The following is a 268,045-nucleotide window of genomic DNA, read 5'->3' on the forward strand; positions in this document are numbered from 1 at the left end:
GTTTTACAGAATAGAACGTTGACGGGATTGTTTTATTTGTTTATTTTTTTCAATTTCAAAATCAATTGCATTCGTTTAATCATAAAGAAACCAAAATCGTTCACTTTTTAAGGGAACAAGTTGTTCTTTTTATGAAATTCGTGAAATATAATTCTTAAAAAGATACCTATATTTAAAAGTTAAGAATAGAGTTTCAGTTTATCTTTTATTTAAATATATTTTATGTTTTATAAGTTCTTATATCGTCTTGGAAAACACATAATTGTGAAAAATGATTTGAAATTTTACGTATATATATTAGTTAGATAATTTTTCTTTAGTTTCATAGTTTATCTCAATCATTACGTGTAGTATATAAATTACTTCTAAAAATTATGGCTAAGTGGGCACTAAAGAAACGGAAATTTTCATTTAATAAAAAAAAAATCACTATCACACGAAAGAGAGGACCGTTACCATCATGAGTATAGTGATCCATCCCAGCTCATGAACACTACTTTCGGCAGAGGTTACTGATAATAATCAATTCAAAATTAAATTAAAAAAATAATGACATTCTTGTAACTCTAAAAAAATACAATTAAAAAAGAAAAAAAAGAAGAGAGAAGTTACGGAACAAGACTAGGTGAAAAAATGTTGTGACGAGGATGTCCTTTTTTTAGGAGTAAAGTTGGGTAAGTGTGTGAGAGGCACATGCAATATACGTAAAAGGTATAATAGTAATGAATGGAGTGTGAAGAAAAGTTTGAATAAAAGACGGTAACGGTTGGACTAAGACATGCCAAAATTGCTTTGCTTACAGTGGGAAACTGATATTTACGTTAACGTGTTGAGAGTGTATATAATGATTAGCATTGATGATGATTGAAAGAAAGGAAGATTAATTTGGTTTTGCAAGAATGGGGAAAGTGATTGTTGTTTCCATAGGTTTACCATTGATAGGAGCGATTCTGATATCGATGTTCATGGCTGCTATAACTTGCTTCACAGAAGAACAGCGTTCAATATATTTGGTCTTAATGGAAGGAGATGATGCACTTGCTTTTACCAAACATTCATCAACAATGCACTCCAACAGGTTAATATAATCTCTCTACATAATTTATATATATTTTGATGGATCTACGTGTAACTAAATTTAGATATACAGATAAAAGTTCGAATCCAGATCTTCTATTGATTTTTCTTCCTATCATCTGTTGAACATTAAAAATACATTATGTTAGTATTTTAAATATTTTTCTAATATATTTTAAAATATCAAAATTAATGGTAATCAGTATATTATGAAGATACAGTAGATGAAAAACACAAAAAAATCTAGTAGAGAATCCAAATTCTAAAAGTTTTGATCTGATTCTGTTAAAATTATTACTGAAAAAAAACTATTTTATTTTTCTAATTCTATATGTATTTATTAAAGAACAAATTTGTTAATCATTTGTAAATGTTTATGTCAATTATTAACTGTTTAACTTATTTATATTTATCAAAACATCAAATTATTAATTATTTATAAAATCGAAACTTAACAATTTTTTACACACTTTAACATTTATTATTTTAGTCTTTCATTTCATTTTTCCTTTATCAATATAAAAATTAACTTGTTTAATAACTAAATACTTTTAAAAGAAGATTTTCAAAATAGTGTATCTAATGTAAAAAAAACATTTTTCTTATGTTAATTATTAATTGTTTGGAACTTATTTTGTATATAATCCCAAATAATTAGTTAATCACAAGCTTTAATTTGAATTACGAATAGTTTAATACCTAATAATGTACTTATTAAATAATACAGTTGTTATTTATAATGTTTATGTCAATATATATTAATTGCTTTGTACTTTATATATTAATTGCTCAAACTTTATAAATGATATATATATATATATATATATATATATATATATATATATATATATATATAAAATTAGTTCGTTGACACTTTTTTGCATTCTCTTACAACGCGAAATTATTAATTTGTTATTATTTACTTTTATAAGTATTAATTTCTCAAGAATAATTTATATTTTTTTTTCAAAAATCTCAGTTTCTATTATTTAAAATAAACTATTTTATTTTAAAAATATTTTTTTTCTTAGTTCTAAATAACTTAGTTTTTTAGCTTACTTTATTTAAATTAATTTTACATATTTCTATAATTTAAAATTTTTATTTTTATTTTAAAATTTTACTTCATGAAATACACTTGTGCTACTAGTTTTAAATATTCTTATATCATTTTAATTATTTTAAGTTTTCTTATAAATGGGTATGTTTGAATTAATTTTAGAAAGAACGATACTAAAAAAGTGTTTTTCACTAAATAATATTACTTTACAAATAAATTTGCAACGGAATTTTTTTTCTGGTACTTACCAAAGAGTTTAATCAGCATGCAATAAAATTTTCAAACTATTATCGGATACAAGAAACTCGAATATGACTTATGATATATATTCTATAGCAAAAATTATCATATACAATAATAATTGATGATTGGGTGACAATGTACATAATTTTTATATAGTTATTGCATATTTTTATTAATAATATAAAAAATGTTAGTCATTAAAATTTCAAAACTAACGTTAAGTTAAGGATTGAGGCGATTTTTCACTGTTTATTTTGTTGGACCATTGTGACATTATATAGGTCATGATGCTTTTATACATTCATTTTTTTTTTCATACTCAACTTATAATTTTATAAACCATTATTGTATTATAATATTTCATTTATATTTATGTTTATTATGTTTATATAATATTTTATTATGAAAGATAATTGTCAAATGAGTACAGACTAAAAACAAAAGTGTTGTCAAATAATATATTTTTCACAGTTATTAAAATGTAGAAATATTCATTCCTCAAGTTTTATTCACCAAAATGAAAATTAAATTAAGTACTAGAGCAGGATGATGACAATTTCTTTTAGTGTAAATGAATTATCCATGCTTCAGTCATTGATTCTCCTGAATGATTTCTTCTTCTGATGTGTGTGGCTAACAGCGAAGCTTCAAAGGCACATGAAAAGCACATAATATCATCTCACGATGTATTTCTGCAAACAACCTTGGATACAGGAAGCTACAACAAACTCCACAGTTACAAACACATCATCAATGGTTTTTCTGTCCACACAACCCCTTCCCAGGTCCTCTTTTCGGTTTCTAACCTAACATTAAACAGAAAATATTCGTTGTTATTTACGTGTGCATGGGGTGGTGACAAAAACTTGCAGGCTGAAAGACTAAGAAGTAACCCAGGAGTTAAATTGGTAGAGAAAGACAGAGGAGTGAAAAAGATGACAACATACACACCTGAGTTTCTAAGTTTACCACAGGGAATATGGGCGCAGGAAGGAGGAGAAACAAATGCAGGTGAAGGAGTTGTGATTGGTTTTGTGGATAGTGGCATCAACCCTTTTCATCCCAGCTTTGCTTACGATCCCAAGCTACCTTTCAAATCAAACCTCTCTCGTTTTGAGGGTGCATGCATGACGGGTCCTCTCTTCCCTCACACTTCTTGCAATGGAAAGATAGTAGCCGCCAGGTACTTCTCTGCTGGGGCTGAAGCTGCTGCTACCCTCGATCCTTCCAAGGATTTTCTTTCACCCTATGATGCAGATGGACATGGCAGGTTTGTTTGTTATCAACTCTCGTAACTAACAGTTATGAAAATGTACCTTGCTATGGCTGATTCCATTGCTTTCAGTCATGTCGCATCTATTGCTGCTGGAAATGCTGGTGTTCCTGTTGTGGTCAACAGTTTTTGCTACGGGAAAGCTAGTGGAATAGCACCACGTGCAAGGTGAGCTTTTTGTGGCTGGTTTTTTCTTACAATGCCTTTTTAACAAAAAAAAAATGTTGAACATACACCTCAAAATGATGTATGACGACATTTTTGTTGTTCGGACGATGTTGTCTTTCGCAGGATTGCTGTTTATAAGGCTATTTATCCCACCGTGGGAACTATAGCAGATGTTATTGCTGCGATCGATCACGTAAGCTTCGGTTCCGTTCTCAATGCATTAGATCCTTTAGCATTATATCAGTGTTGGTCTCTTAGTGTGAGTGGCCATAAGAACTGAAATAGTTTGGATGATTTGCGCAGGCTGTTCTGGATGGAGTGGATATCTTATCGCTATCTGTGGGACCAAAGGGACCACAAGAAGGCACGTTAACATTCTTAAACATGTTTGAACTTTCTTTGTTGTTTGCACGAAAAGCAGGAGTTCTGGTGGTGCAAGCTGCAGGGAACTACGGTCCCGCATCTTCAAGTGTAGTGTCATTCAGTCCCTGGAGTGTCACTGTCGCCGCTAGCACCACAAACAGAAGGTACCCTTCTTCACTTCTACTTGGAAATGGCGCGGTACTTAGTGGCGCGGGACTATCAGGTACTTCTGCCTCTCAATTATCAACCTATATTTTGTTCATGTCTAGTGCTCCAAATGATTTTAACGTATGAAATTCTCACATACAGGACCAAGTTTTGGAAATGGATCAGTTTGGCATAAGCTTGTTTTAGCTAAGGATGCGTACAAAATGAGTGGAACAGATCCAAAGACTGAGGATTACATAAAGGAGTGTCAACATCCAGAAGTTTTGGACCCTCGTGTAGTGTTGGGAAGCATCATTATCTGCACCTTCTCAGGTGGGTTCTATAATGGCACCTCAACTCTTGCTGCTGTTATTGGCACCGTGAAGGCTCTGGGAATGGAGGGCTTTGTTTTAGTTGCGAACCCAAGCTATGGTGATTATATTGCAGAGCCAATGCCTTTTGCTTTTTCTGGTATTTTGATCCCTCGTGCGAAGGATGCCAAGGTACAATAGATAGAACTTGCTGTTATTACTATATTTCTTTTATGTAACTGAATCTTTGCAAAGAGATAACTAAAAGAGTGCTTGAAATTGTAGGCTATATTAGAGTACTATGAAGAAGAAACAAAGAGGAACCAGAAAGGAAATGCAATAGAATTTGGTGCTTTAGCAGCAGTGGGAGAAGGAAGACTTGCCTCTTTCACAGGGAGATCGCCAGTAGTCAGTAGATTTTCTTCAAGGGGTCCAGATATCATTGATATCAAAAAACATGTTGCAGATGTACTTAAACCTGATATTCTTGCTCCAGGGCACCAAATTTGGGCAGCCTGGAGCCCCCTCAGTACCTCAGAACCTCTACTCAAAGGTACTTTTCTCTTCTTCTTTTTCTCCACTTAAGGTAAAAGTTAACTCTTCGCAGGTCGAATTTCATGTATTGCATGACTAAAAACATACTTAATCTTCTTTATTTGATCAATTATTCCTTTGGCAAGTTCAATGCTTAAAAGTACTGCTGCAAAAATCAAGTTAATTGACAACTGAAATTTCATTGAACACTCTTTTGCTGATACAGGGAACAGTTTTGCATTATTATCTGGTACCAGCATGTCCACACCTCATGTGGCTGGAATAGCAGCACTGATGAAGCAACACAATCCATCATGGACTCCATCCATGATAGCATCTGCGATCTCTACAACAAGCTCAAAGCATGATCATCTTGGACAGCCTATAATGGCAGAAGGCTATGGGATCAACACCTTGCTAACCGCCACTCCTTTTGATTACGGTTCAGGCTTTGTCAACCCCAATCGTGCCGTTGATCCCGGTTTGGTACTTTCATCAAGTACGTAATGATCACTTTTTTATCACCATAGTACTTTTACTGGAACCAACCTTAACTATTATTCATTGGTTCTGAAACAGATTATGCAGACTTCATCAGCTTCTTGTGCTCTTTGCCGGACATAGACACCAATGTGGTCGTTGCAGCTACTGGAGAGCAATGCAATCACCCATTTGCCAACCCTTTCGGTCTAAACCTTCCTTCAGTTACAGTGTCTGAACTGAGAGGATCGGTTTCTGTCCGAAGAACTTTCATGAATGTTGGTGAATCCACAGAGACGTACTTGGCCTCTGTTATTCCTCCAAATGGAACTGAAATTTGCCTCTATCCAACTTGGTTTACCTTAACTCCACAAGGAACGCAAGATTTGGATATACAAATCACTGTTGTCCAACCAATGCGGAATTTTACCTTTGGTGAAATTGTTCTCGCAGGGAATTTAAACCACATTGTACGAATAACGTTGTCAGTGTTGGCGGTTTCGGTGTACTGAAGATCAATTCTTTCATTTCAGGTTTAAGGATATTAAGTTCGGTTTTTTAACAAAAAGCTATTATTTCCAATCCATGTACCCAAATGTGAACGTTATTTCCAAAAAGGTTAAAAATATTTTAGTTTAATTTGGATATTACGTCAACGTAGAGAATTTGGCATTCTCAACTTATTAGAAATCATGTTAGCCATGAACTTTAAAATAAATCGTTAAAAGAAATTAATATTTTTTTAATTATATAACATCGTAATACAGTTACAGTATTCTAATTAAGCTTTGTTACATCAGAAGTTTTCATTTTTTTAAAAAAACAGTTGTTTCATACTTTTCTCACAAGCCATAACCAATTGTGTATTCGGATAACAAACTTTATTAAGCAACCGTATTCAAAATATTCTTATATATTGAACCGGTCCATTTATCGAAAAATATGTGCATTCTCGGCTTTTGTAACAGAATCTTATTCAGCATAACCAGAACAGCGTACTGGTAGATCAAGATATAAAACTGTGTCGTCTGAGAGCAAATCCCATGGAAAGTAAAGTTATAAGGGCACGAACAGATCTATATTGAATGGGAATAATGAACAAAAAATGTAACAAATTACAATGACAATGGGTAATTACAGTCAAGATAATAAAAAAAAAAATCAATCTGTTCTGCACATACAATCTTTACACCTAGGATACCTGTAAACACTTCTTGCCTTTGGCCTTGTTTGTACATGTTTAGTTTGCCTAACTGCTTTCCTCATTCTCTGTTCAAAAACACGCCACTCTATGGTGGAGTTCTTCATGAATATACTCGCTAGCCTTCTTTTATTTGGACGTATTGTTGGCATTCTTCCACCACCATAATATATTCGAAATCCAGAGACCAATGATGATAGCTGACTTCCAGAATCAGTCATGGCAAATGCATCCGAAGCAGTGCAGCCTATGAAGTCTAGTGCTGCTAACTACAATAGAGACAGCTTATTGTCAATATTTGTGACATCATTGATGTAAGCGAAACAACAATAACAGTAGCATGTTAGTAACAAACCTGAGAGGAATAATTAGCAAACGGTTCAAGTTCAGTCGAAGAAAGCAAGTTCTCTTTGGTAACTAATTTAGGGTACAAGCTGGTCAAAGCAACCAATCGTGAGTGACCTCCATACAAATTAGAACCAGCTATAAATATTTGCGTTTTTCGATTGAAACCAAGAGCAGCAAGCATAAGGATGGATTCTTCAGGTGTCAAAGGACATAGGCCTTCAGACCTGAGCTCAGAAGGAGAAGGTAATCTGCATAGAAGATTTCAATTATTTATTGAGTAAGGCTCTTTTCTTCATAAATTCTAAAAGACAAATATATTGACCAAGTTTTTCCACCCGTATCATAAGGAGGGAAAAGTTTCAGATGGAACGATTATGATGCATACCTTGTAGTCCTCTTCAGCAGTGCTAATGCAGGAAAATGGATTTCGCGATATGCTTCCAATTCTTTCCTCTCTTCCTCACCTCCCCCAAATTCACATAAAGAATGAGCTACCATGTCAATTTCAAATCTGAGGTGCAAAGCTAAGTATTTGGCTGCTTTCTTGGCATTATGTTCACCTTTCTCCTTAATTGATTCTGCAAATGGACCAACAAGATGATGGTCCAATGGTCCAACGAGACCTGAATGTTCACGCAATCTTTTAAGAAGCAAAGCCCCAGTTTCTTGTATTCTGGGAACAAATTGCAGGGCATGAAAGTTACATCTGCAACGAAGTCTCTATATGAAGTTCCCCAATTAGGAAGAGAGCTTCAAATATAAAAAAAGAGAGAAAAACAGAGTATGCAAGAGCTTGAGTTCATGAAAATTATAGTTTATATTTTATGCTTCAAAGATCATTCACCTGCAGTTCAAATGGGATTGGATCAAATGCCAAGCGATTCCCAAATCCCACAAAGTGAACAACTTGATTTTTACGTATAATAGGTAAGATGCGTTTCAGGTAAAAACTTGGCTTAGCCTCCTTCTCCATGTCAACATCTGTCACCTGGAAGAGCATTCCAACAATTAAAATAATACACGACAAAAATAGTCGAGTTTAATCAGTTTACATGAAAGGCTATGAGGGGGGCTAGGGTGTAACTTACAACACTACCGATTGCCCCCAAGTCCAAAGATTGTAGCTCCTTAGGAAGTTCCCTCACTATCCGAATATCAGGAGTCAAGTAGTTAATAAAATGCTCCTCCTGATAGATATCGCTGAATTGACTATGAAATTATACAATAAGCAATTATAAGTTATGTTAACAGGTTCTGTTAACAGGTTCTCAACATCAACAAAGAAGGCCCGTGGACGGCAAAAGTGGCATTCAAATGATCCAAGACAAAAGCTAAACCTATAAATCCTAATAATTTATGCTATTTTCCCCCCACAAATACATGAGATGTAAAATAACATTCTAGTCAGCAAAACTATCAAATTACGTATTCCACATGTTGCTCAAAATCACTCGTAATATCAAATACATGGCACATTAGCAAAATATGACAGAGAAAGATCATCTGGGTAGAAGGCCAAGGTGGAACGAGAAGAACGAGAGACAAGGAAGCATTACCTCACGTCTCTCCATACACTACTGTACATAAATTTGGGAATAACCAAAGTTGAATTGAGTAACCGTGCCACCACAACTGCATTACAAACCTGTTGCAGATCAAAACCAACAAAAATGACATGCAAAGCATTTAAAATAAAACTTCAGCTTTCCTACATTAAAATCAATGAAAATTGAAAATCCAATCATTTCAGAAGCAGCAACATGGAAACATAACGGTCGAAGAAAGAATACTTACACCTACTCGTTGCTGATTGATCCCACCATTTGCAGTAACCAGAATGTATCCATTTTTTCCCTCTATTGGAGTACAAAATAAGAGAGCCGTGAGTAACACATTGAACAATTTTTTTCCTTTTGTAGTACACTAACACTTACAGAGTATAAACAATGGGTTTGATATTCATGTGTCAACAGATTAGAAATTGTACCAAATATGACTACTAAAGTAATTATTATGAAAATCAACAAACTTACTGTGCAAATATACATTGTTATTGCATTCTAATTAATTTCTATAAACAATTCCTAAATTTCAACCACACATACCATTAGGTTCCCAATTCCGCTGATCAGCACAAGGTCTCCAAGCAGAAGCAGGAACGAAGGGTTCCTGCCACAAATCTTTTGGTTCACGTTTATTCTGTCACATTGGGCACAATAAGTCAGAGTTACCAAAAAACTTGCTCAGCTATATTATAGTTTGAAATCACTCTATAACCTTATGGCATATAACCAGAAGAATTATAATCGTCCAGAACTTTACATCCAGTGTCCATCCAGAAAGTTAGCCACTTTTAAGACACAATCAACCATAACTACCATTAGAGATTTCAAGAACCTCCAAAACTATTAATCACTTGTGAGGCATATTTTAACCATTAGTTCCCAAATGATTATTGTATATACACATTGGTAAAATTAACCGCCATTAGACATTTTTATAATCTCTTGTCATTAGTAACCATTATTCAGTAGACATATTTAAGTAAGACACCAGAACATCACATTCAACTCAAATCCTTAAGACAAAAAGGTTTATGGGTTCTTCTACCTATATACTGTTTATGTTGTTCATTTTAATCAGTGTGGGACTTCCAACTCACATTGAATTCCTAACATAAAGATAAATATATAAATGCAGACATACAACTGTAATGCAAAAATAATGAAAGGCAACCAACTAATTAATAACAATAGCAAGCCTAGAAATTCAAAAAACAATAAAATCAAAGCAAAACACAACCTAGTCAAGTTCAAGACTTAAAATAACAACAAAACACAAGACAAATGTCCTAAATTTCTAATCATCAGACTCTTCCTCAATCTTGGATGTTATCCAATGGGCCAGTGTAATCAAATATTGAAGATGGCGACACGTGTCTTCTTTCTTAATGAGGAAAAAGCCTCAGTTTTAGAGCACCCTAACCCGACACACTTCATGTAAACCCATTGTACTTTCCCTTTAAAAAAATGGGTTGGGTCATACAACCCACAATCAAAATCAAACCCAAATAAAAAAAATGGAAAACCATCCATGCTCCTCACTTCATCCTTTGGTTCAACTGCCATTGTCAACTGTGCCTTGATGCCACCACCTGCAAGTTGTGTCGCCTCGCCACCGCCTAGTTCCTCCCACCACAGTGCCTGGTTCCTTTTGCAGTGGTACCGCCCACTGTGGTTTGTCCAGTTGTTGGGCTCGCAAGCATGATTTGTCCTCATTTTTTTCTTTTTTCTGATTCCTATTTGTTTCCTCAACAACAGCGCCTCCCACCCTTCACGATTTATTTTTTTTCGTTTTCACTCAATACTTATTCTCTAATACATAAATATGAAACACGGGCTATTTCTATTTTCCAGTGTCATCTGATCATCAAGAACGTCCAACAGGAATGACCAAGTTAGAAGCATTGTCTTCCGTTGTCTTCCGTTGAATGAATCAAATTTTAACCCTACTGTCTATGATTATTGTGGGAAAATTATGTAACGGGGGATTGCTAGAGCCAAAGAAGGACAATGTTGTATCATGCACCAAGACTCCCAAAAGTGTCAAAGAAGAGCTCTGGAAACTATTTAAAGAGAAGGCAAGCCACCTCTGTAAATCCTATAGATAATGCAGGGGATATTCTAATGAGAGTGAACAAGGAAGTTGAAAATTCAACAGCTAGAAATAATAAGGGGAGAAAGATTGGTGGCAAAAAAGAGATGATGGATACAGTTTATAGAAATTCAGCAGCTGCAGAAGAGAAGAGAAAAAAGGAGAAACTAATAGCAAAGGCATGTGATAAAGATTTGAAGTCAGTAGTGCATCAATATATTGCTTGTTTTGGTACCAAATACCAAAAATAGCGGGCAAAAGGTTGGAGAACAAAGACAGAGAAGTTTGTGATGTATATGACTGATTATCAAGTGACGCAGAGCATTGCACAAGGAAAGTTTTAAAACTATTTAGGTGAGAGAGAAAATCTCTGCACCCCGCAGAGATATGCTCACATTTGCATCTTTTCTCCCCTTCATACCTGTGAAGAAGTATGTCCAAAACCTAAGGTTCATAACCAAAACAGAAAATTTCAGCTCAACGGATTACGTTTGTTACCATGGTCTGCATATTACAAGTCAATAAGACAAAATATCGAAGGTAGTGGTAGTTCTCGTTTGAAGCTTTAAACCTTAAAAAAAAAAAAAAAAACTGATTTTCCATCAGGAAGAAGAATTATGCTTCCTCCTCCAAAAATCCATTGTCGGCGTTCATAACTATCCATTAATGCCGACAATACCAATTAATAATTATACACAACCAAATTCATCTATTCTTACCTACCTGGGCGACAAAGTTAACTATATTTACAGACATGATTTATGGTCTTTACGTTAATCATCACTCATATATCACCCACCACTACTTCTATAATCAGCCATATAGATATCTATTCGTATACCTCAGCCAAAGCATGTGCAGCCAATGCCAACAACCTTACATAATTCCCCTTCTGTGATTGTTTCTTATTTCCGGTCTTGTTGTTCACTTTCCCCTGAAAATATCAGAACAAACACGTCGGAAGGCAGAGAAATAAAAGCGCTTAAATTACTGTGCATAGTAATAAATCACTGCACATACCTGAAGGGAAATTGAAGCCGAGGATGAACGGAGCGTAGGCTTGGGAATAGGATGAGGTGCATCGTGTTGATATTGTAAGCGGAAAAGCATGAACCAATTTACGAAGAAAAAGGAAGCGAGCAACGCAATAAGCGCCAGAAGCATTTTGGCTCGTTTCCTTCGGAACCACGAAGAAGAGTGGGATTGGGATCTGCGGGTGCTGGAGAGGCGACTGGGACCGAGCCTCGGAGTCCGCGAAGTTGGGGAGCACCGATCTGGGTGTTGGAGAGCGTCGAAATCGGAAGCGGATACCATTATTGGGTTCGGGTCAGATCCGGTAGAATAGGGGTTGAAATCTGAAAGAATGTGACTGAAAGATAGAAGAAAGAAAGAAAGAAATAAAGTGGATGTGTTAGTTAGGTTAGCACTTAGCAATGGCTACGGTGGCGCCAACTTCAAGAATTCCACATGACTTGTGACTCCTCCCGAAACCAATACAAATCCTCAATCTTTTAATTCAAAAGCAACACGTATTCATTTGTTGGAAATTATTACATTGTAATAAGATTACTATGTTTGTATTTATTTTTTATCTTTCAAAACATTTTTTTCGTAAATCATAATAAAAGATTAGAAGATTCTCGTCAACTAAATATAAATTCAATTTAGAATATATATATATATATATAAATTGATACAAATTTTATTTTATAAATTAATTTTATGAGATTAAATTAAGATTAAGATCGTGTTCTTTTTTATAGATTAATTTGAGAAGAGGAAGATGGGGAGAAAGAAATTGGAACATGAAACTGTAAGCTTCGAAGTAGTTGGAGGAGGCTAAGATTAAGTCTGTGATTATGATTGTGTGTCTGTTAAGAAGATGAAGTTGATGTTGTTTTTTTTAAAGAATTTCAAGATAATTTTGGAATGAATTGGGAGTGAAGTTTGTGACCAGATGGAATAATGTGGCATATTTAAAAAAACTTAATAAATAAAAAAAGTTATATTATCAAAATATCTATGATATTAAAAGTAATATAAAATTATATATAAATAATTTAGAATTATTTTTATAAATTTTATTAAATGATTGAAATTATAAAAAAATTATTTATAAAAAATGAATAATACAGTATATGTAGTATGAAAATAAATTTAACATTTAGATATTGAATGCTTACATAGGAAATAATTTATTACATGAAAAATTTATTTTCTTTTTAATAGTAACAAGGACAATTTAATAATTTTCTCTACATTACTCTCGAATCTCACTAGTATAGCAAGATGACATTTCGTAGGAATCTTAATCTCTCTCGTCATCCTCCTCCATTACCCTGAAAGGAATATGTGAAACACCTCATATTTCTCACTTTCTAATCCTCTTGCACAGTAAATATGTGCAAAGGAACATAGTGTTGACATGTGTAGCCTGAATGGTGTGTTACTTGAAGATTTGATTAAGCTTTAATGAAGGAACTTGAAGCCACTGCCTTAAAACCATGCTTACATTGATGAAGACATGGAGATTTGGTGTTACTCGAGTTGATAAAGTCTTATATGCATGCCCTCTATATGGATCAATCATGGGAAAAACAAACTTGAAGATTGTAATTCACTTTATAGACCATTTAACATTTATTAGATGTATATGGTCTTCTTTATTGTGTCTTTTAATTTGTTGAAATATTTTTTAACAGGTTAATATGTGTTTTTTTTTTAATTTGTTGAATGAAATTTTAACATATTATAAGATTAGTTGCAGTAGTCTTAAACTGTGACTTATTCAATTAGTTAATTTATTTTTTAATCGACTGATTTCATTTAAGTTAAATGAAATCAAATTGATTTGAAAATTAACTTGTTGAATTTCGTAATAGTTTGACTATAAGAGTTATATTTTTCGAAAGAGATGTAAGAAGAGCATTTTTTAGTGTGAAATCATTATGGAAACTTGGGAATTCTCTTTCTTTCGTGATCATACAAATTGCAGCTGGTACAGATTGATCTTGGATTAATTCTTGGAGCATTTTGCTTGGTGTTTGAAGCTTGGAGAAGGTGGTTGTGGTAGGCAGGATTGTGCTACCACTGAGGTTTGATCTTTCTCAAGCTTTGTGTGTGTGTCTGGTGGTTTTCCAGATCTATAAGAGGTGTCTTGCTGTGTTGGTTTGATTTTTGTGTGATTTAAGAATCATTTGTGTGCTTTTGCATATTTTGAAAGTGTAAGGGTGTAAATTTTTTAAATCTTTTGAAATAGTGCAAAGTCAAGCTCGGGTTGCCTTGACAAACTTGATGTAACTCAAGTTTAAGTGAACCAGTATAAAAATCTTGTGCATTACTCTTTTCTCTAACCCTTATCTCTTGCATTATCATTTAAAGTTTAAAGAATTGTGATCTAAATCATCTTTTTGCCATTATTGAGTGTTTTAGCATCATCGACAGCATTGATCATGTTTGTATAACTCATTAGAACTTGTTTAAAGAATTGTGATCTTTCTAACTTTGTTTTTTGATCAGTTGAAAGTATAAAGTCCATAGGTATTTGCATCTTTACTTGTTGGTTGGGTTGATTTAATTAAAGATAGTTTTTAGCCATTAAATGTTACTTTATTTTTTAACTAGCCAAATAACCTTCCCTTTTTGGCATTTAAACAATTTCAAAACTTACACATAATGTATCAATTAATTTTTTTTTCTCATAAAAAATTGTAGTCTTAGATTTGATATTCAATTCTATATTCTTAAAATTCACCACTTTATAAGTTAATTTTATAGAGTTGAGTTAAGCTTAAAATTCACTTCATAATATAATATCTAAGTCTGGTTATTTATTGCAAAATCCTTCTTTGAGGATCACCACACGTTACGTTAGGATTTTTCCTCACTCAATTCCAATTTCTTTTTCCTTATTTTCATTTCCTCGTAAAAAATTTGTAGTGTTAGATTTTATCTTCAATCTTATATACTAAACTCACCATCTTTTCGGGATCTCATTCTATGGATACTCGTAAGAGAAGAAGACTCATACTCGATTTCAACTACAATAGTAAATTTAAAATATCCAAGCAAAGTCTAATTTTGAACTTTTTATTTCTTATGTTTTCGGTATTTTTCTTCGCTATGGTTTGTTTATACTTCAAAAGTTATTTTGTTTTTATTTTCTTCCTTTGTGCCGTAGGGTTTCCTTTCAGGGGAGAAGTTTCTTTCTCACTCATAGAATAATATATTTTTTTCGTGAAACAACTTCAATAAATACCTCTTGTTTAAAACTTTTAAAATATGAGTGTATGTTTTGTAACATAAAAGATTGATTTTTTGTAATACTTCAAAAGTTATTTGTTTTTGTTTTCTTCCTTTGTGTCGTGGGATTTCCTTTTAGGAAAATTATTTTTAACAGTTTTTTTACACTTTTAACAATGTCAATATGATAACACTTCATTGAATGAAAAAAAAAAATGATGTAACTTGATAAGAGAAAACAAAGATTTGGTGTGACTTAAAAAAAAACTCTGTCAAAGTATCATAGTGATTCCTTTTCGGAAAAAAGTTTCTTTATCACTCATAGTTTAAGATAGAAGGAGTGGAAAGTGGTGGAGGAAGAAAAATAACAAAAAAATAATATAAAAAAATAATATAGATTTTGAGAATTAATGTTAGACCAAATCAAAATACAAATATTACAATACCCTACATTAAATTATCATCTATCATCTATTGACATATAAATGTTTTTCATCCTAGAATAATATATTTTTTCATGAAATAACTTTAATAAATACCTCTTTTTAGAAACTTTAAAAATATCGTGAGAGTATGTTTTGTAACATAAAAGATCGATTTCTTATTTTACATGTCTCTCAATAAAAGAAGAGATCAAATTTGTATGTTTCTTTCAAAGTCTATGAGATGAATTTATTTTAACTACAGTTGAAAACAATTATATTTATCACTCAAGCATTCCATAAATTATAACGTTCACTGATACAAAAAAGTTTCTAAAATAACTATTTCTAATAACATATAATTAATAGTTTATAAAAGTTAGAAACCTTACAGTTATCATCACTTAGACGTTCTGTAAAACACAGAAATAATTAATTGAAATTAAAATCACCAACCCTAGCAATCCTATTACCATTTATCATTTAAAATGTAATCATTCATAACACTTAATAAAAAAAAAAAAAAATCAAAACTTGTTCTTGTATTAAATGGGCTAATGAGATATTTTGGAAAAGGGTTATTCTTCCTGCATCTCTATGTTTTTTCTTCCTGCACCCCCAAAAAAAAGCTGTACCCCAAATATTATTCATTAAAAATATAATAAAAATTCCAACATATTTTTGTTTTTAATATTTTTCATATTGGATATTTCGAAAGCTAACATCAAATTCGAAAAATATCTTTCCGAACATTCAATTTAAAATATAAGAAATAATTTTCTGAAAAAAGCAGTTCAGAAAGTGTTTTCGGATTCGAAATTACTTTCCTAAACATTTATTCTAGAATTTTTTTAATATTACAAAATACTAAGTCTAACATATATATATATATATATATATATATATATATATATATATATATATATTTCAGAATAAACGTTTGGAAGGTATTTCCAACTGGAACACGCCATTCCGAAAATGTTTTTTTTATTCCATAAATTTGATTCAAAAATATATTTTCGGATCTGGAACTATCTTATCTTCCGAAATGTTTAATTTTTTTTCTATAATGATGAAATTGATCTAAATTGAAAATTTTAATTGAAATATGTTAGATCAAATAATAATTGTTTTCATTTTAACTATAAAATATAAGTTTTAAAGAAGTTTAAGCGATCATTTGAGATTAATAAGACATAATTTGATGTTATTATACAGTTGAGTAAAACATTAAAAGTTAAAATAACTGTGTGTTTCATTATTATGATATGTTTTTCTATAGGTTAATGAACAAAAGTCAAAGGAATGGGATTTGTTTTAATAGAGTCAAAGATACTCAAACTTCTGTTTTCTTTTAACATCATAATTATTATCTACCTGTAGAGAGATAACTCTCACAATGTTACAAAGAATAGAATTCTCAAAAACAATAATTGTTTCATATATGAGGTTCTCTTCTGTATAAGAAATAATATAGAGCTTGCTAAAAGAATAATTTTTTTTAGGAATAATTTTTGTGTTTTCTTTCTGACATTCATATTTTAATATATATATATATATATATATATATATTATCAAATAAATGTTAATAATTCAAAAATATCAATATTTAAATTTTTCTAGTTGATATAGATTTATTATATTTAATCCAGAGTTATGATTAGTTAACATTTTTTATAATTAGTATTAATTTTTTTTAACAAATTACTGATAGTTGATGTTATTGATAAAAAGATTACGGCACACATAAGTGAAAAAGTAATCACAGCAAATTTCAAAAACATAATTTTTTTAACATTCGTAAAAAGAATAGTCTTTCTGAAACTGATAAAAAAAACTTTGGCTAATATAATGTGAAAAATAACACTGTTCTAACAAAACCTTTTTAATTTATCCACACCTCATTAATATAAAATTTTATCACTATCTTCTATTAAATAATCTAATTAAAATACATTTTGTAAAAAATTATAAACCTTTTTCTTTTTATAAGACAAAGTTCAACCAATTTCTTACGTTTTGTTTTTTTTAGTATGGGTAGACGTAGTCAAATTTAACAATACATTGCTTGCTTTTATTATCTAAAATGTTTGAAAAAAATTTGCTATCAAGTTCACATCCATAAGTAATTAGTAAATCAATGATAAAATATACAAATGCTAAACTGAGTGAATCGATTTATTTTGAATTGTTGGGTTAAAAATAAGTGTGTCTCCGACTCACTTTATAATTAATCAAAAATTTTACAATCAATTCAATCAATCAAATGTTTATAAGTTAAATGAATCAAAAATATTCTTGATCTGAAATATAAAACTTTTCAAATTCAATTCAAATTATTTGTTATTTAAATTCAAATTAAGAATTTTTAAAATTTCGGTGATCAATGGATTAACTCACTTAATTTGATTCAAATTCACATAATCGATTTGACTCAAAACATAATGAGCAAAATTACCTCACAAATTGTGACAGATTTTGACATGTCTAATTAAATATCTACCTTGTCTTTTCTCCATTGGCGAAAACCACCACTTTCAGGTACCTACAAATTGGTGAACTACTCACTCCTTGTCCCACCCACCTATCTTTGAATTCTTTTGAAGCATTAAATAGAGTCACCGTTGGGAAAATTATCCAGCTTTCATATCATCTCTGTCTGCAGTTAATTCCGGCAATATGACAGTTACAACTTAATGTACATCATCTATTCTCTTCCCTGCTGCTACTGCCAACCCTAGATACCACAACATGGTTTTTTGTTTTGTCATGTCCAAAAACCATGCACATTCTTAATGCATGTCTATTCTCATACCAGACTCAATCAAACAACTAAAACAGACGCTTAATGTTGTCACATTTCAGTGTTGTTGATTGGAGAATTGTTGTGCCCACAAAAGATGAAGGGTTTTGTTTTGGTTGCAAACTAGACACCACTGCAATTATATGTATCTTCATTAATCACTGTCATTCATCAAATTGGAAACAAGTCTAATCCCATGTAGGGTATACCTTCACTTGTTTTTTTTTCTTTTTTATATGAAAAGAACTTCTCACTATTTTCAGAAACTAAAATTTCCGTTTTATTTTCTCTTTCTCTTCCTTTCCTTTTAACTAAGGAAATTTTTAGTCCGCTCATAAACTCATCGTGTGAAATTAAAAACAAATTTTTTATGGAAATGTACCTAGAGGTATCAAAATGTGTTTGAATTCGCGAGCCAAACTGGTTTACTACAGATTCGAATCGGGTTGAGTTAAATTTTTTTTACAAATTTCAATACGGACTGATTTTTTACCTGACTTACCTAGAACCGGCTCACTCGGGTTGAATCCGTGGTAAGGCGGGTTGGTTCACCAACCCGCAAATAAATGGTCACACAAGTATTTTTGGTTAAGTTGAATATTTGGATCATGTTAGGTTGTTTTTTTTAATCAACACATATATAATTTGTATTTTTGTGATTTTGATTTGTATTTGGATTATATTAAAGTTTATTTAGATTTTAATTAGAATGATAATCTAGTTTTGACTAAATAAAAAATAAAAAAAATTGTATTTTTTTAGTAAAATGAGTATGTTAGCTAATCCGTTTAATCCACCAATCGCAATAGATCGGATTGAGTTGAAATTTGTTTGGCTCGTTAATAAATGAGTCGGTTTGATTGACTCATTAAATGATCAATTCGTGATGGATTGAGCTGACTGAGTTACCCATTTTGATGTACCTGTCAAAGATATTTTAAATTTCTGATATAATTATAATGTTTCCACTTTGCATATTATCATGTCTTCAAAATAATTAACCTCTGTTTAACGTTTTGTATGCTCCTCCGACCCCACTCCCACTATCAGTAACATATGGAACCATTGTGTAAATTCCAGAACCACACAAACCTTATCTATCAATGCCTCGCTGTGATTTGGTCAATATAATTATATCAATCTTTCCGATAATTCCAAAGATTATAATTTATAAGTTCTTAATAATTCATACTTCTTGTCAGAATCTGGCAATATTCATATACAATAGTTTTAAAATTTTCTACTAATCTTACTATTTTTAATGATGACGCGTTTGTGTTAATGATCACGATAGTACCAATACTAAAAACACGCATATAACATAGTTGCACTGAAGAGTTTTTTTCTGCAGAAAGGGTATTATAAAATGCTAAATTAGTTTTATATGGCTGAGTTTTTCTTAAAACATAAAAGCACGTTTAGATTGGCTATATTAAGTAACCATAATTTTAACTATATTGAAATAAAGTAAATGGGTGTCTTGTGCTGTACGTGTAAATGATTTATTATTATTATTATTATTATTACTTAGTAAGAACAAGTTGGCTTTTCATGACCAACATAAAACCGTCCAAAGAAATATTCAAGGTCAAGGTACACGATAGGTTTTATTTACATTCTTAATTAGCTGTCACATATTTTTTCTTTTTTGTAAACAAATTCTACCACTAAAATGAGATTGAAATGTGATTTCATGGGTTTATAAAGTTTTAATAATATCAGCATTGAAAAAACTAACACGGCATCATTTCATGTTAGATAACGAATAAATTTTCATAATTGCATTAAATAACTCTTTTAACTTTGAAAATGACGTAATTAGGTGTTATCTCAACTAATACACTCTGAAAATTCAGTGTATCTTTGGAACGAGTTTTTTCATACTAATTTAAGAAAAATAAAGTTGACGTTTTTGTGAGTTAAAATTAACTAATATATAAATTAAAAATAAAAATATACAATTTCAACTTTATTATTTTTTCCATTAATTTATATGAAAACTCCTCTAGATTTGGTCTGATAATAATTTATATTGAAGAAAAATGTGTGAGCCGGACACAAAACGTGGGGTATTCCACGTGGCCCATTCCCGCGAATATAACGCAGTGTCCACACGGAATATGTTACGGCGTCGTTTTATCCGTTTGTCGCCTCGCTCCATCTCATCATGTTTCTGACACCAACCTCATCTCTCTCACTTTTATTTCCGGCACGCTCTATGTGAGTGCGTGAATCCCACTCTTTCACTTCTAACCAAAAAATGAAAAAGTAGCCGTTGCAGGAGCCCACGTGGCACTTTGCCGACACGGTGTTTGTTGGATTTAGAGTCCACATGCTTTGCTTATTCTATCTTTCTAATTACCAATCATTTTCACAAAATTGCATATATTGTTAATTATTAACATTTAATATTATTTCTCATAAAATCTCACATAAATAACTACTAGTAGTAAATAAAATAAATATTATGACAGTGGTGCACGGGGTGTGTGTGAGAAATCGAATTCAGTGTTGTGTTGTTCGCCTGTAACGTAACAAGTAAGCTCCGACACTGTCTTTAACCCTTTCTTCTCTCTCTCTCTCTCTCTCTCTCTCTCTCTCTCTCTCCATGGAAGCCAATCTGAATGTCAGTGATCTCCCAAGATAGTTGGTGTGTTGGGTAGGAAAGGGCTTAAAAGTGACGTGTCTTCTAAGGAGGTTTCACTGCACGGTGGTGGCGGAATCTTCTTGCTTCGTTCCCTTACCAAGATATCCGAATACCCTTTGATTCAACTTTGGATCGTCTTCTCTGATTTCCCTTCATTGGTGGGTTTAAACACACTTGGGGTTTTCCCTCACCCAACTCTCTTTGTGCAATAACCGCAAACAGCGAACTTTTTCTTATTTTCTATTTCTTGAAAAGAAAATATAACAAGCTCTTTATATTTGCTTCTCCGTTTTAGCCCAAGAGGACTTATTAAATCTCTGTTGTTGTAGTAAAGGAAACCACTTGATAAATTACTTTGCTTCAGGGTTTCTATAATTAAGCGTAGATCATAAAATGGTAAGAGGGTTCAATTAGTTATAAGTAATTTGTGTGAATTTTATGGTGAGAAAAAAAAGTCTATTCTTTCTAACTTTGCTTGAGTCGGGACCATATGAAAATTAATTTCAACAAGATCTTTACTGAATTATCTGTGTATTCTTTATCTACCCTTGTTTGTTACTCATTTCTTTTGATTGTTTTACAGGTGTATACTGTGTGTTCTTTCTAGAGGGGAAAGAAAATGGCTACACTCCAAGATATTGGGCTTGCGGCTGGGTTGAACATTCTGAGTGCGTTTATTTTCTTTGTGGCATTTGCTATTCTGAGGCTTCAACCTTTTAATGATCGTGTGTACTTCCCAAAATGGTACCTGAAGGGTCTAAGATCAGATCCTGTGCACGGAGGAGCGTTTGTGCGCAAGTTTGTGAATTTAGACTGGAGAGCATATATTAAGTTTTTGAATTGGATGCCAGCTGCACTTAGAATGCCGGAGCCTGAACTTATTGACCATGCTGGATTGGACTCTGCTGTTTACTTGAGGATTTACTTGATAGGGTATGTATGAACAATGAGTGAATACCACATCAGTTGAGGAGAACGTGATTCTGATGTTTTATGTTTCTGTTATGCAGACTTAAAATCTTTGTTCCAATAGCATTCCTGGCATGGGCAGTTCTTGTTCCTGTCAATTCCACAAGTACCGGGCTGGAAGGCGCCGCCAAACTGGACAACATAACTTCCAGCGATATTGATAAACTCTCGATTTCAAATGTCCACAGTGAATCTCAAAGGTTTCATCGCCATTATCCTGTGCTATTACAGTTTTTCACTTTTGCTGCTGTATCTTCATGCTATTTAGTAAATTAGTTTCTAATCCAAAGCACTACCTGCATTTAAAGATGCATTGGTGACCAAATATATATGTTTTATCAATCTTGAGGCTTTAGGTCTAATGTTTACCTTTTGCTGCTGTATCTTAGGTTATTTAGTATTAGTTTCTAATCCAAAGTACTAGCTGCATATAAAGATGTATTGTTGAGCATAATATATATGGCTTGACTTTGTTGAGGCTTTATATCTAGCGTTCAACTTGGTGCAACCCTAGTATACTATGGAAATCTTAACTGCTCTACGTCTTTGCTCTAGATTCCTTGATTTATCTTAATTATTTTTGTTCTTATCAGAATCTTTATCGTTATTTCTTCTCTTGTCTTAATACTGTGATTGTATCATATTTTCTCTGCCTTCTCATGAGAATCCTTATCATTACATCTAAGATAAGATCTCTTGCTTGTTCATTCCAATTATGAGCATTTCATTTTTTTGTTATGCATAATCTCGCTTGTTAAAAGTTTTGAAGTTACTGTTAAGGTGGTCCATGTCACACTCTATGGTTGTATACTTATTATACAATTTTGGTTTTCTTAGATTGCCATTGCTATTATTATGGCTGTGTGCTCTACTAAAGTTTTGTGCTCTACCTCAGGTTTTGGGCACACATTGTAGTTGCTTATGCATTTACCTTTTGGACATGCTATATTTTATCCAAGGAGTATGAAAAAGTTGCTGCAATGAGATTGCAGTTTCTTGCGTCAGAAAAACGCCGTCCTGATCAATACACGGTAAATTTGATTTTTCTCCATTTTAACAAGGAACTTTTCTTTATTGTTGCATATTTTGGTTCTGTTTTTGTCTACCACACTCACTTTTTTTTAGTTTGGGCAGCTGAGATTGAGATGAAGTAATGAAACTTTGATGTTTTATTTCTTGTGTTAGAGGCTACTTAGTCATTTTTTCTAGGCCTTACTTTACGACTCTGTAGATTACCAGTGAGGAGTTGCTGGTCATAGGCAAGCATATTAACATTCTAGCTATCTATGGAAGGTGTATAAAAAGGGTATAAAAGCATATCGATAATGTAGTGATGACTGTTGTGCTGCTTTTAGAGGAGCTGTCCAATCCCATCATCATTTTTATCTTTTAACAAGTATTGGGAAATTGTAGTCATTGACTGAACTGTTACACCAGTTACATGTTGGTATTTAGATGTGAGATATTTGATCAATCATATTTTGCTTATAGAATTTTTGTCTTCTTCAGGTACTCGTTAAAAACATTCCACCAGATCCTGATGAATCTGTAAGTGAGCTTGTGGAGCATTTTTTTCTGGTCAATCATCCGGACAACTATCTTACTCACCAGGTTGGTTTCACCTTTGTACACTGTACTGCTAGAATGTTTTGTTCTTAAGAATTTAAGATGCACTGGGCGATGATTTCTAATTTGAAAGTCTCATCTCTTAGTGTAATATTAAATTTGTTAATCATCTCATTGTTTCTTAAATGATGTATATGAAACATTTAGATCTATATTAGGAAAATGTAATTTTCACCTTGCATTTGGGACTGAGAGGGGAAAATAGTTTGTTTAAGCTTATTTATTGTGACATCATCGCAGGTTGTTTATAATGCAAACAAACTATCAAAGTTGGTTAAAAAGAAGAAAAAGTTGCAGAATTGGCTTGTATACTATCAAAACAAACTTGAAAGAACCTCAGAAAGACCTCAAGTAAAGGTATTTAATTTTAATCTTACATGCATTCAGAAGTTTGTCATAACTATCTTCAGATTTACTACAATCTTTCTCTCTTCTACGTTTTTTGCTAGACTGGTTTCCTTGGTCTTTGCGGAGTGCAAGTAGATGCTATTGATCATCACAACACTGAAATTGACAGATTGTCAAAGGAAGTAAGTAGCATTTGTTTTCTTTTTGCAGTTTTTACAACGCTGCATGACAATATTTAGTAATTCTCATGATGAATGCATTGATTCAAGTTTATTGCCTTCCACAGATAGCTTTAGAGAGAGATAAGGTCAGCAATGATCCCAATTCTGTCATACCTGCTGCATTTGTTTCATTTAAAACTCGATGGGGTGCTGCAGTTTGTGCACAAACCCAACAAACAAGAAATCCAACACTGTGGTTGACTGAGTGGGCTCCGGAGCCACGTGACGTCTATTGGTCTAACTTGTCGATTCCTTATGTTTCCCTCACTGTTAGAAGGTTGATCGTAGGTGTTGCATTCTTTTTCCTCACCTTCTTTTTTATGATTCCAATTGCAATTGTACAAAGTCTTGCAAGTATTGACGGAATCCGGAAAAGAGCGCCATGGTTGAAGCCTATTATTGATATGTAAGTCTCATCTCACAGTTGTACCTCTGAAGATATAATTCCATCCTCATGCATTCCTGGAGGTTACTGATTTGAATTTACTTTATTGTGCAGTGGTTTCATTAAGTCATTCATTCAAGGTTTTCTACCTGGTATTGCATTAAAGCTTTTTCTCATCTTTTTGCCAACAATATTGATGATCATGTCAAAGTTTGAAGGCTTTGGATCTATTTCATCTCTGGAGAGAAGATCAGCTTCTAGATACTATATTTTCAATCTTGTTAATATATTTCTTGGGAACATACTTACCGGAACAGCATTTGAACAGCTGGACTCTTTCATTCACCAACCAGCCAATGAGTAAGTCATTCAAGATACAAGTCTCGTTTTTCCTTTTTGAAAATTATTTACTCCCTCTGGTTCTTAATACAAGACTTTTAACATAATCACATACCAATAAAAGTAATCAATTTAGGGTGATCTTTTGTACAAAAGTGTTACCAATGTGCCAAATTAATCTTCATTATTCGTTCATTCAGAACACAATTCCTCATAATGTTTATAATAGGAGTAGCGAAGGAAAATAAATCTAAAGCTGTATAGAAATTATAAAATACCTTATAAAAAGGACCAACAATTTATTTTAAAATGGCCCTTATAAGTACAGGAGGGAGTGTGTTTCCTTTGTTTGATTTCTTACATATTTTTTAGTGAACCAAATTCTTCTGGCTGTGTAAATTTGTAGTACCTGTGGTGCTCAACTATTACATCATGTTATTGTTAAGAGCACCAACATCATGGTTGCATTCATTGCTCCAAGATGTTATCTCAATTTACACCATGTCGATATGATAAAAATCCTTCTATATTCATGTCAGATATCCTGTGACAATCGGCACTGCAATTCCTCTGAAAGCAAGTTTCTTCATCACTTATATAATGGTTGATGGATGGGCTGGTATAGCTGCGGAGGTTTTGATGTTGAAACCGCTAATCATATATCACTTGAAGAATTTTTTCTTGGTGAAGACCGAAAAGGATAGGGAGGAAGCTATGGATCCTGGGAGTATTGGTTTCAACACTGGAGAACCTCGAATACAATTGTACTTTTTGCTGGGTCTAGTCTATGCTGCAGTCACACCTACTGTTCTTCCTTTCATTATAATTTTCTTCGGGCTGGCCTATGTTGTCTTCCGTCATCAGGTAGTTTAGTCACCAAGAATTATATTGTACATGTGTTGATTGTGTAATTTGAGCCTCTTATGTTTCTTGCCACAGATAATCAATGTTTATAATCAAGAGTACGAGAGTGGTGCAGCATTCTGGCCTGATGTTCACTTTCGTGTCATTATTGCGCTGATAGTGTCACAGGTAGTTCTGATGGGACTCCTCACCACCAAAAAGGCTGCTTCATCAACTCCATTTCTGATTGTACTCCCAATACTTACCATATGGTTCCATAGATACTGCAAAGGCCGGTTTGAACCTGCATTTGTGAGATATCCCTTGCAGGTACTTCAATTAACCATTCTGATCACTCATAAACCTTCATCACACGTTTTCTCTGTCATGAAATTCTTAAGTTGGTTTCTGGTTTGTAAATACGTGAACAGGAAGCAATGATGAAAGACACATTGGAACGAGCCACAGAACCTAACCTGAACTTGAAAGCTTACCTTCAAAATGCCTATGTTCATCCAGTTTTCAAGGCCAGCCTCGGTGAGGATGATGACGAAGACGAAGAGGCTGTGAGTCTCAAGTGGGAAAATGAGAGTATTACTGTGCCCACAAAACGGCAATCAAGAAAGAACACACCTTTGCCTAGCAGAATTAGTGGTGCATCATCTCCTTCTCTTCCTGATGCCATTCGAAATCAGCCAGAGCCATAAATCATGGACCAAGGAATGATGATATCATCGTTGTTGAACCAACCACAACTTTTGCTAAGGTTGGATGTGTGTGTTCACATGTAACATATCGATTGACACGTGATTCCAGCATAAACTGAGAAAGCTGAGTGGTAACAAGCTGGTGTTGGACTTTATGATCGGCAAGAACAAAGTTTAAAGTAGAGATTCTTTGATGGTATTTCGGATTTTGTTAATAGAGAATTTGTTCCACTGATGTAGCAATAGTTAGTTACACTTTCAAATCTGTGTCACCGCAGATTGCTGTAAATTATCCAAAAACTCATCATGGTTTAAGATTCTGTGAATAATTTTCTCTCTTTCTTTACCTTTGACTCTTTCTTGTACTTCTGCACATCTTTAACACTCGATCACTTGGTTCCTTTGTGCTCAGTTTCTTCTTCAATTTAATCTTTCTATTATTCATAAAATGGGTTCAATTTGATACCTTCTTCAAAGTATTGTCTCTTTTCGCTCCATCCTAGAGGTTTTAAATTGTCATCTTTTAAAATATATTTTATTAAATTTTACAAACAAATATAAAACTAAGAAGTTAAAGAGATAGCGACTAAAAAATTATCGTACCAGTGATAATTAATAAGATGTTATTGATAGTATATTATGCTATTATTTGTATTATGTTATTATTATAATGTTATTAAATTAGAAAATTATCTATATAATAATGTTCAAACTTAATTGGGTATATCGCCATTATACAATTACCTCTTTAGATTTCAGTTGTCAAAATTGAGTTCTTCAAGCAAATAATTTTAGTATTTTAAATTATAAAAGGGAAAATCCTTTTATATATTACATTTTTTTAGATTTTAGAAAATAACAATATTTTTTTGAAAGATGATAGATGTTTTATTTTTTGAAAATAACATCAATTTTAAGTGTTTGTGGTATTATATAATTTTCTAATTTAAGTGACTGTGAAGGTGTAAAGGTTATATATATATATATATATATATATATATATATATATATATATATATATATATTAAAGGTGTAAAAGTAAAAAATTTATTACTTTTTTTAAGTTTGTTAAAATGAGATTATCATAATTTTAAACTATTATATTGGTAAGAAAAACGCTAATAGTTATGTTGAATTATTGCAGCGATTTAAAACTGATGATATATATATATATATATATATATATATATATATATATATATATATATATATATATATATATGTGTGTGTGTGTGTATTTGTATGGTTTATAAACCATCTTATATATTTTTTAACTGATTATGTAGTGTTTTATAAATTTTAAATTTTAACTACTTAAAATAATGGCTGTTAAATGCCGTTATTAAAAAATCTTAAAAACCAATATTTGCGATCAGAATATTAGAGATCTTTCGATAAATAAAATATGAAATTGAACTTTTATTTTTAATAATGGAGAACCAGATCCAATAAATTAAAGAAAAAAAAAAGCAAAGTAATTCAATCAAATAAAAAATAATAACATATTTGCATCTATGTGGAGACCTTTGTTTAAATTTTGAAAAGATAAATCATCATGGTAGTAAAAATTTTAGAGGAAAAAAAAGGAAGATAATTCTTGATCTTTGATAAAATATAATTTTTTTGTTACAACTTATTGAAAAGATGTATGAGCTGCAAGTTAACTGTAATAAAATTGATGATTGAAGTTAATAGTTGAATTATAATTGTAAGAAACTCGTCTATATAAGTGAGTCATTGTTTCTATAATATGTAAGGAATAATAATATAATTCAAATTCCTATTTGTTTATAAATTGAGATCATAATTGTGTTATTTGATGAGATATGATTTTTTTATACAAAATTTTCATATTGAAATTAAAATCTGTCTTTTCTACCTATTTTTAATGGTAAAAGGTGTGATAGTTAATGTATCCAAACGATAATAATTCTTTAATTTCAATTTATAACATTTGTTATATATAGAAAGAGGGGTAGAGAGAGGTAAAGGTTGTAAAATGTGTTTGATGATTTGATAGATGTGATGAATAAAAAAATGTTTTAATTAATAAAATTGTTATATTTTTACTCTTTTAATTAAAATTTACATAAAATAAAATATTATTATTATCTAATTATTGTCACTATTAATATAATAATAATAATAATAATAATAATAATAATTTGTATTTATTTCTCAATAGCTTTAATTTTACATTTAACATTAGTATTATTGATAATGTTATTATTATTGTTGTTATCATTATTAATAATAATAATGTAATTTATATTATTATGATTAAAAAGTATGATACATACATATAAAAATTATGAATAAAAAGTATGACTTGTATTCTTTTTCTTAATTTCTTTACTCACGAGGAGATAGGAATCTCAGGTCTTCCTCAAATTTATCAATTTAAATTGGTTTGAATTTCTTGAAATAGATTCCTGCATCAATTTCTCTTTCTTCCTCTCAAATAATATATTTATCAAATAAAGTTAAAAATATTAGATAATAAATAATTATATCATTGAATATTATTTTTAAATATTTTAAAGATTCCGTAATAATTTATTATTAACTTAATTACTCAGATGAATCTCACTTTGGTAGAAGTATAATTTGGTCTCTTTTAAAAAATTTCAATTTTTTACAACTTTTGAAAAAATATCTTAATTAGGTTTCTTTTAAAAAAATATTAACGACGCTAACGACATGTCCTTGTCAATATGTGGTTTTCATATTTTTTTTAATTTTTTTTTTCAAATAATTTTGTTGATATGTGTCAGATCTCTGATGTGAAACGTGACAATATCAATGCTACATGACTAGATAATGCCATGTAGAGATGTCAATTCAGGGCGGGTTGGCCCGTAGGCTCGCATAAAAAAACGTAGGGTGGGCTGAGATGTTGAACCCATTGACTTACATAGGTCCGCCCCACACAAGCCTGCAACTTGCAGGGCTAGCCCACTTACCAAAATAATGTTAGTTTTGATGCACCAATATTTCACAACCAAGAGCAAGGTGAATTGGTTTCGCAAATCTTTTGTTGTTCTTTTCACTCTAAAACCAGTTTTAAATGAAATCCTAAATCAATTGATAAGACGAATTTAAGAATGCATATTGTTTGATATACTTAACAAAATGTAAAAGATAAAGAAAAGATAGCATAAGAGACACCAAGTTTTATACTGGTTCGATTCAATTGAATCTACATCCAGTCTCTAGCTATCCACACTAGAAATTTCACTATAACATCAATAGTTAGGACAATACAAGATCCACCTATATATTGCCTACACCCTAGATACACACATACTCTGTATATTTTTTACATTAAATAACAAATTATAATATACAGAACACTACTAAAAATAAGTATATAAAACGAATGAATTAAAACAATAAAACCTGATTTTTGTTGTCAAGAAAGTAAACTTAATAGTAAACTTGTAATATTTTGAAGTCTCAAGCATCTTCCTCTTTCTCAAGTTTTGACTTTTTCACAAACGTGCAGAGTTTATTTTAAAATTAATCACTAATAAAAATAATTCAAACAAATTATTGTTCTTCTCAACTCGATAGTAAATGAGCAAGATATATGAAAAAAAACTCTAGAAACCCGTAAATCGAAAAACACTAAAAAAATAAAAGGGGGCAAAAGAAAAACGCATTTAAAATTTCAATACAAATGCAAAACAAAATAAAAATAACAACAACACAAATAAAAAAAAAAACATACTAACCAGGAATGATGATGAAAAAAATTGGTAAACACGGACATAAGATTCAAGGAATGTCATATGCTAAAATCTTAAAAAATTTGACTTTTAGGAGAGAAGAAAGTAAAAAGATACAAGAGAATTCACGTATAGATAAAAAAAGAAAATAAAATACAGATTGATGATAAAGAATAAAGATATTTAATCATTATTTATTTCGTAAACAAAATTATAATTTACTAAAAATAGTTTTAACTCATTAATTATCATTTTGAATACGAATAAAAATTATCAGACAATAATAATTTAATTAAATTTTATTTTCAAACATAAACTTATAATTAATTGAATAGAACTATATTAGTAATAAAATATTTTTTTTGATTTTTTTTCTAAAACATAATTTTATTGATTAATTTAATAAAAATATATTAATAGTAAAAAAAATTGAAACCTTTTTTCTTAAATATAATTTTATAATTAATTTAATAAAAGAAATATTAATAATATACTTTTTCTTACTGAATGTTTAAAATAAGTGATTTACTTCTTTTATCTCGAGCCGACTCCGATGATGGAACCATTCAAAATGACAGATAAATTTCTTCTATTAGTATTATGCTTAGGTTAGCTCTTTTTGTTAATGAAAAAAAAATGTATCAGCGAAAAAAAAAAACACCATCTTTTACTATATTTGGAACAAGAGAAGAAAAAAAAAAGATAATTGTTTGAATGACTTACTTTGAAACAAGTGACCTCAAAACAAATAATGTATATATATTAAAGGATAAAAACAACAAAATATTTAGGGCAAAATTAAAACACGATGATGCGAAATGACTGTGATAAACTAGGCATTGTGCTTTTAGATAAGGAAAATATATATTAACAAGTTTTTTTTTTTTTTTGACAAAATTTAACAAAGTACTAAATAAAAAAATTATTACCTTTTTTATTAAAAAATAAAAATTTAACTTACTTTAATCTTATTTATAAAAAATTTGTCAATTTTGTCAATTTTTGTTGTTGTCAAAATCTCATTTTCCTTTCGATAATATCAATAAGTATATATGACTCCGCCCTTTTTCTTAATATTTTCTGTAATAAATGCAAATATTAAATGATTCTTGGAAAAAGTTAAAGTATTAAATAAAACATCAATATTAAATATAAAATAAATATTTGATAATATTTAAGACATTAACATTTAAAAATAGACTAATATCTATATTTATTAAAGGAAATATTTTTTTGACCAGAACATTAAGTTATAAATGTATCAGAAAAATAGTAATGGCAGAAGGAAAAGATCAGTCTGTTAAATAAAATAAAAAACAATTAAAAAGCTCAAATCATTATAACTATTATAACGGGATGAGTTTAATTTTTATGCCAATCAATAATAATCACGATAAGGATGTTTTTCAAGATAATTATTATAAAAATTGATAAATTTATTGGATGACAAGATAAAATTATTTTTACTATATATAAACTGTTTTCTCTTTCATTATAATTAGTTTTCATTAGGCACACAAATTATTATTATGAAAATGCTTTAAATTAAGAAGCAAATGTTCAACGACAATGAATAAAGAATAAAGCAATATATGCTCAAAAAGGGAAACAAACTGGAAATACATGTTATTTAGCTGCTGAAGATAAATGTGAACGGAATAATATATAAATATTTATTTTCCAATTTTATATTTTATTTTTTCTCAATTAACATTGAGTGGTTTTTGTAAAAAATATTAACATTGACTAGCATATTGGGAACCTCGATTTATGGAAATCGTGAATTTTGTTGATTATGATTTCTAAAAAACAACTGAAGTATATGCTTTTTGTATTTTCTAATTTTTTTTACTCAACCCATATATTTCAACTGGAACGGAAAAAATCAGTAAAATACTTCATAACCATTTTATTGAAATAAAAATATTATGTTTTTTATTTTTACAACATAATTTTAAATAATGTATAATAATAAATAAATGAAAATATATTGTAAAAAAATTGGAATGAGGTGGAAAGGGTGAAAAAAAAACAGAATATGAAATGAAGTTGATTGAATTAAGAAAGAATGAGTATATTTAAATAAAAAGTTTATACTAAATATAATTGATGTGAGTAATCTTCTTTTGATTTTTAACTTAATAATATTATATTAATTAATTATTTTATCATATAAATAAAAAATATAAATATTAATAAAGATTTAAAAACATAATCGATTGTGTCTTAATATATAAGATATACATGAAACCGTAATCAATTAAGTTATAATGTATAATCAATTATGTTTTTGGTTTTGGTAAACTCTTACTTTTACATGAAGAAAGTCTTTTTTTTTTCTTTCTTTTTTTAACTTGTGTTTTTTAAATGACTGTTTCAATATTTTAATGTACTCTTCTACTCTTTTAAAAGGAGTCTTATTAGGCTGTGTCAATAGAAAATAAAATTTTTAAACATATTGACTTAATAAATTTAGAAAAACTATTACTAAAATAAAATATAATAAATTTGCTTACATTAAACTAAAGTTTAACATAGTATATTGAAAATAATATAATAAAATCAGGGTAAGAAGAAATTAATTAACTTATACAAAATATTGCAAAGGAGAGGATGTAAATAGATATGTATTTGTGTTGTATTCCACTCAAAATTGTTACTTATCAAATCAAATATATTTTATTTATAGTTATGTCCCGTAAATAATACTAATCAATAGTTGTTATCCGTATCATTATACAGAAAGATTCACTTTTTTTCTAATATACATTTTATTTTTCAATTTTATTCTTAATAAATTGTTTTTAAAATTAAAACAATTATTTTATTAATATTATGTTTTTTAAAATTTTATTATTATTTTTTAATTTGACTTTTCTTTTTAAATTTAACTATTTTCAAAATTAAAATAACTATTTAAAAGAATACCTCTAAAATAGATAAAAATGATTTTTTATCGTAATAAATTATTTATATTTATTATTTTTTTATCATAGAGAAAACACACGTGGGTTTTTCACAATGTTAAAAAGTTCTAAAATAACAGTTACAGATAGTAATGTACTTGAGGAGAGTTTTCCATCCCATCCATGAATTGTAAATGATGTGAGATCCTTAATAGGAAAAGAAAAATGTATATTATATATTATAGAAATCCAATTGGTTAAACCACTTTCCCTTCCTCGAATGCATGCGTATCTTATTCAGGGAAAGGACGAAGGATATCAAAGGTTTCAGATCCACGTGCTTAAATATCACTGGTAACAAAGGACCGTCATTCGCAATCCTAAATTTCACAACCCAATAAATATATATACAAAAATAAATAAAATTTTGTCTCTACTTTCTCATACAGGTGTGTTTCATTGCTGACCACTTTCAATTTTAACTAAAGCCCTGAGTTCATGTTTTTCTCACGCAATCATATTGTCATCATCATCATCACAATATATCTTTTGATTTTTGTTTTTCTCGCAGATTTTGGTTTCAGATATCGCGCCGCATTGGTTCGGTTTCTCAATTCTGATTGCAGCAGAGTGTTATGCTTCTATCGATTTTTCACCTAAATTAATTTCTGATCAGGTTTGTTTCATTCGATTGAATTTGTATGCGGTGAATGAATTCGGATTTTTTTATTTATTTCTGCGTCATTCCTCGTACACTCGAAGTGTTGTGGTTGTTTCGTTTTGGTCCCTTTTTTTTTGAATGCAATTGGAACTCTGGTTTGTTTCTTGATGCTTTGGGAGCAATGGATGTTGTCGGCTTGACTCGGGTCAACTCCATTGGGTTTGACTTTAAATGGTGTCTGGAGAGGTATTTTCCCTTCTGAAAACATGTATTCAATTCTTTTCTGGAATTCATAACGGGATACATTTATTAAGAATGGATTTGTTACATTATTAGTCCGTTTCTTGTTTTCTTTATAGAGTCTAACATATCTGGAAAACCTGCTACCTTGCTGATTCGTTATGGTCATCGAATTTATATTGGGGGGTTCTTTGATTCACAGCTTCCTTTGCTCTGTGTATGAAGGTGTTTGTAAATTTTTGCTGGCTGTATGTATAGATATAGGAATAGGATTTGGTGTTCTATTCTGATAATACTTGTTGTTCAGATTCTATGAAAGATTGGAATGCTAGTGCTCAGATGAATGATAATCTGTATTGAGATTTTGTAATGATTTGATTGTATTTTCAATTTTGATTTTGCAGTAACAATGGAGGTTGCTGTCCCAAGAAAAGAACGGTCAAAAGCATCGAAAACCGAGGATAAGCCGGAATTGTCCAGATGCTCTAAAGTTTACGGAAAATCGAAGAGAAAAGCTGGAGAAATCTCTGAGAATGGTGATAAGAAATCCGAACTGAAAGGGAAAGAAGGTAGGATGTGTTTAAAGAAGAATTTAAGGGTGACTAAAAAGAAGAGAGAGGTTCGAGAAAACTGCATGTTTGATAATATACAACCAAAGTTAGATGCGAAAGAAGATTCTTGTTCACCGAGGACAAGAAAACTACCATGCAAGAGAAGAGGTGAGAAACAAAAGCTTACTGTCTCAAACAAGAAAAGGAAATATGAAGATGATCTCTTGATTGATGATTTAGAAGATGAAGAAATGCTTGTTCTCTTAAGAGCAAAGACCAGGACCAGATCGAGAAGAATGAATGATGTGAAGGTAGCCATCTTTCTCAGCACCTTAAAGAGATGGTGTAATACATCATATTTCGATAATGCTAACTCATTGTCTTGAACAGGATGTTGAACAAAAGCCCCGAATTTGTCATCAATGCATGAAAAAGGAGAGAACACTTTTTGTGCCTTGTACTAAATGCCCGAAAATGTACTGTATGCAGTGTGTGGATAAATGGTATGTATGACATTTAATTAACCAATTATGCTGAAGGATTATGTGCTTGTTTGTGTGGTTTAGGATTTATCATTACTAAATAGTGCTGTTTGTGACTTTTACACACAGGTACCCTGATATGACAATAGAAGAAATTGCTGCAAGTTGCCCGTTTTGCCAGAAAAACTGCAATTGCAATGTTTGCTTGCGCGCAAGAGGAATGATTAAGGTTTGATTTGTTCTGATATCTACCCTAAATTAATTTCCATGATGAAAAAAAAGTTCATATATTATAATTGTATCTGCACAGGTAATTTTTTAATTTCTTTTTATATCTACCTTCAGACATCTAACAGGGACATAAATGATTGTGAACAAGCTCAGTATCTGCATTATATGATCAACTTACTCCTACCATTTTTGAAACAAATCTGTCATGAACAAAGTCAAGAGGAGCAGATTGAAGCTAAAATACTAGGTTTTTTAATCTTCTCCTTTAAGTTTTGTGTTATCACATTGAAAAAAATCACCAACACTAAACTCTTCTGTTAGGAAAACCTTCTTTTGAGAAGGAAATACCTCGAAGTCTTTGTGGCAACGATGAACGTGTCTATTGGTTGGTGCCCTCTTTCTAAAGATACTAGTTTGATTCTTTACAAGTTTTATAATATCTCATGTTTACTTTTTTCATGGAACAGTGATCATTGTGCTACTTCAATTATTGATCTTCATAGAAGCTGCCCCAATTGTTCCTATGAACTCTGCCTCAGTTGTTGCCAAGAAATACGTGATGGAAGCATTACACCTCGGGTGGAGCAGAAGTTCTCATATGTGAATAGGGGCTATGATTATATGCATGGTGGAGACCCTCTACCAGTGTCTAATGATATCAGGACATCAGAATGTCAAACCAAGCTATCTAATGTGTGGAATGCTAAGAGTGATGGAATCATCAGATGTGCACCAAAGGAGTTGGGGGGTTGTGGCAGTGCTGCATTGGAGCTGAAACGTGTCCTACCAAGTGGGTGGATATCTGAATTGGAAACCAAAGCTCGCAGTACGCTGAAAATTTGGGAAGATGAAAACACAACTCTTCAGCTAGAAAAACCAGTATCAAGCTACACCTCTTTGAGAAATGAAGCTGTTAAAGAAGACATAAGTGACAATAATATGCACTGTTCAGAGTCAAGTAGCATTCAGAAGGAAGGGTTGTTACTTTTCCAAAAGCATTGGGCTAATGGCGAACCAGTTATAGTTCGTGATGCCCTTAAACTGGGTACCGGTCTGAGTTGGAAGCCGATGGTAATGTGGCGAGCATTATGTGAAAATAGGGTTTCAGAGGTCAGTTCAAAGATGTCAGAAGTGAAAGCCATTGATTGCCTGGCTAATTGTGAGGTCAGTATTGCGGAGCTTCAATTTCCATCTTCTGAATTCCAAGTGTAATATTTTTAGCTTGTGTCTCGTGCAACATGCTATATTAAATGAGTGTTCACCCTTCTAAATTTATGCAGGTAGAAATCGATACTCACACATTTTTCAAAGGTTATATTGAGGGAAGAACATACAGAAATCTGTGGCCAGAGATGCTGAAGCTAAAAGACTGGCCCCCCTCTGATAAATTTGAAGATCTTTTGCCGCGCCACTGTGATGAGTTTATTCGCTCATTGCCATTCCAAGAGTACAGCGATCCTCGGAGCGGAATTCTCAATCTTGCTACGAAGTTGCCAACCCATGTCCTAAAACCTGACATGGGTCCGAAAACTTATATTGCCTATGGGATTAAAGAAGAGCTTGGTAGAGGCGACTCTGTAACAAAGCTTCACTGTGATATGTCAGATGCGGTATGCATCAAGCTTCCTTAGTCTGTAATTTGGTTGTTGCTTATGCAGTGGTTAGCCAATTTCATTTCATTTGAGTTTTCTACACACACACAATTATACATACATACTCTTCATTCTTTACTAAAACGCACATTGGATTGGACACTCAGTTTCAATGAGAATTCTCTTTTCTTGTTTGTAGATGCTGAGAAGGAACAAGATTATATTAGTTTCCCCCATTTCTTATGTCACTGGTTTCAAATGGAAACATATTGGCTTATATTCTTGTTTGGTAATTGTCATAGGTCAATATTTTAACCCATACAGCAGAGGTGATGTTAACTGATGAGCAGCACTTAGTTATTTCAAAGTTGAAAGAAGCACACAAGGTACAAGATGAGAGAGAGCAGTGTGATGAAGAGAGGGTTACCGACAGCCTGAATTGCCGAACTTTCAAAGACAACAAAGTACAGATAGAAAACAAGGTAGTTTTAGAATCCAAAGACATAGAGAAGCGTCCTATTGAAATTAATGGAAAGTTCTTTCCAAATGATGTACATGAAGAGGTCGCTTCTGCTATAGAGAATGAATCAACGGAAACAGGCAGTGCTCTATGGGATATCTTTCGGAGAGAAGATTCTAAGAAGTTAGAAACATATCTCATAAAACACTCAAAAGAATTTAGACACACTTATTGTTCTCCAGTTGAACAGGTATAAGAATTGTAACACTTTACATTTTCGCTTATCCTTATTCTCTTATGCCTGATGCTCAATTCAAGTTATTTATTAACTAGGTTGCACACCCAATTCATGACCAATGTTTTTATTTGACATGGGAGCACAAGAAGAAGCTGAAGGAGGAGTTTGGTTAGTACAAAGAAATTGCATACAATATTTTCTCAGTGCCTGTAATCGGTTACTTATGGGAATCTTGACTTTTAGGTGTAGAACCATGGACTTTTGAGCAGAAACTTGGGGAAGCTGTCTTTATTCCTGCTGGATGCCCACATCAAGTGAGGAATCTCAAGGTAAAATATGCAGATACATGTTGGACTAATTTTCTGAAATAACTTAGTTGTTTCTGTTGTTCTAATCACCGTCTCAAACCTTGCACAGTCATGCACAAAAGTTGCGGTAGACTTCGTGTCTCCGGAAAATATCCATGAGTGTCTGCGTTTAACTAATGAGTTTCGCCAGCTTCCCAAGAACCACAAGGCCAGGGAAGATAAGCTTGAGGTAGTTTGCTTCTAAATTGTATTTCATTGTGTCTCTTTTATGATGTATGCATCAAAATAAGTAGCACGTTTATTTGGTGATGTTGAACAGATAAAGAAGATGATAGTTTATGCCATTGATGAAGCTGTCAGAGACCTAAAAGCTTTACTGAAGTTTTCATGACTGGCCGAAGGCTGCTTTCGAAAAGCTACTTCATTTTTCTTTGGTTGCTGATACAGGTTGTGTATATTAAGTGTCTAGATAGAAATTGTTAAGAATGTTCATTGCAGAGTTATAGTCTAGATATAGAAAATTGTGAAGTTAGAATTCTTTATAATTGGAGAGCTGAAGGCACTCACAATTTGATGTTTCCCATTTTGACAATAATGTGGGAATTTTTTTGTCGGAGTTACGTTTTAGATGACAATTGAGTGTTTCCTGTTTTGGTAATAATGTTGGAACTCTTTTGTCTTACATTTTTTATGACAATTCTCAGTTTTGTAGACAGATAATAATGACCAGAAGAGTAACAAATGATTAATGAGAATTATTGTATTAGTTGGCGAAGAAAATTCAAGTAGACTGTGATTTATCTTGCAACCTTTGTGATTATAATTGAGCCTTTTGTGAGCTTGTACATTCGTTCTGATAAATAATAAGGATGTCAAAAATACGACTAACAGATGGTTTCTACAAATGTTTAATGACACTTCAACATCTTGCAGTGTTCAGAATCATATAGAATTATTACTAAAAATTAGGCGCCTGTTAGAATCAGAATCATATACAAAAACATCAAATGGAATTTACTCTTTTTATGAGTCTAAAACCACTTCCTCAGTTATGAAAGAAGTTAAAGAAGTTAAGTTACCTCATTCATTCTATCTCATAAAATTGATGTCAGTATAACTATTATTTTTGTTCTGTTTTAGACGTTGCTTGCATATGCTAATAATTATGATTTTTACATCTTTAACATGATTTCTTTTGTTTTAATCAGTTTCAAACAAGCTACAGATTCATGTTCGTGGTAAATATTTTATTATTGTTTAAAAGTTTGAAGTATTTTTTTATATTATTTTAATTACATTTTTTCTTATAAAATCCGTAACCCTTTTTTCTATTATTTAGAATCTGTTAACTTATATTTGAGCGTTTAACGAGGAGGAGCTGTAACCATGTACGTTATTTTGTTTTGTTGTTGTGTAACCTTCTTGTGGAAAAATATTTGGGAACTTATAATTATAAATAAATATTAGTTGTTTAGAAAAGCATATATTATAGAGATCCTTACTTGTAAAGAGAATATTAACTAACAGTTATTTCTTTATTTTTTTTTTATAATTACTTTCTCGTTTTGATTGAAAAGTTACAAGTATATCTTTACTATTATTTTTGTTTTAATCAAGTTTAAATTTTTGAAATATTGACTTTGCGTCTTTCATCGTACAAATGGCCTTAAAAATGTCTTATATGTCAAATTCTAGTTTTTTTTGTTATTTTTTTTAATTCTTTTACATAATTTTTGTTGTTAATGTGTCAATTTTATGATGTGACATATGTCAGTTTTTAAACATGTACGTTTCATTCAGGTTTAATAATTTTTTTTAAATAGAATATTGTTGTTTTTATATCTATTGATATTAAATTTATTATTTATATAAATATTATATTGATATTTTTTTATTGACATTAATCTTTTATTAAATATTTATGAAATTATTTTTAAATTAAATAAAAAATATAATTTGATTATATTTTTAAATATTATTTGATTATATTTGTAAGCCCCTTTTTCAGTATATAGAGTTTGGGCCTGGCCTTTTCGGAGGTCCAAGGCCAGCCCTTCAGTAGGACACCCTACTCTAACAGCCCCTCACAGTTTCACTTCATCTCTGTTTCAGAAAGGCAGCCTTCCCCTCTCAACTTCTCTAAGAAAAGCAGGAGCTCTGCTAGGGCAAAGTCCGTTTCCCCTCAAAGTGAATCGAACCGCTTCCTTGTAAGTACAGATCGAAACTCAAGCTCTTTCGTTGTCCCTTTTAATGCACTAAGTTGGTCTTAAGTTGGTTCTGCCCCTAATCTCGTCCTACGTTTGATCTACGATGTTTACAGTTCCTTATAGCTGCTCCGTTCTCTCTTTGTGTGCCCTTTTTCCCTCAGCTCCGTTTACTCGAGGTAAGGGAAGCTAGGTTCTTTTCGCGTTTTTGAAATATGTGGTTTGTTTTCGTTTATGTTTTATGCTTAAATGATTGGAAAATGTTAGTTTTGGTATATTTCTGAGTTAGGGGTTCAAATATTCATGAAACTGTGATGTTTGACGTCTTTTTTCCTATTCTGATGCGTCGCACAGTCGCTGGGCGAGTTCCTTGACTCGCTGGGCGACTGGGTATTTTTCTGATATGCGCAGTTTTAGTAAAATTGAATTTTCTGACTCATTAACCGTTGGATTGAGCTCAAATTTTGACATTTGGTTCACAACATGCTATTTTATGGTTTGACCGGTTGGATCGTCAATTAGATATCTGTAGCTTGAGAAATGTGTCACGCATTACTGCAATGATTTTGGTTTTATGATAATAAATTTTCTTTGGAATTTTGGTGTAAGAGTTATGGTTGTGGATTATGCTTGATTGTATGGAATTGCAGGTACTTAAATTTTGGCACACATTTATTTGGGATGAATACTATTTTGTGATATATGTATGTCTTGGTATGCATTTATAAAGTATGAGATGAATGATAGCATGAGTAATGTATGAAGTTGTGTTTGGATGGTTGATAATGAGCATGAGAAATAAATGTTGAGGTTGCAAGTGGTGGTTATGTGATATGAGCCATGAGGTTGGTGTGAAATAGGCATAATTCCATGAGTCTCGTGGGGAGACTTTATGGTGGCGTGTAGTGTATATATTAAGATAAGGATTCAAGTAAGGATTGCATCCCAAAACTCTAAAGGGTCAGTGAGTCTCAAGTAGAGCAAACTGACCCAAGTGGTGAGAGTAGCGGGAGGCCCTAGTCTTTGGCAGGATAATGGCCTTAGACGTTTAAAGGCTAACCTTGTGTGTGGTAGGGTGAAACCCATTGGCAATGGCTCTGCAGAGCAGTAGAGGCCACCACAAGTGCAAGCGTCCAGTGAATCCGATCTTAGTATATGTATCCGGATAATAGAGTCATAGTGTCTTGCTTGTTTGCCATAACATGACTTGTATGTCTCTGTGTTGTATGCCTGTGAATGTTTATGCACTTATCCCTTTACAATATGATAAGTTTCAAGTTACACTAGCTTACCCTTGCACTTTATGTATGTTTCCGTTGTGTCTTCTCTTTTGCGATGATCACCGTTGGTGGGAGCAGATGGGAATACTTCTGGAGGTAGGCCTGATGGTGATAGCAGTGCAGCCTAGTGGGCCCGTTGAGGTGGCTTTCGAAGAAGTTCCATGGCCCTAGTGCCTTGTAATACCATGCTCTTAGTGCATTTCTTTTGCCCAACTGTTAAACTTTAGATTTGTTTCTGTTTATGGTATGGTGGCATGCCTAAATCCGTTTTCGCAGTATTTTCTGGATGACTGTAATAGTTATCTCCCTACATTGTATGTTCATCTGAATGCTTCTCGTTATTATAACTGTGTGATATTTTATTTAGTAGTTTAATCTATTAAAATGGGACGTCACAATATTTAAATTAATTATTTTTAATCTTATAAAAAATATAAATTAATAATAAAGTATCACGTGGACAACAACAAATTTTTGTAAAAAATAAATAAAAAAACCCCTATATTCAAATATTATTTAATCTTTTAAATTTCAATGGAAATAACCTAATTAATATAATCTTTTAAAATTTAATGAAATAAAAATTAAAATGAAATCTTTTCTTTTAACCAAGATGGGACAAATAGAATAATTAAGTTTTTTCCTTTTTATACAGTATTAAAGGTTTTAGTAGCACGAGGTTTGTAGATCTTTTATTGCATTCAATAATTGTTGTAATACGTTGTTGCAATTATATTGGATAACATAAATATTGTTTTAATTTTGTTGCTGTCTAAATTTCTGTTCTAAATTTTATCTTTTAATAAATGATCATTTCTTTAAATTTAATAAATTATTTCATGAAATTTATATTTTTAGTAACTGTTTTGTTAAATTTGATTGTTTCAATTATTTAATTAAAAAAAAATTAAAATAAGTATCTTTAATAAAAAAAGAATATATATAAAAAAATTTACAAATTATTTATTTATTTTTAAAACTAAAAAAAATATAACACACATATACATCATACTTCAAAATAAACTCATACCTTTCTCTTCATATCTGTTTCTTTTATCTCGCAATTGTTTATTATGAACATTGATTATATTTTATTTCTTCTATTATGTAACTTTCTTATTTTAATTTAATATTTTAAGAATCATAGAACTTCGCTGATTGATTCATATAAGTGATGGTTCAAATTCTTCGGTCATTAATCACAATGTTTTAAACAAATATATTTATGTCACAATCGGATTTGAAGTATTTAATCTTATAATATTTATACAAAATATTGTTATACTAGAATGTTGAATCATGAAAAATATTTGAACTGAAATAATATTTTTATTATAAAATATTTATGTATATTATTGTATTTTTTTTAGTCAACACATAAATAATTTGTATTTATTTTTGGTTTCTATTTGAATTGTATTAAAGTTTATTTAGATTTTAATTAGAATTAGAATTTAATTTTGGCTAAAAAAATAAAAAAATTATATTTTTTTAATTAAGTGAACCCATAAGTCAACCCGTTTAATCCGTCAATCCGTGATGGATCGAGCTGAGTTCAAACTTTTTTAACTTACTAAAAAGTAGGTTGGATTAGATTGACTCACTAAATTATCAATCCAAATCGAATTGGGTCGGGTTGAGATACCCATTTTTACATCTCTCATGTTGATATAAAGAAATTTGGGTTTTATTGGTTTTATTGGGGTGCAGAAAGAAAGAGAGATAGAAAGATGACGAGCCCAATTATGAAAACTATAAGAAAGAGAGTTACTGTTGAGTTTTGAGCGCCATCTTCACTCTGGACGTTATCCCCATTCTCTCCACTAATCTTTCTATTCCATCGCAGTTCATTCCACTCTCCCAATCCAAATGCTCCACACTCATCACCTTCAACCTCATCTCCTCTTTCTTTCGCCACACTCTCATACGGTGTCGTTTCCCTTCCCATCCAGGACCACTACCTCTCACTCTCCAAGATTCCCCGTTACTTCCATCAGAAGAGGTTCTTTTTCTCTCAGGTTCCGCAACCGTGGCCGCGCCAGCGTCACAAACGCCGTCGCGAATGGCGGAACGGAGCATCAGAAGCAACCGGTCAACAGGGCCTACCCTTTCAACGAAATTGAGCCCAAGTGGCAGCGTTTCTGGGAGCACAATCGCACTTTCCGAACTCCCGATGACGATATCGACACTACGAAGCCCAAATACTATGTTCTCGACATGTTTCCTTATCCTAGGTTTCAATTTTAGTTACTTCGCGCTTGAAGTTTATGATTCTTTCGAATCGCGATTGGAATATTCGTAATTACTATTTCTTGCAGTGGAGCTGGACTTCATGTTGGTCATCCTCTTGGATATACCGCCACAGACATTCTTGCTAGGTACAAACGGATGCAGGGTTATAATGTGTTGCATCCGATGGGTTGGGACGCTTTTGGATTGCCAGCAGAACAATATGCTATTGAGGTCTGTTTCTTGGTTCTTATTTCTACATTTTTACTTGTGTATGTTTCTTTACTAATGTGCTGGCGTGTGCTTCAGACAGGAACTCACCCCAAGCTCACTACGGTGAGGAATATCAATCGCTTTCGCACTCAGGTAAACTGCTGATGAGATGCTTTAAATATAACCGAGGCCAGTGATGATTTTGTTATATTATTGAATGATTTAAGATAATTTAATGACTTTTTACACTTCCATCCAATTATTTATTGCCATGCATGATAAGATTGTTAATCTTTGTAGCATCCTCTTTTAAAAACATGCCTGTGATGATTTGTAATGGGTTGAAGGTGAAAATTTTAACTGATAGTGGATAAAAATTAAACTATTTGGGAATTCTTTTGGTACATAATTTGCTGCTGATTTTGGGACGGTAAAGAATGTTCTTTGGGACTTGGCGCCTAATTTTTATTCGTTTGAAGTTCTTTGTTTTAGACTAACTATTTTAAGTGGCAAGAATGAGTAATTCATTGAAAAACTGTATTGAAAAGGATCAGAACAATTGTGGCATTAGTTTGCTAGATAAGTTTCAATTTCAAAACAACCTGAACATCTTTGTTTGAATCATATTCAGATCATACAATATGTAACTCATTTGATTGATCATTTGAATCTTTGGGAAGTAATTTGAATGCCCTCCACTTGATTTAAGAAGAAAAGCTTCCTGTAATTTGGAATGTGAAAAGAGAAGTGATTCCATGATTTCATTCTCATAGTCATCATCTCTAGTCTTAAAATTGCACGTTTACCTTTCATGTTAGGTCTTCTTACATCTTTGCAGTTAAAATCATTAGGATTTTCATATGACTGGGATCGTGAAATCTCTACCATAGAACCTGACTATTACAAATGGACTCAATGGATCTTTCTGCAACTTTTAAAGAGAGGATTGGCATATCAGGTTTAGTATATGATAACTACTTAGAAGTTTTGACTTAGTTTAAGTTATGAGTATTGAAGATCTTACGGTAATCCCTATAAAACAACCAGGCTGAAGTTCCGGTTAATTGGTGTCCCGCACTTGGCACTGTGTTGGCCAATGAGGAGGTAATTGACGGTGTCAGTGAACGGGGTGGTCATCCTGTAATAAGAAAGGTATAGTGGTTTGCATGTTTATATCTTTCAGAACTTAACAATTTGGGTGGTTTTCCTCTTATATTTTTGAATGGTTTCATAATCTTTACAGTGTCATTGTTTATTACCAAGCAGCCAATGAGGCAATGGATGCTCAAGATTACTGCATATGCTGATCGTCTTCTAGAGGATTTAGATGACCTTGACTGGCCAGAAAGTGTAAAAGAAATGCAGAGAAATTGGATAGGGAGATCGGAAGGGGCTGAGATGGAATTTTGCATTCTTGACAGTGATGGAAAGGATAAAGACATAAAAATTATTGTGTATACTACAAGGCCTGACACGATCTTTGGTGCAACGTATTTATCTATTCAATTTTCTATTATAGTCAATAAATTTAATGAATCAAACGAACTGATCCTGAAAGAAACTCTATATCTTTTTCCTGTTTGCTTTGTTTATGTTCAGCTACTTAGTTGTGGCACCAGAGCATCCCTTGATGCCGTCATTGGTTTCCATTGCTCAGAGCAAACATGTAAGTTGTTATGTTTTATTGCCTGTTTCATCGGAAGGATTTTAATCAAGGTTATAAGATGGTTATTCTTAGGGTGTTTTTTATTCACAGGTTGAGGATTATGTAGACCTTGCCACAAGGAAGAGTGACCTTGAGAGGACTGAACTTCAGAAAGAAAAGACTGGGGTCTTCACTGGCAGTTATGCAAAAAATCCAGCAAATGGGGAAGCCATTCCAATATGGGTCGCGGACTATGTTTTAGGGGGGTGGGTGCGCACACTTATCACTTGGAATGCAAATTGTTTTTATTGATTGTTAAACATGCCATGGGCATAAGATCTAGGGTGTGGGATGATAGATGAATTTTCAAAATGTTTGAGACCTGATTATAATTGTTGCTATTGGTGCAGTTATGGAACAGGAGCTATCATGGCTGTGCCTGCTCATGATTCTCGTGATTATGATTTTGCTCTGAAATATGATATTCCAATTTGCTGGGTTGTAATGCCAGATGGTAAAAGTGTTGATTTTGGAAAGGCTTTTATCGGTGAAGGCATTAATGTAAATTCATCAAATACACTGGTTGGGCTTGACATCAATGGCTTGTCCAGCAAAGAAGCTGCTCTGACAGTCATTGAATGGGCTGAAAAATGTGGGAAGGGAAAGAGAAAGGTTCATATCTTAAATGAATCAAATTAGACTAATCTTTGCAATTTTACTGAAATTCTTTCTTTATGGTTTGTATTATATGAAATAAAATACATTTTTCATCCTTCAGGTGAACTACAAGTTAAGGGACTGGCTTTTTGCTAGGCAACGTTACTGGGGTGAACCTATCCCTGTTATCTTCATGAATGATAGTGGTGAGACTGTCCCACTGTGTGAGACTGACCTGCCACTTATTCTACCTGAATTGGATGATTTTTCTCCCAGTGGAACAGGCGAGCCTCCTCTGTCTAAGGCAGTGTCTTGGGTAAGTTTACAACAATAAATGTTTTTCTTCTTAAATTGCTATCAATAGGCAGTGTCTTAATTGTGTGGTCTAGGTTGGATTTGTTGTTACCTAGCCCCAATAATGTACACATACTTCATTGGTGGCATACAGGCATTGTACCATTTCCAGATTCCTAGACAATATAAAGAAGCAACAATTTTGAAAGAAAGAGACAATTTTAAGATAGTGCATGCTTGAATTATTCTTAATTTTCATAGTTGGCCCCTTTGTTATTATATCTTGAGTCCTTAACCAATCAGTTGAAAAGTCTCAAGTAGCTGCCTGACATATTGGTTTGTGAATTCGTATTTCCATTGCATTTCAAGAGATTTAAGACATCATTACCTGGTTTTTGTAATAATGGTTGTTAAGAGTGCATCATTACCTTATCTATGTAATTGTTCTTTAGATGGAAATGGCATTATATGGAGAAATCTAAAATGCCATGACTATGATGGATGCTGTGTATATGGTAAACACCATTTAGAACTCCCACGCCATCACCATGATATGGTTTTATTGAAAAATTGCCACCGTTATCAGCCATGGCACCACCATCTCCTCTATCTAACAACAACCCTGATCTATTGTCACATAAATAGATACTTATGGTCCTACTACTAGTCATTTTCAATGTAGAAATAAATCACTTCATGAACTTGTCTTATATGTGAAATAAATAAATTTTTGAGCAGGAAAATTTTGCCTGATGTCTTTTGATATTTTCTTAATGTGTATGCCCCATGAATTTGTGGTAGATTTTAAAGGAAACAGAAGGGTCAGTGCTAATCATTTTGTTACATAACTAAGGACATAATTTATATTACTTTGATTAGGAGTGTTAGCAACACACTCTTGATACATCTTTAAATGCACAAAGAAGGATCACAAGAAGAAATCGCAAATCAAAGTTGCCAAGAGAATTAGCCAATCTGTGTGCAAAATGCAATTGCAGCACAAAAAATTGTTCGAGAAACAAGCTCCAGGGTTCAAACCTAGCTCTAAATATCATAATAGGGAATTCGAAGAGGAAATATAGAATGAGATTTGAGAATGTATTTCTGAAAGTCACTTCTAATAGAAGAGTTCAGCTATTTATAGCTGACTCCGGTCCTTAAGCTGACTAAGTCTAACAAACTAACAGACTATCAACTGTTTAGAGAGTTGTTTAAATCAAGAATATACTATACTCTAATAATCTTTTTTCTTTCTTGGCTTGTATCACCGTTTTAGGTGAAGACTGTTGATGGCTTATCAGGAAGACCAGCTACTCGGGAAACAAATACCATGCCCCAGTGGGCTGGTTCATGCTGGTAAGGCATTTTGAGTGGTATTATATTTGTTAGTAAGCAAGCACTAAACAGTATTTTGGTCTCTAAGTTTACTTGTCTTGGTTCAGGATTTTTATGCATCAGATGTACTGATGAAAAATTAAAATTATGTCCACACGCGTGTCATATCTTCTTCATCCTTCCAGGTACTATTTGAGGTTTATGGACCCACATAATTCCAAGGAATTGGTTGGTAAGGCTAAAGAAAGGTATGGCTTCAGTTAATGTTGTCTTTATTTTTCATTCATTATCCATTCTGTGCTTGTTTCTTATATTTTGCTTTCACCATTTCTTGATAATTTAATTTGCCAGCCTTAAAATTTTTCTTCTTCTGCAGCTATTGGGGCCCTGTTGATGTATATGTTGGGGGTGCTGAACACGCAGTTCTCCATTTACTGTATGCTAGATTCTGGCACAAGGTCTGTACGTTATCAGTCACATTAGGGCATGTTGATTTGTTATTTTCTTTACTCTAAGCCATTTGTATTTAAGCTTCATGTGGAACAGCTATGTTCTTGTCAATCTTTCTCCATTGTATTACTATTAAACATCTACGAGTCTATGATTACTAGTACAAATGTTGTTCGATAAGTCTTAAAACTGAAGTTTACATTTTAGATTATTGTAAAATGACAGGGTATCCACAGTGTCATATCACTATAGTGTTTGTAAAATCCTTTGAGACCACAGTTGGACTATATTTTAATATTTGTTTGTGCAGTACATGTGGGAAAGAAAGTTGTTGTTGTAATTGGTGTATTTATAAATGGAAATCAGATAATCCTTCTAGAAGTTAGATAAAAAAATGATGACATGGTTAAGTGTTGGAAAAAGTACTGGGAAATTGACCAATTTGACATAGAAATGAAATAGGACTTCAAATACCCTTTAATGTATTGCCAGTGTTGCTGCAATATTGTGCAGATGTAATTTGAGTTTTATATCTCAGGTTCTCTTTGACATTGGTGTTGTGTCCACCAAGGAGCCCTTCCAATGTGTTATAAACCAGGGGATTATTCTTGGGGAGGTAATTTCAATTCTCTCTGCCTGAAATTTTAGCAGAAAAGAATAACTATTGCAAGTTGCTAATTTCTTGAGTGGCAGGTTCAATATATGGCTTATAGAGATCAAGATGGAAACCTAATATCTGCTGATTCACCTGACTTGTTGAATGAACGTAAGCTAGAAATAATTCCTGCAGAAAAGGTTTATCAATGAAGTTCCACTTTCCACTTCTCATTGCATTAGTTAATTACCATAAATAAATTGTTGGATTTACGTTTTGTTTTCTCCTGACAAGCATTTGTTCTTTTTTTCCTTGAGTGTAGGTCATGAAATCTGGGGATTCTTTTGTCCTGAAAGAAAATCCTAACATACGATTACATGCTCGAGCTCACAAAATGAGTAAAAGTAGGGGAAATGTTGTTAATCCAGATGATGTTGTCTCTGAGTATGGTGCAGATTCTCTTCGATTATATGAAATGTTCATGGGACCATTGAGGTAGGTTTGAACTGCAAACCTTATTGCTATTGTCAACATATTATAGTGATTGTTCCTTAGTCAAACTTGCTTTCTGTCTGTATTTTTTCCCTTTTATCTTTTCATTTCTTTGGGGTGGGTTGAGGGAAGGGTGAGACAATGGAGTTGTGGATCTTGTTCTGATATGGACTTTAACCTCAGATCAATTTACTGCTTTATTTTCTTTACATGCTCCCAGAGACTCGAAAACATGGAGTACTAGTGGCATTGAAGGTGTACATCGGTTCTTGGGAAGAACTTGGAGGCTCATTGTTGGTTCACCTTTGCCTGATGGAACATTTAAGGATGGAACTGTATCAGTTGACGAGGAGCCTACTCTAGAACAACTTCGCTGTCTTCACAAATGCATTGCCAAGGTCAACATCTCAATTTTAATCAGAGCTTTGTTGTTTCCTTGTTCTGGTTTTATTTAATTTGCTTATTTGACACAATTGAGCTAAGAATTTAATTTCAGTATTCAGGTAACGGAGGAAATTGAGGCCACACGATTCAACACTGGAATTTCTGCAATGATGGAGTTCCTTAATGCGGCATATAAGGTATTTTCTGTTGCCTGCTTTCATTCTTTTAATATCTTCTCACTCCAAATATTATTTTTTCTTTCATTTTTGTACTTTTATGGTAGGGAGTATTTTAATATCTTCTCACTCCAAATATCTTCTCACTCCTTCTAAACTGTATTGAGTATTTTAAAGGAATGATTGATTACTCTTGTAGATAATTGCAACTCATTTACATTACAATTCAATTCCTTTGGACATGATTGTAGCGAACCAAATGTCACCTTGAGCATTTGGGGCGTAGGACTCGTTTGATAGAAGACTAAATATACATTATTTATGCGAACTCTTTCTGCAAGTTGAAAGAAACTTTCAAACCTTAACCTATTTTCAGCGACTTTTTATAAGTTTCTCTTGGTTTATTTATAGAAAACTAGCCTTCTCCCGTTGTATCCACAACAAAAGGATCGTAATTCTAGCTTTTGCAACATTCATGTAAAAAAGCAGCTAGACTAGAGCCTTTTTATATAGGAATTCATTTGTTTTGTAAATTATGATAAAGTACAATAATAAGCAAAATGAATTCAAGCTTCTGAATGGCAATTCCTTTGTGATATAGTAAAGGACGTGTCTTTATGAAGTTTATTCTTTGCACACATTTCAATATCCTTTTGCTTTGTTACTCCGTTTCACATTTTCTTTTCTTATTAATAAGTGGTGACACTCGCACTGATTGTTACGGTCGGCACATATTTTCAGTGGGATAAACATCCAAGATCGGTCATTGAGGCATTTGTTTTGCTGCTTTCACCGTATGCACCACACATGGCTGAGGAGCTATGGTCTCGACTAGGGCACAAAAAATCATTAGCCTACGTGTCTTTCCCTAAGGTATGAATTTGGATCAATAACAAATCATTCTATACTTGCACGGTCTGTCAAGTTATTGTCACTAATTAGATTTTCTTTAATAGCCTAAAATAGATATTTTACACACTTTTAATATTGTTCCTTAGCTTAACTTTTAAAGGTAACCCGAAGTAGACATTTCATGCAATGTGGATTCGTTCATCCCTGCTTAGAATTCGGTAGTTAGTTAATTGGGAATCAAACTATACCCCTGCATCCTGAAAAATATTTTCAATTTGTGTAAGGGGCTGTTTAGGGCCTTGTTACCGTGGAGTTTATACTTAAGGTAAATAAATAGAAAGTTACACGAAGGTGAGAAAAAAAGCAGTGTTTTGTGCCCTTGTGAGTTTCCTCAACTTTTCATGGGCACTTGGACTGTTGTCGTGTGGATCCATGACTTTGATACTTACGGAACAAAAAACAATTTTATAGAGCTTAAGTTTAATCATGTGGAATGAGTGGCAGATTGTAGAATGAGTTATTAGATAATGATCATGTTTGGAATATGTTGTTATTTCAGGCAAATCCGACTTACCTGAAGGATTCCACCGTAGTCCTTCCGGTACAGATTAATGGAAAGACAAGAGGGACCATCGAGGTTGAGGAAACATGTACAGAGGAGGAAGCTTTTGTCCTAGCATCTAGGGATGAAAAGCTATCAAAGTATTTGGATGGTCAATCTGTCAAAAAAAGAATTTACGTTCCTGGCAAGATTTTGAATGTTGTTTTGGACCGTAAAAACAGTAAGGTTGGTGTACAGTAGTTGTTTCTACTCTTGTGTCCGTTTCTACCGGAAACAACGATTAAAAGTTTATGCGTTGGCTGGTCGACTTGGTAATGGCCACACATCCGCTTCAAAACTAAAGCATGTGCAAAGAAGGCGTCTTTGGCCGGAGAGTTATGCCTCTGTTGGATGGAAAGTGTGAGGCAGCCAAGTATTTACCTGGTATGACTGTTTATGATTTGTACTCTGATTTAACAGGTGCATAACTTAATAGAAGAGGGGCAGCGTGCGTGGGTTTCCAATTTGCTTTGATAGTTGCATGCTATGGATTCAAAATCAATTCATTTAAAATATCATGACAAAATCCGAGTGCATCTGGGCACCTGTAACGGTTGTGTTGTACTACTGTTCTATATCTGGTTGTGGACTGTCTTGTTGATTGTAATCATAATTTTGTTTTTCACTCTGCAATTTTACAAGGTTAGAACGGTGAATTTATTCTTAATTTTTTTTTACCTTACATGTTTTTTCATTTTTCTCTCCACCGATGGTGATATATATGAAACCCGAGCAAACATATATATCTTGAGGGCACAGTTATTAATGTTATCTTGATGGAACGTAAATTTGAAGGCGCTTGTCGCTTGTTTTTGTTAGCAAAATTCCTGTTTTTAAAAATTCTACTGTATGCTTGTATTTCTCATAAAATCTATTGATCAAATATTAATTGAAACTAGTAAGATCATGATGATAAACTTAGGCGGATGAAATTTTTATCCACTTTCTCTACCAGCCGCCTTTGATTTGGAAATGAGAGATTAGAAACTAATTTTTTCACGTTGCATAAGTTAAAACCTTTCTTGTTTATGCAAAGTTAATAATAGGGTGGTTTTCTGTCAAAAGCAACTCCACCTATCCCATGTTTTGTTCAGTTAATGGAAGGCTCAGTTGAAATTGAAGAACAATCACAGTCGCACAGGTCATGGATGTGGACCCATGCACATGGATAAGAAATTTGACAATAGAATGTGCACTCAATTAATTGCTTTGTAAGTAAGGATTCAAAGTAGAGATGGTAAAATTTTTTGTATCTGTGGATATTCACGAATAAGACCGTAACAGGTAAAAAATAGGAGTCTCAGTTGCATCTCATCTTCCCTTGTCTCATAACACTGTCCCACCAAAATGCAGTTATATTAAAGCTTGCTCCCACCACAACCAATAATTTATACCAATTTTTCTTTTGAAAAAGAAATGGTAAACTGTACAAATAATTTAATTACCAAAGGAGACAATTCTTTGATAGGTTAACATGCCACTTTCATTCCAGCATGGCTTTCACAGACGTGTCATAAAATGAATTTAATATGTTAGTTTTGGTGGATCTTAATTCTCAGAGTTGTACTAAGAAAATTTATTTTGACATTAAGAATATTACATTAATTTTTAATAGAAATTTAAACATAGTGAATTTGTAATTTTTTTCTTATATATTATTTAGTATTTTTATTTAATATAAAATTTAATTTTATCTTTCATTTTTGTAAGCAAGTTTCACAAAATATGTTAAATATATTTTTATATCTTATGGGACTCACTTAAGTCTTAACAAATTTCATAAAATATATATTTTTATCAGTAGTTAAATTATTCATTTACGTCTAATGCAGGGAAAGTTAATTAAGGATGGTTTCATAAAATACATATTTTATGGGATTTAAATTTGTAAGCCCCTTTTTCAGTATATAGAGTTTGGGCCTGTCCTTTTCGGAGGCCCAAGGCCAGCCCTTCAGTAGGACACCCTACCCTAACAGTCCCTCACAGTTTCACTTCATCTCTGTTTCAGAAAGGCAGCCTTCCCCTCTCAACTTCTCTAAGAAAAGCAGGAGCTCTGCTAGGGCAAAGTCCGTTTCCCCTCAAAGTGAATCGAACCGCTTCCTTGTAAGTACAGATCGAAACTCAAGCTCTTTCGTTGTCCCTTTTAATGCACTAAGTTGGTCTTAAGTTGGTTCTGCCCCTAATCTCGTCCTACGTTTGATCTACGATGTTTACAGTTCCTTATAGCTGCTCCGTTCTCTCTTTGTGTGCCCCTTTTCCCTCAGCTCCGTTTACTCGAGGTAAGGGAAGCTAGGTTCTTTTCGCGTTTTTGAAATATGTGGTTTGTTTTCGTTTATGTTTTATGCTTAAATGATTGGAAAATGTTAGTTTTGGTATATTTCTGAGTTAGGGGTTCAAATATTCATGAAACTGTGATGTTTGACGTCTTTTTTCGTATTCTGATGCGTCGCACAGTCGCTGGGCGAGTTCCTTGACTCGCTGGGCGACTGGGTATTTTTCTGATATGCGCAGTTTTAGAAAAATTGAATTTTCTGACTCATTAACCGTTGGATTGAGCTCAAATTTTGACATTTGGTTCACAACATGCTATTTTATGGTTTGACCGGTTGGATCGTCAATTAGATATCTGTAGCTTGAGAAATGTGTCACGCATTACTGCAATGATTTTGGTTTTATGATAATAAATTTTCTTTGGAATTTTGGTGTAAGAGTTATGGTTGTGGATTATGCTTGATTGTATGGAATTGCAGGTACTTAAATTTTGGCACACATTTATTTGGGATGAATACTATTTTGTGATATATGTATGTCTTGGTATGCATTTATAAAGTATGAGATGAATGATAGCATGAGTAATGTATGAAGTTGTGTTTGGATGGTTGATAATGAGCATGAGAAATAAATGTTGAGGTTGCAAGTGGTGGTTATGTGATATGAGCCATGAGGTTGGTGTGAAATAGGCATAATTCCATGAGTCTCGTGGGGAGACTTTATGGTGGCGTGTAGTGTATATATTAAGATAAGGATTCAAGTAAGGATTGCATCCCGAAACTCTAAAGGGTCAGTGAGTCTCAAGTAGAGCAAACTGACCCAAGTGGTGAGAGTAGCGGGAGGCCCTAGTCTTTGGCAGGATAATGGCCTTAGACGTTTAAAGGCTAACCTTGTGTGTGGTAGGGTGAAACCCATTGGCAATGGCTCTGCAGAGCAGTAGAGGCCACCACAAGTGCAAGCGTCCAGTGAATCCGATCTTAGTATATGTATCCGGATAATAGAGTCATAGTGTCTTGCTTGTTTGCCATAACATGACTTGTATGTCTCTGTGTTGTATGCTTGTGAATGTTTATGCACTTATCCCTTTACAATATGATAAGTTTCAAGTTACACTAGCTTACCCTTGCACTTTATGTATGTTTCCGTTGTGTCTTCTCTTTTGCGATGATCACCGTTGGTGGGAGCAGATGGGAATACTTCTGGAGGTAGGCCTGATGGTGGTAGCAGTGCAGCCTAGTGGGCCCGTTGAGGTGGCTTTCGAAGAAGTTCCATGGCCCTAGTGCCTTGTAATACCATGCTCTTAGAGCATTTCTTTTGCCCAACTGTTAAACTTTAGATTTGTTTCTGTTTATGGTATGGTGGCATGCCTAAATCCGTTTTCGCAGTATTTTCTGGATGACTGTAATAGTTATCTCCCCTACATTGTATGTTCATCTGAATGCTTCTCGTTATTATAACTGTGTGATATTTTATTTAGTAGTTTAATCTATTAAAATGGGACGTCACACTTTTATGGTATCAGAGCCTGGTTCCTAAGTGTCTGTGGGCTATGTGTTTGCTTAGCTTTCGTTGTGTCTTCCTGTCATGTTTCGATGAGTTTCCAATCTAACCAAGTTCTGATGGTGCTTTCTGTGTGTCCAGTGATATGGCACCCCCGCGTATCGCTCCTACTCCACCCCCTCAAGGCGACGGACAAGATCTGGCCAGGGCGATCGAGGCCATGGCTGCGGCTTTGACTCAGCAAAGCAATGCCATGATGCAACAGCATGAGGTGGCGATGCAGCGCCAGGAAGCCTCTCTCGAGCAGCAGAACTTCATGATGCAGCAGATGGAAGCTGCTAGGCAGGCTGCAGAGGATGCTCAGAGGCAGCACGTGGATGCTCTCCGTCAGTTAGGGGAGAATGCTGCTGGTGCTCAGATGTATGGTCCTCATCCCCAACCTCCACCCCCTGAATGGAGTTTGGAAGACTTTTTGAAGCACCAACCTACCAAGTTTGATGGCAAGAAGAGTCCCGATCAGGCGGACCAATGGATGAAAGATATGGAGCGCATCTTTGATGCCAAGAGGTGCCCCGATGAGAGCAGACTGGCTTTCACTGTCTACATGCTCACTGGAGAGGCTGAGCATTGGTGGGCTAGCATGAAGCTGGTGATGGAAGAGAAGCATGAGGATATCACATGGGAAGCCTTCAAGAGGAGGTTTCTTTCAGAGTACTTCCCTGATAGCGTGAGGTACGCTAAGGAGGTTGAGTTCCTCCAGCTGACGCAGGGGAACAAGTCAGTAGCTGAGTACGCCGAGAGGTTCAAGCATCTGGGGCGTTTTTACACCATGCCGCTCGATGAGGAGTGGCGTTGCAGGAAGTTTGAGAATGGTCTCAGAGGAGATATCCGCCTGATGATAGCTCCATTGTCCATTAAGGACTTTGCGGCCTTGGTGGAAAAGGCCAGGGTCATTGAGCGAATGAAGGTAGAGGTGGAAGCTCAGCAACAGCCACAGCAGAGAGTCAGTGGACCATCTGGGTCCAGGCCGAGGGTTGAAGAGAAGAGGAAGCCTTATGCTAGGCCTCATCCACAGCCACAGGGGTCTAGAGGCTTTTCTTCCCCGCCCAGCAGGATTCAGTGCTATCATTGCGGAGGGCCGCATGGGAAGAATTTCTGTCCGCAGCTATCAGGTTTCCGCAGGTGCAACCATTGTGGCAGAGAGGGCCACTTTGGTAGGGATTGCCCCACTCTGAGGAGGACAGTTGCACGACCTTCACCACACACTCCGAGTCAGAGTTCAGGCCAGACTCAGCAGAGAGGAGGAGGCAGCAGGCCTCAGGCTACAGGCAGGGTCTTTGCGATGACCGGGTCAGAGGCAGCAGGTTCAGGTAACCTTGTTATTGGTTGTTGTGTAATATCTGGCAAGTCTTGTTGTGTGCTTTTTGATTCCGGGGCGACACACTCTTTTGTGTCAGAGTCTTGTGTGCGGGAGTTGAGTCTGCCGGTGTGTGAGCTACAGTTTGATCTCGTGGTATCTACTCCGGCATCTGGGTTGGTTAGGACTTCTTCGGTGTGTGCTAGATGTCCAGTTGAGGTAGAGGGACGCGTATACAAAGTCAACCTCATATGTCTCCCTCTGCAAGGACTAGATGTGATCTTGGGAATGGATTGGCTCTCTGCCAACCGTGTTCTCATAGACTGTCGAGAGAAGAAGCTGTTGTTCTCCAACTCAGAGGAGCCCGAGTTGTTGTCTTTTCATGGGGTAATGAAGGAAATTCAGAGCGGCGCGCAGTGTTATATGGTCTTTGCCAGGATAGAAGTCGAGAAGGAGGAGAGGATCACCGCGATACCAGTGGTCAGGGACTTTGAGGATGTGTTCCCCAAAGAGGTACCGGGTTTGCCCCCAAGAAGAGAAGTGGAGTTCTCCATAGACTTGGTACCAGGAGCCGGACCTGTATCGATAGCTCCTTACCGCATGGCCCCAGCAGAGTTAGTAGAGTTAAAGAAGCAGATAGAGGAATTGCTTGAGAAACGGTTTATACGGCCGAGTGCTTCGCCGTGGGGAGCGCCTGTTTTGCTTGTGAAGAAGAAGGACGGTGGCTCAAGGTTGTGTGTGGACTATAGGCAGCTGAACAAGCTGACTATCAAGAATAAGTACCCCTTGCCGAGAATAGATGATTTGATGGACCAGCTACATGGGGCGTCGGTGTTCTCCAAGATTGATCTCCGGTCAGGTTATCATCAGATTTTGGTGAAGGCAGAAGATGTTGAGAATACTGCTTTCAGATCCAGATATGGGCACTATGAGTATGTTGTCATGCCATTCGGTGTGACTAATGCTCCAGCTTTGTTCATGGATTACATGAACCGGATCTTCCGTCCGTTTTTAGATAAGTTTGTCGTGGTCTTCATAGACGACATTCTCATCTACTCCAGGACGCATGAGGAACATGCCGAGCATCTGAGGATAGTGCTTGGTATCTTGCGGGAGAAACAACTGTTTGCCAAGTTGTCGAAGTGCGACTTCTGGATGAGAGAGGTGCAGTTTTTGGGGCACGTGATATCAGCTCAGGGTATAGCTGTGGATCCAGCTAAGGTAGAGGCCGTGATACAGTGGGAGTGTCCCAAATCAGTGACTGAGATTCGGAGCTTCGTGGGTTTGGCTGGCTACTACAGGAGATTTATAGAGGGGTTCTCCAAGATAGTAGCACCCTTGACACAGTTAACCCGAAAGGATCAACCGTTTGCATGGACTGATAGATGTGAAAAGAGCTTCAGGGAGCTTAAGCAGAGGCTGACGAATGCTCCAGTGTTGGTAATCCCAGATGTGAGTAAACCCTTTGAGGTTTATTGTGATGCCTCTCATCAGGGCCTTGGGTGTGTCTTGATGCAAGAGAGGAAGGTGGTGGCTTATGCTTCAAGGCAGTTGAAGGTTCATGAGAAGAACTACCCCACTCATGACCTAGAGTTAGCAGCGGTGGTTTTTGCTTTGAAGATATGGAGACACTACTTGTATGGTGCACAGTTTCGTGTGTTTAGTGACCACAAGAGTTTGAAGTACCTCTTCGATCAGAAAGAGTTAAATATGAGGCAGAGGCGGTGGATAGAGTTTTTAAAGGATTACGACTTCGAGCTTCTCTATCATCCAGGGAAGGCGAATGTGGTGGCAGACGCACTGAGTAGGAAGGCAGTGCATGTGGCACACTTGATGATGAAAGAGTTAGAGTTGCTTGAGAGTTTCAGGGACATGAAGCTACAGTTTGAGTTGGAGCCGGAATTCATTAGGTGTAGCACCTTAGTTATATCTAGTGACTTCTTGGGCTTAATCAGAGAAAGACAAGCAAGGGATGTTAGTCTACAGAAGGTAAAAGAGCTACTGGGGACGGATCAGGCCAAGGAGTTTGCCTTGGGCAGTGTTGGTGTGTTGAGGTTCAGAGGCAGAGTTTGTGTACCAGAAGATGTTGAGTTGAGGAAGTTGATCCTTGAGGAGGGACACAAGAGTCGTCTTAGTCTGCACCCTGGCATGACTAAGATGTACCAGGACCTCAAAGAGAACTTTTGGTGGCAGGGCATGAAAAAGGAGGTTGCACAGTTTGTATCGGCCTGTTTGACTTGTCAAAAGGCTAAGGTGGAGCATCAGAAGCCCGGTGGAACGCTTCAACCCCTAGATATTCCGGTGTGGAAGTGGGATAGCATAGCCATGGATTTTGTTACCCACTTGCCTCGCACCGTGAGAGGACATGATGCTATATGGGTAGTGGTGGATCGTTTGACGAAGAGTGCTCACTTTTTGGCCGTGAATCTCAGGATGTCTATGACCAAGTTGGCCCAGCTTTACATCCGAGAGATAGTGAGACTTCATGGAGTGCCTAGTAGCATAGTGTCTGACAGAGACCCCCGATTCACTTCCAGGTTCTGGCAGGCACTGCAGGAGGCGATGGGTAGCAAGTTGAGGATGAGTTATGCTTATCTTCCTCAGACGGATGGCCAGTCAGAGAGGGTAATTCAGTCCTTGGAGGACTTGTTGAGGACATGTATCTTGGACCACCTTGGCAGTTGGGATGAAGTGTTACCGCTGGTGGAGTTCACCTACAACAACAGTTACCAAGCAAGTATAGGGATGGCGCCTTATGAGGCTTTGTATGGGAGGAGATGTAGGACTCCCTTGTGTTGGTACCAGGACGGTGAGTCAGTTTTGGTTGGACCAGAGTTGTTGCAACAAACCACAGAGAAGGTGCAGTTGGTGAGAGACAGGTTGCAAGCATCTCAGAGTAGGCAGAAGGCATATGCAGACCGAAGAAGGAGACCCTTAGAGTTTGAGGCTGGGGAGCACGTGTTCTTGAGGGTGACCCGAACCACTGGTGTGGGGAGGGCTATCCGCTCAAGGAAGTTGTCACCTAAGTTCTTGGGTCCGTATCAGATCTTGAGGAGGATAGGGCCCGTGGCTTATGAGGTTGCATTGCCACCCCAGTTGGCTAATCTACACCCAGTCTTTCATGTTTCACAGCTACGGAAGTACGTGTTTGATCCATCACATGTGTTAGAGGCGGAGGAGGTGGAAGTCAGGGAGAATCTCCAGGTAGTGGTACAGCCCGTGGCTATAGAGGATCGCCAAGTTAAGGAGCGCAAAGGAAGAGCCACTAGTCTCGTGAAGGTCATCTGGGACCGGAGGACAGGTGACTGTACTTGGGAGCTTGAGGAGGACATGAGGAGTTCATACCCACATCTGTTCTGGTAAGTCTAATTTTTTCGAGGACGAAAAATTTTTGTTGTTGGGGAGATGTTGTAAGCCCCTTTTTCAGTATATAGAGTTTGGGCCTGGCCTTTTCGGAGGCCCAAGGCCAGCCCTTCAGTAGGACACCCTACCCTAACAGCCCTTCACAGTTTCACTTCATCTCTGTTTCAGAAAGGCAGCCTTCCCCTCTCAACTTCTCTAAGAAAAGCAGGAGCTCTGCTAGGGCAAAGTCCGTTTCCCCTCAAAGTGAATCGAACCGCTTCCTTGTAAGTACAGATCGAAACTCAAGCTCTTTCGTTGTCCCTTTTAATGCACTAAGTTGGTCTTAAGTTGGTTCTGCCCCTAATCTCGTCCTACGTTTGATCTACGATGTTTACAGTTCCTTATAGCTGCTCCGTTCTCTCTTTGTGTGCCCTTTTTCCCTCAGCTCCGTTTACTCGAGGTAAGGGAAGCTAGGTTCTTTTCGCGTTTTTGAAATATGTGGTTTGTTTTCGTTTATGTTTTATGCTTAAATGATTGGAAAATGTTAGTTTTGGTATATTTCTGAGTTAGGGGTTCAAATATTCATGAAACTGTGATGTTTGACGTCTTTTTTCGTATTCTGATGCGTCGCACAGTCGCTGGGCGAGTTCCTTGACTCGCTGGGCGACTGGGTATTTTTCTGATATGCGCAGTTTTAGAAAAATTGAATTTTCTGACTCATTAACCGTTGGATTGAGCTCAAATTTTGACATTTGGTTCACAACATGCTATTTTATGGTTTGACCGGTTGGATCGTCAATTAGATATCTGTAGCTTGAGAAATGTGTCACGCATTACTGCAATGATTTTGGTTTTATGATAATAAATTTTCTTTGGAATTTTGGTGTAAGAGTTATGGTTGTGGATTATGCTTGATTGTATGGAATTGCAGGTACTTAAATTTTGGCACACATTTATTTGGGATGAATACTATTTTGTGATATATGTATGTCTTGGTATGCATTTATAAAGTATGAGATGAATGATAGCATGAGTAATGTATGAAGTTGTGTTTGGATGGTTGATAATGAGCATGAGAAATAAATGTTGAGGTTGCAAGTGGTGGTTATGTGATATGAGCCATGAGGTTGGTGTGAAATAGGCATAATTCCATGAGTCTCGTGGGGAGACTTTATGGTGGCGTGTAGTGTATATATTAAGATAAGGATTCAAGTAAGGATTGCATCCCGAAACTCTAAAGGGTCAGTGAGTCTCAAGTAGAGCAAACTGACCCAAGTGGTGAGAGTAGCGGGAGGCCCTAGTCTTTGGCAGGATAATGGCCTTAGACGTTTAAAGGCTAACCTTGTGTGTGGTAGGGTGAAACCCATTGGCAATGGCTCTGCAGAGCAGTAGAGGCCACCACAAGTGCAAGCGTCCAGTGAATCCGATCTTAGTATATGTATCCGGATAATAGAGTCATAGTGTCTTGCTTGTTTGCCATAACATGACTTGTATGTCTCTGTGTTGTATGCCTGTGAATGTTTATGCACTTATCCCTTTACAATATGATAAGTTTCAAGTTACACTAGCTTACCCTTGCACTTTATGTATGTTTCCGTTGTGTCTTCTCTTTTGCGATGATCACCGTTGGTGGGAGCAGATGGGAATACTTCTGGAGGTAGGCCTGATGGTGGTAGCAGTGCAGCCTAGTGGGCCCGTTGAGGTGGCTTTCGAAGAAGTTCCATGGCCCTAGTGCCTTGTAATACCATGCTCTTAGAGCATTTCTTTTGCCCAACTATTAAACTTTAGATTTGTTTCTGTTTATGGTATGGTGGCATGCCTAAATCCGTTTTCGCAGTATTTTCTGGATGACTGTAATAGTTATCTCCCCTACATTGTATGTTCATCTGAATGCTTCTCGTTATTATAACGGTGTGATATTTTATTTAGTAGTTTAATCTATTAAAATGGGACGTCACAAAATCCACTCTTAAATTTATAATTTATTTTATAAAATACATATTGTTTCTTTATATATATATATATATATATATATATATATATATATATATATATATATATTCGGAAAATTTTCGAAATTTATATATAATATTTTCTCTTTAAACTATCATTCTTTTGATACTACCTTATCCTGAATAGGTAGTGATACTTCATTTCAATCCACACATGTGAATGTTCTGATCCATAATTTACGCTCAATAATCCATAAACTTCCAATCCATCACACGGACGATTCGAAAAAAACCAAAATTATGATTCATTGAATTAATAATTATGTGTAATATAATTGAGATTAACAAATAATATAATTTATTGATTAATGTTTATACAATAATAACTGGATAGAAAATAATAAATTTAGATAATAAAATTATATAAAAAATACAGCATAATTTTGTGTTTTATATACCAAATGTTTTGATGACAGAAGCCAAGTAAATCATTCTCATGGATCTAATTTAGTACAAAGCTTCATTAATTGTTTAGTTTAACAGAATGAAATTTCTAACTAAAACTTATAGATATTAATTAATGTTAAAAAGGAGTGTATAGTATAGGTTTCTCTCACGGATGATGTGAATATTGATGTACTAACAATCTTTCTTGAATGAAACTGTTTGTGCATAACAGTGTCATGTTGCAATTGTGTGCTTCAATATTGATTAAATGTATTTGAAACTGAGAAAAAACCTTCATGCTTCATAATCTTGTTTACGTATTTGACTAACGAGTTTTAAATCCTGCCCAATTTTTTATTAAAGGAAACTTGCATTGTATTTGATTAACATTGATTAACCATATACATTGGCACCTAAAAAGTTTGACTATAGAACCTAATGATACTCTCTACTTCAAAGTTTGGTTTAGAAAATCACTTACGAAAGCCAAACGCGGGATTGTACTGTAAGCCTCATAAAATTATTTCCCCAAAGAGTCGATGTTATATTTTCCTAAAATCACTATTAAATATCATGCAAAACATTATTTTTTAAGTTTCAACAAGGGTTGATTATTATTCTGCCAATGGTTTCAATTTTGAATTAACATTTTAATAAAAATCGATTTTTTTTTATTGCCCAATGGCCAACTCTGAGATTCAACTTCCGCCATCTTCTACAACATCGAATTGTCAAAATTTTATGGCTACTGGAACTGAATGGTGGCACTCTAACTGTTTATTGGTTTACGTACGCAGAATTATACAACAATACTGTTTTTGATTAAGACGATGGAGATTAATTAGAAACTACAAATCTTTCTGCAAAAACTAGCGTTTCAATTACATTTGATTTCAACTTATTTGTATGTGTCGGGAATAGTCCAAGTGTGAGTCAAAGTCCAATATTGGATAAAATAAAAAGTTAAACATTATATAAAAATAAAAACTCATATCAACATTGTCTTAAGTTTTTTGTGTAAAAGTGGTGTGAAAAAGGTCTTATACGTATAAAACTAATGTCATATAACTATATAAAACCACAATCTCTCAATAACCATGACTATAACCAAAACATATGAAAAAAAATATAACCAACAGTGGTATCAGAACTGATGGTTCGGAATGACTGACCGCATAACTATAACCATAACCATATATATGAAAATATATTAGATATAACCCATCAGTATGGATGAAGTTCGAAATTGTTGCCAAACAAGCCTAACAAATTTGGACCACCGCATTAACCAATCAATACGTATATGGAAATTTTTCAAGAAAACAAGTAATGCAAAAATATAATATAATATTATATATACCAACTTCATGACATGAACATGCATACTTGTCTATAAATACTTGTACCATCTTTGTATATCTATCAGAGCATATAACTTGTTTTGCTAACACACAAAAATGAAGCACTTGAAGACCCTCTTCCTGGTGGCCATGCTAATAATGGCTTTGGCGATTTCTGTGACAGCAAAAGAAGCAAAAAAAGTGAAAAACAGATTCCTTTCTGAGAGGGTGGTGGTGACATGTGACAAATACCCAAATGTGTGTGACATTAAAGGTAGCGTAGGATCAGATTGCTGCATGAAAAAATGTGTGAACTTGTCCAGAGATGGTTCCAACTGCGGGAAGTGTGGAAAGAAATGCGGCTATGGAAAGATATGCTGCGAAGGTAAGTGCGTGAATCCTAAGAGTAACAAGAAACATTGTGGGAAATGTGGCAACAAGTGCAATGCTGAGAGTTCATGTGTCTTTGGAATGTGCAGCTATGCGTAAGATATGATTATCGACCAGAATATATGTATGATCACAATAAAGCAGAGACCACAACTTCATAACTTCTGCTACTCTTGTTTTAAGTGTTTTATATATGCATGTAAAACAATCTTTTCATTAAGCTCATTTTCTTTTGTAATTCGTTTATGAAATTTTAATACTTAATATTATGATACATGTGCCATCAATTGTCCTATGGTAGAGACCAAGTGAACCGAGTCACAATCAAACCGTAACGCTTAAACTATTATACTCTTAAGTAAAAAGAGTTGTGCCTCACTAATGGTTATAGTTATATAGTTTTTGGTCTAGTGATAAGCGCTCGATCTTAACCATATATTATGTAAGTTTTAGAAATATTAAGTAAAGAAAGAAAAATTAAAGAACACGTGCCTTGATGCCTTGATGAGGTAAAATAATATAGTTTTAGATTATGATGTTCGGATAGGATATGTATATAGGATACAACACGTATTCAATATATTGATACGTTTATTTTAGAAATAATAGGATATGATAAATGATAGATATGCGATATATGAATATTAAAAGGTGTACATTAATTATTAAAAACATAACAAATATATAATTTTTATTATGTGAACTCAAATTAAAACCATATGTACTAAAGTCTTCAACATAAAAAATATATTATCGTCATCATAAAAGTACTACCATAAAAAAACTATTGTAATTTGTAACAAAAAATATGTTATAGATCAATTTCCTAATTAGAGACCATGGTAGGCAAAACCTTTGTAACTAATGTTATTGACCAATTTAAAAACAATTTATAATAGAAACTATTTTAGTTATTAATTTAGGGATCAATTACAATTTTTTGAACTATTTTAGTTGACAATAATGTTTAGTTTATAAATTGACATATAAATTGGTCATTTTTCAAAATTTACTACGACTTTATAAATTAGATACTTCATTGAAAAGTATTAAGTATTGATAACTTATTCTAAAGTATTGAACATATATATGTGTCAGACACAGATACATTATCCAAATTGAAATACGATACATAATAAATTTTAGATTATTATCCTATCATGTAAACTATATTATAGAGATAATTTTATTATAATCATTCTAAAAAAAATGTAACCATAAGAAGATTTATTTATTTTTTATTGGAGTTATACAAAGTTCTCTAATGAATTAGAACATTGAAGAGATAGCATACCAGCTTTTGACATATTTGTCTTCTCAATATGGTAAGGAAATCGTAATGATGTTTCTGAAATATTTGATAAATAAATTATCTTTGTGAGGAGCATTGAACTTCCGAGTCCGTTGAAGCATTACATTGTAATGCTATTCATACATGAAATGAAAAATGTATCATAACAAGATTATAATTAGCAAGTCAACCAAGCCAAGCTTGTGCAGCCACAATTTTGTTATCTAAACCAAAAAATGCATTTCTAAGACAAACTCATAAATTGTGTGCATAACCTTCTCCCCACCTATTAAATCACCTCATTCCATTCCATTCTGTGAAATTGTTGCATTCGCAAAACCATGGCTACGTCAACTACACCCCTCCTACTTTCATGCTTCATGCTACACCTTGCTTCAACCATTGTCATTGCTCATTCAACAGAGAACAACTACTACTACAACAACACTCCCTCAAAGTATATTCCTAAGAAACCATTGCTCAACGTGATAGACTCTTGCTGGAGGGCCAAGCCAAATTGGAGCTCAAATCGCCAAGCTTTGGCTGATTGTGCAGTTGGCTTTGGCAAAGACGCCACAGGAGGCAAATACGGTGCAATATACCGTGTCTCCGATCCCTCCGATGACCCTGCAAACCCAAAACCAGGCACACTCCGTTATGGTGCAATCCAAAATGAGCCACTCTGGATCATCTTTGACAAAAACATGGTCATTACACTAAAAAACGAGCTTATTATGAGTAGCAACAAGACCATCGATGGAAGAGGAGCGAGAGTGGAGATTGCTGATGGACCCTGCATTACAATATCAAATGTTAGCCATGTTATCATACATGGCATTAGCATCCATGATTGCGAACCGGCCAAGCCTGGCATTAGCACTCCGAACCATGTTGGCCATCGTTTAGGCTCAGATGGAGATGCCATCAGCATAATTGATTCCACCAATGTTTGGATTGATCACTGTTTTCTGGCTCGTTCCACCGATGGCTTAATCGATGTTATTCGTGCCTCAACCGCCATTACCATCTCCAACAATTACTTTACTCAGCACGACAAAGTAAGTTGAACAAAACAGCTACTTCTTCCTTTTTTGTCTGATGCCTTATACCAGATTCTTGTTCATGTGCATGCAATAATATAATTACTGATAAACGTACCTGCAGGTTATGTTGCTAGGACACAGTGACCAATTCACAAAGGATAAAATAATGAAAGTGACAATAGCCTTCAACCAGTTTGCTAGTGGCCTAACTGAGAGGATGCCAAGGTGAGATTGATTTTTGTATGGATTGAATTTGCATATTCTATGAAAATAATAAACACTTATTCGCGTGGATGAAAATGCAGGGTGAGATTTGGTTATGCTCATGTGGTGAACAACAAATATGATGAGTGGCAAATGTATGCTATTGGCGGCAGTGCTAACCCAACCATTTTAAGTGAAGGGAATTTTTATGTAGCACCGAATGACCCAAATGCAAAACAGGTTACCAAGAGGGAAGTGAAGGAGAACTGGAAAAGTTGGAAATGGAGGTCTTCCAAGGACTTGTTTTTCAATGATGCTTATTTTGTACCCTCTGGATTTGGAAGCTGTGCTCCAAATTACTCACCAACTCAATCTTTTGTTGCTGCTCCAGCATACATGGTGCCTGCAATAACTCTCAATGCAGGCCCCATGTATTGTACTGTTGGGAGAGCATGTTAGTATGGTTTAGAACTGTGTCAAATAAAAAAATTATGACTTGGAATATTATTCAATGAACTCGATATCGTTTTCTTTCAATGAAGTTGATATAAAATACAACCCAACATCATATAAAGATGCCAGCAAAAAAGGCCTATGTAATGTTGTATAAATAAGTAGCCTTAATAGCTAAGGGGAAAAAAGTAACAAAAGGAAGAGACAGTCCTTGATTATGCAGTTCACGTTATTTGGTTCTGTTTAGAAAAGCCTATTCTCGTTGCTTTGAACTCCACATGTTACTGGTGCTTTAGCTCTCACTTTCTTCAAGTACCAAATACCAGCTCCAACTCCAAATACCCCTGCAGCCGAAACAGCTGCAGCAGTCCCTGCAGACAACATTCGAACACACATATCCACAAACATGAGCCCAATTTTCCACTTCAAAAACTATATTATTCCATTAACTTTATTTATTTTAATCACCTGCAATCACATTAACCCTTTTACTATGACGTGCAGCATCATAATCTGCCAAGTCAAACAATAACCAGTCAATTTTACTTTTTCAGCTAATCTCAAAATGCAAACCTTCTTAATGGTGACTGAAGTAAACAAACAGTTTATGTAGTATGAAAATCTTATGATAAACTTCTCGATTTCTACAAGAATTTCTGATCACACCGAGAGTGGATAGAAAATAAACTTCAAGAAATGATCATTGTTAAACATACATACCTTTACAATGAGAAGTGGAGTTTCCTTGTTTGCATAGGCACATGAAACCCTGTGTCTCAGTGTCAAATCCGCAAGTTCCACCTCCTTTGGAAGGATCCTGGCACTGAAGGCAGCGTGTAGTTACAGGGATATCAAAATCAATTCTGATTCCATATTCAGGAATTTGATCATAAGGCTGAGGAGCCCCAACGTTTCTCCAATGAACACTTGTATAACTAGTACAATACTTGAGCATGAGCCTCAAAGACTCAGTTGCTCTCGGAGAATAAGAGCAGCAAGAACTTCCACTCATAGCGAAGGAACACCCCGGCATGTGCCTGCAAAGGTAGCTGCCACTGTCACAGGAAGAATCACAGCGTTCAGGAAAACGCTCGCAGAAGATTGTCTTTGGCTTAACGATGACGTGATCCTCACTGCAATTGAAGAAGAGGTACTCGTTCTGAGGGGAAAGCTTGAAGCGTGTGCTGGTGTCCAAACTGAAAGGCCTTGTGGGGCGATAGTTTTCACCATCTTCACAGTTCCACATGAATGGATCAGTGACCAGAATGTGCGGATCAGCATAGCTAACGTTGTGAACAAGGTATCTCCCAGAAGGGGTTCTGACTTCGAGCTTTTCCGACTCGGAACACACCAGAATGTATCTGTAGTAGGGGCTTCCACACCCGTCGTCAATGCCAAAAGGGTATTCGATGGGAATGTGGCCACAAGAAGTTCTGCATGTGGTGGATTGAGACCTTGTGAGGGTGAACAATGAGTGAAGGAGTAGTAGTAATAACATCGGTTTTTGGTTGAAGGTAAGACGCGAACCCATCACAGACTATGTATGCAGCACCAACAACTTGATGGTTTCTGAACCAAAAGTGCTCAGGTCAAGAAATTTACATCGAATTAGTACAGAATAATATCTGCAACTGTTGCTTTACACAGTCTCCTCCTTTTGCTTTTTTTCACTTTTGGTATCTTTAAATGTTAATTCCTGTCCTCTTATCATTACTTCTTTTGCTGCGCATTCTGCATCCCAAGCCGCGCGTAGGGGGAAATAAGAAGAATTCAAATATGAATAAGAAGTAATACAAAAATATAAATGAGGGAGATGATATATAAAGAGAAAGAATAAAACAATTTATTATTTTAAGATTTTGGAGTTATTAGATTTTTTAATTTTGTTTAATACATTTTATTATTACGTAAAATTCATCTAACAAATTAATTTTATAATTAACTAAGTTCATTCCTAGGTGTTGGGTTCATATGTCTATTTTCATATAGGTTATTGTGGTTATATATATATATATATATATATATATATATATATATATATATATATATGATATTAGTCTTACACATATAAAGCATTTGACACTATCTTTTAATTTTAAAACCTTAAGACAATGATGTTATGAGTCTTTACATTTATATAGTATTTTACTTTCCAACAATCTTTCCTCAGGAGTGAGTTTTTTTTTCTTTTTTTTCATATGGTATATTTGTCCTCAGGTGTCTTATGACCCCTTTTGATTTTACTGTCAGTTACTCTAAAGGATTCTGATACCACTGTTAGGTTATGTTTCATATGATTTGGTATGAGTTATAAGATTATAGAGATTGAGTATATATATATATATATATATGACAATATTTTTATACATATAAGCCATTGACACCACTTTTTAATCTCAAAACTTTAAGACAATAATATTATAGGTCTTTATTCTTATATAATATTTCACTTTGTTTTTTCTAACTAATATAAAACTTTGACTAACACTTTAAACTATTTCTAACAGTTCTTTTATAAAAGTGGGTGGCTTTGACCCATTTATTACAAAAATTGGTCAATTTACTAATTAATTATAATAGTATGGTCAGTTTACTAATGATTTGACTAGTTTTTGTACAAAATTGGGTCGCTTTGATTTATTTATTACAAAGATAGATTAGTTTACTAATTAATTACATTGCAGATTTAAAATATCAAAATTTTTATAAAATTTTATTTAAAATATTTTTAATTAAATTTTATTATTGTAAATTTTATAATAAAATGTAATAATAAAATATAAAATATTAAGTTTTAAAATATCAAAATTTTAATAATTTTTTTATTTAAAATGTTTTTAATCAAATTATTAAAAATTTATTTTTAAAAGATATAAAATTTTAGAATTTATATAAAAGTTAAAAATAAATAAAAATAAGTCAAATCATTAATAAACTAAACTGACTCTGTCATATAATTAATTAATAAACTGATCTAAGAAGTCAAAATGACTCACTTTTATAAGAAATCCATTTCAAACACTAAAATATGTTGTCGCCATTTTTGTTTTCAAAGCACCAGCGTTACATGTCAATGGAGATGAGAATTCCTAGTAGACACAGCTGTTTATCTTTCAAGTCGTGACTGCAATTAAAAAAATGCAAACAGGTTATACCTTCCTATATCACTATCATTTTTCTTTACTGATAATTTGTTATGAGATGATAATATTAAACATTTTTAATACTGTCAGTCAATACTTAAATTAGTTTATAATTTATAATATTTTTTTTATTTTCTTCATTTTAGGATAAACCAAATTTAGATTTATTAAATATAGTTACGCAGTTTTTTTTTTTTTACAAAAGTTAGTTATTTACAAATACTTTATATTATTTTGTTTGAAATTTATTTTTTAAAATCACCTGATATAAAATTAGTTAGGGTACTGATTCAAAATTCAGTAATTTAATATATAGTAGTTGAATAAGGTTGAATTGATATTAATACAATTATTATAATTACTATAAAATAAATAAAATGACATTAAAAATATATTATAATAATTTTTTAATGTTAAAAAATAAAATTAATATTTATTCATAAATAGTAACTTTATATATGAATTAGAAATAAAAAATATTTGTAGTTTTATTGTTGTGAGGGAGTCGTTTACAAACTCACTTACGTATGTCTCATGACAAATTAAAAAGGTATACCATGTTGAACACACCTAGCGAAAAGTAATATTGTTATTTTCATCCCCTTCGATTTATGCTATGTAGCGTTTGTTGACCTTGACTTAACTCACCTAAAGAAAAGTACGATATAAATAAAATATCAATTTTCGTAAAAATGTGATTTTTTTTACAATTATCTTCAAGTGAATATTTTGTCTGTAGTAAAAGAACTAAGCAAAATCGTAGAAAATTACAATTTGTTTCTAAAATTAAGCCTAAAGTATTTTAATAATAGTTGAAGATCTCTCGTTTAAATTAGATATGAGGTCTGATTGTTGTGTATTAATTATAACTTAAATACCTTTAAATTTGAATGCTTATACTTTTAAGTTAGTTAATAGATTTGACCAACTACTACAACTAACTCTTGTATAATATCTACGGAAGCTATTTACCCTAGTAAATGCATAGAAGTAATTAATGAGTAAGACAAGGAAAGCACTGATTTTTTTGCCGTCTTTTATTTAATATTAAAATACACTAATATTTATATATCAATTTTTTAATATATTTTAAAATATTAAAATTAGTATCTGAGACAAATATCTGAGGGCACAAAATCTAAGCAGAAAATCTAAATTCAGAAAAAAAGGTGTGACGTGCTGAAAAAGCCACGTATTCCAAACCCAAACCACCACGTATCTGCATGCATAGATAAATATAGAAAATTGGTTCTTTTTCTTCATTAATTGCGGTTACCAAACCCTCTCTGGGTCAGGATCTAGGGTCAGGATCGTGTGGAAATGGAGGGTAGGGATTGAAAGATTGCACCGCCTTGTTTGATTTTGCGTTCTCATTGGGCGAAAAGAAAGGAATAAAGAGTGGGTAAGGTCAGAAAATAGGCAAGGAAGGTGTGTGTGAGAGAAATAGACACTCTCCACTGAACTGCTTATAACTCATTCTCTTTCCCTCATTTCTCTTCTTTTCTCTCCTGCGATCTCTTCTCCATATAATCGGTAATCCCATTCCTCCATTCTCATTCTTCTTCTCTGTCTTTTTCGATTAACTCTTTCATCTCATTTTACAATGATCTTGCGTTTCTTCTCGTTTTAACACGCTGGTGTCACTGTCCTTTCATCGCTTTTCGTTTCACCTAATTATTTATTGTTTAATTCTGCTTTCATGCGCAGTTTGTCTCCGGTGGAAACTGTGCTTTATTATTATAGTAATCGCTTTTCGTATTCTGTTTATACCAGGCGAATTCAAACAATTTTCTATTGCTCTCCTTCTTTTTGCGGATAACAGAACAAATAAAAAAACTATTATCTAGGTTTCATCGGAAAAATTCACGCTTGTCCGGATTTCAGTCTTTTTTTTTTCTTTTTTTAATTTTTTGTATTTGTTTATATATCACATTTTTTAGGTTTTTTTTCATCGTTTTTATTGGTCGACAGTTGACACAATATTTTGAAATTCATCTTCTTTTTTATTTATTTATTCTTTCTTATTTTTTATTTGTTGTCAATTATATTATTTTAAGCATCTTCAATTTTGAGTATTTTCGTGGTAACAATTCTTATTAAGCTTAATTTGGTTGAATAGGAGAATATGGGGAACAACAAGAATGTGATCTCGTTGTGCTTGTTTGTGACAACCCTGTTGTTTTCTGCTGTGTCTTGTGCACCCAATGATGGGCTGCGTAGGATTGGGCTCAAGAAGATTAAATTGGACCCTAACAACAGGCTTGCTGCTCGAATTGGGTCCAACGATGATTCTTTCCGGGCTTCTATTAGAAAGTTTCATCTTCAAAACAACTTTGCTGGCACTGGGGAAACCGATATTGTTGCCTTAAAGAATTACTTGGATGCTCAGTATTATGGTGAAATATCCATTGGAACATCTCCTCAGAAGTTCACTGTCATTTTCGACACAGGCAGCTCTAATTTGTGGGTGCCATCATCCAGATGCACCTTTTCGGTAATTTTTTTTGCGTTACACGCTAATGTCTAATTTGCCACTTATGAATATCTAGCAGATTTAATTGCTATCATTCATCGTATTTATTCATGTAATTTTGCATTTCGGTGCAGCTTGCATGCTACTTCCATGCTAAGTACAGGTCCGGCAGATCAAGTACTTACAGGAGAAATGGTTTGTCTTCCTCGTCATTTCTAATAACGCTTTCAAGTTAACTTTGTTCTTTTAGTCCGGTGGTTGAGCTAAAACTGTTTGTGGAAGTTCCCTCGTTTCATAAATTTAAAAACTGAAGATTTGAAAATTGAGTAGCTGGCAAATACTCTTTCGTTTTTCAGAGTAGTTTGAATCCTTGTATTTTTTCAATCTCTGTATTATGCCAATAGGAACAAACATATATTCTACGAAACGATAGAGATGAAGTTTGAAATTTTGCCATCTAGCATATGGTTAGGGCCTTAATGGTAATAGAACATTCGGATGTCTGTAGGTTCTGACATTGCAATTTGGTTTGTGGAATATATCTGTTTGTTACCTGTGTTTATATGTTCCTCTGTTTTGGCCCACTTGTTGTTTTGCTCATGTAGAAAGGATGCTGGGATGATGTCTTTCTCTATAACACAATACTTTTCTTGCTGTTGTTTAGGAACTGCTGCTGCTATTCAATATGGTACCGGAGCAATTGCTGGTTTCTTTAGCTATGACAATGTTAGAGTTGGTGACATAGTTGTAAAGAACCAGGTAAGGGCTGTATTGCTGATCATCAATGTTTATTTTAATTGAGTAGGGTATAAGATGACTTCTCATAATATATTGATTAGTAATTAATAGAATGCCTTTTTATTCCCACCAGGAATTTATCGAAGCAACTAGGGAGCCAGGTGTTGTATTTTTGGCAGCCAAGTTTGATGGCATACTGGGACTTGGATTTCAAGAGATATCTGTTGGAAATGCTGTTCCAGTGTGGTATTTTTTATGACTTAAATTTTATTCATTATTTTGTTAGAAGTTGATTGAATCAGCCTCTTGCAAAGGCAAGTTAAGGCTGCTTATTTGACACAGACCTAGTTGGTCCAACTCTTCCTATAGTGAGAGCCTTATACTAGGCGGCCCTTTTTATTATTATTCAAAGTTTAGTGAATCACCTTGTGTTTATCTTATCTTATTACCTGTCAGGTACAACATGGTTGAACAAGGTCTTATTAAGGAACCAGTATTTTCATTTTGGTTAAACCGCAAAACAGAGGAAGAGGAAGGGGGTGAGCTTGTTTTTGGAGGTGTTGACCCTGCTCACTATAAGGGAGAGCACACTTATGTGCCTGTGACCAGAAAAGGATATTGGCAGGTTATTATTTTCTTTGTACTTAATGTTTTCGTTACCTTTCTCTTTGTTAATTTTCTTTTCTTTTTCAGTTTGATATGGGAGATGTACTTATTGGTGGTAAACCCACTGGTACGTTTAGATAATGTGTTCTTCGTGTGGTGTATACTTTGCATTGGTTATAGTTTCAATTTATTTTGACTAAGCTGATGTAATTGTCATTCAGGATATTGTGCTGGTGGGTGTGCAGCCATTGCAGACTCAGGGACTTCGTTATTGGCTGGTCCAACGGTATGAACAAATGCTAGATATAGATTGACTAATATTTGTTTAGTTTCAATTTAAAATTCTTACAGCACTCATGAGATATTCCTCTGTCGGTTCATGACCTATTTCAACAATTATGGGGATTTTAGACATTCATAATTCTCATTGCACTGTTTATATTGTCATACGCAAAAAGGTCTACTAAAGGCTTCGCAATAGCTTGTTTCTGTGAACCCTTATTGCTTTTGTTACTGTAGGCTATAATAACTATGATAAACCATGCAATTGGAGCATCTGGAGTTATGAGCCAAGAATGCAAGACCGTCGTTGCAGAGTATGGTCAAACAATATTGAATTTGCTTTTGGCTGAAGTGAGTACCATTTGTAATTTGTTCTTGCCATATTTTTTTTATTAGCTTGCCCTTTGTCACGAATGGCTATTTGAAAGATCTTATATTCTTTTAAAAGTTTTCTTATGTTTTTTTCTTTACATACTTTAGACACAGCCGAAGAAGATCTGTTCTCAAATTGGATTGTGCACCTTTGATGGGACTCGTGGTGTTGAGTAAGTCCTGAAAACATTCTTGCTCCTTTGAGTCTTTTGCAATTTTTTATTTAAATACTTTAATATTTTAACACATGATTTCCATTTTATTATTTGTTCATCCCCCACCCCAGTATGGGCATAGAGAGCGTTGTGGATGAGAATGCAAGAAAATCATCTGGTGGTCTTCATGATGCTGGTTGTTCTGCGTGTGAGATGGCGGTTGTTTGGGTGCAGAACCAGCTCAGCCGAAATCAGACACAGGATCAGATACTAAGCTACGTCAATCAAGTGAGTCGGTTCTCTTAATTTTGCTATTCAAGCATCTTTCCGCACCTCTTGATTCATAGGTTCATGACGATGTTGCAGCTTTGCGATAAAATGCCAAGCCCGATGGGAGAATCTTCTGTTGGCTGCGGGGATATCTCTTCATTACCTGTAGTGTCCTTTACTATTGGTGGAAGAACTTTTGACCTTCGCCCAGAGGAGGTAAGATTTCCTCAGGCTAAAACCTGATTGGTTGCTTTAATTTTTTTTTATGACTGATCACTTAACCGAATTTTATTTAATGAAAACAAGATAAATTCAGAACGTTAGGAGTTAAGAGTAATAGGAGACACCATTTTATAGAAAAATAAAATTAAGAACAGAATTCAAGCTAAACCTTGTTACATCAGCTCAATTGCAATTTCATAACTTTACGTAAAGAAATATTGATGCCTTGTTTTCCATAGAGTAATGTTAGACTAACAATTATTTACTAGTCAAATGGTTTATCAGAATGGGATTATGTGATTCTTCTTCTGTCATCTAACACCAACATATGGGTAGTAAGTACATTTGTCCGAAGCACATTTGGCATCAATCTCTTCCTCCAATAAATTGACATTTACTACGAGTAAACACCTAATTTGATCCACCAGTATACATGTGAAATCAATCTGATCCTCCAAAGAATTGACATCAACTTTAGTCTCCCAATATATATAATCCACATCAGGTAGGAAGTTAGGGGAGCTCCATTAATTGTAAACAGCGTTAATCTATAGCTTTTTTGTAATAAAATTTTACGGTAATTTAATCCCTAAACTCAAATCTCCATTGATGTTATTCCCATGATCTTCATATAGAAGGAATATATTATGTGGCGCCCACACATAAACTCATTAACTAAATCTTCTGGCCGCAGGATTTCCTCTTTTTTTTTTTTTTTTTTTAATTTGTTGATTGAATGACTAATAATTTCACATCGACAAGTATAAGGTTAACATCAGAGCAAAAAGAAAAAAAGTTGTACTCTTGGATTAGTTGATATATGAAGTTGTTTCTAACCTCCGGTCATCTAGGGAACGATTTGGAAAAAGAAAAAAAAGGTTAACAGGAATAAAACTTACACGTAAGGATCGGTCTATACCGTGCTCATAATTTGATGTGGGGGGAGTTGCATAAATTTTTTGCACGAATATTCTCGTGTCCTCATTCAGTTTCTATTTGGTTTATTCAGTACATACTCAAAGTGGGTGAAGGCCCTGTGGCTCAGTGCATTAGTGGCTTTACTGCTATAGATATTGCACCTCCTCGTGGCCCTCTCTGGTACGCAAAATTTCTTCAACTAGCGCCATGACATTTACCTCTTATTTTTTTTATTCTCTGTTGTCTTTTTGGATTGTAATTCGTCTGATTTGATTCTCACTCAATGGGATCTACGTTAATGCAGGATCCTTGGGGACGTCTTCATGGGGCCATATCATACAGTATTTGATTTTGGTAATCAAAGAGTGGGATTTGCTGAAGCAGCGTAAAGTGATTATCAGAATATGGCGATCCTTGCTCTATTTAATGGACCTAAACTTCTGGCTTGTACGTGTTTATATGAATGTTATATACTTTGGATGTTTCATAATGTAGCTTAACATATGTATCTGTGGCATAAGCCCATAGCACGCTCCGAACTGTGACTATGCATGTTTAGTTGAATATTTTAGTTCTCATGATCCCTCCTTAGTTCTCTCTAAAATAACAAAGCAAGGCTCATCTAAAACAAAGACAAAATGGGAATGTTATGTAGATAAAGCAGAAAACGGAGCAGTCAGCTTTAAAATTAGGTATTTAAATTAGGTATGTAATCCTATCCAAGTATCTTTAGAACTCTGGAACTTTAGTCGCAACTAATCAATTCATGTAAATTTAATAATGAGTAATGTCTTGATCCTAACTTAAAGATGATTTTCCAGATATCTTGATAAAGATATAGACAACTACAACTACAAATAGTGATGATGATCCTGTTGAGAAACCAATTGTGTCAAACCTTTTAACAGCCAAAATCTAAAGATATCATCAGAAGATAATACAGGATCAAAATTCACCTCTGATCTCATCATATTTTAAGATTGAAGGCATTTAAATATACCATCGTTGTGTTAACCTATATATATATAGTTGATTAGAGAAACTTGTCACTTAAATTAATATTTTATAATTTATGTAATATCATAAAGATTTGGATTTAAAATTAATGATATATAGATTTTTTGTTAATGTTTCTTGTCTCAATATTTACGGATATCTGATTTGAAATTTAAGTTTAAAATTTTACCTTTTAATGCTCATTTTTTTCTTATAATTTTTGTTAATTTCCTATTTTTAGTGGGAATATTTCTACAATCCACTTGAGTACATTATATTTTCTAGTTTTAGTTTTTTACGTCGTAGATAAAAAATAACTTTCAGGTTTTGTTTGGTTTGATAGTAAATAAGGATCGGAAAATTAGTTTTACAATTGATTTTAAATGTAGCGATACGTAAAAATTGGTTTCATGTATGATTTTAAAGGTGGTTGTCTGACATGAACAACGGAAATAAAGAGAATAAAAGCAAAATTTGTCATCAGCCATGGCAGCACTGAGGTAGTTGTCGCTGACGCTAGTTTCACCATCTTCACCCACCGTTGCACTAATGGCCTTCATGTCACGTCTCGGACTCCTGCTTTAACGTGATCGACACTGCATTCATCGTCGTCAACCATTGTCTCTATCTTCTGCTTCCTTTGCTTCTTTTGATTTCAATTTGAGAATAATTATTTAAAAATAAAAATAATAATTACTTGAAAAATTCTTTATAGTTATAAAAATATTTACTCAATTCAAATACAAATCATGATAATATGAATAAGAATGGTCAGACATAGTTCAAGTTAGGTTACGATGAGATTATGTCAAACTAGTTAAGATAAATTTAGGTTACACAAAGTTAGGTTGAATCTAATTTAGGTCAAGTTAGTTTAAGTCTTGGGATCATGTCATGCGGGTTGAGATAAGTTCAACCCAAGTCAACTAGATCCAAGTTAAGTAGTTCAGATCATGCCAAGTCACATTGTACTTTGTCGCGTTGATTTGAGTATCACCCATTTGGATTAAGTAATCTTAGGTTGGATTAAGTTAAGTTGGAATGACAAAGGCTTAGTCTAGGTTGGATTCACATCTATCAAGTACACGCGTTAAGTTGTAACCAAATCATGATAGATCAAGTTGAATTAGGCCGAAGTCATGAAAAGTTATTAGGATAAGTCCAAATTAATTTAGGCCAATTTAGGTCCAAGTAAGTTAGATTGGGCCAAATCCAAACAAGTATGGATTGTATTAGTGATTTTGATTAAATATATTTATTTGACTTATAAGGTAAATGTAAGAGACTTATTATGCAAATACAAATGATGGTTAGTGACTAATTAATTTTAAACACTTAAAATCATATAAAAAGAAATAGATTAAATATCTCGAGTAAAATATAGATTTTTTCTAATCATAAAGGACAACTATTTACCAATGATTTTTTTTATTCTACTCATATAGCTTGATAGTAATTATTGTTTTATGGGAGCAATTTTGGCTTATTTTGGTTATTGGGTTTCATCTTTAAGAGAAGAAACATCTAGCAATGGCGAGCTTAACTTTAACTAGCTGTTTTTTCTGAAAATTTGTATGCCTCTGAATTGTGAACCTTAAACTAGTTTTACCCTTAAAAAAACTCAATCAAGTTTCACAATATGTAAATAATGTCTTTCCAACCTAAATGGTGGTGTTGAAGATGTAGGGCGTCATTTTTTTATTTCCATTACGAGTGGTGTATAATGTGTTATTTCTGTACATAGCACATACAAGAAGTTATGTTACAGCACTCAGTTCTCACTTTAGATCATATGTTGTAGCTTTCTTGAAGATTTCCCAACAACTGCATCAAGATTAGTTGGATTGGAGAAAATGTACAAAAGAATCACAGCACAAAATGTATCATTATCTATATCCCATTTAAGATGACTAGAAAAGAATTGACCTTATGGAACGAAGTAAATACAAATATCTGGTCAAGCACGGTTAAATCCCACATTGATTAATAAATAAAAAAATATATGAAAATTTCATATATATATATATATATATATATATATATATATATATAACACTAGTTTTACACGTATATAAATTATTTGATACAATTTTTATTCCAAAATCTTAAGACAATGATGTTATAGAACTTTATTCTTATATAGTGTTTAATTTTGTCTATTTTATCCAATGTAAAATTTTGATTTATACTTGAACTATTTCCAACGATATATATATATATATATATATATATATATATATATATATATATATATATATATATATATATATGTATATAACACTAATTTTACACGTATATAAATTATTTGATACAATTTTTATTCCAAAATCTTAAGACAATGATATTATAGAACTTTATTTTTAGTGTTTAATTTTGTCTATTTTATCCAATATAAAATTTTGATTTATACTTGAACTATTTCTAACGATATATATATATATATATATATATATATATATATATATATATATATATATATATATATATATATATATATATATATATATATATATATATATATATATATATATATATATATATATATAAACTCTCGTTAGAAACTGTTCGTAGTGACGTTGTATGTTCAAAGCGAATTATACTTTCGCCTTTTATTAAAGAATACGGTGAGCGCACAACATGAGTGACGTACCTATATTTTTGAAGGGTTCCATATGGAACGTCCTACAATCAAGCGTAAGATTTATAGTTAATCACTATTAACATTAGATTTATAGTTAATTTATTTATTTAAGGTATAATGATTGTGTTCTATATGTCTGATTCGATAATATATTATATATTATATATAATATATATTAGTATTATTATAAATAAAAATTTATCTGAGTTATTGTAAATTATAATTTTTAATACAAATATTATTTTTTATGTAAATTATGCATATTTAATAGTATTTTAATGATAAGAAAACACCTGAAAATCGGAGTATAGTGTGTAAGATATCAAATTACATTGTGTTGCTTTAAGTGACAAACGACATACAAAAATTTTAATGTTACTGGACTAATGTTATGAATTGTTATGTGAATTATGTGCTTCAATATCAATCGATGGGAAGTTAGTGTAAGTTAAAAATGTATTCTATATATCTACATATTCATGTTCTGTCAAACACATCAAACCTTTTCAAAGCACATGTATTTGGATGTTTTTGATATGACTATTTTATTTTGGCTGCTTTCTTATCGTCCACCGTCTTTCATTAAATTTAAACCAAAATTATTGCTTTTAAACTTTAATTATTTTTAAATTACCTGGATATTTAATGACAATTTAATATATATTTTTGAATTAACCTTCATTTATATAATCTGAAAACACTTACAAATATTTTGGTTAATGATCGGAATATAACAGATCTATTCTATTTTTAAACCCATTGAGTTTTAATTTTAGTCCTTTCCTTGAGTTGTAATTAAACTTTTCAAGTACCCTCTTGGGAACATGAAAGGGTCACATTCATTTTTTGAAGACAAGTATTGGAATCCAGTGGTGAGTAAAGTAGCAGCAAAAAGATTTTGTATGTATAAACTTTTTGGCAATTTATTGAAAGGGAAACAGAAAGATAACAAAGGCACATTTGTTTTATAGATTTAGTCAAATCCCCACTAATGGTTGGGTTGGGTTACATATTTTATCCCTTGCAAGATGGCTAGTTGGTTCCCACTATCCATCTTGCTATTCATTCATTATAATTTGTAAAGATCCTCTTTAACTCATGAATCATTTAAATACTATTTAAACACCAAATTGCTGTAATTTTTCTTATGTCTTTCTTACTCTTTGCCACTAAAGTAAAGTGAATTGTAATTAATCAATCACTTCAAATTACCACTAATTAACACACTCATGGACTGCACCTAAAAGTTACAGGCAGATTTGAACATATTATGTAATTAGAATTAATGAAAAGGGGGTTATTATGCAAAGATAGAAGGCCAAAATGCTTGATAATGTGCACATAATGTAAGTGAAATGTGATTAGGAATTTGAAATGTTATGCTCTATGGTTAGGATAAGAAGCTAGCTTTCTCCACTACCCCTACTATTTCCATCAAAGTTATTTATAAAAAAAAATTAAAAAAAAAATGTACCTTTCAGTAACTTTATGCTGAAAACTAATTACAAAATGAAAGCTTTTATAAACTCATGACCAACATAACTTTTTATTTTCTGACATAATAACTACAGTAAGATTAAATTTAAAACTTGGAATCTGGGGTGTTGTAAAAGTAAGACTCTTTAAAACGAAGTGAGCATTTATTAGTTAAAGTATGCCTTAACGACCCACTTAATTTGAATGCATACATATATCACGACCTTCCTTAGTTTTTTCTCATTAAAATATTAATGTATCTTATTACCTAATATATACCTAATACAGCCACTCCAAAATTGGAAACTCGTCAACTTAGCACTAAGTATGTGTAAAGTGGGTTTTGAGAAAATTTTTCTTTTTCTTCCACCGAAAAACTTATATTTTTTTTTTTTTTTAACATTTCACAAAATGTAACATTTATGTTTAATTTCTGTTTTTTTTAATCGGATAATGATACTAATCTGAATATTTATAAACATACTGTTATAAAAAAATATTATTAAAATTATAATATTGAAATAATATCGAGATTTTATATTGACTATTGATAAGTTAAGTTTATAGTATATAAATAATTACAAACGCGTTGATTTTGTAAAATTAAATTAGATTTAAAATTTTAATATCGTCAAAATTAAGTTAGAAATTCTATCTTAACCAAATTTATTATTTACTAAATCTATTTTGCTATCCCTTAACAATATATATATATATATATATATATTTATATATATTCTTTCTTCTTTTTTATCTCAAATAATAAAAAAAATTATTAAAATATAAATTTTGAAATAAAATAGTAAATAAATTATAAATACTTTAATATTTAGAAAAAGACAAGTAGGAGAAAATGAAAGGTAACTACTTATCCATACCAATTAATTTATAAAATTGGATATTTGTCCTCATCAGGTTCAGACATTATGCATTGATGAGGGTTTAGTTCCGATCCTTCCACTATATAATCCCTGGAGCTGGAAGTGCGTGAGACATGTTACATTCCAAAATCAGTGGCATAGCAATATGAAGGGTGAAACTGAGATCAATGAAGCAGTTGATGCAATCGAAGGTGGTTCCATGAACAATACAAACAACGAGATCACCAAGCCATCACATTCACGGTTACCAATCTTGACCAAGATCCATGTTGGTTACTTTTTCATATGCCTTTCGTTCGGTGCACAAGCTTTGCTGTGGAAGAGTCTGAGTAAACACAACAAGGACTCGTACTCTCTCTGGCACGGATTCAATTTCATGCCATCCTTTGCATTTCTACTACTTTGGTGCGTCGCACTGTTCATTGCCACAACTTTATCTTTACTTTATGTCCTCAAGTGCATCTTTCACTTTGATATGGTGAAAGAGGAGTTCTCACACTATATTGGAGTGAACTGCATGTACGCTCCTTGGATCTCTTGGCTTCTCATGCTTCAATCTGCACCCATGATTCTTCATACAACTCCCTGTTACCGAGCTCTTTGTCTGGCTTTTTCCTTTATGATATTGGTCATTGATGTTAAACTTTATGGACAATGGTTCACAACTAAAAGGAGGTTTCTCTCGATTGTGGCAAACCCTACTAGCCAGGTTTCGGTTATAGGGAACTTGGTGTCTGCTCGAGTTATTGCAGAAATTGGTTGGAAAGAGAGTGCAGTGGTAATGTTCTCAATTGGATCGGTATTCTATTTGGTTATATTCATAACTCTATATCAGCGTCAGAAAAGTGGAAACCAGTTTCCCACAGTGCTAAGACCAGCTTACTTCTTGTTTTTCGCTGCACCAAGCATGGCAAGTTTAGCCTGGAAATCCATCTTGGGTGCTTTTGTCACCCCATCAAAGATGCTCCTCTTTCTGTCCTTTTTCCTTTTTATGTCTCAGGTTCTTTTCTGATATTCCAATCTTTTATATATCTTTGTTTGTTTTAATCTGTTTGATGGTAATGAAGGAGTCAAGGTTTGTTGTTGAATGCAGGCTTGCAGACCAGCCATGTTCAAGAAATCGATAAAGAGGTTGAACGTGACATGGTGGCTGTATTCATTCCCTTTAACCTTCCTTGGTCTGGCTTGTGGGGAATATGCTGAAGATGTGAAAAGTGGAATGGCCCCTTGGTTAATGCTGGTTATATGTATGGTCTCTGTGCTGGTTTTCATTGCTTTGATGATCGTCACTGTACTCAGAATTGAGATGCTACTCAACAAAAGTGCTCCCTTTATAAGTTGAGAGGTTGAAAATATGATGTTTTACTGTAGGCACTGCTCTCTCTTTTGTTTGGTTAAAAAGAAGGAATATGAAAGAATATGTGTAAAGGGAAACAAAAACAGATGAATAAAATTCAAAGTTATCTCCTATAATTCAAAGTCCTATTCTAAAAAATCTCATATTTTCTCTACAAATTTTATTTTGAAAAGTTTCTGTAAGAAATATTTATACATTTTATTATAAAAGAATATTTGTAAGAAATTATTGTTTATAGAAAATACTAACGAATTTTATAAATTTATAAAAAATAATTATTTATAAAATAATTACCTACCAATTAAAATATAAAAAAATAATATTTTTTTAAACTTTTTTAACACATTTATAAGAAAACTACGAAATATTGAAAATTTTAATAGTAATGAGAAATATAAAAAAAAGTAAACAAGAAAAATAGAAACTCTACAAACAAAATATGACCGTGATTAAAAATTATAATTATAATTTTGGGTTGTATTTTACTATAAAATATTATTTTTTTTTTCAAATTAATGTTTTTAAGAAAAATGTGTGAACAAAGGATATTAACCGTTGAGTTTATATATATTTTTTTCATATATGGGTTATATTCATAGTCACATATAAAATCTTTGACACCACTTTAACCTCATAACCTTAAAATAATGGATGGTGTTATGTATCTTTAGTTTAGCTTTCTCTTTTTTATCCAATGTGAGACTTTTAACTCACATTTGATTATTCCAAACACTAACATCATTTAAGTGATGACAATTTAAATGAGAAGAATATTTATTTTAGATTTGTAGAGAGACATTAGAATTTTGGTTCAACTTTGCAGTACATCTTGTATTTTTAAAATTTATCTTTAATTTTTAATATATTTAGAACATTGAAAATGTTATATACAGAGAATACCTTATTTGAAATTATGTTAGTAATGTTTATTTTACACACTTTTAAAATGTCTTTTATCACAAAATGGTCATTCCAATGGAATTTGATCATTCTATTGTAAAAATGTGTTTAACATTGTTTTGAATGATTCATTCCACGACATTTTTAAGTTCCTTGCTTATTATTTAGATTTGGCTAGAAATTTTAATATATTTTGGATAACATTTTGTACAAGGATTCAAAAGAAATATTTTTTCAATCAAATATACTTGTGGGGTGTAGTAAGAAAAACTGAGAAGTGTAGGAAGAAAATCCGAAAACGTTCTACATTTGTAGGAAAAAATTATTACATACTGTGAAAGGGAGAGCTGATCTCTAAACTTAGAGGTTTTGTGATGTGGTGGAAAATGACAATTGATCGCATTATAAAACAATAAAAAAATAGTTTACTTGAACATTATAATGAAGAAGTGACAAATTACTTGTATTTATACATGTAACAGTGGATATGATATATTAGCCAATATCCAAAAATTTTAAAACTGCAATGAAATAATAACAAAAAAAGAAAGGAAATAAACGAATACTATAATATGATTTTTCATGAAAGTTAAAATAGACATATTACCACGATTCTTGGTATGTCGTTCATCATCGTTAAAAGTATGAGAAAAACGATGACAGATAAGATAATTGTCGTCCATTTACATAAAAACCACAACGCTTTAAAATTCTTCGTTAAAAAATTTCTAAAGATAATAAAGAAATATAATTTTTCAAAACCATAACAGTTATAATGCATTAATATTAAAAAAATATTCTAAAAATCATGACTATTAAGATCATAATTATGTTTCATTTGTTATATAACGATGATTGTAGTAGAAACTATCGTTATATTTAATGTTTTTTTAATAGAAATATTTACAATTTTGATTTAACATAAAACCTTTTAGAAATTTTCACACAATAGACAGTTCATAAACGTTCAAAGATTCAGAGACATAAAAAGAAAATTCAAAATATTAAAAGATCTAAAAATTGTTAAAAATAACTAACTAATATATATAAAAGTATTATAAACTAATTCTAAGTAACATCTAAATAGAAAATACTTTATATTGATCGTAAGTTATTATATATAATTATAATATTTAAATATATAATCATTTAAAATTTATTTATTAAATATAATAACAATGATATTTTTACTCAATGATAAAAGCAATCATTGATCTGAAGCAAAGGATTAAAGATTTTGTTGTATTTATTCAATGATCATAACAATGTTGGGTCATTCATCCATGACAATTCCCTCCGTCCGACATGAAACTGATTTTGTGACGAGTTGTCTGAGCTACGAAACAGTTCTCCCTAACACTAAACCTTTCTTCATTTTCAACACTTATCCATCTTCTATCTCTTTCACTACACTTGCCAATCACCCATTCTCCACAAATGTAGATGCGATGCCAAACTCATGTTCATGTTCACGTAGGTCGATGAATATACACTAAAAAAACTCTTATTAGTGATTAATTTTAAGGGTAAAAAATATTTAGTCATTATAGAAATTAATTTAAATACTAATTTATAAATTAAAAATTATTGGTAAAAATATTTTTTAAATTGATTTCTAAATTAGTTATTACAATGAATTGATTTCTAAATGGTTCTCTAACATTAACATTAGTTATCAACCAAGGTTTTTATCTATCAAAAAAATTAGTTTCCAAATTTGTGCCATTTGTAACAAAATTAGATATAAATTTAGAGATTAAATTTTTTTAATAACTAAAATCTTGGTAATTAATGTTAGTAATCAATTCACTATAATCAATTTAGAGATCAATTTAAAAACTAATTTATTTATCAATAACTTTTAATTTATAAATTAATCATTATAATAATTAATTTTTTTTGTTATTAAAATTAATTATAAATAAGAGATTTTTTTTTTATAATAATGAGATACGAAGTATTTATTCATAACCGCTATCCAAAACAAAGGGAAGGGTCAAATGAAAAGAAGGACATTGATGGCTGTCCAATTTCATTGACTTGGTCTGTTTAAGACTTTCAGCCACTGGCATACCCAGTTAGGCTATCATGATAACATGGGACTAATCATAATTTTATCATACATTAAAGCAACTGTTATAATTTTCTTGATAATTATATATACTATTGATTTTTATTTCAGGCATTGGCTTTAACATATTCAATTTTCAATACAACGGGCATGACTATTCTAAAAGTTCATAATTTTTTTCAAAAAAAACACAAATGTCTTTTGAAATTGTGGTGGTAGGTGACCTTCAACACTGAAAAATCATTAATGAAGAATTTTGTTATTTTCTTTTACATGATGTTCCTATAGTTCATTTTTTTTTTCAAAGAATATAACATAACACCTATATATTGGTAATGAAAAAGCCTTGATCATGTTATGGAAAATGAATGAAGATCTCATCGGGCTATTCAAGTCTGCTGTGATATTCATGTATTTGTTGGAAATTTAAGTATAAGTCTAAGTCTTATATAAAGTAAAATTGAGAAAGTTGAAAATCATATAAGGATCAAGACTTATAAATTCATTGTCTTAAGATTTTGGATCAAGAGTGATGTGAATCCCTTATATTTAATCTTGTTGGTGTTAAATTTTTCGGGCAATCCTCTCTCTTGAAAGAACGAAAAGAACGAAAAGAACGAACTGTATGTATACTGTTTTGTATACCGTACGTGCTATCCATTCATGCGTTACATAGTTTGAAATTGAATTCCTTAAGCGCATGCATAACAATATATCTGCCATCTAATTGAGTTATAAGACAAGGAAATGTGAGAATTAAAGTTCGATTGTCGAGTGTCAATTACATGAAGGTACTTACAAATATATCTACAGATTCTCAACGAATAATGTGTAAGCAATGTCAGAGGACTGTACAAAAGAATAAAGAATCAAAGAATAAAGGTATCTTTTGAGATGAAATGAAATCCCAATTAGAAGAGCTTGCTGGCGAATTCATCTACGGCTATACCTTCCATGCCACAGGAAGCAGATTTTGAGGCAAGGCGTCTCAACTCCGAAACGCTTCTTCCCAACTTGATTGCCACCTTCATTTCAAATACCTCACCGTTTTCTCTTTTCTCACTGTCTTTCTCTTCAAGCGTCTCCCTAATCGTCTCTTCCAAAAGTGTGAAGAATCCACCACAGTTTCTGTACATTTCGAAGACCATGCCCACTTGGCCACCGTGCTCAAATGCATTAACCGCTGAAGCCAAGGAGCCAGCGAGGAGAGGCACTAATGCAGCCAATGAGCCATTCCCCAGAAACGAAGACCCCACTGCTGCTATCCCACTCAGTAAAGGCCCCGCAATTGCAAGACTCTTGCTCACCTTCAACGCTATGTTTCCAAGCCTCTCATAATCCTCACTGTCTTTCTTCTTTATCACTTTCATCACTTCCCTCAACTCCTTTTCAAGCTCTTCACTCCATCCATTGTTAGACCTTTTGCTCTCTTGTGTTCTACTTTTTCTCCGGGACTGAGATGAAGGCCACCAGACCGCAGGTTCATATTTTGCAGGAAACTTGTCAAGCATGGCTCCCAACAAGGGAAGTGGGTAAGCTCTGTCGAGTGCCAACACCTTCTCCATTGAACTCTTCACATCTTTCTCTGTGGGATTTCCAATTGCGATTAGGGTTTGGATCTGGGTATGAAGCTGTTTAAACAACCTTGTAGCGTTGCGCTGCTCCTCGGCGAGTTGTGAGGGCTGAATTTTGTTCATGATGAGTGACATTCCAGTGACCGCGGAAAACAAGAGAGTGGATGATAGTTTCAAGGCCAAAAGCGGTGCCCCGGCGTCAGCAGTGGTGGCTGCAGCAACACCAGCCATGGCTGTGGCAGTGAGAGTGATGATGTTGACGGAGTTAAGAAGAAGAGTATTCCAGTTGTTTCTTTGTTCGCCGATGTTTGCGTGCATTTGAATTCTGTCAGCGACTTCCTCCAGAATTGCGTAGAGTTGAACAGTGGGGTTATTCGATTTGTTGGTGGGACTGAATAAATCTTGATATATGTGTGTGGTAACGACATTCTTCTCTAATGGAATATTGTGTTTGGACCCATTAATTTGATGAATGCGCAGTGTTGTTGATGGTAGTTTTGGGACGGAATAAGAGGGTGGTGGAGGGTTAGGGAGATGGAGAGAAGCGTTGATTGTTGTTAGAGAAGAAGAAGAAGACGAAGAGAGTAAAGGTGCGGTTTGTAAAGAAGCCATGGGATGTGTGTGTTGATGAGATTGAGTTTGAGATGGGAAGAGGTTGGAAATGTTGGAGATGAGAGTGAGAATGAGAATGAGAGATAGGTGTAGGGTTGGCGTGTATATATATAGAGGGAGTGAGAGAGAGACATATTCAAAGGAAGAAGTCACGTATAAGGAAAACGTTGACCAAAATAAGGGACAAAACGGCATAAGATTAGACTTGGCCTTGGTGTGATGGCGGACTCTTTCAGCCTCAGATTTTGGTGAGTTCGAAATTTCAACATCTTAACCTTCAATGCCAGACGCATTAAAGCCACCAACAACGCCATCAATGTTAGAATGTCAAATCAAACAATATGTTATATTTAATTCACTTGGTCGCAAGTCAATTTATTTGTAATTTTTAATTAATCTTTCTCAACTGTTAGTTGCAAGTGTCTCTAATTAAATTTTTATTGTCTTGATCAGGAACCGTGGGAAAATAAAAGGTACTGCATAAGCAACTCAATTAACTGTGTTTTAATTGTAATTTTTATAGGGTAGTGTTTCTCTCTGGTCATATCTTCACGCCTAAGTGTGAGGATCTGAAAGCTCATATTGATTTACTACGGATTGAATTAAAAATGAGTTAGTCCAATTCAACTTATGATGAGTTAGAAATTTTACAATCGAGTTCAATCTATTAAGGGTTGTTGGGTTAAGTGAATTAGTTTTATTTGTTATTTAAATTCAAATTAAGAATTTTTAAAATTTAGGTGGGTTGGTGGGTCAATTCACATAACCCGACTAAAACTCGTATAATCCATGGGTTAAATGAGTTGAATCCGTTTTGATTCGTAGTCAGTAAAAAAAAAAATTTTCCAATCCTGTCCGGCTCGAATTTGTAGTGAGTCAGGTTAGCTCCCAGATTTCGACTCACTTTGACATATCTATTCATGCATAGTATTTTGGAGAGTTGAGAAAACTTTCTATATATTGAACTGATCATATTGTTGAGAGATAATGAAAATTATTTTTATGAAATAAAAAATTCTTAACAATGAAATAAAAATTAAAGAACAAAGAGAATAAAGAAGATATGTTTTTATATATTTATTAAGGCTTAAATACCTTTTTGGTCCTCATTTTCGTAGTATTTGTTGCGGATGGTCCTCATTTTTCCTCATTTTGACAGAATGTTTAAAATAGTCCTCATTTTTACCGAATGTTTAAAATGGTCCTCATTTTCGCAATTCGTGTTTTATTTGGTCTTTTTCTGTAACGCCGTTTAAATCATTAACGGAACATTGTACAGGTGGAACAGTTTGTATTAGGGTGTGTTACGTGTACTGTACAGGTGTGGTAATTAGATATTTGGGGATAAATAAATGAGCTAGAGTTTTGGTAAGGAATGTCTGGACAGTTGGTGAGTGTTGGCAATCTTGTTCCTCCATTCTCAATTGGTATTGCTACAATCTTCTTCTTCCTGCAATCCCATTATATAGGTATGTTACAGTCTCAATCTTCTTCCTTTACCTCTGGTTATAATAGTTGGAGACAACCGTGTTGTATCACTTCGTGCACTGTTGATGGTTCAACGAGAAATGGATTAACCCCGATTTGTAGTTGCAGAGAGATGACAGCTTTGAGGATGACAATAACTCCAAAGAATATTGGTAGAAAATTTTGGGTACAATCTGTTTTTATTTTGTGTTAATAATAATTGGTTTTAATTTTTGGTTTGAAAAGGATGTCATTATCATGACACAAATGAGGCAGATTAATGATTTGGAGAAGTCATTGAAGGTTAGAAGAGGCTGCAATTAGTAATAGGGTTCACTTGTGTTGTTATTCTATTATTCGTACTGTTATTGTGTGTAATCTTTTAAAGTTCAATCTTTGTACTATTGTTAAATGAAGAAATGAATTAGTTGGATTATGTTGATATTAGTCCCAACATGTTAAAATGGCATCTTAATCTGAGCATTGAAGTAAGTGATATTGATCTAAGCTTGGGAAAAATTAAATTGATCTAAGTCTGGAAGAAGTTAAATTCATAACATTAATTCATCCCCATCAAAATGCACTACATCAATGTTTGGCAAAAGTGAAATTGAACGAAGTTTAAGGAAAGTCAAAATGCAGTACATCAATAATGAATTCTACATCAAAAATTTCAAAAAATAACTAAGACATTTGTAGCTGCTATCATGGCCTCATCCTAAACTGCTGAGATGGTTCTTCTGGTGTTGGTAGTGATGTTGCTTGACTCTCCACTTCATTCCTTGGTGGTTGAGTTGTTTGAGTTTCCGCAGTTGGTGCATTCTCAGTAGTTGGTGCATTCTCAACAATTTGGACATTTGGTGCAGTCTCAGTAGGTGTTGCAGTCTGCTCATCCATAGGCTTATCTGGGCAATTGTTCTTGTTATGTCCAATCTGACGGCATATGCTACAGTTTTTTCTATGACCTCCTTTGCTGATTTGTGTGTTATCCTTTCTCAACTCCCACTCTTCCAACCTTCTTTTTTTCTTGGGTCTTCCTGGTAAGATCCTCTTGTGTGGTGGATGGACGTCAGGGTAGGGAGTTCTTTCTCATAAGAGTTCACCATTGACTGAAAAGATAATGAATTGATATATTTTTTCATAAATGGATCTCCTGAAGCAGATTGGTATGAAGTCCTCAGCATTGACATTGATGAAATTCATTGCTGCAATAGCATGGCTGGCAGCAAAGGATAGCAGTCAGAAGCCATTTCCTACAGCTGCAATGTTGAGCATCCACATTCACTATGTACTTATCCATTTCTCGTTGAACCACCAACAGTGCACGAAGTGATACAACACGGTTGCCTCCAACGATTACAACCAGAGGTAGAGGAAGAAGATTGGGACCGTAACATACTTATATAATGGGATTGCAGGAAGAAGAAGAAGATTGCAGCAACATCAATCGGGAATGGAGGAACAAGATTGTCAAAACTCACCAACTGCCCAAACATTCCTTACCAAAACCCTAGCTCACTTATTTCTCCCCAAATATCTAATTGCCACACCTGTACAGTACACGTAACACACCCTAATACAAACAGTGTCACCTGTACAATGCTCCGTTAATGATTTAGACGGCATTACAGAAAAGGACCAAATAAAACACGAATTGCGAAAATGAGGACCATTTTAAACATTCGGTAAAAATGAGGACCATTTTAAACATTCTATCAAAATGAGGACCATCCGCAACAAACACTACGAAAATGAGGACCAAAAAGGTATTTAAGTCTATTTATTAACTAACAAATGAATGACTTACAGGATTGAGGACTTCAAATTGAGATCATCAAACATTTTCATGTAAAAACAAATAAACAATTAATAAAAATACTAAAAGTGGGAGAGATAATAGAATGTAGGACCTAAAAGCTATTTAATTAACTAAAATTGATTGTACACCATTTAAACATAACTAAAAAAAATGTAAAGATTGTGATAAGAAAGAAAGTACCTTCGAAATGTTATTAGATTTTATAAATATAGATAAATAAAAAATAGCAGTTAAAACAAGTAATTTAAATAATGATGGAATGAAGAGAGGGATAGGTATTGAGCGGAGCGGATATGTACATACATATACTCATTTTCATGCCTAATTAAAAACTTGGATATTACTCATAACATATTCATCTATAACAATATATAAAGAGGATATTCTCTTTTGTGTCCATATTTTAATATTCTGGTTTTATCCTTAATTATTATTTTTAAAATTAATTATTTTTTTAAAATTAATTATTCTTTTAAAATTTCTTGTCTCTTTAACTGTTATGTTCAAAATTTCTTCTGTGTACATATTTTATTTTTTAAATTTTACATTTAATTATAAATTTTCTATTCATCTTAATTCAAATTTGTATGAAAACAAATATACTCTATATTAAAACAAGAATAGATTCAAATAATATTCACAAAAACGAATCTATTTATCATCTTAATACCGTTATAGTTGTAGGTATAATATTCGTTAAATCCAAAACTTTACTAGGATTTTGTAACTTAGCTTTTAAAGACTTTAAAAACACGAAATAATAAGATTGGAAAAGGAGTCTATGGATTTATAATATTGTAAAAGAAATGATGTATTTAAAAATAGAAATTGCAAGTAAACTATGCTATACTTCATTCTGCAGAGTGAATTTTCATTTCGATGTGTAATTCTTCAATTCTTTTCATTATATTTATGTATACTTCAGTAGTCTTTAACCATTTCTTACATTTCCATGTGTCTTTGTTATTAAATAGTTATTTTGTCTTAATCAAAAAAGTTTTTATTTTATCTTTTTGAAAGAAAAGACTTTGTAGCTTAATTAAATATTAGTTAGAAGTAGCATTTGAAGTATTATTACTTTATGTTTAGTCCAAACCTTGATTAAATAAACATATGAGATAATCCAACCTTGATTCCTGTCAAATGTCTTCTTAAATATGTTTTTTCTAATTAAATAATTTAACATTCATACACCATTTCTTAGATATTGATATTTAATAATTGTTTAAAAAAATGTGTAAAATAATTAATTTAATAATTGTATTTATATGTAATAAAAGAACATTGTTAATCTATATTTATTTATACTATATAAATGTTTAATTTATGTGAAGAAAATAAAAAAGTAGGTGAGAAAGAAAGAAGATAAATGGGAATGGAATTTGTGTTGGAGGAGACAATGGTTCAAATGGGAAAAGTCTCAAATCCAACTTTTTATGCAAGATATAGAAAGGATAAATCTAGATAGAAGCCACCAAGATACGTGGGAATGGGTGGATGGACATGATAAGGTATACACAGTTAAATTGGCATATGCAAAGATGCAAAGTAGTCTAATTGGAGAACAATCAGTAGTCTTTGATAGTCTACTCCATCTGCACTTCATTTAGCATGGCGTGTCATGTCAAATGGTGTACCTACAAAGGTCAATCTCAAGCTTAGAGGAGTTTTACTGAACAATTATGATTGTGGCCTGTGTGAGGATCAAGAAGAAAGCATAAGTCATTTGTTCTTTAGTTGTAAAGTTGTCAACAAAGTGTGAAACTTGTGCAATAGATGGGTAGGGGTTTTGAGTGTACAACACAACCAGGCTCAAGAAAACTTTCAACAGTTTCACTTAATTGAGCTTAACTACAAAAGGAATATAATCTGGAAAGGGGTGTGGATGACTATCATATTGAGTATATGGAAACACAGGAACAATTTAGTGTTCAGGATAAGTTGTTCAAATTGTATAAGATCTATATCATATTCATTCACAGCTATACATGACTACGTAGATTAAGAAGTACTTCCCTGGCTTGAAACATGTAAGGAATGTGTGGAAGGGAGGATTGATTTTAATACCTATAATCCAGGTTTTCTATTCTATTTACAGGTGTGGTTACATGTGATTGATGAATTAGAAGATGGAGGAAACAAAAGTTGTTTACTATTACAATAAGATCACAGAGATACTAGTGTGCTAGTGACCTTCTCTTCCTACGAGATAGGGGACATATTGAAATATTGATTAAAGGATGTGAGAAGTCTGATTTACAATGCAAAGTATATTGTTATTTGGAAACATAGGTGTGAATAGTTTTGTGGTGTATTCACACATTGGCCCTTGATATGTGAATCATATAGTAGCATCTAGAGTTTTCTTACGTATTTTGCCTCTGTGATGTTGATTGTGTTCATTGGCTTGTATGGAGTTTTCTATTTTGATGAGGCTATGAACCTAAGCTTTTTCTATATATACAAGTTGTACATCCTTCTGTATACGGATTAGAACACTCCTAAAGTGTTCTATTTGATTATTTTATTCTTTGTTGATAAAAAAAAAAAAAGTCACAGATGGTCACAAAAAATCGTGTGTGTGGTGGATGGTATGGACATTTGCAAAAGTTATAACCAATTATAGTGTACTAGTGCTGGTCAATAGAAGTATTTTCAATACCCTAAACTTTGATTTGTATGATTCAAAATAAGTATTTGACCACATCCGATTGCCAACTTCTCTTCAGCCTACAAAATAGATTCTCGCACGAATTTTGTCAAGCCTTTTGACTAATATTAATGAAATATTTTTAATAAATATTTGGGATATTAATATCTTCCAGTAATTGTTCTGGTCGAAAGTTTATACAGAATTCTAAACTGGACCATTCAATATCAGATCTTGGATAATAATATATCCAAACTCTTCTGTATATTTTCAAACAATGCAAAGAAACAATTTTGTAGGCCATCATTTTCATTAATCCAACAAATTAGATTCGTGGACCAATGAGGCATTCGTGCCTATAAAACTTAAAATTTTATTTTATGGGTTAAATATGTTTGTGTTTCTTAAAGATAAAAATTAAAATTAATTTCTCTTCAAAATTTTGATCTGTTTCCAAATTTTAAAAATATGTGAATTTATTATTTTTAATCAAATTTTTGTTAAGTTCATTTGACGTTTTAAATGTGTTTTTCAACTAACATTAAAACGAAAATGTATCAAACGGTGTAAATAACTCAAATACTATCACGAAACATGTTTGAATAGTCAAATATATTTAACAAAATTTGGTTAAAAGGAATAAAATCACATATTTTTAAATATAGAAGACTAAATTAATTCAAAATTTTAAATAGAAACTAATTCTAATTTTCACTCAATTATTTACTTTAAAGTATAGAAAATTAGATGCCTAAAATGACTCATCTTCCTCCTAGAGTTTTTCATTCCTATTTTTATGAATAATTGATTTTTTTTTCTCTTAAAAGACTTGAAAGGTCGAATATTCTTTTTCTCTTGAATTATTGCAGTATTACCAGACATGAACCAGAGTTTTACTGGTATAATAACTTTTAAAGGTCGACATCATTATTCATATTCTATATTACTTTCTAATTCATTTCTTTTACTTCCTAACTCATATTTCTGGTTTAAACTCTTACTTATAATAAAATATAAATGGTACATATTCCTCCAAAACGTAATACTCATTTACTTGAATTAGAATTATAAGATTGAATTAGTAGTAAAAGTTTGGTAAGAGTTTCAACTAATTTTGCTTTTGTATAATTGATTTCTTAATTTTTAATTTTTTTTATGTCTTTTTTGTGTCGGATACACTTAACATGGAATTCAGTCCCTCAATGAATAGTTATGTTATCTTATTGCAAACTTCACATTTACAATTTACTTGAATTAATTATTTTATAATCTCTTTCATTAATTATTGTGCATCATGTCCCTCAATTGTATAATCCCCTGAAGGTGATTTTAAAAGATAAAGCATTTCTTAATAAAATATTAATAGTTCCCACCAAATTATTCAAACGTGTTTATTTCAAAACAGAAGTTGTTTCTTTCCATCATGATTTCAACTTTAATCACATAATATTGAACTTATATTATTTAGATACAGTTTTAGCTTCAATTCTAATTGAATTGATGTCATGCTCTCTTCGCATAAACTTTAATATAAATGAAAAAAATAACTTTAAATTAGACAAATAAAATTGTATTTGAACCGTAACGTGTCAAATAGTATAAACAATTTAAATATAGGGACGACAAAATATGTTGATCCGATAGGCCGGCCAAAATTGACTAGGTTGGGTTCAAAATTTTAACATGATAGTTTGTTCGGTTCACTTCGTTTGGCCCAGCCTGCCCAACTCTTCAATTTAACAGACCAAAATGCGAGCTAGCCTGAACTGACCGCTTGGCCCATTTTTTATAAATTAAAAATTAAAATAAAAATAATTTACAAGATTAACACTTCTCTATTATATTTTTTAAAGATGTAAATATATAACAATATTGTAATTTAAATTAATAACACTAACAAATTAAATTACAATTATTAGTTATAATAGGATAATTTAACATGTAAATGTAATAAACTTATCTAATTAAAAACATTAACTAATCAATTAAAAACTTAAAAACTATTTTATAGAATTAAATAAGCTTTTAATATTCATTTATATATGTATATATAAATAAATTTTAAAAATAAATAATTTTAAAACATTGAAAACAAATTAAAAAGAAAAAGTGATGGGCCAGCCCGACCAAACCCATCAACCCATCCTATGCTGGACATGTTACCATTACCGGCCTAGTTTTGTTTGACGGTTGAATCGACTTGTTTTTGACAAGCCAATGACGAACCTGGCTAAAATGGGTTGGGTTGGCCTATTTTGCCACCCGTGTTCAAATATCAATCTAAAATATTGTTTAACATGTTAAAATAATTTAATGCAAGTGAGTAATTAGGATAATATATCTATTAATTTTTAAATTTGGTATGGTAGCAAAATTTGAAATATAGACTAATTCTATATTAGCATAAATATTTAAAGACAAAAATCATATTTAACTCTTATGAAAAAAAAAAATGCATCTGCAAGACTAAAGTGCTAATACAATCCTGAATTTGTTTCTTTAGTGACATTTTATGGGAAAGTTGTACATTGTATATCTTAATTCTTGGAATGCAACTTATGTTGAACAATTTCATTTAATTTGATTTGGTTTTAAAATAACTTACATACTAACTTAGTCTACACAGCACATCTAGCCAATTGCCTCCAATAGAATATATGACCTTAGATGTAAGTTTTCTTTCTAAAACATCGGTCTGAGTTGCTTCGCTTGAGGTTTGGATTTATTCTCAACTCCTGTCGAGTAATGTCTTCCAACCACCTATGTCAGCAGCAGTAACGTTATGTTTATTGCAATGCACCATATTCATCAAATTACAGTTCCTTCGATGTGGCTATTTTTATCAGAGTTATCTCCATAAAAACCAATCTTTCAAGTTAAAATAAACATTTGCACCATTTAATAGACAAAAGTTTAATTAATATAAGAACAAAAGAATATATACAAACACGTTGTCGCCAGTGTACAAAATATATGTCAGAGGACTGTACAAAAGAATAAAGAATCAAAGAATAAATGTATCGTTCGAGATGAAATGAAATCCCAATTAGAAGAGCTTGCTCGCGAATTCATCTACGGCTATTCCTTCCATTCCACAGGAGGCAGATTTTGAGGCAAGGCGTCTCAACTCCGAAACGCTTCTCCCCAACTTGATTGCCACCTTCATTTCAAATACCTCACCGTTTTCTCTTTTTTCACTGTCTTTCTCTTCAAGCGTCTCCTTGATCGTCTCTTCCAAAAGCGTGAAGAATCCACCACAGTTTCTGTACATTTCGAAGACCATGCCCACTTGGCCACCGTGCTCAAATGCATTAACTGCTGAAGCCAACGAGCCAGCGAGGAGAGGCACTAATGCAGCCAATGAGCCATTCCCCAGAAACGAAGACCCCACTGCTGCTATCCCACTCAGTAAAGGCCCCGCAATTGCAAGACTCTTGCTCACCTTCAACGCTATGTTTCCAAGCCTCTCATAATCCTCACTGTCTTTCTTCTTTATCACTTTCATCACTTCCCTCAACTCCTTTTCAAGCTCTTCACTCCATCCATTGTTACCCCTTTTGCTTTCTTGTGTTTTACTTCTTCTCTGGGACTGAGACGAAGGCCACCAGACCGCTGGTTCATATTTTGCGGGAAACTTTTCAAGCATGGCTCCCAACAAGGGAAGTGGGTAAGCTCTGTCGAGTGCCAACACCTTCTCCATTGAACTCTTCACATCTTTCTCTGTGGGATTTCCAATTGCGATTAGGGTTTGGATCTGGGTATGAAGCTGTTTAAACAACCTTGTAGCATTGCGCTGCTCCTCGGCGAGCTGAGAGGGCTGAATTTTGTTCATGATGAGTGACATTCCAGTGGCCGCAGAAAACAAGAGAGTGGATGATAGTTTCAAGGCCAAAAGCGGAGCCCCGGCGTCAGCAGTGGTGACTGCAGCAACACCAGCCATGGCTGTGGCAGTTAGAGTGATGATGTTGACGGAGTTAAGAAGAAGAGTATTCCAGTTGTTTCTTTGTTCGCCGATGTTTGCGTGCATTTGAATCCTGTCAGCGACTTCCTCCAGAATTGCGTAGAGTTGAACAGTGGAGTTATTAGATTTGTTGGTGGTGGGAGTGAATAAATGTTGATATATGTGTGTGGTAACGACGTTGTTCTCTAATGGAATAGTGTGTTTGGATCCATTAAGTTGATGAATGGTCAGAGTTGTTGTTGATGGTAGTTTTGGTAGGGAAGAAGAGAGTGGTGAAGGATTAGGGAGACGGATAGAAGCGTTGATTTTGGTTAGAGAAGAAGAGAGTAAAGGTGTGGTTTGTAAAGAAGCCATGGATGTGTGTGTTGATGAGATTGAGTTTGGAAATTTTGGAGATGAGAATGAGAATAAGATTGAGAGATAGGAGTAGGGTTGGGTTTGGGTTGGCGTGTATATATACAGAGAGATCCAAGGGAAGAAGTCACGAATAAGGAAAACTTTGACTATATATATATATATATATATATATATAGAGAGAGAGAGAGAGAGAGAGAGAGAGAGAGAGAGGCTTAGACTTGGCCTTGGTGTGATGGCGGACTCTTTCAGCTCTGAGATTTTGGTGAGTTGGAAATTTCAACGGCTTTGCCTTGAATGTGAGACGCAGTAAAGCCACCAACAATGCCATCAATATGAGAATTCAATCTCACTAGAACATAAAGTCAAGTATTTTTTATTTAATGGTTTTCAATAATTCGTTTCAGGTGTATTTAATTAAATGTTTATTGTCTTTATCAGGAGGTATAAAAAAAGAAAAACACTGACTTGAGCTTCTCATTTAACTGTTAGGTCGTAGTGTCTCTAGTATTTCAGTATTCTATGTCTTAAAATGCATCTATGTCTATATTTATATTAAACACATCCATGAAGACTGTCTATATTTCTTATCAAACTAAAAGGTTGTTGAACTAATTGATATATAATTTCAACTTTCTTATATAAATTAAGATATTGAAGTTATTTTACAATTAATTAGTTATTATACTTTTGAATCTTAGCACCATACATGTACCTATCTTATTGTTTGGAAATCCAACATAAAAGAGGTAGAAGAGAAATATAAAATTATCTCTTGAATAATTTAATTTAGCACTTTGTTTCTTTCTATTTATATTTTTTATTGGCAAAAAATTTCATCAAAAATAGATATTGATCAAGGAGAATGTTTTGATAATTTCGTAGACAAAGATAAACAAGTAATTTGAAAAAAGTGTTGAGATAAAGAAATCAAGAGTTAAGTACTAATAAACAAAAAGTTACCGAGTTTATTCTTGATGTTCATTCAAGACGAAAAATGTTGAAGGTAGTAAACTTAATTTTTTTTATAATTATTTTTTTTCTTAGTTTTGTATAGGTTTTCTTGGCATTTCTTTTCATATTTAGATTTGTATTGGCTTTTTAGAAAGTTATTTCATCTGTTTTACATAGGTTTAGTTGATCTTTCATGTTTTTTTGTTTGTTTAATAAATTTTTATTACAAATGATAAATATTTTTTATGGTGTCAACATAACTGAGATGTCAAAATATATAATAATACCTAATATGAGTTTCATAAAGAAGAAAATTTAAAGAGAAATTTATTAACCATAAGAGGGTTCAAAATATTTATAGATGTGTGTAGTTATGTGAAGACAAGAAGCTACAAGTCACAAAAATTGTGCATGTATTTCAATGAAGTTTATAGAGGTATTATACCTATGAGAAGATAACAAGTGCTAAAGATTTTCTTACTTAAATTAAAAATCTTTAATAAGCAAAAGACGATAAGACGAAAACATGTGTTTTTCTTCAAAGTTTGATTTCCATAAGACAAAGGAAATATGAGAGAATATATTATGGGAATGTCAAATTTGTTTCAAAACTTAAGACACTAAAAAGAAAAAAAAAATGTTTTAATGAATTTATTTTATATTTGTTAGGAAGTGGACTTTAAGTCTAATTCAACTCCACAAAATCGGTTTGCAAGATGAAGTTTGCATCAGGTGCGATCATTTTAAACGACCAAGGGAAGCCACGGCTCCCTTTTTTTAATTTATATATATTTTAAAATTTTTAAAATTTTTTATTATTCTATTAATTTAGTTTGGAAAAGTTGTTTAGGATTTGAAAACTGTGTTCTCTTCCTCTTCTCTTCTGTTATTTTTTGTTCTCCTTTATTTGGTTTCTTCATTTTCCATACCTCTCTTTCTCACATCTTCTTTATATCTCAATTTTCACTCTTAATTTGTCGTCATTTTCAAAATCAAATTGCACTAAAGTAAAATTAAGGAGTTAAGAAATATTTTTGGACCGAACAATTTGTTCATTTTCTATCCTTTTTTTTTTGTTAGAAGCAATATGTTTTCGTCTTGTATGTAATTTTTTTACATTATAGGTATATCTCTATTTGTTATAGATAATAAAATCATAATCTAATTATTGATTGAACTAATCATTTAAAAGTTGTTAATTTTATTAAAATATTGAGTTTTTGTTTTGAGATTTAGTTTGGGTATTCATATTTTTTTTAAATAAATACTAAAAAATAAAAATTAAATCAATCATGTATGTACACAAAATAATTTTACTTCAAAAATTTAATTAAAGTTTTATAACTTTTTTTATCGTCCAAAATATACAATGTTTGATGAAAGGTTATTTAGATACCTAAAATAATATTATGATTATGAAAGGTTATTTAGATACCTAAAATAATATTATGATTTGACGAGGAGTCAAATTAAAATTATTAAATTTTGGAATGTGACTATAGTTATTATAAAATGGATAGTGGTCCCCAACAGACAAACAAAATTGGTATTTAAGATCCTGTACATATGATTGTGCTATACTCTAAAAAAAAAAATATATATATATATATATATATATATATATATTCGAGTATAATTATTATTTGTTACAAATTTCTTTCAGGAATTCTCAACCCATCATCGATAATATCATTTTCCTTCACAACTTTTCATAAATCTAACTCTTCCTAATAAGTTTGCATTGTTAGCATGGCACTGTAACCTTTGCTTTAGAAGAGTGCAATAATGATTTCTATCAACTTTTCTTCTTTTTTACATGTCTGGTAAGAATCATATTTGATATCACTTTTGAGAATTTTAGAAGTTATAAAATATAAAAGATAACAAAGATATATTGTATAAAGGATATTATTATTTTATTTTATTGATATTGTACACATATAGAACAAAATGTGATCGAATATCAAATATTAACAATATATAATCATAATTTTCTAAATATAAACAGTAATTATATATTTTTATCTATACGAAATAAATATATATAAATATATATATATATATATAAAATCTTTTATTGAAATTGTTGATATATCGAGATATTTAGGCTATTTTGTGTTTTTTTGAAAAAAAATATTCATAGTCCTCTTTCTTACAACTAAATAGAAAAAAACAACGTTACAATTTTAAACAAATATGCTATAATTTGAAATTTACACGTTACAAAAATAAATAACGAAATATTAATTTCTTAAAAATTAAGATTTCTATTGTCAACAGTACACACAAAATTTAAAATTTGAAATATATGATACAAACTTTGAATTTGAAATTTAAAATGGCAAACATGATAAAAATATGATATTAAAGTTTGAATTTCAAATTTGAAATCCCAAAATACTATAAAAAGTTAAAACTTTTTTAATGAATTTTTTAATAATTTTAAACAATCGTCACATATTTCTTTCCTTTAGGAAAAGTTTAGCCAATAATTTAAAATAGAATTTTGATAACGTAGACACAAATGTATAATTATAAAGTGAAAATTATAATATTTTTAAAACATTTTAAGGATATAAATTTCACTGATGATTTTAATTTCATTTTTTATCCTAAAATTAAGATACATATTTCTAAATTTAAAATTTGAATTATACGATAATAAAGTTTGAACTCAAAATTCAAAATCATAAAAATTATAAGAATGTGGTGACAAAGTTTAAATCTCAAGATCTAATAAAATTATGAAAAAATAACTCTAATAAAAGAGTCAACCAGATGTCTAACTTTTTGTATTTTTACATAGTCTTCTTTATATTTGTTCTCCATGATTTTTGATTGTTTACAATTTATATCTGATCGAATGGATAACTTTTCCATAGTGATTTTTTGCAAACTTTTCTCTTTTTCTACGAGACCTATAAGAATAATATTTAATATCACTTTTGAAATTTTTAGAAGTTATTAAAATATAAAAGATATCAAAATTATATTATACTAGCATAAACATAGGCGTTGTCGTGCCTGTATGTACGCATTTTTTACATATGCATGATATTATATTAGTAGGTGATGATATTGTAATGTTATTCAGTTAATATATAAAATAAAATTATATTTATTAAAAGTAAAATGAAATATATTAGAAAAGACTACCATAAACACAGGCGCTATCGCGCTTGTGTGTATGCAATTTTTAAATATGTATAATATTATATTAGTAGGTAATAATATTGTAATATTATTAAGTTAATATATAAATTAAAATTATATTTTTAAAAAATAAAGTGAAATATATCAGAACATATGAAAGAATAACCATTGATAAATAAAGAAGAGAAAAAGCAGAGATAGTCAATTTTATAAAAAACTTGTAAAAGTAACGGTCAATTTTTAAAAATTTAATAAATTATTATATTTAAAGGATAAAATTGGTATTTTGAAATGTGTACACACAAAAAAGAATTTTCTTTATATATTGTTATAGATAAGAGAATAACCGTTGATAATTAGGGAAAAAGACAAGAAGCAGATATAGACGATTTTATAAAAAACTTATAAAAATAACGGTCAATTTTTAAAGATTTAATAAATAATTATATTTTAAAGGGTAAAATTGGAATTTTGAAATGTGAACACAAAAGAAAGAATAAAAATAACGGTCAATTTTAAAAAATTTAATAAATAATTATATTTTAAAAGGTAAAATTGAAATTTTGAAATATGGATACAAAAAAGAGATTTTCTTTTATATATTGTTATAGATTATTATTTTATTTTATTGATATATTGTATCTATAACAATATATAAAGGAGATTCCTCTTTTTGTGTCCACTTTTCAAAATACTGATTTTACCCTTTAAATATAATAATTTATTAAATTTTTAAAAATTAACTGTTACTTTTATAAATTTTTTATAAAATCGGATGTCTCTGATTCTTCTCATCTTTATTTATCAATGGTTATTCTTTTATCTGTTCTGATATATTTCACTTTATTTTTAATAAATATAATTTTAATTTATATATTAACTTAATAACATTATAATATTATCACCTACTAATATAATATTACACATATTTAAAAAATCATACAAACATGCACGTAGTATTTATAAAGAAAATGTGACTGGATATCAAATATTTACAAAATATAATCATAAATTTCAAAATATAAATAATAATGATATATTTTTATCTATACGAAAGATATTTCTAAAAACTGATTTTTTAAAAAAATAATTTAAACAAAAATAAATATTAAACAAATACTCCGAATAAATTTGAGATTCTGGCGTTGTAGTGATTTTACTGTGTCTCACATGAAGGCGAAGGCGCTGAAATCTGGAAGTCAGAAAAGTCTGAAAGCTGAAAGAGTCCGCCATCACATCAAGGCCAAGTCTAATCTTATATTAGTCAAACTTTTTCTTACTCCTGACTTCTTCCTTTCATCTCTCTATAAATATACACGCCAACCATACCCTTATCCTTCATTCTCATTCTCATCTCTCATCAACACACACATCCATGGCTTCTTTCCAAACCACACCTTTACTCTCTTCTTCTCTAACCAAAATCAACGCTTCTATCCGTCTCCCTAACCCTTCACCACCCTCTTATTCCGTCCCAAAACTACCATCAACAACAACCCTGCGCGTTCATCAACTTAATGGATCCAAACACACAATTCCATTAGAGAACAACGTCGTTACCACACACATATATCAACATTTATTCACTCCCACCACCAACAAATCTAATAACCCCACTGTTCAACTCTACGCAATTCTGGAGGAAGTCGCTGACAGGATTCAAATGCACGCAAACATCGGCGAACAAAGAAACAACTGGAATACTCTTCTTCTTAACTCCGTCAACATCATCACTCTCACTGCCACAGCCATGGCTGGTGTTGCTGCAGTCACCACTGCTGACGCTGGGGCACCGCTTTTGGCCTTGAAACTATCATCCACTCTCTTGTTTTCCGCGGCCACTGGAATGTCACTCATCATGAACAAAATCCAGCCCTCACAACTCGCCGAGGAGCAGCGCAATGCTACAAGGTTGTTTAAACAGCTTCATACCCAGATCCAAACCCTAATCGCAATTGGAAATCCCACAGAGAAAGATGTGAAGAGTTCAATGGAGAAGGTGCTGGCACTCGACAGAGCTTACCCACTCCCCTTGTTGGGAGCCATGCTTGACAAGTTTCCCGCAAAATATGAACCTGCGGTCTGGTGGCCTTCGTCTCAATCCCAGAGAAGAAGTAGAACAGAAGAAAGCAAAAGGAGTAAGAATGGATGGAGTGAAGAGCTTGAAAAGGAGTTGAGGGAAGTGATGAAAGTGATAAAGAAGAAAGACAGTGAGGAGTATGAGAGGCTTGGAAACATAGCGTTGAAGGTGAGCAAGAGTCTTGCAATTGCGGGGCCTTTGCTGAGTGGGATAGCAGCAGTGGGGTCTTCGTTTCTGGGGAATGGCTCATTGGCTGCATTAGTGCCTCTCCTCGCTGGCTCCTTGGCTTCAGCGGTTAATGCATTTGAGCACGGTGGCCAAGTGGGCATGGTCTTCGAAATGTACAGAAACTGTGGTGGATTCTTCACACTTTTGGAAGAGACGATTAGGGAGACGCTTGAAGAGAAAGACAGTGAGAAAAGAGAAAACGGTGAGGTATTTGAAATGAAGGTGGCAATCAAGTTGGGAAGAAGCGTTTCGGAGTTGAGACGCCTTGCCTCAAAATCTGCTTCCTGTGGCATGGAAGGTATAGCCGTAGATGAATTCGCCAGCAAGCTCTTCTAATTGGGATTTCATTTCATCTCAAAAGATACCTTTATTCTTTGATTCTTTATTCTTTTGTACAGTCCTCTGACATTGCTTACACATTATTCGTTGAGAATCTGTAGATATATTTGTAAGTACCTTCATGTAATTGACACTCGACAATCGAACTTTAATTCTCACATTTCCTTGTCTTATAACTCAATTAGATGGCAGATATATTGTTATGCATGTGCTTAAGGAATTCAATTTCTAACTTTATATGGAACGCATATATATATGCATAGCACAGTATATACAAAACAATATACATATAGCAATGCCACACCAGATTTGAAATGAGATCTTCATCCATTTTCCTTAACTGTCAAGTTTTTTCAATTAACAATAGGTCTTATGTTATATTCTTGGAAAGAAATGAATTGTAGGAACATGTAAAAGAAAATAATTAACAATAATGAATTGTCCGTGTTGAAGGCGTCTGTTCACCTACCACCATAATTTCAGAAGACATTTGTGTTGGTTTGAAAAAAATTAAGGAGCTTGGATAGTCATGGCCATTGTATTGAAAATTGAATAAGTAAAAGGTAATGCCTGAAATAAAAGGCAATAGTATAATAATCAAGAAAATCATAACAGTTGCCTTAAAGTTAGTGTATGATATAATTATCTAATTCTTTTATTTGGTTGTGTGTATGATAAAATAGTGATTTTACTAGTCCCATATGTTGATAGCCCAACTGGGCATGCGAGTGGGCGGAAGTCTTGATCAGACCAAGTCAATAAAATGAATCGGTGACATATAGGTTAGGAATTTAATCGCGAGTCTAAGTTCTACATCGGTTAAAAATGTAAAAGTATAGTATTATATAAGAATAAAGATCCATAAACTCATTGTTTTAAGGTTTTTGGTTGAGAATGGTGTCAATGCCTTATGTGGTTGAATTCAGGTCTCATTGGTGTTGTATCTCTTCCTGATAGTTAAGAAAAAAAAATGACGGGGTTGAGAGTGGTATCAATGCCTTATGTGGTTGGACTCAGGTTTCATTGCTGTTGTATCTCTCCAGTAATATCCCTCCTTATAGACCTAACAGCATCAATGTTCTTCTCTTGATTTCATTTGACTCTTTCTCTTCCTTTTGGTTAACTATTATGAATAAATACTCCTATCCCACTATTGTTCTTGTAAATCCAACAGAAGAAGTTGTAAAGGGTTGAATGGGCAAGTAAGTGTAGAGAAATTGCGGCGGAGTGTTGTATTGTAACTGTCGGAAGAGACAATGTATAGAATAAGATGAGGTGGAAGAGGAAGAGTTTGAGAGAAGAGAAAATGGAGAAGACTTGGAAATGAAGTTAGGTTTGTGATGAGCCCCTAACCATATATAAAGTAACATTAATACACACATCTTGTCTTCTAAAAGCAATAAGATTAATTGTTATGAGTTTGATGTTGGGGAGAAATGCATCGCAGCTGAGAGAAGTCGCCACAAAATCAGCTTCTTGTCGAATCTGTGGTGATCTTAAGTTTGAGTATTCCATAGTTTATTTAGTTTAGATGGTGTTCCGATATAAGGTTGACTTCCCTTACTCTTTTAAGTATTTGGTTCTTCTATATATGCTTTGCCAAAATGGTAGAATTAAAGTAAGAAACTGGAAGAGTAAAATGATGATAAAAATTTGGATTGTTTAAATTGTCTGATAGGAATGAAAATGAGGTTCATATTCAACCTATATAATCCATATAATCAATTATATAATAAATATTTATTATTATTATTATTATTATTATTTGCAAGATGATTAATTATATATGATTTTTTTTGTATAGATCTTTTTACGTAAAATAAAAATTAAATACAAAAATATGATATCGTTTGGTTGAAAGTTCCACATTAACTAGAGATCACATAATTTCATAATATATAAATAAGTACAAATTTCATCTTATAAACTGAATTTTTATTTTATTTTTTTTTCTTTATTTTTCCTTTTTTTTATCTTTGCTTCGAAATCCAAATCTTAAAATATATTGTTAATCATAATAAAATAATAATTAATATTATCCTGAATTTTAAACATAATAGTTAAATAGAAAAAATTAATAAAAAAAATTGATTGAATTTTAAAAGTTATAATTAAATAGAAATAATTTAAAAAAATAAAAGGTGAGCTTTAGGTAGAAACAAAGAAATAAATAGGTGTTTTGAATTAAAGGTGGTATGATATTTAAGTTAGAGGTAATTTAATTATTAAAAACACGTTTATTATAACGATAATATGGTGTATATATAGGAGTAAAAGAAATGGACAGTATTTCGTGTCTTGGTATACATATGGATAACAGTATTTTGATTCTGTAGGGATAATCTAATTTTATTTTTTTACAGAGTTGCAATTTGTACACAATGGTTAATTTAGTTATCCTACTGTTCGTGTTGACCTGGTGTAACGTTTGTAGTTTTGGATTAATCTAATGTTTAGTTGGATTTAGAATTATTGTTATACGGATTGGTTGAAGATGAATAATAATAGTTACCCCAACTTGATATATTTGCAAAGCAAGTGCATCAAATTATATGATTGTAATTGTCCAATTGAATTTCATCTCTTCCACTTGTACCATATTTTCTGACATCTTGTTCATAATTAATGTCATTGCTTTTAATGGAGTTTTGCGTAATCAGAATCAAGTTTATCTTCACAAGTAATTTATAAAATAATAATATTTTAACTATACTTCTAACCTAAATCTTTAAGGTAATAGAATAGTGGTCTTCTTCTTTATTTCATGTTTCAACATTTTCATTGTAAATGTAGTCTTCTTGTATTTCTAACAAAATTCAACTCACAGATATCTAAAAATTGATATGAAATTATGAATGCAATTGAAAGCCTGTATTTCAGACAATGACATTAACATTGACTTTTAACACTCGGATTATGGGAAAATTTGTCATGAAGAAGAAGTGATTAGGAAATGTTTGAGGTAGAAGTACAGAAATAAATTAGGATGGCTTATAGTATTTTGTTGGTACAAATGGCATTTTGGTAACGACTCCTTCATTGGCTTTTCCTCGAATGATAATCTTTACTTTGGTGCCTGCCTTGTGCAATCCAGATTTGATATATCCCATGGCTATGTTCTTCTGAAGGCAGGGACTGAATCCACCACTGGTTATTTCCCCAATGTTCTTCCCTCCATCATCGTGAATCTCACTGTGGCTTCTGGGAGGTGGACCAGAAGAAATGAAACCAACACGCCTGATGGAAGGACCTTCTTCAAGCTGTTTCAGGATAACATCAGCTCCTAGAAAACCACCTTCTGCTCTCCTTCTCTTCCCTATCGCCCATGTCAGTCCTGCTTCAACTGGTGTAGTGTGCTGTTCCATGTCATTCCCATATAAGCACAATCCAGCTTCAAGTCGCAGACTATCTCTTGCACCCAATCCTGTCAATCTTATCTTCCCTTCAGATTTTTCCAGTATTGCCTTCGCAAGATCTACACCATGCTCTGAAGGAACTGAGATCTCAAATCCATCTTCTCCAGTATACCTGAAAGTCTCGATGAATGAAGCGTTATTCATTATGCTTGGTCTAACCAATTAGATTAAGCACGGTGTCCCTGATAAACTCTACTAACAACAAAAAACTTGCAAAATAAAATCATGATTACTCGGTCAGAATAAGAAAGTTAGTGTATCTTGGAAAGGAAAAGGCGAGATTGTCAAAGTAGTACAAGATGGAGTCTCAGGTAAGTTGATTAGTACTCGGATGAACTTTGAAGAAGGATTGATGATGTTGGTAAGAAAAGCATACCCGGTTCGGGTAAGAAAGCACTGTGAACCATTTATATCCAACACACGGAACTCCCCAAAGTATAGCTTGCTCAAATCATCTTTTGTGAGGTGTTGAAGAACGGGGGCAGCAAGAGGACCCTGCACCAGTGACAACAAGAATCCTAAATTGAGCCGTCTATTAATTCAAAAGCCCCTCAATTTATTTGAATATTTTAACACGAGCACAAATCACATGAACAAGTGAATCGTTATACCTAGTTTTAATCTTGTGACTGGGAAAAGAATATGCGATACTAGAACAAAAGATACAAATGCCATGTGATATGACAGTGTACTAAATAGTTTCCTAAAGCATTGGTTTAATGTTTAATGTCTCTACAGGAGAAAGCCTCAAGCAGCAGGATATAGGCAAATAGGTAACACACGGCAGAAAAACAAGTTAAAAGTGTGTGTAGCAGGTGCCAACGTAGAAGAGCATGTGAAATTACCTGCAGAGCAAGTAAAGATCTCTCATCATGTATGTGCCATGACACATCACCTCCTTTGGCCTTGAATGCCTTCATATGCTCCTCAATATGAGCCAGATCTTTATCCCTGCAGCCAGCATTCACAACCAAATAAATGTGATCATCCGTCACCTTGGTGATTACTGAATCATCAATTGCCCCTCCCTTTTCATTTGTGAAAACAGTGAGTGTCCCAGTTCCAGGGGCAAGCCCAGCAACATCAGCAATGACCAGCTTTTCAAGGAATGGAATAGCATCCTTCCCTTTGAGGCTCAGCCCACACATATGAGAAACATCAAAAAGGCTACCATTCTGCCTACAGTTTATGGTTGAGTCCATGATTGAGTCCTTGTATTGGATTGGCATGCTCCATCCAGCAAATGGAACCATCTTCCCACCGTGAGCAATATGGAAGTCATGAAACACTGTCTTTTTCAGCTCAGCTTCAGAGGCAAAACATCGACGAACAACAGCCTTCTTGCCTCCATTAGCAAGACGACGTGTGACCAATTGCCCAAGTTGCCACAATCCCCCCCTCATTCTCTAAGCTAGAGATATCTGAAGAAACACTTAAAAGGTTAATAAGATAAGTTATTTCAGACAATGGTCACAGGATTTCATGATATTGTAATTGAATCATGTCATTCCTAATTTGGGATTTATAACTCTTTATGACACAAGACGGTACGTCATTCTCCCCAACCAAAATTGCCCAAAATCCCAATGTCAGAACTGGAACAAGAAATTCGATGACGTTGCAGTCAGAGACAAAACCAAGGCCAATTGTAACAAGCCAGATGCGACCCAAAAGGAAATAAAACTCCAATAGAACAATTAAACCACACATTCCATGAAAATTGTCATAGAAAATCTAAAACCACGATATTTTGCAGAACTCAAAAATTGAAACAACATATCAGTGTACGGTGACAAATGAAAAACCCTGCGAGGAATCAATCATATCATATACCGTATAATAAAACAGATAATACTAATAATGGCAACAATAAAACGAGGTTGTTTATCACCCACCATGCACCCGGAATGAAATAAAGACGATATGGATACACTTTCTAGATCTAAATACAATTTCCAGATGATGAGAGTGAGTAACTAAATATACGGATCAACATGACATTATTATGAAACGAAGTGGTAAAATGAAACAGAGAAAAAGAGAAGTGAAAGGTAGAGCACTGACATGAGAGAGATTGGTTTGTTATGTGTGTGGAATTGTTGAGGAAAATGAAGCAAAGGTTTGAGCAGAAAACAGAGAAGAGAAAAGGTGCGAAGTGTGTGTATGAAAGAAGAGAGAGGCTTATCTGTTGGACTTGGACATAAATATAAGATACATAAATATATTTAAATGAAGAAAAAAGAATAAGAAAAAAGCTGGAGTTGGTGGCTGAGAGTGAGAGAGAGAGGTGAGGGGTTCCTCTTCTCAAATCAACAACATACTCTGTCGATAATACCACATCGTTAGTGAGTGGTCGAAGCACTACCAAACCACACTCACTCCTTCCCCATCTCTTTTCACCAACAATACCTTCTACTATTATAACTTTCAGACAATATTCATATAAATATTTTATCTTCAAAATTTATATATGTTCGAACTATCATATGATATATAATATCTTATCATGCTTTTGATATCAACCACCTCAAATTGATTATCACAAACTAATTTTCAATATATAAAAATATAATTAATATCAACTTTGTGGTTTGATTTAATTTTATTATTTACATCAATAAAAAAAGAGTAATGGTTTAGCACGTTATTTTGTAATAAGAAAATTATTTTCAAAATCCTCTTATCCTCCTAATTTTTATATCTGATCACAAACTTTGAGTAATTATGGTATAGCGATTTGCACTAAAAAGGAAAGGCGATAATAAAGCAATGAAGTTGGTGAGATGGTCTGGTCATGAAATAGAAGTGAACCAAAACCTGACTGAAGTGGTTTGAGAAGATTTTCATTGTTACATATTGAAGTGTAAGTCTAAGTTCTAGATCGGATAGAAATGAGAAAATAAAACACTGTATAAGAATAAAAATTCATAAACTCATTATTTTAAGATTTTGGGTGGAGAATAATGTCGATGACTTATTAATTGAATTTAGGTATCAATTCATGTTGTATATCCTAGGGAAACCTCTTTCTCGGTAAACCTATCGTTTATGACAAAAGTTTGAAGAAAGCAATTGGGTGGTTGGTGGCAATTAATCATTGTTTAAAACTAAAAATTGAAGTTGTAATGCATATTCTTATATGAGCCAAAACTTGTTATCTCTAAAGTTCATCGAGTTCAGATTTTTTTTTTTTTTGTTGAATTAGAGTGTAAAAACTTTATACCGCATCTATTGATTATTTTTAAAAAAAAAATCTTAGTTTAACATTATTTGAGCACTGATCAGCTGACCAGGAAAATAATATATAAACAAATTACTGAAATGAGCCTTTGGTGATGGCAAAAGCATGAGATAACATTTTTGGAATCGATACTAAATTTAAATGAAACCTTGTGGATGTTGGGAGCAGAAACGAAAAACAGTACACGGAACGTTGGTATTGTCTGTTGCGCGGAGATTTATGATATTAAGAGTTGAAAGCGATTGTTGGTAGCCAGAAACCATTCATCATATTCGTGGTTCCGCTGAAGCCCCGTTTCGCAGATACTTTTCTAAATTCTCTCTTCTCATTTTCTATTTCTATTTGGTGTATCAGTGAAGTCTATGCTTACCCTCCACCAGGTATTACTCTCCCTCTCCAAACCCCTTTTCCTTATTTTCTTCCTCTTGTCTTTATTGTTCTTGAACCAACCTTTTTTCATTCTTGGGTTGTTTTGAAGGGATCAATATAATGGTTCAAACATGCTAATGGTGTATGCTCCTAGAGCTATTCTGAAGTGCCATTTATACCAAGATTCAGCTTCTGCTCAACAAACATACCCATGCAAGATCAATAACAATGTTAATTTGGTGAATTGCAATCCTAAACCTTTTGGCAGTCCTTCTAGTAATATATTATTTCATAGTTCCTCCTTCTCTGGGAAATGTGATAAGCTACAGAAGAGCCTTCATCTGTTTCATCATGTTGCCACACATAAATGGCTCGTAAGCATGCTTGCTGGACCATTGACTTGTGTAGTTTAGTTGATTCATCAATTATCATTGCTCTTGCTGATTGATATGTTTTGTGTTTTTTTGGTATCATGTCAAGTGTGGGTTACAGGATTCCGTTTCATCTGATGATGAATATCGTTCTTCGCGCAACATAGCCATCAGCTTGTTCAGGCGTTACAGGAACTTCATTGATCGTGGTGGAACCGACAATCTAAAAGTATTACCATTGACATGCCTCCTTTTCATGTTCTTTCAATTCTTTATATTCTAATTACCAGTTTGTGTTGTGTGGTTTCACTCTCAGGAGTTCATCACTGCCGGGGTAAATGCATATTCGCTCGGATGCACTGATGAAGGATTGAGGAAAGAACTTATGGATATGAAGAACTCTGGGATTGAAATTGATGTAATGCAAAGCTTTGGTGGAAGCACCAGCTTGAAATCTAAGATCATCTCAGAGGAGGTCAGTTATAACCAGCTAATTCTAAGCCATCAATCATGATTATCGGAGAATTTCTTTTTAGGATTAGCCTTTTGAATACTGTAAATTGGTAGTGCTGTGTCCGTGTAGAAGGAGCTGATTTTCTCCAATATATTTAGCAGATTCTTAGAGACAGGTTTGTCTGCATATAAACAAACAGGTTAAGCCTCTTTGAAAGAAGCAACGGTAACAGAAATTATAGGACTGATAGTTGTTAGTTAAGCTTGCTAGTTTATTAGTTTTCTAAGTAACTACTAAATGCTAGCTCTTAATAATACAAAACTAAATTGGCATCACTTGCATTACCTGATATGTTCTGCTAGATCTGAGTTGTCTTACTCTTAATGACGTGTATGATGCAGGTTGATGAATGCATTTTCTGGTTAAGCATTATATTCATCACCATCTTGTGCACACCCCAACCAACCATTGTTAGATGGTCATCTACACCTCCGGTGTCAGATGAAGTGAGACTGCAATGGAAAGGCTTTTGTGCTCTTATAGCAAATGCATATTTTATGAAGGGAATGGCTTGGTGAGATGCCATCCTTGCACCTTTTTTTCCTATTCTTTTAGTTTTCCTTAATTTTCAAATATGCTTCTAGTAGAGTAGTAGTGTTAGTGGGGGAAGTTTGCAAGTAACAAAAGCCTGATGGAAATTCACAGTAGTGCTTAATGTGTTTATTGAAGGCTTCCGGTGAAGACTCTTCAATTAGAACAGACAGCTGTGATGGGAGAAGCTGAGAAACCGTCGGTTGTTGCTAGCCGAATGCGATTAGTCTTTAGCACGCTTGAGGTTAGCAGTTTACATATTATTTCGATCAATGTTTGGAAATGGTTACGGCATGCATGCGATTAAGATTACTATTCTTTTGTGTCTCGCAAAATAGAAATAGAATTTGATGTACCTACTTGACTGTTGTAGGTAGTGAGTCCACAGTGGCCAAGAGCATAGAACACGAGATCAAGATAAATCTTCCTCTCAACAATATTGCCCGTTGAGTTGTATTCCGTGTTTGCTGACAAATGTAGCAGCATTTTGCCTGCTGATATTAAAAGGGAAAGCAAATAAAAAACTAGATAACGATGTGGTCATAAGTATGTTGTGCAACCATTTGGATTTCTATTTTGTCTGTCATTTAAGCGATGCGTATATTATACACGTATAAATATAATAATGCCCTTCTGGTCCTTTAAAAATAAAATTTGGGGAACTTACCATCAGTTGGTGCAAACAATACAGAGGATTATTTCATTCAATGGTTGTTCAGTTTCCCTTTAAACGTTGATTTTACATACTTCCCTACGTCTTACATGATCCACTTCGTAATCACTTTCCAACCCGTAACTTCGGATTCTTACACACGATATCGTCCAAAATCATATTTGAAAGTCTTATAAGATAACGTCTATTAATAACTTTCTCTTCAGCATGAAAGAACACCACAAGGGTATATTACAATCAGTGTTAAGAACACCAGAAAACAAAAGTTTTGGGAGAATACACTGATTCTTACTCAGAACAACTGTGGTTTATAATACTTTACAGAAAACTTAAAGATACACGTTCTGCCAAGTTTACAACCTACCAATGACAGTTACCAAAATAAACCCTAGAAGAAAATCCCAAGACTTCACCAGTTAATCTCTAGCTTTCCGGAAGAAAGAACGAAGGAAGCTCTATTTCCCACCTTCTCGAGAAGGGAAAACAAATTTGTGTCTAGACTAGCCAAAGGAACAAATTTCTGACGAAAAATAAAGTGGTCAAAATTGAACTCTGATAACCAAGGTCGTAAGTTAGAAATTGTCACATATCTGGAGAAGCGACAAATTCACTAGCATCTTTCAGTACTCTCCTTGCACGCCAATAAATAGCAGTAGCCTTTTCTGATGTCCCCATCTGCACAATCAACCGAAAAAATAAAGATATGGATGCATCACTAGGGTTGAATGATAAACTATTCGCTACACATAGGTACAAACCAGATATGGAAAAGGATTTAAAAATAAGTAAAAGAGCAATTAAAGCAGTTTTCCCAGCAGGAGTAATACCAAAAGGCGGGAAAATTTTACCTTGGTCTCCATGCGATAATAATCTTGCCATAAGCTGACATTTTGGTCATAAGTTGCGAGTGCAGATTCATACAACTTCCTGGCATTTATGAGACCATCTTTATCTCCTATTGATGCAAGGTTTGTTTCTAAGTCGATGCAATGTCTATGTAACGCAAGGCCAGGATGCGGCAAAGCTAGAAATCTGCAATGAGAACCAATTGAGGAATTTATAGATTTAAGACATAAAATCCTGTGGAAGAATGTTTTGGTAACCAGTACCCTGAGGTAATCCCACTGCACATACCGTTTATAGATATCTCTAGTCTGCTGAATTCCATCTTTTTGAAGTACAAAACTTACAATGGCAGAAGAAAGGGAAAACCCATTTTCACTGCCACCATCTCTGACCAAAGTAACAACAGAAATCTCTACCAGTTTATCAAAATATTGTCTTTGATTTGCGTAGAATTTAAGGGCCTGTATTAAAGAAGAATAGAAAGATGAACTATATGAAGAACTTGGCAGTTTTAATATTATACAAAATAGTTCAAGTGACGGACAAATCCATTCACAAGCTGAACTGAATAAATAAAAATGCATGACCATTTAATAAAGAACCGTACATAAATCTTTTCAGCACTAAGTAGATGCATTCTTTTACCAATTTCAGTTTCAAGTTCAACCGGCAAACAGCAATAATAAAGCATATGGATATCATATTGAAAAAAGAAAACCAGATAAACTGAGACACGGTTCAAAGATCAAATGATCAAGGAACAAATGTTGTTTAATTTAAACCCTGGAGGCAACAGAAATTTGTGTTCAAAAATAATTTGATTGGAATAGATTTCAAGATATGATTGATCGTAGAAAAATAGAAACAAGATATTGCTGGTAACAGCATACCTTTAACCACAAGTTAGATGATTTTGAAGCAGAAAATTTCATTAAACTTTGTTGAAAGAGTTCAAAAAGGGTTTGCATATCAGCATCACTAGGTGTAGGAGAACTTCTTGTGATGTATCTAATTTCAATAGTAATCCTCAACACCCATAACTCCACCGATTCTGCAAGCTTTCCACTGCAAAGCTTTGCTGCCAGTTTCCGAGCCTCCTCCAGTTGTCTCAACTGCAAATGTAAGGACACGTGCTTGCAAGCAAGTTCTTCAGTTATACATCCCATGCTTTCAGCCCTTCCGTATATTGACAGGAGATGTGATATATAGTTTACAGCCTGACCAGATGGCTCAATGATATTGGTTTCTCCTTCTTTAGGAGCTATAATAGCTAATAGAAAATTTGCATACAAACTAAACATAGTTCCTGATGGCATATTTTTCAAAGCCTCGTCATAAACCTACAAAACATATAGGGGTCAGTCCCAACTTTCACCAAACCAACAGGCACATAAGAAGAATCATAGAAAAATCCAACATTACCACGATCTAACAAGCCTTATTCCTAGAGCTGGATACAATTAGATTATTTAAATAGAATTTACCATAACAACCTCCTTCATCAAATATACCTATTTTTCTTAGTTTCAGGCTAAAGCAGTCATAAATCTCAGTCACCAAAATAGCCTTTAATGACGTACCATGCTCACTATGATTTCAGAAGTTCCCAAAGATTCATACCTGAATAGCCTTTTCCACCTGAGGAATTATGACCTCTTCACTCATCCCCTGACCATTTTCAAGATCACATTCACGCCTTGCAAGCCAGTCCCAAAATCCCGGTTGTGATGAAAAATCCCTCTTCGTGTCATTCAATATCTTCTTACACATATCTTCGTAATCTGACAAATTTGTACCCTCCAATATTTCCAAAAATCGCTTCCTAAGACTGAGACTTGAAGGGACAGCTTCAACCGCTCCGCCGTATACAGTCTTAAAAATGTTCATACCATGTTCTGCAAACAATTCCTGCTTCTTTTCCGATTGATCACTTCCAACATTTGCTCCATCATTATCATCACCCTCCACTTTTTCATCCAGAGACATGAACAACTCTTTGTTTTCATCCCTCCATTGTTTTTCATCGTCACGGGTAAGAGTTCCCTCATCTTCACCCAAAGCAACCTTTCGTGCCTTCAACTTATTAAGGTAGGTAAGTTCCAAGCGAAGATACTCCACCCAAAGATCTTCCGAAGTTGGACAAACTCTGAGACCCTCCTGCATCAAAGCACGAGCAGCCGCAACATTCATGTTGTGATCAAATTCCCAAGCCGCAGCATAAATCCAAACTCCCGGAACCTTTGGATGAAACCTAATAACTTTAGCCAATGCCTGCATATTATTCAAAACAGCAATGTTCACATATACAAACCTACATATATAAACACATGTATGAATTACATTTTATTTTATACACGCATATACATACATGTATCCCATAATGAAGAATGCAAACGAAAATGCAATGAAAATGGTCGGAGAATAAATGAGTAAAACAAGATTAAGTACCTTCTTCATCCTGCCATGTTCTCTGATCCTGCAAAACTCGAGATAGCGAAACCAGAGATCGATGTCGCCCTTGTAGCGCTTCAAAGCGAGCTCGTAAATCTCTATGATCCTAAGCAAGCCGGCGACATCCGACTTGGACATCTTCAGTTTCTTGTTGCCTTGCTTTTTCAATTCCCGCGCCACGGACTTCTTGCGGAGCTCGCGGAGAGCGTCGAGCTGAGTCTCATACTCAATATAGGTCAAGAAATCCTGCTTCAGAGGACACGGACGCTTCAGCCTGTACTCGAATTTTCGCCGCTGCTTCACAATCTCGGCGATTTCGAGGCGGTTGAAGAGACCGCGCTGCTCGAGGTCGTCAAGCTCATCTACCATGCGCTCCAATCGGTACTGCACCACGTCCGCCATGTTGCTTGGTTACGAACACCGTCAAACAGAGGAGCAGCGCAAGGAACTATGAAGCTTTTAGTTTCGAACCTGAACCTATCTTTCTGCCAGTTGAGGTAGAAGGAGGGTTTTTCTCACGTTGGGGCTCTTATTGAAAACGGCCCAATCATTGTACGGCCAACCTTAATATTGGGATGGGCCTTTGTGGGCTTCAATTAAAAACGATATGGGAAGAAAAAAAAGAAAAAGCCCACCAACCTTACTATACATTGAGAAGCAAAAGATGTGCAAAATATACACTATCCAAGAAATTTTTTGGTGAAAAATTAAATACCAAGAAAATTTTTATTTATATATATATATATATATATATATTTGTTTACAACTTTTTTTATCTTATTTATGCTTGTGGTTAGAACACTGAATTAAAATTTAGGTACATTCTTATCTTAGTAAAAAAATAGTATATTTCTGTTTTTAGTTATATTATTGATATAAGTTATTGATCGACTTTATTTATTTCCTGTCTAAATATATAATTAATTACCTTTAATGTGATATCATCTTCCGAATACTTCTTTTTTCCATTCACCATTTTTGAAGTCAAGAACTTGATTAAGTATATATATATATATATATATATATATATATATATATATATATATATATATATCCATCATGATCATTGTAACAACAGCAGTCCAGATTTTATTTTATTCTGAAATATAATTAAGAGTAAAATAGGAATATAAAAAAATGTCTTCTTATATATTATTATATAAAAATAAATAACATAAATATAATATATGTATATGTAAAATACAAATGTTATAGATGAATTATTAAGGTAAAACAAGTATTGTCATATTCTTTTACACAAATGCAAAAAAATAGTTAATGACCAGTTGTACGATTTTACAAAATTAATGTTATTATTAATATTTCTTTTGCTATTAAAAACACATATAAAAAATAATTAGTATTATTAAATATAAAAGATAAAATACTCTTATTTCTATAACTTTTTTCTCATAACATTACAGTTCTTGTGAGGATAAGAGAACACTAATCATGAAAGATGAAATACACTTGTCCTATAACATTTTTTTTTATACAAGGAAACAAATTAAAAAAACATTTTCTGTTTCAATGATTCTAAAAGAAAATATTTTTATTATAATCTCAATTATTAGGCCTTTACTCAATGATTGTAAATAAATTTTATTTATTTTCTGAGACATATGTACGCCCTCCCATCCAAAACGTTTTTGCTTTGTACTATACAAAATTATAAAAGAAAAACGCATACCGAGTCAGAGACACGAGTACGTTGAAGACAATACTACATTGGTCAGAGTCACGGGTGACCATACTTTTGGTTCACGTACTTCCAAAAATGCTGGCTCTTTCTTCTTCAGCATCTGATTTATTAATGAATACGTGAAAATGATGGAACTTTGAAGTTCATACTTACTACTACCATTACTACACATCTCAAAAAATTGAAATACCCGTAGTAAATATGCCACCCTCTCGTGACATGGTGCAACTGCGATGCATGTAGCTAGCTACAACCTAAATAAATCGAATTATGAAACTAGAAAGGCCTTGTGCGACGACCACTTGCCCTGCCACAAAGAAGTGCATTCTTTGGGACAGGATATTCGTCTCTCCATGACTTCGATGGTGTATACACCCTCAGATAAAATTGTTGTCCCAAGTATTGCCTTGCCCAATTCTCGGACCTTATGTTCCACATTCCCACGTTGTCTAGTGCCATGTAGATTGCAGTCCACGACCTTGGATACACCTGTACGGTGCATCTAGCGACCGTGTCTCTCAGATTGTAGTGTACTCTACTGTCTTGTGTCCACTGTCCGCTGCCAAACCTATTATTCACCTCACAAAACAAAATCATGTTAGTTGTTGTTACACTGTGATTACATGAATGCAATGCAGATTTAGTTGGTTAAATAGTAAAAAGCTATGGGGCATACCCTACAACAAAGAAGGAATAGCCATCAATATGCCATGACTGCACGGAATCCTCCCAATTTTGGAACACAATCTCCACGAACTCGTGGAAATTGGCCCCCATGACAGAGGTTTGGAGGTAGGCATTATTGCCACCGTTTGGATTGGTAGGAATGCTTCCAACGTAGAAAACTCCTTGGATGTTGAAGTAGTCGGCTATTTTCAAAGGGGTATCTGGTGCAACGTATGAGACACCATTCACAGCGTACCTCTGCTTGCCATTGATGTAAGGAGCAGAGTTTGCAAGCATGATGGTCCGGCTCGGTTGGATCAATCCATAGTGGTAAGATCCCTGAGGGTTTGGTCTTGGCCCACTTGCTGTCAGGTTCCACCTGGTTTGGGATCATCAAAACAGAATACTAAATTACTGGTATAATCCTAACAGGTGCATCATGTAACAGTTAATGCAAATTTGTCTCCTGTATATATCAAGCACCAAGGCAACACAATTACCACTTCAAGGACCAAATTGTGCATTAGCTCAACGTGTAACAATAATATGTACTCCAATAGTTATAAAGTTAAACAACAGAATAGCAATATCCAACCAAAAGAATACCGGATAGTTCTAGCCTGATAAACTGATGATGTGATATCAAGGGTAGGCCCTGGAGGAACTGGTCCAGAAACCCCAATGCGTGAATAGCTGTAATGAAGAATGGAAGTTGTTGTGAGTATCCGTCTGGTGAATCTTGTAGAGACAACTATGTAGTAATCCTTGACAGGTTGATCAGCTGTGACCAGCACGGAATAGGACTGTCCAAGATGGATGTCAAGGGAAGAATAGGAGTTTTGGAGGGTATGAGATCCTTCCACCTCCACAAGTTTCAAACTGTGACCCTGGATTCTAAAGTTGATTGATGTTGTGAGCCCCACATTTGATATCCTGAATCTATAAGTCTTACCTGCAGATAAGGCATTGAAATAGTGCTGTAATAAAAGCTTGCATTTTGAAAATTAACAATGACAAGTTATTTGGCTACCTACCTTGATCAACAGTGAATGTGTTTCCATTCCAACCGCGTCCATTGATAAGAAGGCCATCAGGGAAAGGGAGATTATGACCATTCTCTAGTACTCGTCTCAGTCTCTACAATAACAAAGCGTAAGTATAAATGGAATGATGAAGAAAGGATAAATAGAAATGAATGCGAAGGGTTTACTCGGTGGTCTAGCTTGAACCAATCTCCAGCAAGTATGGTAAAGTCTCCAGCAGGAGGAGGAAAAGGGACAGGAATGAGAGGGCGGCTCCAGATTCTGATGCCACCAAATGCTCCAGCAGCTTTGTGCATTCCAAGAGATGGGAAGTAGAAATAACTACCAATCTGGTCTTTTACCTGAATAGCATATGTGAGGTTCCTCCCAGGTGGAATTGGGCAATTTGTGCCCTCCACTCCATCCTGCCAAGAGTTCCTCCTGTGCTGTAACCCATTCCTGCAGAAAACATGCTAAGATCATCAAATCAAATTCTCACAAACGCAATTGTTTCTACCTGCTACATAAACACACTATATAACTTCTGTGTTTGTAAGAATCATTGGTAATGATTGGACGTTGGATAAACAACCTCGGAAAGAACATCAGTTCAGCAAAGTTAGCATATACATTTGTTATAGTAGGGATATGATCCAATTTTGTCAAATCAAATAAAAGATTATTGTCAATAAAATAGTGTTGGGCCTTTTACCATCTCATGTAGCATGGTCCCAGAGAAGTCTCATGGGCACTCTCTATGAAGATATGGAGTCTTATGTAGACTCAACCACGCCAATATAGGACAGAGACTGTAGTTAAGACATCTAGAATGTGCTAGGTGACCTTCCTAAGTTGCCAACTGCTCAAATATACTATTTTAATAGCACGGATCTATAGAGTCGGTCAATTGCAAGATGCTCAAACAGAATATTGTAAAGATGAATACTTTTATGCAGCCACTCATGGAAACATAATCCACGCGTTCCTTAATATAGGACACAGATTTCACCGTAAAGCGTCATTAAAAAAGGGAATCTAACCTCTAATTTACTGTTTGTTTGCAAATGGTTTTTACAAAAAAATTCTCTAAATGATTGATTATTAGAAAAGAGACCAAAAAGATAGCATTGACAAAGACAAAAAAGTTCACAAGTTTGCATGCCCCTGTATATAGCAAGATTTCCCTCTTTCTCATGTACTGAGGCAAATTAGTAGATTTTGTTAAAATACCACACTAACTTGATATATCAAATATAAAGTATTATGTGGGCTCTGAATTTCTTTTTCCAGGGAAGGAAAAAACTGAAATAAGTTATCAGAAAAGTTAAGGAACGGAAAGCGTAATTTTGATGGATAAAAAAAAAGGTAGGAACTTCGAATAGTTGTTATTTAAAATCTGCACAGAAAGTGTATAACTTTCATAAAAGGCATGCTTCCAGGACAGAAATTAAGGAACAAAAGCAGAACAATGCGGATAAGACTAAGATGCAAGAATGTACCAAGAAATGAGGAATGGCTCTCTGAGGTAGTTATAGACATTGATAATCAAGTTGTCATTTGTAACAGCGTCTATTTGAGGCCCCGGAAACTGGCCATTAATCAAGATCCCCTGCAGGATTGGAACCAAGAACCACATTGAACCCAAACATTTTCATCAAAGGGTACCCTACCCCAACCTGTGCTGAGCATAAAGCAAGAAAATTTTTCTTTCTGAGAAGAACAGATATGAAGAGTGGAAGTAAGAAAATACCGTTTGTTTAACACCAAGAGGGTAGATGTCGCCATAGGTGACCTTCCAAGTGAGGTAGCGATAAGGGTCTTCACAGTGGACGAAAGCAAAAGGAAATGTGACAAGAAGAATGAGGAAAGAGAGAAGATTACACTTGCATGGTCTCATTTTGCATACACTGACCTCGGAAGAGTAAGGTGTGGTAACTTGCTGCTTATAATGTAGTGTGTGAACCTCTACATTATAGATCTGTCTGCGTTTGTTTTGTTTTTTTATTTTGTGATGTTTATTAGAAAACAGATTTATAAATTATAACAGAGACCAATAATACAGAAAACACCCTACAACCAAGTCTACAACTAAACAATGTTTCACTTTTTCTAGGTTCTCCTCGTCCTTCTCCTTTGGTGGTTTTAATTTTACTTTGGTTTGCAATTTTTTTTTGGTCGGTGGAAGGAAATGTGGGACAAGTGAAAGTGAAGTTGTGCGTATTTAGAAACAAAAGTTCACGGTTTTATTTTTATACTACATTACACTTAACTTTGATTAACTAATTAAAAGTAAAATTACAATAACTTCTATGTTTTTACTAATTAATTATTTTTTGGTGTATTTATGTGATTTAAGAGAAGAAAAGGGGTAACCTACGATGTGAGTTAAGTTTTGTTTGGTAGCGAAAGCAAAGAAAGATGGAGTGAGTTGTCATCCAGTTGAACAAATAAAGGAGCATCGTGATCACATGCTTCACAGTGGTCCCACTCACCTGCATCCATTTAACATGTTAAATCAACAAAATATATAGCAGTGTCAGCACCCGCAGTAACAAAGACTCACTCGTGCTAATATTTTTAATCTTTTTTACTTTTTTTTCGGTCTCTGTATTAATATTGAAGTTGGTGAATTCAAGTCACGTGCATCTGACATTTTACTCATCCCTAACCCTAACCCTAATTCTAATAAGTTATCGAGAAAAGGAATCCAATTTTGTGATTCAACATGATAAAAATTGTTTGAGTCAGAGTTTAAGTATTTATATCATTTTCAACTGGGCATGGTTTCAATTGCTGCAATTAATAAAGTTGTGGAGTTAAGAAGCATAAGCATTTGCATGGCAACACGAAGAAGGAACATACTTGATTCGTGCAAATGTTGTTACCAATTATTATGCAAAAAACTGAAGCTGAGGCACATTTCAAAAGGCTCATGATTGGTATATTTATAGTGCATTCATTTACAGTTACTACTGACAATACCAACTCAAAAAGAGTCAACACTTTCAAACTTTAATACAAGATTTATAGTCATCGGTTTATTTATAGCGCAATCATTTACGGTAATTTACACAACAACATTACTAGAATCAAGAAAATGTATTTATATTTCTAGTTTATGTAAAATAATCCTAAAATACAAATTAAAAAAACAAGGAATGTGGTGGTGATAATAATGGTGAAAGGAGTTATTATTATAAGATAATGCAAATGTGGCAAGTGTATCTAAACTAAGCACCGCTGTCCCTCAAACAAGTGTTAATAATGGTATAGATGGAGTGAAAAAAAAATTAAAACAGAGATCAAGTAAGATTATTATATGGTGAAGAAAGTCAAACTTAGAAAACAATTAAAAATAACTATTTACCCACATCTTTAGATACTAGTTTACATATTACGTTTTAAAAAACTAGAAACTATAATTAGACTGTAACAGGATCACTCTCTACTTGCTTCGAGATATAGTAAGGTTAATAGTTATAAAGAAGGTAAAGGGTCAGAAAAAATATTAAAGACCATTATAAAATCTGAGTTCAATTGCTATAATCAGGATGTTATAAATATCCGTACCTGCAGAAATTTACGGATAAAACCCGCAATAGATAGAAAATGGATATTAAAAATGGATATCCACTATTCGCGGGTACGGATATTTTTGATGCCCGCATGTTAAAGGGGCGGGTACGGGTATCATAATATCCATATCTGTAGATATCCGTACCCGCTAAACTTTAATTCACAAAAATACCCTTTATATATATATATATATATATATATATATATATATATATATATATTAGTAAAAAACATGCTAACCAAATTTTTTCTCATCAATAGACATCAATTGGAGAGAGTGAGTTTGTTCATCAAAGCACTAATTAAAGAATTTTCATCGTGTTGAACGTCATTTTATATTTTTTTTTTATAATTATTTGGACTTGTATGAACTTGAATTTGTTTGAACTTTATTACAAATTGATGACAGTGATGTATTTTATTTTATTTTATTTGAATTTATGATTAAATATTTATTTTTTAAATAATTTTATAAATACCCGTGGATACCCACGAATATAAAAAAATAGACAGATACCCAATGAATATGGATACGGATACGGGACGGATATTTATCTTGCGGGTATGGTACGGGAGAGCTACTATCTGTACCCTACCCGCCCTGTTGACATCCCTAGCTATAATAAGTTAATATATATTTTAAATTAACTAAATGAAGTGTTTGATATAAAAAATAATCTTATAAAAGAAATACATGTTCCTCATATTTAATATAATATTTAAAAATAACATTGTCAGGAATGGAGAATAACATTATACTATGTAAAAATGGTAAAGATGAAGAGTTTTAGAAATTTACAAAAAACGTATGAAAGAATACACACTGCATTATCTTAATACGTCGTAGATTTTAAGTTTTTCCACAACAAAAAAGTTTATAGTACTCGAGTTTATAGTACTCTTTAATCGAGAGAAAATATACAACACTTTAAAAATAATATATAATTTAATTATACACGCGCGCGCACACCAATAAATGTTAGAAGAAACAAATTCTCCAAAAACTTCATATTTATTTTGAGGTTACAAAGCTAATGAAAAAAAAAATTTGCAATTTAAAAAAAAAGTATTATTAAAATGGCTCTATAAAGTATTTTTGCTTTAAAATTTGATTGTAATTTTTTTTTTTTTAAATTGATTGCATTATTAGCTCTGCACGTTGTTCAGTTTACTCAGGTGTAATAGACAAAAAACCTTTTTCACTTTGTCAGTTTTCCGTTCTTGATAGATTAACAAATTTATGAAAAGAAATGACATGCATAACTAGAAAAGTTTGTGCAATTGCGGGGATAGCTCAGTTGGGAGAGCGTCAGACTGAAGATCTGAAGGTCACGTGTTCGATCCACGTTCACCGCATTTCTTTTACTATTTTTCAATTACTTTTCTTCATATTCAGGGACTAGACCCCATCTGTGTTTTCTGGGGCAACATTTGCAGTGAATGAATTAAGTAATGATGGTCACAAACCTATTTATGATTTTGCATTGAAATGGAATCATACTGCCAAATTAATAAATGCAATTTGAAATGAAAGCAGTATAGGGCCACTGGATCCCTCGTATAATCAATACTATAGTTTCAACAAATAACTTCACTCAAATGCCAAGGATCCTCCTTGTTTTGTCGTCACAAGTCTTAACCAAATTATCAACCAAGCACACCACAGAACTCAGAATTACTTTCTTACAAATGTTAAACTATGTTATAGGCTTTTCGCTCTTAATTATTTTTAAACATAAGTTATTGAATCCTGTCTAAACTTTAGAGCGGATAGCTATAGGGAAGAGAGAAAAAGTAATGGATGACTGTGTTGAGAAGCTTGAGTTGAAAGATTGATTGATGATAAACGTTCTTTGAGAAGTAAGAAATTATGTAAACTGTACACAAATTAGAACACTAATAATTCTCAGAATTGTTTTTATTCAAATGAAACAGCTTCACCACAAAGAATGTTAGCACTTGAGTGGATACATTCTTTTGAAAAGTCCTGATTTCCTTGATGATTATTACAAAGATAAAGAACCAGTGGCCATCTCAGCATGTATTAGCTCGAATTCTCGATCAAATAAGCAGAATAATCAATTTCAAGGGTGAATTATTTTACTATTCTATTAAATAACTCTCGAATGCTTATAAACACGCTTAAATTTTATTACGGAAATCGCATTTCTCAGAATTTGAACTAAATACTTAATATTCTGACAGAATAGCAAAGAGAATTTTACACGTGAGGATTTCAAACCAACGAATTTCAGAAGCTATTTGCAAGCAAAGCACCAAATTTAATGAGTCTCGTCAGACACCCTATTACCATTGGCTAAAATTTTGGTAGTGTTGGACTCTTTTGGCAATATTTCCAGAGATGAATTTAGGGATGGGATTGCCACCTGTCGGTACTATATCCTAAGCAACTAGAGATTGCTGGCCAAAATAAAACAATACTATAATTACAGAATAGTATAACCCATTCGAATTTCAAGAAAAATGCAATACAGAGGAAGGGAAATTATATATATCAAAAGCAGATTAAAGTTCGAAAAAATACAGCATTTGTCCCCATATATACAATGTCAGTAGCGTCTCCATTGCATTTTTCCTGTAATCTGTACAAAATTGCTGCAAAACATGCCTTAGAACATCAAAACAAAGGGTTCACCGGAAAGCCAGATTCTCCAGACAGGCATTACACACTAGAAATTGTCAAAAGAAGACCATAATGATCACTAGGCAAAACTGGAAGTACCAGTTGTTTGATCTCATTTCTTACTTTCTTCTCTTTGTTGTATGAAAGACCAGGTATTACTTCCATCCCAATCATGTCAACACTAATGATCTTAAAATCAGTTAAATGACAAATGAAGCGATCTAATCGCTTCTGGAGAGTACGATTGCCTGTCAACATCTGGTTCGTCTTGGTGTCATAAGTCCAACCACTTTCATCTGGCCTTAGATGAGCCCAGGCATCGATCCATCCATCTTGCAACGGATATTGGCCATCACCTTTATCATCCCAGTTCATGTCACCTCCAAAAACAACATTTGCCTCATTATTGAGAAGGTCTAAAGCCTCATTGGCCTGAACTACTCTTTCCTTGCTGAACATCTGATCCCATTTGGGGGGACCTGGACAGGGACTCTCAAGATGGCTAGTGGCAATAACCAATGACTTGCCATTTTCAGCTTCAACTTCGGCAATGCAAAGTTCTCTTCCCATAACGGAATTGCTGAAGGGCTTGTTGCGGAAAGACTTAACAGGCAGTTTGCTTAGCTGCAATTGTGTACACAGATATGGCAGAAAACATAAACTACCTCTTCGCCAGATAAAGTGCTCACTTAAAAGTAAATATAACCTACAACAACTGTAAAAAATAACTTCTATCTAAATGCAGTCAAGCCATTAAATGCCAAACCAGCAACAACAAGTTCAAAGGATAGACAATCACGATGATTATAAGTATTATAACGTATCAGCACATATTTATCAATATGTGAGTATGAACAGATTTGTTCCTACTTTCTAAAGACTCCTGAGTCCTGTGAACAAACTGCATGTTAGCAGAAAAAAACACTGGCAATCACACCAAAAATGGTGATATATTTAACGTGAAGTAGTATTCAGGTCAGCAAAAATAAATGCAGCACATGGACTATAAAGGGGGTTCAGTCTAGAAACCACCGAACATGTATGTATCAATACAGAGGCAAAGGTTCAAAGATATCAAACTTACCACCATACAGAAGTATGGTCTTGAATAAGCCATCTCAGAAGAAACCGAGCAACGGTACACACTCCACCAGGTAGATTGCTTGAATATATCATATATATTAGGAGTAACCTCCTGAGGTAGCAGAGGTCCAAATTACACAAAGCGACAAAACTTCAAATAAAGTCATCAAATAAGAAAGATAGTTACGGCACAAATATTGAAACCTGGAAGCAGATAAAGTCAGGGGAATGCAACTGAACAAGATCACCAATAGCCTTCATCCTCTTCTGCAACTCCAAATCTTCCCGGAACCAGACATTGTAACTCAGTACCTTAAACGTACTAAAAGCTTTTCCCGACTCCGCATTCTCTGCCACATACGATAGCATTTCATAAACCACGTATTTTGCAGACATTAAAACAATAGAAACGAATAAAAAAAGCTCACCATCGCCGGTGGTACGTGTATCCTTATTGAACGGCTTAACCTTCTTTGAAGTATCAACAACATCATCATCATCATCCTCGACAACATGAACTTCATCGATGGCCTTTCTCTTGTTGCAGGGTCGAAGAGGGAAGAAAACAGAGCCAACGGAAGAATCGTGGTCAGTGCCGTCAGTCAAATCGACGAGATTGGAAAGGGAAAGAACGGGGCATCGAGTAGCGCAGACTTCGCAAGAGGAGTTGTTGTAAGGGTTTAAGAAAGTGCAGGCCTTGCAGGACCATTTCGGAGGCGACGAAGACGAAGAAGAAGGACCCCTTGGGGACGCAGAGGACAGACAAATTTCGCACTCCCATTTTTGAGAAGGAGGGTTCAAGAAAGTGCATTTTTTGCAGGCCCAAGACATCGGAGATGAAATGCGAAACGATCCAAAAATTCTAGGGTTTATGATAAACGATGATGAAGCAAGTGAAGAGAAGAGTAATCCCAGAGGCATTCTACTACTCATATTTCAAATTTCATGCCGTTTTTGCACGACTATCAAAACGCAACGCTTTGAACAAGGTTAAAACGGCACATACCACATAGCCGTACGTGCATAAGGGTGTCCAGTAAAACCCTGCTTACACCGAGGAATAAAAATGAGATAAAATTTTTGGTTAAATACTTTTCTTATTTTTTATTTTTCTTGAATTTAATTTTTTAAATTAAAATATTTTAAATATATTTAAGGTTTCAAACATAATATATAAATTGTTTATATTAATATATTTTCGTATTTTATTTGGATGTTAATTAAGAAATTATTATAAAAAGTGTTTAAAATTTTAAATAAATTTACAAAATTTAATTAAAAATATTAAATTTACATGTAATTTTAAAATTAAAAATTAAATTGTGTCAAAATAAAAGAAAAATATTTTTAATTTGTACTCTAAATTAAAAAAAATTAGAAAAAAATGTATTTAAGTCTAAAAATTTAGTAATAAGTTGGAATGCATCATGAGTTTATTAAGTATATTGATTTCTTTTACAAAATTCAGTCATTTAATTTTACTAACGTTTGAAGATTTTTAATAATTAAGTAATTACCTTCTCTGAATATTAACAGACGTAGTAAGAGAATTTCAATTTGTTTTTATTGCCAAAGTATACTAAATGAATCAATTGCGGGGATAGCTCAGTTGGGAGAGCGTCAGACTGAAGATCTGAAGGTCACGTGTTCGATCCACGTTCACCGCATTTTTTTTACTTTTTCATCATTTTCATTTCTTCATCCATGAATATCTAAGTTGTCGCTAAATTCTTTAATACTTATATTAACATAGCTTATTTCTGATAGCTCAGCTGGGAGAGCGTCAGACTGAAGATGTCACGTATCCGATCCACGTTCACCGCATTTCTTTTACTTTTTCATCATTTTCATTTCTTCATCCATGAATGTCTAAGTTGTCCCTAAACCCTGTAATACTTATATTAATGTAGCTTATTTCTTATTTTAAAATATAAAAACAGGTTCTTACTATAATTTATTCAATTTGAAAAAGAAAATGTGACAATATGAAGTAACTCTGTAACTTATTTATATGATAATATATATCATTATTTTTATTTAACATATATTATTCGAATCTATATTTATAATTATTGAAACACATACATTTACATTATATCATTGGTTAGACTATTCAATTAAATCGTAACTATTTAAATATTTTTCAAGATATTAATTATAATTTTAAAAATAGTAAAAAAATACTAAATTTGCGTTATTTAGTTCTTTTTGTTTTAATAATCTTCACAGTTTAAAAAAGAGATTCTTTTTTGTTTTAATAAGTTATTTAAACATCACTTATGTTATATTCTGAAATTATTTAGTTTGCTACACAATTTAAAAATATTCAAATTAATTATATACGTGTATTCCATAACTTTAAGGCACGTTTACTGCTACCTTTTTTGGTAAGGAGAAAAAAAATGCATTCTCAGCTAGACAACAACCTTTCAAAACTAACTTCTGAATTTTCTTTTCCGGTGAAAATAAATTAAAATTGTTTGGTATTTGGTATACAAATATTCAGATAAATCTTTAGCCAACAATGGTGGTGACACATTCTAAACAAATTGATTAAGAAATACGTACGTTAATTACAAGAGCCCCACGAAAAATAATCAACGCTACTTTCTAATAAAAGGAAGCATCTAAATAAGCCCTAAAAGTTTAGACCTACAAAACATGCACGATTCCTCTCCTCTTATGACCTTATCCTTAACTCTATGAAATTCAAAATTCCAAAAAGAACAAAAAATTGAATTATTTGCACCTCATAAAAGCACCAACAACAAAGTAGGGAGAGACGCAGCCAAGAAAATGTGCAAAACGTTGTGAATTGCACTTATTTTTATGCTGTTAAAGGTTTTGAGCCTAAACTTTTCCCCTGCACTGCTCGACACGGTTGAGTTCACCACCTCCTTTGTTTTGTTGCTCACTTTTTTACTGCATCACATGAAATAATAACGGGTAATCAAGATGCAGGTTGTTTAAAAAATAACAATATGTTGAGATTTTGAGCATAACAAAGATACTACTCATTACAGGACAACATATGATACTTTAGAAAAACAATACGGAGTTGTTTCTGTTATCTTACCTTCCAGGAAATATACAGCTCCCGTGACCTGCAAGGGTATTCCCCACATAAAAGAAAAAGAACATATTAACCACAACTGTTATACCTGGAAACAGACAACAAAGAGAAAAAAACACAAAACTGTGGAGCCCATTCGGCACTGATCATATCTCAAAAGTACTTGGTGGAGCTAGGAGGCAAGAGTACAGTAAGAAATTGGTCTGTAAAAAATTGGAGAGTACGAAAATTACAACTCCATGAAGGTAATCTAGAAACACGGTCCAGAATCCTAGCATTTGTCAGGAGAAACAGTGTGCTCTCAGACAAACCAGTGTCCAACTAAGTCGTGGAGTGGGTGCCAGTCCATGCAAATGCAATTGCCAGCTCCCACTTTCTCTTTCAATTTTCACATAATAATGCCAAACCAAAGGGGGCATTTTGCAGTGTGTGGGCACCACGCACAAAAGTGCCTCGAATCATTACCTCCCACACCTCTTGTGAACTTCCTAAAACCCATTTACATGAACTTTTCGTTACAGAAAGAGTAAACCCTCGAATCACTAATGGTCATGGCGTTATCCTAATGAGTTTCGCGAAACTAACTCACATCTAAACTTTTAATTACCAAAAATAAGTAGCATTTCTCACTACAGTCACACAAAACTTTTCCTTTTGTTGTTAATCAGTTAATTCTGCACCATTGCCACAAACTTAAGGTATGCTAATTAGAGAAAACATGAAAGACCGACAATGATTACTCTAAATCGGCACCCCATTTAATAAAGTTGTATTTCTCGTTTATCTTGGCTCCGATTGCAGCTTAATTGAGCAAAATGACAATGAGAAAACTGAAAACTGAACTTACTGGGATCGGTGGTGGTGATCATAGCCACCCCGTTGAAGTCACAAGTTCCTTGAGTCTTGCCTTGTTTCTGGTAGTAGCTATCAAACGCATAAGAAGCATGGTTCTTCACAGTATTAGGCTGGTAGCAACTCTCCCCAGGCTGAATCTCCGAACAATTGGCCCTTCCCGGTCCACAAGCCCAATCCAGCGCAGCCTGCAACGTCTTCGAATCGAACCCATCCATGGCAATGCAGTATGTCTGATTCGTAGTATCGTTCGCCAAAAAGGTCCCAATTCCGGACACATGAAGCAGATACGCCGGCGTAGAGTTCCCGTAAAACAAACCCCAATTGGCCTCCGACACCGGCGGGGCCCTCAAGTCTTCGTTAAAGAGTTCGTAGATAAACACACTGGAAGTAGTTTCTGGATGCAAAGGGGATCCACTGCGATCAAACACGTGCCGAATCAAGTTGGAATTGTAGGTATCGGCATTGTCCTTGGTGGCATAAGGCTCCTTGGAGTCACCCTTGGCAGGCCACCCAGTTTCGGTGACAAGAACAACAACATCGGTGATGTTGAGGTTCTTCATGGAGAAATAGGCGGCGTCGATCATGGCGTCGAGCACATTGGTGTAGTGAAGCAAGGTGTTGGGGTCGACCATTTCCTTGTTGGGAGTGAGGGGTTTGAAGAGGGCATTGTCGAGAGGAACCACGCCCTTGTTCTGCATGAAGACGTAGTAGGGGTAGAGGTTCATCATGAGAGGGGAACCGGTGCGGGAGAGGAACTGAAGGAGAGGGAGAATGACGGAGACGAGGGTTTCGTTGAAGTAAGCCTGAGAGGGAGGGAAAGGGTCGAGGATGATGGAGGCGGCGTGAGGGGTTGAGACCTTGATCTGTTGGTGGAGGTTGGAAGCGACGAGGGCGTTGTAGAGGGACTCAACGGCGGGGAGAATGAGGGGGGCGGAGGAGGGGACGGTGGTGAGGACCTCGTCACCGACGGAAATTCCGGCGATGAGGGTTTGGGGATAGTAAGCGACGACGTTTCGGTCGATCCAGGAAGCTGCGGTGGCGTTGGAGGAGCCAATGGCGAGGAGCTGGTTGTTAGGAACGCTGATGACGGCCCGAATCTTTGTCCCCGACAGGGCTTTGAGGATGTCCGGGTTGGCATCGTAGATTCGCACGTGCGTTATCTTCTGCAGTTGAAGGAACGCGACCAGGTCCGAGGCTGGTGGGAGGTTGGAGACGTCGGTGCCGATGTTGACGCCCACGAATGGAAGCTTCTCTTCCTCTTCATCTTGGTCCTTCAGCAGGGAATGTAACGGTTCTGCTTCAGCTGCAATGCAAATTGAAAGCAAGTTAATTACTATAATTGAGCACTGCAAAACGGTAAAGTTGGAAAATTTGAAGAGTTTATCGATTACCCAAAGCGTAGAAAGAGAGGAAGAGGATGTGAATGAGAAGGAGGAGCTTAGAGTTTGCCATTGAAAAGGAGGGTGAGCTTCACTTCCTCCTCCCCTGCTTCTGATTCTGCTTCACCTGCAAATCCTTGCATTATCTCATCAAAAGATTATTATTATTATTATGAGTTATTTAAATATTATTTAGTATTTAAGGTAGGTGGAGTTTTGTTGTGTTGGTGAGTGAAGAGAAGAAGAAAATGTGGAGAAGAGGGATGGGGTTAAGAATTGAAGCGGGGAGAGATATCCACCAAATAATGGAGATGTTAGTTTGTTGCACTTACTTCACTCTCTTCTCTTCTCTTCTCTTCTCTCACTTTACTCCAAACTATTCTTCTCTCTCCCTTTTCAGATTCGCTTCTCCTTTCTCTAAAATGCCCTTCAACTACAACCCTACATACCCTATACCAGAGGATTAAAACAGTCTATTTCTTTGTTCCATAATAAAGAGAAGTTAACAAAGGCCAAATCCTCCAAAAGAGGTTTTATTTTGAACCTATTTCTTTGTTCCATGTCCTTCACCCACACAAAGTTGAAATATGTTTTAATTATTAAATTTGGATTAATAAAAAAGACATCTCACGGACTTAATTTGGGAAAGGGGCTTGGCTTTCTGTCAGAGTTTTTGGACACATTTGCGCAAATGAAAGTAGAAAATTGAAAAAAAAAATGGGTAAAACTGTAATTCAACAGTTCATTGGTGGAAGACAGTGACTTTGCTCCCCATTTCTTTTTGGTCTATTTGCCTTCCCTTCTGATTCAACTTTCTTCCCAAAACATGCTCTAACATGTGTTGCCGCCGAATAACTTTAAAATCTAATATCTAGTCCATTCTAATATAACATTACAGTAATTAATCATAAAATTACAACAGGAAAACCATATTTCTAAATTTCAACGCTGTAATGCTTTCAGAAGGCACAATGGCTCAAATAACTAACAATGATTATGTAAGGAAAGTGTATTTTTAACCTAGTTGAGAAAAGCTAACCAAATATAACTTTTTTTAACCTAGTTGAGAGGTAGAAAACAAGCGAATATAACCAGCAGAGTTGTTATTGATTTGAACATGTGAAAACCCTGTTAGCAACAAAACAAGTAACATTCAGAAAAGTAGCAGGAGTGACAGTTTTGCTCCGGATGCAAACAGAGAAACACAGTTGGCTTTGTTAATTAAACTACCACAAGCACATACATGGCATAATGGAAAACACATGTTGATGCAGAAAGACAGAATCACTATGAGCCTACATCACAAGCATTGTCAAATCTATTCATTGCTTAATCTCAAGAAAGTTAAGTTTGTGCCACCAGCACGCCACTCATATATTTCCTACTTTTGAAGCTTTAGATTTTAATAATAATTATGATAATTAGTTAAAGATTAACAATCATTATGTTTGCTTAAAGAAGAAAGGGGAAGCAAACTCACCACAGTGAGGTTCCTCAACCACATGTTCACGTCCTATGATCCAAATAATAGACCTTTAACTAAAAAATGGCAAAAATCTAAGCATCATAGTAAAGACTGTGTATATTAATGGACAAAAAAACTGTTGCAGTCTTTCTGTTGAACTTGAAATAGTGGTTCTGGCAACAAAGCAAAATTGTAAAACGTGAGAGTTTACTTTTCCCACTTCACATTCACTGCTGCATTTTCTGCAAAATACCACTTTGTCGGCTCAATTTTCCATCAGATCATTGGTTGCTAACAGTTATTCAACCATACCAAACATAAAATGCAAACCTAATCTTGGTCATTTTAGTTATAATTTGCATTATTTTGTCGTACATGTATATATCCCAAGTTACACAGTAGTTTTACTAGACTAACAACACTCACTCTAGTATCTAGGATCCGAGGCAATCATAATAACTAATGAGAATTGAGTAACTTCATTTGGCCATATCTCATGAAAGGTAATTAACTTTGATGGCAAGGCAAACACAGACTAGAGAGCACTTGAGAAGTGACAAGAACTCTGCAACTTGACAGTGATGGCGTGTGTATGATATAGTTCTGACAACAACGACAAATCAAAGTATTGGAGGGTTTAGATTATTGGTCTGCAAGATTACTACATCCTTCAAGACCACAAACGTGTCCTTCATGCTTTTGCTTCAGTTATGTCTGCAAAATTATATTATTTTCAGTCTATTTTATTGCAAACACCAATAGGATTATTCAAGCAAAATCATATATAAGAATTGCTTAACAACACTAACTTAATTATAGAAGATGATATAACATGTTCAACTCAGTTAAAGATGTGGATAACTCAAATTTAGAGAAGAAAATGTTTTTAATTTGGTTAGGAACCAAATAAAATTTATATAAGAAACTAGATTACTAATGATATATGGTTGCTTATTTGAAAAATATATAAAACTACAAAAGAGTGGAACAGAAAAATATGAACTGTATGAGCATAATTTTATTGAGCAGTGACATAAATGCACGAAAATGTTAGTAAATATAACGACTAACAAACTAGTGCACTAGTGCCTAAAATAGGAGATAAATTCTTTGGTTAATATGACTTTTATTTGCTTAAAAATTAGTACAAAATATTATTTTTGGGTTGTTAATTTCCAAAATTAACACTCTTCCTTAACTTTTGAAAGGTAAACTTCAAACTTTTACCTCAAGAATTTAAATATGAATTTTGGAAGTACCCTGGTTAGAATATCACCCACTTAAATATGAATTTTGGAAGTACCTTGGTTAGAATATCACGGTTAGAATATCACCCACTTAAATATGAATTTTGGAAGTACCTTGGTTAGAATATCACCCACTTCGTATTCTATTTTGCAGTAAACTAGCTTTTTTTTTTTTTTTTAATTTCTCATTGAACTTATCTTAAAAGGGAAGGTTTTATCTTAAAGTGCTTTGTTTTGACATAAAAAAACTATTATTGACAATTGAAATTGCAGACTGTTGCCTACAAAAATCTCCGTGCAATCTTCTTATTCTATTTGCAAATCATTCCGCCATTAAGTGGGCTATAATTTGTTGTTTTTTTGAAAATCATGAAAAAGTTTTAGAACCGAAAAATAAACCGTAACCAAAAGTTCTTCTCATATCATAAAAATTAAAATGAGAATCATATATCAAGAGTAATGCCTCAAGAGGGCGGGTATGGTGAAAAAAAAAAAGGCCCAATGAACTGGGCCGTCACCAAACACGTGCACCAAAAGAAGAAAGGTCATTCTGGCGTTAATATTGGTTCTTGAGATTTATTTTGTTCAGCTCGCGCAGTGTTTCTTAGTAATGCAAACAATTTTGGAATAGAACAAACTCCTTTTTAGAAAGAGTTTGTAGGAAATATTGTTTGTTAACCCAATAATATTACAGATAAAATAAACAGTAGAGAAGAAGAAGATAACTGCATGATGAGGCGTAGAAAAAATGTGCTGTAACAGTGATATAAATTCAATATTTTTCAAAACAATTTCCTTATGGACTGCATATGATGATTTAGATTTAGGATTCCTTGGGTATAACAGAGAAAGGAGGGAGAGGAAAGAAAGAAAAAGATTAGTAATTTGATACAGAATAAACAAGGACAAACACATGAAAGACTAGGTAACGAGTGACTGGAGTATTGGTAATAGTATATATATATATATATATATATATATATATAATACTTTTGAAAGATGTTTTGCGGTTTAATCATATTGTTAATAAAATATCGAATTTAAATATAGTTTGAGACTTATTACTGACGCTCCAACAAAAATAGGAAAGTGTAGGAAAGACAAGTTTCATGCCTCTTTATCATCCTACTATAATTTAGGATATGATAATAACAGATATTCATATGAGATGAAGTCACAGTATTATGTATTTATAAACAGATAACTCATCTGGAAAGGATCAAAATAAATCACTTCCTACAGAATGACTACTACCACAGATCCACGCAAGATGGTCTAAAACTATTGAAAGCTAAGGATGTTATTTGTATAAACTAGAGTCGAAACCTGCATTCCCACTACCGACCACTTATCAGAAGAATCTGTGAATGAGCCTATACCAATGTAAAGTCACAGTGGAATTGCAACCCAACAGTCAAGAAATTTGTTGATAACCCTCATCTTAAGGCATTTACAAAAGCCATCAAGGAATCAACATCTCTCTTTTCTGAGGGATACTTTATTGGCCTAGACGAATGCTTTGGGAAAAATATTATTGTAGGGAAGCTTCCTAATTCCAGTTCACGCCTTGCAAATTCTTTCTGCTCTCCATCAGCTCTAAATTTCCCTACCTTCATCCCCGACCCTTCTAACCTGTGCGCCAATTCAACATAAGATTCCTCCATAGCCTGTTGCAATTCATGATATACAATCTCATTAGATAACAGACATTTCAATTCAGCTCACCTTAGTGAGTGAGGCAATCTTAACACAATACAACAACTTGAGTTTACCTGGCAATAGGGGCACCATGGTGCATAGAGCACAACAAGCCACGGTTCTTTCCTGTCCTCCAATTTCGCCAAATTCTCAATTCCTGTCCTGCTCAAGTTAACTACACTCTGGCTGTTGAAAATGTCAGGCACAGTGGCAACACCATTTGCATGAGCTTGGGTTACCCCATTTCCATTTCCTTCAATGTGAGCACCATTCTCCTCCTGCTGCTTTAAATTCCCTTTGTGAAGGCCACATTCCTTAGCTTTGGCATCCTCCCACCACCACCTCCCTTCCCTTTCATGTTGTCCAGGTAAAACAGGCCTAGTGCAGGGCTCACACCCAATTGAAACATACCCCTGTGAATGCAAGGAATTCACAGGCACATCCATGGTCCTAAGGAAGTTCCAAATGTCATTGCCCTTCACATTTGCAACCGGGTTCCACTTCACCAAGCTTCCAATTCCACCATCCATTCCCTCAAAAACCGGATCCACCTGAACAACCGGTACTTCGGACCTAGTACCAGGTGACTGGTCTTTCCTCTGACCGGTTATCCATGCTCTGAGACCCTTGAGTGCCCTCCTCAAAGGCCTCACCTTCCTCACCCTGCAACACTCCTGATGACCATCCTCGTAGAAAGAGAACAAACCCTTACTCCTCACCAATGCCTGAACCTCAACAGCATCAGGGAACATGTACTCAATGCGGATCCCGTAATGCTTCTCAACCGCATCAAACAATCGATAAGTTTCCGGGTTGAGTCTCCCAGTGTCCAGACTGAAAACCCTGAAGGGTCGACCCGTCAACTTTGCATACTCGATCAAAGCAACATCTTCAGCACCACTGCAAAGCGCCACGCCAACGCATAAACAATAATTAGAATATAAATTTTCTTTTTGTTACAATTAACGGAATAATCAGCAACGAGGGTGGTGTTAATTACCTGAATGCAATGGCAATGTCGTGGCCGAATGTGGCGAGGGCTCTATCCATGATTTGAAGAGGTGAGGCATCGTCGAGATCAGTGGCTATCTGTTGAAGATCTTGCTCTTTCGTCTCTGATGACGGAATACATAATCACGTGGTTGCATTAGCAGTGGCACGTGCGCATGATGAATTCGAAATGAATTGATTAATAATAGAAAACGTACCGGAAGCAACCGCGGTTGATGCTGCTGCGAGAGGAAGAAGGGAATCCTTACGAGGAGGCTGGGCGTTAACGGGCTTTGCGAAACTCTGTCTGATATTAACGGCGGCTCCATTGGGCCTCTCCGAAATGGTGATTGATCCAATTTGCGGAATGTTATTGGGTTGTGATGATGGAAATTTGAAGGAGGAGGGTGTGGAGATTGAAGAAGTGAAAGCGAGGGCCATAATGGGAAATAAAAGGAAAATTGTTGTGAGAAACGGTTGAAGAGGAATAGAGTTGCGTTGGTATATATACAGAGGAAGAAACGAAAGCAAAATCAAATTAAGAAGCGAGCATTAAGGTTCATTGAATGTGGACGTTGGTTTGTTGGATGCTTACGTGGCATGCGGAGAATGTATGGTAGTGTGCGTGTGGCCTCATCGCTTCCGTCAGATCCAATTCTTCATGCAATGTTCTGATTGAATTCTATCACGTTTTCGTTGACTTCTTCCCTTCTAAAATTATTTTTTCAACACATAAAAAATGTAAATTTGTTTATTTTGATATAAAATTATTTTTTTAAGAAAAAACAAACAAACTCAACCAACATACCCTATAGTTAGTGTAGTTTTAGTCATCTAAATTAACGTCTTCTGATAAAACATATTCTTTTATTTATCTATTTTTTTTTAATTTTGAAATAATATAGTTATCGAAAGAGTGAAGTTGTTCAAAAAGGTAAAAGAAAAATTATTATTGTTCTTCCTTTGCGTAGAAGAATCTTAAATTACGGTCACTTATTTGATGAACAATAGTTTATGATCGACAACTTTTTTGGATATTTATGAGACCATGTATAGTATTATAACATATGTGTTCACCTAGTTACTAATCTTCTTTATCCTATTATGACTATCTAATGCATGGCATATATTCACTTACGTTACGTAAGTATTTTGTCAAACTAGAGCACAAAAATTAACCTTATAACGCGGAAATTGTTCTCGCTTCATGATTCACCAATATTGTAATAATTTCTAGAGTTGATCTTGTTTTTATTTTTTTAATATCCAACAAGAAAAACGAAAAAAATATATGAATATCTATAACAAAAATATTAATCAAAGACGATATGCATTAGCTTCGGGTAAATATATTTCAATTCTCAACTAGTTGGTTAATGATGTCTTGTCTTAGTTAGCTTGTTTGCTCAAGATTATTTACTATAAGATGTTATTTCTTGTTCTTTCCCTCTCTCTATATATATACAGGTCTAATGTTGACATGAAATATAAAACTACTACTGTTTTAGACATGGAAAATGAATATTTTAAGATATTCTACATGATAATTATGAAATTTTATATGACAATTATTATATATATATATATATATATATTTATATATTTATATTGTTCCAATAATTGAGATGTCTTCTAAGGATAAAATTGTGACGGAATACAAACTTTAAAGTGGACCATACCTTGGATGCATGGTGATTAACCCTAGTGATGTCACTTAGTGAACTTGGGACCGAACGTCCACTGTAAAGCCGATAACGAGGTTCTAAGACAAATCATCGATTTCTTAAGCTCTCCATTAGGATGAACAATCATTTTCCTTGGACCTCGACTAGGGGTCTTATATTCTTACCATGCCAATCGCTTAGGAGTCAATGTCAAAGGCAGTTTAAATACTCATTTCATCCTTCGGTACGCCTTTTAAGGAAAACCGTGATGGTGCTCTAGGTTCCGAAAGGAACAATATCTCAGATGCGGAGTGATTGAACCTCCCAATGATAGTCGACGAACTTGGGATCGAAACATTGACTCCCATCTTGAGATCGATAACGAGGTTCTAAGACGAACCATCAATCCCTTAAGTCCTCAATTGAAGATGAACATTCTCCTTAGACCTCAACTAGGGAGTTTATGTTCCTATCATGTCCAATAGTTTCACATTGTTTAAGACTAAACCGTGACGGAACTCCAAAGCAGACAATTCTTCATATATATATATATATATGATAATTATCCCTAACAATGATAGTCTATGAACTTAAAATCAAAACATTGAATATATATATATATATATATATATATATATATATATATATACATATTATTTGCTTAATCTTATAATTTAAAAAAAAATTGATATCTAATTGAAAACTTCAAAAATAATGAAATCAATTCAAAAACAAATAGACGAAATAAACTACTAACTCAAATTTATATTATGATTTATGTGATGATAAATAGTTTAGATTAATGTGAGTATATCTATAAAATGCGAATTTAAGTGTGATAATAAATTGTTTTCAATTCAAATATCAACAACCTCGATTGAATTTTTAGTCACAAATCATGCACTAGAAAACGTCTTGTGAAAGAAAATTATTTGCAGTATGTGGTTGAGAATTAAGTAAGAAAAAGTTTTGCATTAATTGCATGTCATTATAAGATGTGCTTTACACTTATTCTTTAGTTGAGAATGATACGTTGACGATGAAAGGATATGTTAATCACACATTTTACCACTTAAATATTATTAATTTGTAATATTTGTTATTTGATTTTTTTTCACACATTTTATGGATATCTAAAAAAAAGTAAAATGATTTATTGTTGTATTAAATATGTAAGAAAGTGTTATTTTTATTAATTTAAACAAATATATTATTTTATTACAAATATTATTAAAATGTATACAAGTAAAAATAATGTTAAAATTTGTGAAACAAAACTTAAATGATCGAATTGTGAAAAGGAGATACGATAAAAATATTAGAATGTAATAATAATAGAATTAGAATGTAATAATTAGAATACCTTTTAAACTCTTATAATTTAAATCATTAATACTTCGGATACTAAAATAATTTAAAAAGAAATATAATAATTATTTTAACTTATTAATTAAAAATATTAATTAATTAATTAAAACTTAGATAAAATTAATTGTATTTTAAATATTTATTTATAAATATATACAAACACATTAAGAAAAAGCTAAATAATTAAAAATTAAAAAAAATGGTGGGTGAATCTATTTAGCTATTCTGTGGTAAAACAGGTTGTAATCTTTGACTATTTTCTTTTAGACTAATCTTATCCAATTCGTTTTTTACATATCAACATATAAAAAGAATGGACCGCTCCGTTTTGTCAAATCCTAGGCATTTTTATAATACTGTAACGGAACTATGAAATAAAGTATGAAAAATTTTGGTAAATATTTCTTTTTTTAATTTATTAAATGAATTAAAATAACACCTACAGAATAATAAAAATCAAATTCACGACCAATAAGAGAAATCACATTTTTACAATAAAAAATTGTTGAAAAAAGTACTAAAGTGTAATTTCATTAAAAAGTAGCAATATAAAAGCAGTTTATGTGAATTATATATACGCGGGCTTCTACTACTGTAATCACAGACATACACAGACCCAGAACAATCTATAGGTAAGTCACTTCAAATGTTTCTGACATGTCTTTGATTGTAGTTTTTGTTTGATTTGAGAATACTTGTTTCGTTTGTAGGAATTTGTTTGGTTTAATTCTTTTGAACCACTTCTCGTTTTCTTCATAATTTCTGATACCTGGGTGGGTTTAGTTTACTGTCGGTTTTGTTGCTATGCTCCTAGCAATGCCTTAAGCTTGGTACTCCACCACTTTTGCATCTTGATGAAGTCCTAAAACAAACCGATCTGGACTCGTTATTTAGATTTTCCAACTTCTTGTTTGCTTTTATAAAATCTTGATATATGTATGTTTAATAATTAAATCCAACAAATCTATTCACCTTTTCTTAATGCAGAGTGATGGTGTTTAGTTTGGTTTTTATGCACTGCAAATGTAAAACTTTTTGGGAGATGGTGTTTGAATGTTTATGGCTTGTGTTGCAGAATCAAACACCGAATATGGCTGACTTGTTGGAATGGCCAAAGAAAGATAACCGTCGCATGCTCCATGTTGTCTACCGTGTTGGCGATCTTGATCGCACCATCAAGTTGGTTTCTTGTGACATGGGTTCTCGTTGATTGGTACACTCTGTGTTATTTGGTGCTTAAAATTTTCTCACGGTTCTTTCAGGTTTTATACAGAATGCTTTGGAATGAAACTTTTGAGGCATAGAGATATCCCGGATGAAAAATATGCCAATGCTTTTCTTGGATTTGGCCCTGAAGAATCCCATTTTGTTGTCGAATTAACATACAGTATGCTACGCTGATCTTTTCCTTGTCGCACATGCGTACCTTGGTGTCTGATTGAATGTATATTTTGGGTTCAATGATATAATTTTGATGTTTTTCTTTGTCAATGGGTTAGCATTTGTTTATTTTTCACTACATGACAAGTATGTTATCACCACGCCGTAACACTTGGACTTTTGTATTTTTCTAACTGCTTAAATGTCACCTTATTGTCAGATTATGGGGTGACCTCGTATGACATAGGGGATGGCTTTGGACATTTTGCAATTGCAACTCAGGATGTAAGACAAAGTCCACCTTTACAAAAGCTTGAGTATTTATATGCACAGTGAATAAAATGAACTCTTTGTTGCTTCAATTTTTAGATTTACAAATCGATTGAGCTCATCCGGGCCAAGGGAGGAAACATCACTAGGGAGCCTGGACCAGTTCAGGGTGGGACTACTGTTATTGCCTTTGTGAAGGATCCAGATGGTTATACTTTTGGATTTATCCAAAGACCTACTGTCCATGACCCATTTTGTCAAGTAATGCTTCGTGTTGGAGATTTAGAACGCTCAACTAAGTTTTATGAAAAGGTAACTATCCATGTTTTCCCCCATATAATCCAGTGCTATTGTTGTAGTCAAAACTGGTTCAAACTTTGTCTTTGGTACAACTGGATCAGTATCCACTGACTGTCAACTTTGAGAAGTTTTCCATTAATTATTTATTTTGTTTTTGTGTCCATAAGCAAAAATTCTATTATGCTTTTAGTTTGTGTGCTGTGTAACTGTATTCAATCAGCAGAATTCAGTATGAAGCATTCTTAATGTGAACCAAAACTCAAGTTACAGATTTTGGTTTGTTCCATGGAAATTCTATTCAAGTGCCCTCTTATCTATTTCAACTGTTCTTTATAGAATTGACCTGTTTTATTGGTGGGTTTCAAGACCGGAAAATCAGCTAACTGTGTTGTTGTGGCTTCCAATTTGTAGCTACCATTGAAAGACTGAAACTTGATGTTCTATTTTGCATGGAACAGATTTGGATTATTTACCTAAAAAGGCCTGGTGTAGCAATTGATTGCTTTTGCTTGTGATGCTCAAAATAGGATCATAAAACTGCTTTTGATGAAATGTGATTTAAATTTTTATTAATCAAATGCATTTTATTGACCAAAGAAATTTTCTTATGGGATCATTTGCACAGGCTTTGGGCATGAAGGTTCTAAGGAAGGTTGATAAGCCTGAGTCCAAGGTGAAATTTCTTATTGGTATTCCTTAGCAATGCATTTTTCATGTGTAAGTCATTCTAATAACTAGCAACATTTTTCAACTTGCATGTCCTACAGTACACTGCAGTTATGCTTGGGTATGGAGAGGAGCATGAGACAACTGTGTTGGAGTTGACTAATAACTATGGTGTCACTGAATACTCTAAGGGTAATGCCTATGCACAGGTTAGTTAACAGCTTCTGTTATCTGACTTTCTTGGAACCTAAACTGTTTTTCTACACTTTTCTCTGTTTGTGTACTTCTTAATGATAAAGTTCATGTTCCTAATGTAACAGATTGCTATTGGTACTGATGATGTATACAAGAGTGCTGAGGTAGTTAGCCAAGTTATACAAGAGGTAGGAGGGAAGATTACCCGGCAACCAGGGCCAATTCCTGGCCTTAATACAAAAATCACTTCGTTTTTAGATCCTGATGGGTGGAAAACTGTGAGTCTCTCCCTTCTTCTCACCATATTGAGGATCTTGTAGAATCATATAAATACCTGTTTGCTTCAGGGTCTGATGATATCATACTGTCATATAAACTTAATGTTTGGGTTGGGAGATTGGAGTTTTAGATTCCATCTAACATGACCTAAAAATCATGGATTATATGTTAAACCTTTAAGTGACTGGTTTAACGGTAACTTTCTATGCTGTTAACTTTTTGGTCTAAAATATGTTGTTTCAACTTTTGTAATTCGGTTTCCATGGAGATGGTCAAATGCTCTTTTGTTAATGTTCTGTCATTTTAATAATTAGTGCTTGGTTGTCTGATTCATTTTGTTTGAGTTTTGTAGGTATTGGTTGACAATGTTGATTTCTTGGAGGAACTGAAGTGAAGAGCGAGCTTAACAGGAAATAACTAGTCCTGATTATTTCGTATGAATAAGTTGTCTCGCATTTTCTCATCCATTGTGTTGTATCAGGATACCATTTGTCAACATGTTTGTTTTTTTGGGGGGTTCTTTCAGTGACTTGAAACACAATTGAAACCTCATTATCTATGCAACCTATGATTAGTATACTAATTTATTATATACAACTCCTGTTGAGCATTGTTTTAAAAATGATTTTGTGTAATGGTTTAGATTGGTTGGTACCATGAACAGAAGCAAGTTCCCATTATATTTTTAGTTTTTATTGGATGGGCAAATTTAAAGCTTCAATCGATTTTAACACGAATAGACAACTTGAACTGTAATTTTTTATAATATTATTTAAGATTATTTAATAATTTTAATAAAGATTGTTGTTAAGTCTTTCTAAACTTTGAATTCATATCCATTAAACTCAATAAATTAGTACTAGTAACATTTTTAAATTTTGTATTATAGGAATTTTGATTATAGAAATTGAGCTCGTGAATAATTCAATGATTGCACATTCTTATGTGTGGGCAATATTCTTAAGCATTGTTTGTTCACAGGATGAAATAAAAGATTTTGGCCTGCATAACAGACATGAAATTATCTCTGTACTTCAATTTTAACTACTTTCTAACTTTTTTAAAGAGAAGTTATTACTTGCTCCAAGATTATCTGATCTCAGTAAATTTTCTAATTAGCACAACCATAATTTATTTTTACCAAAAAGAGTCAACCACATAAGGGAGTGTGTAAGGAAATCTGGTTCCCTAAAATCCCGATCAACAAAAAAGATAAAAAGCCTTGGTGTAGCAGATGATGGAAGAAGAAAACTTTGGGTGGCTGGGTCATTCATTAATTTGCCACAATAATTCAATAGAGTCATTTATTTATATACTTTGGAGGCAAAGTTGGCATTGCCAGCATTCACTCCACTGTCAAAACTATGATAATATACTCCAAATCACCTCCTTAGGAGATGCAAAGAATTTTGAAAGAAATGAAAGGGGCAATGCTTTTCATGGATACTTCCTCCACCGTGTCTCTGATTATAAATCTACCTCTGATGAACAACACTGAACTCCTATAACACTGTATCCATAGGATAACAACCAAGAACTCGAAGAAAACTAGCAAATTCCTGAAATGGAAATGAAATAAATAAATAGACGTTACCAACAACTAGAGATAACGTTTGATTTGAACGCTGTATTTCATAATATGGAGTCACCAAAGATAAAAACATTGCTTTAATACTTTTTCTTTACTGAAAAAGAGTGAGGACGGATGAGTTTTATGATTATGCATGCATTTATAGATTAGTCAAAGGAAGCTTAACAGTGGACTACGGAACTGATATTATGTAAAAGGAGTTAAAGTTAGAGAAGTAAAAGCAAAAAAAGCTTTCCCATCAGGATTGTGGAATATGCAACCAGATTAATGGGTTTGAATGTGGTATCTCCTTTTTCAATCAAATAAAAGTACTCTTTACAAATTGTCATCCTTGTGCTAGTTTCTAAAATTCAATATTGTGCAAGTAGATTCATTATTCATCAATATAGTATTAAATAATTATATCAGATGCACCTGCACTAATAAATTTTATAGATTTCAACCAAAAGATTAATCTAAAGTATTTGAATTCATAAGAAACAAAATATTAAACTGGGTTGATGAGATAATGGGCAGACCTGCAACTGTCCTAAAGCATATTGTGCACGAGGTTCTGCCATAGAAGCTTCAATGTCAATGTAGAAGAGGTAGTCAAAGTACCTGCTACCAGAGAAGTTTTATGCCTAAAACCATTCACACGTATGCAAAATACCAGTATCGTTGATCATATTCATAAAGTAAAAACTAAACCGCGCCTGAGAACCTTTTCCTTTCTGCATTTGAACTGGAAACTTGAAAATTTGTTATTTAGAATAAAGTGCAAGGAAGAGTTAACAGAGAATCTTTTCAAAATAACTTCTTTTTAACTTATTTCCGTAAATTTCATAGTGAAGATTACGAATAAGTTGGGCAAGTGTTAATAAAGCTTTTTATTGAAATGTACCCTTGATCAATTTGAGATAAAGTTCGAACCACTTATCAATTTGCATTTTAAGCAGAGAAATTACACCCTAAATTTTACCATCGCAAATCTTGAACCGAACGGAATTACTTACTTGGAATTCCCTTGATTTGAATCATCCACAACCCTTAATGGACGCTGCTTCAGCGGACAGCTCTCTATCTGAATTTCCATGAAAAAAATAAGAGGAATGAATGCGTGTCTTAATTTTAAAACTTCAATATCAATAACTATAACACACCTTTGACAAATTAATATCCCTCATAGCAAAAACTGCCAAGGCTTTGAACAGTACACCAGGACCTTCTTCTAGACTGAAAACAATGCTAGTCTGAGAGAGAGAAGTCATGAACTCATAAGCACATTTTGTAAAAATCAATGTAAAGAACTAAAATTAGTATACCTTATGTGGCTTGTCAGTTCCTGGAATTATAGGATCCCTTGCAAGGACCAAGAAACGAGTAATGTTCTCATCATCATCCTATCAAAATCGCAATGAATCATTTAAGCTAGACTCTTGTTGACTTCACCAGAAACTGCAAACATGTTTTTGTTTTCTAGTTTTTTGTAGCTTCAACAGAATATATTATCCAATAATAGCTAAGGATGGAGAAAGGAATATCCAGTAATTTTCTATGTATATCTGACATCATCCAGTTTTAATATAGAAATTATATATTTATGAATTGTCTCCTCTTCATCCGTTGAAAGTCGTATAATGACAACATCTAGCTTTGATGCATCTGATGGACATTGTCTGATGAAAGTCGACTGTCTTCTATAGCACATGCGAATACTCATAATCATTCTTAGATGATTTTTTTGTTTAATGAGTTAGGTTTTTTATTATTTTGTTATTTGTTAGGTACAGTTGCAACTAGTCTACATATCTCGAGCCTATCTAACTTAACCAAGAGCTGAAGAGTTTGATTAATATGTGCTTGTGTAATTTGTATTGATCACTCCTGTAATTCGTTTTTTCCTATATGAGCGAGTCTGATATGTAAACTCTGTGTAATCATCGTGTTCTTTGTTCTTGTATGTGTTCATCAAGTAGGAATTTACTGAATATATCATTTTTCTCTTTTCACCATATTTTTTATATTTACTTGCATGTTCTATATTACATTCACTAGAGCGTCTAATGTTCTTCGCATCTAGTGAGTTTCTTCATATCTGATACCAAAAAAAATGGTAGTGGAGCTTCAATTCTTATCCGTTCTTCATCTATAGGCGGTAATCCCCTCTGTTTGTTTATTTTTGTCGTAAAGAAAATCTTCAAGAAGACATTCAAGAGAAAGGTTATGGTGATCAAAATTGAAAAGTTTACAAAGAGAACTCTTTCAATCTGTAGCACATCAAGATGATTGCTTTATTGAAGGACAGGGAGTGTATACACCCCTATCTGGTAGGACTGAACATCCAGAGGAGTTTGTTGTGAGAATTCAAGAGTTGAAGGCTCATTCTCTACTCCTCTTGTCCCTTTTAGATAAAATTCTTTATAAGGTAGTGAATGACTACTTTTGGGTTGCAGTTGAAGCTGAAGAAGTTGTGCATGACAAAGTCCATCTGTAACAAATTGTTTCAAAAAGGGAACTTTATTGACGGAATACAGTTCCCATGTTAATCTTTTGTTAAATGTAGACAACCTGCTTATAGTGTTTATGCATAAGGTAGAGATTCAAAGTTCAAGTCACTATTGAGCAGTGAATTTGAGATGAAAGACTTAGGAGATGCTGGTAGAGTTTTGAGCAAGCACACTAAGCGAGATTGTGCTCAGAAGAAGCTCTTTCAGGGTCAATAAAGTACATTTAGAAGGTCTTGGACTGTTTTGGCATGAGGGTGTCATGTCAGTTGCTACTCCTTTGACATTGTCTATTCATCTATTTATTATAAGCAGTACTGCCTTTTCATAATTCAATAAGGAATACATGACTCATGTTTCTTATGTTAGTGCAGTGGGGAGTCGGATGTATGTTATGGTAGACCTTTCTCCTGCCGGTTATAGGACGAGTACGTATATGGTTAATCCTAGAAAGGAGCACTAGTAATGGTTAATTGTATTTCTAGGTACCTTAAAGGTACATCTATTGTTGGGCTCGTGTACAAGGATGACCCAGGCCCTAATGGTGATACAGGATGCTATTATCATTGTATGATAGTCTAAGTGCAATTTACTTAGCTAAGGATCGAGTTCAACATGAATGAATCAAGCATATTAATGTTATGTATCATTTTCTTTGCAAAAAAGAATGATTCGAAGTGTGCAAAATTGGTACAATGGAGAATCTAGCTGATATGTTCAACACCAAGCCTATTCCAAGAAGCAAGTGCGTCTACTATTTGGATTTGTTGAATGTTGATTGCTGGTGACAATCGTCTGATGACACTGATTTGGAAGAAAACTCAAATCAAGGTGAATATTTGTTGACTCATGCCTTGTTTCTTTTTTGTTTGCTAAAAGTAGTATAATGATAACATGAAACTTTATTTAGTGCACGATTGTTTTGTTTAGTTAGTTAAGCTTTTTATTATTTCATTACATAGTTGGTTATAGTTGCAGCTCGTCTATATATACTCGAGTCTATCTAACTTAGCCAAGAGTTGGATTGATACGTGTTTGTGTAATTTATACCGATCATTTCTGTAATTCGCTCTTTCCTGTTTGAGCAATTATGTGTGATATGTAAACTCGATGTAATCATCGTGTTCTGTTCTTGTACGTATTCATCAAAAATGAGTTTATAGAATATATCACTCTTCTCGTTTTGATCATATCTTTGATCTTTCCTTACACATTCTATACTACGTTCACTAGAGCATCTAGTGTTCTTGATCTCTAATACCCAACAAAACTACTTACTTTCTATTAGAAAACCAAATATTTTCTATGACATAAAGTCATACTAAATCCAATCCATTAATGGATCCTTCCTAACTAACATGGATTCAATTCCCATTAAGCCATCTACATATCAACACTATCAGGTACCAAGGCCTTCTTTCAAATTGTATGTTATACCATGGAGTTATCTGTGCAGCTTTTCACTCAAGCTTAGAGCTTACATGCTTGACAAACAAACAAATTTCTTTTCTGTCAACATCTGGGTCCACCAAGATACAAACTTGCACAGAATCAAAAGAAAAGGAAAGAGAAATCGATAGGAAATAATTACACTATAAATGCTATCACCAAGCAAAATACAGCATGATCACTTACTTTTAGAAAATCTATTAATTTGGTTACAGCCATATTTTTCATTGCTAGAAGTGATGATCAAATTTCAATTTAATAGACTGGGCCAAACATTTAAAATATATCAATAAGGCATCAATTTCTAACCCAATGACATCCAATTTGCATGCATTAAAGTTGGTGTTGTGATAAAAGAAAACGTGAGCTAAGGCAATATAATTTAGCAGCTAAATCTTCCATAACACAAAGGAAACCTTACCTGAATTCTTTCTGTCAGTATGTCGAGCCCATATACTTTTGCAGCTCGGGAACTTGCAATAGCTCCTGTGTCTCTTGCACAATTTGAAGCCACTGTCTGTTTTCAAGAACATCATTGTTAGGAAATGCCACAGTACAACCTAATCAATGCTTACTTTTTGACCAAGAGAATTCATAATACACCTGAGCAGCATCAGCAGTATCACGTGCACCAATCTTGACAACACCTAAATCATTAAGCATTTTCTCACATTGATCTAACGCCTGCATGTAAAATTGTCATTGAAACAATTTGTTGGAACAGGTAAGCTTAGTTTGGTGACGTAGGCAGCTGTCTCAAAAGTCTGTGCAATCATAAACCAGGTTAATTAAGACTTAAAAGTTCGCATGTTGAGGTTAGCCATTATTACATAGCAGAGCAATAAACATGATTGATGAAATCCAATAAATTGTACTATTAGGAAGTCGATGCTATCTTAAGGCAGAATCACACATACACATTCATTTTATTCAAATGCGAAACATAATGCATCATATTTATTCACTCTTTACCTCGATTAAGAAAACAGAAAAAAAAAAAAACTATATGTAATAACCAACCTGGGGATGACTCACAACAACTTTGAGGTCCTCCTTTCTCACACCAGGCAATCCTAAAAGGCAGTGATTAACACGCAACTGAACCTCCCCAACAATGTGCAGCCTATGGCGAAGAAGTAACTCATAATTACGGTGGATGCTTCCAGCAACAGAATTTTCAATGGGCAGAACAGCTTTATCCACTAACCATAACTCAACTGCCTGTGGAGAAGAATATAAATATATCACTGCAATAAGTATAACTTACAAGCGAATGCATCAAATATACACAGAAGATATAATAAAATAAGAAATGGAACCTTAAATGCAGATTCAAAATTGTCACACGGCACAGTCTCGCATTTTGGATATGCTTTCAAAGCTGCATCCTCACTGTATGCCCCTGGAAGTCCCTGTATCAGCCAACTGACTAGTTAGCAAAGGTTATAGTGCCATGAATATTTTATTTTGAAAAAAAGACTTAATTATCATACCTGAAAAGCCACGCGAACCTTTGATCCATTACTTGAAGAAGAAGAAGAAATGTCAATTGTTGTTAATGGCTCTGCAATTAACCAAATTACATAATTGTGATACAATGTTAATTAAATACCAAAGGGAATTACATCACTTACTGGCTATTACTAGCATAAAAACATAATTCCATCCAGTACATATCATGAAATTGTCTATCTGCATGCATACACATCCATATGCTAGCAAGTGTGCAAGGCTCAAAGTGTACTAAGCTAAAGTATAATAATTTAATTTACTATAAGAAAGAAGATCAATGTGATAATCATTACGCTGTATAAGAAAAGTACAGTTGTATCTATCTGAGTAACCTAGAATTTATTGGTTAGGCAGTCCTGAGGATCATTCAATTATATATATGTTGCTCTGATAGAATTCATAATATCTGAAGCGGGAACAATTAGTGCATGCCTGCATTAAAAAAGTCATAAGCCATATCCGCTGATGCCATCGTAATAAGCAAAGAATTTAGGCTGTGTTACCTTGAGTTCATCACGGATCACCAAAATTACATCAAATGCAATGAACAAGGTCAGCCGTTTGGAAATATTGATGTTGCATGTCATAGTTAGTCTATTGTCTTTCTACATATCTTACAAGCACAAATGTAACCAGTCACATCACTAACAATCTCCCTTTCAGGTAGTTTTCAATTCAAACAAGTAGACTCAGAGGAATTGGCAAAAACAAAAATAGTGAGAAAAAGAGAGATTTTCCCCTGTGGAAGACGGCCTTTTAAGTTCGGTATATGGCATGTGTTCTCCCTCTTCTAAGACAACATATCTGTTCCTTTCTAAATTCTATTTGCAAGTTTTGGATTTTGTGCGTTTTACTTTGTGGGGGCTTATCCTCTGTGTTGGTTATCTTTATTATCAACAAAATTTAACCAATAATTCCTCTAACAGAAGAAAATGCTCATTCAGATGCAAGTATTATCGTAGCAAATTACTGTAACACCTTCAAGAAACATCAAATCCATTAACATAGGACGGCCCCTGGGGCTGTTAATTAAAAAGACGGAACTTAGATAAAGTAGTTTCTTGCAGCCTTGCCATAAAATTCTCCCATTAAACGACAAAACCTGTTTATTTATTGAAAATTCAAAACGTATATTCAATAGAAGTGATTTGATAATGGAGAGAGCATTCATGTGTAGTCATTTGAGTGGAGAATTTGAAGAACATGATCCAATTTTCTCCTTATAAAAAAGGGGGGCCTTGAAAGACGACAAGATGTAAAGAAGAACTACCGCAATGATGATATCAAATGCATATACTGTGAAAGTCTTGCCCTGCCAGCATCAACCACAAAATTGTGTGTGAAAAGTGAAAAAAGCAAAGGCACCAGTAGCAAAATTATCCCTCCAAAACACCAATAGGAGAAACATTAGTTGAAAAGCAAAGTTTGGTCACGAAATCAGCAACATTTATAACTTAAATCATGAGCTCAACTCTAGAATTCTCGGAGTGCCAGTTAAACACAGATAACAAAATTATGATGTGGGGGAAGAAATCTTATAACTCACTAGGAAGCTGGTTTATGTCCTTGTGAAAGCCCTTTGACTCATTTTGGTGAACACCATCAGCAGCCCCAGAAGACTCGACCAAAGGGGGGACATTGGGCTCCTCATCTTCAACAGCAGTGGTAGCTCTCTGAGCCGAAACACCCAAACAACAGCATTCCCACCTGCGACATTTGTCAAAATCATATCTTTGATTCCAAATCGGAGTAGGATGAGAATTGGCAAGACCAGCACCCAATTGAGGAGGAGGAACTTTGGAATAACCCCAGATGGATACGGCCTTAAGAGCCATGAAAATGAAGGAACCTAATCTACAATGTGAAGGAAGAAAGGGAGAGAAGTTCAGAGTTTATCAGAGTGGCGATGGTTGGTGAGTTTGGGTGATTCACAGCATGACATTGTTTAAGAAATACGTAGTGTGAATGTATGAATTACGGTTGGCGCTTAGAATTTTGGGTGACCCCACAATAAATAAAACAGATGGTATAAGCATATGAACTATGCCAGTGCTTCCACCAGTTGAAACAAAACAAAAGGTTGCATTTGGTGATTAAAATGCGACAGAATTTAGAAAAGGGCCAACCAAACCAAACAATTGGCTAAGAGAGAGGTAGGTGACCAGAATTGTCGCATGCTACAAGCAAAATTTCTGCAACCTTATTCAATGTACGATCTGTGTTTAAAGAAATCGTAAATCCACATTTTCTTCGGTAGAGTACATAGATCTCCGTTTTTGCTCACTGAAAGGTATACTAAAGTAATCAAATGCCAAAATAAACATATCCATTGTTAATTTATAAAATATTTTAATTTCAATTAATAATAGAGTATTTAAAATAAAAGATATATATTTTTGAAGTGATGTATTTGTAAGAATGTACGGAGTTACTGTATCATGCAATTATTTTTTTATTTTGGTATAAGGAAATGCAGTTTTAGTTAGTATACTCAATATTTGTTTATTAAAAAATTGTTTTATTAAAGCACATGTCAATGGAACTCAACTTCTGATTTCAGAACTCATTTAATTAAAAATTTTAAAATATTTGTCATAGATCATAATTTAATTTTTGAATTTAATTTTGAGATATTTTTGTATAGACAATTTTATTATAAAAAATATATTGCTATCATTTTTCACCATTTTTATCATCAAACAATATTTATTGTTCTTTTTTAGCACTCTACGTAAATCGCATTCAATATAAAATTAAATATTATTTTCTTAAGTTCAAATGTGACATAAACATGTGAAAAAAATATCGAGCTTATATTCGAGACGGTCACCATGGTCACTTTCGGTCAAACTTATCTACCAAATAGACAACTTTTTTTTGTCGATTTAGCCTCAAATAGTCTCACATAAAGTAAGCTAATGTCCATAATTTACACCTAACCATACAATTAACACGATTATATATAATGTGACATCATAATCATAATTATAAAAATATTTATACAACTCGAGATATTCACGGTTTTGTTCTTAAAAAGATACTCAGAAAGTAGAATGAGAAAGAAGTATTTAAACTGTATATTGTTCACTTTTGAATGTGGAGTTCCATCAAAATTTTGTCTTTAGAAAGTATCTAAGAGGATAGAGGAAGGAAAAAATATTTAAATTGTTTTTGACATCGACTCATAAGCGATGTGAGACTATTGGGTGTACTGGAATACAACGGATATAATTTTTTTTTTCATTCTTATTCTCACTACCATTAGGTACCAATAGAGATGTCAAAATAGTTTCTGACCCATGAACCAACTTAGCCCACCACGGGATCGAGCTAGGTTAGGTTGATAAAATTTTAGTTTTTTTTTTAAATGTGAGTTGAACTAAACGTGACTCACTTAACCCACGAGTTAAACGAGTTTGAATAAGGTTCAAGGTGAGTTGACCTATAATCTACCAAAAACAATACTTCATTAAAAATTATAACATTTTTTATAAGTTTTTTATTATAATTATTTATTACTTCTAATAATATAGGTTCACAATTTGATATTTTTAAATATTCAAATTTTATTCAGTAATATTTGAAAAATTTGAGTGTTTAATTTATTTGTTTGTCAAAGCTATATACGTTCATACTTTGGTTCCAATGTCTTTATGATAACACTTGCAACATTTTGTGAGCACTCTGATTCCACTATTATTAAAAAAAAATAGATCAAGTCAATCCACTTTCATGATTCTATAATAAATTGCAAAAATAAAATATTCGTTAGTGAGTCAGTTGGCTAATCCACCAACATGTAGTTGGTAGAATCAGGTTACAAAATTTTGGACACATAAAAAAGTGAGTCAGATTGAGCTGACATGTAATGAGTTGGCATGTGTGAGTTAAGTTGGCTCACTTTGACACCCCTGAACAGTGACAAATCTTCGGAATTTATTTTGGGGTGTTAAAATAGATATAAAAAAATTTTGAACATGTGAAACATATTAAATAAGATTAACTATGTTTTTTTGATCTCTTAATTTACAAAAAAAATGAAATTCGTTAAAAAAATAAATAGACGTAGTCTCCTTAATCCAAGAGCTTTGGATTTTGTTTAACTTGTCAAATGACAGTTTAGATTGGTGTTTAAATTACTTACACCATTTAACATTTTTTCGACTCAAGTGTCTATCAAAAGTGTTGTTTGAACACGTTAAATGTATATTCAAACATGAAATCTAAAAAAATATCTGATTCATTATAATCAATAATATGTTATTTAAACATAATTACATATACAACAAATATAATAAAAATAAATGCACCTTGGATGTAAGTGGATTTCATGAGAATAAAACAAATCAAGCAATAAAAATATAAAGTGAAAGAAAATTATAAATATTCATATTTTTGGTATTCTCACTTTTTCTTTCTTTCTAATTTTACTCTTTAATAACCATTTTTTCTAAATTAATTTGATTTTTGTTCCTTTAAAACTGAATTATAACTATCTAAAATAGAAAAAAATACCAATAATATAAATAGAAAATTAAATTTTTCATTTTCATTTTTATTTTTATAATTTTATTATTTTTTATAGATGTAAGAGTTTTCTATAGTTATATTAATATATACCAGCGTAAATACAGGAATTATCACGTCTGTGTGTACGCATTTTTTTTAATATGCATGATATTATATTAGTAATGAATAACATTGTAATGTTATTAATTTAATAAACAAAATAAAATTATATTTATCAAAAACAAAGTGAAATGTACGGAGAAAACATGAGAAATAACTGCTGATGAATAAAAGAAAAAAAAGAAAATAAATAAATAGTTTTGTAAAAACTTGTAAAAGTAACTGTTAATTTTAAAATTTAATAAATAATTATATTATAAAAGGTAAAGTTAGAATTATGAAATGTGGACACAAAACAAAAAATTATATATATATATATATATATATATATATATATATATATATTTCCCTTCTCTTTGTTCCGTTAACATTTTACAATGCATTTAACTTTTTTATATAATTATGTACTTTTATGAAAAATTTGACTTACAACTAAATTATTATTGATTCAATCGGTTACAAAAATAAAAATACCTTTACAATAGGTAGATGGATGCATAAATAATCTACCAAATGTTTCAACAACCACATAATTACTGGTCAAATTTAACAGCTTCAAATATTAATTATAAATAAGTAAGTCAATGATAGATAGACAATGACTATAATTGTAGCTGCATTATTTGGGTCAAAATTCAACACAGTTACTTTTAATGTCGGACGCAGTTAAGTGGTCCGGATTAATTTTATTGTAAAAAATGTTGACCAATAAAACATTATGCTGCAAATGATTCTTAACTTATGAATATAATTTATTATCATATAAGATTCTTTATACACTGCTTGTTATGAAAGAAGATAATACAAGTTATTATGAAACAAAATAGGACAAGGGCAATCAAAATATCCTAATTAAAAATTAAATTCAGGTAGTGGATGAAATTGGCATGCTCTAAGTCTAATTTAACTTTTCTCTACACTCTGACCTGTGTACAGTTGATCTAATTATTGAAATGATACTAATAAAACAAATAAATTAACAAAATACTAAAAAAGAGAAAAATAAAATTGACTCCAATATTCCAATTGAAGAAAAGTCATGTTCAACAACCTTACTGTCGTATTGCATGTTCACTGTTACCAATATCACCAAATTATTCAATAATACAACCAAATATTCTGTGGAAATAAAAAGAGACATGAGGCCTCACCTCACCATAGATGAAGTTGGATCTTGTTAATATAATATAAATTTAATATTTTAAATTTATATTATTATATTAGTCGAATATAATTGATTAGGTTGCAGGTTAATGAGAAGGAAGTATTCGGATTATAAATTTATATTAAATTATTAATTTTTCTTTGATTAAATAAAATAAATATAAGGATTGTTTAACTTTAATAACGAGTAATTTTAATAATAATTATCAGAATGAATTATAATTTTTTTTAGTTGTTTTATTCTAGGTTTTTGGAAAACGATTCATCCAACATAAAAAAAATGTAATGGTCCGGTATTAATTTTACATGTTATAAAAAAAATTCATAGATTTATGATAAAAAAATTAAGCGTACATTATGTTACCATCCATATAATTTTTACATAGACATTTTAGTATCAAATTATTGAAAATTGGAGGAAAACAAGTTATCGTGATCATTTTGACCATCTAGAAACCAATTTTAAGTGCGCACATTGTATGCAACGTTAATTTTCTAAAAATTAGACAATAAGTCCAACTTTGTACGTCTCACAAACAATGTCAAAGAAACAAAGACAAAAGAAAAATTTAAGGAGAAAAATGCATTATTTTAAAAATAATACTGAAAAATAAATAGATGATTTGTATATGCGAAAACAAATAAAAAAATTAATTATTTAAAAAACTTACCTCATAAAAGAAATTAAAGAATTATACAAATTAAAAATTTGAAAAAAATGGGGGAACAAATACCCTTTTCCCCTAACATTCAAAGCAGATTCATCCATGCCACATCTCTTACCAATATTTACCTTTTTTGTTTTCAATTCAGAAGGTGAAGAGAGTTAAGAGTAAAAAACATGATTTGAAGGGATTATTGTGTGGTTTGAATGTATGTTGAATGTAAAATTTTGAATAGTTGGAGTGGAAGGTGTGTTGAGTGTGAAAGTGGAAAAAGCCTAAGGAATATGAAAGGACGAAAAGTGACAGGTGAAGGAGTATCTCAACAAGGTGTCCCTTTCCCTTTGGTTTTTACAAAAAGCCGCGCCTATTGCATTCGGACCATAATACCCTTCACTCCATAACATAACATAAGATAATAACACTGTCACTACTAAACTCTAAAATCTTCTTCATCACAAAGCATGGCAAAGTCGAACACTGCTCCCATCATAAAACCACAGAATTACGCCCACAGTCCAGTCCACCACGCTGTCGTTTTGGCCGATCACACCACTCTCTCCAGAATCATCTCCTCGCTCCCGCGTCTCCCCGATCCTTCTCTAATCCAAACCGAATCCGATTCCCTCGCGCAGGAAAAAATCGCTGATCAGATCTCCGCCCTACTCGACCGCCGCGACGTTCCTTACCGAGAAACTCCTCTCCACCTCGCCGTACGCCTCAACGACCTTTTCGCCGCCCGTGCCCTCGCCACTGCCGGCGCCGATGTCTCCCTCCAGAACTCCGCTGGCTGGAACGCCCTACAGGAGGCTCTCTGCCGCCGCGCCTCCGACATTGCGCTTGTCCTCCTCCGCCTCCACCACCGCAATGCCTGGTCCAAGTGGCGCCGACGCCTCCCCCGCGTCATCTCCGTGCTCCGCCGCATGCGCGACTTCTACATGGAGATTTCCTTCCACTTCGAGAGCTCCGTCATTCCCTTCGTCGGCAAGATTGCGCCCTCCGACACCTACAAAATCTGGAAGCGCGACGGCAACCTCCGCGCTGACACCTCCCTCGCCGGCTTCGACGGTCTCAAAATCCAGCGCACTGACCAGAGCTTCCTCTTCCTCGGCGACGGCGATCACGCGCACGATGTCCCGCCCGGTTCGCTTCTCGTTCTCAACCGGGACGACCGCAAAATCTTCGATGCATTTGAGAACGCAGGCGGACCGATGAACGAGTCCGATGTCGCCGGATTCTGCTCCCAGACGAGTGTGTACCGTCCTGGCATGGACGTGACGAAGGCAGAGCTTGTAGGCAGAACTAACTGGCGAAGGCAAGAGAAAACAGAGAGCGTGGGAGAATGGAAGGCGAAGGTGTACGAAATGCATAACGTGGTTTTCAGTTTCCGGTCGAGGAAAGTTGCTGGCGGTGAATCTGAAACGGCAGGGAGTGAGCAGGTGTTGCCGTTGGAGCTGGACGAAGACGACGACGGTTTTCTTGTTGCGGAAAATCCCAATTTCGGGTTCCCCGTGCCAGACAAGAGAAGACACAGTAGTTTTGTCCGAGAAGATAGAGAATGGGTCCCAATGGGAAGGAAAAGCGTGGACCTAACGTACGTAACGGCTCCACCTCCGCGACGATCTTGCGCAAGCGTGACTGCGCCACAGACCAAAGAAAAAGAGTTTATCAGAAGCTTACGGCCATCGGTGTGGCTAACGGAGCAGTTTCCGTTGAAGACGGAGGAGCTATTGCCGTTACTCGACATACTCGCCAATAAGGTGAAGGCTGTGAGGAGGCTCAGAGAGATACTCACTACCACGTTCCCGGCGGGAACTTTCCCCGTTAAGGTAAGGGCATCATGGGAATAGCAGCATTTTTAGTCTTTTTATAAGTAAATTATTTTAAAACTCAGATTCTATTTTGGCTTTACCGTTTGTCAAGCCTATCGGTATTATTTTTGTTGTGGGCCATAGTCGAAGAATCCCCCGCTGAGAATTAGAATTTGGGTGGGGCCAATGTTGTGAGTTATGAGTAATAATTTGGATGAACAGTGATGTGAGGTGAATAGCACGGTCCCACACGATGATGACGTGGTGCTGGATGTGTTTGGCGCGTAGTGAATCGACTGCGGATGACCCTACCTTTACTGCCAACGTCCATGGCGAAGTCAATGTCGGGGTGTTGACCGTGATTTGTCTGCCACTAATACAACATTCAGCTAAGATCGTGAGGATTGATACTTTGACAGATGAGGAATAATAATGGTTAGGATTAATAGTAATAATTGTGGTTTTGGTGTGATCAGGTGGCTATACCGGTGGTCCCTACAGTGAGGGTGGTGATTACTTTCACAAAGTTCGTGGAGCTGCAACCTCTGGAGCAATTCTACACTCCATTCTCCAGTCCCAGACATTTGGTGAGTGGAGAGGAGCAACAAAAGAAAGCAGAAAGCAGATGCTCCTCTTCGACCTCTTCGACCACGTGGCTGAGACGAAGTAGCAGCGTGTCGGGTGCGGGGAATAAGCAACAGCAACAGCAACTGCAGCGATGTTCCTCCTCCATGACATTGGATTCGGACCCTTTTGCGATTCCTGCAGGGTATACATGGACGAGTGTGGATGATAAATCGCGGAAAATGAAGAAATCAAAGTCCGTGAGAAAGTCCAAGTAACAGGGCGAAGAAGACAAGTATGAACAAAAGAGAATAGGAATGGTTTAGTTAGGTGGTTTTTAATGTAGATAGATAGATATCCTTCTAATTTTTTTCAACTGCAAGCTATAATAGGTTAGAGCTTCTAATGGAATCATCCAAAAGGTTCTTAGAAGCTAAGCCTTCATTTCTTTGCTTACAGTTTTGTTTTATCTATCTTCATTGAATCATTATATTACATGCATTGATTCTTTTCTTTCAACTTGTAAATTGTGCGTATGCATGGTGGTTGGGTGGGGAAGGGAAGGCCCATAACAGAGTTTTCTTTTTTTCTTTTTTTCCTTGAAGAAGCCGAAATAACATATTGTCTGGAATTGCCAAAAATTCACATTCACAACATTAACAATAACAAACACACGATTCTTTTCTTGGCCACTTTCGTCTTGTATCCAACCATCAGTTACCCTCAGCTGTAGAATCTTTCCCTAAGTTTCACGGAAAACAATACTACAAAAGAAGGATTAGTCATGTTATTTTACATTTCTTTATCCTAATATATTGTTAAAATACTTCTAGTTTATTCTTCAAGAGTTTTTATTTCGGATTTTACCTTTCCACATATTTTAATAATTATTATAAAGTTCTACTATTTACATTACATTTTTAATCACTTAATGTAAACTATTCCCTCATAAAAGAATGATCAGTTTTGTCTTTAATAAAAAGTAAAGTTTAATATGAGATTTTATAATATTAAAAATTCTAGAAACGTGATATTATATATATTTTTACTTTATCTAATAGTTTCAAATCATTTAAAAATAAAAACAATTTAAATATGTTTTTTCCTTATTCTTCAAAGCACCTCTCAAGAATAAAATTGACTGTGATGGAATTGACACTACAAAACATACAATACTCACATGAAAGATAATAGCCACTAATTTGGTATTACATTTTTTTTAAACATTTGAAAAAGAAAGTACAAATTAATTAAAACAATAACACAAAAATACAGTTAATATCTTTAAAAAAAATCAAAATATTATTATTATGCTTACTGTTATCATGTCCGATAATAAAGTGCATGAAAATTGACGTTTTAAGATAACTGTTGATCATTATAAAAGTGTGCAGGTCATGTCACACAGTATAAAACTTTTATTTTTGTTTCAGGTTTTCATCATTCAAAATTTTGTATATATTACCATTTCAATGATTAATTTTTACAAACTTTATGAATTGGTTGAATGGTGTGACAAGCATACATACAATTACAGCTCATATTAGTTGAGAAAATTAATAAGAAGGGTGAGATTTATTTTTATAGTACAAGTCAAATTTAAGTTTCATTTGGTAAGCATGAGAAAGTGGGAAGAGAGGGAGTTGGTAGGTGTGAAATGTAAAGAAAAAAATTGAAGTGGTTAGACAACATAATTCATTACAGTAAACTTGGGTAGAATGGTGGATAAAACGTCTTCCTCAAAAACTTAAGATGAATAAAATGGATAGAATTGTGGACAAAAATTTAAGTCTTTCTTTTAATAATAAAATATTAACTTAAGATGTCAAATTAAATTATTTAATAAAAGTATTAAATAATAGAGTTATTAATGTCCGATAGGAATATTGTAAGATGTATGGAACTCTACTAAGATATATCAAACCATCAAATTTCAATGTGTCTCATAGAAAGTAACCATATTTATGTTGTGGAGATGTATTTTCCAAGCTCAATCCTTCTTTATTTGCGTCTTCATTTCGATACTTTATTATTTGTGGGGTTCTAGACAACAATTTCTATTATTTGAACATTAAAATTCTACAACTCTTAAGATAAAGTTCACCCTTATTTATATGTGGTAAATTGATATCATTTCTAATAACATCTCCAACAATATCATTTAATGTTAAATAACATTTAGCTGTATCACGAGTGATCTTTTAAAAAAGTTATTATGAGAGTAAAAGAAAAAAGAAAAGAAATAAATAACGAATGTATTAATGACAACAAATTATATGAAGTACTTGAAAATTTCTTTAATAGCCACCTGTGCCTATATCTTTTAAAGACAAAAGTGCTTACTTTATTTACCTATTTTTTTCTTTTTTATGTTTGTAACTTACATGACAAGTTATGCTAATCATCAATAAGAAAAAGTGTCAACATGACACAAGACAGAGGAACTGAACATGACTTGATCAAAATTACTAACTTAAAAAGTGAAGAAAACTTTAAAAATTTATGTATTACTAAAATTTTTTCAAAGAACAATTAGATAAATTCCGTATGTTTCACAAATACAAGTGTTGATTCATTGAAACCCATATTTTGAGCGTGTGTTTGCTTCTAATAATTTAATTATTCAAAGAACTTTACGAAGACGGATAATAGAAACGAAGTGTGTTTGTATGGGTTGATTTGTGAAGATATGAGATGGTTGTAATAAATTTTAGGGTTAGATATGGTTTTGGTATTTTAAGTTCCAGTGAAATCTGGAATTAGTCTCTTTTCGAAATCTTTATCAATTTAGTCATTCATTTTTAAAAATATGTGAATTTAGTCCTTTTAACCAAATTTTGTTAAGTTTATCTGACGTTTTAAACATATTTTATGATAGTATTTGTATTATTTACACCGTTTGACATATGTTCGCTTTAATGTTAACTCAAATATGATCATATTATACGTTTAAAATGTCAAATAAATTTAACAAAATTTGGTAAGAAGAACTAAATTCACGCATTTTTAAAATGAAAGACTAAACTGATATAAAGTTGATAATATTTTCTGAGCTCCGATCAAAATGACCCATATTCTAATTTAATTTTTTTCTTTATGAAAAAACATGCGAAGATTTAGTGTTGAAGAAGAAACTATTATGATTCTCAAGTGCAAAGGTAAGTAGTTAATTCATTATGAGTACCAAAAACATACTAATTTAACTTTAATCGAGTGGTTTGAATTTGAAAGAGGGTTGAGGTAGCATCACTTTAGTTTAATGTTGGATAAATACAGGCTCATTCGTACAGAAGACGTTACCATGTTATGTAATCTTTGTTCTTTTTCCCCTCTCACCCTCTCTTTTCACAAACCTTTCTTTTTCTTTTTAAACCTTTGTTTATAGCAAGCATTGGACCACACCTATGGTTGGTTGGATCCAATTAATCAAAACTCTCCAACCTTCATTTTTTAAGACTTCCAAACTTCTCACCAATATTACCCTTTTCTAACCTTTTTTTTCATCAGAAAAAACCAATAAGAGCATTAAGAGGGAACTACCACAGCTGCTACTGCATCATTTCACAACCATTTATGCAGACAAGTTTTCCAGAAAACTTTTGAAAGAAGGTTCGGAATTTTAAAAGCAAAGATAAACCAGACAGAGAAAAGGGGTTGATACTAGTAGTCTAAACATAGACTAGTGTTCCCCCTAATCATACTTTAATGAATATATGTTCTTTATCTTTTTGCCCACAAAAGTATGGGTGATAAAACAGTAATAATTATATACCTTTTTATAAAAAATATATAAAAACAGAAGTCTCAAGATTCTTGATCCATGCATTGATTAAAGTGTCCAACAACGTTGGATGAGAATTGACAAATACCATTGGCCTTCTATGACAATGCCTCACAAACCACACCAAGCCTCAACAAAGACCTTACCCAACTCACACACTATACTATTATTATGAGATAAGGTTTAGTATTTATTTCAAATTAAAAAAAAAACTAGGAAAGATGGCGCACATAGTTTGCTTAACCAGATGGGAATACTCAAACAAATAGGTGAGTTGTCAAGTCCTGTTATGAAAAAGATAAAGATAAATTAGGAAAAGGAAAAGCAATGTAACATAACATTTCAATATATATACATATATATATCATTTCCATCAGTCCTCCTTCTGTACCTTTTAAATTTGAAGTCTTTCATCAACCATTCTTCTGCATCAAAAATCTCAGTCATTCCATTTGGAGGTATTGCTCCTGTCTTTAAGCTTTTCTGTCTCAAGTTTTCACCACATGCACTAGCCAAGTATTTCTAGATTTGAAAGATTTTATTAGATGTGTCTTGCAATTTATATGAATTCATGATCACGTGCCCGATTCATGATCTATCATATTTTGAAGAAAAGTACTTAAATTTATTATTCCCTCGTTCAGCATAAGATTCAAGTTGGCTACTGCAAATTCAGAAAAGCCTCACTATTAGAGTGTTCTGTAGCAATGATTGTTGAGATTTTGTCTCTTCGTATCTGAAAGGTTTAAGATTGTTTTATGGTGAAGGCAACAACAGTGAAAGATGGCAAGTGAAGCTCCAAGTTGGGCTGATCAATGGGGTGCTGGTGGTATTGGTGCCATGGAAGATGATGTCACAAGATCTCAGAAGGAAACAGGAAAGAACAAGAATTCAGGTTCTAAGGGTGGTTTCGGCAGAGTCAAAGCAACTGCTTCAAATTGTGTCAAATGGTTCAAAAGCCTCTGCAAAAGAAAGAGTACATCCAATTAATGTATAATGTGTGAACTACTACTTCACCACTATGGCAGCAGTTTTGTAGCCTTTTTTTTTCACCTCTTTTAATGAATTGAAGATGTATCAGACAGTTAAGGTTGATTGAATGACATTACTTAATTATGGAGGAAGATGCTCTTTAAATTTAGCATTATTAACACTGCATGATTGATTGCGTACGAGTTAAGACATCTTTTAGGATAGCATGTCATTGTTTTGCTTAATTATGCATCATTAGTAATAGGTTAAAAATAAAGGTATCTACTTTGTTAAGAAGTTTTATTTTCCTTTAAATAAGTCTCGTTATATCATATTGTTTTCAAACAGTTTTTGCATCATGAAATTTTATTACAACTCACAATGTAAAATTTGATCAATCAGACAATTTCCTTATGTAAATGAACTTATTTTAAAATACAAAGAAAACATGTGATCAACTTTTGAAATGAGCCAAGTACATAATTACAGAAGATAGGAGTAAAGGAATGGTTAAAAATACTTTTAACAAATTCCTAATTTTCATCAGAAAATAATAATTTTAAAATAATTTTGAAATATTTGTTCTGAAAATACAAAATTTTGAAACCTTCAGAAATTTCCTTTTGGTAGAGCTTGTTCACAAAAGGAATTGTCAGTTATTAGTCAAACACTATGCTCTACTGGAAAAAACAACCCATTCCAGTATCAAACTTGTACAAACCTTCACTTGAGTAATTACTTATCCAACAAGAGGTCTCACAATTCCGTGCAAAAATGATTAGTTCTTGGACATTATCACTCACTTGAATCACAAATAAATCATGCCAGAGGAGAATGAGTTGATTAGATGATTTAATATGATTATGAAATATCTTCTGATATACTACAACATACTATCAGCATATATAAGAAATAAAGTGCAGAAACTTTGTCTGATATATTGACAAAACTTCAGATTGATTGATTGATTGCTATTGGTTAGCTGTTGCAATTTCAATAATGACTCAAACAACGAAACCACAACTTATTTTTCCTGAAACAACATGAATTCCATTTCAAAGCAAGCTTTCCAGAAGCTTTATAAAAACACTTCTCAAAAAGTACATTTGGGAATCTTTTAAAAGTTTACTGGAAAAGAAGTAAATATTTCTTTGAAAACTGCTTAATACATTATTTTTAAAAAGTTATATAAAACCAATCTCAGAAGTCACTGGACTACTCTAAGTCGCTATTTTCTTCTGCATCAGTGGCGTTCCTCTCTTTTCCCCCAAAACAATGAAGCACCGTAGTGTCCTCGTTGAGTCGTTACCAAAACCAAACCAGATTAAAAGCTTCATAAAAATTACAAATTTGAGCCCGCCACTAAAAAAAGAATTCAACTGTCAGCATAAAATATAAATTCATATATTGAAATTCATATTTTTAGAACAATACACATAATCAAAGAGCAGGAAAATCCTGCTCAATATATACGTAAACCATACCATTAACAATAAACAGGATATGCATTGACTATAGACAACAGAACTTGCAGCATCTATTTACAGAGTTCATCATAAATTATTAAATTTAGTGGGAACCGAAAGTGTTCTCTCCACTGTAAGTCATGTAAAGAAAGCCATCATCGTCCTTATTTTCCTCATAAATGGAAGACATCAATGCGGCTGCAACAAGAGATTCAGTTTATAAGTACAACTAGAATTTGTCATCGTAATAATTTATAATTCAGCTTGAGTCGCGGCTACTAACCAGTTGGAGGTAATGTGTTATTGATAAACACAAAAATAGCCTTCTCCGCACTGACCTTGATCCTTTTACGAACAACATAAACAAATTGACCAACAGTCAAATCCGCTGGGACAAGGTACCTGTAGCATCAAAACAGAACCAAGTGAGAATCCACTACTGCACAGAATAATAGATTTATGCATAGTGGTCCAACCCAACGCTATATCAATGGCAAAAATCTTCCTAAACGAAGTAATGAAGTGGGTGCAAACTAGTTCATAGATAGAATAACCTTCTGCATACAAGTGACTAGCATTTAATTATTTACATTAAATTAAGCAATTATATTTTATAAATGCAACAAAAAGAGAAAGGGAAATATTTCGCAGAAAGTAGTTGACAGGGCTAGGAAGAGTAAGCTGCAAACCAATAAACTCAACCCTGAAAAACTTGTTGGTAATGTGAGGACTATTCAAGTTGTATAAGTTCTGTTTAAAAATCATCTTTAGTTGATGTGGGGTTAAATAATATCTTTGAAGTTTGCTACAACCACCTCCAAAGCAGCCACAACTAAGTGAGCTAAGGGTGACCACAATTAAGACAACTTTCAAACACCTTTCCTCACGCCTAGGGCTACTACCTTGTAGCATGGCAACGCAGATGACCAGACAAGGGATCAAGGATAAACTATGATACCATCTAATAATTTGGACTTGGGATTAACTTAATCTCACAAAATCAGCTTGAAAAACGGAGCCTTTCCAAACTAATAAAGCTCCATTTCACTTCTTCTGAAGTATTTTACACTTCAGAGTGTTTCCACACTGGTGACGAATCTCACAACGTCTTCCCCATTAAAGGCTGGAAGTTTCACTTTCTTCATTTCTACATGATACCCATCCTAACGTGGAAATTCGAATATGATCCCTGACTAGAGGAATTCCCTTCTTTGATAGGAATTCTCATTTCCTCCACTGTTCTCTTCCTTTACAGCCTTTGAATCCTACAGAAAATCCTCTCTTCCATGTGTCTAGTTAGGACTAAAACTCGAAATAGGAAAGAAAAGAAATATTTTAGTGAAAATTGAAATACATGGAAAGAACAGAAAAAAGGGGAGAGATCTCTCTTCAAATGGCATCCTCTTTACCAAGAATTTTTTCTTTTCATGAAGAGCACATGCTCAATCTAAAAATGATAACCAAACAGAATGAATCCTTTCCCTTTAGCTGAAGAAATTTATCCTAAAGTGCTTCTGGAAAACTTTACCCAAGTAGACCTTAAGCTGAAGTCACAAATATAGATGCACCGTTCAGTTGTATTGTACATATTTGGAGTTGAGCTAGTACTGAATATAAATATATTCACTTTAACCGTAAAAACAAAGCATCACTTGTACGATGCTGATCTGCTTCCAACTTGTCCATTTTCACTGTCCACACTACCGTTACGTTATTTTTACTGACACAACAAACAAAAGAAAGCCCCAAAATCTTTACAGAAAGCATCAACCAACTTCAAGAAAAAAGAATACCCTTGAGAAAGCAAAAATATACATGAATACAGTAAGTGGTGTTTTATACGATCACTAACTTCTTCTTGTCGATGTCTGGAATGTCAGTTCTTTCCGCTCTCTCAACAATCACCTGCACACAATGACTGTATTTCAACAAGAGTGCCTCAAGAAACACAAACAACCAAACAATCTAAACAAAAAAAAAAAAAAAAACCCACCGGTATTCTATCAGGATACTTGTCTCTAATGCGAGCAGACTCGGCCTGCCTTCTTTCTGGCATAGGGAAAAACAAAATGTTGAATTCAGGAGTTTAAAGGGAAAACTATGCAACAAAGTACATCTTAGATATTATTAGAAAATGCAAACTCCAAAAGGGAGGAAAAAACTTGCCCTCGGGCAAAAGATTGGGTCTTTAAATCCAGGAATAAAAGAAAGAAAAACCCAGAGTTCAGTTTTATTCCAAATAAACCAAATATCCATCTCGATTGATGTCATACTACACTTAATGGAAATCAGTTCAATTTTCATCTAGATAAATTATCTTCCCTACAACTCTTCTTTTCTACAGAATACAAAAAGCTCGTCGATTTTAAATTACACGAACACAATTTAGCTCTAGGGTAGAAGTGAAGTGCTAATTAAATGTAAACCCTACTAAGGGTGATGAAACACGTGACCCACAGCTAAGAATAGCAGAGTAAAAATATTGAAAGAAAAGTTAAAGAAGTGGAAGAGGACCTAAGGGATGCTCAAGTTTGAAGGAGCTTTTGGCCATGGTCTGTGAAGATCTGAAACAGCGAAACATTAGAAAAGAAAATTGAGTAACGAAAAGAAAGGGAACATAACACGAAGACAAAGGTTGGAGAAAGGATTGACATACCCAACACACAGTCACAGGAAAGAATGGATGAAAGGATTGATTGGGGAATTAGGTTAAGAGAAGAGAAGAGAAGAGAAGAGATGAACGTAATTGAGACGGAGAAGAAACCTATAATTACTACTTTTTTAACTAAAACTATTATTAACACTTGCCAGCTTTATTTCTTTTTCTTTTGTTTTTTATCAGTGTCATCTCCCTTTCTTATCCTATCATATCTGTTTTCTTTTAAATAAATATTTCACTTCAAACAAAATTTACACGCACTATCTATTAATTGATAAAAAATAAAGAAGTTAGTTACCTAGCCCTACATTATGCCCAAATAAAGCTCCACCCAACTTATGAGTATTTACAAAAAATATTTATTCACTTCAATTTATATGTATTGATGATTCATGATTCATTTATATTGTATCTAAAGTGTATACTGGAGGTAATTATATATATTTTTTGATAATGTTGATATGTGCTTATTTCTAATTTAATTAACATAATAAGGATGTAAATGTAATTAAACAATTACACGTTAATTTAACATTAGGGTTGTGTCAGACATTTAATGAGGGTCGTATGTTATAATAGATGAAATGAAGTTTAATATATAGACTGTGTATTTATTATTCATTTATTAATAAATAAATTAATTTAGAGTATCAGAGTGTGTTTTTTATAACATACATCCACTGGTAAGTGATCATCATATCTACCAAAGGAACATTTTGCAGGAAAATCGTTAAAGTATAATGTTTATTCTATTATTCTATTTTGATACCATAATAAATAATTCTATTTGAAGGTTTGATTGTGGGTATAAGTGTTATTTTTATTTTATTTTTTATAAAATATTTTTTTCCTTTATGTTTTTTATTGCAATCATAGTGACATTATTTATCTCCTTTATATGATATTTAAGTATTGTTTTATAATATTTATTATGAATATGATTTTTTTTCAAAATTAAAAAAAAAGTGAGTTACATTTAATTTTTATTTAATAATTATACACAATCAAATTATATTATCTTAGATATATTAGATATCTTATATATTATCTTTTATCTTATGTTTATCTATTATTATTTGCAATTTAGACTTAGCACATAATCTTTTTATTATAAATATATTATTCTATGTGTATTTTCTATACAAGAAAGATTAATATTTAATATGTCATCAGAGTCAAGTTCTGATCTTGATTTGAAGAATTTAGTAATGTTATTCAACAAATTGATATGACTCGGCGGTGCAAGGCAAATTATTTAGTCTTTTATCATCACTCTAGTGTTTGATGCATCTACTTGATAATATATATGTTGATGACATCGTTATTGCAAGAAGTGACAACCATGACATCTTCTAGATGAAACAAAATCTTTGCAACCATTTTCAGACCGAAGATCTTGGTAAACTTATATATTTTTTCGATATTGAGGTGGTATAATCCAACGACAGTATTATTATATCTCAAAGGAAATATGCATTCAATACTTTAGAGGAAACTAGATTGATGAATTCAAAATTTGTTGACATACCCATGGATACTAATACTAAACATCTACCAAATCAATGGGAGCCTATGTATTAGATCTCGAGCGCTACATAAGGGTATTGTCCATCTTCCATATTTTCTTTTGTACAACATTTCAACACCTTATTCATCTTTCGAGTTTTCTTCTGCACAACGTTCTAGCGCTCTCATCAAGTGTCCTTCACTTACCACCTTCTCCACCTAAACCATTGTCTTTATCATGCAGCCCCTCCTCGTCAGAAGCTCCATTAGCACCATATCGAAGTAGTAAACATTTATCTTTATTTAGCAATTTGCTACTACGGTGGCGCTCTCCCTTTCAAACTTTTGGAACCTGAAATCTTCGATTCACGACTTGAAGTCGTCATTAAAGGATTTTGGAGTTGATGAGATAGTCATGCACGATGAGCTTTGACCTCACGTGGTGAAAAACACCAATTCAAGTGCCACGCCCTTTATGATACAATGGCCTATTGCCTAACCCATCTTTTCTAGGGTCGAGACTCAAGAAACGACACTGTTTTGAATAATCTCCTATGTGTCACCACTTCAATCCCCGATGTTAGTCTCTCCTGCTGGTAGCTTGTGCAACCACCTACTTAATGTGTATGGAGTGGATCAAAAGTTGATGAAATAAGACATGAATGGTAATCGAATGGATCAAAGCTAGATAACTCATGCACTAACATTGTTGAATTTGTACGCCAATCTAGTTTAATCAACATCACACAAAAAATAACTTAAAAAAATAGACAAAATAGTTTAATAGACATATAGCACAAAATCCATAATTTGCTTAAGCTTAGTGGATTTACATGTAATGAATCCACAAAATAGTTTGAAGTTGAGAATGCAACATGAGATAACTTAAATAAATATATTTTATAAAGCTTTATTAATTATTTACATGCTACCAAATAATATGTTATTTGGATTTTTTATCTGCTGAGGCTGAACCATGTACATTTAAATGGAAGGTTAGTGTTATTTGACACTATGATTTGATGGAAGAATCATGGGGTGTTAATTATGCCACATGTCATTTGGTAAGGATAACAAGTTAGGTCCAAATAAATATGAATCATCAAAGTGAAGGTTGGACCTAAATGACAAACTTGAATACACTCTCAAAGAGTTGCCATTTGGTGTTGTAGTTGATAAAACTATGTCTTCACCACCTTAAATTGATTCTTATAGTCTTCACCATTTGCTGGTTTTCATCGCAGGGCATAAAAGAAAACCCCGTATAATTGATGTGAAGGATGACCATTTGAAAAATCAAAAATAAAGTTAGACACATTTTCATAAGCACTTAGTACAAGAAATGTTGCGATTGAAATATGTTTGAGAATTTTGCACAAGGATAGTTCACCCTCCAATGTTAATGATTTTTTCGTACTTTTTAGGTTTTGTATTTTAAACATCACTTACAATTTCAAGGTTTGAAATAGTATGTGTCTCTCGCAACTTTGTAAAACAAATATCTCATTAAGGTATTTTATTCAACCTTGAAACACACGAAATCAGATAAAAAGGAAACCAACTCTTGACTTATTGTGGCTAATCAAGAAACATCCCATAAAAGTTGCAATACAACCATGACATGACATTTGAGTTTCATAGTCACACTAGAGATGTAGAGTTGAAATGTCACTAAAGTTTGAATATCAATGAAATGTTTATGTAGTGGTAGAGCTTTGTTATGAAATAAGGGGTTTTGTGCATTTTCTCCCCAATTTTCTTTTATACAAACAAAAATTATTATATAAATAAAAGTTGTTTTTTTAATTTTGATAAATTATGTGTATTTGGTACCCTTAAATTTATATACACTGTAAAAGAAAATTTTAACACTTCAAAACATTTGTTGAAGATTCGTTATTGGGCTTCTACATTACAAGTATACGTATATTTAGAGTCCTCTGACAAAATTTTTTGCACTATTATTACATGAAAATATTTTTATATTGTGGTCATAAAAAATAGTATTGCGATTAATTGATCTCCTCATATCATAAAACATATAATCGAATTTAAGGACACGATATCTTTTCAATGAAACATTCTTATTACACACATCATAACATAATGAGGTAGACTTATCTATTTATTTATTTCGTCACATTATTTTTAATGCAAAAACATTCAAAAAATTGTGTGTGGTTAATCCCAATAATGTTTGGTAACATGACAACATGAACTAGAATCATGAATAATATCTCGATTATCAAGATCCACAGATGTTTACGAATTCATGACTCTCGAATCTCTCTAATACTTTCACAAATTTAAAATAATATTGAAAATTTTTAATTTAAACAGTCAAATCTCGTTATGTAATCACATTTCACACATTTACATTATTTAAGTATATTATGTAAAATATTTCTTAACTTGGTTTCAATTTTTTTTGTAATATTTTTTATTTTTATTTTTTTTCAATTTAACTTCTTAAAAGTATATTTTATACATTTTTATAGGTATCAATTTATTTTTCAATACAATCACTTATCGTAAGAGAAATAATAATTATATTATATTTTTAATATATAAACTATAAAGAAATTATCACTATTAATTATAATTTTATTTTTAATACGAAATAAAATTATAATCTTATAAATTGATTAATTAACAAAAATCAGCTATCACAAAAATTAAATAATTCATAATTTTTTATTTATTTTCTTTCACTTCTCACCTTTTTAACTTTCATATAAATTTCCTAAAGAACATTTGTTTCATCGTTTCTTTTATTTTTTTTCACTTATATTCATTTCCTGTCCAAATATACTCTTAATCTTCATTTGGAATTGATTTCTATACATACACACTTATTAACATTTTTTTTTTTTGGATCTTCATATAATGTTTTTCTATTATTATAATTATTTTTAAAGTGCGTTCTGGAGAAGGATTTGTACCTGTCAATTACAGGTTAAAACTGTGAAAGAAGCCAACCAATTGACCTGATTTTTGTGTATTGGATTAGACCTGCCACCACAGCTCATCATTTTTAGGTCACAGATAAGATAGATGTTACTTTTGATTAATGGTTTGACCAGTAATCCAATTATTGATTAGGAGAAAAAATAAATCATAATTAATTTAATCTATAAACATTTCAACAAACAAATTTTTCTGTCTTTCACAACTTCATTACATACACTTCATATAGCTTCTCCATTTCACCCCTCAAGTTATATATTTTAAATAAGAACCTGTGTAACTATTATCAATAAGGAATAAGATATATGTGATAATATTTATTTGAGAAATAATATATATATATATATATATATATATATATATATTTCCTCTTTTGTGTCCATATTTTATAATGCTAATTCTACCTTTTACAATATAATTATTTATTAAATATTTTAAAATTAATGGTTATTTTTATCTATTTTCTATAAATCTGTTTATCTTTTTTTTATTCATCAACAATTAATTTCTCTATTAATTTCACTTTATTTTTAATAAATATAAATTTATTTTATATATTAATTTAATAATATTACACTATTATGACCTATTAACATAGTATCATTCATATTTAAAAAATCATACACATATGCTATAACGTTTATGTGTACGTTAGTATTTATTAAATTAATGCAATAATATTAAGTTTGATCAAATATTTATTATTAGATTAAAAATTATAATTATTACTCATAACACGATTTTATAAATTTGATAGTGTAACTAATGTAACCATCTAAACTATACTACTCTGTTCACATGATTTCTGTCGAGGGACCACTGATGCCTCTGCAACATGTTATAAAAGATTAAATAAATGAATACCATATTATTTAATGATCTACTTATAAAATTAATGATTATTTAATATAAGATTAATCATTATAAAAGAATGAATGAAGGGAGAAATTTAAAAGTTTGTTAGAAAAATTGAATGAAGGAGAAATAAGTTATTAATATAAACTAAGCTAACCTATCTAGGTTTAACTTTCATACTATACTTCAAAAGTTAATTTAAATGAGGAAAGAATGAAAAAATATTGTATTATTATTTGAATCATGACTCAGAGTAAAATACTTTTTACTTTAAATTATTTCATCATTGATGATTGGGGATAAATGTTTACCTTGATTAATATATTATCAACTTAGTACAAAATTGTACACAAATCAGTGTTTTTATATCTAGTAAAAAAAGTAATATCTAATTATGAAATTAGATAATTTAATATAATTAATTAATTAATTAATTTTAAGTAAAATAATAATTTTTTGTATATATATTTTAAGGTCAGTTGATTCATAAAATAAGAGGGCCAAAATATAATCTTGATGTTCATCATATTAATTAAAAAATATATATTTGTAGAGTCCACACAAACTAAATATCTAAATTTATTTTTTATTATTTAATATATAAAATTTGGATAAAAAGTAAAAAAAAAATTACATTGTATAACTTAACAAACACTTGAATCTATTTTTACATTTGAGAGGTAAATACTTTTAAACAAGTAATCAAATCAATATAATTGTTTCACATTTTGTCCCATTGGTTTAGTAAGTTAACTTAACCATGTTACAGTATATTGAGTAGACATAATATACATTCTTTGAACACATGAACAAAATAAAAAAGATGATGCTGAGGGATTGAATCAGTACATCATTATTGTTCATTCATTTATTCTCTACATTCGTATACCTGGTGTGTGGTGTGAGTAAATGTGGAGATTGAAAATAATGAATGATGTTAATGAGATGAATTGATTTTGTCTTTTTATGCATGATCGATTCCAATCCAAGTTGTAATACATTAGATCCTTGGTTTCCCAAGGGCCAATCCAGTGAATCCAGTACCCAGAACTCAGTTGGGAGGGCCACTGTGTGAGTCAGATCGTACCAGGACCACAATATGCATGCCATTGGACACTGCTGTGCTGTAGTGTCCATAAGCCATGCCAAAATCTCTTCACACTTCTCATTCTCACATTTTTTTTTTCATCTTCTCCCCTCTCTATATTCTATCTTCCTCTTTTTCACTCTCTTCAACTTCCACACAACACAATCCATGGATAATAATCCTTCAACTTCCACACAACAACCTCGTCCCTGTGAGAAGGCTTCCAGCATGAAGAAGAGATTCCTCAAAAGGGCCAAGGAACACAGGTCCAGGCTCTATATCCTAAAGAGGTGCATTATTATGTTACTGTGCTGGCAGAAGTACGAGCAGTATTGATATTCAAAACCTCTCTTTAGCAGGTGGATACCATTAACTACATCAACCCCACTTTTTTTCTTTTTCATTTTTTATTTGCAAGTTCTGTAAATCATCATCATCACTATATATATATATTATGGTTTTACTTAGAGGGAGGGAAGAAGTTATATATAGAGACAGAGATATTTTTCAGTGAGCATGTTGAGCACTTTATTGCACTGTCTGAAGAAGATTCTTCCATGAATTGAAGAAGATGGAATTAATAGGGTGGTTTAATTAGCCATTGCTGTGAATACAGTGTGACCGAAGGAGGTGGGATATCACTTGCAGGATTTACACGTTATTGTGTGAACTGACATTACTCAACTCAGTTTGTTTTCTAGTGTAAAAGAAGCTGAAAGAAAAGACATTATTTCACATGAAGATAGGGACATATCGTTGCTACTAAGTACAATGAGGTTTTGGTAGGACTTCGGTCAAGAATAAGGTTTGCCCACTTTTCTACTTATTTCCCCACTTATATATTACATAAAGCTTAACACTTCATCAAACAACCTTCAACTTTCCCTTTTTTTTTTTACTGCTGTTTGGTTACTTTTTATTTATATGGGATGGACGGTAGAAACACACTTGAATACATACTATTAGTGTATACACATCAAACAATAACAATCCATGAGTTTTATCTGACAAGCTTTTCAAATTTGAAAATGATTATTCAACACACACACATAATATGCATCTGTGCTTCTGGCAGTTTACCAAATCACATGCTAAGTATAAACTAAAATTAACTTGATTATGCAGTAGAAAATATAATGATTGATGGTGAAGGGTTGAGGGAGGAGTAAGATAGTGTGTCTCAGCATTTCATTTCCTGTCTCTCAATTAACTTGTCTTTGGTTGCATGTGTGTTTGGTTGTACATTCCAATACGATTGGCTTAAAAAACCAGAAGTTAATAATTGAAGTAGTTCCCTTAAACTGTGACTTCTTTGAATGGGTTTAGTTTTGTTTAGTGACATACTATTGGCTGAGATTTGAAAGTTTAAGAAGGGTTAGTGAATGGGATGGATTAAAGAAGAGCATGATGATAAATTTAGATGAGAGAATCTGATGCAGATCTTGAGATGCAGTTGGTTGAATAGTACCTATAAATTTTCTGGAGCAGTATTAATTTGTGTGTGTTAAAACAGAGAAGGTACTTGAAGAGCACAAGTAGAGAAACAAGGGCACGGTGTGAGCATTTATTTGGAATTGACATTTGGCCAACTCTTTGGTCTAGTTTTGGTATTTCAAAGGGTCCTCCGAAGCTGCAATTGGAAATTTTGGAATGCTCACCATTTGAGGTCTCTCCCCAAAAATAGTGTTCAGATGCCTCCATCATGCACAAAACATTCTATTACTACTTAATTAGAACAAACCCTTTCTTCTTCTAATACCATCACACTCTCTTCATGTACAATGCAACTCTTTATTGCCTCCATTAGTTACTTACACCTTTGTGTTTTTCTCCATTTATACTCTTTCTTAATCACATTTATACCAAATTCTTTCCTCAACAAAATATGTCTCAAACGTTACAATCAACAACGTTAACTGCACTATGGCCTTAACCCTCGTCTCATGTTAAAAAACACTGTTTTACTGTCTTGCATGCATTGTCGCTGTGAGCAGATTAGATAAAGCTAAATTGTAATCCAATTATTGTGAAGCAAACTAAAAAAAGATTGTTCTGTAGTTATTTTATTAATTTTGAAATTGTTTTATTCTCCTGGGTGGTGCCAAATTGTTGATAAAGTAAAACTTTTGGTTCGAAAACGTGTGCGAGCAAATCTTCCCCTTAGTTATGGGCATTACTGGCGGAAATGCTCGAAGCAACATAACATGTCACAGGGTCCCTCCCAACCTATGCATCAGAACTAATTAACACTGTATATGCTAACCTATTATTCTGCTTCTCTCATCAAAAAGGGGAACTAATTTAGGTATCACCAGCTGGCACCACAACTCTATCAAAAAGACTAACACTTCATAAACATCTTTTTTTAACAACAATTTATTCAAATCATACATCTTTCTCTAATATTAGATTGTACATGATCGTTACATCAAAATTTTCTACAGATAATGTGAAGATTTTCCATCGACCGAAGATAAAATCAATTTACACGAATCCAAATTGATAACATTGAGTTATACTTAAAGTTCACTCCTTAACATGATAATATAATAATGGGTTAAAGTCTATCCTAACAAAATAAGTTAATTTTGTAAAATTGAGTTAACCTTAAAATTCAATTCTTAATCGGATTTGATGAAAAAAATAACTATGGAGAAGTCAGAGTTTTGAAATTCATTGGAATGTTAGGAGACGTGACATCCACCTCTTCCATGGGATTTTGTGGATCCTGTTCATTTGTTTCCTTTTCTCTCTTTCTTTATTAATATTGATTAATCATAAATTAAACAACCAAGATTAAAAAAAAGTAGATTCTATGAATCATGAATATACTTTCCTAGTGATCTATGAACATCCTTGTATGGATTTATACCAAAGAGGGTTTAATTTTTAACAACTATGTCCACTTACATCTATATCTCTGCCTTTGAATGTGGAAGAAAGTGAAGATGAAACTTTTTGCACCACATAGATGTGTTGTTGAGAAACCAATTACCAAATATAATTGGTCGAACAGAGAATCAATGACACGAGTTAGCATGACTCAATCAAATCACTACATTCACAATTTGACACCAACCACTCACAAACTTTCCAAAAGCCATTTCATACTATTTGAATTTCAAATGTGGTTGGCAGCATACCAACTTACCCTCCCAGAGACTCATAAATATAAAACCCTGGAACCTCCACTCCTTCTCTTCTTGTCACACTTCAAAATATGCCTTTCTTTTCCATTTGTTTCCACTCTCACAATTTAATGTGCCCCCTCCTTTTTTTCTCTGAGTCGTTGGCAAAGTAAATGCCACCATATTTAAGGCTCTGCATCTCTCTGTCTCTCCCTCTCTCTCTCTTCTATTATATTTTAAGAATCTCACAGGACACACTCTTTACTTACTTCAAAGGAACATGCTTTCTTCATCAAACTTTCCAACGATTATGCTTTCTGGTTATGATATGCTGCAGCCACCATAGGGGGTAATTAGCTTTTGTTATCACATTTATTAACCAATGCTTGTTTGTTTCTTAAGAAAGTGCAGGAATGGAAAGTGGTGGAGGATCATACTTCAAAAAGTATAATTAAGAACTTGAGATATTGGTGCGGTTCAATCAGAAGCCAGTGTTTTATTATCCAAAAGCTCTGTGTTATTTGATTGAGCCGTGCCAATATCACATGTAATTCATCTTTTTCTTCATGCACACTACTACTCAAACTCTTTATCAACTTCGGTAAGTTCTTAGAATTCATAGATAGCAAAAAGGAATTGTAAATGAAAGTTATGTTAGCGAAGATTGTGCAGATTCGATGTTGAAGATGATAGCTGAATTAGCATGTTTTTTTGTGTCTCCGAAAAGCAGTGATGTGGGATAGAGTGAATTGGTATGGTAGGTAGGAAAATTGTTTTAGCTTTTGCATTTTGTTTTCTCTTTTGAGAGTGGTAGGGACTTCATTAGAGGCAAATCAATGAAGTGGGAATTGGCAAAGATAAATCTCTCTTTACGTTTTCTTTCTTTGCTTCTGTGTAAAGGTTCATATCATCCCATCTTTCTCGTGTTTACATTTAAAGCACTAACATTCATTTTCGACATGTTTCCAACTACAAAAGTTCTCAACTCTGATTTGCTTCTCCAAACAAATCTTTTGATTCCGCACAACAAAGAAAAGGTTTGTTTGTTATATTTTTATTTTTTTTTATTAATTATTGTTATCATTATTCATACTTTTTGGAAAATTTACAATAGGAAAATTTTCTTCTTGCTTATATTCATTTGGAAATGTAATTTAATTTTCATTTTTACATCAAAAAGTTTAGTGTTGGTGTAATAGATTTGTACTTCTTCAGACGTGTTAAAATAACTTCATATATATTACTTTTTCTATTGCCTATCAATTATAGTGAAACAATATTCAATGGATGATTATATTATAAAAAGAGAATCAAAACACTACAAAAATTTCTGCTATTCTTTATTTATTTCACTTCTTTTATTGTTTTTTTTTTCTCTTTTTGGCTTTTAAGAATACTATCAAAATTGTTTATAACAAACCGTAAAGCAATTCAAAAAATACTTTCTTAAAAGCAATCATTGTTTAAAGTTTTTTCTAACCAATTTATTTTCCCTTTTGGTTGATATTGTTTGGCCTCATTATCTTACAACATTACTTTTTAATGAAATAGACCATTTTAAAATTAATGAGTAATATTTAAAAAAAAAATAGAATAAAACTATATGCTACAGCGTATTTGGGTCACTACTTTTTATTTTGTTTACTTTTTAACAATTCAAGACCTGTTCCTCCTTTGTAAGTTAAAGATTTGTGTATAATCAAATCAAATTGAATTATATTTTATTTTTATCAAATCTCCTTGAGTTTCGTTCATTATTGTACATGATTTTTTTATACTTTTTATTGTTGATTCAAGAAAAAGTTGTATATTAATCATTGGAATACAGCTTATATATAGAAATATATTTATGCATATCTGATTAAAAAAATTGATTACGAATTAATCTAACATTTATTCTTTACAATTAATGCAATTTTTTTTTCCTGACAACAACTTTTGAAGATTACAAGTTTTTTTTTGTGATTTATAATAAAAACTAAAATTAGGTGTCAGTTTCTTTTCTTTCTTTCTTTTTTCTCATAATTTAGAGTTGTATTTTTGCATCAACTTTTCTTCTATGAATGAACAATTTGTTCACTGGACAAATAAATCACATTATTTATTCAATGACTCTCATTCAAGACTTCATAAGATGTTGTTAGTGAGGTAAACAAAAATGAAAAGGTAACACTTTTGAGAAACAAATAAAATTATATTAAACTTGTGTAAGAAAAACAGAAGAGAAATAATGATAATTATTATGAAGAGTAAGACATGACAGAGAACTAGAATGTAAAGTCCTCCAGCCACTAAACAACAAAAGAATGGGTTTTGTTACTGCTGCTACTATACTCTTCCTCCTTCTCTTTCTTCTCCTTTGCAGCTGCAAAAGGGTTGCTTGTGTCCTCAGTTCACAAAAATTGTATCTTAATACCATTTTAATCCACCTACTACTACTCTTATACTACGTCTATGGCCTGCGCCATTCGTGTGTTCTTCAAGCTTTCTCAATTTTTATTTCACTACTTCTTTAGTTTACAAGGTTGCACTCCACAAAGCGTTTTCATCCTCTCCACAACGCAGGTGAACTTCTTTCATCCTCTCTACAGACCTGCAGATTCCACTGCATTTCCAATCAAACGAAGCAACACATATATTACCAGCCTGCGCCTTCCACTCGCAATCTGCAAGAGGGTAGCACCACTGTTGGTAAATATAAAGACCTACGATCTTGTCTTCTATACCGGATGTCGATTTCAGAACCAGTATAGGAAACTTTTTATACCATATGCTGGTTATAAAACCGACATAGAAAACTTTTTCTAACCAGCATAAAAAGGCTTCCTTGCACCAGTGAAAGAACCATGTAAATTTATCATTTTGTCATGTTTACTTCGAATCACAGAATTCAGAAAGAAAACTACCTTACAAAGAATCATAGCATGACATCTCGAACATTACTAGAACAATTGGATGATAAGTTTTTCATTGGTTGCTCAGATTTATATAATGCTTTTGAAGAAGTGTTTGATTAATGATAGTGGGTAACATGAATTTTCTCTAGAATAGATTATGGTACAATAAAATAGAACATACCAGGGGGTGTGCCACAACACATTCTCCTATCATCAACATGCTCCACGTCTAAACCAATAAACCAAGATCCCAATGAGACATCTTCGTTGGCATATCTATGAAGCACATCCCTGGTATTGTAAAATCAAACTGTTATCAGTCCATCAAAGTAGCACTAAATGCCACATTAGTTTGTATAATATTCAATTCTTTACTAGTAGATGAGAGTCCATGAAGTTGTTAGTCTGCATAATGAGAATCTCAATATCATCGACATACAAACACCCACTTGCCTGTGTTAACAGTTTTGAGAAAGGAAAACAAGACTTACTGATTTATTGATATATAAGTAGCCAAATCTTGGGAAATGGCATATAATTGTCCTGTAGCATGACGGAAGTACTTGTTTCCCACCTCTCCAAACTTCCAGTATTCTGGTTCATGGTATTTCACTCCCCTGTGGTAAGACGGTTAAACTAGGAAGTGTATTTAAAGTACAACACAAAAATACAATACACAGGCTTTCTTACTTCTGAGCAAGGACAGGACCGGATTTCATGCACCCAACATACACCCGAGGTTTCATTCGGTGCATGCTCAAAGTCAATGCAAGTGTTGCTGAGATTGGAAACGGCACAATAAGCACAATGAGGAAAATAATGGTATATAATGAAGTATATATTATGAAGTGTAGTAAAAAAAATCTAAAAGAATCATTAGTCAAGTGAATTTTATGCCTTTCACTTTTCTGCCAATTTGTATCCAATTAAGCAAACACTCCAAATACAGCTATGAGGGCAACATAACAATTACAAGAATGTTCTATAGAGAATGTATCAGCTGTCAATATATAACAGTTCAATATACCAAACATAGAGAAAGCATTGCCATGGCTTAATTGAAATGATATGGTGTTTCTTTCTAAAGAAATGAAGTTATTTTTCTGCACATATCATGTGTAAAAACTGACTTACATTTATCACCTCAACTTTTACCGGTTACTTTCTCCTAACTCTCCACATATCATATTATCAATTAGTAAGGATACACGCTGAATATTTTTTCTGTTACCTAAATTGACATGAACATCATCATCAACTTTAATATAAAATTCCGCATCCCACAAGGCAACAGCAGTCGAAAAGTAGGTCTTTGTCTTAGCTGAGAGTTCTAGGTATCCCTCGACGTGGTTCTGCTTAACACATGTATTTTTTTCATCAACAAAAAAAAATAATAAATAAATAAATAAATAAATATATATATATATATATATAAAAGATATGGATTATGCATCTAAATGAAAATTGGAGGGAGAGAAAGATTACCAGCCTCAAAAAGTCAGCATGAAGCCTCTCCTCAGCTTCAATAGCTTTGTCAAGAATGCCACCAGATGTAGAACTATAGACCAAAAAGGCTAATTAAATCTGTAGGTTATGGTTTCTTAGCATCTCAAGAAAGTATGAACTCAACCAACCATATTGGAATTCATCATATGGGTGAGCCCAAGGTTTCATGACATTGTGTCATTGATATAATTATTTATTGTTTCATCTACTAAAAGAACAAGTATACCACCAATCAACACAAAAAAGACGATATAAATAAACACAACTTGCACCAGAAAGAGGTAATACAAGGTAATACAATTATCAGTTGGATACAATTTGATAGTTAGGCCACAAAACAAAGTTCTGAGATCATGAGAAAATAAGCGCAACAGAATTATCAAAAGTAGGAAAGCACAACAATAACGGAAAGTGAATATCAGGAAATCTCACCTGTGACCTATAACAAATCGTATGATTATGCCCTTTTCTTCCTCCAACTTTTGCCTTTCATTAGCTAATGAATTTCCATTAGAAACCATGGATTAGATACATGATGGCATGGAATTTCTTAAGCATGCTAAAGGAGAACTTTTGTGAGAGGAAAAACTAGAAAGTGATGAAATATCATTAAATCACCTCGTGGCATCCAAGTTGTACGAACAGAATCTCTTCGTTTCCTGCTACTGAAAGCTGTATTGATCCCTATAACCATGAAATATTTTTTCCTGGTACTTGATTCATCTGTCTCTGATTTCCCTGACACAGCACAACCATTCAGCATAAATTCAGGAAGTAGCAAAGCAAATTTAAGATTCAGTTCCAACGTAGATTTTTGTCTTACTTGGTCTCCTGCAATTCATGTATAGAAATGGATTAGCATTATAGTTATTTGATACGAATATAAGTAAATCCCATGCAAAGAAGCAGTGGCTTGGCTTACTTGACATCATTGTTGACATCATTGTTGACAACATTCTGTGTATTTGAAACTTCCACTTTACTGTAATTTGAGTTTGGCCTTGCAACCTTAAAATAAAGGTAAAGCATCAAGCAGAACATGTCATCATTACAGATCTTTTTTTCATAAATAGCACAAGATGCAGCTGAAAGTTATATGCCTGAGATTTTAGCATTACTTTTCAAAAAGCAAACAGAGAAAAATGTGTCATATAAAAAGTACTCTTATTTTGCACCTAAACCCATGGATTTAAATCCCTCATAGTAGTGCATAGCATCCAGCCCCAAAAACACTACAGTGAGATAGTGGATGGCAGGATATGTGCAATCTTGAAATATTTATATAGTTTATGTACATAATTCTCAAAAACGATAAAAAAAAATACTCAATGACATTCATAATTAAGATAATGCCATAGGTCTCTTAAACAAAACATACAAATAAATAGAAACAAAAGTCAAATCTTCACTTTTACTGCTATTATTACAGCTTTAGATGTCATTGTGGAAAGGAAACAAACCCAAACATATCCCCGCCTAAAAAGCCTTAAATGAATCTGTTCTGAGGCTTTTTTTTTCACTGAGCAGATAGCACAACTATAGTGTGCTATAACCACTATGTCATACACTACAACTGCTACACTAAACCACTCTACTATTCAACCCCTGTACTGTAATCAAGAGCCATTCAAAGCTTAGTCAAAACCTAATCTTTTGAAACATTTGGTTGGTCTGGAACCCTCTCAACGAGCAAGAGTTCAACCCTTTCTCCCTTGTTAATATCAAATTAACAATAAGTCAATACAAATGAATTGGTGGCATGTGCTTGTTGTCCACACTTCATGTCCAAATCAGATGGCATATCATGGACAACAAAAATACTCTAAGGTAAAGTTTGGCTCAACTATTTTTGGGTTTCTCTTAGAAGGAGAAGTTAGGCCAAATACAATCCTTGCAAAGCTCCTCAGAATATAAGAAATCCTTTGTCTTAATGAACAAATCCAAATGAGAGAAAACTTCTATAGAAACAATGCAGAGGAGTTCATTCTTATTAGATGAAGAGATGCTAAAAGATGTTGGGCTTAATTCTGAAGGCATATTCATCCCCAATGAAATAAATTACCAAAAACAAAGATACATTAATGACATATTCCACCATTCTACAACGAGTGCAAATGAATAATGAACTAACCACAAATGTAAACAAGTGTAAATATATTACAAATATTGTTTTCTTAGCTCCTGATCATTTCAAGGGAGAGGAACTTCTACTGTTGTTACAAATTCCAGTAGTAGTTATAAATATTATGGGATGGGGGTAAATGCATGCATAACATACAAAAATATAATATGTACAAAAGAGAAACAGACACACTTACTGTATTTAGATTACAACCATCAGAGTTTAATTTTATTCTTTCAATCTCACTAGTAGTCCCTGGAAATTCTACATATTCAGGCATAGACCATATCCTGAAGCAAAACTGTTGTTAGCATTACACATATATCATAATCATTAGCTCCCTTGAGATCTAGTTTAGTAACTACCTATGCCTTCAGCATCTGATAATAAAAGCAAAAAAGTTGTGAACACTTAAATGAACTCAGCTTCACAAGTTGATATTTGTTCAAACATGATCAAAACCACCGAAGGCGACGAAGAAATGTCAAAAAAATATGACAGGCCACACCATGTGTAAAGAAGCCTTCATTTAATTAAACTCAAGGCAATGTCTAAATTGAATTAAAACTTGACAATTTTCAGCAACTACGTAGATAGAGGGAGGGAAATAAAATATGGATACCCACCAATCACTTTTTTTATTCAGAGGAAAAGAAAGAGATGCAAGAAGTGGAAGAGAGTAAAATAAAATAAAATGAGTTTGAATAACGTTGGTACATTTAATGAAACGAACAGAATATCATGTGGAGAATTGTAAACAAATATTTACAATCGAAGTAGAAGTGTAAAACAAACAATAAAAAAGAACAAGAATAAATGTCCCAATGCAGAAGACAAAGGTAATAGAATGTCCTTTCTTAGAGCATAACCACAGTTTGCAGGAACTGATCACTGGCCGAAGATAACTAAAGAAAGAGAAAATTTTGATACTCAAATATGCAGAGCCAGAAGGGAAAGTACCTATTTGTGAAGAACATTCCAGCACAGAAGCTTGCCACACAGAGCAGAAGAGCCCATTTCCTGTGCAGAACGTTCCTTGCACTCAGTTCTACAGCTCCTCCCTTGCTCTTCATGGACATTCCCCTCCCCTCTTTTCCCTCGCCTCACTATACAAAAATGCACAATGAATTAAAAACACAACGAGTTACAAAGATCAATTACATGCGAAAATTATAAAAAAGAGGCAAACTTTACAGCTTCTGTGGCACCCAGCCACTATCCTGTTCCTTGGGGGCAAGAGAGGAAGACCCACTTAGCCCCTACTTTGCCCCTTTATCTTCCAGTCTCTGAGAACCGCCCCTTAAACGCCTCTTAACACCACAAACGTTATTCGCAATCACACTTAAGACAACAGATAACGGCAACAGTTACTCAAGTGTTTATCTTCTCAGATCTTGTCCATCATCAGTTATTTTGCTCCCATAAATCCCTGGTTCTACAGTTTTTCAGCTCAACTCAAGTGTTTGGTATGCTTCATAAATCACAATTCATTAACACTAACAAAACCATGCCCCCCAAAAATAAAATCCCACTAAGAATAGGGTAACAAAATTTTGTGTGTAGTAAGTAAAGTTATTTGAACAGAATGGTGTTTTGGTTTCTTATAATTTTCCTTAAAAAGTGTCGGTTGATGATAAGTGAGCATTAACTTTACCATGACACTTGAGGTTTTCTCGAGAGTGGGTTGAATCCAGTTCAGATGGATCCCACCCGAATGCAATTCAATCAAATTGTGTGTACTTTTGCAATTGTAACGTCTGCACAACTCTACATATTCTTCTACTAATATTAAATGCATGAGGTTTAATTATGAGTGTTATTATTACAATTAGTTCTGTTTATTCTCTATCCTGTGATTCAGTTTCTCCCAGAAAATAAAAAAAATGTGCTTTGTTACAATTCTGAATATGAAAGAGGAGCATATGAAAATAACTTATACAAGTATGTCAACTCATGCTCTCACTACGACTTAACCGTGAAACATAAAGTGTACTTTATTTTGGTTACAAATTACATAAACACACTCCCAGTTTGAGTCATAAAGTTTTGTCTCAGAATAACTAGGAAAAGTCGTGTTGTGTTAGTTGATAATTGATTGATGCGATTAATGATATAAAATGTAGGTTTAATTAGTCAGATCTTATCCGTTTTTGTTCAGATATATCAGTTTGGCACATATTTTTAAAAATGTGTTAATTTAGTCTTAACTTTTAAAAAAGTGTCTTAATTATGTTTCTTTCAGACAAAAATTACACTACTGTTAATGGTGTTAATAATTTTTTACTAAAAAGGACTTAATTGAGACATTTTTTCAAAAGTTGTGACTCAATTAACATCTTTTTAAAAGTAAGTACCAAACTGACACATTTAAATAAAAGTAAGTATCATCCGACTAATAATTAAACTTGTATTTTTAATATTAGAAATTAGTGCCAGTTTAATTCCGTATATTATCTGTAAAGGAGCAATTGTTTGTAGTTTGTTTCGCAGGTTGAATGTTTCTTTTTTCCAAATTAATTATTTGGATCCCTGTAGTTATTGAAATAATAGTTGCAGCATGGCAAATATGAATAAAACAAGGAACAGAAAGAAAGGAAAGAGGCCGAAAGTTACAACTTTTTTTTTTCATAATATATCAACATTCAAGCCCAAAAGATAAAGGATATTCCATAATTTATTCAAACCATTTCAAACACAGAAAATACCCAATTTAATATTAGACTTACTTGGGTGTTTCACATTAACTGTATATTTACACTTGGCCCTTAAGTCACCTAAGGGAATGCACTTAATCGTATGTTTTAATCAAATTTATGATGCAGATTAATTTATTAAAATTTCAAATAAATGAATTCAAGTAGAAGTTTGAACTTTTTTTTAATGTAGAAGTGTGGATTAAGATACTGTAGACTATTGTTATCAGCATATACATTTTCTAAAATTTCTTGTTTTCATGAATCATATATGAATAGTGTCAGTTCTTACATAACTCATTAAATACATGTTAAACTCATACATGAAGAAATTAAATACAACAAGATAGGAAAAAAAACAAAAAATGGGCTTATAAGGCCCAACAAAACTAAAATGTGCAAAAATTCAGCATATTAGTCACATCTTATATCATCCCAATCTAACATTCAGATCAAGTTTTAAACCTGACCTTAAATATGCTTGGCACTCCAAAATACACGTAATCAACACTAAACAATAATCCAAAACAACTCTTTGAAGATTCAATATTTCTAAACAACTTTTTAGATTTTTAATTCACGTATAAAATTTCAAATGTATTTTTACACTATTTAGTTTAAAAATTAATAAATAATACTTTTGTTTTTTTATATTTGACCCCTCATGTACCTTTCAATCTATTGAGTTTAGATATTGAATTTAGAATTCACTCAGAACAAGAATTTCTATTAACAGTATTATTATCTCAATGCTCCTGATATCAATGAGACGGGTAGGATATGGATAGTAGTTCCCTTATATCATATTTGTTGAATAAATATTCGTCTTGTATAACGGATACCCGTATAACTTTTCAATATTCACGGATATCTACGGGTACCCGTGAGTATTTACTAAAAAGTAAAAATAAATATAAATATAAATATTTAACAACATATTTTAATCATAAATTCAAATAAAATACAGTACATAACATTCATAAATTTTAAATAAAGTCTAAATAACTCATTTAAATAGTGTTGAATAACAGTTTACAAAGAAATGAATTTTTTTAAAAATTAATTAATAAAAAATAACTCATTCAAAATCAATATGTTAACATGCGGGTATTAAAAATACCCGTATCCGCCGCGGATATCCATTTACAATATTCATTTTCTATCCATTGCAAGTTTTAACCACAGATACGCATACAAATTTTTTTTGACATTCCTCCTAAGTAAAAATGTGAAAAATAACTATTTTTATCGCTACAAATAAACATATACGTGATCGCTAACGGGAAATATACATGTTCAATATTTTTTACCTAATCTACTTTCATATTTAACAAGAACAGTATTATGTTTTAAAAATCTTATATTACGTTCATCTCCATGACAAGTGACAAGGATTAAAGTTATTAAAGGAAGACAACTACATTAACAACATTAACAGGATATTGTAAGTAATTTTTTTTTTATCTCTTTCTTACCCTCCATTCTTATTTCTATTCATTATTTTATTGGTAATTTCTTTCATTCATGGCTTATAATTTTTAGTATGATTATAAATTACATTGATGTTATTTATATTTCTAAAAAGTAAATAAATATATGCAAAATCGAGAAAATAAATTATTGTTTTATATTATTTTTAATAACCTTTTACCATTTATTACTAAAAATAAAAAGGGTTGGGATGGCCATTCTTTTTATTTTAATAATAGCATTGCCACTAACTTTATTTTTTGGTAGATGGTAACTTTTATTTTCTTAACTCATACATATGTGAAGGTAATGAAAACAACATTGTCAGTAACTTTATTTTCAATTTCTTACCAAACATACAAAAAGATTATAAAGTCGCTTTTTAAGTTTATTCAAATACACCTAATATTTTATCAGAAGATTTCGAAAGAAAAAAATGAGGAATGCAACTTTATTTTATAGTGGTTCAAACACTCCCTGCAACTACCATTCTCACCTTTCATAACTTTAACATGTATCAGTGGTGGTCCCTGCATCACTGATGTTTTCATTAAACTTTTTCAAAGAAATAGAAAAAATAGACATTATGTAACAATTAAAGAAAAAGTGTTGTGGTAGGTGGTTTTTGTTTAGGTTCCAAAGCAATGATGAGTTGAATATGCAAAGAGAGGTTTTAGAATACTAAGTACAGAGATATGTGGGGATTGTACCTGAATGAAGATGATAATAGAGATAATGCAAGAATGAGAAAAACATATTCTATTATGTCTAAATCATTAAAAGTTAACTAATGATAAGTGAAAAAACATGAAGACTATTAAACTCAGTAAGAACACAGAGTGTACTCCACTGGCCTTAGTGCAATACAATACAGATTCAGACAAAATTTCAGAGGCTGCCACTCCTCCTTTTTCCTTTCCCTAAAACCTCTTTTTCCCAGAAAATTTAGAACAACAAAACAAAACAAAACAAGAAAAGAGAAAAACAATTTCCACAGCAGCAGGACCTCACATTCCATACATGAGTAGCAATAATCAAACACCTAAAAAAGATTGCATGGGATCCTAGTATGACAATGCTGATGAGGATGATGACATGAGCATGAGTCATAGTGGTGAATCCACCAACTACTCGATGAAACCTGTTTTGGTCAAAATAGCATTTCTCACTTTGCTGAGATCTCTCCCTTTCAGTGTTCTCCCTATCCCTTCACACACAGAGAAAGATGAAATCTGGCTCCTTGCAAGTTTCCTAGAAATCCATTGATGAGGAGGAATCATACCATCATCATCATCTTCATAATCATCAAGACAGTGATCCCCATAACCAAAATCAAACTTTTTGTTTACACCCTCTTCCTCAATGCCCTTTTTCCCATAAATTTTAGACCAATCAGGAATGTCCATAGGTGCTGAGGATCTTTGAACCACATTTGAATCAGATTTCAAGGAGTGTGGTTTGACATTATTAGTCCTTGGGATCTTTCTCGGAGAGGTTGTCATGCACCATGCAGAAGAAGAATCGGAGGAGTCCTTAGATAGCTTCATTTCTGGGCAGAAAAAGTCAGTCTCCCTCTCCAAGGTCACACCACCCCACACATCTTCTTCGTCAAAATCTTCATTCCTGGGTGATCCCCCACCAAAACCGCTGCTTTTGTTCAGAAAACCACTCCAATCTGCCATTGGTATCTATTAGTTCTGCAATCTCTTCTGCTGCCTGCAAATACAGATAAGGGTGGTTGAGAGGAAGCAAAGCAAGGGAAGTGTATTGAAGTGGATGATAGATAACACAGTTATCTATTTCAGTATATATAGACACAGATGACTAGAAACTTTTTTTCACCCAAATGTGATCATGGTTACCCACCAATAAGATAAAAAAATACATTTTTTTCCCCTTTCATTGGGAATTAAAAAGCAGAAAGGTGTAAGAGAAGAGAATACTGTCAAGAATCTACCTTGTCCTTGTTTCAAAAACCTCCAAAAAGGAAAGGGTTTTGAGAAAATTTCTGAAACGGGAACCTGATACACCCTTTTGAAAACCACGCAGGAAAAAGGAAGAAAGGCTTGAAAATTCTTCCCCGGCCCCTAAAGGCTCCAAGGAAAATCACAGGTTTCAAGAGGGCAGACTCACTCACAGAATGGTACCTGAAAAAAGACAAAGGGGCAGAAAAAGACAAGAAAGCAGCAAATGTGTACAACTACACCACACACACAAACACGAAAAAAGGGTTGTATTATTATAGTTTTGGCCCATAAGTGAAAAACCTCATATGGATATTAAAGAAGGCAGAAAGAAAATGATGGGTCTTGGAGTGAGTCTGAGTTGATCTCTCTCTCCAATGGTTAATTGCAAAAGTCCAAAAGAGCACAGATGAAGGACATGAGCATAGCGGCATCGATCAAAACCCAAAGAGAAAGTCCCATCATATCAATAGCAGCACAGCACTATTAAGAAGAGGTGAAAATTTTTTAAACGCACCCTCAGGCTTCTGCTGCTGCTGCTGCTGCTGCCTAATTTATCACTCAGTTGTTGCAGATACACTGCATGCTATTATGTATCTTATCAGCTATGCAATGTATTTATGTGTGTATGTGCAGAAACAGAACTTCAATGGCTTTTGTTTTTTCAATATCTTTGTAAAGTTCTGAAAGGCTGCATCCTGATTGGGAGAGGTGGTGATGCACGATTGGCTTGAACGTACCTCAAGGATCTGCAACCTTATCCTCAACTACTCATCTATTTTTACGTAGTAGTAACTCATTCGCCACTCAGAGATTAAACAAAACAAAACAACAAAAGGGTTTTTCTTCCATTGGTTCATCTCTTCTGATTAAGTGTGAAACTTCAAAGTGTGAGCCTAACCATCCTTTATTAATTGCCTTGGAGAGGGTGCTTCCTCCTACCAAGTATATAGTAGTTGTTTCATTGGGTTTTACCATAACATTGAGATATGTAGCCAGTTTTTTCCTGACGAATAACAATGCCTTCAATTCTCCATCATCACCTTATGGTTGTACACCTAGCATTTATCTTCCACCTTTTTACTCCTACCTTGTTGGATCATTAATGCACACTGCTCAGGGTTAGAAGAATGCAGTGCCGTAACTCTTGGTGTTAGATGATATACTTAAATCACGATTCCAATTGTATATCGATAACATAGCATGTTTATTTGTCTTTTTCCTGGTTTACGAGTGAAGGTTGTGATGATATGGTGTTCTAGCAAACCATTATTTTGTTGAAGAAGTAGTTTTACATGTTGTTTGGTTACTTTTAAGAGTTTGTTTGTACTACTAATTGTTTATGCGTGCTTAGTTGAATGAAGACATGTTTTAGTGACAGCATTATTTGTTTTTGTTTGTGCTCCACTGTTTAATGTTCTTATCCACCCATGCTAGTTTTCAGTGGATGCAATATTCTAGTATACTGTAGCTTAGCCAGATAGCAAATTTGCACGTATATCAATATCAATTCACATTTATTACTGAGGATTCGTAACTAGCTGTTTTGGAAACATTGACAGCTATCCTGGCACAAAAACCATAATCAACTATAGTTACTCTGACCCCATTTTATAACTATTAGTTCCCTATTTTATTCACAAAATACTTCGTATAAACTTTAACATACATCTATGAAAAAGAGTGTTTTCTTGTTAGAAAAGTGTTGGATACTTTAAGAAATTCAGAATTTATATGTGAAAGCGCATAACATTTATTCTTACAACAATTTGTTATCTTTCAATCAACTTCATTCCTTCTCATTACTAGACCCAATCTAGTTTTATAAACAACTTTTGTTTTAAAAAATATGCATCATCCATTACTTAACTATAGCATAGTAAAAATGTCAAGATGGGTTCTATCACACAAGTCATTATCACGGGATTTGAATCGGATTGGATCGAAAGAATTTCATATTTTTCAAAAGTAGGTTGAATTGAAATCGACTTACTTAATCTACAGGTTAAATGGGTTCGAGCCGGATTGAAGTTGGATTGACCCACAACCCTCCAATAACAACGATATCAATTTTTTTTAGAATTTTTAATTTTTTTTATTATAATTATTATTACCTATAATTATATAAATTCACAATTTAATATTTTTAAATACTAAAAGATAACTCAATAATATTTGAATTGTTTGAATGTTTAATTTATTTATTTGTTAAGTTATATACTTTGATGCTTTAACTTTTAATTACTATCTTTATAATAATATTTCGAGAATTACATAAACAATTTGATTCTACTATTATAAAAAATAAATTGATTAAATTCACTTTCATTGTAATACAATTAATATATAAATAAATTAAAAATAATAATATGTAAGTCAAATCATTAACCCACCAACCTATAATAAGTCGAACCGGATTACAAATATTCTAGCTCACTAAAAAATAAACCGAATTAAACTTACTCATTTTTAATTCAATCCATATGAGCCAACCCAACCCGACACTCTTTCATAAACATGGTAAACAAAAAGGTTATCCATGATATTTCATTTCAAAATAAATTTAAATGACAGCTATATATTTGGTAAGTGTGTTAAAATAGTTTTTAAAATTTTTAAATATATTTTTAGTTTTTAGTCAAACTAAAAAAATGTTAATTTTAAATATTTCGCATTCTTTTAATCGTTCTCTTTTACTTTTTACTATTAACTATGTTAGTGCAACATAAAAATATTAAAAGGCAAAATAAATAAATAAAAGTTAAATTAAAATAATTGTGTCATATATTCATTATTTTATAAATAACATCATTACATGTACCGTTCTTTTTCTTATCATTTAATAAATTACTTTTAATATTATATTTTATTACAAAATTAATTTACTTTAAGTGCTTATAATTTATTTTTGTTTAATGATTTTAATATCATTTAATTTTTTAATATATATCACAAACAATTATTTACATATCAGTTTTTATTTTTTTAATGTTAAGATTGTATGTAATAAAAAAAAATAGTTACTCTTTTTTTTTAATTATTATACAATTAAAAATTAGGGTGTCAAAGCAGGTTTGGTTTGTCAAACTAATCCGTCAAAAAAATAACAGGTTAGGTTGGAGTTTTTAAATTGTCAGTCCATATTTTAGTCTAGTCCGCCTAACTTGTTAAATTGGCGGACCAGTCTGTCTTGACCCGCTGATCCATTTTTAACTTTTTAAAAAAATAAATAAAAATAATTAATTTTCTATATTATTTTTTTTGTATAAATGTAAATTTACAATACTATTATAATTTAAATCATTGACACTTACAACTTAAGTTTCAATTATTAGTTATAATATAGTAATTTAGCCTAAATATATAATACTTATTTTAATTTATCTAATTAAATATATTAATTGATATTAAAAGCTTAGAAAATATTGAAATAAACAAATTTTATAAATAAAAATTTTAAAAAAATAAAGTAAGGTGGCAAGACAAGTTAGAGTTTGTGACCTAATTTTTAGTGGTGAACCAGTCAAACTCGACCATTTTTCACTAATCAAGAGCGAAGTAGGCCAAAACAAATTGGATTGACCTGTTTTATCGCTCTCCCTTAAAAACTAATATAATTTTTTTATAATATATTAAATATTCTTGTTATTAACCATTTTTTACACATAAAATGATAATAAGTACATATAATTATAAAATAAAAAGTATATACAATTTATTTCTTCAAATAATATTGTATGATGAAAATAAGGAATATTTATAAAAACTAATATTAATATTATAATTATAATTATTGTTTAAAAGATGTTATAACACACACACACACATATATATATATATATATATATATATATATATATATTGTTTTGTAAAGAAAATTCATTATATTACTCAATTTAATTATTCAATTAAAAATAATTTAATAATATTGACTTACCTTTCTTTTATGAATGACTTATCTTTATTGATATTAAATTAAGAATTTAAAAGTTTCGAAATATTTTCCAACATTAAGACAAAAAATATTTACGTAAATTAAAACATATATAAATTAATAAAAAAAATACCATGCATGAGTTAATTATATAACATATACAAATTAAAATAAGAGAACTTTATACAGTTGTGCTATGTCAATGTAACTTACTCAAGTTTGGCTTCCTAAAATAAAACGATAAGAATGTGACACAGAAAGTATACATCGGTTGATACAAAAACCTAACCTACTTATAACAAAAATGTGAGTTGAATGGATAATCACAAAAATTCATATCACAACTATGCTATATCTAATATATCATTTTACGAATATCCTATATAATCATAAGTACATTTGTTGATTTTTTTTATTTTATTGTTGTATTATTTATTGATTTTTTGTATTCAGGATTTGACTGACTATTCATTTTAAATGAAAAAAAAGTTTCAACTATATATAATTTTAATACGTTTTTAATTCCTAAATTTAACATGAAATTAAAATTTATGTATGTTCAAAATTTTAATATAATTTTATCTTCAAATTTATAAATAAATAGATATAATTTTGATATATCAAAATTTTAAATATAAATTTATATTTTTTTGCATCATATCTATAAACTAAAATCATATTTAAACATAATTTTAAATTTTGACTTAACTTATATTTCATCAAATTGATTATTAGAAAACCATTCAAAATGTGAGCTTAATATGACAATTATGTTGCACGCGTGATTTTTTTTTATAAATAACATAAAGAAAACTTAAATTTCTATTTTTTAAAAATAACTTTTTTTAATTTGTCATCCAAGACAGTTATAAGAAGTTATGTGAATAGAATATAATGAAATATATGTGAATAGACAGCGAAAAACAAAGTCCATAATTGCATTGTAAAATAGAATTAAGTGTGAACATTCATGACCATCCATAATCCGTACATATTTGTGAATAAAGTACGACTACTACCACCAATGCTTTAAACAGAGAAACTTTATGTCCAAAAGTAGATACCAATAATAGGTAAGTGAAATTATGAAAAACTTCTTTTTGGACCACAAATTAAAGAGTGTTGTCAGTCCAATACAACCGTAGGAGAATTCTTGGATCTAACTTCACAGACTCAAATAAAAAAGAAATTATAAAAAAATAAATTAATTTAGTTTCTCTATTTTTATTTATCTTAGTTATTATTTTAGAAAAAATGTGAGACAATCAAATTCTTCCCCTTAGCAATGTAGTAACCACATTAAAAAGAGTGTCATGTATCATTTCCAGATTTATTTTATTTTATTTCATTAATTTTTATTCTCTTAAAAAATAAAAAAAATTATGTGACAGTAATAATGTGATGATGAGGTAGTGATAATATATCATGTGTCATTTCGTCATTCTTAAAACCTTTTTGTATTTATTTTTGTCTCAATTTTAGTTTAATAAATTTAATTTTTATATAAATGATACACAAAAATATCTACCAAAATTGATATTTTTAGGAAATATTTTTAATAAGATTACTTTATTTAAATTTACATCGTATTTAAAATTGCTTTAAATTGTTAGTAGAAAATAATATTAATAGAAAAAAATCAATAAATTATTAATATTTTATTACATCATATTTAATATTGTTTTCTATTTAAATTTCATATTTCAAATAATTGTACTTTTTAAAATGTGTATTGAGTTGGTGTTAAATTGTTAGTAGAAAATAATATTAATAGAAAAAAAATCAATAAATTATTAATATTTTGTTACATCATACTTAATATTGTTTTCTATTTAAATTTCATATTTCAAATAATTGTACATTTTAAAATGTGTATTGAGTTGGTGTTAAAAACAAATTACATAAATTTGAAAATAATTTTAGCCAAGTTTATTAAAACAAATTTAAAAATTTAAAAATAATGTGAAATACAAATTTAAATTAATTTAGTTTTGTTAAAAATATATAATAAAAATATCAAATTTAATAAAAATACAATTGATATATAAAAGTTAATTTTTGTTTATTTGAAGAAATATGCCACCTTTTTTTAATTGTTTTAAATTTTTAATTTTTTAATTTTAATTTTTAAAATTTTTGTTTATAAAATATTATATATATATATATATATTTATAAATAAATTTATTTACATAATATAAAAATTATTATTTTTTAATTGTTTTTAATTTTTAAAAATGAAAAGACACAGATCGACAAACTAGAGAGACCGAACTATAATGGATTGACGTGAGCTAAGTTTTAATTTTTTTAAAATAAATAAATTAAAAATAAAAAATGCTAATTCCATCTAATTTTTTAAAATAGACCAAATTGAAAAATATAAAGACTACGAAAATTAAAAAAAAAAAAAAAACAATTAGAAGACACATTAAGAGAACAATAGAAAATCTTCATTTTACCTTCTTCAATTTCTTTGGTACGACAAATTAGGGTTAAACAAACTTGTATTCGTCGCAAATATTGTTCCGTATTGAAGAAGCAAATTTATTTTTGAAATACCAATTTTTGAACAAACAAATTTTAGTAGAATATGCATACAAACAAACATCATCACCATCTTCTTCACTAGTCAGAAGATATGCGCACAACTCATTTCAAAATAAGAAGTAAAATGCAGTAGTCATATATAATAAATCAATAAATAATCAGTGATTCGCTCAACAATAAATTTTTTCTGCTGCACCGTCAAGATTCAGAAGATAGACACTTCTGCTTACACAGTAACAGCTTATGCTGGTCAGCTTACAAAAGAGAAATTGGCAAAGCTTTCTAATCCTACGTTAACTAACACTAGGGATTGTGTTGGTTTTCCATTCAATGACAGTTGCACACCCATGGATCGGTTCAACAATTGCAAACTAAAAACTAAACACTCACTAACCCAAAATCCGTCTAAGAAGGAGAAGTGACTTGGTTTCTAATTCTACTTGAACGCCTTACAGGAGTAGTGATCACCTTATCATCCCCATGTCCCTGAAAAAACAAAACCAAGAATAAGAGAAAATAGTTTATTGATGCAATCCTAAGGGAAAAAATAACAAATGTTTTTAAAAGAAAACTTACCTGCTTCATTGAAATTTTCTCGTACACAGTTAAGCTTCCATACGATGAGGAATCCATGGAATAGTCTGATGAAGAAGAGGCTAAAGATTCTCTCCTGTAGTTACTCTTACGCTTCTTCTCAGGGACTGGTTTGTCACCTTCATTCGCTACTTTTTCGCTGTAGAACGAGCTTTGCTGAAAGCTGCCCGTATCTGAAGGACACGATGAATCTTCAATCACGTCCATTTCTATGGGCCCACATGACTTCTCTGGCGAAATCTGCTGGTTATTAGATGGAAAGGAGACCTTATGCAACTGCAGAGGTTGCTTCATCGAGCTTGAGCTTTTGCTTTTACCCTTCCTAGACCAGTTGATACCTGCACCTGCAATTATAACAGTACCAGCACCTAGCAGTAAATATAGCACCACATGTGAATGGACTTGAATTGCTTCTAATTGCCCTTCATCCCCTTTGATTGCAGCATCTATGCTTGTTGATTTTTCCTCTGCAACATCAAAATCCAAATTTTGCCTGTTGACATCATATTCTTGTGCCGGACTTGTATCTGAGTCATACGCTTCAATACTAATTTCAGCAACCTCCGAATTCAAACTTGGCTGGTTTTCAACATTTAAGTTAGTCTCAGCTTCTTGTGCCAGGTTTGCTTCCAAGTTTCCTGCCCGATGATCTGATTCTACAATATTGAGTACTTCATCTGATTCTGGAGCATCCAAAACATTTTCAACTCCAGTAATTGTAGCAATATCTAAGCTTCCTGCTTCAGCCAGTTGCTCTGATTCTACCATATTGAGTACTTCGTCTGATTCTGGAGCATCCAAAACATTTTCATCTCCAGTAATGATAGCAATATCTAAGCTTCCTGCTTCAGCCAGCTGCTCTGATTCTGGAGCATGCAAAACATTTTCAACTTCAGTAACTCCACTAATGGTAGCAATATCCAAGCTTCCTGCTTCAGCCAGCTGCTCTGATTCTGGAGCATGCAAAACATTTTCAACTTCAGTAACTCTAGCAATATCGCGCCGAACTTCTTCTTCATGTACTTTATAATGCTCCTCGGAAATATCCTCCTCAATATCACTGACAATATCTGCGGCAACAACACTTTCTTCGATGTCCCATATTGGTGCATGAGTCTCACCTATTTCATTTTCACCGCCACCAAATATAGGATACTGATTCACCATGGAATAGTCCTGCTGAACCGTCAAATTATAATATTGCAACTTGGCCAAGTTGTGTATCCCTCTAATATCCGAAACAAATTCAGATAACGATAACAGCAACTTGGTAAACCAAATTTGCAAATTTTGAGTTATCTCATCAAAATTTGTTTCTGCAAACTGGGTGAGTTGATCAAATTTAGCTCTTGCAAACACTGAAAATTCAGAAGATACCTTGTAGGGGTCTTCAAACACAGTTCGATCAATCACAGGAGAATCTGTGACCGAGATCGATACAAAAGCAACTGCAAGAAGCAAAATCAGAGCAGCAGCCTTTGCTCTCACCGTGAAACGTGGTTTTGGCACTTCTTTTGCTTCAGCAAACTCCACTGGCATGAGAGTCTCCTTAGCAGGACTCGGTTCGGAGATCTGGCCACACTCTTCTTCCTTCACAATTACATCCGAAGAAACATCCGATTCCTTCTGCGAGCCTTCAGATTGGGTATCCTCCGTGATTTCTGAATCCGAAAAGCTTCCAGATATGAAACAGTCCTCTAATTCCCTTTCCCTGAAGATTTCAATTCGTGATTTAGGTTTGTAGTGAAGAAACTGCGGTCTAGGGGAGAGGTAGTTGGTTTTAGGGTCATAAGGAGGTATCAAGGGATCTGCACCAAGAGGGGCCACCACGGTAGCTTTCAATGAAACAGGAGGAGTGGCAGTGGGGCTAAGCTTAAAAGTAGGGTCAAGGTTAACACAATCAGGCTCATTTTCAAACGATGGTTCAGTGTGAATGTCATCCTCTGTAACCAGAAGATTATTCACACTCAGGCTACTGAAAGTTTCAACAGACGAATCTGTATCATTCTTTGACATCAAAGTTTCACTGTCACCACTCAAATCCTCACTAGTCAAGGAAGACCTGGGGCCTTCCTCCAAGGGATCAGCAAAACTTACCTTACGAACGTGGCTTTTCGAATCCACGGGACTTGGAACCATCTCGTTCCGCTCAGTCAGGACTCTCTTTCGGGGAGACTCGTTGATCTTGCAGGAAGCAGAAATGGTTGGAGACATGAAATTCTTTGAGCCCTTTGAGCAAACAGCTGGTGATCGAACCTTCACCGGTTTCAAAATTTGATCTTTCCAATTTTCTTTGTCATCCAAGGAGTCCCTCAGCGACCCTCCGCTTTCGCGAACCCCACCAGAACCTCTTCTAGAAAAATCTGCAGAATACCAAACCCTAAATCCATCAACATATAATCTTTAATGTTGTAACACTTTCTAATACCAAGTACAAATGTAAATAGAGAGAGAGAGAGAGAGAGAGATACCTAAAGGGAACACTTTCTAATACCAAGTACAAATGTAAATAGAGAGAGAGAGAGAGAGAGAGAGAGAGAGAGAGAGAGAGAGAGAGAGATACCTAAAGGGCTGTTGGCGGGAGTTTTGGCTCCATGGCTTGGGACAATTGAGGGTTTGCCGAAGGGGTTTCCGGTGAAACTCCTTCTAATGGGGTTACTGATTTCGGAACTTCTTGGATTAGGGCTTGAAGGCATTGAAGATGGTGATGGCTTGTTAGAGGACATGGAAATGGAAGCTTGGAGTACACTGAAGAAAGAAAAGGCGAAGTGAATAGAAGGCAAGGATTTCAAAGATTTATAGGAGATCGGAGGCAGAGAAAATGTTGGTAACGGCTATATTTCTAGACGTTGTTCAAACGGTCGACGGATCAGAGCCGTTGGATTTTTCGATCGCAGAACTAGCCGTTGGAGAGGCTTTACTATTGTATCTTTTACAAATCACCATTTAGCAATTTCATGCTTAATTTAATAACGTTTTATTTTCTTATCAGGCAGAAGGAATACGAAACTGAGAATGAATAATATAGGATATAATTAGTTTTGAGTTCAATTTTTATATAGATAAATATGAAGTTTTTTGTTTAATAACTGCTTATAAAACCACTTAAATCTTATTTGATTTTTTTTTTACACGAGTTTGATTTTCTTAAACTTTTATTTTATTTTAATCAGGTTAATACGGACATTATGTTTGCGTTCTCATAAATTAGTCACGATTTCATGCATTTTAGTCTGCATATATTTTTTTTTATTAGAATTCTCGTAAATTAGTGATTTATATTCTATACGTATGTCTATTTATCTTTTCATAATTAAAGATGATAATGAAACTATTACTATTACAAAAGTAAATATAAATAATGCTATAAATTATTATAAATAGCACATATTTATTTATATATCTTATATATAAAAAGGATTCCTTTTTAATCCATATTTGTTTTTCAATTCTATCATTTAAATATTTTTTTAAAACAAAAATATTATTTTATTAATTTTAATTTTTTTAATAATTTAATCATTTTTTTTTCAATTTAATACTTTTTTTTAACTTAACTATTTCTTTAATTATAAAACTTCCTATAAAATAAATAAAAAATATTTATAATAAAATTATAAAAAAAATTATTATCATAAAAAAATAAGAAAAATAAAACTTTACACTTAATTTTTGATTTTGTCGAGCAAAAGACCTTGCATGACTGTTTTGCAATGTTATTGATGTTATAATTAATGAGTTTTTCAAATTATAAGATAATTTTTTTTTAACACGTCTAAAACCGTGATAAAATAACTTACTTTACTGTTTGATTAAAAGAATAAGCATGAACCAATTGAAAAACATTTTTAATAACATTGTGTCATAATAATTATTATTACTTTGTCTAACTCACCATTTGCAATAATCAAGTGTTTTAAACTAAATAATCACCAACAAATGGTGTATACAAGAGGAAAAGAACAAAAATCTATTTTGATCAAATCTCATGCTGCCTTACGTGCAACATGGTAAAGCTCTAAATAATCAAGAGCTGGACGATTCCATGACCAATCTTGCTCCATCACTGTTTTGCATAAATTGTCAAACCAATTACGATCCTCGTACCATCTTGATATTGCCCTAAAAAAGTAAACTTTTAATATTAGATCTCTTATGTTCAGATGCAAATGTTATACTATAATACCATTACACAACATATAACTCACCTATTGAGGGCATAATCAACACCAGTAGCATCACTTCCATCGAAACTGAATCCATTCGGTTCAAGATCTTGTGCATGTGCTCTATCTTTATCATGGTCAACGTCATATACAGTATCATATAGTCCTACACATTTATGAAGATAAAAATAATAACTTTACAAAATGTACTGTCATATTTATAAAAAACATAACAACCAACGAAATCATTTAGTACTTCGAGTGAAAAATAAATAAAACATGTACAAACCTCCTGTTTTTCGAACAACAGGTATTGAACCATATCTCATTGCTATAAGTTGAGTTAGTCCACATGGCTCAAAGATTGAAGGAACTGCAACGAAATCAGCTCCAGCATATATCTTCAACAACACATTTCAAATCAATCTATAATATTCTTTATTATGCTTATGCGCATAAAAGATATCAGTCATGAATTACCAAGTGTGATAAGGGCTCGTCGTATACAAGACAAAGTCTAACACGATCATGATGAACAGAATGTAATTCATTAGCCAAATTTTCAAAATCTTTTTGGATACAAGGGTCTGGAGCTGAGCCAAGTAACACAACCTGCACCAAAACATTTCATTGTTCACACGAATGTTCTTTAGCAGAAAGAATTGTTGGATCTTTCGAAAGAGATACATCAATAAGACACGAGTTTAATCCAGACATAAGGGATTGACATCACTCTTAACCCAAAACCTTTAAGCAATAGGTTTATGGTGTTCACACTTGGATTCCAAACACCGACAAATATAAACAATACAAAATTGAAGAAGAATAAAAACCTGTCCACCACGTTCTAGGGTGCGATGTATAGCATGTTTGATGAGATGAATTCCTTTTTGATGAGTCAATCGAGAAATAACCCCTAATAAAGGACGATCAACTCTTTTTAAACCAAGTCTATCTTGCAAGGCTTCCTTGGCAGCTTTTTTACCTTCAACAACGTTTTCAGATGTGTACGATATCTGTGAAAACAATAGAATATTTCAGTTATAATAATTTATGCATAAAAAAAGGAAAATTGTGTATATGCATACTTACAGGTAAGAACTTGTCATTAAATGGATCCCATATATCAGGGTCAATTCCATTTAAGATACCGTGAAACTTGTCAAAATGAGGACCAATTGCAGGATTTTCACAAACCTCTCTAGAATAAGTTGGGGAAACCTGATAATAAAAAAACACATGATTAATAAAATTCCTCAACAGAGAAAAAATATTTCTGAAAGAACCATTTAGTAGCAGTCTTACAGTTGTAGCCTTGTTTGTGTATGCCATTGCTTTTCCAATTAAATGAGCTCCAAATTCAAGGTTATGAATTGTAAACACAACCCCTGCTTTGCTTAGATTGCAATGTCTGTATTGTTCTTTGCATAACCATGTAACTGGTGCACTCGACCAATCATGGCAATGGATGATATCCTGTTCATAACATAACCATTCATAAATAATTAAATTAAAGAGTAATTAAATGACAATTCAATTACTACTTGAATGATATATATATATATATATATATATATATATATATATATATATTAATTACCGGTTGAAATCCATCTTGAAATAAATATTCAAGAGCTGCATGACAAAAGAAACCAAATCTTTCTGCATCATTCTCACAACCATAGATACGACCAACACGAAAGAAACTGCATAAAAGAATATAATTATTGTTCCAACATAATTCACTTTACTAGATAGTAAAATGTTTTCAAGTTTTAGAGCTAAATTTCTTACTCATTATGAGGTTCTAAGAAGTACACCGAGAGACCTTCCACCTTTCCATGCCATACTTTTATTTCAGTTCCATTCCAAAAATAGTTTCTGTGATATCGAAAATCTTTTACCTGCATCAAGAGACATACATTTAAAACAAAATTAAAACTTTTGTATGTACATCAAACAAAATTTAAAAGCACAAGAGGGCCATCAATATTTGTTCTCAGCAAACATCATTAAGAAGCATGTTAAAAAATAACTAAAACAATTTCATGGTATTTGTGTTTTTCTCATTTGATGACGAAGTAAGCTCAATTTATAACACTTTTACAAATAATAATCATATATAATATCATGTTTTCTCGATATGAATGATCAAAATGCTTATTTAAGGAATAAAGTGTAGTTATTCGATGTATGGTGATATATCTTAAGTGACAAAGTAATAACAAAAAAACTTACATTGCTAAGGTTCAAACAATCGTACTTTGGAAGAATAATATCTACATGGTGATCTAGTTCTTCAATTGCTCGTGATAGGCTAGTAACAACGTCACCAAGCCCTCCAACCTACAAAAAAATAAAAGTATCAATCATTCAACCTAAAATGTGTAAAATTACTCTTGAAATGTAATAAGAAATTTTATATGTACTTTTTATTATAAAATGTAATAAGAAATTTTAGATGAAGTTATTAATGAAAATATTAATTACCTTCGCAATAGGGGCCATCTCAACAGAAATATGAACAATATGCATGGTTGTTTCCTTTACAATACTGCCTGAAACAGGTATATGATAATCCATCGTATTGTTATTGTCAAAAACCCCACCGTCTTCTTTGTCGGAGAATACAAAATCTATCATATATGCATCCAATGGAACCTTAACTGTACAAGGAAAATGTGACATTGTTAATTTAAAAGGAACCAATTTATGTAATTGAATATTCCTTTTGTTTTTTCAAAAGTAAATTATATGAAAGACTCACCGGAGGTTTTGACATAAGTTTCATTGTTTGAAGACAACATTTTTTGAGGTGGAAATAAACCATTTCGATGAGTCCAACGATTAAATGAATGTGTAAACCAAACCTCTGGTTTTCCATTTAGGATCGTGTTGCAGGGATTATAAAGCACAGTTATTGTACTCCCTGCCTCAACACGAAGAGGTTGAGTGAAGACAACATGCTTTTGAGAATGTAAAAATCTCTGCAAAGTTTTGTTCTTTGTTTCAGCTTTCATAATAGCTGTTTTTTCAACCTGTAAACAGTATATATCAAGTCCAAATCAATTATATGTGTGATAATACATCCTTTTAAAAGACATTTTTCTTTGAAAACTAACCTTCACAGCCAGAGCTTCTTCTCTTAACCTTCTTTGCTCTTGCAATTTTATATATGTCCTTTCTTGTTCCCAAATCCAAGTCTTTTCATCTGGTATGCTCTTATTCACAAGAGCACGAAAGTCTTTACCATTGTTGTTATCATACACACTTGCATTTCTAGGTGGACCATTAGCAAAAACCCAATCTATGACAATTGCTTGCTCTGGGACAACAACTGCATCAAATGTAATTTGATTTTAAAAAATATTGCTTACTTCAAGTTAGATATTGATAAAATACTAAAGGATAATGATATTTTGACCCACTTTTTTTTACCCTTTATTAATTTGCCTCACCCTTAGATCATCTATTTTAATTTCTTTTACTAATGTGATAATCTAAAAATGATTGAAATAGTAAGTCAAAAAAAATGAGTCAGAATATCATTATCCAAAAAATAAATTACCATCTTCAAATAAATGAATGAACATAAAAAAATAAATGAGCATACCATCAGCACACCACCAATCACCATCTTTTGGACCAATTTTGACAAGCCTTTTAACAAATGATAATTTGTCCATCCAATCATTGTACCCACCATGAAGCCATACTTCTTGAACTTTTGCAAGAGGACCTGATTTTCTATTATAATATAATCTCACCAAACTTTTTCCTCCAAACTTAATAGGTTCTATGTACCAAAGATTTTTAACAGATCTTACTGCGTTTTTTGTCAACTTTTGCAACAATTTTTTCTTCGATTCTACCTTTGCCATAGCCAATGATCTATCTTCCTCTCTCGCAGCCTTCTCAGCCTCTATTTTTCTCGCAATTTTTTCTTGCTCTTCTTTTTCAGCTTGCTCCGTAGCAAGTTTTTCTAATTCTATACGTTTTTCCTCGAGCAAGAAATCTTCAAACTCAAATGCAGTAATTCCACCATCGACATGTATGGAGAAATCCTTTTCGTCATTATTGTCATAAACACTTTTCCCATTGAACAACACAAAGTCCACTCTATAGGCTTCTTTTGGAACGTGTAATCGACAAGACCACCAATCACCACCGAGTAGGTCTGATTTATTCAATCTCTCAGTGAAAGGTTTCCATCTCCAATCATTAAAACCTCCTTTAATAAAAATATCTGACTCAATACACAGAGTTGAAAGACTCTTGTTAAGAAACACTTCAATCTCTTGATCAGGCGTAACCACAGGAGGATATATAAATAACTTGTTTTCGAGTGACACATTTTCCTCAGCAATCCTCTCTATTTCTTGTCTGTGAAACCTTTCTTCTAATTGTAACTTCAACAACTGAGTAACTTCATCGTTTAATATATCATCAACGTGATAATCTATTTTTCCAATCACAACTTCTCTATTTACTTTATAGTCACTGCCAGTAACATTTGATTCTTCAATAATTGTTATGATTTTTGGATAATCGACTAACTTTTCATCCAAATATTCAACCTCTCCCTTTGAAGCTTCAACGATATCTTTCTTGTTAAATATATAAGCCTTTTCATTTTCTCCACCTAGATTACTTGTTCCAGTAGATGGTATTAGGACGAAATCCTTGGAATCATTATCATGACCCTTGGGCATTGCAATGAAGATCTTCTTTTCTTTTCTACTTGAAAAATCTGCCAGAAGATGATGCTCTATTATATTTAAGCATTTTTTTTTTCAAAATTAAAAGGGTATGGGAGTAAATAAGATCTATGATTTGGCATAGAAAGTGTAAATAAATTTAACAAAAGTAGCTAATAAACCTGCACTAGCATTGATGGAGATAGAGTGCCAACCATTCTTGAGCTTACCCTGCAGTGTACAATGAACAACAAAAACTGACTTTGTTATATTTATCAATACGCATAAAAGCATAAACATATTGAGATAACCCTAACATACCTTAGGTGATTGATTTCTTTGGACAGTGATAGGGAATAACAAGCCAGCTCCGAAGGACGTCTTGACATTGGCGAACGGCGTTTTGCAGTTGAAATGCAAAGACATGTCCATATTGTAACAGAGTAGAGAGGTGTGAGCAGTGATTATTAGTGTGGGAAAATGAGATTTTGTAGCCACTCTAGCAGTTACTTTGGTCACACTTTACACAGAACAAATTCAAACAAGCCACGTGCGGACGATCTTCGTGGACTTGCACTAATTTCTCCTAGGAACCATATTGAACGTCCTTCTGTTACATTTCAATTCAAGTTTGTTCCATAAGACTTGCACAAATATTGACAAGTGAGATAGTGAGATATTTTGTTAAAAAAAAAATCAAAAATATATTTTATTATTTGGCTGAATTTATCGTGGATCCAAATTTTAGTTTTTGTATTTATCTATATTTGTATGATTTTTTGTATTATTATTAGTGATATTATTAGTAGTTGTACTCATATTAATATTATTTAAATATTATTGTTAGTATTTGTAAAATAATTATTATTGTTATTATTAATATTACATTCATTTTATTAATTCTTCTTAGGGACCACATTGTACCTGGCCCTCTTATCATCTAAGTTTGTTGAATAAGACTTGCATAAATATCGAACAGTGGAATATTTTGTTTTAAAAAAACTCAAAAATAGTTTTTACACTTGGCTGAATCAATCGTGGATCCAAGTTTTAGTCGTGTATTTATCTATATTTATATTACTATTAATATTACAGTTTTATTTTATATTAGACTTACATTTTTATTTAACTTCTTACATACATCTTACTTTTATCTCATACGATATTAAATGATTACATTTGTTTTACTAATTCCTCTCAGGTATCATATTGTACGACATTCTGTTACCATCCAAGTTTGTTGCATAAGAGTTGTACAAATATCGACCATTAGAATATTTTATTTAAAAACGACTGGTATGTCTATTTTGAGTATTTAATAACACCAGGTATGTCTATTATCTATTTTTGAAGTATAACCTAACTAACATTTTATTCTTTTCTTATTTATCTTTTGCATTTTTTATTTTTTATACTCAATCCTTCGTTACTCTAATTTTATTTTTTTTTCATCATCTTATAATATTTTTCTTAAAAATTTAGGTTTTTACCAATTTCGAAACTTTACGTTCTTCATTTTGAAAAAATAATTATTTGTGTGAAAGGTGAATACAAATCAATTTAAGTTTGTCCTTTGAATTTTCTTTTTATTAAAAGTATAAAGTTTATTTATGTTATTATTTATACCCTAGTTCTATTTAATTTAAAGAAGAATATTATGTTCCAATTGTTTAAAAGGAACTTCACGAGTGTTATGTTGGAACTTAAAAACTTTTGGGTGTAACATTTTTTATGCATATTACAAAGCGACTTTCCTTTTACTCTATTTTAACTTATTATGAAAGTGTAAATTTTTCCTTTAAATTTTTTCCTTTTTTAAAGGTGCTTTAAAATTCAACACAACTAAAGAGTATTTCAATACAGTTCAGTTAAGTTTGGTTCGATAAAGTTCAGTTTGGTTCGGTTTGGTCCGGTCCGGTTCTGTTCGGTTCGATACGTTTCAGTTCAGTGCGGTTTAATTCGATTCAATGTGGTTCAGTTTGGTTTGATTTGGTTCAATACGGTTCAGTTTGGTCCAATTAAGTTCGGCCTGGTCCGGTTTGATTCGGTCTAGTCCGGTTCGATTCGATCCGTTTCAGTTTGATTCGATTCAATGCAGTTCAGTTTGGTTCAGTTCGGTCCGGTCCGGTCCCGTTTGGTTCTATACATTTCGGTTCAGTACGGTTCGATTCGGTTCAATGTGGTTCGGTTTGGTTCGGTTTGGTTCAATGTGGTTCGGTCCGGTCCGATTCAGTTCGGTTTGGTTCAGTTTGGTCCAGTCTGGTTCGGTTTAGTGTGGTTTAGTTCGATCTAGTCCGGTTCAGTTTGGTTCGATTCGATTTGGTTCGGTTCGGTCTAGTCCGATTCGGTTTGATTCATTTCGGTTATGTGCGTTTTGATTTGGTTCAATGTGGTTCAGTTTGGTTTGGTACGGTACGGTCCCGTTTACTTCGATTCAGTTCGGTCTGGTCCGGTTCGGTTCAATTTGATACGTTTCGGTTCAATGTGGTTTAATTCGATTCAATGTGGTTTAGTTCGGTTCGGTCCATACCGGTTCGATTCGGTCTGATTTAGTTCGGTCTTATCCGGTTAGGTTTTGTGTAGTTCGGTTTGGTCCGATTTAGTTCAGTTCGGTCTGGTCTGGTTCATTTCGGTTTGATGTGTTGGTTCAGTGCGGTTCGGTTCAGTTCGATACGGTTCACTTTTGTCCGATACGGTCCGGTTCAGTTCGGTATGATTTGGTTCAGTCTGGTCTAGTTCGGTTCAGTTCAGTCTAGTTTGGTTAGGTTTAGTGCGGTTCGGTTCAGTCAGGTCCAGTTTAGTTTGATTCGGTTATGTTCGATCTGGTATGGTTTAGTTCGATTTGATCCATTTCGGTTCGATTTGGTCCGGTTCAGTTCGTTTCGATACAGTTTGGTTCGGTCTGGTTCGGTCCGGTCCGGTAGAGTTTGGTTCGATCTGGTCCAATTCGATTCGATCTGTTTCAGTTCAGTGCGGTTCGGTTTGATTCAATGCGATTAGGTTCGATTCAATATGGTTCGGTTTAGTTCATGAGATTCGTTTCGGTTCAGTTCGGTTCGTTTCGGTTCAGTTCAATTTAGTGTGGTTCAGTTCGGTTCGATTCAATGCGATTCGGTTCGATCTGATCTGATTCGGTTCGGTTTAGTGCAGTTCGGTTCGGTCTTAATATATTTCGTTTCTTGGGCTGAATCCATAGTGGCCCAAGTTGAGGAGCCCATAACCCCATAACCCGCCCGAGTCTAACAAGGGCCCCGTTAGTTTTGATCTGCGGAGAGGTTTTTGGTGGGTTTACGGTTCTGAGAGGAAAACCATGGAGTTCGAAAAGAGAAAAGCCGCGACACTGGCCTCACTGGTTTCAACGGAATCAGACAAATCCCCGAAGGGTTCGTTAGACGCACCCATAGTTCCTCTCTTGAACGCTCTAAACCAAAACCCTTCTTACTTCACCACAAGTTCCTGCTCCGGCCGAATCTCCATCCTCTCTCAACCCATCTCCGAAGTTCCAAACCCTAAAAAGAAAGCCAGAGGCGGCACGTGGCTATTCGTTTCACACGACCCCGCCGATCCCGACTCGGTCCTCTCCCTCCTCTTCCCCTCCGAGCCAACTCGCTCCCCCTTCGTCTCCGAACTCGTCTTCCGATTTGAGCCACTCATAATTGCTCTCGAGTGCAGAGACCTCTCCGCCGCTCACTCCCTCGTTTCCCTCGCCATCTCCTGCGGCTTCAGAGAGAGTGGCATTACCAATGCCAAGAAGCGCGTCATCATCGCCATTCGCTGTTCCATTCGCATGGAGGTGCCGTTGGGGGATACGCGCACTGTCATGGTCACGCCCGAGTATGTTCGTTATCTCGTTCAGGTCGCAAATGAGAAGATGGAAGCTAACAGGAAGAGAACTCAGAGATTTTTCCAAGTTATGCAGTCCACTGGTTCCTTGATTGCCGATAACGGGGACCGTTTGTTGTCGACGAATGAAGCTTGCAACCATCTTCAACTCGAAGATGAATCTCAGTTGGGAAACGGGAATGCGGAAACCTCTGAAGGTATAGTATGCTTTTTCATTTTAGTCAACGGTTTTCTTGAACTGTTAAATTTAGTCAACTTTTGCAGTAGTGAGGGATTGTTAGTAGAGCATCTACAATATGAGTTGACTATGGGATTCTTATACTTAAGAAGCAGCTCATATGTAGTTTCTCCATTGGAGTGATAAGAATTGTTGTATATAAAATCAACTCATTCTCTCTCTCTCTCTCTCTCTCTCTTATACAGTCAACATTGCAGAAGACTAAATTGGGAATTAAGATTTGTATAATTCACATTCTAAGTGCGAATTTGTTGTTAAGATTTTCGGTTTTTCACTGATAGAATACTACTAAAAGAACATCTGTTAATGGTCAAAACAACTGGTTTTGTCCTACGGAAAACTGAGTCTTGCGATATTTCTAATATAAATAGACTTTTTTCTTATTTTTTCATGATAGGAGTGTCTAAGTGTGTTTAACTAAGTATAGGTATTGCTTTACTCTAAATCTTGCTTAAGTGTCGGATAGGTGTCCAAGCTATGTCAAAGAGGTGTTTGAACTGAAAAAACTATTTTAACTGTGACAAAGTTGTGGAAAGTCTGACAACGCATGTCCAATGGAGATGCTCTATGTTACATCTGATGCTGACTTGATACTTTACAGGGTTTGTGAATGTTCCACCATCATAATGCATGTGTTTGAGTAATGAAATCTGTACTGATGCATATTGGTATGTATCTGATTGCAGGTAAACTTTCCTTTTAATATCAATCAAAAGTCTGAATCTTTGAATGGTTGGCAGGGTCTGTGAGTTCTCCTGGTTCTGGTCTATCAATTAGCCATTTTGATATTGTTGGTGAACCAGCTGGGATGCTTTTCCTTTGGGGCCACTCAGCTTGTGGATTGAACAAAGCTGGTGACAAGAAACTTATCATTTTTGGTGGCTTTGGAGGCTTGGGGAGACATGCCAGGAGAAATGATTTGTTGCTGCTTGATCCATATTCTGGCAATCTTGAGATTCTTAGCACTGTTGGTTGTGCTTCTCCCACTCCACGATTGGGCCATACAGCTTCTATGGTTGGAAATAGCATGTTTGTGATTGGAGGTCGGACTGGTCCTGACAAAATTCTTAGTGATGTGTGGATCCTAGATACAACAATGAATTCTTGGAAGTTACTGCAATGCACTGAGAATTTATTTCCTCCGAGGTAATGCTTAACAGCATTCTTGTGTTACAACTTTCAGCTCCTTTCCTGCTCAAAAGAAAGCCCACTGATGAAGCAACTTTTCAGTAATGAAAAAAAATTGTACACTTGTTTTTAAGACGACTTTATGTGTTGGATGAGTTATGGTATCAGTATTTTAATTCATGTGCATACATGCTTACAATTACTACTTATTCAATTTTATATTGTATCGTAACTATATCATAAGGCGTAGTGACATTACTTGCTGTTGATTGATTTGCTATTATTATTTTGGTGTTACCAGTACCCAGCACTGGTTAAGGAATTAGGGTGTGTATTAGAAATTATGACATATGCCCAATAAAAATCTTTCCCCTTTTAATTCTTTAACCTTAGGGCACTGGTTTGGGTTTACCATATTATTTTAAACACTGTATGTATAATACATAGTTATTTTTGTGTTCAATAGGCATCGTCATGCTGCAGCTATCATGGGTTCCAACATTTATGTATTTGGGGGCCTTGATAATGATACTATCTTTTCTTCCTTTTATGTTTTTGACACAAAAACTTTACACTGGAAAGAAATACCAGTGTCTGGAGATTGGCCATGTGCGCGTCACTCACATGCTATGGTGGCATCTGATTCTCAAATTTTCATGTTTGGTGGATACAATGGTGGGAAAGCACTTGGGGATTTGTATAGTTTTGATGTTCAGAAGGGTCAATGGACAAAGGAAAGGACAACCGGAAGGAATCCACATGCCAGATTCTCCCATTCAATTTTTGTCCATAAGAATTATCTTGGAGTCCTCGGTGGTTGTCCTGTTAGACAACACTTTGAAGAGTTGGCTTTACTTGATTTGAAGCTTCGTCTATGGAAGCATGTAACAATCAATTCTGTAGGTAAAGATTTGTTTGTGCGTAGTACAATCAATGTTGTTGGTGACGATCTTGTCATTGTTGGTGGTGGTGCATCATGCTACGCATTTGGAACAAAGTTCAGTGAGCCAGCAAAAGTCAACTTGCTCCATATAATCCATTCACGTGATGGGCATATGTCTGTCAAAAATAAAAAATGTGTGATTAACCAAGATGAAGGAACGAACGTGAATAACATTGAAAGTTCATGTCAACCCCAACTTGAACTTGGACCAAATGTATTTGAAGATGAAAGTTTATGTTCTAATGATAACCTGCCCTGCTTGAATGACCAAAGTCATATGATTGCATTGCATTATATTTTGCAACTGAAGAAGGAATATGCAAAATTGGGAAAGGATATATTGAAGAAATTTGGATGGTTAGACTTGGGGAGGAAGGCACGCACTGAAGAGGGTGGAGTACATATCTGTTTTCCTGTTCATCAAGATTTTTTTGCCCTATTTCATGAAAGGAATCATCATTTGGTAGATGCATCAGATGGAAAAAATGAAGCTCCCTTTTTAGATCCACGTAATCAACATAAATACTTGTTAAATGAGTTATCCTATTCTGAAGCATTGACCATTCTCCATGAGTATGGTGCCATTCTTCTTGAAGACAAGGTTGTTGAAGAAAGAAAAGCTGCCAAATCTCCTTTAAAAATGATGACTGAAGCAGTAACGTCTTTGATTGAGCATAAAGGCCTACCAGTGTGGCTTCTAGAGGAACTGCCTACAAGGTTTTTTTTTTTTTATTTTATTAAAATTACTTTAATGGTGCCTGCTTAGCGGTTGCATTTTTTTTTGTCAGTTGAACCCAACTGAATCCCCCTTCACATTCTTGAGTCCTACCTTTGTCTCGAGAGGTGGAAAATCCTCATTTAATCATGTTTCAATAGAAAAACAAACATACCATTAGTGCTTGCTTACTAACTTTTTTCAATCTTTGCTTATTTCCTATTTTCTTGAAATTTCCCCTTGTGGGCGATCCCTTTAATGTTGTGTTCTATGTATGGACTCATTCTTTATTCTTCCAGATGGGATCGGCTTGGAGATATTATTATACTTCCAATTAATTCTTTTAAGGATTCCTTGTGGGACTCCATTGCAGGAGAGCTTTGGCCCATTGTTGCCAAATCACTCAAGGCTCATCGTCTTGCTCGCCAGGTAATGTGATACATGCATTATTAACAAATACATTAATTTGTGTTTGCTTGTCCTAAGGAAGGATTCATCATTCTGATTCTTATTTTTACTAATACATGGTTTATTTATCTTTCCTGTTTAGTATACAGTACATATCGAATGTATTTGAAAAATAACTATGATGATGGAATTTTGTTAAGTCTATGAAATACTGAAGTTTCTAATAACAAATAATTTGTAAAGGTTAAAGGATACTATTCTCTTATAATAATACAATATAGAAATTCTGTCTAGGATGGAATCTGATTTTAGCATCTTCTTCCAAGATAAAAAGAATCATGTCTAGTCTAGACAATGACAATGAAGGCTAAGTTAAAACAGGACTGAATTGGAATTTCTTATTCAGATGCAATGCAAACCATGAATGTTTTGTAGTAGTTGATCTTTTTGATGGGAAAACTCTCAGAATTACGAGTAATACTTTATTCCCGAGTCATTTTGTTTTATATCTTTAGTTTATTAGTCACTGTTGTTTCCAATTCTTCCTGAAATATCTTTGCAATGAATTCATTTATTTATGACATATGTTGGGATATTATAGGGCCCAGTTGCTGCAACTGGTACAAGAGATAGCACATTGCAGATTCTTGTTGGAGATGGTGGCTGGGTCAATCATCGAGAAAATGGAGTACTCTATTCTTTTGATGCTACAAAATGCATGTTTTCATGGGGTAATCTTTCTGAGAAAATCCGGATGGCCAGTCTGGATTGTAGAGAGGAGGTTGTAGTTGACCTTTTTGCGGGCATTGGCTACTTTGTGCTTCCTTTCCTCGTCAGGTATTCTATCTGTTGGCTGCATAGCTTTGGATTGAACTTAATCTCTAATTATATTTTGACATTTTAAAGTTTTGTAGTGCTGTATGGACGATATGGGTCCACACTGTCAACAAAATTTGATAATTTATTTTTTGCAAACACCATAAAATACATTCTGGATCTAAATATGAACATTTTGTGGCTGGAATGGGACATGCCTCCTGAACTTCTATTAAACAGCGTTTGAGGTTTGGAAATATTTTCTTGTTGACATGCCATGTTAACTAGAAATATGGTCAATATTGTCTTTATCAGGCTTAAGCAGTCTTCAACATACAAATCTGTTTTGTGAAGTTAGGTTAGATTGATATTCTAAGATGGTATCAAAGTATTTGTATATGCTCTTGTTATTGGTTAACCTGCATTTGTATATGCTCAAAATGTCTATTCCTAGGTGTGAGGGGGTGTGTTGATAAAGCTTGGACAGTTTTCACTATTTACCTTACGAACCAATTTTATGAAATAGAGTTGGGCCTAAGTCCTAAGCTCAAATACCAAGAGTTCTAATAATCTATTTTCCAGCATTGCTTGCTTCTGAGGTTTTCTAATATATGTATATATTTAATAATGTTAGCCCTATATTTATTCATATTGTTTTTTCATCTCAAGCAGGGCCACGGCAAAATTTGTATATGCTTGTGAGTGGAATCCCCATGCAGTAGAAGCACTCCGACATAATCTCCAAGCAAATTCTGTGGCTGATCGCTGTATCATACTTGAAGGAGATAACCGAATTACCGCTCCCAGGGTATAGTATTTGTATTTTAACTATTCATATGTAGGCACCCTGCAAAGAGAAATTGCATTTACCATTGCCATCATCCTGTTGAATTCTTTCAATGAGCTTGGTTCACCACCTAACAATCATTCTCAGCAATAATCCATCTAAAACTGTGTTTTACGTCACTGATAAACATCTCTGCACTTCACATTAACTTACAAATTCAACTGTGTAGAAGCTAATGATCAATTTTTCATCTGTCACAAATCAGACACCCCTCACCCTTTGTCAGCAATGCTTTGATTGTCCTCAGGTTCCCTCCCTATTGGTGGTAAACATATTTCTCATTTAGGAGGATTAATCAAAAGATTGATCGCCAACATTCTGAGGTGGTTAATATATATCGAATATAGAGAGATAGAAAGAAAAGAAGTATGTTATTGTATGTCTTGATGTAAAAGATTACAGAGAGGTGCTGAGCTTCTCTGTGCAAAGTATTTATAGATGAGAAGCTACATCTGGCAAGGTGACAGCTGTAACAGATATATAACTGTCATGATGATAGTTATAACTGTAGAATAAAAAACAGCTGTCAGCCAATACAAGAAGACAGCTTTAACTTGTAACCGACTACAACAGCTATCAGTCAAAACAGAGATAGAGTATTATTCTCTTGCAATACGTATATTTGATTAGCCATTTTTTGTTGACTCTTCATAAAAAGGACTCTCGGTTATTAGAAAACTGTGTAGTTTACTCGCAATAAAACTTGACTGTAGTACGTACCAGTAATATTAAGATAATTTATTATTAGCCTCTGTATTATCCCCAAACACATGAGCACATAAATGAGCATTTCTGTGATATTATTAAAGAATTAAAGATGAAAGGAGGAATTATGTGAAGGGGAAGAAAATTGTCTAGAGGAATTATGTAAAGATTGTAATATTCTTCCCTTTTTTGGATACAAGGAAGATGAAGAGAAATTGGGAATTTTTAATCATTTTGTTTGGTTATAAGATAAACATGAAGGAAACATGATCAAAGCCAATCATTGTGAACACTGACTATGAAATTGTGATGTCTAAGGAAAATGGATTCGTTGATTCTTGACACTGATGTTTGTGAGAGGAAATATTTTAATGGAGTTGTTTGATTTTTTTTTTCGATTTACAGAGTGTGGCTGATAGAGTTTGTCTTGGTCTCATTCCATCTAGTGAACTTAGCTGGGTCACAGCTGTGAGGGCTTTAAGGTAATTGGAAATACTAATATGTATCATTGCTTTCATCATATTTAAGGTATTTTGTCTTTGCTTTCTGGTTTCGGTTTAATTTTCAAATTGGCTTGTTTGCCTTGTCTACTAATTCAACCAATTTTAATCATAATGATCCCGAAAGCCGTGGTTCACGTCTCATGTATTTTAATTGCCTAAAAAGGCTCTACATTTTGAAACTGTAGTAACTAACCAAATTTATGTTTCTTAATTCAGTTGATGACTCTGAAATCTTACTATATTGGAATCAATGTATGAACCTTGAAAAGAAAGACAATTGTGAATATAATATGACTAACTTAATTCTGGTACGATTGTACTTCTTGACCTCTACTTTCATTGTCGATTTCATTCTCTCATTGAATTAACGTTGCAGAAGAGAGGGTGGAGTGTTACATGTCCATGGGAATACAAAAGACTCAGAGGAGAGTCAGTGGATTGATCATGTGGCAAAATCAATAAATGACATTGCTAGATCGGAAGGTAGCATAATTTTATATTATACTTTTAAATTATTCAATATTTGTATTGTCCCACTGCAACTGTGAAGATCTAATTTTGGGAATTACGACTGGTCAACCTACAGGTTATTGCTGGGAGATTTCTATAGAACATGTTGAGAGGGTAAAATGGTATGCTCCACATATTCGTCACGTTGTGGTGGATGTAAGATGCAGACAAATCCAAAGATAGTGAATGAGCTGGTATTTGAGGTTAAACACTGCTCTCTGAATGCAATCAGTGTAATGCCGAGTCTGGATCTCTGAAGTTCAGAAACTATTCGTTCGGATTGGCAGATATTGTACGTGGAAGAGGTTGAGGAGTGGATGATAGGTATTGGATTTAGTAATGACAACCTCTGCATACTTTTTATGCATCATGTTTTGGAGATAATTTTATGATTTCAAAATTTTGGAGAGGAATGCTTCATATTATGAAATATTAAGCTAGCTCAATTGTTTGTATTAGTTAGTTTGGGCTACAATGAAAGCCCATACTGATAGTTGTTTTTTTGGGATTCTATACAGGTATTTTATATAATCTCATTGTTATTGTTGTACTGTATTAAATGAAGTTATCAAGGTATATTTTTAATTGTAACCCAAAATTTGTAAGAATCACAATTCTCCTTGATGGAATACAGGTGGGAAGTGGAAATCCCAAAACCTAGTTTAATGCCGAACGTTAATCATTTTCTAGCTAGGGTAATTTCATTTTGCTTGACAAACATTTGATGCTGTTCTGGTTTTCAAGAACTAAAATTCCACATTTATAATGTATCCTAAGCGCACTTAATCTCTTATTGGTTGTTGTTTTCACATCAGCAAACGGGTTATGTTGATCATTAACTTTCTTGTTGAACAGAAAGCCCTACTGGTGTAATTTTTTGTTAAATCCTAAGTGGAAAAAAGCTGGTAATTGCAGTATATTAACAGAGGTTTTAAAATTGTGAATTTGCTTTTGAAGCACAGGCCTATGTCCTTTATTTCTCCTCCACTCCTACTAAGGTAGTGTGTAATACAGAAAATGATATAACGCTCTCTCGATAATGATACAGCAACAAAATTTTGTCGTTTGGTTTGATAGTGGAAATATTTCTTTGCTACGAGACACCTGAGAATGTCAATTTCTGACTTTCTGAGTGAAAAAAGACATTGATGCCAATAAGACGTTAATGATAGTTGTGGTAAAACTTGCATGAAGGCGTTGCCAAATTGAATGGCGTGGATAAATAAAAAAATAAACTGTTTTTTCTTCTTCTCAATTCTACTTTAATTTTTCACTTAATTCTGACAATAAATGTTACCGAAGCTAAGGAAGCAAAGAGGTTGATGCGTGGAGTAAAGTACATTTATACTTGGATTATGTTTAGATATGTGACGATATGAGAAAAAAGATAAGACAGGTTCAACTCCATTCCATCCATTATTAGTGACTGTCGGTGGTAGAGGCTCTGATGGTCCCACTGAGCCAGACTCGGCTTCAGACTCAGCCAGCCATCAGAAACTGAAATTCTCTCTCAGGAGTTGAAAATGGAAAGAAATAAAGAATGAAATTCTGTGAATTAAGAGAAATAAATAATAAAATTTGTAATAATTTTCATGGACGTAATAATAATACATATAGGATATGTTTAAAAATAATTTACAAAAATATTTTTTAAAAATAAGTAGATGTAAAATATGTCCAAATTAAAAATTAAAGTTAAAATAATTTTAAATTAAAAAATATCATCAAATCTTAATAAATTAAACTTTATATATATCAATAAAATATTATATTATTTAATGTATTTTTTTATTTTAATTAATTGTTTAAATTATTTATTTCATTAAAGATAAATATATATAAATAATGGTCGTCTTAAAATCTTTACTTATTTATAATATTTTAATAAATTTTTAATAAGTCGGACATAAGTGAAATCGTCCTAATTAATGTTCAATCAATGCTTAGGTAATTAGATATAATTGAGATTACAATACTTAATCCTTGGTGGTAGACATTATCTCGAAACCAGTAACACATCTAATTAACTAATGTTGAGAAAATAAATAGCTTGACTGTTTTCAATAACGGATCTCCCAAATTAGTCGGTAAAATAATCCTTACACTATTACGGGAAGAATAGAATCTTGACGCATGAGGGCTTTTGAATTTGTAGAAGAAAAAGAATCTTAAGAGAGTGAGATTGAATTTTGAGACTGAGAGAGAAAGGTGGAAGATGCCCCTCGCATTTGTGCTCCACACGTGGCATGAGTTTGATTCTCATATCATATCCGAAGATTTTTTTATGTAATGTTAAATTCACAAATAATAATAGGTTTTTTATTATTAATCACACGAACAATTTATAATAAATTAATTGAATGACGGAAGAAATTAAACGGCGTGTCACAAAGTCCAAGTTTGGAAGCCAGAAATAGGAAAAGAAAAGTTGCACGTAGCATAGGCACATGCTCAGTAATTAATTTAGTAAATGGTTGTGAGTGAGTGGCTTTGGATCATGATGAAGCCATCACCATGATGATGACTCAACCCGGTTTAACCTAAAGCCGAAAAACCAGAGTGGTATTGCATTTGCACTTGACCTTTATTTAAGAAGAAGCAGAGAAGAGAAGAGTGTAAGTAGGAGAGTGAGTGAGAATGGCTCCCAAGTTTCTAATCCTTTTGGCCGTGTTATCCATTTCAGCACTGTCACTGAGTCCTTCTCATGCACAAGACTCAGATAACAATGGCCTCGTCATGAACTTCTACAAGGAAGCATGTCCTCAGGCTGAAGACATCATCAAAGAACAAGTCAAGCTTCTCTACAAGCGCCACAAGAACACTGCTTTCTCTTGGCTCAGAAACATCTTCCATGACTGTGCTGTTCAGGTCATTAATCTTACTTTTTTCCTTTTCTCTGCAAGTTGCATGGTGTTGGACTTTTTAATCTTTAATCAAAGAGTTTGGTCTTTGTTTTTGGGTAGAGTTGTGATGCTTCACTGTTGCTGGACTCCACAAGAAGGAGCTTGTCTGAAAAGGAGACAGACAGAAGCTTTGGTTTGAGGAATTTCAGGTACATTGAGACAATCAAAGAAGCTGTGGAAAGGGAGTGCCCAGGAGTTGTTTCCTGTGCTGATATACTCGTTCTCTCTGCCAGAGATGGCATTGTTTCGGTAATTAAACTCCTTGTCCTTTCTTTTTCTTTTCTTTTCTTCCATTAGATCTCTCATTTGCTACTTCCTTTTTCATCTTTTAAGGAACTTCACTTTTCTATGCTATCCTCCCATATATGTCAACTGCTTTCAATGTTCTGCAACAAATTATTCTTGTAGTTAATTATTTTGATGCAAGCTTCCAAATTTAATGTGTTGCAGCTAGGAGGACCCTATATCCCTCTTAAAACTGGGAGAAGGGATGGTAGAAGAAGCAGAGCTGATGTAGTTGAAACATTCCTCCCAGACCACAATGAATCCATTTCTTCAGTTCTTGACAAGTTTGGTGCCATGGGAATTGACACTCCTGGAGTGGTTGCATTGCTTGGTATGCACTACCATAACAAATATTTAATAAAACTTGGACTTTGTGACCTCAGTGGTCCCTGTATAAACATATTCATGAATGTATGTGGGGTTGTTGCTTGCAGATTTAAGTTTTAATGATTGAGGTATTTTGTTGAACTGAACAGGAGCACACAGTGTTGGTAGAACTCATTGTGTGAAGCTGGTGCATCGTTTGTACCCGGAGATTGATTCAGCACTGAACCCTGACCATGTCCCTCACATGCTGAAGAAGTGCCCTGATGCCATTCCAGACCCGAAGGCTGTGCAGTATGTGAGAAACGACCGTGGAACCCCCATGATTCTGGACAACAACTACTACAGAAACATATTGGACAACAAGGGGTTGCTGATAGTGGATCACCAACTGGCGAATGACAAGAGGACGAAGCCTTATGTGAAGAAAATGGCCAAGAGCCAAGACTATTTCTTCAAGGAGTTTTCTAGAGCCATCACCTTGCTCTCTGAGAACAATCCTCTCACTGGCACAAAGGGAGAGATCAGAAAGCAGTGCAATGTTGCCAACAAGCACCATGAGGAGCCATGAGTGCTTTCTTCCTCCTTCTGTGTGAGGAAGAAAAATCTGTAAAATATTATGCAAAAATAATTAAGGGGCATGCTGTGTTTTATTTTAGGTTTGGTTGAGTCATATGAATGAACCCATCCAGACCGCTGCTTGAACCTTGTCGGCAGGTTCGTGGGGATGTGAGGACTGAGATGTGACTGTGTTGTTGTTGTTGTTTTTTTTATTTGAATAAGGATGTTATATTTAGTACGCAAGTAGGAGTTGTTGGGTAGAAGGGTATGTTCACGGTGTTAATTATGATATATCAATGTATGCATGTGAGTGCTGTCTTCTATGGCAGTGACAACAATGTTTATGGTATCCACACTCAAAAGTTTGTTCTTTCTTTCAACATAAATCATGGGTATTCACAATCCTATTCAAATAGGCCCCAGGATAGAGACTAGATGAAGCAAAGTTTAGGTATCTAAGGAGTAACAAATGCACATTTATTTTGAATGTAGGTTGGCAAAAAGATTAAGCCAAGCAAATGCATAATTGCAGACTAAAATAATTGCTCATAGATTGTATAAAGTGGTCCAAAAGGAAAGATGAAGTAAAACAAGAGTGGTGGTCCATTGTTGTGGGCCAAACCAGTTCGATATTTGAAAGATAAGAATGGATTTGAAATGTTTTCTTCGAAAATGGCCATTGGCAATGAGCTGCTATAAGGGAGAAAATGCCAGAACAAGATCACGTTCTGGTTACCATGTTTCTGTCACAAAAACTGATGAGAAATGTAGATTTTTTTCTTGATGATTCTTGGTAAGTTATTTGGTAAACAGCATAGCAAGAGTATATGATATTTGATGAGTAGGTAAATAGGATATTGAAAGGGTCTATGGTGATTAAGAGTTTAAACTAGCCACCCTAACACTGCCATGGTATAAAAAGTAAAATACTTTACTTTTGCGAAAGGTTATAAAGATAAAGTCTTTTAGAAAAGTATTGTTATTAATGTCTAGGATTCAGAGGCTTATGCACCTACCACACCATTTGAGATGAGAGTTCACAGTATTAGTTTTAAATATGATCACAACCATACAAATCTGAAGAAACAAGTATCTAACAATTTTTTATATTAATCTTATGTGATTTTATTTGAGGGTTAGCATACTGATTAAGCATTCAGTTAATCAGTATGCAGGTTTTGGTTAGTAAGTCTTAGCAAATTGACTCCTGGTGAGTTAAATATTGAATTTAGATTCTTTGCTAGTTTTTTTTTTATTGTTTCTCTAGTATTTTCATAATACACTTAATTATCATCAATTTTAACATTTTAAAATATATTAAAAAAATATTTAAAATAACAACATAATACTTTTAATGTTTAAGGACAAAAAAACCAGTAAAGAATATTAGTAATATTATTCCGACTGAGACCAAAATTGAAATTGATTGCGGCAAATAGAACAATAAGTTTGAGAAAATGAGTCTTTCCCAAAAACGGATAAGGTTCTTAAGATAAAGCAATCTGTTATACGTGGACCATAATAACTATGCAAATATTAGTACTGTTTTTTGGACATTACTTCCTGTACTATGAAATCGAGAAATAATGATATTATGATAAATTTTTACAACCAATTATTTTTGGTAAAAATATTTTTACTTTATTTATTATGTAACTTTTATAAAAAATAAATCTTGTTAACTTAATAAAAATATTTGTTAAAAAATCATTTTAGTATAAAATCTCCTTTGACACTATTTCATTCTTGGATTTTATTTTCGGAACACGGATAATCACGGTTCTTTTACAAAATTGGATAATTTTGACTCTTTTATTATAAAAATGGATCAATTTATTAATTAATTACAGGATCAATTTATTAATGATTTGATTTCTTTTTATTTATTTTTAATTTTTATATAATTTCTAAAGTTTTATATATTTTTTAAGAAATAAATTTTTAATAATTTGATTAAAAATATTTTAAATAAAATTTTATTAAAATTTTGATATTTTAATTCTTTATATTTTAAATTTTATTATTACATTTCATTATAAAATTTGATTAAAAATATTTTAGAAAAATTATTAAAATTTTGATATTTTAAAACTTAATATTTTAGATTTTATTATTACATTTTATTATAAAATTTACAATAATAAAATTTGATTAAAAATATTTTAAATAAAATTTTATAAAAATTTTGATATTTTAAAACTTATATTTTAAATTTTATTGTTTCATTTTATTATAAAATTTACAATCATAAAATTTTATTTAAAATATTTTTAATCAAATTATTAAAAAATTATTTAAAATATATATATAAAACTTTAGAAATTATAACAAAAATTAAAAAACAAATAGAGAAAGATCAAATCGTTAGTCAAATTTACGATATAATTAATTAGTAAACTAACCATCTTTATAATAAATAAATCAAAATGACCCTAACATATAATTAATTAATAAATTGATCTATTTTTGTAATAAATATGTCAAATTCACCCACTTTTGTAAAAGTACCTGATCACCCCATTTCTATTATGAGAAACTTTTGATGGCGTGCAGTGAGAAGTTTAATAGGGTGTAAGAAGTAATATCTTATTGTTTATGTTTAATCATAAGTTATTAAACAAAAATGTCCATTTATGTTTTTCAAAAACTTCTTTTCCTCAAAAGACTTTCTTTTTTCATTTTTTTTTTCAAACCTCTCGACTTTCGAAATTAAGTTCATTTCTGTTTTTTAAATTTTAGTATAAAATAATTTTACATAAAATACTGTTTCAAGTTAGATTTAGTTAATTTAAATATATTTTTTTAATTTTTTTAAAACAATCATTTCAAACAATAAATATTCTTAATTTGGATTTTTTTAATTTTTGCTTTTAAGTTTTTGTTGAGTAATTAATTTTTTTATTCTTAAATTATAACTTTTTATTCTTAAATATGCATTTTTATTAAGTGTCGTTCTTTTTTTTTCTTAGAACTAAACAAATTTCACCCTTTTACTGATTTTATCCTACCTATATTTTCAGTTATCCTATCAAATCTAATTTAAAACTTATATATATATATATATATATATATATATATATATATATATATATATATATTCAATTCAATTCAACTTCAAATTAATTCAAGTAAAAGTTTAAACTTTATTTTACTAAAAAGTCACTTTCTATAACATCAATTTTTGGTTAAAATATCTCAATTTTCCTCTATCCTAATTGTCCACACATATAATTATAAATAGAATAAAATAATGTGTTTATTTAACTGTGATGAAAGCTTAGTTGCAATATTAATAGCACGTCTATGGTTTCATTATGTAGAGCAAGCTACGGCCATCAATGCTCTTGCACATTCCAGAGAAAAAGACTGCAATTATTGTTCTGATAGCAATGGCTCAGCTCCTAATTTCTTGGTGTTTAAGATTGCTGCAGAATTTAAAAATATTCTTACTAATCTAATTCAAACATGCAGTGTTAAGTGTGCTTATGGAAAGATGTAATTAAAGAATTGCTTAACTGTAGAGCAACTAAAAAAGTGAAATATAGAAGAGGGTAAGAACATATTAAGGCTGGTAATGTTTTGTTACAAACTGCACAGAAAAGCTATGCTATGCATCATGTCACTCCAAGCATCTACAAGATTATTACATTCCAAGTACATCATCAGTTTGTGGAATGAGTCCATCATTTGTGGAATGCAGGACTCAGGCTGAAGTGCTGCTATCAGTGTCACTGTTAGTTTCATGTGACACTAAATCATTCTCATTCTTTCCACTATCTACTAATGACTTTGGATGATTGAAATAAGGTTGTGTTTGGATTGAGACGTAGTTTGCAGCAGCAGGAAAAGAATGGTATCCATATGTGGAAGTATAGGGTCCAGGAAGAAATGCATTTGGTGGAGGCCAATACATCACTGGCACAAATGAACTTGCTGGCTGTGGTGGCAGCATACCATGATTACCAGAGGCATTGGTAAAGGAATTGGCAAAAGCTGGATTTAGGATGTGAGAAATGTCTTGGGAAGAAACCTGAGATGGCATTGAATGAAATGCTGCCATTGCATATGTGTAAGCTGAGGAATAGCCTGTTAAACCAAATTGAGTAGCTGCTGAACTTGTTGGTGCTGTCTGTTGAGGTGAGATCTTCTGTGAGTTGTGAGACTTGATGATGGCATTAGGGTGCTTTTTTCCTTTGGATTTTGCAGGAAGTGTCTTTTTGGTTAAGTTGTGGGGTTCATTAGTACCCTGCTAGAACAATACAGTGTAAAAAGCTTCAAAAAGCTAACAAATATGTGACACCAAGAACAAAAAGCTATTTTGAAGCCACCAAAACCAATAGAAGTGTGATAAAATTGCAGCTATTATATGAGAATGTGATAGTTGAGTTTAGTCACTCAATTTGGTTTTAGAATTTGTTCCTTAAGAAAAACAACAGACAGGTGACTCATACAAAGAACAGTGCATTACATGAGATTCATATTCTTACATTGTCACATGCGATTGAATGTGGAAGAAACAACTCCTCGCCTTCAGCATCCTCATCAGTCCTGCAAAGGAAAAATTATGTGTTAGATGAACTCGGCAACATTGTATTCCACTTTTTTTCATTCATTGAATATAGCTTTACACATTGGTGGTAATGGTAAGTACTTTTTTCTGAGAATATTCTGGTTTACATTAAATGTTTTCCTATTTAAATTACACATCTTTTGATTTAGATCAATGCTCCTAAAAGATTGTGCTGTTCTTTAATTAGGAATATATGTATCTTGCTGCTTCTTTTATGATTGCTTGTTGCATATAATTAGATAAACCTGTAATATTTCTGAAGCAAATCTAAGTTCCGGTATTTGGTTTCGCTTTGAACTAGATAATCAGGAAATCCTGCCATAAACAGGAGTGTGATGCCCAAAGCCTTGAAGAAAAAGCTTCCACTGCGACAATGAACCAACACTGCCATTCGGCACATGAGTGGACCAAAAGACTTCAGTTTGTTTCTTCCCATCCTCTGTCTCACATATCTGTATTATTCAATCAAAAATTTACTCCATATTAGACTGCATATAAATGTTTTGAAGTAAAATATTCATTAAAGCCAATGCCAATTATAATATAGGAAACTACTATGAAAAAAGGAAGTAACATTGGACCATTATCATTCCAAAACTTACTCATTTTGAGGAAGATTTCTTGTCCTTCCACCATATTTAATGCACAAGAATAAGCATGATGGGCAACTAGCATCTGATGGACGCATGGCTCTTTCTTCTTCTAGTATCTGAACAGGACATAATACAGGGTTTTGTCGATTTGGATAAAATATTTTCCTCCGAACACCAGGATTCTCGTATAAAACATGCTCCTACATACATTGAAAAATAAATCATTACTAGTTAAAGTATAGTAGTGAGGTATTAGTAGAAAAATACAGAAAGTTGTGGTTTCATTACACTTCATATACTCAAGTTTCTATGCAGACGAGGCAACTGTAATCTCTGATCATCATAAAATTTGAAGAAACAAAAGTTTAATTTGTTCAATTCAGAAAAATCAGATTGTATAGGAAAACAATTAAAACTGCTGGATGCAAAGAGCATGACGCAAAAATGAAAACCAGAACTAGAGGTAACAATGTGACAAAAAATTATCTCTTATTTTAATTGATTTGCTGCATCAGAGAAATAGCATTCTAAGGATTGCTCTTACCCCAGGGCTTTCTGGAGACACGTATGGTTCTCCTTTGTTCAGAATGCTAAAATGATTGAAGTCCAGTTCGTACATATCATCACATCCATGCCTTATGCCAAGTGATGCAAAAACTATGATTTTCCTTATAGTGTGGGACTGAGCATTTTTTTGTAGAAGGGCTTCAGACTCAATTATCCTTTTCACTTCTTTTGGACAGAAAGCTAACTTCAGAGGCTTTCTATTATGTGATATGCGTTCTGATCCTGAGGAATGGACCTCAGCTGCTCCTGTAAATGCTGCACTCTCCTTAATTTCTTTCCCTTGGAATGTTTTGACTTCACTCTTCTCAGATAATGGAGCTACCAATATGCAACTTGTCTTTTGATTTTCATGATCTTCTTGTCTCACAGAATCACCAGAAATAATTCCCATGCATGATGTATTTGATTCCTCGCAAACATGATCAGCTCGGTAACCTTTTTCAGCACTAAAGGCTTCATTTTTGTCATCAACTTCCTCATGTCTATGGCTATTTTCCGTATCATCATCAAAATTTTCATCACAGGCATCATCACTATCCGTTTCATTGAAATCTGCAACAGAGTTGCAGTCTTTAAATTTTTCAGCGTACAAACTTTGGCCATTGTCCATGCTCATCCAATTAACTAAGCGCTTTGCTCGATCAATCTGCTTAGGAACAGTGCCTTCAGTATCAGTCTTGTACTCTGAGGCCGTTTCACTTTTCACAGTATTCCTATTTTTCTCATCATCTACCATTTCTATCTTCTGCCTCTTGAAATTCTTCAAGCTTCTTGCAACTGCATGCTGATGATTTTCCTGATACCAAGGGAGATATTTTCACCTTTAATGATTAAACGGATGAAAACTTCAACAAACAAGGAACATGAATAATAATGAAAAGCGGCATCATGGTGATAATGTTCCTAATGTGTCATTGAGTACAACTATACTTAGATTTCAGCATGCAATGTGTAGATACGTATAAGCATATTGCAGCCGGTTCATCAAATTAGGAAATGCCTTTTCATACATAACTCTAAGTTTAAACAAGCATGTGTTTATTTAAGCAAAAATACAATTGCAAACAAGAAAAACTAGTCATTAATTATTTAATGACTAACCGTACTTGAGATTCTTTGTTTCTTTCTCTTAACTGAGCTTCGAGCATTGATATTCTCTCCATGAGCTCTGCATTCTTCTTCCTTTCCCTCTCCAGCTCGGCCGAAATCTCAGCAACAACATTGACGCTATCTCCTCTCACTTCTTGTTCTATAGCACACAATGATGAGGCATTGACCAAAGCAGCACAAGATTGGAGTTGCACCATTGGGAATTAAGTCAAATGATTACGTAAAGTGACAGATAGATACCCTATATAAACCACTGATTAATAATAGTAAAAGAGAAAATTGTAGTGCCAAAGCAGAACTAATAGCAGCAGCAAAACGTTAAGGTCTTTTGCTAAAACATATATATTCCCAACAGTTCATTGTTGGCATGGAAAATCATTCTGAAATGGACCATTTGTCTGGGAAACACAAAAGTGTATGCAGTGGAAACAAAACGGATATATAGAAGAGAAGAGGTTTCACTCTGAGTGGAGGCCTAGAAGAGAAGTTAAACTCATTAGCCAATGCCAATAGACAGATGCAAATCGCATGATAGTGATCTCAATGCAAGGCAAGAACGGAGTCCTTTTTGTTTTGATTTTTGATAAATATCACTTTTCAGTTTCGTAAAAGAAAAGGAGCACAGCGAGAGGAGTGGCATGCATTAGCATCACCACGTGCGCTTCTCTCTCTATATCATTGTATTCCGAGCCACACTTTTGCTATTATCTTCAGATCGCAGAAAAGCGAAATCTTTAACAGGTTTGTCTCACGAATTCACCATCCCAGAAGCTTAAATCATATTGTAGTTCTATATTATTAAGCCATGTACTGTGAGTACATATTATTAGTTAGTTATTAACTTTGGGATAATAGTAGACCAAGTTTAATGAAAAAAAAAATGCAGCTGAAACGCATAGAAGAGAATGTGCACCTTTGGTGCTTGGTAAGGTTTAATTAACCTGCAGCATACATAGCTTGGTGGCTTCATTTTTTTTTATGGACAATGCATTAATCTTCTCTGCTACTGGTCATGACAACTCACCGTCATGTTTTAATTACAGTTGCATTGCGTTGTCTTTTCTATAAAGTGTGAGGCTGTTACCATGTTAACAGTTTGGAGCATCCGAGGCACCATTCACATATATTATTGTATTGTTTAATTCAACTCTGTACACTGCGTTGCTGTTTCAAACTTACAATGTCAAATGTTCCATTTCCACTTCCACCCTTTGGCCACAGAAAGATGCCAACCCTTTAAAAAGCTTCTCATCTTTGATGTTTTCATAACTTTAGTAAGTTTAGAGTCTCTGAGAGGCCTTTTTTCTCTTAACTCATATTTCTCTGTTTGTTGTAAATTATTACTATATAATAATAATTTCTCTTTCCAAGACACACAGATACAAAGGAAAGGGGTGCACACGTGCATATATATATATATATATATATATATATATATATATATATATATATATATATATATATATATATATATATATATAATATTATATTATAGTTGGTGGGGTGCATAATAGGCAGTATAAAAAACAATCTCACGTGGATGAGTAACTTAAATTGTTGTCTCTTAATACAATATTTGTCAGGGGAATATGAAGCTAAAACCTTGGATACCATCTTATTAATATTAAACAAACTTGATTAGCGTCAGGAATTTCTCCTTTTGCAACAATTGGTACGCCCTTTGATTATTCTTTGGAGCTGTGACCAGTTTACTTTGAGGTTACCCCAAGAAATGAAAATATGTGAAACTTCGGACCCACGATTCTACTGACTCTCAAGATTATTTAAAAACTACAGAAAAGAAAGAAACAAAAACCTTATGATCACTGCATTTCTAGTTTCTTTTGCCTGATTCTGTCTAAAGTCTACAACAATGTTTTTGCAACAGATCATAAAATGCAGCTGTTCTGTGTGTACTACTGCACTTTCTGGTCATCAAGGTCATTCTTTGGCAGATGCTCAGTAAATTGACATTAACCGAGTTAATTTTTTCACATTTGAGACAGAAAACCAAAATGTACTGGACACATGTAACATACCATATAATATATACATTAGGTTAACTTTAGAAGTCACAATATACCGACATCACTGTAACATAATATGTAAAATTAATATAAAGACTAAATCTAAAATTCAATGGGAGAATCAAAATTTCAAAACTGAATATGAATCATTATAAAGATAAAAAAAATACTCATTCAATTGATGTGACTTTCCTATTTATATTTGTACAGAGTCTATTTAGTTTAGCAAGGTCAAACTGAGGTTGCAGGGGACTTGGCTAGCATTTTTTCACTCACTTCTGGTCTTTTTAATACACTACTTTTAAAGTAGTAATGTTTGAGCTTATGATGTACACATTACTGTTTTTTCTCTCATGTTTATCCTCAGCTATCTTAATTAAAGTCTTATTTTATCCTCTCTCAAACAAAAGCCAAAAAGTATTATACATATTTCACTTACAAAACTAAAAGTTCACACTTATAGATGTTGTGGCATGTTACCATTACATTATTATCTTGATAAAAGATACTGCTGAGTCTAGAGCACTAATATGTCTAGAGGACCACTTGTAAAGTAAACATGGAAACATAAGCAATACATGAGAATGCATGGAATATATTTATTTATAAGAAAAAGAAAGCACAAGCCATTTCATATTTATGTTCTAATTTAGCTTTTTCTATTAAAATTCAAATTCTAAGTTTTAGATAAAATTAATTTAAAATAAAACAAAGTATATAAAGCTATAATTATTTTAAAATATTATATCAACTAATTTAAATGCTATTTTTAGCCGTACTTCAAATGTAATCAACTAACTTATCAAATATCTCACATAAACTCATCTCTACTATATTAGGTATAGAGTAACCATCTAACCCACTATTTATTATTTTTTGCCAGTCAAATTAAAAAAATGAAAATATACAAAATACATAAGAATATTCAGAGCATTTTAGTAATTGAGATTACTTACATTTAAGCAGCAGGGATAAACTACCCAGAATAAAGTAATAGACATAAACATGTCCAATGGTATAAGATAAGCCACAACATATGACGCATTAAAACAAGAGGTGATTTACCTCTTATTATAGCTCTAATCAATAGGAATAAAAAAGAAGGAAATATAGCATTAACACACAAGATTAAATTGTCAGAACATTATGCGAAAAAAGTTCAAGTTTACACTTCAATATAAAGGTTAAGGAAAATAGTTTACTCCTTGATTACTTGTTACTTGGTCACAATAAAAATGATAACTCTATATAGTACAAAAGTATCCTGATATAAAAATTCAGTTTTCCATGTTTGTAAAATGTGACAGCTGAACTTATAAAAATTACAGAACACGCAATCCAACAGACACAACAGGAACCTTGTAATAAATTGGGATTGCAAAGAAATATCATCTCAATGCATGAAGTGAACTGTCACATTCCCGGAGATAGTGCTTTTTCCCAACAGGAATAAGTCAGTACTCAACCAATAAGTGGATTAGCTGTCCCTCCCTGCTGTGGCATTCCACTTCTCATCATTGCACAAAATTCCTCATAGTTTATTCTTCCATCCTGTTAGTTCGAGAATTGTTAGTAACAGTATCATCGGTCTATACTGTCATTAAACAAACTAGAACCAACTTACATTATCTGTATCCACCTCAGAGATTATTTCCTTTATTGTTGCTTCATCACCCATTCCATGTTGGGTCATAGCAGTCTCCAATTCATCTCTAGTAATGTACCTACAAATGAATTTAAAGACCATTCCTATCCATCAACCTTGTGTAACGCTCAAGTCTCATGCTATTGATAGTCTTAAAGTGAACTAAATCAGTTTAACATAAAAATGTTACTGATAAAAAGTACTATCTAATATGGACCTGGAGACTAGAAGACAAAAATTCAAATTCTCATCATAAGTTTGTCAACAGCATTGAAGAACTCAACTAGAATCAAACCAGAGGATGAAACAGTTAAAAACTACGAAGATGGGTGAGTTTAAACACAACATTATCTAGTTGTCTGAAAAAAAATGGTTAGAAAGAAATTGCAATATGGAAAACACCTAAAATACCAGTTTTGTAAAACTCACCCACTGTTATCCTTATCAAAATACTGGAATGCTTTGTAAAGATGCTCATCGCGTTCAAGTCTGTGCCTATGCATTGTAGCTGAAATGAATTCAAGATAGTCGATTGACCCATTTCCATCAACATCAGCCTGAGAAAAATTATACATAACAACAACGCTGAGATCAAGATACAGTGAATGCACAAATGTTCAACTAGCTATGCTCTTGATAAGGATATGTAACTACTAACTACTTACAGCATCCATGAGTTGCTTCACTTCAGCCTCGGACAATGTTGATCCAATTCGAGCCAAGCCAGTCTTCAATTCTTCGTAGGTAATTGTGCCACTATTGTCAGTGTCCATATTTGCAAACATTGCTTTCAGACCTTTAATCTCCTCTTCTGATAAATTTTCAGCGATAACCTCCAGAAATTTCCACCAATGTCAGTAATGGAGAAATACATAGAGAAATAAAAAACTGGAATATGTAACTCAAAAATGCTTCTCAAAAGGCATACAACGAATTGAGAGGATAACTTAATAAAAGCAGTTTCTAGAAACCTAGAAGCACACATACAACGCAAATACATAGTATAAAGTATAAAATTATATTTATAAAACACAAATCTTTAATCAAGAGAGAGAATTGAACTTGTCAATATGAGCTCAAGTCATCATAGGTGTTGATGTATTAACAGTCATCATAGGTCCTGATATAGGTACAGCAGTTTTTAGAAATAACATGAAATAAAGGGCAAGTCTTAAGTGTTTGTACTTCCTTGTAGAAAAGTTGAAAACTTCAGGACATCAGTTTTGCTGTACAATAATTTATATCAATAACATAGACAATATGTCAGTTTCAGATACAAGTCTCTGATTCCATTACATTATTGTATTAAACATGGTGAAAAGAAATTATTAACTTGTTTCAGGTGAAAGCAACGGAGGCTAATATACCATACAAAACAAACAGAAGTACTTTAATAATATTGTAGCCGTAGTCATATTTGAGAATGAGTAAGTTTAAATTTGTTTGTGTACACAATATAACAACTGCAATCAAAAGGGAATCATAATCCCTCAACAATATCAAGGACCATCAGAAAACGACATTGACAGTAGATGTTTTAATTGAAGTTTGATGTCATACCTTTAATGCAAGCTTCTTGAGCTTATTCATTGCCCTGAATTGTTTCATTCTGGATAGAACTGCACTATCGATTGGTTTATCAGATGCCTCCCCACCTTCTCTCATCCATGGGTGTTCTTACCAAACAAAATCATCAATTAATCAGGTTTAGATTGAAGAAAAAAAAAAAGACAAAACACTGCAAACTCAAATGACTAATAAGAAAATTTACTTAGTTGATGATATTTTGATAGTAACTTATTGTTGGTAGACAATTAACATTTCCCTGGATAGGATTTTGCTTGCTAGTTCTTACTTTTACAGTTAAAAACACAAGTAAACTATTCTCGCTGTCTATATATACAGAACTTGGGAAGGTCGACACAGCAAGTAGAAACACTCAAAAATTTTGTAATAAAAATGGAAAGGAAGACAAGTAAATTGCTAACCTAATAATAACACTTTTAATTTAAACAAATAAGTAGCATTGTGACAGTAACTTGAGTCAAATTAGAAATGGTAGTCTAATACCAAGTACTTGTGCAGAAGTAATCCGTTTCTTTGGATCTTGTGTCAGCATCTTCCTGACTAGATCTTTAGCGCTGTCTGATATGGATGGCCATGGTTCACTTACAAAATCAAGTTCACCTTCCAATATGGCATTAAATATTCCCTTCTCAGTTTCTGCAAAAGATAATCGAAACATATTCTCACACCCATTGTACGTTGAATAGTTCATTTTTAAATAAGAAACTCAACAATAAACAATAGATATGCAGCATTGCCAAACTACAATTAGATCTTACCAGCCCAAAAAGGTGGTACACCACTGAGAAGAATATACAATATGACACCTGCACTCCAAATATCTATTTCTTTTCCATAACTACGACGCAATACCTCGGGAGCAACATAGTAAGCACTGCCAACCATATCATGATATACCTTCCCTGAAAAATTTTAGAAAATGCTATGAATTATCAAATGCAGATTGTGAAAGTAATAGCCGTATCAGGTAACAATAAGTAGGTCCTTTAGAACGACCATAGCAATCAAATGGAATCATAATTCAACATAAACGAAAATGACAAAATTATTCAATCCTGTGGATACACTTCAATGTCACCTTCAGAAAAGGAATTAAAAAGCAATGTAACATCGGATCTGAAATTTGCTTAAAAAACAAACAAAATGTCATCTACATCACAAAATCAAATATTTTTTTACAATGGCTGTTCTGATCAGATACCTACATCAAGAATCAATCTCACTCCTAGAAGTCCTTAGTATAGAATCATCTGTTCCAAATCCAAGAATCCTTGACAGGATACCCAACAGCTATCAAGGTGATATCTACATATTAAACAAACATCTCACAGTCCACGGAGTGTGTTGGCCTTTAAAGTTCCCAAAGGTCATGTTATATGTAAGTTTGACCTGGCGATAGAACACTGAAAACTTATCCTATCAATGTTCTTATGAGTTGATGAGTCAACTTAATCTTGATGCCCAAATGGTACACCAGTGAACTAAGGAACAAAAAAAAAAACAGCATTCGAAGTAGCACAACAACGCAAACAACAAATAAACAAATCAGAAATAAATAACATCAAAGCGAAAAAAGGAACAAAATTTCTATCATGCTTCACCGCTCACTGCCCCCTGAATATCTAAAGCAAGGAGAGGTGAAAGTGAAAGTGATGGGAACCTTCTTCAATGAAGACAGAGAGTCCAAAATCAGTAGCCTTGAGCGTGGCGTCGTCATCCTTAGTAGAGAGCAGGAAATTTTCGGGCTTGAGATCGCGGTGCAAGACTCCCATGAAGTGGCAAATGTGAACAACGTTGACAATGGCGCGGCAGAGAGAAGCGGCGGCTCTCTCGGAGTAGTGACCCTGGGCGATGATCCGGTCGAAGAGCTCCCCGCCGGCGCAGAGTTCCATTACAAGGTGGACCGACATCCTGTCCTCGTACGCCCCCTTGAACTCCACAATGTTGTTCTGCCCAGACAAATGCTGCATGATCTGAATCTCCCTCTTCATGTCCTCCCTGTCCGCCTTCGACACCAGCTTCCTCTTGAGAATCGACTTGCACGCGTACGTCGTTCCGGTGGCATTCTCCGTGCACAGATACGTTACCCCGAATTGCCCTCTTCCCAGTTCCCTCCCCAGAGTGTAGTACTTCTTTATATCCTCAAAGGGTTTCCCTAGAATCGTGGTGTCGGGTTTCTGCACCGCCCTCGCATTCTGGGTCGGAGAAAGTTTGGGTTTTGGGGGACTCGCTACCACCTCTGACGGTCTTTGTGGTTTGGGTGGTGGTGCTGTTTGAACCTGAGCAACAGTGGTGGTAGGTGGTGGTTGAACAGCGTTTTGACTGCCACTGCCACTGCGAGTGCCTGATCCATAAGCAGTGCTGAATTCTGCGTTTGATTTTTTCTCCTTGCTGCCATGACAACCCATTTTGTGATTGGAAGGATTTGGGAGAAGATTGAGAGAAGAGTGAGAGAATGAGGTAGTTTACAGTGATGTGGGCACAAAGTAGAAAAGAGGGATAAAAGGCAGCTACTGTCCAAGTCCAACCGATGGTGACACTGTCAACACTCGCTGTGAAAAACATTGAATATTTTCGAATCCGACCAATTTGTTTTTTTTTTTTTTTTTAACAAATACAATCATAAATAAATCAACCATCAAATGGATTGATGATGACACCCCGAGAAAAGGAAAGACTGGTGCAAATAATTTGGTTTGGTTTGGATTTTAGTTTTAGTTGATTACAGATCATTCGCGCAAATCTCACTCCATATCAACCCTCCCAAGCTCCTACTGTGCAATATTCAGGTTTATTATTATCAAGAAAAAAAATCTCTTATGGAAACTAAAATGTTATGGGCTTCTACTTTCTGCACCCATAATTACTGAAAGAAAAATTATATTTTAACTTACTTTTTTTTACTCACTTTTAATTCATTGTTCCAATCATCATTAAATTATCTTTTTCTATTCTTTTTAGTGATGTGATGATCTAATGGTGATTGAAGTGATGAGTTAAAAGTGGATCAAAAAAAAATAGGTTAAAGTATCATTATCTATATATATATATATATATATATATATATATATATATATATATATATATATATATATATATATATATATATATATATATATATATATATATTCTCATATGGATTACAGAAATTGTGATTCTATATTTTAGACATATAAATTGACACAATTTTTAACCCAAAATTTTAAAAGATAATAGAATTATGGATCTTTCATCTTATATAGTGTTTAACTTTATCTTTTTTATCTCATACTTAAACTATTTCCAACATTTAATAATAACGTACGGATTAATTATCTTGATTTTTTAAAAATAGGATTTCCATAATAAGGTTTCTAAATATATGATATCATTTCCGTATTATAACAGGCTTGTTTTTGAAATTTGTAAATTAGAAATATATTTTTATTGAACAATTTTGGAGAATATTCTCGAATAACGTATATAAAATATAATATACCTTTCTCACACACTTTCTCGAATATTAGTGGTAGGATCAAACATTTATTATTAAGTTAAAAATTATAATTATTAGTTAAGGCATAATTGTTTCTACTTAATTGTTTCTACTTAAAAGATAGCGCAACAATCCAAATATTACAATTTAACTATAACTAGCTTACGTTTATTTGACCTCCGATACAATTAATGTCTCTTGCGTCAGAAGAACATCTCTTCTTTCTTGTTTCCAGAGGTGTTGTAGAGAAGAAGAAGATATAGTGGTGGCAATAGTTGTAAAAGCGCCAACAGCCTGGTGCATCTAGGGGGTATGTTAGTCTTTTTGTTGTCAGTATGGAGATGTAGGAAGAAATCATGGGAGGTGCAGGAAGAAAAGCATAAAGTAATGTCAACTTCACTAGATCTGGGTCGTTATCTTTTTTTTTTGGGTGGGCTATAGGGCATATTGCTCTAAAGGGACTTGTTTTGCACCCTTATACTTTCCTTCATCACCCCTATAAATGTTAAATCCTCACTTTACCTTTCTTGTTTAAAGTTTTTTCAAAGTTAAGAATCTTTATGTGAAATTTGAAAACTAAAAGTAATTTTCAAATTATATAATTTGAAAGTTATTCTTTTTTATAAAGTAACTTTTTGGATCATATATTTAACTTTTGTATTATATAATCCATAAGTCATTTTTGCGTGAAAAAACTTTTAGGTTGTATATCTAAAATCATTTTTTTTTACTTTTTAAATTGTACGATCCAAAAATAATTTTTTATTTTTAAATTATACAATTTAGAAATTATTTTTGTATTAAAAAAAACTGAATTATGTAACATAAGGTTAAGTTTGAAGTTATACAATTCAGAAGATATTATTAAGGATTAGAAAGACCTCCATTACAATGTTCAACGCAATATGTTGAACTTTGAGCGGAAAAAAGTGTAAGAGGTAGAAAATATCGAATTAGAAGACACGTCAAAAGAATTACATAGTCTTTTACAAATCCATTTTATTTCGGGGCCCTACAATTTAATTGAAATTAATTTTCAAGGTTTTCAGAAGTTCAAAAAAGCGACTTAATTGAAATTCATTTGTAAACCTCGTTCAACAACATTTCGTCTTTAGTTAAAAACATTATGAATTAGAGATTACTAGTTTCGTATTGTTATATCCAATCCCAAGAACAAAAACACATATTGTATCGTAAAAATTGTAAGTTATTTTATTTTAGGAAATTATATATGGTATATCATGCGTTAAGACTTTGAATTGTTGTGAAGATGAAAGTTTTGGTTGAAGTAGAAATGGAAGAAGCAGAAGCAGAAGTAGAAAAAGCAGGGAAAGTTAAAGAGTGTGGGAATCATCCTTTGAGTTTAGAAGGAGATTCCTCATATTTAAGCACTCACTATTCCCCTTTTTGATCGTGTGATGGAAGCACTTTATTGCAAAGGGGGAATTGATAACAAACGTTATTTGTTGTTAAAGGTATGGTTCCACCTTGTAAAAGAAAGAGAGAGTTGGAGTGGTAATGTTTTGTTCCATTGGTCAAAGGTTTTAGTGCTTATCCGAAGTCGATGATATCGATGATTGTGGCACAAACAAAACTATATCTACCAAAGTCTGTGTCAAAAGTTTGGCAGCAAGAGTGCGAAACCAGTGGTGATAAAGGCACCTGAGTTGTGAGCCCAACATCTATGAGTTGCGTCATTTTCATGCAAAACAAGGGTGCCACCATTAACTTCTCATTCACCATCTTTACTCCTAATGTCATTTTTTCTTCACAATAAATTCTAATGGAATATACTCATCATTTTTCCATTTTATGTTTATGGCTATCGTCCTCCATTATTTCACACACATATTCAACTTTTTTTTTAAACAAGATTATTTTCAAGAAAATAAAAGGTTTAAGATTTGATGCTGGGAATATGCGACTGTACCATAAAGTGCAGTTTATATCACATGTGAGTTTTTCTTTTTCTTTTTTTTATATATAGAGTGGCATCGATGATCAAGATGAATCGTTATTATTATGTATATGAAGAGGATACTAATGTAACGGAATACACTTAAGTAACTTGTGTACGTAAATTAATAGGTGGAAAATAAAAGGAACAAAAATCATTAATCATAATTTAAATTATGTTGAAGGTTGTGCGGATCTTCCACGGTAATAAACTGACAGTGAATATTATATAAATATTTTTTACCTTATCAATGAGTAACGTCAGTGTTTATTTAATGTAACTGAGTGTAAAAGTACGGAAATAAAAAAATGGAATTGTTTCCCAAACAAGTAAGTAATGGTCTTAAAGACTTTTGGGCCCTTATATGTGTTTGATAATTATTTATAAAAAAGAAAAAATAGGTTATTGTTTGGAAAAAGGTGATTTCTCTCGGAGAATATATGTGATTCTGAGCATTTGAACAAGAACCAAGCAACGGAAGTTCCGTTGGAGACTTTGTTTAGTTAATCGAGATTTCATGCTTCATGCTCCCTCCTTTGTCTCCTTCTCATCCAACTTTCAAATCCAAACATTCAATTTCTGCTTCTTGCCAAAATATTCTTATGACTTCAATTCTACGGGTTTAGTGCGAATAATCACAATACCAAATTATCCCAAAACAGATTTTATAACATCTCATGTGCTACCTCCAATACAACAAATGCTTAAACTCATTACCTCCGGGTCGGACTCTCTCAACCCGACTCCACCAACCCAATAATCATCACTCATCCAATTTTAATAATAATAACCCAAAAAAAACGCTAAATCTATCTGTTTAATTTTTTTTTTTGAATTTCCCCAAAAATTTTAAATCAGCCACCACCCATGAAAACTAACTATAAGGATCGAATGTTCCAAAAACCAAACCGGAGCAAACAACTCAGCCGTCGAACCCGGTCTGGCTCCAAACGGCTTCGCGAACCCGTCTCATGTCGCGGCCCTTTAACGTGCGCCCCACGCCCTCGAATACTGAGTTCGCCGCCATCTGGCGGCTGCGCGCCAGGTACTCGTGCGGCGGTACCATCTCGGGGTCGTTGTCGTCGAAGGCGTCGTCCATATCGTGCAGCAACTCGACCGAGTCTACACGGAGGATCTTGCTCCAGTCGGGCACGTTCACGGGCGCTGACGTGGCCATTTGGTGGTGGCGTCCACGTGGCGACGACGACACGGTGTCGTGCTGCGGGCGGTACTGGTGGTGCACGATTCTCGTGGCGCCACCACCACCACCACCACCACCGCCACTTGACCCATTCGGATCCTCGAACGCCAACGACAAACCCCCCACGTGACGGTGCCCCTGCTGTTCCCTGCTGTTCCGACGCCGCGGCCACTCGCGTGGCTCCCAGTGGCCCGGCGAGGCATTGACGTCTCCTTCGCGGTCTTCCGGCGTGGACCACACGTCCTCTTCCCGGAACTCTGAGGGTTCGACGGCGGCGGAGCCCTGGGATGAGTAGATTGTTCCCAAGAAGCGCTCGCTTCGGGCCACGGCGGGGAATTTTCGACCCTTGGCCATTTGCGCTTCTTGTTCCTGTTGGTGTTTGGAACCTGGTTTTGCTTTGGCATAAGCTTTGAGCGTAGCGGTGGAGGTGTTTATATAGCCTCTTTTTCTCTCTCTCCAATTTCATTTCAATTTGAGTTTCAACTTCATTTTGTCTGCATTTCCTCCCATCCTGTCCGGTTAAAACTGAAGCCGTCAAAAGTAACTAATCTAAACATTTTTTGAAGTACATACCAAAACTAAACTTTCCCTTCCCTTTTTATTCAACAACATTACTAATTTATGTGTCACCTTTTGTTTCTTACAAATTATCACTGTTTTATATTAACTCGATTTTGATAAAATTCCGTACATCAATTATTCAAACAATTAACTAGGGGACATATTTAAAGTACACTCATAATTCTAATCCATCTATATTTTTTAAAGGAGTCAGTTTGAAATGTTTATAATAATAATAATAATAATAAATAATATTTTTTTAAGAAATATCTCTAATTAAAAATCGTCACTTCATTTATTGAATTTGGATTTTCTCTCATTCAAACTAAACATAACAATCATATTTAATAAATCCTGATTATTTATTATTCTTATTACTAAATCTGGCCAACGAACCAAAACAATTAAAAGAAAAAGTAACGGGGATATTAGTGTTTAATTTAGTGTAACAATGACTCTGTTAATTTTTACTCAATCCCCGTTAAATATAACTAAAAGCAATAAACGATCAAACTTTGTTTAACAGGATTACTGGGGTTTATCGTGAATAGGAGAGGATACAAACAGTTAATTATTTATATGAGTAACGGATACAATATAAGTATTGATTTATTTATTTATAATGAGAAAAATAAAAAACTAAAATCATAGAAGTATCTTAAAAGGACATATATAAAGTAAGTCTCATTAATATTATAAATTGGTCAAGGAAAAAAGACTATATTTATTGATAAAATATTTATTTTCATTTCTTAATTATTGTTCAATAGATATTTGAATAAAAATATCACATTTTTTAAAAGAGAAATGTTAGTATCTTTTGAATATATATTTTTTTATTTAACAATATTTTAAAATCATAATTTTATGCTCTTACTTTTTCTTTACAATTCTGACTCATAATTTTAGAAGTTTTATTAAATGTTAATAATAATAAAGAAATGAAATTTAAAAATTTACTGGTTTTTACACTTTCTGGAATAATTGGTGTATATATATTTAATCATAAAAATGATTTAAAATTACTAGCATATTTACTATTTTATCTTTCAAGAATAAGTTAACTAAAAATGATTTATTTATTCACAAAAAACAAAATCATGTACATAAAATTATTTTCCAGCTAAACGTGAAATACGCGTAATATAAACAGTGAAACAAATTAATTTTGTGAATATATAATTAAAGAGTTGGTTTGTTACCATAAAGCCTATTTTTTATTATAAAAAATAAATAAACTAGACAGTAAGTGATTGAGATAAAATGAGGAGTATCTTACTTGTTGTAGCATTTCAAATAAGGATCTTTTAAAATATGTCTCCATCCTATACTAAGAAATTTGTAAAATAATGTTTATTTCAGAAATTGACATTGATAGATATACGAAGAAAGAGAAAATAATGCAGTAATGGCGGTGTTACACCCAGGTTGGGTTTTTCCATCAAATTTCCATTTTTGTTGTTGGTGGCTATACTATAGTTCGCATAAAGAGATTTATCTTTTCCAGTTCTGGTCACTTGAGGATTCACATTTTCAAAAGAAATCAACAATATTTGAAAACCAAATCACACTTGAAGTAAAGTGTTGGTTAATTAAAACGAGACACTGTTACAGTGGTGGCAACAGATAGAAGAACATCATTAAAAAGATACAACGATTGAATTGCCAGATGCAATAAAGATGGGAGGGTCCACGTGGGTAGTTTATGTTGTTGTGTGTGCAACCTCTTACAACCCACCACGTGTAAGATTCTGGAAGAACGGACCCGTTTATGATGTCTCAATCTCCTCCACGTGGCTACACAATGACAGGTTGTAGTTTATTGTGAAAATAAGGTTGCAGATTTCGGAAGAAGAAGATCAAGATAATGAAATACTTAATCGATCATGCTAATGACACCAAATTCAATTCACAAAACAACACAATTTCGAGCTGACGTGGCCATGGATTTGTAAAAGGCATCTTCTTCAAAACCAAATCAAAATCGCGAGAAAGAGCAAGCAACGTGAGAGAGCCACATTCAGCGGTCCAAATTTTGGTTTCACTCTGTCTGGGACCCACACGGTGCCACATGTCGTATTCTCACAGAAAAACCAACAATTATGGTGCTGTCAAATAATAATAATAAAAAACATTTATGAATTAAGAGCACGGGCTTTGGGCCCAGGCCCGCTTCGAGTGAGGAAGGTTTTCCCAAATGGCCAACTGTAGTTAGGTCCGGAAGTGCGGGATTGGGTGATAGTTTCCGCGTGTGCCTGCAAACTGCCATCTTTTAAATGCAGTATTGATTATTGATGAGAGGAGAATGGTTGGTTTGTTTGTGACAAGTTTTGAATGGGCCTAAGATTGTGGAGTGGGCCAGAGCACAGGAAATGGTTGGACATGGGAGGAGTGGGCCCCTGGGCCATAGGTCCAACTCTGATAGATTTAGACCTCTCAGTGGAAGCAAGCATCCTATGCTGTGGTTTTGTTCTGAGCCATCTATTGAAATTTGTACTTGGCAATAGCAATGAGGTTTGTTTTGTTAGTGAAAGAAGAAGAGTGGGTAAAATAAAGTGCATGAAGGAAAAAGTTGAGACATTGCGGCTTCATAGAATCATTCACTGTTATGTTTCTTTATCTTTATCAACAACGACACTCCACAAACTGCCACTCAACTTTTTAACTATTTTTTCATACGTAAAACCTAATAAATAAATACCCTTTAAATATATTTATATCTTATATTTCATTTTAAGATCACATAGAATTATTTGTCGTTAGGTTTATAGGGAGGGATATTACCGGAGACAACAAACATGAATGAGACCTGAACCTAATCAGGTAAGGGACACCACTCTCGATCCAAAATCTTAAGACAATGAGATTTATGAGTCTTTATTATTATATAGTGATATACTTCATCATTTCTATCCAATGTGGGACTTAGACTTAAACTTGAATGTCTAAGGTTTTGCACATTTTTATGATACTACTAAATATATAAATATTAATAAATCAATAATATGTTAATTATTAGTTATCATGGATTAGATAATTTAAAAATTAAATAATTTTAATAATTTAATTATATATAATTTTTTATTGGAAGTAGTTATTTAAATGTTAAAAAGTTATTACTTAAAAAGTAAAATTAAGAAATAATTATATGCACAAAAAAATTATCTTTATTAATAATATATATATATATATATATATATATATATATATATTATACAAGTTTTGTTTTTAAAGTAGATACAATATTTTTCATTTTCATCTGTTAATTTATTAATTACAATAAATTACTATTTAACTGATCTAAGTTAAAAAGAAACTAACAGCTTTTTTAGAGTTATTTTTAAAATAGTTTGATCATTTATCTTAAATTTATTAAATTAATTTCAAGGGAGTGTAAATGATGTTTTTTTGTCTTTTTATAACGTTCAATTTTGTCTTCTATAAATAAATGTAATTTTTTTATTAAGCATTTTTATTAATGAAATTGAGTCAGTGTATTCTTGTACTTTCTATGACAAGTATTTTCTTATAATAAAAAATATTTTTCAGTTTAAAATGAACGAAATAAATTATTTTCAATGTTAATAATTAGTTTTAAATGAAAAAAAAAAGACTAGTGGTTGGTTTCTTTTTGTTGCGCTTTAATTAATTGTAATCTTGGTTTGTGTATTTTTTAAAATCTGAAATTTAAGTATTTTTTTTTTTAACTTTTACTAATGTTTTAGTCCTTTGATATATGTTGTTTTAGTTTTACAAAAGTATTATGTTAATTTTCTTATAATTACTATTAAATTGATAAACTTATAATACATATTATTGAAAAATTACAATAAATAAAAAAAAAGGTACATTATCAATATTGATATGATATTTGTATATTTTTTTTTCACTTCCGTGTGCAAAGAAGCAAAAGAACCAACGTACCCCAGAAAAAATACGCTTTTCATTGTTTGGATTGAAAGGAATAAAAAAAGAATTAAAAATGTTAAATATATTTGTTCATTTATTTAAAAATGATTATATTCATAATAATATCTTCATCTCCTTATTTTTATTTTAAGGTCATAAAAGTAGAATAAAATTAATGTTCTGCATACTAGAATGTTTTGGAATTATTTCTAATAAATTATTTATCTCTCACATTTCTTACTTTAACATTATACACACTTATATTTCACCACTTTCTCTGATAATAGTGAAATTGAAAAAAAAATGATCGTTTTATCTATTTTTGATTAAATAATATTTAACTAAAATATTATTCTACATAATTTATCATAAATAAATGTATATTGTATTTATTTCTTCTAAAATTATTTTTCTAAAGTAAATCGGTCCTTTAATATGTTCTTAAAATTAAACATACAAAAATAAAACGTATATCAATACAATAGACATTAACTGTCTCACATATTTTTTTTTACTAAAATAAATTTAACAACTATTGCTGCTTTTATGATAATAAATATTATCTTATTATTATTAAAAATATCAAATATATGTTTATTTTTTAAAACTAACTTCTATTAAAATAGGTAATATAAAAAATAAACTAATATATTTATTAAATGCTGTGTGTTAAAAATACCGAAAGAATGTAAATAAAAAACAAGTTTTGAAGGCAAACAAAATGAAATATCCTACATGATATTAAAATTTTTATATTATATTTTTATAAATATAAAATTATGCAATATTATTATGATTTAAATAATTAATATTTATAAATTATATTTCTATAAAGATAAAATTATGTAATATTATTATAATTTAAATAATTAATATTTATAAAATGAGTTTTAATTATTATTTATAATATAGTAATTTAATATGTAAATATAATAATTATTTCAATTTATTTAATTAAAAATATGAATTAATTGATTTTTAAAAAATATATATAGTTAATTAACTTTAACATTTATTTACAAGTGTTGTGTTAGTCTACGAGTTCATTGTGTGGTGAGATAGTTTACAATTTATGCTTCGTTATTTAGACCGTGTTTTTTTGAGATGAATAGAATTAAAGAGTGAAGTTGGTGTTGTTTTTTTTTTAAGAGATTTGAATGTGATTTTAACATGAATCATAGACTAAAGTTTGTAAGAGGTTATGACAGACTAATGTGATATATTAAAAACAACTTTTAATAAATTTAAAAAGTTTAATTTTCAGAATATCCCTATTGTTAAAAGTAATATAAAATTATATATCAAAAATTTATAATTATTTTTATAAATTTTATTGAATGATTGAAATTGTAAAAAGAAAAATTATTAAAAAAAATAATAAGTCAATGTATTTGGTATGAAAATACATTTAATATATAAGGTGAGAAATAATTTATTTATATAAATATTTTATTTACTTGGTACTGACACAAGGTGTGTACTGCTTACAATTTTAAATATTTAGATGTTGTTAGCAAAAAGGATCAAACTAAAAAAAATTACAGAAATTAGGACCTAATTGAACAAAAACAAAAATAAGAATCAAATTGAAAAAAACAATGAAATTAAGACGGAAAAACTATTTAAACCAAAATTACACATATTTGCACATGTGTATGCATTTTTTAAATATACATAATATTATATTAGCAGGTGATGATATTGCAATATTATTAAATTAATATACAAAATAAAATTATATTTATTAAAAACAAAGTGAGATGAATGAATAAAAGATGAAAAAATAACTGTTTATTAAAAAGAAAAAATGGGGACAATAGACAATTTTATAAAAAATATTGTTAATTTTAAAAAAAATAACAAATAATTATATTATTAGGATAAAATTAGAATTATGAAATACGAACATAGAAGAATAAATTTACTTTTTATATATAGATATCTATAATAATATCTTAATCTCTTTATTTATATTTTAAAGTCACAAAAGTATATTAAAGTTAATATTCTGTATACTAAAATGTTTTGGAATTATTTCTAATAAAGTATTTATCTCTCATATTTGTTATTTTAACTTTATACACACTTATATTTCACAACTTTCTCTAATAATAGTGAAATTGAAAAGAAAAAATTGATCGTTTTACCTATTTTTATTAAATAACATTTAACTAAAATATTATTCTACATAATTTATGATAAATAAATATATATTATATTTAATTTTTCTAAAATTATTTTTCTCTTGATTGTAAAGTAAATCGGTTAATATATTCTTAAAATTAAATGAAAAAGAAATTAAACGTATATCAATACAATACATTAACTATCTGAAATATTTTTTTTACTAAAATAAGCTTAACTATTATTACTTTTTTTTTATACTAATAAATATTATATTACTACTACTACTATTATTATTATTATTATTTTTAAATATATTAAATATATATTTTATTTTTAAAACTAACTTTTAAATACTGTGTGTTAAAAATACCGAAAGAATGTAAGCAAAAAACAAGTTTTGAACGTAAACAAAATGAAATATTTTACATAAATTAAAAAAGTAAAAAATTTTAAATTTGTTATGAAATAAAGCAAATAACATAGAGAATGACGACAGATAATAGAGAAGAGAAGAAACAAGAGAGAATAGAGAATGAGAGAATAGGGAGCAACTCATCTGTGTATTATGATTGATAGGAAGAGTCCTATTTATAGATACAATATGTAATCCATAAAGGAAACAAATCAACTTAGTTAATACAAATATTTACCATAAAGAGTAATGAATCATATCAGTAAATGTATCAAATCAATGGACAATCATTAATTCATAACACTCCCCCTTGAGTGTCCATTGATAAAGAATGTGCCTCGTTAAAACCTTACTAGGAAAAACCCTTTGGGATAAAAAACCTAGTGAAGGAAAAATAGTACAACATTCTGTATTCTTTAATACAATATTGTTCATCACATATTCTATTTCTCCCCCTCATGTAAACTTACATCATTAAGGTGAGTCCGAATTTGTGAGTCATTTGCTCAAAAGTTTTTCTTGGCAAAAACTTTACAAATAGACTTGTCATATTTTCAGATGAACGAATTTTTGGATATCTATATCATCCTTTCAATTGAACAATACACTATTGTCTTCATATATGGTTGTTGATTCCATCTTTCTCGGGGATAGTCACAAGTTTCTTGCACATGTTGAATTATAAACCTTAACCAAACATATTCACAACTTTCCTCGTAATTTGTATGATTAGACGATGTTGCTACTATGGTTTGTTTCATATACCTTCATGAAACTATTGTGCTACCACATGTGAACAAACATCTTGTTTGTGATCAACCATTGTGACATTGTAAGAATATGTAAAATAACATGCATATCCATAACCCATTGGTCTGAATCTGAATCATTTGGATGGAATAAGCTCATATTCGTAGTACCCTTAAAGTAACGAAGTATATGTTTTACTCCAAACCATTTTCTTCTTGTAGTTGAAGAACTATATCTTGCTTAACAAATTTATAGCAAATGCAATATTAGATCGAGTATAATTCGCAAGATACATTAGTGTTTCTATGACACTAAGATATGGTGCTTCTAGACCAAGAAGATCTTCATCATTTTCTTGAGGTCTAAGAAGAGTCTTTATCAACATCTAAGGACCTCACAACTATTGAAGTGCATAATGGACATGACTTGTCCATTTAGAACATTTTAAGCACCTTAATCATATAAGCCTCTTGATGTATAAAAATACTTTTATTTAAATACTCAATTTCTAATTTCAAACAAGACTTTGCCCTTCAAAGATCATTCATCTCAAATTCTTTCAATTGCCTTGTGAGCTCATTAGTAGTTTCAACGATGTTTATGTCATCTACATAAACAATAATTATGAAAAATTGATTTTCTAATATTTTCATATAAATACAAGGACAAAAAGGATCATTTCCATATCCTTATTTTAATAAGAACTCAATAAGATGGTTATACCACACACATCCTTGCTTTAATCAATAAAAGAGCATGTTCAATTTTATTGAATAACCCTCTTTAGAATTTGTCTTGTTGGGCAAATAAAATCCTTCAGGGATTTTCATATAAATATGATTCTCAAAAGGATCGTACGAATAGGTTGTAACATCATACATTAGATGTAAATGCAAACCTTGTTGTGTAACTAGGATAATCGAATATTGTAATGTTGTTGCATCCAATACTAGTGAACATGTTTTTTCACTAATCAATACAAGGTTTTGTGAATAACCTTGAGCAACCAATTATGCTTTGTATCTAACAATTTTATCATTTTTAATTTGATTTTTGCGCAAAAATCCATTTGTACCCAACAGGTTTCACAACTTTAAGTGTGCGAACTATACGTCCAACAAACTTTCGTTTAGCAAGCAAATATAATTATGCTTCTTTGCATATTTTCATTTTGGCCAATCATGTCTTTGTCGACAATCTTCAACGATCATTGGCTATTGATCCTCATTGTCATTCATAGCATTCATCGCTATATTATATGTAAAAGTTTCATCAATGTTGACTTCATTTTGGTTCCATATTATATGATTCATGACATAATTTATTGAGATCTCATCATTTTCAACAATTTCAGGTACCTGAAGTTCTTTTGGAACCAAATCATTAATTATGTCAAATGAATCTTTTGGGATTTCAACCTTTTCGATTAGGTTATTTTGCATATTAGCCCATTTTCTCATTCAAGAGTTTTTATCTTTGGAACCAATAGGTCTACCACGCTTCAAACGTGTTCACATGAGTTTTTCAACCCTTTTTTTTTCCGCATCATAATAACTGATCATGTCAAACAAGGCAATCATTTTGATTTGTAAACTTCTGGTTTACCATGACATGCATTTAAATTGTACTAATAAACTTGTAGTACAAACTATAAGAGAATGTTGATAATTTCTCCAATACACTTTCTTTTTCAACTCAATCATCTAGATATAAAGATATTTCATATCTTTTTCATTGTTTGTCTCAATATAATATCCATTTAGACAAATATCATTGAAACTTAATAAGTTTTTATTCAACTTCTTGGTAGAAGTATAATAGCTCTTATAGAGTCTTCAAATATATTTGTAGTACTATAAATAATACAAACATTGATGTCTCGCATTATCAAACAAGAGAAAAATGTATTACTCTTGAGAATTATATAAGTTGTTGCACTATCAATAAGACACATTTGATACTAGTGCAAACATTCATTTTTTATATAAACGTAAATTTCAATATGAGTTTTTTTTGTAACACTCTCATAATCAATGAGGTGATCAATGCTTCCATTTTCTTTAGCAAAGAAAATAACAATATCAAGATGAGTAGCATCCATATGGCCATAATCAGAATCACCATCTTCATAAGCAAATTGTGTTTCTATGTTCTTCTCATTATTTGTAAGATGCTTTGGTGTACAATAAGTACAACTCAAATGGCCTTTACCATCGTAATGATAATATATACCTTCATCTTTTTGTCAATATTTTCACATTTTCCTTTTCCTTTTTTCACATTATCGTGCCACTTCTGGTGACAAAATGTGTCTTTGAAATTTTCTTTATAACCATGTCCAAAATCAAGATCATGATCGATCATGAAAATATAAATAAAATGTTGTTGCATTCACTTCTAGGGATGGAGCAGAACCAATTTGGACAGGTTTCATGATTTTTTATCAAAAGCTTATTGCTTTGTTCAGCCATAGAAAGGCATGAAATAAATTCATAATATTGATTGCTGCATTCACTTCTGGGAATGGAGCAGATTAGGCGGATCTCATGATTTTTCATCAAAAGCTTTATTGCTTTGTCCAGCCAGCCATACATAGGCATGAAATAAATTCATAATATTTGTGAATCCTTTAGTTGCTTAGATGCTTTATTTCTTTATTTAATGGTGTCCCAATATCCATTGTATCTTAAATGTATTTCAACATTTAAAATCCAATATAAGGAATTCTTCCTTGCAATATCAAGGGTCACAAATCTAAATTTTGCAAAGTTTCGCGTGTTTAGAACTAATAAAATAATAATATTAATAATAATCATCATCAAAATAATAATAATAATAATAATAATAATAATAATAATCACCATCATAATAAAAATAATAAGACAGAGATAAAAATTGATAAATTCAAACAATTCTTATCATAAGAGATGAAGAATATAAGGTAAAACTATAAATTGAGAAAGGATTAGAAAGAGCCTGGATTAAGACACGCATAACACTATCATTAAAGAGAAAAAGCTTCCACTAGTCCTCAATTCGTTGGAGCATCATGCTGATAACGTTATGAAATAAAGCGAATAACATAGAAAATGACGACAGATAATAGAGAAGAGAAGAAACAAGAGAGAATAGAGAATGAGAGAATAGGGAGCAACTCATTTGTGTATTATTATTGATAGGAAGAGTCTTATTTATAGATACAATATGTAATCCATAAAGGAAACAAATCAACTTAGTTAATACAAATATTTACCATAAAGAGTAATGAATCATATAAGTAAATGTATCAAATAAATGAACAATCATTAATTCATAACAAAATTATATTTTTATAAAGATAAAATTATACAATATTATTATAATTTAAACAATTAACATTCATAAATTACGTTTCAATTGAAATTATAATAGAATAATTTAACATATAGATTTCAATTATTAATTATAATATATTAATATAGATGTAATAATTAATTTATTTTATTTAATTAAAAATATTAATTAATAAATTAAAAGTTAAAAAAATATTTATATAGTTAAAATTTTATAAGTATAAATTAAGAGTAGTGGATTAGCCTGTAAACCCGTTGTGTGCCGAAACGATTTACAATTTTTACTTCATTTTCTTGTGATAAATGAGTTCAATTAGACTCATTTTTGTAAATTAAAGACAAATGGAGTTTAACGACCGTTTTGTCGCTCCTAGGATATACCTTGTCTCATCTTTAACCATTCTTTTGCTACCTTTACCTCAACCCCTTTTCGAAAACAAATATATTTTCTCAATAAGTTTCAGAATATAATATTTTTATATTCTTTCATCTTATGTTATCTTTTTAATAGCTCAAATTAATCCTCTCATTTTACTTTTTAAAGTTATCCATTTCTAAATTCGGTATAGTCATACTTCCATTCACTTTTTTGGGTTGAATTTAAATTGAGTACTTTTTCCCATTCCTATGCAAAATTAATTTCATTTTATTCTTCTTTCACATCACATCCCATCTAATACTTGCACTAACACCTTTATTATTTATAATAGAAGTAACTACATAGTCTTTTCACTTCTTGTTAATAGTAATTCTATTGTAAAATATATCACATTTCTCTTTTTTTTGGGTCCTGAGATAGATTTTTTAACCTTCTTTCGGCTCCTTTAGTTGGCCATGAAAAAAATGTGTCATTCTCATAGTCTTAACATTGGTCCACCAAATCCTATTGCAGCTATCACCAATGAATACGTTCAAATATTACACATCTTTACTACCACTTTTCATATCTACATCTATGCATCACCAATTTTATGCACATAATAATCGCTCTATATTTTTGTTTCGGTATAAATTTAAGTCATTTGTGGAAGATGCTTCATGGTCACTATATCAATTAAAATATCAATTTCTGAAGAAAAGATTGGAGTTATGCAATAAATGTAATGATGAAATCACCGATTTCAAGACAAAAAGGAAATTAGAGAGATATGAATGAATGAAAGGAAAGTTGTTCGTTGTGGGGTTCACAGGGCATGGAAGCAATGACGTAGACAGAGGAAACAGTGTCTGAGACAACCTTCATATCCTTATTATAATGGAGAACGATTTAACTTCACTCACTCGAATACAGGACCAAGGAATGATGTACTTCACTTTGTAGGTTATTTACATAAGTAGATATAAAAAAAACATTAAAAATTGTATATTGGATGTTTTGTTTTTTCAACTAAATCATATATATTTGAAGTAAAAGACAAAATTGTGTTAACGAAGAAGCAGCGTGGTATTCATGGCGTGGATTAGCTGGGTCCATCATAAAGATACCTGCCAGCAAAGAAAGACACCAAAAATTATAGGCGCATCATCAGGCGCGCCGGATTCTTCTCCTCCAACATTCTTCTTATCACTCTTAATAATTCAATCTCATAATCATTATAATCATAGGCAACCAATTTATCATTTCAAGGTAACATGCCCAATCTAAACTATCATGGAATAACAGTACTTCTTGCTATCAAAATGGTTTGCTCTCTACAACAGATTCAACATACACTTATAATAATTCATGAATAACACAACGCTATTTTCGACAATATAAGATAAAATCTGTGATGAGGTGGTGTTTCTTCTGCAGATTTTGTCCACAAACCACCTTAGACAAAATTAAATTAATGGAGTTTTATTCAAATCTGTCTGTATACTTGTTCTCTTTCAAACACGGTCTTAAGCAAGTGGCTTACGTAGATGTTGCAACTGAGATTTCTCCTTTCGCACTCTTTCTTCCACAGGAATTATCCTGGAATTGATTTTGGGCATGCCTCGTGGCCATTCTATGCACCCTTTCATCCCACGAGTGATGTGTGGATTCATCGAGTCTGCAAAATTTCGTGGTCCCAATATTTCCCATTGCCTGAACCCACGGTTCTTCACAGAACGTGTTGCAAGTCTGCCTTCACACTCACCAAGAGTAGGATCTTCAGAGTCAGAGTGTTTGCAACAACCATCCTGTGAATTTTCACAACATTCTGCTTCACTCACTGATCCATTCACGTTTTGGTCAACATTGTGAAGATTATTGTCGAGGCAATGATCTTCGTCAAGACTAACAATGTGGACGGTGGAAGAGGGAGCAGTAAGAGTGGTGAGGAAGCAGGGTTCAACTCCAATCACCCTCTCTTTAACTTTGATCTCGTTCAAAGTGTGGAGAACATGATTTGAGTTTGTTAAATCACATGAAAGTTCAACATTGGGCGATTCAGGTGCACCCAGTTCATGACCTCTTGACCTCAAGAAACTTTGCAGATGCGCAATCAAGTGGATCATCTGGGTATACTTATCTTCCAGGGCAAGTTTGGCATCAAGCAGCTTCATCTGAATGCTCTCCTCTCTCCACATCTCTGCCATATGAAACATCTTTCTCTCTTCCTCCATCTCCTCACGAATCCCCTCCAGCTTGGCTCTGTCTTCTCCTATTTGCATCGCCAATTCGTTGCACACTTCCTCTATTATCTCTCTTTTTCTCCTTTCTTCTTTGTAGTTAATCATAAATTGCTCGGCATATAGTTTTGCTTCGGCCAACTCATGTACCAATTTGGCGTTAAGCGATTCCATCCTCTCTTTGCTTCTCCTTTCCCTGGCTAACTTATCCCTTAAGTCCTCCAACATTGCTTCGTTCTTCTTCAGTTCCCGACGCTTCCAGAGGAACTTTTCCTCCTCCAGCTTTTTCTTACACGATTTGCGTTCTGATTTGAGGTTGTTAATGCAGGTTTGAGCCCGAAGTAGCTCTGACAGAAGAACAGAGACAACAGAGCCACCGTTTAACTTGGCGTCTCTGAGAAGCTTCCTGCTATCACCTTGTGCGGCCTCTTCCTCTGTGCGCTTGACACGTGGTGGTGGTGGTGGTGGAGAGGATTGAAGCTTGACGGAAAATAAGGTTTGTGAATGTATGAAAGTGAACGAATATGAATGTTGTGAAGTGAAGAAATATGTACCTTGTGAGAAGAGCAACGGTGGAAGAAGCGGAAGTGCCATAAACGCGTCGCGAGCTTCCTGGCGGAGAGATGAATTTTGGGGGTGGAGCGGCGGAAATTGACCGGAGAAGTGGCGGAAGGGACGTCACCGGAACAAATGGGATGTTTGCTGCGAGTGTAGTTCATTGTTTGGTTTAGTTGGAGAATGAATGTGTCACTCTCTGTTAGTGTCCATTCATAAATTTCATCACACCCCTCACTCTTTTGCATGCGCTATTTTTAGTATTTAATTCTATTTAAAAAAGATAGCCTGAAATCAGAAATATTAATAAAAAAGGTCCGTAGTCTTCCATAATTTTATTTTTTAATTTTTAATTACATATACTTTATTTAATTCTTAGTTTTAAAATTATATGGAATCATTATTAAATATTTACTTTATTTCATTTTAAATTTTTGTCCTTCAATATTGTATGGACATGAAGGTGGAATGTGTCTCCAATAGTTTCCCTTTTTCTTTTTAACTAAATATATTCATGATAATAAAGTTATAATCACGACAATCTAAAATAATCTTATTTATAGTAAGGTTGATTGAACTTTTCTAAGTATGGATTTGAAAATGGTCCCTTCTTATGGTTTGCATCTAACATTTGCTTTTAACAACTCTAAACTATTTAAAAAAATGTTGACAAAACATATATATTTCTGATGTTTATATTTGTTTTTATCCCTTTGATTTTTGTGGTCCAAAAAGCAAACTTTAGTTGCTTAGTTAAGTGCTAAGAAATAAATAAATAAATAAAAGGTTTAACATCTTGGCATATGAAATTGTTTAGATATAGTCTCTACAGATTAACTGGAGAAGATTAATTGTGAAGGCATGACTTCTATAATTCCATTTCAGAAGCACTGTAATGAGAAATGCTTTACCCAAAAGTTCAAGATACATCACAATGAAGCTAAAAATTCAATATAAATCATCTATAACTTATAAGTGATAATTTTTGAATATTTTATTTTTAAAAACATCTAATTATATCGTTAAATATTTAACGTTATAACATGTTAACTATTTATTGTATTTGTATATTTTTTGTTTTTATTAGTGTTAAAATAATTATTTAAATGCTCTATAGGATGATAAATAGATTCGTTACTATGAGTATTCTTTGATTCCGTTTCGTTTTTTTTACAAAGAATCTTTTATTACACATTGTTCCTTTATCTTTTAATTATTTACTTTGTTATATATTCATTAAATTCATTCATATTTTTAATTTTATCATAATATTAAGTACAAGTTTTGATGTTTAATTATGTTTAGATGGTATATTATAAATTTCAGTTAATCAAATAACTTTTGGTTTTACATTTGATTATTTATATTTTTTTTTCATGTTTTTATTATTTATTTATTTTACAATAGGCCTTCATTTATTGGATGATATAAAAACTTATCATTTTTATTTTTTTTCTTTAAATTTTGTTTCGTTTAAATAATATTCATTATATTTCAATAATTTCACTTATTTTATATTTTTAAAATTTTATCATATTTTTTTAATTTCTTTTATCTTATCATACATTTAATTATATATATATATAAATATATATATATATATATATTTATATATTGTGAAATTTTGATGTATTAAATCGTTTATAAGAGATCTTTTCTAATTATTAATATTTTTTTTATTTTTTTTATTTTCTTTAATGGTGTATTAAATATTTTTATGACACACATTTAATATTTTTTAGTTATTAATATTTTTATTATTTTTTTTATCATGTAAAATATTATTTTAATAACTTTTTGTATACTTATTTTTATTTTGTAATTCATTTTCATAATAGTAATTATTCATCTCATATAAAAAAATTCATATAATAATTTAATATCATTTTCGTAAAATTTAAAAATTTAAAAATTTAATATTTAAATTCGAGTTATTATTAGTTTAATTTTCTTTCTTGTACAATTTATTTAAGTAGTATATTATAATTGATTAATGATAAAAATAACTTTATTATAATTTAGAAAGTGAAAATTAAAAAACGTTTGAATTATTTTAAATTAAAATATTTATTTTTTTTATATTTTTTTATTTTGTCAATTTTGTTTCATTAATATTTTATAATAAATTTAATTTTTGTAAAATTTTATTAGTTCTTGTAAAATTTTATTTATTTGTAATTACGTAATATTTTATATAATATTTTAGTTTTATTTAATTATAATTTTTTATAAATATTTTCAATATTAAATGTTTAAGATTATATTATTTTTTAATTTTATAAAAAAATAATAATTAATATTAAAATAATAAAGAAAATGAATATAATTATAACCAAAATAAAATATTAATGAAATAAAATTTTATAACCGAAAAGCGGATAAACTTCCGCCCCTTACCATTCCTATCCACAAATATTTTTAATCATTTGTTTTGTTTCTACTTTTTTGTCACTTCTTATTTTGTTACCGTCTTATTTTTGTAAATTATTTTCTTTACCAACAAAAGGTCAATATAAACTCAAGTTGCTCGACAAATTTGATTTAATAAACTAGGTAGTAATTAAACAATTTTTCAGCTTTAAAGTCACGCTTGTAAATTCTTAGGACTAACCTAATAATTATTAGGATCAACCTAATAATCACGATATAGTTTCAATAAAATTAGTCTTTAATTGATAAAATTACTTGGTGTTTGTTGTTTAAAGAAGAGATAAATATATTTTTAGTTTCTTAACTTTTTAGTGAAAATAAGAATGGGTATTTTTTCAAAATTTTGAATAAATTTAATTTTTTTATTTTTAAAAATGTTAGAAATGCGTAAATTTAGTTATTTCGATTAAATTTTTGTTAAATTTATTTTATGTTTTAAACATATTTCACAGCTAACATTAAAACGAAAATATGTCAAATAATATAGATAACTCAAATGTTATCATGAAACGGGTTAGAAATGTTAAATCAATTCAATAAAATTTGATTAAAATGATTAAGTTCAGATATTTTTAAAAATAAAAAAATTAAATTGATCAAAATTTTTAAGAACAGACTAATTTTAATTTTCTTTAAATATTAAAAGACTAAAATCATATTTAATTTTATAAAAAAATTATATATCGAAAATTAAGTGTTTGAATGTAAAGGCAGATGTGATAGAGATATGTTAACTCCCACTTTGATGGCAGGTGTAAATGGTAAGGTAACCACTGCTTTTTTCATTATTGCACCACTTTCTTAATTTCTTCACTTTTTCTACGATTGGAACTTTAGGCATGGAATGAGTTGGTGAGTGGAATAAAACATCTCTACTTTTTATTTTCTTTTTCTCTTCTCTCTTTCTTAGATACAAATGAATGAAAGTAAACAGGCCTAATCAAATTTGTCATTTAATTCTCTGATATTATTATGCATTTTCTGTGTATGTTGGGTATCACTGTTCACCTACTTTCTCTTAATTCTGCCTATTTCAATTAATTCTGACCATAGCTACAACTAATAGAGTACTGCAGTTGGTAGAAACTTAAATTCAAGGGCTTTTCTCACCCAGATTCACCAAAATCTTACTCTGTCAAATCATTTTTTAATACCTGAATTTTGTCCATATATATTTGACAATGGTATACTAAAATTTTAAACTTAGTTTTTCAGTCTCATATTCACCACAAAGGATAAGATTCAGGTAATGTGAAAACAATCTAAAATTCTCTTATTTATCCTTACATAACATAGCTCAAAATTAAATTCTATGAAAAAAGTGATGATGTATAACAAAGTGTGCATAACTTAATCTCACTAATAATGCAGTAATTGCTATTGCGATATATTTTGCTAAGAAAAATTATGCTTACTCACGGTTTGATATATATGTACCTTTATACTTTTGCAGTGTATTTGGTACGAGAAAACAAGATAAACGAAAAGGAAAAAAAAATGTATTTTTCTTTTATTTTCACTTTACTTCGTTAAAAAAAGGAGGAAAAAAATATAAGTCGTTTCCACCAAATTTCTGATAAGATGGTTCGATGAATTAAATACCTAAAACAAATTTATTTTGTTAATACTTTATTTTTTTTATGAGGAGTATTTATGGTATTTTATATACATATTTAACTTTTTTCTTATTTTTTACTACAAAAGGTAGCAATTTTTTTATCTTTTATTTTCTTTCCTTTTTCTTCTTATTATATGTTACGAATGTCAATCAGATATGTAGGATACGGGTAATAGCTCCTATATACCTGATCTGTTAGATAAATATTCACTCTGTACTTGTATCCATGCAGGTATCCCTTATACGGTTACTCGTATATTTTATAATATTCACATGTACCCGTGGGTATTTATAAAAGAAAAAATTAATATTTAATAATATATTTTAACCATAAACTCAAATAAAAATACAATGTATGTCATCCATAAATTTTAAACAAAGTGAAAATATTCTATTTAAATAGTGTTGACTATTTACAAAAAAATGAAGATTTTTTTTAAAACCAATTAATAAAAAATAACCAATTCAAAATTGATGTGTTAATATTTTAATAATATTTTTTTAATTTAAATTAAAGTATAGCGGAAACGAGTATCTACATGTACATGTACGAATGATACCTGATACCCGTACTTGCTCCGTTAACATATGGATATAAAAATTACCCATACCCATTATCCACGAACATAAATTTTTTACTCATTGCGGATTTTATACGTGAGTACGAATTTTTTTGACATCCTATTGTATTCAATTAACTTAGGGTATCAAAACAAATTAATATCTTAACCCTCTAAATTATGCTTTAGATTAAAACGAGCCCATTTATCACCAAGTGAAAATTTTCAACCCAAACAAATAAAGAAATAAAAAAAAAAATCACTATTGTATATGTCAATCATAAAGCAAAATCAATTATAGTATAATAAAGCATCAGAATTTTTAAAATTTGAAATTAAAAAAAAAAAAACTCAATCAGTTCATCGACCTAACTTAACTTACTATTATCACGTTCATGTACCCATATGAAAAAAATTAAATGAAAAAAAAATCTATTACTTTTCTAACTAAAACATACTTGGAAGGAACTCCAAAATAAATTCCATACCCCTGTTCATCCAGTAATTCAACCACAAATGGATTTACGTTCATGTCTTAATGAGTAGGTTATTTAGCTTTTGTTTACTTGGGCCATTGGGAAAGAAAAATCCTAGATCAAAAACACGTGAAACTCCGTGTTTTTAATATGTGGTCCTTGTAAGAGACATTTTCATTTATTATGTTCATCTTCATAAACCATTATTCATACATTATTATTTTAGACCAGGCCCACATGACCTCTACGAACAAGGAAAACAGTATCTGTAAAATATTAAACTTCACTGCATCACGACAAAAACATAGACATATATTATGCTTTAAAAAACAAAATACTTTTGACTGTTTTATTTACATTTGCGTTGAAAATGTAATACCTCTTCCCTTTGGATGGCCGAATAATGGAGAATTGAATGATGTTTGGATTGAGATAAGAATAAGAATAATAGTGAATGATTCAATGACCCATGTTGCCTCATTAATTATATATATACATACTCTTCTTTTTTTCCTACTTGGCGTCTCAATCTAATGGCCACTCTAATGTTCTCTTCGTACTCTTCGATGTCGTTTTGTGGACTAAGTGTTTGAGGTTCAAACATATTCAACCTAGGAGGTAACTCTCTTTGAAATGTATGCTAATATTATTACAAGAAAGTTATAATTACTAGGAACTTGTACGTACATATGTTTTTGAAAAGGAAAATAAATACCATTAAAAAAGGAATGGACCTTGTACATGTCAATAAAATTAAATTAATAAAAGCTGTAGAAATTTAACGGAAAAAGTAACAAGAGACCACTTCGCATTATGAGAAATTAATTGAGGGCAGCCATAACAATATTTTAATGCAATTAATTTATATATCCGTAATAATACATTAATAAAAATTTTATATCGGATAAATTGAAGAGGAAAACTTGATTGACCAGGTATTTGGACCATAAACATATCCAAGATTTGTGACATGCATTTATTTAGTGACTCCTTAATTTCACACACTAAGACATGGACATAACATACACGTGTTTTAATAATATGATAGTGTTTGGTCAAGGAAGCCACCTGCAGCGGACACGACCAAGAACCAGACCACATTCTAGGTGCCGTCACAACAATTATAAATTATCATCCACATCCATTTCCCTCACACCACCCTCTATATATACCCATCACATTCAAACACACACACACCTCACAAAACTTCATCATAATATATAGCAAGGACTTAATAACGCTGATATAATCATCTTCGTTTTATTAATTATACACATCCTACTCAGAGGATTCATTATAAGAAACATCTAAGAAAAGATGGGAAACTGTTGCGTGGCGGCGTCATCGATGGAGTGGGACGGCGAGGACTGGAGTGATTTGAAGTCGAAGAAGGTGTGTGATGAATCTGGTGCTAACGGTGGCCGTGGATTGTGTTTGGGGAAAGTGCAGAAGGAGAAGCTTATGGGAGCGGTAAGAGGTTCGTGTCCTGATGCGAATGGGAAGGTGAAGATGGTGATTTCAAAGAAAGAGCTGGCTCAACTGTTGGGTAAGAAAAGTACTTCTGCAGAAGCTGTTCTGCTTCGCTTGATAAAAGCAAGATATCAGGATTCTCGTCACGAGTTGTGGAGACCCGTGTTAGAGACTATTCCTGAGGTTAGTTGATTCCTTCAACACTACAACTGTGCATACAGTAATTGTATAGAACAGTTAAGAATCCATTCATTTTCATGTAAAGTTGTAGGATAGACATATCAATAAATTATTTCAATCCATTTCGATTTATATTACTCCACTCACAACTTGGGAATTTAAACCCTAATTCGCCTTACGCTTACTATCCGTTTGTATTGAGACCAAGATTTCTTGAATCTGGCTACTAATACACTTCATAGAGTTTCAAAGTTTGTAAAATTACCCTTATTCAGTTTATTTTAAATTTGTACTAATAATTTTACGCTTTATATATATATATATATATATATAGAACAATGATATTTTGACTACTAAATTTTGACAACTTTCTCTTACAAAATAATGTGTCATCTTTTAAATAATTTTTTAATATTAAGAATGAGAAAAAAAATAAAGGAAAGAATATATATATATATATATATATATATATATATATATATATATATAAACTAAGGCAGGCTTTTTCAAAATATCATACTTAAACAATTTCTTTGTGAAAGAATATGTATATTTGTTGAGGACATCGAAAAACGAGACAAGGGAGAATATCTAGAAGGATGAAGACATTAAGGCTGTGTTGTATGATAAGATGAATGAGAGAGAGTGTGAAGATGAATTTATGTGAATTTAAAGAGATAAATATGTGTGTTTTTTTAGTAGATTTAGAGGGCAAAATGAATGAATTTGAAGATAATTTTATGAAAGTTAGTGAATGATTTGATTGATATGATAAATTAAAAAAAGTTATAGTAGATAAAATTTGAAATCTACTAAAATACCCTTCATAATAAAAATTTAATAAAATTACAATTGAATGAATGAAAAAAATTAAAATTTAAGAATATTTTAATTATATTTTTATATATTAATTATTATATATATATAAATTAATAATAATAAATACATATATTATTAGTTTTTAAGAATATTATAATAATTATTAATTATTATATGCTTTTATTAATTAATAATAATAATAATCATTTTATATATATATATATATTATTAGTTATTATATATTAATATATTAAATATTATATTTTGAATAATATTTTAATTATTATTATAATTTATTATATATATATATATAATAAATTATAATAATTAATAATATATATATATAATAATTAATATAATAATAATTATTAATAATTATAATATGATGATAAAATATGAGGACAAAAGAGTAAAAGTTAATGTATTTGTACAAATCTCGTATTTGTAGTGAGATTCATTTGTGAGGTATTTCTTTGAATCTGTTTGTGCTTTTTCATGTTTATTCACTAAAATGAATATGATTTTTTAATTTATCCGTCTCTTCAAATCAGGTTGAATAGTGTAATCCGCACAAAGAAACACTACGTAAAGATGATATAATGTAAATAAAAATATACTTAAAAAGAAATTAAGATGTATGAGATCGAGAAAGACAATCAAAATGAAAGCTAAACAAAGAATGATTACAAATTCGAGTAATACAACAAGAGAGCATCGAGAAAGATATCAAACAAAATCAAAGAAAAGTGGATCAAAAAGGGAGTTAGTATAGAATAACTGCCGTAAAACATGGGCTGAGTAAGCAAAACACATACAACGTGGGTAGTTTTGAGACAATTATTATAATTTATCTAAATTTCTTTATGTTGTGGTTTATGTATCAGAAAAATAGAGAAAATATAAATAGACAATTCAAATATAAAAGAAAGGGTGATAGATTGTGGTTACAATTCAAACACTCTAAAAATATTGTAAAGAAAAAAAAATGACAAATCTAATGATAATTGTTTCAATTTAGATCACTGCTTTCATAGATTTCTTCTACCAATTTGTGTTTTCATCTTGGTAATTTAGTTTCTTAGAATTTACATTTCTAATTGATCACTGCAATCCATCTACATCTTCTTTACTTGTCATACATCATCTCATCTTTAAATACAAAAAATACAAAAATAGGATTATTGAAAAGAAATACACAATTGAAATTCAAATCAAAGGAGAATACAGTGGATTAAATATGTTTTTGTGAAATTGATTCACAACATAAGAGACTTGCATATTAATTTCATCTTACTTGTGAAATTCTAAAAACAAGACACAGTTAGATTGAAAAAGAGAAGTTTACTATAGTCTAATTGACAAAGGATCCGCATAAAGCTAATTTGATTCATCACATACATGTTGGACAATTGTCAAACGAAAATCCACAAGAAACAATACCATGAGAAAAAAAATCTATTTAAAAGATTCAATATTTTCCCTCTTCATGTTGATATTTGCCATTATTAATAAACACAATTAAATATTACGTTATAGTGCCTCTAGAAGTCAAATGAATAAGAAAAGCATCTTTGTTAATAACACACTATATTAAGATATGAATTTTAAGTCAATGTTTTGAAAGTCTATAATCTTAACCTGTTGATTTAAATAAATTTTAAAAACATTACATTACGTACATGTATTTTTACTAAAAAAATTGTGAGAAAAATGATAATATAAATTTAGAATATATATTAGGAAAATTTCCTCTTCATATATACTTTACGCAAAAAAAACACTCAATAAAGTAATTATTTGAATCTACTAAGAGTTTAACTTTCGAATTTAAATTTCAAAAATTTTAAATAATTTCCCAATCTTAAGTTTTGAGCTCAATAATATCTTCATAATTTTATGTTAAAAATATTTTTCGATAGTTATAGAACAAGTGAACATATAAACTACTGGACTCATAATGTATAAAAATTCTTATATTATCTAATTTCATATTCAAAGATATTATCTTCATTTTAAGTGTTTGTTTCCTCTTTCAAAATTAGATCGTATGATGTATATAAAACTAAGTTCAGATTACTAGACTTGTCCAAGAATCTTTGTATCAAAAAGTCATTTAATTTGGCTACGTGAAAATTAATTAAGTGGCTCATCACGGCAGCGAAAAATTTCAATCATTCAAGTATAAAAAGAGAAGTATGAAAGTATTAGCGTAACTAACTAATTACCTAGGTCATGTTTCTTTTAATTATTTCCTTTGTACATTATTTGCATCTACGTATGTTAAAATTTGCCGACAAAAAAGGTGGCCTATAGTTTCCTTTTCTTGGAATCCGTGATGGATAAATAAGATTACGTGAAGAATTATTGTTGTTTTTGCAATTCTTGATAGCTTGTTAAGGATGTCTTTCTAGGTGAAAGAAGAAAAAAAAAACGTAGAAAAATTTTATTATTCTAAGCAGCTTCAAATGTTGACTTTAAATAGGAATTTAATAAAGATTTGTGTTTATTCAAAGATGACACCCCATGATTAATCCAAAAGTGACAGTTATTAATGAAAGACGAAAGATTCCCGAATTCCAAGATTTGATGAGCATATAGTAAGTTCCCATTCACTGGGTTAGTGAAAATGAAAACCCTAAAGCTTAGTCGTAGGACACGTACACGACATACACGTGATGTTTGGTCAAGAAGCCACCTTTAGTTGTATGAGCCGTCATGAGAATGAAATAGTGAAAAATATCCCTATATATACGTAACTACCAAATTGAATCAGCTTCAACCTCACCAATCTCTCTATCATCATCATCATCACAAACAATTACAATCTGCAATATTTTATTGATCTGAGAAAAAAATAGGAAACTGTTGCAAGCCGGTATCATCAACAATGGAGTGGGACGGAGAGGACTGGAGTGATTTGACGACGAAGAAGATGAGTTCAGGAAAAGTGATTGACGAAAGTGGTGGGCATGTGCTGAGTTTAGCGAAAGTGCAGAGATTGAAGGTTATGGGGTCGCTAAGAGCTTCTGCTGATGCGAATGGGAAGGTGAAGATAATGATTTCGAAGAAGGAGTTGGAAAAACTGTTGGAGAAGCAACAACATGTAAATAAGAAGAGAGTAGTGAGAGGTTCTGCGGAGCAAGTTCTTCTTCGTTTAATGAACACCAGAGATCATGAATCTGGTCGGGGATTGTGGATGCCTGCGCTAGAGACGATACCTGAGTCTAGTTGATCATATAAAATGTTAAAAATTTTACGTAAAGTTTGAATTTCACTTTATAAAATGATCGAGTTAGATTTAAAGTTTAACTTTTAGGTAATTGTATAAAACAGCTAAGAAATTATGTCATCTTTTTTCCCAAACATTTTCATGTAAAATTATAGGGAAGAGAATGTAGGATTTGTATTTCATATACGAATAATAATTACACTCCATTCAGACGAAGTTATCTTCAGACGTAAAATTCACTTGTGGTTATAGAATTTTATTTAGTAAATTTGTACTTTGTAAATTGTTTTTGATAGACAGTGAATGGATTGAGAGATAGTTCTTTCTAATTAGAGAATGATATTTGTTTCTGATGGTTCTATTTCTCGGTCTTAACAAAAAAAACAAAAATTTATTTTATTGACAACGAGTCTAGGTAATTTCTTTTCGTTCTTCTCTATGCGACTTTTTCTTATTATTGATCACTAATTTTGCATCCTTGTTATTATTGATTTTGGGAGTTCAAATGATAAGATTCAAAGTCAAAAAATTAATAGCACATAATAATATCTTGTAATGACTTAAAGTTAGCTTCTTTTTTTTTTTTATAAATTGGAGTTTTTTTTTTTTAAATATTAATGGTACTTAGGTATGACATTTACACTTGTGGAATGTTTGTTGCCTAATGATAAATTATTATTGTAAGTTAACATTGTTGGCAATGGCATGGAATTAAAAACTTGTTTTATTATTAAAATCATAGATAGATGAATTAATATGTATTATATTTTAAAATGAACAATTGTTATAACGTCAGGTTAGCTTTACATTCAAACTCAACTTGATCAATCCAACTAAATTTGAATTCAATGTCTCCGATTACAAGTTAATAGAATATAGATTATTTGTGTTGCAAATTAATAGGGTGAGCATTTGAATTCAATTCATATTGGACTACACTTTTTCTTAATCATCTTCATTTTAGGTTTATTTTAATTTTAAATAAATATTGTAGAAAAAAAACTTATATATAGTTTTACTAACTATTTTCATAATAAATTGTAGTTTTGTGCAATTTATTACTAAATTTTAACTAAACTTGATGATATAATAAAATTTAAACAGACTTTTTATTGAATTTCAATTATATTTCTTAAATGACAGTATTTTTTTTAGGTCCAATGTCTATCTGGTGTAGCTGTTTGATATCTTAATTTTATGTATAAAGTTCATTTGAATATTATAGTAATATCCAGACAAAGCAGAGG

At 32.6% G+C, this 268,045-nt stretch overlaps 33 protein-coding genes, 1 long non-coding RNA gene, 2 other non-coding genes and 4 pseudogenes across 53 annotated transcripts; 20 read left to right on the plus strand and 20 right to left on the minus strand.

Annotated features, from left to right (window-relative positions):
- Positions 1 to 695: 695 nt before the first annotated feature.
- On the plus strand, positions 696 to 6,290 carry ALE1 (PA-domain containing subtilase family protein). Its single transcript, XM_028066161.2, has 10 exons — positions 696 to 1,078; positions 3,021 to 3,165; positions 3,253 to 3,650; positions 3,726 to 3,821; positions 3,945 to 4,014; positions 4,125 to 4,407; positions 4,494 to 4,834; positions 4,928 to 5,195; positions 5,403 to 5,675; positions 5,756 to 6,290. Exons 1-10 carry the CDS (start codon positions 900 to 902, stop codon positions 6,166 to 6,168), a joined length of 2,466 nt encoding a protein of 821 aa, XP_027921962.1. The 5' UTR covers positions 696 to 899; the 3' UTR covers positions 6,169 to 6,290.
- Positions 6,291 to 6,707: 417 nt separating this feature from the next.
- On the minus strand, positions 6,708 to 12,347 carry LOC114178481 (O-fucosyltransferase 15). The gene is made up of 10 exons (XM_028064414.2): positions 11,880 to 12,347; positions 11,701 to 11,793; positions 9,311 to 9,404; positions 9,000 to 9,061; positions 8,762 to 8,850; positions 8,294 to 8,414; positions 8,050 to 8,193; positions 7,591 to 7,925; positions 7,213 to 7,453; positions 6,708 to 7,126 (listed from the first exon to the last, which is right to left on the minus strand). Exons 1-10 carry the CDS (start codon positions 12,171 to 12,173, stop codon positions 6,818 to 6,820), a joined length of 1,782 nt encoding a protein of 593 aa, XP_027920215.1. The 5' UTR covers positions 12,174 to 12,347; the 3' UTR covers positions 6,708 to 6,817.
- An 8,374-nt stretch (positions 12,348 to 20,721) lies between these two features.
- On the plus strand, positions 20,722 to 26,757 carry LOC114177822 (hyperosmolality-gated Ca2+ permeable channel 1.2-like). Of its 3 annotated transcripts, none has more exons than XM_028063379.2 (12): positions 20,722 to 20,864; positions 21,557 to 21,906; positions 21,984 to 22,142; positions 22,838 to 22,973; positions 23,452 to 23,553; positions 23,809 to 23,925; positions 24,018 to 24,098; positions 24,203 to 24,543; positions 24,637 to 24,882; positions 25,401 to 25,725; positions 25,801 to 26,034; positions 26,136 to 26,757. In XM_028063379.2, the coding sequence occupies exons 2-12, from the start codon at positions 21,593 to 21,595 to the stop codon at positions 26,409 to 26,411; spliced, it is 2,331 nt and encodes a 776-aa protein (XP_027919180.1). In that variant the 5' UTR covers positions 20,722 to 20,864; positions 21,557 to 21,592; the 3' UTR covers positions 26,412 to 26,757. The 3 variants fall into 3 exon arrangements, with proteins under 3 accessions (XP_027919180.1, XP_027919179.1, XP_027919182.1); XM_028063378.2 differs by lacking the exon at positions 20,722 to 20,864 and adding an exon at positions 20,876 to 21,131; XM_028063381.2 differs by lacking the exon at positions 20,722 to 20,864 and adding an exon at positions 21,174 to 21,369.
- A 6,601-nt stretch (positions 26,758 to 33,358) lies between these two features.
- LOC114179197 (lysine-specific demethylase JMJ26-like) lies at positions 33,359 to 38,588 on the plus strand. Of its 3 annotated transcripts, XM_028065445.2 has the most exons (14): positions 33,359 to 33,494; positions 33,617 to 33,721; positions 34,351 to 34,808; positions 34,888 to 35,000; positions 35,109 to 35,208; positions 35,325 to 35,457; positions 35,532 to 35,595; positions 35,678 to 36,374; positions 36,491 to 36,820; positions 37,105 to 37,512; positions 37,596 to 37,668; positions 37,744 to 37,829; positions 37,918 to 38,037; positions 38,128 to 38,588. In XM_028065445.2, exons 3-14 carry the CDS (start codon positions 34,356 to 34,358, stop codon positions 38,197 to 38,199), a joined length of 2,649 nt encoding a protein of 882 aa, XP_027921246.1. In that variant the 5' UTR covers positions 33,359 to 33,494; positions 33,617 to 33,721; positions 34,351 to 34,355; the 3' UTR covers positions 38,200 to 38,588. The 3 variants fall into 3 exon arrangements, with proteins under 3 accessions (XP_027921246.1, XP_027921244.1, XP_027921245.1); XM_028065443.2 differs by lacking the exon at positions 33,359 to 33,494 and having other exon boundaries at positions 33,512 to 33,721; XM_028065444.2 differs by lacking the exon at positions 33,359 to 33,494 and having other exon boundaries at positions 33,514 to 33,952.
- A 1,267-nt stretch (positions 38,589 to 39,855) lies between these two features.
- LOC114175581 (uncharacterized) lies at positions 39,856 to 41,639 on the plus strand. The gene is made up of 3 exons (XR_014993300.1): positions 39,856 to 40,015; positions 40,129 to 40,191; positions 41,371 to 41,639. It is a non-coding gene; the product is annotated as an uncharacterized LOC114175581 (long non-coding RNA).
- A 1,441-nt stretch (positions 41,640 to 43,080) lies between these two features.
- On the plus strand, positions 43,081 to 51,848 carry EMB2369 (tRNA synthetase class I (I, L, M and V) family protein). 2 transcript variants are annotated; one of them, XM_028066099.2, is made up of 20 exons: positions 43,081 to 43,526; positions 43,611 to 43,755; positions 43,831 to 43,887; positions 44,573 to 44,692; positions 44,782 to 44,886; positions 45,001 to 45,224; positions 45,334 to 45,400; positions 45,491 to 45,645; positions 45,790 to 46,051; positions 46,158 to 46,352; positions 47,607 to 47,686; positions 47,851 to 47,913; positions 48,042 to 48,123; positions 48,654 to 48,731; positions 48,809 to 48,910; positions 49,033 to 49,205; positions 49,423 to 49,600; positions 49,706 to 49,783; positions 50,504 to 50,635; positions 51,174 to 51,848. In XM_028066099.2, exons 1-20 carry the CDS (start codon positions 43,162 to 43,164, stop codon positions 51,414 to 51,416), a joined length of 2,904 nt encoding a protein of 967 aa, XP_027921900.2. In that variant the 5' UTR covers positions 43,081 to 43,161; the 3' UTR covers positions 51,417 to 51,848. The 2 variants fall into 2 exon arrangements, 1 of the variants encoding a protein (XP_027921900.2); XR_003603518.2 differs by lacking the exon at positions 51,174 to 51,848 and having other exon boundaries at positions 49,699 to 49,783.
- A 13,590-nt stretch (positions 51,849 to 65,438) lies between these two features.
- Positions 65,439 to 66,821, plus strand: LOC114179916 (putative pectate lyase 2). The gene is made up of 3 exons (XM_028066420.2): positions 65,439 to 66,163; positions 66,270 to 66,373; positions 66,454 to 66,821. The coding sequence occupies exons 1-3, from the start codon at positions 65,447 to 65,449 to the stop codon at positions 66,809 to 66,811; spliced, it is 1,179 nt and encodes a 392-aa protein (XP_027922221.1). The 5' UTR covers positions 65,439 to 65,446; the 3' UTR covers positions 66,812 to 66,821.
- A 35-nt stretch (positions 66,822 to 66,856) lies between these two features.
- On the minus strand, positions 66,857 to 68,466 carry LOC114179461 (wall-associated receptor kinase 2-like). Of its 2 annotated transcripts, XM_028065809.2 has the most exons (3): positions 67,526 to 68,458; positions 67,274 to 67,318; positions 66,857 to 67,176 (listed from the first exon to the last, which is right to left on the minus strand). In XM_028065809.2, the coding sequence occupies exons 1-3, from the start codon at positions 68,334 to 68,336 to the stop codon at positions 67,049 to 67,051; spliced, it is 984 nt and encodes a 327-aa protein (XP_027921610.1). In that variant the 5' UTR covers positions 68,337 to 68,458; the 3' UTR covers positions 66,857 to 67,048. The 2 variants fall into 2 exon arrangements, with proteins under 2 accessions (XP_027921610.1, XP_027921611.1); XM_028065810.2 differs by lacking the exon at positions 67,274 to 67,318 and having other exon boundaries at positions 67,526 to 68,466.
- A 2,758-nt stretch (positions 68,467 to 71,224) lies between these two features.
- On the plus strand, positions 71,225 to 76,565 carry LOC114178140 (aspartic proteinase). Its single transcript, XM_028063871.2, has 14 exons — positions 71,225 to 71,481; positions 72,068 to 72,442; positions 72,556 to 72,616; positions 73,086 to 73,180; positions 73,293 to 73,405; positions 73,616 to 73,784; positions 73,853 to 73,892; positions 73,987 to 74,051; positions 74,285 to 74,398; positions 74,528 to 74,592; positions 74,706 to 74,862; positions 74,941 to 75,060; positions 76,076 to 76,164; positions 76,289 to 76,565. The coding sequence occupies exons 2-14, from the start codon at positions 72,074 to 72,076 to the stop codon at positions 76,371 to 76,373; spliced, it is 1,542 nt and encodes a 513-aa protein (XP_027919672.1). The 5' UTR covers positions 71,225 to 71,481; positions 72,068 to 72,073; the 3' UTR covers positions 76,374 to 76,565.
- A 2,984-nt stretch (positions 76,566 to 79,549) lies between these two features.
- Positions 79,550 to 79,661, plus strand: LOC114180028 (U5 spliceosomal RNA; annotated as a pseudogene).
- Positions 79,662 to 82,047: 2,386 nt separating this feature from the next.
- LOC114178854 (S-type anion channel SLAH4-like) lies at positions 82,048 to 83,451 on the plus strand. Its single transcript, XM_028064976.2, has 2 exons — positions 82,048 to 82,978; positions 83,072 to 83,451. Exons 1-2 carry the CDS (start codon positions 82,124 to 82,126, stop codon positions 83,318 to 83,320), a joined length of 1,104 nt encoding a protein of 367 aa, XP_027920777.1. The 5' UTR covers positions 82,048 to 82,123; the 3' UTR covers positions 83,321 to 83,451.
- Positions 83,452 to 87,056: 3,605 nt separating this feature from the next.
- Positions 87,057 to 88,712, minus strand: LOC114177259 (putative F-box protein At4g22030 pseudogene; annotated as a pseudogene).
- An 8,669-nt stretch (positions 88,713 to 97,381) lies between these two features.
- LOC114179304 (putative F-box protein At4g22030 pseudogene) lies at positions 97,382 to 98,802 on the minus strand (annotated as a pseudogene).
- Positions 98,803 to 103,872: 5,070 nt separating this feature from the next.
- Positions 103,873 to 105,655, plus strand: LOC114176996 (putative F-box protein At4g22030 pseudogene; annotated as a pseudogene).
- Positions 105,656 to 108,327: 2,672 nt separating this feature from the next.
- Positions 108,328 to 111,215, minus strand: LOC114178290 (Glycine cleavage T-protein family). Its single transcript, XM_028064111.2, has 4 exons — positions 110,978 to 111,215; positions 109,759 to 110,334; positions 109,290 to 109,408; positions 108,328 to 109,025 (listed from the first exon to the last, which is right to left on the minus strand). The coding sequence occupies exons 2-4, from the start codon at positions 110,314 to 110,316 to the stop codon at positions 108,479 to 108,481; spliced, it is 1,224 nt and encodes a 407-aa protein (XP_027919912.1). The 5' UTR covers positions 110,317 to 110,334; positions 110,978 to 111,215; the 3' UTR covers positions 108,328 to 108,478.
- Positions 111,216 to 112,275: 1,060 nt separating this feature from the next.
- LOC114178013 (orotidine 5'-phosphate decarboxylase) lies at positions 112,276 to 114,647 on the plus strand. Its single transcript, XM_028063675.2, has 7 exons — positions 112,276 to 112,534; positions 112,633 to 112,897; positions 113,004 to 113,123; positions 113,211 to 113,369; positions 113,750 to 113,922; positions 114,078 to 114,183; positions 114,313 to 114,647. The coding sequence occupies exons 2-7, from the start codon at positions 112,655 to 112,657 to the stop codon at positions 114,340 to 114,342; spliced, it is 831 nt and encodes a 276-aa protein (XP_027919476.1). The 5' UTR covers positions 112,276 to 112,534; positions 112,633 to 112,654; the 3' UTR covers positions 114,343 to 114,647.
- A 125-nt stretch (positions 114,648 to 114,772) lies between these two features.
- LOC114178012 (U3 small nucleolar RNA-associated-like protein) lies at positions 114,773 to 118,410 on the minus strand. Its single transcript, XM_028063674.2, has 6 exons — positions 117,907 to 118,410; positions 117,079 to 117,729; positions 116,349 to 116,798; positions 115,747 to 115,919; positions 115,461 to 115,644; positions 114,773 to 115,287 (listed from the first exon to the last, which is right to left on the minus strand). Exons 1-6 carry the CDS (start codon positions 118,309 to 118,311, stop codon positions 115,195 to 115,197), a joined length of 1,956 nt encoding a protein of 651 aa, XP_027919475.1. The 5' UTR covers positions 118,312 to 118,410; the 3' UTR covers positions 114,773 to 115,194.
- Positions 118,411 to 119,678: 1,268 nt separating this feature from the next.
- On the minus strand, positions 119,679 to 123,276 carry LOC114175743 (L-ascorbate oxidase homolog). The gene is made up of 7 exons (XM_028060530.2): positions 123,050 to 123,276; positions 122,799 to 122,908; positions 121,488 to 121,758; positions 121,312 to 121,414; positions 120,884 to 121,229; positions 120,288 to 120,656; positions 119,679 to 120,179 (listed from the first exon to the last, which is right to left on the minus strand). Exons 1-7 carry the CDS (start codon positions 123,194 to 123,196, stop codon positions 119,888 to 119,890), a joined length of 1,638 nt encoding a protein of 545 aa, XP_027916331.1. The 5' UTR covers positions 123,197 to 123,276; the 3' UTR covers positions 119,679 to 119,887.
- Positions 123,277 to 126,158: 2,882 nt separating this feature from the next.
- TRNAF-GAA (transfer RNA phenylalanine (anticodon GAA)) lies at positions 126,159 to 126,231 on the plus strand. The gene has a single exon. It is a non-coding gene; the product is annotated as a tRNA-Phe (tRNA).
- A 1,134-nt stretch (positions 126,232 to 127,365) lies between these two features.
- On the minus strand, positions 127,366 to 129,576 carry LOC114176342 (endonuclease/exonuclease/phosphatase family protein). Of its 2 annotated transcripts, XM_028061359.2 has the most exons (4): positions 129,031 to 129,572; positions 128,807 to 128,952; positions 128,604 to 128,714; positions 127,366 to 128,143 (listed from the first exon to the last, which is right to left on the minus strand). In XM_028061359.2, exons 1-4 carry the CDS (start codon positions 129,533 to 129,535, stop codon positions 127,559 to 127,561), a joined length of 1,347 nt encoding a protein of 448 aa, XP_027917160.1. In that variant the 5' UTR covers positions 129,536 to 129,572; the 3' UTR covers positions 127,366 to 127,558. The 2 variants fall into 2 exon arrangements, with proteins under 2 accessions (XP_027917160.1, XP_027917159.1); XM_028061358.2 differs by having other exon boundaries at positions 128,807 to 129,576.
- A 620-nt stretch (positions 129,577 to 130,196) lies between these two features.
- TRNAF-GAA (transfer RNA phenylalanine (anticodon GAA)) lies at positions 130,197 to 130,269 on the plus strand. Its single transcript has one exon. It is a non-coding gene; the product is annotated as a tRNA-Phe (tRNA).
- Positions 130,270 to 131,133: 864 nt separating this feature from the next.
- LOC114179136 (O-Glycosyl hydrolases family 17 protein) lies at positions 131,134 to 134,231 on the minus strand. Its single transcript, XM_028065363.2, has 4 exons — positions 133,922 to 134,231; positions 132,523 to 133,833; positions 131,679 to 131,706; positions 131,134 to 131,524 (listed from the first exon to the last, which is right to left on the minus strand). Exons 1-4 carry the CDS (start codon positions 133,980 to 133,982, stop codon positions 131,353 to 131,355), a joined length of 1,572 nt encoding a protein of 523 aa, XP_027921164.1. The 5' UTR covers positions 133,983 to 134,231; the 3' UTR covers positions 131,134 to 131,352.
- A 3,554-nt stretch (positions 134,232 to 137,785) lies between these two features.
- On the minus strand, positions 137,786 to 139,800 carry LOC114174957 (5'-adenylylsulfate reductase 3, chloroplastic-like). Its single transcript, XM_028059692.2, has 4 exons — positions 139,528 to 139,800; positions 139,320 to 139,434; positions 138,394 to 139,219; positions 137,786 to 138,288 (listed from the first exon to the last, which is right to left on the minus strand). The coding sequence occupies exons 1-4, from the start codon at positions 139,748 to 139,750 to the stop codon at positions 138,058 to 138,060; spliced, it is 1,395 nt and encodes a 464-aa protein (XP_027915493.1). The 5' UTR covers positions 139,751 to 139,800; the 3' UTR covers positions 137,786 to 138,057.
- Positions 139,801 to 142,830: 3,030 nt separating this feature from the next.
- LOC114176201 (lactoylglutathione lyase GLX1-like) lies at positions 142,831 to 146,053 on the plus strand. Of its 2 annotated transcripts, none has more exons than XM_028061157.2 (9): positions 142,831 to 142,973; positions 143,417 to 143,520; positions 143,604 to 143,728; positions 143,942 to 144,006; positions 144,091 to 144,303; positions 144,917 to 144,964; positions 145,059 to 145,166; positions 145,278 to 145,430; positions 145,784 to 146,053. In XM_028061157.2, the coding sequence occupies exons 2-9, from the start codon at positions 143,432 to 143,434 to the stop codon at positions 145,823 to 145,825; spliced, it is 843 nt and encodes a 280-aa protein (XP_027916958.1). In that variant the 5' UTR covers positions 142,831 to 142,973; positions 143,417 to 143,431; the 3' UTR covers positions 145,826 to 146,053. The 2 variants fall into 2 exon arrangements, with proteins under 2 accessions (XP_027916958.1, XP_027916959.1); XM_028061158.2 differs by lacking the exon at positions 142,831 to 142,973 and adding an exon at positions 143,013 to 143,171.
- Positions 146,054 to 146,669: 616 nt separating this feature from the next.
- Positions 146,670 to 154,650, minus strand: ADT1 (arogenate dehydratase 1). 5 transcript variants are annotated; one of them, XR_014993685.1, is made up of 11 exons: positions 154,016 to 154,650; positions 152,451 to 152,521; positions 152,277 to 152,369; positions 151,978 to 152,178; positions 151,561 to 151,641; positions 151,379 to 151,474; positions 148,327 to 148,404; positions 148,165 to 148,237; positions 148,018 to 148,085; positions 147,541 to 147,746; positions 146,670 to 146,990 (listed from the first exon to the last, which is right to left on the minus strand). XR_014993685.1 is itself a non-coding variant. In XM_028065406.2 (11 exons), exons 1-11 carry the CDS (start codon positions 154,302 to 154,304, stop codon positions 146,934 to 146,936), a joined length of 1,206 nt encoding a protein of 401 aa, XP_027921207.2. In that variant the 5' UTR covers positions 154,305 to 154,636; the 3' UTR covers positions 146,670 to 146,933. The 5 variants fall into 5 exon arrangements, 1 of the variants encoding a protein (XP_027921207.2); XR_014993683.1 differs by having other exon boundaries at positions 147,541 to 147,622; positions 154,016 to 154,648; XR_003603440.2 differs by having other exon boundaries at positions 148,165 to 148,254; positions 154,016 to 154,647.
- Positions 154,651 to 159,305: 4,655 nt separating this feature from the next.
- Positions 159,306 to 161,818, plus strand: LOC114176169 (uncharacterized). Its single transcript, XM_028061115.2, has 2 exons — positions 159,306 to 160,753; positions 161,212 to 161,818. The coding sequence occupies exons 1-2, from the start codon at positions 159,389 to 159,391 to the stop codon at positions 161,575 to 161,577; spliced, it is 1,731 nt and encodes a 576-aa protein (XP_027916916.1). The 5' UTR covers positions 159,306 to 159,388; the 3' UTR covers positions 161,578 to 161,818.
- A 3,580-nt stretch (positions 161,819 to 165,398) lies between these two features.
- LOC114179277 (ankyrin repeat protein) lies at positions 165,399 to 166,204 on the plus strand. Of its 2 annotated transcripts, none has more exons than XR_003603451.2 (2): positions 165,399 to 165,538; positions 165,848 to 166,204. XR_003603451.2 is itself a non-coding variant. In XM_028065548.2 (2 exons), exon 2 carries the CDS (start codon positions 165,864 to 165,866, stop codon positions 166,068 to 166,070), a length of 207 nt encoding a protein of 68 aa, XP_027921349.1. In that variant the 5' UTR covers positions 165,424 to 165,538; positions 165,725 to 165,863; the 3' UTR covers positions 166,071 to 166,204. The 2 variants fall into 2 exon arrangements, 1 of the variants encoding a protein (XP_027921349.1); XM_028065548.2 differs by having other exon boundaries at positions 165,424 to 165,538; positions 165,725 to 166,204.
- Positions 166,205 to 167,432: 1,228 nt separating this feature from the next.
- On the minus strand, positions 167,433 to 170,365 carry LOC114179792 (autophagy-related protein 8C-like). 2 transcript variants are annotated; one of them, XM_028066249.2, is made up of 6 exons: positions 170,175 to 170,365; positions 170,033 to 170,082; positions 169,512 to 169,567; positions 169,371 to 169,423; positions 167,802 to 167,920; positions 167,433 to 167,716 (listed from the first exon to the last, which is right to left on the minus strand). In XM_028066249.2, the coding sequence occupies exons 2-6, from the start codon at positions 170,067 to 170,069 to the stop codon at positions 167,622 to 167,624; spliced, it is 360 nt and encodes a 119-aa protein (XP_027922050.1). In that variant the 5' UTR covers positions 170,070 to 170,082; positions 170,175 to 170,365; the 3' UTR covers positions 167,433 to 167,621. The 2 variants fall into 2 exon arrangements, with proteins under 2 accessions (XP_027922050.1, XP_027922049.1); XM_028066248.1 differs by lacking the exon at positions 170,175 to 170,365 and having other exon boundaries at positions 170,033 to 170,099.
- Positions 170,366 to 181,893: 11,528 nt separating this feature from the next.
- Positions 181,894 to 187,941, minus strand: LOC114175597 (putative beta-1,3-galactosyltransferase 2). 3 transcript variants are annotated; one of them, XM_085671518.1, is made up of 11 exons: positions 187,440 to 187,941; positions 187,206 to 187,351; positions 185,046 to 185,131; positions 184,742 to 184,954; positions 184,556 to 184,619; positions 184,103 to 184,175; positions 183,849 to 183,969; positions 183,308 to 183,395; positions 183,109 to 183,234; positions 182,799 to 182,908; positions 181,894 to 182,313 (listed from the first exon to the last, which is right to left on the minus strand). In XM_085671518.1, the coding sequence occupies exons 2-11, from the start codon at positions 187,322 to 187,324 to the stop codon at positions 182,306 to 182,308; spliced, it is 1,008 nt and encodes a 335-aa protein (XP_085527644.1). In that variant the 5' UTR covers positions 187,325 to 187,351; positions 187,440 to 187,941; the 3' UTR covers positions 181,894 to 182,305. The 3 variants fall into 3 exon arrangements, with proteins under 3 accessions (XP_085527644.1, XP_085527643.1, XP_085527642.1); XM_085671517.1 differs by having other exon boundaries at positions 181,894 to 182,386; positions 187,435 to 187,923; XM_085671516.1 differs by having other exon boundaries at positions 181,894 to 182,386; positions 187,440 to 187,921.
- A 3,211-nt stretch (positions 187,942 to 191,152) lies between these two features.
- LOC114179361 (senescence regulator (Protein of unknown function, DUF584)) lies at positions 191,153 to 193,172 on the minus strand. The gene is made up of 2 exons (XM_028065684.2): positions 192,366 to 193,172; positions 191,153 to 192,124 (listed from the first exon to the last, which is right to left on the minus strand). The coding sequence occupies exon 2, from the start codon at positions 192,088 to 192,090 to the stop codon at positions 191,536 to 191,538; it is 555 nt and encodes a 184-aa protein (XP_027921485.1). The 5' UTR covers positions 192,091 to 192,124; positions 192,366 to 193,172; the 3' UTR covers positions 191,153 to 191,535.
- Positions 193,173 to 198,959: 5,787 nt separating this feature from the next.
- LOC114178325 (uncharacterized) lies at positions 198,960 to 202,237 on the minus strand. The gene is made up of 3 exons (XM_028064163.2): positions 202,012 to 202,237; positions 199,431 to 201,811; positions 198,960 to 199,340 (listed from the first exon to the last, which is right to left on the minus strand). The coding sequence occupies exons 1-3, from the start codon at positions 202,172 to 202,174 to the stop codon at positions 199,260 to 199,262; spliced, it is 2,625 nt and encodes an 874-aa protein (XP_027919964.1). The 5' UTR covers positions 202,175 to 202,237; the 3' UTR covers positions 198,960 to 199,259.
- A 1,076-nt stretch (positions 202,238 to 203,313) lies between these two features.
- Positions 203,314 to 208,759, minus strand: LOC114179964 (starch synthase 3, chloroplastic/amyloplastic-like). The gene is made up of 16 exons (XM_028066483.2): positions 208,633 to 208,759; positions 208,494 to 208,542; positions 207,228 to 208,364; positions 206,737 to 206,951; positions 206,382 to 206,652; positions 206,105 to 206,280; positions 205,853 to 205,960; positions 205,409 to 205,518; positions 205,215 to 205,320; positions 204,920 to 205,090; positions 204,707 to 204,835; positions 204,448 to 204,630; positions 204,095 to 204,226; positions 203,904 to 204,015; positions 203,657 to 203,780; positions 203,314 to 203,570 (listed from the first exon to the last, which is right to left on the minus strand). Exons 1-16 carry the CDS (start codon positions 208,741 to 208,743, stop codon positions 203,435 to 203,437), a joined length of 3,270 nt encoding a protein of 1,089 aa, XP_027922284.2. The 5' UTR covers positions 208,744 to 208,759; the 3' UTR covers positions 203,314 to 203,434.
- Positions 208,760 to 211,557: 2,798 nt separating this feature from the next.
- LOC114177956 (Met-10+ like family protein / kelch repeat-containing protein) lies at positions 211,558 to 219,596 on the plus strand. The gene is made up of 9 exons (XM_028063576.2): positions 211,558 to 212,351; positions 213,133 to 213,538; positions 213,987 to 215,180; positions 215,478 to 215,607; positions 216,188 to 216,423; positions 217,075 to 217,210; positions 218,360 to 218,436; positions 218,834 to 218,940; positions 219,044 to 219,596. The coding sequence occupies exons 1-9, from the start codon at positions 211,622 to 211,624 to the stop codon at positions 219,148 to 219,150; spliced, it is 3,123 nt and encodes a 1,040-aa protein (XP_027919377.1). The 5' UTR covers positions 211,558 to 211,621; the 3' UTR covers positions 219,151 to 219,596.
- Positions 219,597 to 221,526: 1,930 nt separating this feature from the next.
- On the plus strand, positions 221,527 to 223,389 carry PRXR1 (Peroxidase superfamily protein). The gene is made up of 4 exons (XM_028061492.2): positions 221,527 to 221,835; positions 221,931 to 222,119; positions 222,321 to 222,486; positions 222,632 to 223,389. The coding sequence occupies exons 1-4, from the start codon at positions 221,605 to 221,607 to the stop codon at positions 223,048 to 223,050; spliced, it is 1,005 nt and encodes a 334-aa protein (XP_027917293.1). The 5' UTR covers positions 221,527 to 221,604; the 3' UTR covers positions 223,051 to 223,389.
- A 3,150-nt stretch (positions 223,390 to 226,539) lies between these two features.
- On the minus strand, positions 226,540 to 231,263 carry LOC114179480 (uncharacterized). Of its 2 annotated transcripts, none has more exons than XM_085670960.1 (6): positions 229,877 to 231,263; positions 228,748 to 229,566; positions 228,213 to 228,403; positions 227,856 to 228,062; positions 227,528 to 227,588; positions 226,540 to 227,289 (listed from the first exon to the last, which is right to left on the minus strand). In XM_085670960.1, the coding sequence occupies exons 1-6, from the start codon at positions 230,075 to 230,077 to the stop codon at positions 226,744 to 226,746; spliced, it is 2,025 nt and encodes a 674-aa protein (XP_085527086.1). In that variant the 5' UTR covers positions 230,078 to 231,263; the 3' UTR covers positions 226,540 to 226,743. The 2 variants fall into 2 exon arrangements, with proteins under 2 accessions (XP_085527086.1, XP_027921631.1); XM_028065830.2 differs by having other exon boundaries at positions 226,540 to 227,286; positions 229,877 to 231,261.
- Positions 231,264 to 233,085: 1,822 nt separating this feature from the next.
- Positions 233,086 to 237,647, minus strand: LOC114178331 (calcium-dependent protein kinase 2-like). The gene is made up of 8 exons (XM_028064172.2): positions 236,800 to 237,647; positions 235,898 to 236,041; positions 235,623 to 235,775; positions 235,113 to 235,228; positions 234,218 to 234,385; positions 233,982 to 234,109; positions 233,532 to 233,631; positions 233,086 to 233,458 (listed from the first exon to the last, which is right to left on the minus strand). Exons 1-8 carry the CDS (start codon positions 237,545 to 237,547, stop codon positions 233,369 to 233,371), a joined length of 1,647 nt encoding a protein of 548 aa, XP_027919973.1. The 5' UTR covers positions 237,548 to 237,647; the 3' UTR covers positions 233,086 to 233,368.
- Positions 237,648 to 241,219: 3,572 nt separating this feature from the next.
- LOC114176553 (protein S40-5-like) lies at positions 241,220 to 242,185 on the minus strand. The gene has a single exon (XM_028061626.2). The coding sequence runs from the start codon at positions 242,124 to 242,126 to the stop codon at positions 241,494 to 241,496; it is 633 nt and encodes a 210-aa protein (XP_027917427.1). The 5' UTR covers positions 242,127 to 242,185; the 3' UTR covers positions 241,220 to 241,493.
- Positions 242,186 to 254,510: 12,325 nt separating this feature from the next.
- Positions 254,511 to 256,244, minus strand: LOC114177170 (uncharacterized). Its single transcript, XM_028062425.2, has 2 exons — positions 256,016 to 256,244; positions 254,511 to 255,941 (listed from the first exon to the last, which is right to left on the minus strand). The coding sequence occupies exons 1-2, from the start codon at positions 256,178 to 256,180 to the stop codon at positions 254,748 to 254,750; spliced, it is 1,359 nt and encodes a 452-aa protein (XP_027918226.2). The 5' UTR covers positions 256,181 to 256,244; the 3' UTR covers positions 254,511 to 254,747.
- Positions 256,245 to 262,307: 6,063 nt separating this feature from the next.
- Positions 262,308 to 262,992, plus strand: LOC114179668 (uncharacterized). The gene has a single exon (XM_028066080.2). It carries the CDS (start codon positions 262,418 to 262,420, stop codon positions 262,760 to 262,762), a length of 345 nt encoding a protein of 114 aa, XP_027921881.1. The 5' UTR covers positions 262,308 to 262,417; the 3' UTR covers positions 262,763 to 262,992.
- Positions 262,993 to 266,244: 3,252 nt separating this feature from the next.
- LOC114179979 (uncharacterized) lies at positions 266,245 to 266,992 on the plus strand. The gene is made up of 2 exons (XM_028066495.2): positions 266,245 to 266,298; positions 266,418 to 266,992. The coding sequence occupies exons 1-2, from the start codon at positions 266,245 to 266,247 to the stop codon at positions 266,799 to 266,801; spliced, it is 438 nt and encodes a 145-aa protein (XP_027922296.2). The 3' UTR covers positions 266,802 to 266,992.
- Positions 266,993 to 268,045: the final 1,053 nt, after the last annotated feature.

This window comes from Vigna unguiculata, chromosome 3 (assembly GCF_037176805.1).
Source record: "Vigna unguiculata cultivar grain cowpea cultivar isolate G323 ecotype 2 chromosome 3, ASM3717680v1, whole genome shotgun sequence".
Lineage (NCBI taxonomy): Eukaryota > Viridiplantae > Streptophyta > Magnoliopsida > Fabales > Fabaceae > Vigna > Vigna unguiculata.

Coding starts and splice junctions, on each gene's coding strand:
- ALE1 (XM_028066161.2), top strand. CDS start 900: ATGGGGAAAGTGATTGTTGTTTCCATAGGTTTACCATTGATAGGAGCG. Junction 3,166..3,252: donor TCCACACAACCCCTTCCCAG/GTCCTCTTTTCG, acceptor AAAAACTTGCAG/GCTGAAAGACTAAGAAGTAA. Junction 5,676..5,755: donor CGGTTTGGTACTTTCATCAA/GTACGTAATGAT, acceptor GTTCTGAAACAG/ATTATGCAGACTTCATCAGC.
- LOC114178481 (XM_028064414.2), bottom strand. CDS start 12,173: ATGGTATCCGCTTCCGATTTCGACGCTCTCCAACACCCAGATCGGTGC. Junction 8,851..8,999: donor TCAATCAGCAACGAGTAGGT/GTAAGTATTCTT, acceptor GATCTGCAACAG/GTTTGTAATGCAGTTGTGGT. Junction 7,454..7,590: donor CTGCTGAAGAGGACTACAAG/GTATGCATCATA, acceptor TCTTCTATGCAG/ATTACCTTCTCCTTCTGAGC.
- LOC114177822 (XM_028063379.2), top strand. CDS start 21,593: ATGGCTACACTCCAAGATATTGGGCTTGCGGCTGGGTTGAACATTCTG. Junction 21,907..21,983: donor TTGAGGATTTACTTGATAGG/GTATGTATGAAC, acceptor TCTGTTATGCAG/ACTTAAAATCTTTGTTCCAA. Junction 23,554..23,808: donor ACAACTATCTTACTCACCAG/GTTGGTTTCACC, acceptor ACATCATCGCAG/GTTGTTTATAATGCAAACAA.
- LOC114179197 (XM_028065445.2), top strand. CDS start 34,356: ATGGAGGTTGCTGTCCCAAGAAAAGAACGGTCAAAAGCATCGAAAACC. Junction 35,209..35,324: donor GCGCAAGAGGAATGATTAAG/GTTTGATTTGTT, acceptor ATCTACCTTCAG/ACATCTAACAGGGACATAAA. Junction 38,038..38,127: donor CCAGGGAAGATAAGCTTGAG/GTAGTTTGCTTC, acceptor GATGTTGAACAG/ATAAAGAAGATGATAGTTTA.
- EMB2369 (XM_028066099.2), top strand. CDS start 43,162: ATGCTCCACACTCATCACCTTCAACCTCATCTCCTCTTTCTTTCGCCA. Junction 46,052..46,157: donor GTGGGAAGGGAAAGAGAAAG/GTTCATATCTTA, acceptor TTCATCCTTCAG/GTGAACTACAAGTTAAGGGA. Junction 48,124..48,653: donor ATGCTAGATTCTGGCACAAG/GTCTGTACGTTA, acceptor TTTATATCTCAG/GTTCTCTTTGACATTGGTGT.
- LOC114179916 (XM_028066420.2), top strand. CDS start 65,447: ATGGCTACGTCAACTACACCCCTCCTACTTTCATGCTTCATGCTACAC. Junction 66,164..66,269: donor ACTTTACTCAGCACGACAAA/GTAAGTTGAACA, acceptor ACGTACCTGCAG/GTTATGTTGCTAGGACACAG. Junction 66,374..66,453: donor CTAACTGAGAGGATGCCAAG/GTGAGATTGATT, acceptor ATGAAAATGCAG/GGTGAGATTTGGTTATGCTC.
- LOC114179461 (XM_028065809.2), bottom strand. CDS start 68,336: ATGGGTTCGCGTCTTACCTTCAACCAAAAACCGATGTTATTACTACTA. Junction 67,319..67,525: donor CTCCACTTCTCATTGTAAAG/GTATGTATGTTT, acceptor TTGACTTGGCAG/ATTATGATGCTGCACGTCAT. Junction 67,177..67,273: donor AAGGGTTAATGTGATTGCAG/GTGATTAAAATA, acceptor TGTTGTCTGCAG/GGACTGCTGCAGCTGTTTCG.
- LOC114178140 (XM_028063871.2), top strand. CDS start 72,074: ATGGGGAACAACAAGAATGTGATCTCGTTGTGCTTGTTTGTGACAACC. Junction 72,617..73,085: donor AAGTACTTACAGGAGAAATG/GTTTGTCTTCCT, acceptor GCTGTTGTTTAG/GAACTGCTGCTGCTATTCAA. Junction 73,181..73,292: donor ACATAGTTGTAAAGAACCAG/GTAAGGGCTGTA, acceptor TATTCCCACCAG/GAATTTATCGAAGCAACTAG.
- LOC114178854 (XM_028064976.2), top strand. CDS start 82,124: ATGAAGGGTGAAACTGAGATCAATGAAGCAGTTGATGCAATCGAAGGT. Junction 82,979..83,071: donor TTTTCCTTTTTATGTCTCAG/GTTCTTTTCTGA, acceptor TGTTGAATGCAG/GCTTGCAGACCAGCCATGTT.
- LOC114178290 (XM_028064111.2), bottom strand. CDS start 110,316: ATGAGGGGGGGATTGTGGCAACTTGGGCAATTGGTCACACGTCGTCTT. Junction 109,409..109,758: donor GATCTTTACTTGCTCTGCAG/GTAATTTCACAT, acceptor TCACTGGTGCAG/GGTCCTCTTGCTGCCCCCGT. Junction 109,026..109,289: donor TGCTTTCTTACCCGAACCGG/GTATGCTTTTCT, acceptor CGAGACTTTCAG/GTATACTGGAGAAGATGGAT.
- LOC114178013 (XM_028063675.2), top strand. CDS start 112,655: ATGCTAATGGTGTATGCTCCTAGAGCTATTCTGAAGTGCCATTTATAC. Junction 113,370..113,749: donor CTAAGATCATCTCAGAGGAG/GTCAGTTATAAC, acceptor TGTATGATGCAG/GTTGATGAATGCATTTTCTG. Junction 113,923..114,077: donor TTTATGAAGGGAATGGCTTG/GTGAGATGCCAT, acceptor TGTTTATTGAAG/GCTTCCGGTGAAGACTCTTC.
- LOC114178012 (XM_028063674.2), bottom strand. CDS start 118,311: ATGGCGGACGTGGTGCAGTACCGATTGGAGCGCATGGTAGATGAGCTT. Junction 116,799..117,078: donor AGGTGGAAAAGGCTATTCAG/GTATGAATCTTT, acceptor TATGTTTTGTAG/GTTTATGACGAGGCTTTGAA. Junction 115,288..115,460: donor ATTATCGCATGGAGACCAAG/GTAAAATTTTCC, acceptor TTGATTGTGCAG/ATGGGGACATCAGAAAAGGC.
- LOC114175743 (XM_028060530.2), bottom strand. CDS start 123,196: ATGAGACCATGCAAGTGTAATCTTCTCTCTTTCCTCATTCTTCTTGTC. Junction 121,230..121,311: donor CACATTCACTGTTGATCAAG/GTAGGTAGCCAA, acceptor CCTTATCTGCAG/GTAAGACTTATAGATTCAGG. Junction 120,657..120,883: donor TATCAGGCTAGAACTATCCG/GTATTCTTTTGG, acceptor ATCCCAAACCAG/GTGGAACCTGACAGCAAGTG.
- LOC114176342 (XM_028061358.2), bottom strand. CDS start 129,535: ATGAGTAGTAGAATGCCTCTGGGATTACTCTTCTCTTCACTTGCTTCA. Junction 128,715..128,806: donor CTGACTTTATCTGCTTCCAG/GTTTCAATATTT, acceptor CTGCTACCTCAG/GAGGTTACTCCTAATATATA. Junction 128,144..128,603: donor GACCATACTTCTGTATGGTG/GTAAGTTTGATA, acceptor ACACAATTGCAG/CTAAGCAAACTGCCTGTTAA.
- LOC114179136 (XM_028065363.2), bottom strand. CDS start 133,982: ATGGCAAACTCTAAGCTCCTCCTTCTCATTCACATCCTCTTCCTCTCT. Junction 131,707..132,522: donor GATCACCACCACCGATCCCA/GTAAGTTCAGTT, acceptor ATACCCTTGCAG/GTCACGGGAGCTGTATATTT. Junction 131,525..131,678: donor AGCTGTATATTTCCTGGAAG/GTAAGATAACAG, acceptor CATGTGATGCAG/TAAAAAAGTGAGCAACAAAA.
- LOC114174957 (XM_028059692.2), bottom strand. CDS start 139,750: ATGGCCCTCGCTTTCACTTCTTCAATCTCCACACCCTCCTCCTTCAAA. Junction 139,220..139,319: donor GACATTGCCATTGCATTCAG/GTAATTAACACC, acceptor GGCGCTTTGCAG/TGGTGCTGAAGATGTTGCTT. Junction 138,289..138,393: donor CATGGTGCCCCTATTGCCAG/GTAAACTCAAGT, acceptor GAATTGCAACAG/GCTATGGAGGAATCTTATGT.
- LOC114176201 (XM_028061157.2), top strand. CDS start 143,432: ATGGCTGACTTGTTGGAATGGCCAAAGAAAGATAACCGTCGCATGCTC. Junction 144,007..144,090: donor TTGCAATTGCAACTCAGGAT/GTAAGACAAAGT, acceptor TTCAATTTTTAG/ATTTACAAATCGATTGAGCT. Junction 144,965..145,058: donor TTGATAAGCCTGAGTCCAAG/GTGAAATTTCTT, acceptor CATGTCCTACAG/TACACTGCAGTTATGCTTGG.
- ADT1 (XM_028065406.2), bottom strand. CDS start 154,304: ATGGCTCTTAAGGCCGTATCCATCTGGGGTTATTCCAAAGTTCCTCCT. Junction 152,179..152,276: donor ATTTTGAATCTGCATTTAAG/GTTCCATTTCTT, acceptor TCTTCTCCACAG/GCAGTTGAGTTATGGTTAGT. Junction 151,642..151,977: donor TTGTTGTGAGTCATCCCCAG/GTTGGTTATTAC, acceptor TTTTACATGCAG/GCGTTAGATCAATGTGAGAA.
- LOC114176169 (XM_028061115.2), top strand. CDS start 159,389: ATGGCAAAGTCGAACACTGCTCCCATCATAAAACCACAGAATTACGCC. Junction 160,754..161,211: donor CGGGAACTTTCCCCGTTAAG/GTAAGGGCATCA, acceptor TGGTGTGATCAG/GTGGCTATACCGGTGGTCCC.
- LOC114179277 (XM_028065548.2), top strand. CDS start 165,864: ATGGCAAGTGAAGCTCCAAGTTGGGCTGATCAATGGGGTGCTGGTGGT.
- LOC114179792 (XM_028066248.1), bottom strand. CDS start 170,099: ATGTTTCGCTGTTTCAGATCTTCACAGACCATGGCCAAAAGCTCCTTC. Junction 169,568..170,032: donor CAAACTTGAGCATCCCTTAG/GTCCTCTTCCAC, acceptor TCCCTATGCCAG/AAAGAAGGCAGGCCGAGTCT. Junction 167,717..167,801: donor TAACACATTACCTCCAACTG/GTTAGTAGCCGC, acceptor CTCTTGTTGCAG/CCGCATTGATGTCTTCCATT.
- LOC114175597 (XM_085671517.1), bottom strand. CDS start 187,324: ATGTCCATGAAGAGCAAGGGAGGAGCTGTAGAACTGAGTGCAAGGAAC. Junction 183,396..183,848: donor TGATGTTCATGTCAATTTAG/GTAACAGAAAAA, acceptor TTCCAATCTCAG/CAACACTTGCATTGACTTTG. Junction 183,235..183,307: donor GGTCCTGTCCTTGCTCAGAA/GTAAGAAAGCCT, acceptor GTCTTACCACAG/GGGAGTGAAATACCATGAAC.
- LOC114179361 (XM_028065684.2), bottom strand. CDS start 192,090: ATGGCAGATTGGAGTGGTTTTCTGAACAAAAGCAGCGGTTTTGGTGGG.
- LOC114178325 (XM_028064163.2), bottom strand. CDS start 202,174: ATGTCCTCTAACAAGCCATCACCATCTTCAATGCCTTCAAGCCCTAAT. Junction 201,812..202,011: donor TCCCGCCAACAGCCCTTTAG/GTATCTCTCTCT, acceptor GGTATTCTGCAG/ATTTTTCTAGAAGAGGTTCT. Junction 199,341..199,430: donor AGAAAATTTCAATGAAGCAG/GTAAGTTTTCTT, acceptor TTGTTTTTTCAG/GGACATGGGGATGATAAGGT.
- LOC114179964 (XM_028066483.2), bottom strand. CDS start 208,743: ATGGACATGTCTTTGCATTTCAACTGCAAAACGCCGTTCGCCAATGTC. Junction 208,365..208,493: donor CTCCATCAATGCTAGTGCAG/GTTTATTAGCTA, acceptor ATCTTCTGGCAG/ATTTTTCAAGTAGAAAAGAA. Junction 206,281..206,381: donor AACTTATGTCAAAACCTCCG/GTGAGTCTTTCA, acceptor TTCCTTGTACAG/TTAAGGTTCCATTGGATGCA.
- LOC114177956 (XM_028063576.2), top strand. CDS start 211,622: ATGGAGTTCGAAAAGAGAAAAGCCGCGACACTGGCCTCACTGGTTTCA. Junction 215,181..215,477: donor CTAGAGGAACTGCCTACAAG/GTTTTTTTTTTT, acceptor TTATTCTTCCAG/ATGGGATCGGCTTGGAGATA. Junction 218,437..218,833: donor ACAGCTGTGAGGGCTTTAAG/GTAATTGGAAAT, acceptor TTAACGTTGCAG/AAGAGAGGGTGGAGTGTTAC.
- PRXR1 (XM_028061492.2), top strand. CDS start 221,605: ATGGCTCCCAAGTTTCTAATCCTTTTGGCCGTGTTATCCATTTCAGCA. Junction 221,836..221,930: donor TCCATGACTGTGCTGTTCAG/GTCATTAATCTT, acceptor GTTTTTGGGTAG/AGTTGTGATGCTTCACTGTT. Junction 222,487..222,631: donor TGGAGTGGTTGCATTGCTTG/GTATGCACTACC, acceptor TGAACTGAACAG/GAGCACACAGTGTTGGTAGA.
- LOC114179480 (XM_085670960.1), bottom strand. CDS start 230,077: ATGGTGCAACTCCAATCTTGTGCTGCTTTGGTCAATGCCTCATCATTG. Junction 227,589..227,855: donor TTGCTTCAGAAATATTACAG/GTTTATCTAATT, acceptor TTTCCTTTGCAG/GACTGATGAGGATGCTGAAG. Junction 227,290..227,527: donor ATTCAATCGCATGTGACAAT/GTAAGAATATGA, acceptor GTATTGTTCTAG/CAGGGTACTAATGAACCCCA.
- LOC114178331 (XM_028064172.2), bottom strand. CDS start 237,547: ATGGGTTGTCATGGCAGCAAGGAGAAAAAATCAAACGCAGAATTCAGC. Junction 234,386..235,112: donor TCAAGAAGCTTGCATTAAAG/GTATGACATCAA, acceptor AAATTTCTGGAG/GTTATCGCTGAAAATTTATC. Junction 233,632..233,981: donor TTTGATAAGGATAACAGTGG/GTGAGTTTTACA, acceptor ATTCATTTGTAG/GTACATTACTAGAGATGAAT.
- LOC114176553 (XM_028061626.2), bottom strand. CDS start 242,126: ATGGCCAAGGGTCGAAAATTCCCCGCCGTGGCCCGAAGCGAGCGCTTC.
- LOC114177170 (XM_028062425.2), bottom strand. CDS start 256,180: ATGAACTACACTCGCAGCAAACATCCCATTTGTTCCGGTGACGTCCCT. Junction 255,942..256,015: donor ACCGTTGCTCTTCTCACAAG/GTACATATTTCT, acceptor TTTTCCGTCAAG/CTTCAATCCTCTCCACCACC.
- LOC114179668 (XM_028066080.2), top strand. CDS start 262,418: ATGGGAAACTGTTGCGTGGCGGCGTCATCGATGGAGTGGGACGGCGAG.
- LOC114179979 (XM_028066495.2), top strand. CDS start 266,245: ATGTTTGGTCAAGAAGCCACCTTTAGTTGTATGAGCCGTCATGAGAAT. Junction 266,299..266,417: donor GCCGTCATGAGAATGAAATA/GTGAAAAATATC, acceptor TATTGATCTGAG/AAAAAAATAGGAAACTGTTG.